Source organism: Aquarana catesbeiana, linkage group LG01 (assembly GCF_042186555.1).
Source record: "Aquarana catesbeiana isolate 2022-GZ linkage group LG01, ASM4218655v1, whole genome shotgun sequence".
In the NCBI taxonomy this organism is placed as follows: Eukaryota; Metazoa; Chordata; class Amphibia; order Anura; family Ranidae; genus Aquarana; species Aquarana catesbeiana.
The window spans coordinates 600,377,481-600,665,838 of NC_133324.1; the positions used below are offsets into that span (position 1 = coordinate 600,377,481).

Genomic DNA, 288,358 nt, shown 5'->3' on the forward strand with positions numbered 1-288,358 from the left:
TAAACAAACCTCTAATGTCTCTTTTTTTTTTAGATAGAGAAAAGACCTGAAGAGTTCAGTCCCTTTCTCCACAGGCTCAGCTGCAATACTTATTAATGGATGGAAGCCTCTGAATAGCGGCTCTCATTCATTCATAAACGGTGGCATAGTAAACACTGCTTACTATGCCACTGACCGTGACAGCTGAACATGTGAGCGATCGGTACCGAATGTTCACTATGTTCACCTAGGAAAGGTAGGGGGCTGGTAAACATATGTTTGCCAGCCCCCCCCCCCCCCCCCGCTCTTTATCCTGGCGCTGCACTCGCCGATTTCCTGGGCAGCAGCTGCAGGGAATACAGCTTGCAGAGCTGCATGGAGGGGCCACCGGGGATTGATGAGCAAGGAGGAGGGGCACTGAAGGGGGTACCAGCGGGTGGGGGAGACATAATTTAGGAAACAAAAAGTTTAACAGTGCAGTTGCCGGTGGGAGTGGCAACGGAGGGAGCTGGCAATTGCAACGGATCCACAGAGATCTGTGCTGGCGGGGGGGGAGCTGATGTTGGGGGGATAGATGTAATAGGCAGAGGACAGTGTGGGGGGGGGACAGAACAATCATTTGAGGCAGTCCAGGAGGGGGGGGGAGCAGCGGGTGACAGGTAGAGGTGGCGGCGGTGGAGGGGGGTGTCATTTTAACTGAATAACTCTGATCATCGGCTTGTTAGCCGCTAATCAGAGTTATTGTTTTGTACTCGGAGTCAATTTGTGGATAGTGTAGGAAAGGAACAAAGAGCAACAGAGAACATAGACCTGAGGTGTGCCTGGGTCACGTGGTCAGTATGCCTAAAAGGGGGCATACCCAAGTTTGAAATGAAATAAAAAGGGAATGGGTGGGTGGGAGACGAGATCCTACGACCACAGGGAAGGAGGAAAAGGAGGGCAGGCTTTATGCAGCCTGACTCCTCCTACAATTACAGGCTGACCTGCGGTCAGCCTTACACTTGTACTCGGAGTCAATCTGTGGATAGTGTAGGAAAGGAACAAAGAGCAACAGAGAACATAGACCTGAGGTGTGCCTGGGTCACGTGGTCAGTATGCCTAAAAGGGGGCAAAAATAAATCCAGTAGGATGAAAGCTTTGACAGCCAGATTTATTACCCACTGAAATGAACGTACAATCTGCCAAATTGACAACCGTGGCATCTCAAAAGTGGCTCTGGGACATGCCCAGAGAAACAAGACAACCTCCACCTACCCAAATACCAAATAAGGGCTGGGGCCCCCTGGCACAAATTCACAGAAGCTGCTCCTATCTCTCATGAATGCCAAAGTATGTCTTAGGGTCCAGACCCCGATTGGCCAAAAAAGGGGGCGGCAATGAAGTATGCATTGAGCTACGGAGAGGGGAGCGCTAGGAAAAGGCAACCGAGGACCATCCCTGGGCTTATCAGATGTAGCACTGCCGAGCTAGTTTAACCCAACACCGGGCACCACGCCTTGCCAGGCTCCAAAAACCTGATGACAGTGCCGCCACCCGATTATTGCGTCTTGCGAGCATGCAGATGTAAACAGAAAAGGCCGGGGTGCCGGGATTCGGCCAAAAGCAACTCCCCTGGCCTCAGGACCCCAAAAGGCTGGGTATAGCGCTGCCTTGAGCACCGAGCTGGTACCCAACACAAAGGAGACCTCAAGAACATGACAGATACGACACGGCAAAATGACCCATGATGAGAAGTCTGCTGAGCACAGCAGGAGGGCTACTTTTCAGGATCCCTGAGGATGGCTTAAATAGAGTGCACAGAAAATAAAGAAAGACCTGTCGGGGTCTACCAACAACATGAAATGCTGAGTCCCAACCAGATACGCCCCGACAGTGCTGTAGCCGATATAAGTTAAAAGAGGCAAAAAACAAAAACCAAGTAGGAACTGTATGTTAACCGTCAGGACTGGGAAAATGTTTTGACTGGAAACATCCCAAGCAGTGTCAAGAACCTTCCTGGTATTCAAAATAAAGACTTAACGATCAAGGCTGCTGCGTCAGCCAAACAGAAACCCAATCCATCACAAATACTGGAAACCAAAGAGAAGGCGTGATGCCAGCATCTGCGGCCGAGACCTGAGCCTACTGATACTGGCCTAGGGACTGAGAAGGTTCGGAATCCACTAAAGCCCCTGAGCCCGTAAAGGCTGCTGGAGCTGCCATGGCTGACTTACCAATAGTTCCATACTTTTGCCAATCCTGGCCAGACGTAGCTAGGAAATAAAAGGTCATGTGCATTTGGACAGGGAAGAAACCGCAGTCCGCTGGGTAAGCTACTCCGCACTTGCGCTCGACGAGCAAGGGAACAGTAACTTAAAAACTGGGCTTTCCGAAGCCAGGAAAGCAATCCACTGCGTAGGAATACCGCCCTCAGGTCAAGAATTGAAGCTAGCCGAGTGTGAAAAAATTAAGCCTTGGGACGGACCAGGTTCTGAGCGAGGGTTAGCTACTGTGCTCCCACCCAACCAGCTGGAGAAGGAGGGAAAGGAGCGAAGACCCCAAAATCCGCTGCTTGAGACATGTCCTGCAAAAACCGGATATTTGCAACCTGAAAACGTATCCAGGTGCTGAAATAAGTGGTAAGATGTAATTAATAAAACAGAACCGAGATAAGAATATAACCTGGATGAGAATAATTGCTGCTGCCCACGCCAATTAAAACCGACCAACTCAACCGAGAGGACAAAACATATGAACGGTACCCCGCAAAATGATAAAAATAGTAACCATGAACTGAGTGGAAGTGACACACCACTGAGACAGCAACCTGAACTACGAGAGAAACGTGAGCAGACTGAGAAACCTGTGCCAGGAACGTAAGCTGCGTGAAGGAACGAAACACATGTATATCGCGAGCTGACGAAAACGTGAGCAGCCTGAGAACCGAGGCTGCAAGAAAACTGCAAACTACATGAGAAACACCGGTAGCACGAGAACGTGAATTGATGAACAGCGTGAGAAACATGAGAACGAGAGTAACCTTGGGAAAACATGAGAAACCTGGGAAAACATGAGAAACATAAAAATGTGAGTTTATCATAGAAACAACAAATTGCATGAGAAACGTAACTTGTATGAGAAACGAAAATTGCATGAGAAACGTACATTGCATAAGAAACGTAAATTGCATAAGAAACGTAAATTGCATGAGAAACGTAAATTGCATGAGAAACGTAAATTGCATGAGAAACGTGAGTTTGTACGAAATACATAAGCAGCGTAAGAACAGATGAGGAGACTTGCCACCGAACTAGCCAATTAAAAACGATCACCTCAATCTGTTAACCCATAGACGTGACGGGTAATCTGCAGTGGCAGAACATGAACATCCCAGCTGTGTGAAAGCAACCAGATAACATTACAGACAACCAGCCCAAGACATAACACCCCTGGTACCTGACAAGTATGATGATGTGGGTGCAAAAATGACAAGACCAAGAGCGCAAGAATGTGATCCTAATGACAACACCCCCCTACTGTATGCAGTGAGCGAGCCCGAGCAACCTGCAGCGCCAGGACAGGAAATTAAAATGAACACTCAGGGCTAAGGTACCCACAGACCGTGGTGGGTAGTAGTAAAGGTGTAATGGTGAACGTGCACGTATGACGTATGGAAAACAGGCGGGAAGATTGTGGGGCAACAATCAATTAAAACGAAACCTCAGCCCGTACGGATCTGTAAACGTGACAGACCCTGAATGTGAGCACTAGCTAACGGAAACGCAGCGAATGAAAGGTCATGACATAAAAGCATATGACATGAAACGTAAGAGACATGGGAAAACGAGAGAAACATGGGAAAACGTAAGAAGCATGGGAAACCGTGAGAAACATGTGAAGACATGAGAAACATGGGAAGACGTGAGAAGCATGGGAAGACGTAAGAAGCATGAAAAATGTGAGAAGCATGAGAACCAAGGGGAAACGTAAGAAACATGGAAAAACATGAGAACCAAGGGGAAGCGTGAGAACCAATGGAAAACGTGAGAACCAAGGGAAAACCTGAGAACCATGTCAAACGTGAGAAACGTGAGAAACATGAGAAATGTAAGAAAAACATGAATAGGCATAAGAAGTGACAAATTGCATGAGAAACCGTAATTGCATGAGAAATCGTACATTTCATGAGAAAACCGTAAATTGCATGAGAAACATAAATTGCATGAGAAAACGTAAATTGCATGAGAAACTGTAACAAAGCATGAGAGATCGTTAAATGCATGAGAAACTGTAAATTTGATGAAACCGTAAAATGCACGAGAAAACGTAAATTGTATGAGAAACCGTAAAATGCATGAAAAACTGTAAAATGCATGAGAAACCGTAAATTATATGAGAAACCGTAAATCGCATGAGAAACCGTAAAATGCACGGGAAACCGTAAAATGCACGTTAAACCGTAAAATGCATGAGAAACCGTAAATTGCATGCGAAACTGTAACATGCATGAGAAACCGTAAATTGCATAAGAAATCGTAAATCGCATGAAAACCGTAAAATGCATGAGAAACCGTAAATTGCATGAAAAATCGTAAAATAAATGAGAAATCGTAAATCGTATGAAAACCGTAAAATGCATGAGAAACCATAAATTACATGAGAAACCGTAAATTGCATGAAAAACCATAACATGCATGAGAAACCGTAAATTGCATGAAAACTGTAAAATGAATAAGAAATCGTAAATCGCATGAAAACCGTAAAATGCATGAGAAACCGTAAATTGCATGAAAAACCATAAAATAAATGAGAAATCGTATAAAAACTGTAAAATGCATGAGAAACCATAAATTACATGAGAAATCGTAAATTGCATGCCCCCAAAGGACCCCCCCAGAATATAATGAGATGACAGTCAATGAGCAAGTGTCATGCCAACCCCACAGCCTGAATTAACCCCTGAACACTGTGCTTAAGCATGCGTGGCATGAGGTAACCGGGTGCTAGTAGCGTGGCCTCATGCAGGTAAAAAGGCAGCACCTGCAGGCTGCCCTGTCTGCAAACTGTACCATGGACACCCCCATCTGCACTAATACATTAAATACCTTTGCAACAACAGCTAATCCCCTTCCCCCACAGCGTGAGTACCGGGATGGCGGCTCCCACGTGGAGCTGGATCTTCACAGGGAGAGGAGCAGACAGGTGGCCGATCACCCCCCCCCCACGTCAGCACCGGGAGGAGCGGACAGGCGGCCCCTTTAGGAAACCGGAGCAGCACAAGGAGAGGAGCAGAGGGTGGCCGAACACCCCCCTCCCCCCAATGAGGACACCGGGAGAAGGGGCCGGCCTGTGAACCCGGCGGGGCTCTGAACCTGACCGGACCCGGAATGGGCAAAGAGAGCGGCCTGCCAGTGGATGCCCGGGAGAGTCCAGATGGAGGTGGCCGCCTGCCCGTGGACCCCCCTGACCAAAACTGTATCCTGTAGCCGCTAAAAGTGGGGAGACTCGCCCCTCGCAGCCGCACATCTTCTTGCCGAGACGAAACCCGGAAGTGACGTCAGACAGCTCGCACCGGAAGTGACACGAGATCCTACGACCACAGAGAAGGAGGAAAAGGAGGGCAGGCTTTATGCAGCCTGACTCCTCCTACAATTACAGGCTGACCTGTGGTCAGCCTTACACTTGTTCAGCAGAGTCTTTTAAACATTTCTGATATAAGTTTATGGTCACTGAAGTGACTATGAGCTTATAACAGAGGAGGAATGTAGGTCCAAACAGCGTATGGACTTGGCCCCCCTGCAGGCAGTTCTGTAAATCCGTATGGTGTACGGACTTGGCAGTGAAAGGGTGAAGATTGGTTAACATCCTGCTGTTAATTCAGTTAGCTACATGCCCAGCTAGGCCATCTTATTTCATTATAAAGTGGCTCATTGCCTCAGGCTTTGCTGCTTAATATTTCTAGCAGTCTGCCTTTGTGTCTCCAAGTATATTTCAAGCCTGTTTCCTGTTTGGTGTCACTGTGCACCCCTACCAGCTCTTAGAGATTCCTGTTTGCATGGCTATTCACTTCTAGCTGTCTTGTGTGTCTTTGTGTATCTGTCCCCAGTGTCTTTTTCCATGCACACCTGTCAGCTTGAACTTTATTCCCTACTGTTTAGAGACCCTGTCACCTGGCACCTCAGCGCTGCAAGGGATTCTCATTTGTCTACATGTCTTGGTTCCTGGTAGCTGCCTGCTTGGGTGAGTACGAGGAATGCAACCTGGGAACTGTCTGCAGCACAACCCATCTCCGCATTCAGAAGCTCTGGAGAAGACAAGGCAGTTCCTTGGACTCTGTGCCGCGGCCTTTCCAAGGACACTCACCCTTGTTGCATGTGCTGACATGCTGTGTTCTCCCCAGATAGTACCATTAGGTAGCATTCCTGTCGTAGAACTCTTGTATACATCGACTGTATCTTGTGTACCTGCCTTCCTGTGAAATCTGAACCCGTGCTGCAAGTGATTCTTATTAGCATTTAGTTTCCTGAATGCTTGTAAGACCAACACCCCAGTGTGGCACTATACTCCTGCCATTCTTGTAAGTCATGTATTCTGTGCTCTCCGAGTCTCTTGTCTCTGTACTTACATGTTCCTGGTCAACTGTAGGGTCGCTGATCCAAGTCATACGTGATAGGCCCGCTTTGAAACGCCTTTTGTTCATGATAAATGTTTCATTGAATTCAGAATCAGTTTAGTTTGGATGATGATTGAGTAGCACCTTATACTAAGTGAGAATAGTTTCTCCTTGTATTAAAATAAAAACCTCAATAAGTTTATGGGCATTTTTGTTAATAATCTAATGATGTTGGACTAGCACTCTGGATGTCATCTTCAAAAATATCCTCCCTCATTCCTTGGCTTTATGACATTAGCCACAAACTACATTGATGGAGAAGAGTGCTTTCAAACGTTTTTTTTTTTTTAAATCTGAAGAACTTTGATGCTTATCATGTCAGCTGTCTGTGAAAACTCTAAAAGAGGTTTCACCAAAAGTAGACTAAAGTGTTGCCACTATCCCATACATACAAATGTAAAGAGAAGTCCCCCAAATGAGGGTTGGGACTTTGAAGGCAACTAAGTATAAATACAAAAACAGCTTAATATATAAACGTAATTTATTAAATATTATTTTAATAAAAGGTCAGTGCATGTGCAAAATTACACTTGACTGGTTAAGAACAATACAAATAATTAAACATTGAAACGCACAATGACAATGATATAGGCTCCTGTGTTTGAAAAGACAAACGCAGGAGCCTACATCATTGTCATTGTGCATTTCAATGTTTATTTGTATTGTTCTTAAACAGTCAAGTGTAATGTGATACATGCACTGACTTTTTATTAAAATAGTATTTAATAAATTACGTTCAAACTTTGCCTTATCTTTACCATGTGACCATGAAATTAAAGCTTTGGACCCTTTTGAGGAATCTTTGGTGTGCGGATGACATTTCTTCACAAAAGAAGGACGACGCAGACTTTTTCTGCTGACGAACATTGTGGTTCAGTCTGAATCCGTTTGAAAAACTGCTGTATGGATCCTGACTAAATGCCCTTGTGAAAGAGTCCTAACTCTGAAAATACCACAGACAGAGGATCAATATGAGGAAAGAGAAAAATATCCTGGACGGCCGCACACCATAGAAGACATCTTTATTGATACGAAGAAATAAAATCCAAATGCAGTCACCTCATGTACAGGGAGGAACAGGAAAGATAGCTAAAATGTTTCACGCCCCATTTATTTCTTCGTATCAATAAAGATGTCTTCTATGGTGTGCGGCCGTCCAGGATATTTTTCTCTTTCCTCAAGCTTGTGCGGAGCCAGCACATGTGAGTTCCATTAGGGCGGGTGTCTTGATACGGATTTGAGAGATTGGAGCGGCAATCTTTTGCTAGAGGATCAATATGACCGTCAGTCAAACAGCATTTTCAGAAGGAGGCCAGCAATGACAGTTTCCTCGTTTCTTTCAGTACAAGGTTCTTCTCGTTCAAGCAGTGACATTTATCAAAATCTTCAGATTTCTAGCTTCTATTTTTGTGCAGCAACTAGGACACATGGTAAAGACACATAAACAGAACCCTTATGGAAATGCACAATGATGGATATAAGCAGTTTGGGGGAACATTAGAGCTATCTAGGACACAGGGGTGGCCACGTGTCGAGCGCCATCTTGAGCGCTTTGAGTGGATGGATGGCGCAACCTGGTGAGGGGGCAGTTATTTTGGGGGAGGAATCAACAGGGTGTTTTGCAGAATATATACTGGCTGGGTGACCTTAATTACTTCTAAATTAACAAAGATACACAATATTCAAAATCTTACAACATAATGGTCACCAACAGGGTCCTAAGTGAAGACTGGAGATGTAACAATAGATACATATGAGAGGAACAATTTTAATTGCTTTGTTCCCCATTTGTAGGTCATACATTAGGTAATCTTTGATATTTGTCATCCAAGCCATGTTGAGCCACTTGGAATAGGGACAAGAGTATCCCTTGATTTTTGCCCCTGGGATTCCTAGAATGACTTAGTCTTCAGTAGATATGACTCACATAGTATATCTTCCATTACATACACAGTCCCCTTAGTCTATATGCTGCTTACATTGAGATTATATATATATATATTGTAGTTTCAAACACCATTAGATGTTCCTCCTCTGTTTTCTTTCCCCCTTTCATCCTGCTGCTGTTGTGGGGTGTTCCACATGACCACGCGTGAGTTTCTAGACAGATGTCCCCAGATGATTGGGCCCACCTGTTTTTTAAAAAGTTTTTATGTCATATTTGATGTTTGTCCTTTTTTCATGTATTTCAGGAAATTGTATCTATCGTGAAATGATAACCAATGTGGCTTTGACAACTAATCAATTATGTATTTTGAAGAGCTAGAGATTCCTTTTTTCTTTTTTCCTTGTCAAAAGAAGTTTATTGAGTATACAATGTTATAAAGATACATAAAGTAAGTTTACAAGGATCTATAAAGTAAGCTCATTGTTTTACAGTAGGGTTTATATAGGTAAATATCATGAAATTTCAAATATTAAACATTGGGTTCACGTAAACCTAAATTAAAGATATATATCATTTCCTTAGTTACTTTTGTAGGTATTTAAATGATTTATACCTACTATACATATTGTTTACAAGTAGAGTGTATATAGGTCAAATAAATTCTGATAATGAGCTTTAATCGTAAGGTGGAGAAAAGGAAAGAGAAAGAAGAAAAAGGGTTGAAAGGTAGAGGTATGGTCCACAAGGTTGTCCCGCTCGTCAGTTTATTATTCTTTTTAGTTCTCTTTGAAGCCTTAGAATGGGTGTCTCTGTAAGTCATTTAATCCGTTACCATGGCAACAGGACAGAGTCATTGAAGTTTGACAGGAACTGTTGTTTTATCCAAGGATGCCAAAGTTTTTCAAATTTTGGAATTTGATTTTGATCGATGGCTACCATCTTAGCATGGGACATTGTATTATTCATTCTGTGAATTGTTTCTGCTAGTACCAATGTAGGAGATTTCCATGCCTTGGCCACTGTTTGTTTTGCAGCCGTTATTAGTTGGATCATAAGTTTGAATTGAGAGAGTGTTAACCATTCCGGTTTTAGATTAAGTAAAGTTAAATATGGATCTGGTTGTATTATTTTTTTAAATATTTTAGATGCAATCACGAAGACTTCCTTCCAGAAGGTTTGGATTACTGGGCATGTCCACCATATGTGTAAATATGTGCCTATTTCTGGGCATCCTCGAAAACAAAGAGCTGAGGTATTAGGTGAATATTTTGCCACTCTAGCGGGTACAAGGTACCAGCGAGTTAGGACTTTATAATTTGTCTCCAGTGCTAAGATGTTGGGTGAAGATGACTTAGATGTGAGCCATATGTTAGACCAGTCCGTGTCTTCTAAAGTTCGTCCCAGGTCCTCCTCCCACCTCTGAACGTAAGAGGGTCTATTAAGATTTGCTACTCCATATAATTGATTATAAAGTGATGAAATTGTACCTTTAGCAAATGGATCTTTTGTACAGATTGATTCAAAAATGGATAATTGGGATAATGGTGTATCCCCCTTTAGGAATGGTGTATAGAAATTTTTGATTTGGAGATATCTAAATATCTCAGAGTTTGGTAGATCATATTTTTCTCTAAGCGATGGGAATGAAAGGAATGATTTAGATGCTATGAAGTCATTTAGTGTCTGAATGCCTGATGTTGTCCAAGCTTTAAAAGAATTTGGGTAGATCCATGCCGGATAAAAGGCCGGATTTCTGATAAAAGAAAGGAGAGGATTGTGTGGAGATTGTAACTGATATTTGGTTTTTAGTTTATCCCAGAGAGATAAGAAGTGTTTAGTTATGGGATTATGAATTTTAAAGCGGTCTTTAGGATCAAGCCATAATAAATTTGATATTAATAGAGGGTCATTTTCTGAAGCCTCTATAAATACCCATAATGGGATTTCCTGTTTTGCATGGTATTTGGACAGACTGGCCAAATGTGCTGCTCTGTAGTAGTTAGTAAAATTAGGGTATCCCAGGCCTCCTTTATTTTTGGGAAGATGTAGTGTGTGTATAGGTATACGTGGTTTAGAAGAGCCCCATATAAACGAAGTTGTTCTTTTTTGTACTATTCTCAAAAAATAGGAAGGAATTGGAATAGGGAGGACTCTGAATAGATAAAGCAATTTGGGTAGAATAGTCATTTTGATTGCATTAATCTTCCCTATCCAGGATAAAGGAAGTTGCGACCATTGTTTTATTAGATTTGTGATCTGTCTTAATACGGGAGGATAATTGGTTGAGAATAAGTCAGAATGAGATGCTGTTAAATGAATTCCAAGATATGGGATTGATTTTTCTGCCCATGTGAATGGGAGTGCAGCCCTAGCCGGGATCAATTCCATGTTTGTGAGTGAAATATTAAGCACTAGGCATTTCTTAGGATTAATCATAAGGCCGGATAGGGCTGCAAACCCATCAAGAGCTGGTATTAAGTTAGGACCAGAGACCTGTGGTGATGATAGAAAAAGTAATATATCGTCTGCAAATATACATAATTTGTGTGTAATACCTCCTACTTCAATGCCAGTTATAGTTTGGTTTGTTCTGATGTATTGGGCCATGGGTTCGAGTATAAGGGCAAATAATAAGGGAGATAATGGGCAACCCTGTCGGGTACCTCTTTCGATATTAAAGGCTTCAGATTTGTATCCAGCATATTTTATATAGGCTTTGGGTTTATTATATAATGCTTTGATCCATGTTAAAAAGTGGGGTCCAAAACCCCATTTTTGTAATGAATATTGCATATATTGCCAGGATACTGTGTCAAATGCCCTCTTAATATCGAGAGATAGAAAACAAAGGGATTTTCCGTTTTTTTAGCAATATGTGCCAATAACACTGCCCTGCGTATATTATCGCCTGCCTGTCTATTTGGCATGAAGCCTACTTGATCTCTATGTATTAATTTTCCTATAATGCTATTGAGGCGTTTTGCTATTATTTTTGCTAATAATTTAATATCGAGGTTTAACAGAGAGATAGGCCGATAATTCACACAGGAAGTATCATCAGAAAGGGGTTTTGGGATCATACAAACAATTGCCATTAGTGTTTCTTGCCGAAAAGAATGTCCATCTAGAAGTTTGTTAAAAGTTTCAGTGAGAATGGGAGAGAGTATTTCTGAGAATGTTTTATAGTATAAAGCCGAGTAGCCGTCTGGGCCTGGTCTTTTGTTAAGTTTTAGGTCTTTTATGGCGTTAGCAACTTCATCTATAGTTATAGGCTCATCCAAACTGCTTTTTTGATTCTGAGATAACTCAGGTAAGGTTATTTTTGAGAAGAAGGATTCAGCCTCTGTAGGATTAAATTCATTGTTTGTCTTGTATAAAGTTGCGAGATGTGAGTGAAATTTATGGACTATTTTAACTGGATTACAAGTGTAAACATTTTTTGATAATTTCAAACATATTGGTTTGAAAGATTTGTTAGTTGAATTTAATGCCCGAGCCAAATATGTACCTGGTTTGTTTGTATTCATGTAGAAATTGTGTTTGGAGCGTTTGAGGGATTTATCAACTGACTCAGTGAGAAATAGATCGTATTCCAATCTAGATTTTTCCAGATGAGATTTTGTACTCTGAGATGGATTATCTTGAAATGATATGTAGGCTGCATTAAAATTGAGTTCTAGTTTTTTTGCTAGATTTTTGCGTTCCCGTTTAAATAGTGCCATTTGTCTTTGTATTGTACCACGCAAGACAGGCTTATGAGCTTCCCACAGTGTTATTGGGGAGATGTCTGTTGTATTATTAATTGATATGTATTCCTTTAAAGCTTGTTCAATGGCCATCTGATGTAGTGGGTGTTTGAGCATTATGTCCGGTAAGTACCACGTTGGGTCATGCGCTTTTGGTATGGCTGAGGCTATAGTAGTGTATACTGCATTATGGTCAGACCACGGAATCGGAATTATATCTGATGCAATAATTTCTGGTATCATTCCTATTGTTAGAAAAATATGATCTATTCTGGTGAAGGTTTGATGAGGGTGCGAGAAATAAGTGAATTTCTTTTTCATTGGGTTACTTTCTCTCCATGAATCTACCAGATTGTATTTGGAAAGAAGTTGAGAAAAAGGTAATCTAGAGGTTATTTTGGATGGTGTAAAAGGTGATTTATCTAGAAATGGGAGGAGGACCTGGTTCGAATCCCCACACATTATCACTGTTCCTATTTTGTGTGTATTAATCACTTGTAATATATGTGAGAGGAATGGTGTAGGTTGTTTGTTAGGAGCGTAGTAGGAAATCACAGTGATTGCTGTATCCATTATATAACCCATGAGTATCAGGTAGCTACCTTCTGGGTCTTTAATTTCTGATGATAAGGTGAATGGTGTGGATCGGTGAAATGCAATTAGAGTTCCCCTTTGCTTGGTACAGGCAGAAGCCGTGTAAATTTGTTGATAAAAAGGAGAAATATATTTTGGAGTAGAATCTTTGGTGAAGTGTGTTTCTTGGAGGCATACTATGTGAGCCTTCTTGTTATGGAAAGTACGGAAAGCTTTGGTCCTTTTTTGAGGGACATTTATTCCCTGAACATTCAGGGAAAGTATATTCAGTGGTGCCATGGCAATAGATCAAATAGTTTTGACTTACTTTTTGTTATGCAGAGCTGACTGCGCAGATCAACCTGTGTGGACTGAAGAGATGAATAGATAGAAAAGAAACCAGTGAATTCTGGAGTAAAGAGTAAACAAAAAACATATGAGATTAGATGATACATTGTATAAATTATTTTTTGCAAGTAATCACAATTTACCCGTGAAAGAGAATAAATATCTCTCTCAGGGGAATAAGTGCCTTCGTCACACTCCCACATAATATGGTTGGGAGAATGAGGAGGGCTAATGGGGGTACACGGATCTTCCGCTTACAGGAGAGAAGTGCTATGTCAAAAGACATTAAAATGATGTTTCAATAATTGGAGTGCAGAATATAGTTTTTGTTGAAATTATTTATTCCAGGGTGGTTGTATATGGTTAGTCTTGCCCTAGGCTAAATAATTCAGTTAGAAAGGTACTGTTAATAACTTTGGTATTGATGAAGATAGTTTGAATTATTTTGGGATTTTAACCCTTTTAGAGTAAACAATTACATATTTTATTCATACGTAACTGTTTAGATATGTTAGAATAAACAAAAACATAATTCTAGGAACTAGTTAGGTAATAATATATTTGTTTTAAGAAAAGAAAGAAAAAGCTTCCATTACTTCTGGATTATTGAACATATTTGTCCTAAAAAGTAATAAATCTATTGTTATTACCTGATAATATATAACTGAACAAGAATTTCCTTATTTCACTTATATATTCTAAGGCTATATGAATCAGAAGTAATAAGAAATATAACTGGAATGTAACATGATCCCACACAGTGTGTGACTATCAGAATGCAGTTACATTCAGTTATAAATATAGGTTTTTTTATAGAGAACCATCTCTTAGTATAATAAATGAAGAGATATCAGGAATTAGGATGTCAGTCCATTGAATCTTCTTGGTCCATGGATGATGTGGCATAACGGCCTCTTTTGTGAGAATGATGATTCCCATTTTGTTCTGAAATTTTCTGGGTGCTGCCTGAAGGTGAAGATGATGCCATTCTTCTGCGTGTGGGAGTGTTGCTGCTTGTGGGTTCTGTCAGATTTAATTTTAAAAGGGTTTGTTGTAGTTCATCTGCTGATCTGCTTCTGTAAATTGTACCTTGGTAGTTAAATCTGACTGAAAAGGGGAAGCCCCATTGATACATAATGTTGTGGCGTTGCAGTTCCATTAGTTGGGGTTTCATGGATCGTCTTTTAGTAATAGTAAGTTGGGATAGGTCAGCAAAAATTTGATAATTGTGTCCTTGAAAATTAAGTTCCTTTTTTTCTCTTGCAGCAATTAGTATTTGTTCTTTCGTTCTGTAATAATGAAATTTTGTGATTATATCACGTGGGGGTCCATCTTTCTTTTTGGCTGTGAGGGCTCTGTGTACTCTGTCCAGTTCTAAACGTTCAATAGTGATATCTGGCTTTAGTTCTTGTAATAGAGCAGTAATAGTAGATTGCAGGTCTGTCACAGTTTCAGGTATTCCCCTTATGCGTAAGTTTGAACGTCTGGCTCTATTTTCGTAATCTTCGAGCTTAGTTTGAAGTATTTAATTCTCTTTATTTAATTGTTCCAATTCTGTTATATTTTCTTGGGTTGTAATTTCAATTTCATCCATTTTTATTTCTAAGGCTGCGGTTCGGGTTTCCCAGCTCTCTTATTTCTTTGGTTAGGCTTTTTGTTATTTGGTCTGAGGTTTGTTTTAAAGCCTTATGAAGCATCTTTTCAAATTGTAATAATATTACTGGGGATACTGAGGAGGCTTGTGGAGAAGTTTGTGAGAGGATTTGTTCTGTATCTGACTCAAATGGAGAGTCTTGCTGTGACATTTTCTGTCTGTGAGAGCGCCCTGATGCTGTATCTTGTGAGGTGACTGGAGCTGCTTCAGCTGCAGTGAGTGCCTGTGAGCTCTTTGTGAGGTGATTTTTATTTCTGCCACGGTTTCCTCCCAGTATCATATTTCCTGCCCAAACTTTCACAGTTTGTTCCCTGGGGCAAAAAGGTTCAAATGGATACCTTTTGAGCCTGCAGGCTCCGCTTTGTCCTTCTCTTCTCTCCTCAGCGGTGTGGAGCTCTAACAATGCATGTCTGCTCTGCTAGGCTCCCGAGATTCCTTTTTTCTTATGCCCCCTAAAGAAGATTTTAAAATGGAGTGATTGAAATGCTTTGGGACTGATGTGGTTCATAAGCTCAGACTTTGAGCATATGTTTATTTATGATCACACATTGGGTTATAGAACCAAGGGTGGTCCTTAATTGAGTCAGAGCTCTTGCATTTATAATATTGCTTTTAAGATGCTATGCGTCTTAACTTCTGTATAATAAAGCTATTATTTTTACATATGCAGATTCTTTGGTTGTTATATATAATGCTGCCCTTGAGAAACTATCTCCTTATTTTGAATATAGGGGGCCCGTGTCTTCCTGACCAGCCAGTACTGCCTATTTTTAAAGGCCTATATTTTACTTAAACCGGTAAGTCACAGCTGCACAGTGTAGTAACAGACACTGTAGAAGTGAAGGGTCACATAGTGTACTGCAACATGAGAAAGACTACTATAATCGGCTCTAGTTCAAGAAAGTCTGGTGTATGGCTTTGCATCCTGATTGTAGAATTAACTCAGTCACAGCATGGGACAATACATTATATTTCCTGGCTGTTGAGGAATGTGTGCTGGTGCTTGCACTAGAGCAGTGGTTCTCAACCTCAGTCCTCAAGTACCCCCAACAGGCCATGTTTTGGGAATTTCTTAGATAAAAAAAAGCTGTCCAAAATACCAAGCCATTGACTCCGATTTAAATCACCTGTGCAAGATAAAGGAAAACCTGCAAACATGGCCTGTTAGGGGTACCTGAGGTTGAGAGCCACTGCACTAGAAGATGACAGGGGGTACTGTGAAATTATAGGGGAGTGCCTTGCTTTTGCGGAGGGGGAACCCTGCAGTGATGGGGTCATGAGGCACTGTTATGCCCCGTACACACGGTCGGATATTCCAACGGAAAATGTTCGAAGGGAGCTTGTTGTCGAAAATTTTCCGACCATGTGTAGGCTCCATCGGACATTTTACATCGGAATTTCCGTCACACAAAATTTGAGCTCTGGATCTCAAATTTTCCGACAATAAAATCGCATGCTCGGAATCAAGCAGAAGAGCCGCACTGGCTATTGAACTTCATTTTTCTCAGCTCGTCGTACGTGTTGAACATCACCGCTTTCTTGACGTTCAGAATTTCCGACAAGATTTGTGTGACCGTGTGTATGCAAGACAAGTTTGAGCCAACATCCGTCAGAAAAAACCCATGGATTTTGTTGTCGGAATGTCAGATCGTGTGTAAGGGGCATAAGCAGGATACTGCGGTGATGGAGTAAGTGAAGTGCTCCGTTTGGGATGATTCCATAGTGATGGTTTAGTGTATTTTGGGAGGATTCTGTAGTGATGGGAGAGTAAGGTGCTGTTGGGAAAACTCTGTAGTTATGGGGTAGTGGGTTGTTGATGTTCGGGACATTCTGCAGTGGTGGGGGAAAGAGGTGCTGTTGCTGAAGACACTGTTGGGGTTATTTACAAAAAACGGAGTGTGCAAAAAATTGTGCAGCTGTGCATGGTAGCCAATCAGCTTATAACGTCAGCTTGTACAATTAACCAGTTGCCGACCGCCACACACCGATGTATGTGGTCACAATGGCACGGGCAGACATTGGGCTTACCTGTACATCCCTGCCTGCCCGCAGGCAGGGGGTCCGATCGGACTCCCCCCGGTGCCTTCGGCGGTCGGATTATCATCAGGAGTCATCCGAGGTGAGAGAGAGGCCACTGATTCATGACCACCTCCTCACGATCGCTCCTGGCGAATGGAATGGTTCCTCTGCTGCTGTAATGTAAACAGCGGCAGAGGAAGTGATGTAATCTCTCCTCGTGAAGCCTTTTCGTTCCGGCTTCTGAGGAGAGAAGTCATAAAGTAAGTTTGCACCAACACAACACTTACAGTAGAACACGCAGGCACACTTTTCACCCCCCAATCACCCCCCCCGTACCCCGTCACAGTGACACCAATAGCAGTTTTTTTTTTCTGATTATTGCATTGGTGTCATTTTGTGACAGTTATAAGTGGTAGGGCAGTTAGTGGTAGGCCCCATTTAGGTCTAGGGTACCCCCCCCAATAAAGTTTTAACCCCTTGATCACCCCCCGTCGCCAGTGTCACTAAGCGATCGTTTTTCTGATCGCTGTATTAGTGTCACAGGTGACGCTAGTTAGGGAGGTAAGTATTTAGGTTCGCTGTCAGCGTTTTATAGCGTCAGGGACCCCCATATACTACCTAGTAAAGGTTTTAACCCCCTGATTGCCCCCTAGTTAACCAGTGATCACTGTATAACTGTTACGGGTGACGCTGGTTAGTTAATTTTTTAGTGTCAGGGCACCCGCCCTTTATTACCTAATAAAGGTTTAACCCCCAATCGCCCGGCGGGTGATATAAGTTAGGTCTTAGGGTCTGCATCGCCTCAGGCAGCGTCAGGTTAGTGCCAGTACCGCTAACACCCACGTACGCAGCATACACCTCCCTCGGTGGTATAGTATCTGAATGGATCAATATCTGATCCGATCAGATCTTTACTAGCGTCCCCAGCAGTTTAGGGTTCTCAAAAACGCAGTGTTAGTGGGATCAGCCCAGATACCTGCTAGCACCTGTGTTTTGCCCCTCCGCCCCGCCCAGCCCACGCAAGTGCAGTATCGATCGATCACTGCCACTTACAAAACCCTAAACACACATAACTGCAGCATTCGCAGAGTCAGGCCTGATCCCTGCGATCGCTAACAGTTTTTTGGTAGCGTTTTGATACAGCCGCTAACAGCCAGGAGCTTTTTTTGCCTGTGAGTCTCACTAGTGTACCACTAAATTTAGAGCCCAAAATGGCAAATCGAAGGTACTCTAGTGAAGAGGCCTACACGTTTCTGAGCATGACAGATAGTGAAGAGGAAGTCACTCATCTGTCAGATTCAGGCTCAGAATATGAACCTGTAGACAGCAGCGGCTCCATAACAGATAGCTCTGACGACGGAGTTGTGGTCCCTGCCAAGGTCAGGCGTACCAGACCCCAATCTTCTTCTTCTGCTGTTGAGGTGCAAGAACCGCAGGGCTCTCGTATGGAGCAGAGAAGTACTAGCGCCGCTATTCCTTCTGGTGAACTGGGGAGCACCAGCAGCCTAGTACACCCTGGTCGTACATCCAGCACTGCAGTAACACTTTGTGACGTGGCGAGTCCCAAAAGTGCAGTTCAAGCTGGCAAGTACAAGAAGTGTCCCGCTGCCACCAAAAAGATGAACACAGGCCCATAGTGCCTTTCCTGCTGCATTCGTCAATCCTAATTGGGAACCCACCACTTCTGCAGCGCCCGTACTTCCCCCATTCACTGGCCAACCCAGAATACAGGTGGAAACAGTTGATTTTACGTCACTTGATTTTTATTCACTGTTTTTCACCGAAGATCTCTATAGATCTATTGTGGACCAAAGCAATTTGTACGCTGGTCAACCCATCGCCACTATTCCCCAGTCCTCCCGTGCCAGAGTTTGGAAACCTATTACGGTTTCCGAATTTAAGATCTTTCTGGGCCTTTCCCTCCTCATGAGCATAACCCAAAAGAGTGAGTTGCGGTCATATTGGTCCACTGACCCAATTCACCATATGCCTGTGTTCTCTGCCTCCATGACCAGGGCACGATAGAGCAGATTTTGCAGTTCATGCACTTCAACAACAATGAACTCTGTCGTCCTCGTGGAGACCCTGGATACAATCAGCTCTACAAAATTCGACCCCTCATAAACCACTTCAGCCAATGTTTTACAGGCTTGTTTACTCCCCATCAAGTTGTCTGCGTTGCTGAGTCCCTGATTAAGTTTTCTGGCCACTTGTTATTCAAACAGTACCTTCCCAGCAAGCGTGCCAGATACAGGGTCAAGATGTATAAGCTCTGTGACAGGGCCACAGGCTATACATGTAGTTTTATGGTTTACGAGGGAAAAGATAGCCACGTAGAGCCGACAAACTGCCCTGACTACATAGGAAGCGCTGGCAAGATTGTGTGGGACTTGGTGTCACCCTTATTCGGAAAGGGGTACCCATACCTCCCAACCGTCCCGGATTGCCCGTGAAAGTCCCGCTGTGGGAGGTCTGTCCCGCGTCCCGGGCACATTCATTCCAGGACAATACAATGTCCTGGAATTGCCCCACTGGCCGATCTGATGCCCCCCTAAAAATTGCCACCGCATTGCCGCTGTCCCTCACTGCCCGCTGTACTAGTTTTGTCCGAGACCGCTTCATTTCACCCCCAGACGCTGCCTGGCTCACTGCCAAAACAACTGGTTGCTAGGCATGGCGTGCCTGGCGTCTAACAACCAGTGACGTCACGACAAGGAGGACAGTGGAGCCCCAGCATTTAGCCAAAGGAGGAGTCCTCTTCGCGCCTAAGCTCCGCCCCCGGCTCCGCCCCGACTCCGGGTCTTCCCTGAGTGGAGCCCCAGCATTTAGCCAAAGGAGGATTCCTCTTCGCGCCTAAGCTCTGCCCCCGGCCCCGCCCCTGACTCCGCCCCCGACTCCGGGTCTTCCCCGAAGGCTGTTCCTGCGCTGGAATAAAGGTAGGAGAAATGCTCCCTGCACTGCCCTGACTCTGAGTACACTCTTGGTCACTCTGCTCCCTCCCATACACTGCCCCTCTCCAGTCATGCTGTACAGTCCCCACATACTGCCCTCCACTACCCCCCCATTATACTGCCCCCCTCCCATTTTACTGCCCTCCACTACCCCCCCAATATACTGCCCTCTACTACCACCCCTCCCATCAAACTGCCCCAATCCCATCATACTGCCCCCCTCCTATTATACTGCCCTCCACTGCCACCCCTCCTATTATACTGCCCTCCACTAACCCCCCCCATTATTACTGCCCTCCACTAACCCCCCCATTATACTGCCTTTCACTGCCACCCCCACCCATCATACTGCCCCCCTCCAATTATACTGCCCTCCACTGCCACCCCTCCTATTATACTGCCCTCCACTAAACCCCCTCCCATTATATTGCCCTCCACTACCACCCTTCCCATCATACTGCCCTCCACTACCACCCTTCCCATCATACTGCCCTCCACTACCCCCCCCTCCCATGATACTGCCCTCCACTACCGCCTCCTCCCATCATACTGCCCTCCACTACTTCCTCTCCCATCATACTGCCCTCCACCCCATCATACTGCCCTCCGCTGCCTCCCCTCCCATCATAATGCCTTCCACTGCCTCTGCCCCCAACATACTGCCTTCTACTGCCACCCCTCCCATCATACTGCCCTCCACTGCCACCAACTCCCATCAAAATCTGTAAAAAAAAAACTCTAAAAAATAAAATGGATAAAATATAATGGTAAAAAATAACAAAAATAAAATAACAACAATAAAAAAAACTACTGATCCTGTCCACTGCCCTACTGACCACGTCCACTGCCCTACTGACCACGTTCACTACCTTACTGACCACTTTCTCTGCCATACTGACCACTTCCACTGCTCTACTGACCATGTCCACTGCCCTACTGACTGACACCATTCACAGTCCACACTGACACCACTGGCGGAACTACCAGCAAAGGTTGCACTTGCAACTAGGCCCTGGCCTTCTGCCACCATGGCCGGGCCCAATCTGCTGTGGGACCATGAAGGGTGATGGGATCAGTGGGAAGGGCTCTGGGCTCGAAGGGAATGGCCCAGGCTGGAGGTCGGGGGGCCCTTCATGGTTTCTTGCACCAGGGCCCCTGAAGGTTCTAATTACACCTTTGCTGCACCCTGTATATAGCTCATCCAGTACCCTGTGCCCTGTATATAGCTCATCTCAGAACCCCGCACCCTGTTTATAGCTCATCCCAGCACCCTGCACCCTGTATATAGCTCATCCAAGAACCCTGCACCCTGTATATATCTCATCCCAGAACCCTACACCCTGTATATATCTCATCCCAGAAACCTACACCCTGTATATAGCTCATCCCAGAACCCTGTATATAGCTCATCTCAGAACCCTGCACTCTGCACATAGCTCATCCCAGAACCCTGCACTCTGCACATAGCTCATTCCAGAACCCTGCACTCTGCACATAGCTCATTCCAGAACCCTGCACTCTGTACATTGCTCATTCCAGAACCCTGCACTCTGCACATAGCGCATCCCAGAACCCTGCACTCTGCACATAGCTCATTCCAGAACCCTGCACTGTTTACATAGCTCATCTCAGAACCCTGCACTCTGTACATAGCTCATCTCAGAACCCTGCACTCTGTACATAGCTCACCCCAGAACCCTGCTCTCTGTACATAGCTCACCCCAGAACCCTGCTCTCTGTACATAGCTCATCCCAGAACCCTGCACTCTGTACATAGCTCAACCCAGAACCCTGCATGCAGCTCACTCCAGAACCCTGCACTCGGAATGCAGCTCACCCCAGAACCCTGCACTCTGTACACAGCTCATGCCAGAACCCTGCACTCTGTACACAGCTCATGCCAGAACCCTGCACTCTGTACACACACAGCTCATGCCAGAACCCTGCACTCTGTACACACACAGCTCATGCTAGAACCCTGCACTCTGTACACAGCTCATGCCAGAACCCTGCACTCTGTACATAGCTCATCCTACAACCCTGCACTCTGTATATAGCTCATGCCAGAACCCTGCACTCTGTATATAGCTCATCCTACAACCCTGCACTTTGTACGTAATGCACTCCAAACACTGCATTCTTTTATCCTTTTTTAAATGAATGTGCTGGGGTATGTATGTATCCATGAGACTCTTGCTTGTGGAACAATAATAAAAGCATATTTTATAGATACAAGGAAGCCCAAGTTTTGTTTAATGATGCCCATTAAGCTCCTCCCACTGTCAAAAGTTTGACCACGCCCACATTTGCCACAGCACGCTATGCAAGGTTACTTCCTTTCTCAAGTGTCCCTCATTCTGAAGTTCAAAAGTTGGGAGGTATGGGTACCACTTGTACGTGGACAATTACTACACGAGTGTGCCACTTTTTAGTCACCTTTTTGATCATCAGATTGGAGCATGTGGCACCGTGCGATCTAATCGCCGGGGCTTTCCCCAGCGGCTTGTAGATTCCCGTCTTAAGCTGGGGAGAGAGCCTGCTTGAACTGTAATAACTTGCTCACTATGAAGTGGAGGGATAATAAGAATGTTTTCGTTTTTACCTCCCTTCATGCAGACACAACTGTCCAAATTACTACGGCGACTGGTGTTGTGGAGAAACCCCTCTGTGTCCACGAATATAACCAAAATATGGGAGGGGTGGACCTCAACGACCAATTGTTGGCGCCGTACATAGTTGCCCATAATGCCAGACGCTGGTATAAAAATTAGTGTCTGTATACTTATTTCAATTGGCTTTGCTGAACGCTAATGTGCTATACAGAGCTTCAGGATGGACTAGATCCTTCCTTAAATTCCAGGAAGAGATTGTCAGAGCCCTTCTGTTTCCAGACGGTGCTCCACCTCACCTTCTCCAACCAAATGCAGTAAGCCGGCTGCATGAGAGGCATTTTCCTTATGTCCTCCCGAGTACCCCTACCCAACGAGCCCCCCAAAGAAAATGTTGTGTCTGTAGAAAGCGTGACACCCGCTATTATTGTCCCTCCTGTCCTGACAATCCTGGTCTTTGCATTGGTGAATGTTTTGAGCGCTACCATACACTAGTTGAGTTTTAGCGTAGGGTACAGCATTGCACAGACTAGGCACACTTTCACAGGGTCTCCCAAGCTGCCATTGCATTTTGAGAGACCCGAAACTGGAACCGGTTAGTTACAAAAGTTACAGTTGTAAAAAAAAATAAATACAAAAAATAAAAGAAAAAAATCCAAAAATAGTCATTTTATTGTTCTCTCTCTCTCTTTCTAGTCTCTCTGTTGTTCTGCGCTTTTTTTACTGTATTCTATTCTGCAATGTTTTATTGTTATACCTGAAAAGCAAACATTATAAAACATAATGTCTTTTTTTATACTTTATTGTTCACTGTGTTTTATTGTTAACCATTTTTTAGTTTTCAGGTACGCCATTCAGCTGCAGCACAGATTTATTTATCTTGACAGCAACAGCGTTTGCTCCCACGATACATAAAGCCGTAACTCCAGCGCTGTCGGAGGTCACCACCACAGTTAAAAAAAAAAAGCATATATGCCGAAGCATGGGGGCAGCAGGGGCGGAGGAGCGATTTGCTCCTACTTTTTGCGGGTGGATGCCCCCATGCTTCGGCATATATATATATTTTAGGCACGGGTTGCGTTACAAAAAAAACATAGTAAAAAATAAAACAATTTTTATTTGCTTTGCAGGTATGGTATGTCTTAATGTTATACTGTAATGTTACTTTGTTTTATTGTTAACCATCATTTTCTTAGCAGGTACGCCATTCAATTGCAGCGTGGATTTATTTATCTTGACAGCAACAGCGTTTGCTCCCACGATACAATAATCCATGACTCTAGCGTTGTTGGAGGTGATTTCACCCCCACAGTTAAAAAAAAAAAAAAAAAAAAGAAGAAGAAGAGCATATATGCCGAAGCATGGGGGCAGCAGGGGCGGAGGAGCGATTTGCTCCTAACTTTGGGGCGGATGCCCCCATGCTTCGGCATATATAAATGGTGCATGCATGCTCATCATTAGAAGTGGGTGGATGAAGGGAGGTATTCTAATGGTGGGCATACCCACCAATCAATCTTTTTTTTCGTTCAGCCCACAGGATGCATGAAAAAAAAGATTACAATATATGCCCAACAAGGACCAGCAACGTACTGGTGGTTATACCAGAATGATGCCTGCAGGTTTAGGTATCATCTTGGTATCATTCTTTTCAGCCAACTGTCGGCTTTCATGTAAAAGCAATCCTAGTGGCTAATTAGCCTCTAGACTGCTTTTACAAGCAGTGGGAGGGAATGTCCCCCCCCCACCGTCTTCCATGGTTTTCTCTGGCTCTCCTGTCCCAACAGGGAACCCGAGAATGCAGCCGGTGATTTGGCCAGCTGACCATAGAGCTGATCAGAGACCAGAATGGCTCCAATCATCTCTATGGCCTAAGAAACCGGAAGCTACGAGCATTTCATGACTTAGATTTCACCGGATATAAACAGCGTCATTGGGAAATTGGGAAAGCATTTTATCAGACCGATCTTGGTGTGGTCAGATGCTTTGAGGGCAGAGGAGAGATCTAGGGTCTAATAGACCCCAATTTTTTCAAAAAAGAGTACCTGTCACTACCTATTGCTATCATAGGGGATATTTACATTCCCTGAGATAACAATAAAAAAAATAAAAATGAAAGGAACAGTTTAAAAATCAGATAAAAAAAAAATCAAAAAAAAAAAAATCACCCATGTCCCCCCCTTCTCTCGTGCAAACGCAACCGTCGGTCTGGCGTCAAATGAAAACAGCAATTGCACCATGCATGTGAGCTGTCACCGCGAAGGTCAGATCGAGGGAAGTAATTTTAGCAGTAGACCTCCTCTGTAAATCTAAAGTGGTAACCTGTAAAGGCTTTTAAAAATGTATGTAGTTTGCCGCCACTGCACGTTTGTGCGCAATTTTAAAGCATGTCGTGTTCGGTATCCATGTACTCGGCCTAAGATCATCTTTTTTATTTCATCAAACATTTGGGCAATAAAGTGCATTAAAATTTTTTTTAAAAGTGTGTTTTTTCCCCAAAAAATGCGTTTGAAAAATCGCTGCGCAAATACTGTGTGAAAAAAAAAAATTAAACACCCACCATTTTAATCTGTAGGGCCTTTGCTTTAAAACAATATATGTTTGAACCCCCAAAGTAATTTTCTTGCAAAAAAAAATTAATATTTTTTCATGTAAACAAAAAGTGTCAGAAAGGGCTTTGTCTTCAAGTGGTTAGAAGAGTGGGTGATGTGTGACATAAGCTTCCAAATGTTGTGCATAAAATGCCAGGACAGTTCAAAACCCCCCCCAAATGACCCCATTTTGGAAAGTAGACATCCCAAGCTATTTGCTGAGAGGCATGTCGAGTCCATGAAATATTTTATATTGTGACACAAGTTGCAGGAAAAAGACATTTTTTTTTTTTTTTGCACAAAGTTGTCACTAAATGATATATTGCTCAGACATGCCATGGGCATATGTCAAATTACACCCCAAAATACAATCTATTGCTTCTCCTGAGTACAGGGATACCACATGTGAGACTTTGGGAGCCTAGCAGCGTACAGGACCCCGAAAACCAAGCTCCACCTTCAGGGTTTCTAAGGGTGTAAATTTTTTATTTCACTCCTCACTGCCTATCACAGTTTCGGAGGCCATGGAATGCCCAGATGGCACAAACCCCCCCAAATGACCCCATTTTGGAAAGTAGACACCCAAAGCTATTTGCAGAGGTATGGTGAGTATTTTGCAGACCTCGCTTTTTGTTACAAAGTTTTGAAAATTGAAAAAAGAAAAAAAAAAGTATTTTCTTTCTTCATTTTCAAAAACAAATGAGAGCTGCAAAATACTCACCATGCCTCTCAGCAAATAGTTTGGGGTGTCTACTTTCCAAAATGGGGTCATGGGGGTTGTGCCATCTTAGCATTTTATGGCCTTCAAAACTGATAGGTAGTGCGGAGTGAAACCAAAAATTTACGCCCTTAGAAATCCTGAAGGCGGTGCTTGGATTTTCGGGGCCCCGTATGCGGCTAGGCTCCCAAAAAGTCCCACACATGTGGTATCCCCATATTTAGGAGAAGCAACAGAATGTATTTTGGGGTGCAATTCCACATATTCCCATGGCCTGTGTGAGCAATATATCATTTAGTGACAACTTTGTGCGAAAAAAAAAAAAAAAATGTTCCCGCAACTTGTGGCAAAATATAAAATATTCCATGGACTCAACATGCCTCTCAGCAAATAGCTTGGGGTGTCTACTTTCCAAAATGGGGTCATTGGGGGGGGGGGGGTTGTGCCATCTTGGCATTTTATGGCCTTCAAAACTGTGATAGGTAGTGAGGAGTGAAATCAAAAATTTACGCCCTTAAAAATCCTGAAGGCGGTGATTGGTTTTCGGGGGCCCCGTACACGGCTAGGCTCCCAAAAAGTCCCACACATGTGGTATCCCCGTACTCAGGAGAAGCAGCAAAATGTATTTTGGGGTGCAATTCCGCATATAACCATGGCATGTGTGAGCAATATATCATTTAGTGACATTTTTTTGTAAATTTTTTTTTTTTTTGTCATTATTCAATCACTTGGGACAATAAAATATTCAATGGGCTCAACATGCCTCTCAGCAATTTCCTTGAGGTGTCTACTTTCCAAAATGGAGTCATTTGGGGGGTGGGTTGTACTGCCTTGCCATTTTAGCACCTCAAGAAATGAGATAGGCAGTCAAACTAAAAGCTGTGTAAATTCCAGAAAATGTACCCTAGTTTGTAGACGCTATAACTTTTGCGCAAACCAATATATGCTTATTGACTTTTTTTTTAACCAAAGACATGTGGCTGAATACATTTTGGCCTAAATGTATGACTAAAAACTGAAAATTTATATCAAATACTTACCGTAATTTTCCTTTCCTGATATGCTCCATGGCAGCATACGCGTGGGTAGGTCCCGCCTCCATAACTACCCTATAGGACCCCTCTCCCATAAATCTTTGCTCTAGGCTGCTATCCATGTTCCGTAACTAGCCTACTCCAGACATTTGGGAGGGACTCCTGCTGCCATGGAGCCTATCAGGAAAGGAAAATTACGGTAAGTATTTGATATAAATTTTCCGTTTTCCCGACAGGCTCCATGGCAGCATACGTATGGGAAATAACTCGCCAAACACACCCGGGTGGGCAAAAATGTTTGAGCAAAGAAACCAAATTTTATTTAACATTGTCAACCGACAATACTTGTAAACCAAAATTAATGGATGACAGAGCAGCAGGTTCAACACAGTAGTGAGAGACAAATGTGTTGTTAGAAAACCAAGAAGCCGCTCTACAAATGATTTCAGGTGCGACATGCCGAGAAGCTGCCCAAGAGGTCGAGATACTCCGGGTTGAATGAGCCGTCACTGCCTCTGGAGGAGCCAAGCCCTTTGCCTTGTATGCCCTCTGAATGGTCTGCACAATCCAAGAAGAAATTGATCTGACCGAAGCTCGCATTCCCTTGTTTTTACCATGGAGAAGGACGAAAAGAAATTCTGTTTGTCTGAACTGAGCCGTGACCTCCAGGTATTGTTTTAGAGTGTGGCCTACATCAAGTTGTTTTAAAAGTAGGAAGTACATTGGTACTCTTGGTTTTCAAGAAAGACTGACGTCACTTTAGGGTTTGACCCTAACATGGGAATCAACACTGCTCTGTCTGGGAAAAAGGTCAGAAAAGGCTCTTCTGAACCTAAATTTCTAATTTCTGACTCTTTTGGCCAAAGTCACAGCTACTAAGAAAGTGGTTTTGAGCGTGAGGTCTCTCGTGGAAAGAGGTTAGTCAGGATCTGATCCGAGATTGGAGAGAAAATCCAAGACAAGAGGGAGGTCCCATTTGGGGAACCTAGGTCTTCTTTGAGGTCTAAGCCTGATAGCTCCTTTAAAGAACTGACGAACCAATTGCATGATTTGCCCATGAGACTCCTGTGAAGGCCGAGATGGCTGAAACTTGAACTCTTAGTGAGCTGACTGCTAAGGATAGGTCAAGTCCTGATTGAAGAAAATTCAGTATGTCTTGTACTGCTGGAGAGTTACAGGGATTCGACCTGGAAGACATATGATCAGTGAATCTAGACCATATACACTCATATACCCTATTAGTACTTCTCCTTCTGGCACTGAGAAGAGTTGGAATAGCTTCTTCAGGACAACCTAGAGCTTCAAGCCTTCCCCTCTCAAGAACCACACCCTGAGGTGTAGGCAGGATGGACATGGGTGTAACGTCGTGCCTTGAGACAGTAGATCTGGCCTGAGAGGTAGGGGAACTGGATCTTGATAGCTGAAGAGTGATAACAGAGGGAACCACGGCCTGTTGGGCCAGAAAGGAATCACTGCAATGATCTCCACCTTCTCTGTTCTGAGCCTCCGGAGAAATTGAAGAATCACCTGTACCGGAGGGAAGGCATAAGCCTTCTGAAACCTCCAGTGATCTGAGAGAGCCTCTATTCCATATGCCTGAGGGTTTCTGAACCTCGAATAATATCTGGGCATTTTGTGATTGCATGAGGAAGCAAACAGATCAACCTCTGGAAGTACTCCCAGGGTCAGAAGCCACTCGAACACCTCTCTGTGGAGAGACCACTCGATGTCCATTTGAACCCGCGAGAGGAAGTCCGCCTGTACATTCTGAATCCCCGGAATGTAAACCGCAGAGATGTTGGGCAAATTCTTCTGAGCCCAGCTCATTATTGGCTCTACTTCCTGTATCAGAGACCAGCTGCGAGTTCCACCTTGCTTCTTTATGTAAGCCACTGCGGTTGTATTGTCCAACCTTAACATTACTGATGAATTCACTATTAGATGGCGAAACGACAGGAGTGCCTGAAAGGCGGCCCTCAGCTCCAGTATGTTGGAGACAATCCCTCGAGCAGGGGAATTCCATCTGCCCTGAGCCACTTCTGAAAGGCAGTGAGCGCCCCATCCCCGATTGCTGGCATCCGATGTTATTGTGACCCATGAGATGGGAATGATTAAATGGTGATTGCGCAGATTTTTCCCTTGAAGCCACAAAAGGAGAGACGTTCTCATGGTTGGAGGAAGGTGTATGCGCTGGATTTGGCTGGAAGAATCCCATTGTTGAAGGAACCCTTTTTGTAAGGGCCGTGTATGCCATTGGGCCCACTTCACCATAGGAATGGTGGCTGTCATTGTGACAATTACTTTCAGGCATTGGGGAGCAGAGAGGTGAGATGATGCAAGGGCTACGTGTATTCTGTCTCGAATCACTCCAATCTTCTCCTCTGGAAGGGAGATGGTGCCTTCCATTGTGTTGAAGTGAGCCCCTAGAAACACAAGGGATTGTGTTGGCTCTAGATGGCTCTTCTCTAAATTCAGAAGCCACACAAATTCTTACAGGGTGGAAATGACTAAGCTCTTGTGCTCTAAAAGTTGATCTTTGTTTTGAGCTAGGAGAAGTAGGTCGTCTAGATAGTGGTAATGAACCCCCTTGATGCGAAGCAGAGCTACAACAGATAAAAGGACCTTGGAGAAGACCCGAGGTGACATCGTTAGACCGAAAGGTAGACACGTGAACTGCAGATGCTGATTGCCTACCACAAAGCGGAGGAATTGTTGGAAATCCGTTGCCATCGGCACGTGAAAGTAAGCATCCTTTAGATCGATTGAAATTATCCAGTCTCCCAGATGTATTGACTGTTGAATTGTGAGTAAGGATTCCATTTTGAACTTTTCCTTCCGGATAAAGGAATTGAGATGGGTTAAGTCTATTACTGGCCTCCATGTACCGTTTTTCTTCTGTATCATAAACAGAGGCGAATACATGCCTTTGCCTCTTTCGTCTTCTAGAATAGAGATGGCTGCGCCTTGAACCAATAAACAGTTCACGTAGGTTAACAGGACCTGTTTTTTTTTCTTCTGAACCTGGAAGAGTTGTAGGGACAAATCTGGGTCTTGGGGCATTGTTGAAGACCCACTTGTGACCAGAGGAGACCGTCTTGATGGTCCAGTAATCCTGGACTGAGGCCGCCCAGACATGCCTGAAGTGGCGAAGACGAGCCCCCACCTGGCATGCCTGAGTGGGCCCAATTTCAAAAGGACTTAGTGGAGTCCTGGTTGCCAGAGGAACCACCTTTTGTGGGTTTTTTGAAAGAGGACTGCCTAGATTTCCAGGACCTTGAAAACTCCCGACCAGGCCTATAGCTGCGCGCTTCTTTAGCGCGATCAGAATTTTGTCTTTTAGGAAAAGAGCGTTTCTAATTTTGTAGGTGCCAATCTTGAGGGAGGAAACCAGACTTACCGCCCGTGGCCCGGGTTATGGCACTATCCAGCTTGTTGCCAAATAGTGAAGTTCCTTCAAAAGGAATTCGGCACCAAGCTTGCTTGAAAGCCGGATCCGCCAACCACAGACGGAGTCATAGGGCACGACGTGCTGAAACAGCCACCAACATAACCCGGGACATCAGGCGGATGACATCAATAGAGGCCTCCCCAAGAAAGGCTGACGCCAGCCTGATCTCCTGGATAGGAGAATCTTTAGCTGTTTCAATAGATACCTCTTAGGAACTCATCCACATTATCAGACCAAGATTCTAAAGCTTTAGATACTGCAGCTTTCGCAAGTACTGGCTTGCATGCCATTCCGGACGTCAGGTAAACCCTTTTTTAGATCTGAATCAATTTGTCTTTCCAGAGGATCTTTAAAAGATACAGTGTCTTCTAAGGCTACTTTCACACTGAGGCGTTGCAAAACTGCGGTAAAAACGATGAGCGTTATTACCGCGTTAGCGGTAAAAATAGCGCTAACGCCCATGCGTTTTAATCGTGTTTTTATAGCGTTTTTTTAAGCGTTAGCAAACCTGACCATGTGGTCATGTGACCTTCCCCACAGTTTCTGGGTGGTTTTAAAGCGTTTTTACCGCGTTTTTACAGCGTTTCCCATTCATTTCAATTGGGATAGACGTTTTTACATGCGCCCCAAAGATGCTCCAAAAAAGCTGTTTGCAGGATTTTTTCCAACGCACAGCCAGCACAACGCCTCAGTGTGAAAGGTTACACTGAGATACATGGAGGGCATTTTTCATGCGGTATTTAGGCGGTAATTTTAGCGCTAAAACGCCTGAAAAACGCCTCAGTGTGAAAGGGGCCTAAGGGAAGACTTACATATCTCACTAGTCTCATCAGTGTTGCATCCACCAAAGGAGCTGACTCAAGGTGTTTTACTTCCTCTTCCTTAAAAGGATACATTTCCAAGACCTTTGATTGCATGGAACTCTTTTTGTCCATCTTGCTCCATTCTTCAGATATGATGTCACCCAGTTCAGAGAGAAAAGGAAAATATTGTCGCTCCTTATTGAGCTGCTTAAAAAATTTCCTCTGTTTTGGGGGGGAAGTAACAGGGTCTTCCCACTTCAAAGCCTCTCTTACAGCTTTCACCAAAGAAGGGACTAAAGCGTATTCAAACCCCACACCAGGATCTTCCAGATCCGATTCGCTGTCTGAAATAGGAGCAGAATGGTGACTTGGTCAGGAAGACTTCCATATCTCATGTACTGAACCTTCTCCCACTGGAGGGCATAATGGGTCTAATGGGGAATCACGGAAGGAGATTTATGATGGCTAAACCTGGAGGAAGATTGCCGGTGGTGTGATTTTGATGATCCACTTCCTTTATGGGAACTAAGGTGTGGATCAGACCTAGAAGGGCTGTAAGGAAAGAAGCACAGAAAAGATAGAGACAGGAATCAGCTAGTGTCCTAGAATCCTACTCTCAATCGTTGCACAGGTAGAAAAGCATAACTGCAAACATACCTGCTACAAGCGGGCTGGCCACTAGGGGGCAGTGAGGAGTCCATGGTGTCAATACAATAGGAAACTGCAGAGACAGATTCACACATCAGCTGGCTGACAAAAGACCTCAACCCCCAGACAATAGAGCTTGTCTTACCTTGAACCGCCAAGATATTTGCCCCGGGAAGTCGCCATATTCCCCACGAACCGTGACATTATCAATGGCGTCAGACGCGAGACGCGAGCGCGCATGTGCGAACCAAGCATCGACTTTGTATCGGGTCTGCGCATGTGCAGAGCGCACGCCGATACCCGGAAATAATAGAGCGAGCGGCTGCTGGAACGCAGGAAACGTCAGCACCAACTAGGACACCAGTGATGAGGGAGAAACACAGGAAAAGGTACAAACAACACAAAAACACTGCTGCCATGTGTATACAAATATAAAAACTTACTCCTCCACCTACGATCTCCTGGGCCAAGAAACCGCCATACACACACACACACCGGACTTGGTATCAGATAATGGTCGCCTGGAACATTAGGCAAACAGACCGTGCGCACATAGATGAACCAATTCTAATCTTCAGCGCTACTCTGCTATACATTCCATACCCTGCTTAACAGTCAGGGCCTATCGGAGGAATAAATTTGGCACTCGGCTGATTCGATCGTAGGGAGGTTATCTTCAGGTAGGAGAACCAACACCTGGTCCTACGGAGGAGGACAAAAAAGGAACATGGATAGCAGCCTAGAGCAAAGATTTATGGGAGAGGGGTTCTATTGGGTAGTTATGGAGGCGGGGCCTACCCACACGTATGCTGCCATAGAGCCTGTCAGGAAATTGAGTTTATTGGATTTTTTTTATAACAAAAGGTAGAAAATATCATTTTTTTTCAAAATTTTCGGTCTTTTTCCGTTTATAGCGCAAAAAATAAAAACCGCAGAGGTGATCAAATACCATCAAAAGAAAGCTCTATTTGTAGGAAGAAAAGGACGCAAATTTCGTTTGGGTACAACATTGCATGACCGCGCAATCAGCAGTAAAGCGATGCAGTGCCAAATTGTAAAAAGTGCTCTGGTCAGGAAGGCGGTAAAACCTTCCGGGGCTGAAGTGGTTAAGCTTTGACAAAAAAAAAAAAACGAACGGTTTCTATGCAGAGCTGCACCAGATTTTGCCCAGATTTTAGTAAAAACAAGCTGTATAAACTTGAATGCTTATTGGATTTAAACATAACAGGTGATGTGTATTTGTGTAATGAGGGAGGGTGTGGTCAAAGGAGGTCAACACCCTATAGCAAGGTGTGCGTAATTAAACCGCTTATTTTCAAAAATGGGCCAAAAAAGCGAATGAACGGACTTTGAAAAGCAAAAAATTGTAGGGATGCAGCACTCTTGAAATTGCTAAGATTTTGGGGCATGATCACAGAACCATCAAATGTTTTGTTGCAAATCGTCAACAGGGTTGCAAGAAACATGTTGAGAAAAAAAAAAAAAAAAAGACAGAAATTAACTACCAAAGATTAGAGAAGAATCAAACGTGAAGCTACCGGGAACTCATTATCCTCCAGTGCTGTCATATTCCAGAACTGCAACCTACCTGGAGTATTCAGAAGTACAAGGTGTTTAGAGCTCAGAGACATGGCCAAGGTAAGGAGGGCTGAAACCCAACTACCACTGAACAAGACACAGAATAAGTTGAAAGGTCCAGACTGGGCCAAGAAATAGCTGAAGACAGATCTTTCAAAGGTTTTTTTGACTGATTAGAGTGACTCTTGGCAGACCAGATGGATGGGCCTGTGGCTGGATCAGTAATGGGCACAGAGCTCCACTTCGACTCAGACACCAGCAAGGTGGAGATGGGGTACTGGTATGGGCTGGTAATATGAAAGATAAGCCTATTGGACCTTTTCGGGTTAAAGATGGACTCAAAATCAACTCCCAAACCTACTGCTAATTTTTGAAAAACACTTTCTTCAAGCAGTGGTACAGGAAAAAGTCTGCATCTTTCAAGAAGACTGATATTTATGCTCCATCGCATGCATCAAAGTACTCCACTGTGTGACTAGCCAGTAAAGGCCTTAATCACTTGCCCAAGGTATGCCACTATATGACATGGTGGGCTTTAAAGTGTTACTAAACCTAGTAATATGAAAATAGGTCATCTGCCCCCCCCACAGTGCCCAAAGCTTATAAATCTTTTTACATTAAAATATTGCCACTATATACCTTTTTGGCGGATCTGTATACCATGGTCAGTGATAAACTGCAGTTTCTCCAGTGCTGAGAGTTCAGGTAGGAGGAGATTTCCACTTCAGCCTGTATACACGCCCACATGTGTGATGCCAATATCATGTGACCTGACTAGCTCCGAGAACAAGTAAATGTTCTCTCCAGCATAACAGACACAACTGAGCATGTGCAGGTTGGCTACCCTGCCTGTATTTGCTAGCTTTCCCCAGATAGACAGTGCAAGAGGGGGAGGATCTATGCATACAGGATAAAACAGCCTTTTTACACAATGCAGAGGATTAACCCCTTCCACAAGGAGTATAACAAGCATGCTATTCTGCATATACAGACAGATTTTACTGTTGTGGATTTAGTAACACTTTAAGTTGTGATATCTGAATGATGCCTGCTTTTACAGGCAGCGGGAGGGGACGTGCACCCCCCGCACTCCGATGCTTCTACAGTTTCTCCCGTGCGATCGAGGAGACGGAGATTGAAACCACTGACGGTTTACCATAGAGTTGGTCCCTGGTCCCATCTCTATGACCCTCGGAGGCCGAAGGCTGACTTTTTTTTTTTTGCTGGAAAGCCTGAGATCATTTTTTTTTTTAATCTCAGGCTTTCCAGCATAGAGGAGAGATTTGGGGACTTATAGACCCCAGATCTCTCTAAAGAGGACCCGTCATGCCCTATTTCTATTACAAGGGATGTTTACGTTCCTTGCAATAGGAAAAAAAGTGATCAAAAAATTTTTTTTAGGGAAAGTGTAAAAATAAAAATACAAACATTTTTGAAAGTGCCCTCATCCCCTCGTGCTCGCACACAGAAGCGAGCGCATATGTAGGTCGTGCCCGCATATGTAAATGGCATTCAAACTACATGTGAGGTATCACTGAGTAAATTCTATTCCAAGACCTCCTCTGTAACTCTAAACTGGTAACCTGTAAAGATTTTGAAAGCATCGCCTATGGAGATTTTTAAGTATTGTAGTTTGTCGCCATTTCACAAGCGTGCGCAAGAAATGTTTATTTGTAAATTTGGAGTTGTTTATTAGTCTCACTTTAACAGATGAAAATAAACAAATGAGATTTTGGTTTTTCATTTAGTTGCATAATAGTTGCCCAATAAGAAAGCCAAAACCTCACTTATTCAGGTTTGAGGTTTATTAACATTTTGGATTGAAAAAGAGCACTATAGTTAGTCAATAATGAAATTAATCCTCAAAAATACAACTTGCCTAATAATTGTACACACTGTGTATATGGGTCCTTAATGCCCTATACACACACGATGAGATTATGGGACAAATGGTCATCCGTTCTTTATTGCATGCTAATCTCAGATCGAATCTGATGAGTTTACTAAAGTCACGAAAATTCCCGCACGGCAGAAAAAAAAAATTCGGAAGTGGTGTCATGTGTTGTAAAGGAATTGGTATTGCATTTTCGAACGATAGCTGTACTGATTGAACGAAAATCGTATGATCTGGCATCGTACGAAAAAGTTTTCGTGCATATCCGATAGAATAATATCGGATGAACTGTCCTGATCGGCTCTCAAAAGCTCTGTACTAATGATCTGATTATTGTATGATTGTTTTGAAAGCGGTATTTTCCGTACAATTTTCTTATCGCGTGTACGGGGCTTAAGTGCACCCAAAAACGCAGTGGGGGAGATTTACTTAAATTGGAGCGTGCAAAATCTGGTGCAGCTCTACATAGAAACCGATCGGCTTCCAGGTTTTATTGTCAAAGCTTAATTGAACAAGCTGAAGTTAGAAGCTGATTGACTACCATGCACATCTGCATCAGATTTTGAGTGCTCCAGTTTTAGTAAATCTCCCCCAGCGTGTGGGGAGCTGAGTAGCCAGGACCTGTGTGTACCATATTTGAGGGCCAAGGGCCATCCCTTATTTCTCCAGCTGGATTTGTACTCATGGAGTACACAACAATCCATATGAGTAAAGTCCAAGCAATAGGAATGTACAAGGCCTGTAGCATGCATATGCAGGGCTACACAATGAAGATCTCTGGAACAAGGCTTAAAGTGGTTGTAAATGCATAAAGTGAGTGGAAAAGGTATTTGATCCCCGGCTGATTTTGTACATTTGCCCACTGACAAAGAAATGATCAGTCTATAATTTTAATGGTAGATTTATTTTGACAGTGAGAAACAGAACAACAAAAAAATTCAGAAAAACGCATTTCAAAAATGTTATAAGATTTGCATTTTAATGAGTGAAATAAGTACTTGACCCCTTTGCAAAACACAACATTAGTACTTGGTGGCAAAACGCTTGTTTGCACACATCTCAGGAGGGATTTTTTCCTACTCCTCTTTGCAGATCCTCTCCAAGTCATTAAAGTTTTGAGGCTGATGTTTGTTAACTCGAACCTTCAGCTCCCTCCACAAATGTTCTATGGGATTAGGGTCTGGAGACTGGCTAGGCCACTCCAGGACCTTAATGTGTTTCTCCTTGAGCCACTCCTTTGTTGCCTTGGCCATGTGTTTTGGGTCATTCTCATGCTGGAATAACTATCCACGACCTATTTACAATGAGGGAAGGAGATTCTCACCCAAGATTTGACAGTACATGGTCCTGTCCTTTGTACCTTTGATGCAGTGAAGTTGTCCTGTCCTCTTAGGAGAAAAACACCACCAAAGCATGTTTCCACCTCCATATTTGATGGTGGGGATGGTGTTCTTGGGGTCATAGGCAGCATTCCTCCTCCTCCAAACATGGCGAGTTGAGTTGATGCCAAAGAGCTTGATTTTGGTCTCATCTGACCACAGCAATTGCACCCAGTTCTCTTAAATCATTCAGATGTTCATTAGCAAACTTCAGACGTGTCTGTACATGTGCTTTCTTGAGCAGGGACCTTGCGGGCGCTGCCGGATTTCAGTCCTTCATGGCGTAGTGTGTTACCAATTGCTTTCTTGGTGACTGGTCCCAGCTGCCTTGAGATCATTGTCAAGATTTTCCCCTGTAGTTCTGGGCTGATTCCTCACTGTTCTCATGATCATTGAAACTCCACAAGGCGAGATCTTGCATGAAGCCCCAGATCGAGGGTGATTGACAGTTATTTTGCGTTTCTTGCATTTGCGTTGTCACCCTCTCACCAAGCTGCTTGGAGATGGTTTTGTAGCCCATTCAAGCCTTGTGTAGGTCTACAATCTTGTCTGACATCCTTGGACAGCTCTTTGGTCTTGGCCATGGTGGAGAGATTGGAATCTGATTGCTTCTGTGGACAAGTGTCTTTTATACAGATAACAAGCTGAGATTAGGAGCACTCCCTTTAAGAGTGCCCCTAATCTCCGCTCGTTACCTGTATAGAAAACACCTGGAAGCCAGAAATCTTGCGGATTGATAGGAGATCAAATACTTATATCACTCATTAAAATTAAAATCAATTTAAAACTTTTTTTGAAATGAGTCTTACTGGATATTTGTTATTCTGTGTCCCACTGTTAAAATAAACCTACCATTAAAATTAGACTGATAATTTCTTTGTCAGTGGGCAAATGTACAAAATCAGCAGGGGATCAAATCATTTTTTTCCCTCACTGTATCCCTCTCTACAGTGGGCAATTGTCTCAATTAAGAGCACTAAGTGTCATTTCTATCTGCTGCTTTGTTACTCTAGCAGCAGGAGTCTCTTCTGACAAATTTTCCTGACACCAAGAGAAAAATTGTAAAGTAGGGGTCCCCCACAAGAGGGTTGGGATTTTAAAGGCAACTAGGTATAATAGAAAAGGCAATAGATATAAAAATAGACATATTTTATTAATTTATCAAGCTTAAAAGAGTTAGTGCATATGACTGTTGCAACTGACTCATAAATAATAACAATGATATATATTAAAGTATGGATGTACAAACAGATATAGTCTCCTCTTTGTAGAAATGAGAGTCTGACGCGTTTCAGGAGCTTGTCCCTTCCCTCAGGGACTTGTCATATGTGGAGACAGGTGCACATCTATAAGAAAACACATCCATCAGAGTTGAAACATATGAGGAAAGGAGATAAGAGGAGCATCGATGAGGCAAGAAAGGCAAGTTAGCCATAAACAACCCAAAAAGGAAAAAAAAAAAAAAAAAAAAAAAGAACAAAATAAACAGTAAAGAAATGAATCAAAATGGTAACCTGATGCAAGAACTAGACAAATTTGCTGATAAATATTTGATGGGATAAAATGGACAGAAAGCAAGTCCAACAAATAAAATCGAAGTAACAAAGTAATCCACTGTCATAAGGCAGTATAAAGCAGCACTTAGTTGACGTGTGTTGTATGCCACAGCTGTATGGTGTAGCACTAAGCAGCGCCCTACCATAAGGGTTTCAAATTAGCATGTGGTATACCTGTTTGATCAACAAAGCAACAAAAGAAAAATTGTATAATTCACAGACTTGCCTTCAAAAAGAAAACTATTCACCTTAAATGGACAAGTATATTTGATCTGAGTGTCAAAATGTATATTAAATTGATCAATTATGTGTAGATTATGCGTTTCCAATCAAAGGAAAAATAATCAATAAAGATTTAATATCTTTTATAAAATTATACTTATGAAGCAGAAAATCTCTATAAGAGTAAATTATTCCTTAAATATGTTATAAATAAAAAGACCTTTAAGGGGTTTAAAACGCACCATAGTGGTATGTCCAATAGAAATTGGTAATACCTAAACTAACAAGTGCAAGTAAGTTTAAAGTACCGTAAGTAAGTTTGGACATACCACTATGGTGCGTTTTAAACCCCTTAAAGGCCTTTTTTCAGAACTCTCAGGCAAGCTTTAAGATTCACTTTAAGAGCACTTTACATCTGCTCAGAGAGAAGATGGCAGATAGATACAACTTTTGTAGGAGGATTTGTTTCATCTGTGTATAAACTGAGGATAGATACTTCACTGGGTATATGTGAGGATTTATAACCACTTTAAGGTAGGATTTTACCCATGTGAATTACACTAAAGGATAAGGCTGTAATAGACAATTCACTGAGTGAAGTGAGGGAGTTCTTTAAATGGTATTGCACAAAAAAAAAAAACAAACGATAATATGCTAACCTTAATAGAAGCATACAGTACTTGGTATTTGACTGTAATGCTGGCACAGAAAAGAATTCCAAATTTATTCCGGTAATTGCCTCTGGTAGACATTATGTAAACTGGATAAAATGTCAGAATCTGGAAGGATGCCACAGGCCGCAGGAAAGCAGTTTTAAATTGGTAGCATGTGTGCTGCAAATGTTAGCTTGCTAGGTTTATAGAAAAGTATCTTTGCCTTGACTAGTTCTAAAATAAACGTAAAACCTGTCAAGCTTATAGGCAAGAACACAGTTTGTTTTTTCTTTGCTTATTCATTTGAAATTACTCTCTATTTCTACCAATTTTCGATACTGTATAATTTCATAGTATATCTGTCGGAGAATGATATGACAAGGCAGTGGCATGGGCTTTTGGAATAGCTGGGTCAACACCAAGGCATCCAGCAAGGCATGTCATAATCCCAACTGCTGATGACTACTTGCCGGCAACAGTATAGTTAGTTGTAATGCCGAGGGGTAAAAGAGACCTCTCATGCATTATGAAGTCTGCAGTGCTTGTCACATAACATACGTGGCCTGTTTGCAGGTTGCTAAATACAGTGGTGTTCAAAATAATAATAGCAGTCCAACATCTCTAACCAGATCGATCACTGTTTTTGGTATAAATTATATTTCTACATGGCAAATAATGTACTAGTAGGTGTGGTAGAGTAATAGAAAACCCAACAGATATGACATACATGCTGCTGCTTCTGTGTAATTGAAAGGGGCATGTTCATATAACAGCAGTGTGGAGTTCAATTACTGAGGTCATTCAGTCTGTGAAAAAAAAAAAAAAATAGGTGTGAAACAGGTGGCCCTTATTTAAGGACGAAGGCAGCAAATGTTGTACATGCTGGGTATAGTGCATTTCTTTCTGAAAATTTGGGTAAAATGGGTTGTTCTACACATTGTTCAGAAGAACAGCATACTTTGATTAAAAAGTTGATTTGAGGAGATAAAACATACAAAGAAGTGCAGAAACTGATAGGCTGCTCAGCTAAAATGATATCAAATGCTTTAAAATGGCAACCAAAACCAGAAAGACATGGAAGAAAATGGAAAACTACCATTCGAATGCATCAAAGAATAGCCAAAATGGTAAAGACTCAACCAATGATCAGCTCCAGGGTGGTCAAAGAAGGTCTAAGGTTACCTGTGAGTACTGTAACAAATAGAAGATGCCTATGTGAAGCCAAGCTATGGGCAAGAAGCCCCTGCAAAGTTCCATTGTTGAAAAATTTACATGTGCTGAAGAGGTTACAAATTGGCAAAGGACACATTGACTGGCCTAAAAAGAAATGGTGCACCATTTTGTGGACTGATGAAAGCAAGATTGTTCTTTTTGGGTCTAGGGGGCGCAGTTTGTCAGTCGACCCCCAAACACTGAATTCAATCCACAATACACTGTGAAAGACAGTGAAGCATTGTGGTGCAAGGATCACATGGGGATGATTCTCATACTCTTGTGTTGGGCCTATTTATCACATACCAGGGATCATGGATCAGTTTGAATACATCAAAATACTTGAAGAGGTCATGTTGCCTTTGAAATCCCTTTGAAATTGGTGTTTCAACAAGACCACTACCCCAAACACACCAGCAAGCGAGCAGCATTTTGGTTCCAGACCAATATGATAAATGTTATGGAGTGGCTAGCCTAATCCCCGGATCTTAATCCAATAGAAAACTTGTGGGGTGACATCAAAAATGCTGTTTCCGAGGTAAAACTAAGAAATGCAGAGGAATTGTGGAATGTAGTGCAATCATCCTGAGCTGGAATAGCCGTTCACAGGTGCCAGAAGTTGGTTTATATGGCGGGAGTCATTTTGGGGGGCTTGTGGAACCCAGCTTACCTTAGAGAGCTCTGGAAACTCCTTGTTCTCCAGCCCCTCCTATGTGTAAGTCAGCCTGTGTCTATTAAGAGCACATGGTGGCCGAGAACCTCAGTCGGGTCAGCACTAACCAGACTCACCGTACAACCACACCAGACTCAGCATTTCATGTTACCGTTGTTATCCAGGGTTCTATATGTGTGGTTTGTGTTGAAAGAATGAAGGGTCTCTTTCTCTTGGGATAGTAATATTTCTTAACAATATCCCTCAAGAAATATATGAAGATAAATTAATTCCATTTTTCTGACTGCTGGAATAGTGTTTGAGCTTGGTCTTATAGAATGTTGTATACTTTTTACTAGATTGTTTGAGGTGTGGCTGTATCCCATTGTTCTATTGTTTGTGTGCCTTGGGAGAAACCTCTTATGGGATGTATATGCTTATGTGGATTGGCTTACATGTTAATGAAAGCCCTGTCAGCTATTAGATGCTAGGGGGAGGGGATTTCTCCAGCAGCCTCTCCAAAAGACGGTCTACTCCTGAAAATTTGAATACACCCGTGTGTCATGTTACCGAAGGAGGTAAAGTTTACCCACCCTGTGTCACTATGCAAAGAAGGGGGAATGTCCCCTGAGTGTATCTCTCTTTGTGTCTGTGTTTGAATAAACAGTCTTATGCTTCTCTTCACCCTACACTGTGGTTTGTGCTGAAAGAATGAAGGGGTTCTTTCACTTACTTCACAGTAATATTTCTGAAAAATATCCCTCAAGAAATATATGAAGATAAATTCCACCTTTCCAACTGCTGGGAAATTGCATGAACTTGGCATTATAGACTGTTGTATACTTTTGAGTAGATCATTTGAGGTGTGGCTGTATACCATTGTTCTATTGTTTGTTTGCCTTGGGAGCAACCTATTATGAGATGTATATGCTTATATGGATTGGCTTACATGTTAATGAAACCCCTGTCAGCTATTAGATGCTAGAGGGGAAGAGGGTGGGGGATTTCTCCAGCAGCCCCTCCCAAAGACAGTAAAGTTTACCTCACCCTGTGTCATTATGCAAAGGGGGATTGTCCCCTGAGTGTATCTCTTTGTGCCTGTGTTTGAATAAACAGTCTTCTGCCTCTCTTCACCCTACACTGATGTCTCGACAAGTGACTGGGTGGGCTAAGGGACCTTGGATCGTGCTGGTATTGGGCAAAGGAAGCTTATACGGTGGACATACTCATCTTGAGTACGGGGGTCCATTGGAGTCGACGTCATACAACACAGATGTGAAGCAGTTATCAGAAACCGTGGTTATACTAGTTCGCTGATTGACAGGAAAGCTACATTTTCAAGCATTTTTCAGTTTCTACAGTAAATGTTTGAGTTTGTAAAGAAAAAATGCAGACACTGCTATTTTTTGGAAAAGCCCAATATTCCTTTTTCTTCACTTTCTTATAAAGTAATAAAAAATTTAAAACATTATGTTTTGATTTGGAATAGACTGTGCAGTGTTCCCAATGCATTTGCGTGTATGGTAAAAAAAAAAAAAAAAACGAATAAAAAAGTGAGTAAAACTCAAAATCATTATAAACACACTGCTATTATTTTTAATACAACTAAATAAGTTTAAGGCTATGGGAGTATGTCTTATTTGTTCTTCTGAAACTGCATCCTCTTCTATCTATTGTTCATTTTTGCACTAATACATGCTTTCTAATTACAGCTAATAAAGTTTAAATGCCTATCTTTCTTAAAAAAAAAAAAAAGTCCTCCAAGAGATTGTTAGGGGCTCCTTGAGCAATAAGTAGTAACAGATTGATCATCTGCCTGAGGTCAGTGAAGCAAACTATTGAAACAGTGATTTGATTGGAAAGGCATTTTATTCAGCCTTGTTCTAGGTGTGGTACAAAATCAGGCTAGGTTGAATGGAGCTTGTAGTAAGCTGTAAATTAGCAGCATTGAGTCACTAAATAAGAAGACAAAGTATATTTGGGAAACAAAGGAGTAAGATTAGGAAACAAACCAGAAGTTAGCAGGGAAACCACTAACATAGGCAGAACCAGGAAACTAGGACAAGAGAAAAAAAAATACAATAATAAAAATCTTAGCTGAAGTCAAATGACAAGAGATGCCAAAATGTCAATTAGGATCAATTAAAATTGGCCATGGATCGCAGAATAGCTGAAGACTACCTAGCACTGAAACAAGTACCTGCATGTCTTTAAAGCAGAACTAAACTCTCTCAGTCAACATTTGTAATCCTTATGCTGCTAGGATTATTAAATAGATAGGAAGGTATATTATATTTATTTGTTTTAGTCTTTTTCCTTTGTACATTTCTTCAGGTGCTTCCTGGTTTATGACCTAATTTGCTGGTGTGAATGTAGCCTAAAAGTGTTTGTGAACCCTAGGCTTCTTTTACATAGAGCAGAGTCTGCTCCAATCATCATGCAATCAATGGGGTTACATCTAGCTACCTCAAAGTCCGTCCAGATCTGGAAAAAAACAAAAAAAAAAACGAAACAAAAAAAACACAGGAAAGGACCACAGCCTTTTTCGTCTTTGTGGATCTAAACGTGAAGGATTGGAGGTAACCTGATGTAAACCAACAACACGTTTACACCCGGCCGCCCATAAAGCTGTCACAGCGGACACCAGGCACAGACTGAACATCCATGGATTTTTTTTTTTTTTTTTACATTTGGCTCTGATTGAGCAGGTTATTTACACGCATGCATGTATGTGTGGGGCCCTGTTGTTCTGTTTGTGACTGACAACGTTGTCAATTCTTTTTTATCAATTTTATTATTGGTGTTTGGAGGTGTGAACCCAGGCTGTACGATGATGCACCCCCAGGAGATGTGTCTGACAGTCTGGGGCCACAGGCAGTGGGTTAGATGACATTAGCCATAATTCACCCCCAGAAGACCAGCAGCACTGGACCTCTGGGCAACAAGGTGAGTATGGCAGTAAAAAGCTTTTCTTTTCAAAAAAAAAAAAAAAAAAAAACCACAGAAAACACTTGTTTTTCTCCCTCTACAGAGACTGATTATTATAATCTACAGTCACTTCAACAACTACGTATTTTGTTTTTTATTAACCAGAGGTTTAAAAAAAAAAAAAAAAAACTAAGAAGAAAATCTCCATCTTTTTATGGAGTATAGTGCTAGGGATAACCATCATAGCCAAATATTCAAATGCTGTTAGCTTTAAATGGTATTGGATCACCACATACAGTGTTAACTTTGCAGATTTACGTTAGGCATGCAAAATGTAAAGCATATCTAAGCAGGGAATCAAAAAATTATCTATATAACAACTTCCCAGTCCTTAGACATGGTGGCTGCATTTATGGTTTTTTTTCAATTTATTTTCACCTAGTGATCCTGCAAATAATATTTCCTGTCCTAGGGTGACAGGTATTTTTTTTTTGCACTTAACAGTGTGTTAATTTTTAACATGTACATATATTTTGTTTCAATGATAATAGGTTTTGGACTATATAAATGAGGGTCAGTAATTCAGCACCATGTACCTGGGGCATTCTGCCTTCAGGGCTAATTTACAACTGCCTGTTTTTTTTCTGCCTCCAACTGCATATGTAAACTAGACTTTAAAGTTCAACTGTGGGCACAAAACTCTGCTTATCCTGAAGTGGGTTAAGTGCTCACTTTGTCTAGGTGAGAAGAAAAAGCTGTATACGCACCTGATCCTCTGCTCCACCAGCAAACTGCGTGCCACATAGTGAAAAACCGTATGGTTATGGGTTTAGAATAAAAAGGCTTTCCATAGATTCAAAGATGTATTGCATCAAGTAAAAAATCTCCTCTGTGATCACAAAAGCCTAAAATTCAAAAAGGTGCACTGGAATGGAAAAGGGCTCATCAAAGTCCTTTCCATGCCATTGCGTCTTTTTGAATTTTATGCTTTTGTGATCACAGAGGAGATTTTTTTTTTTTACTTGATGCAATACATCTTTGAATCTATGTAAAGCCTTTTTATTCAAAATAAACCCGTAAACCATACAGTTTTTCACTATGTGGAGGCTGTTTATGGATGCTGTTAACCAAAAACGGTTCTGTGATGGAAGGAGGTTTTTTACCACCTGGGACAATACCATCCTGATCCATATTCTCACATGCCCGGTCAAGGTTGCCAGAGGTGGCTCAGCTGAGGAGGAGGAATTGCACCACTTGCTATCCAGAGTTTTGCTAATCACATGCCTGATTGATGCTACCTTCTGGTAAGGGTATTTCATCTTCTCCCCTGGGTGGTGGATGCACACACGGCGGTGACTTTTATTCCTACACTCCTGGATTCCTTCCCATCAACATATATACTAATGGATTTATGTTTTAATCACCAAGGGGACTATACAACTAATGTTGATTTACAATTTGCACAGTGCACTTTATTTAGAGACACTATCAATCAGATGATGGTGTTAGAGTTTTTTGTAAATGCGAATCAAAATTTTGTATCTCACGGTATGTTGATATGTCAATACTCAAAATTTGATTCTTGGCACTGCACTGTTTTCACTTTATTCATTCACATAATTTCTGTTAAGATTGTAATGCTGTCTGCTATTGTTTATATGTATAGCGCAGTATTTTTATATTAATTCCTTGAAACACATATTAGTGATGCATTTTTCATTTAAATCTATGGAAATACACGTCAACTTATTCTGACTCCAGTTGTAATAGTGATCTATCCCTTCTTCAGAACTCTATCCCTGGCCTGAATATATCAGAGACAGTCACTGCAGACAATCATCAGATAAACTCACAAAACACTTGGCATCCACAAATATCTTTAGGCCCCTTTCACACTGGGGTGGTGGGGGCGTCGGCGGTAAAACAGAGCTATTTTTAGCGCTGTTTTACCGTCGTTTTTGCGGCTGTATTCGGCCGCTAGCGGTGCGGTTTTAACCCCCGCTGGCGGCCGGAAAAGGGTTAAAACCGCTCGCATAGCCACGCTGCCCCATTGATTTCAATGGGCAGGAGCGGTTTAGGAGCGGTGAATACACCGCTCCTTCACCGCTCCAAAGATGCGGCTTGCAGGAGTTTTTTTCTTTTCCTGCCAGCGCACCGCTTCAGTGTGAAAGCCCTCGGGCTTTTACAGTGAACAAACAGCAGCGGCTGTTTTGGGTCGGTTTGCAGGCGGTAGTTTTAGCGCAATAACGCTTGCAAACCGCCCCAGTGTGAAAGGGGTCTTACTGCATGCAGAGAGTTGAGGCAAACAATATGATGTGGTAGATTAAAATGTTTAAGGCAGTCAAAATGAACATATAAACTAAACAAATACTGTATATTAACAGTGAAGCGCTACTGACAACTATGGGCTTTTTAAATAAAAACAAAAATCACATCTCCTTAAATAGACACAAGTAAATCAGTAATCATAATATCTCAATAAGTACACACATATCCAATAATCTTCTTTGTGAGAAGGGCAATAAAGTTCATAAGAACAAAATAGGTGTAAGATTCTTCACTCTTGAAATAGACGTGACCAAAATCCCAGTGCTGCAAAAACATACTGTATATGCTCTCGCAATCCACCCTCACCTTCAATATTTGACCTATAGATGGATATAGGTCTATATGTGCCTTCCCCAACTTCAGGGGTTTAGAAGTGTATCCCGGGATCTCTCTGACCACTTTTGCCGCCTTTAATCAGACGCACGGTACTAGAGCTACACGATTATGGATAAAATAAGAAGCACAATTTTTGCTTAGAATAAAGATCATGATTTTTGGCGTAACAGCTTTCACTTTATACAAAAAACATTGGGCTAACTTTACTGTTTTTGTTTTTTTTTTTATTAAATGAAGTGTATTTTTTCCCCAAAAATTGCTTTTGAAAGACCGCTGCGCAAATAGTTTGACAAAATATTGCAACGATTGCCATTTTACTCCCTATGTCGTCTGCTAAAAAAAAAATAAAAAAAAATGTATATGTGTATATATGTATATATATATGTATATATATATATATATTATATATATATATATATATATATATATATATATATATATATATATATATATATATATATATATATTATAGTTTGGGGGTTCTAAGTAATTTTCTAGCAAAAAAAAAAAATTGAACTTGTAGGCAACAAGTGTCAGAAAAAGGCTTAGTTGTAAACTTTAAAAAAACAAACCCTGTAAGACAAAGGCATAAATGAGCTAGTATGCATCGTATACTAACTCGTTATGAAAAACTTACCTTAGAACAAAGCCCCCACACCGCTGACATGTTCCCTGGGTTCATGGGCTCTGGCGCTGTGAGTGTCCAGAGCCGCAATAAAGTCACTCCTGCGCATGGGTGCTGCCGTTCACGCCACAGGGCTCAGAAGGTACAGCACCTGTGGCCGTTCCTTCAGAGCACATGAGCCAGTGATGTCACTGGCTGCATGCAATGTAAATATCTTCTAAACGGTACACGTTTAAGAGATGATTACACTACCTATAGGTAAGCTTTTTTATAGGCTTACCTATAGGTAATGGTCTGCAGGGGACATTTACTTCCTCTTTAAGTGGTTAAACTGCTGTCATTTACAGACCAAAGTTCATCCCTTTGATCTAAAAGAACCAAATGATACAATGTTTCTTTTTATCTCAATGTTGTAAAACTGTGCCGGCTGCCTTTTTTTTTTCTTTGACAGCTCTGAGCAGAGAACGGCTCTACACTTGTTACATGAATTGTGAAAATGCTGTATTAGGATCGTGAGGTTGAATGGAGAGTGTTATTTTTTTAAACGATTAATTGTGCAGCGCTACACAGTACTATCCCTTTAAGTTTTCGGTATTGACTGAGCAGGTACTGCAAATACTCAGAACCATGGAAAGTCCACCATAGTGCAGTAAGGAAATAGTTCCAGAAATGTCAAAGTAATGCACTCACAAGATAAAATAAGAATACAGCATGTAGTAAATCACCATAATTTTGCAGAAAACCAGTCATTCCACCCAACTTCCAATATCGGCGCATATGTCATCCCACTCCACCCCAACGCTCTGCGCCACATGGCTTCATCAGAGGATCTCAAATTATTCAATTACTACACTATGGTTGCGTTTCCATGGTTCTGAGTATTTGCAGTACCTACTCTGATAATACCAAAGATTTAAAGGGACAGTACCATAATATACACACACATATATATATATATATATATATATATATATAATCACATACACACACATACATACAGTGGGGACGGAAAGTATTCAGACCCCCTTAAATTTTTCACTGTTATATTGCAGCCATTTGCTAAAATCATTTAAGCTAATTTTTTTTTCCTCATTAATGTACACACAGCACCCCATATTGACAGAAAAACACAGAATTGTTGACATTTTTGCAGATTTATTAAAAAAGAAAAACTGAAATATCACATGGTCAGAAGTATTCAGACCCTTTGCTCAGTATTTAGTAGAAGCACCCTTTTGATCGAATGCAGCCATGAGTCTTTTTGGGAAAGATGCAACAAGTTTTTCACACCTGGATTTGGGGATCCTCTCCCCATCCTCCTTGCAGATCCTCTCCAGTTCTGTCAGGTTGGATGGTAAACGTTGGTGGACATCCATTTTTTAGGTCTCTCCAGAGATGCTCAATTGGGTTTAAGTCAGGGCTCTGGCTGGGCCATTCAAGAACAGTCACAGAGTTGTGAAGCCACTCCTTCGTTATTTTAGCTGTGTGCTTAGGGTCATTGTCTTGTTGGAAGGTAAACCTTTGGCCCAGTCTGAGGTCCTGAGCACTCTGGAGAAGGTTTTCGTCCAGGATATCCCTGTACTTGGACGCATTCATCTTTCCCCTGATTGCAACCAGTCGTCCTGTCTCTGCAGCTGAAAAACACCCCCACAGCATGATGCTGCCACCACCATGCTTCACTGTTGGGACTGTATTGGACAAGTGATGAGCAGTGCCTGGTTTTCTCCACACATACCGCTTAGAATCAAGGCCAAAAAGTTCTATCTTGGTCTCATCACGACCAGAGAATCTTATTTCTCACCATCTTGGAGTCCTTCAGGTGTTTTTTTAGCAAACTCCATGCAGGCTTTCATGTGTCTTGCACTGAGGAGAGGCTTCCGTCGGGCCACTCTGCCATAAAGCCCAGACTGGTGGAGGGCTGCAGTAATAGTCAACTTTCTACAACTTTCTCCCATCTCCAGACTGCATCTCTGGAGCTCAGCCACAGTGATCTTTGGGTTCTTCTTTACCTCTTTCACCGAGGCTCTTCTTCCCCGATAGCTCAGTTTGGCTGGACGGTCAGCTCTAGGAACGGTTCTGGTTGTCCCAGATGTCTTCCATTTAAGGATTATGAAGGCCACTGTGCTCTTAGAAACCTTAAGTGCAGCAGAAATTTTTTTGTAACCATGGCCAGATCTGAGCCTTGCCACAATTCTGTCTCTGAACTCTTCAGGCAGTTCCTTTGACCTCATGATTCTCATTTGCTCTGGCATGCACTGTGAGCAGTAAGGTCTTATATAGACAGGTGTGTGGCTTTCCTAATCAAGTCCAATCAGTATAATCAAACACAGCTAGACTCAAATGAAGGTGTAGAACCAACTCGAGGATGATCAGAAGAAATGGACAGCACCTGAGTTAAATATATGAGTGTCACAGCAAAGGGTCTGAATACTTAGGACCATGTGATATTTCAGTTTTTCTTTTTTAATAAATCTGCAAAAATGTCAACAATTCTGTGTTTTTCTGTCAATATGGGGTGCTGTGTGTACATTAATGAGGAAAAAAATGAACTTAAATGATTTTAGCAAATGGCTGCAACATAACAAAGTGAAAAATGTAAGGGGGTCTGAATACTTTCCGTCCCCACTAATTATATAATTTGTATATGTATATATATATATATATATATGTATATATATATATATATATATATATATATATACACACACACATTTTATATATATATATATATATATATATATATATATATATATATATATATATATATATATATATATATATATATCCTATGCAATAATTTATATATATATATATATATATATATATATATATATATATATATATATATATATATATATATATATATATTCTAATATATCCTATGTAACTATTGCATACATGTATTAACTTGCCTATCCCTATAAATTAGCTAGTCTAAAGAGTCTGATAAGCACAATGATATAACAAACACATCTGCTGAGTAAACAATGTTACATTTCCCAATAGAATAAGAATATACAAAATAGCAGAATTTATGAAAACTAACATAAAGGTATTAAAAGAAATTACAATGTTACAAAGCTTACAATCAGAACACAATACAAAAATATACTTATCACATCCTCTAGACTGGACTCATCGGCTGGTCTCAAGATGTTGAAAGAGAGAGCTCTGTGCCACATGGCTTAGGCCCAAGCCAGCATTTAGAGCAAGGTCTCAAGATGGCAGAGCCAGCAGGCTCATGCAAAGACCAGCATTGGAAGAGAGAGAGCGCCATTTGCTTGTGTGTGCTCTTTTTACTCAAACATAAACTCTACTCATAGCCACCCCCACTTGCCTCCTCACCATAGATATCGCCAAGAGGTATTCCTAATAGCTATCCATTCTCCAGGAAGCATGCTGTATTGTCCACTAGGGGGCAACACTTGTCGATGAATCGCCACTGTCCGACCTGGGTCAAATCTTAGCTGATCTTCTGTATCTCAACTCAATTATCTCTGCCAGTCAGGCTCTCTTTGAAGCTTGTAAATCACACATATCACAGCAGGTGGGCCTGAGCCAAACCATTGTTATTCTGATATAGTACAAAGCTTTGATGTGTAACTGGTTCCAACTTAGGCCACCTGGCTGTATCAACCAGGAAGTAAACCTCCAGAAATATTATATTAATTCATGTTGAATTCCAACATATGCAGCTTTGCGCCTAAAAGGCGCATATCACCCTTCTTCAGACACGGCTACTATTGAACAGTCCATAACTGTCTTAACGTGTGTCGCTCCCCAACATGTGTTTCCGAACCAGTATCTATGGAACACCCCTTAACGGTCTTAACGTGTTGTGTTTTCAACATGTGCTTCAGAAACGGCTCCTATGGAACAGTCAACGGTCTTAACGTGCTGTGCTTCACAACCCGTGCCGCTTTGCTACTGGGTGACACCAACATCATTCTTCCATGACAGCTTCCATGTCACCATTTTGTATCTTCTCCTTCCCGATATCTCCAGGACGGGGTGCAGTACTGGCAAGGGGTGTCCATTCACTCACCATTCTCCAGCACACACTCAGAGCAGCATACTAACCAGCTTTCAGATACAGAGTCTCGGAGGACCTTTCTTGCCCATATAACTAATCTGTGTGTATTCACTGGCATTACCTGTGCAGTATCTGGTGTCCCACATGTCCAGTAACCGAGAGCTTCTCTATAGGACTGCTAAGATTGAGACACCACCCCTACGAGGAAGTTTTCGCCCCATTAATCTGTCACCTGGCACCCTCTAGTCTGGCCAATTGACACCTTATTATGCATAAGTGCCAGCCTCCTGGATACCCGCATCATATTTCCGTTACGTCAATACACGTCATACATTAAAAACCTAAAACCTTTTCTTCTTTCAATTCTTCCCTCCAACAAAAAAAAATTTTTACATTTCCTGTTCTGATGGATTGGATAGGTTATATTCGTTCCCCAACCTCCAACCCACTGCACATGTATTAATAGCACGTTATTGCATTCATCAGGAGAGACTCCAGCAAAAATGTTTCACAAGTCTTGTTGCTAGGCACAGTCTTTCAGATTCAGCATTAGCACTAAATTATCCATAAGAAAAAAAACAAGTATTAATCTAAATCTTTTTGTTCGTCCCTTCTGTCCTTAATGTTTATCAGAACAAATTTGCGGTGTGGTGTGGTACAGACAAAATGGCAACCAGATGAGCATCTGTCATCCATGTTCCAGAGACCTCTCCAATCTCGCTCCACCAGGACTCTGGAAGTGAAAAAACAAGAGCAGAATCAAATTCTTATACATAATATCTGCTCGCTTGCTATATTTACTTATAGTTCCCTCCTTGGAACCCAAAAACTTAGTATTCCTGGCTTCTACAACTCTAACCAACTCATCAAACAAAGACTTCTTTAGGCTGAACCCACTCTAAAATGGATCCTCATGGTATGATCAAAAATTAAAAAAAAAAAACGAACGTCAATGTTGCTTTCCAAAAACTCTAATTTTAACCACTTGACCACTGGGCACTTAAACCCCCTTCCTAACCAGACCAATTTTCAGCTTTCGGTGCTCTCACACTTTGAATGACAATTACTCAGTCATACAATACTGTACCCATATGAAATTTTTGTCCTTTTTTTTCACACAAATAGAGCTTTCTTTTGGTGGTATTTAATCACCGTTGGGTTTTTTATTTTTTGCGCTATAAAAGAAAAAAGACTGAAAATTTGGTAAAAAAATGAATTTTTCTTTGTTTCTGTTATAAAATTTAGCAAATTAGTAATTTTTCTTCGAAAATTTTGGCCAAAATTTATACTGCTACATATCTTTGGTAAAAATAAGTACAACTTGGTGTATATTATTTGGTCTTTGTGAATGTTAGAGAGTCCAAATGCTATGGTGCCAATATCTGAAAATTGATCACACCTGACCCTAACATGCCAGAAAAGTACAAATACCCCCCAAATGACCCCTATTTGGAAAGAAGACATTCCAAGGTATTTAGAAAGATGCATGGTGAGTTTTTTTGAAATTGTCATCTTTTCCCACAATTCTTTGCAAAATCAAGATTTTTTTTTTTTTCTTTTTTTTTTTCACAAAATTGTCATATTAGAAGGTTATTTCTCACACACAGCATATGCATACCACAAATTACACCCCAAAACACATTCTGCTATTACTCCCGAGTACAGTGATACCACATGTGTGAGACTTTTACACAGCGTGGCCACATACAGAGGCCCAACATGCACGGAGCACCTCCAGGCGTTCTGGAGCACCCAGGCCAATTCTTATATTTCTCTCCTACATGTAAAAATAATAATTTATTTGCTAGAAAATTACATAGAACCCCAAAACATTATATATATATATTTTTTTAGCAAAGACCCTAGAGAATACAATGGCGGTTGTTGCAACTTTTTAGCTCGCACGGTATTTGCGCAGCAATTTTTCGAACGCGTTTTTTTTGGAAAAAAAACATTTTTGTGCTTTAAAAAAAAAATAAAACAGTAAAGTTAGCCCAATGTTTTTGCATAATGTGAAAGATGAAGTTACGCCGAGTAAACAGATACCTAACATGTCACCCTTCAAAATTGCACACTCTCGTGGAATGGTGCCAAACGTCGCTACTTAAAAATCTCCATAGGTGACGCTTTAAAATTTTTTACTGGTTACATGTTTTGAGTTACAGAGGAGGTCTAGGGCCAAAATTATTGCTCTTGCTCCAACGTTCGCAGTGATACCTCACATGTGTGGGTTAAACACCGTTTTCATATGTGGGCGGGACTTACGTATGTGTTCGCTTCTGCATGCGAGGACACGAACATGGGCGCTTTAAACATTTTTTTTTTTTTTTTTTTTATTGTTTATTTTACTTTATTTATTTTAGTTTGACACTTTTTCCCCCCCAAAAAAATTTTTGATCACCTTTATTTCTATTACAAGGAATGTAAACATCCTTGTAATAGGAATATGGCATGACAGGTCCTCTTTACAGTGACATATGGGGTCAATAAGACCCCACATCTCACCTCTAGGCTGGGAAGCCTGAAATAAAAAAAAAAAAAAAAAACGATCTTGGCTTCGATCGTAGCTGTGAGTCGGTAGAAGCACCGGAGGGTGGCGGGAAGGGGGGGGGGGCGTCCCCTCTCGCCTCCCGTAAGAACGATCAAGCAGTGTAACAGCCACTATGATCATTCTTAAGGTGTAGGAAATCGCCGGCTGAAAAAGCTGATATCTGAATGATGCCTGTAGCTGCACCCATCATTCAGATATCCCCGCACAAAGTCAAGGACATCATATGACTGTGGGCGGGAACTGGTTCAAAATTGCGGGGTATTGCAGAGTATTGCGGAGTAGTGCAGGGTATATTGCTGGGTATATTGCAGAGTATTGCTGGGCATATTGCAGAGTAGTGCCGTGTATATTGCAGAGTATTGCGGGGTATCATGCAGAGTATTGCGGGGTATCATGCAGAGTATTGCGGGGTATCATGCAGAGTATTGCGGGGTATCATGCAGAGTATTGCGGGGTATCATGCAGAGTATTGCGGGGTATCATGCAGAGTATTGCGGGGTATCATGCAGAGTATTGCGGGGTATCATGCAGAGTATTGCAGGGTATCATGCAGAGTATTGCAGGGTATTATGCAGAGTATTGCGGGGTATTATGCAGAGTATTGCGGGGTTATGCAGAGTATTGCGGGGTATTTATGCAGAGTATTGCCGGGTATAATGCAGAGTATTGCCGGGTATAATGCAGAGTATTGCCGGGTATAATGCAGAGTATTGCCGGGTATAATGCAGAGTATTGCCGGGTATAATGCAGAGTATTGCCGGGTATAATGCAGAGTATTGCCGGGTATAATGCAGAGTATTGCGGGGTATTATGCAGAGTATTGCGGGGTATAATGCAGAGTATTGCGGGGTATAGTGCAGAGTATTGCGGGGTATAGTGCAGAGTATTGCGGGGTATTATGCAGAGTATTGCGAGGTATATTGCAGGGATGGCTGAGCATGGAGGGATGGATGGATGTGACAGCAATTGTCACTGAGCACCGCTGTGGGCACTACACATGCAGCCCACAGCGGTGCTGCCATCCGATCCCTCCCCCCTCGCACTGTACCGATCGGTACACAGAGGGGAGGGAGGAACCGGCGTCATGACATGACGCCGGTCTGTTGACATGTGATCGCTCCGTCATTTGACGGAGCGATCACATGGTAAACGGCCGCGATTAGCGGCCGTTTACCGTGATCCGTGATGCGCCGGGTCCTCTGGACCCGGCGGTCACGGAAGTTCTCGGGTGCGCGCCCCAGGGGGCGCGCGAGAGCAGTATTCTGGGAGGACGTCCCACGGACGTCCACCCAGAACTAGCCGACCGCGCTGCAGCCGTCTTTCGGCTATGGCCCGGTCGGCAAGTGGTTAAACACTAAAAACAATGCATTTATCTATACCTTAATACCTATGCACTAAACCCCCTTTCAGGTAGGCAATGCCTACACCTTTTGGAACTTTTTCCACCTGAAAAAAAACAAAAAAAAAACAAAAAAAAAAAACAAAAAAAAAAAAACACAAGAAACAATAACTCCAGCAGCTAAAATGGCTTCCTACCAACACTTGTCTTAAACAAAATGTATTCAGCTGCTACTTGGGGGCATAGCCGATGATCCCCCTTTCAGGTGGACTAAACCTAACAATTTTTACACTTGAACAAAACAAAAATAAAATACAATAAAAATAAAAAAAATAAAAACAAAAATCAAAAATTTAATACAAAAAATTAAAAATAAGAGAAAAAAAAACAATAATCATAACAGAAAAATGCTTTTAGAAAAAAAAAAAATTAGATAGATATCTCTATAGCTATATATAGATTGATATATATAATAGAGAGATCTATATATAGAGATCTCTCTCTCTATTATATATATATATATATATATATATATATATATATATATATATATATATATATATATATATATATATATATATATATATATATATATATATATATATATATATATATATATTTCAGAGGCTTATCCTTGAAAATACTAAAAATATATCAAGGTCCTCTATTATATTTAAAACATGAAGCTCATATCTAAACCTTATTCATAGCAAGGAAACATTGACCAGAAAATTCTTAGCATCCATGCAGCTCACTAAGTGCTGCTAACATTGTTTCCCCTAGTGCTACATTTGAATAACCATGCGGCTACCTCCGCTGTTCTACATATTGATGATTTTCAGTTTGTAGTCTCCGCATTTGGGTCTTAAAAGGGAAATGGGTTTGATTACTATGGCCTCAATGCTTTGGATTGCTACCCCATCTGGCAGAATAAACTTCATAAGGCCTTGGGGTCGTTTTAGGGTACTTCCTTTGCATATCATTCTTGGCCATCAAACAAACAATACTTCGCTATGTGACCCCCCGTTTTACACAAAAAGCACTTGAGCGCTGGTCTCCCTGCATAGGCCCTTCTTTGAGCATATGGTGATGGAGACTCATATTGCTGCATGTCATTACTAAGACTGGAATGAACAGACTACACTTTCATCGTCTGAGGAGTCATCAGAAGTTTCAACTCCTGAATCAATTTCAAGCGAAGTTACGGTACTTTTTTTAAATCTCCAACATTGATTCCTATCATAGTAACATCACTTGCAGCAACAATAGCATCTGGTTTACCAAATTGTTGTTCTGGAGCCTCTATCTTTGCTGAGCAACTGCTACTGTTCAGCTTTTGCATGTTTGGAGGATAACTCCATTATGGCTGCCTGTGCCCCCCGTAATTCCTCCCTTTTTATAATTCCTAATCCTTGCCCAGTCACTCTCACCAGTACTCTTGACCGGCTACAGGCCTAACAATACAATAAACGTTAACACATACAGTGGGGACGGAAAGTATTCAGACCCCCTTAAATGTTTCACTCTTTGTTATATTGCAGCCATTTACTAAAATCATTTAAGATAATTTTTTTCTTAATGTACACACAGCACCCCATATTGACATAAAAACACAGAATTGTTGACATTTTTGCAGATTTATTAAAAAAGAAAAACTGAAATCTCACATGGTCCTAAGTATTCAGTTCCTTTGCTGCGACACTCATATTTAACAAAGGTGCTGTCCATTTCTTCTGATCATCCTCGAGATGGTTCTACACCCTCATTTGAGTCCAGCTGTGTTTGATTATACTGATTGGACTTGATTAGGAAAGCCATACACCTGTCTATACAAGACCTTACAGCTCACAGTGCATGTCAGAGCAAATGAGAATCAAGAGGAGGTCAAAGGACTGCCTGAAGAGCTCAGAGAGAGAATTGTGGCAAGGCACAGATCTGGCCAAGGTTACAAAAAAATTTCTGCTGCACTTAGGAACCTTAAGAGCACAGTGGCCTCCATTATCCTTAAATGGAAGATGTTTGGGACGACCAGAACCCTTCCTAGAGCTGGCCGTCCGGCCAAACTGTGCTATCAGGGGAGAAGAGCCTTGGTGAGAGAGGTAAAGAAGAACATAAAGATCACTGTGGCTGAGCTCCAGAGATGCAGTCGGGAGATGGGAGAAAGTTGAAGAAAGTCAACCATCACTGCAGCCCTCCACCAGTCGGTGCTTTATGGCAGAGTGGCCCGACGGAAGCCTCTCCTCAGTGCAAGACACATGAAAGACCGCATGTAGTTTGTTAAAAAAAAAAACACCTGAAGGACTCCAAGATGGTGAGACATAAGATTCTCTGGTCTGATGAGACCAAGATAGAACTTTTTGGCCTTAATTCTAAGCGGTATGTGTGGAGAAAACCAGGCACTGCTCATCACCTGTCCAATACAGTCCCAACAGTGAAGCATGGTGGTGGCAGCATCATGCTGTGGGGGTGTTTTTCAGCTGCAGGGACAGGACGACTGGTTGCAATCGAGGGAAATATGAATGCGGCCAAGTACAGGGATATCCTGGACGAAAAACTTCTCCGGAGTGCTCAGGACCTCAGACTGGGCCGAAGGTTTACCTTCCAACAAGACAATGACCTTAAGCACACAGCTAAAATAAGGAACGAGTGGCTTCACAACAACTCCGTGGCTGTTCTTGAATGGCCCAGTCAGAGCCCTAACTTAAACTCAATTGAGCATCTCTGGAGAGACCTAAAAATGGCTGTCCACCGTTTACCATCCAACCTGACAGAACTGGAGAGGATCTGCAAGGAGGAATGGCAGAGGATCCCCAAATCCAGGTGTGAAAAACGTGTTGCATCTTTCCCCAAAAGACTCATGGCTGTATTAGATCAAAAAGGTGCTTCTACTAAATACTGAGCAAAGGGTCTGAATACTTAGGACCATGTGATATTTCAGTTTTTCTTTTTTAATAAATCTGCAAAAATGTCAACAACTCTGTATTTTTCTGTCAATATGGGATGCTATGTGTACATTGAGGAAAAAAAATGAACTTAAATGATTTTAGCAAATGGCTGCAATATAACAAAGAGTGAAAAATGTAAGGGTCTGAATACTTTCCGTCCCCACTGTATATCCAATTGTTTGCTTCTTTTGCTCTCTATGTCCTTTAGCCTCGGGCTCCATGTACCTTCGAGCCTCCTATGAGAATGTTAATAATTAAACTGGCCCCTCAGGGTATTTATTCAATACCTGTACCTCAATTGTGTTTATCGTACTTTGTATATTGCTTATTTTCCTCATATAATTCATGCATATTGAATTTTAACTGTTCGTTTACTTTTTTGTGTTTACATTGTTGCTATTGAGTCTTGCTGCTTGCCCCCCTCCCATGCGCTGTTCCTCGGTGTCCCATATGTGTATCCTGCGGTGGCTCGGTGGGTTCCCTGGTGGTTGGATGGATCCCAGCACTCGGGACCGCCCCCTTCAGTTGTACCTGCCCTGGCTTGGGCTTCCGCCCTGTGGCCATAGGACGAGTGCGCATGCGCACAATCATCTCGCGCGCTCATTGCGGGAGCCCTGACCTGGTGACATCACAGGCCGGCGCTTGTGAATTGTCGCCGGGTTGGGGACTACAAATAGCAGGCATCAGCCTGCTTGGTCATGCTCTGGACCCTGCGCCTGGGATTCATGTTGCCATCAAGTACACAGTGAGTCTACTTTAGGATTTTATATTATATCTTAATTATAGCCATTCAACAGCTTTCCCTGGTTTAGGGAATTGGCAATGGGCTGATCCTCTTACTTGGGGCATTATCTTTTTTTTATCCATAAGATACTGGGGATTGAGTGTATGTGCTTGCTCTACACCACTTTCCATCATCCACCTGTGGTGTTATATATCGCCTTTATACACTGGTACCTCCCCCTTCGTTGAACTCCTTTTCTCGGGACATACAAGTTTCTATATTTAGATATAAAGGTATACACTATTTTTTGTCCGCTCCACTGTTCCCCATTATCACCTTCCCATTTTAAATCTGTACCAACATTCCATCCACCCTTCCCCATATTTTTCTTTTTTTTTGTCACCATTCATCTTCTTTCGTTTTTCCTGTTTCCTTTTCCCTCCTTTTTTTTCTTTCCTCTTCTTTTCATCCTCTGTCTTTTCCCCTCCCTTTTTTCTCTTTCCTTGTTATCTCTTCCCTCCACTTTGTGTCTCCCCTTTTTTCCTCTTTTCCTTTTTCACCCCTTTCTCCCTCAATCCTTGCTCACGGTCCAATCCCCTTCATCACTCAATCCAATCCTATTTTATATTTTACATTCGCTATTAATCATATTTTTTGTTGCGCCCTTTTGAATTCTTTCCCATCACTTCAATTGTCCTCCCTCCGGTCACATCATCCCCCTTTTATATTACCGCCCCTCACTACACTTAACCTTCACTGTCACCTCCCTTTATTTGTAGCTTTTCAGCTAATTCAATCACTACAGTCAGTCACATTCCCTCACTCCCATATATACTTTACCGACCCCCTCTATGGTGGTGATACCTTGTACCCTGCGCATGCTGGGATGTGGGTTAGCAGCTCCACTCTTTCCCCTTTATTTACATAATTATACTGCCTAATCAATATTTTGTAATAAATGCTGTTGGTCAACTACACGGGTATTGATCTGTCAAGCAAATTACAGATGCTCTCCTGCTGAAGCGGCTTTGCGTGCAAAACTAGTAGAGATGCTATCCGTGATCAACTGTCCCACTGTGATTTTCCCCGTCTGGGGATCATTATCTTGGTGATATACATTCAGTGTTGCCATGCTTTTGACCTGTAACTGATTATTTCCCTCCCTCCTAGATTGTAAGCTCTAACGAGCAGGGCCCTCTGATTCCTCCTGTATTGAATTGTATTGTACTTGTACTGTCTGCCCTAATGTTGTTGTAAAGCGCTGCGTAAACTGTCGGCGCTATATAAATCCTGTATAATAATAATAATAATAATTTGCCATGCAATTTTGCATTAATAAACTTTTGTAATGTTTTATACATTTAGTTACATATTTGAATCTACCTCTGCCCTACTGTACCGAGATAGTCCAATTGCCCCATTTCTTTGGGAAAGCGTTGTTGGGGACCAGGCTTCCGACCCCTTAAGCCCTTAAAGACCATGAGTGAATATGGGGGAGGGATGTAAATATTGGCTAGGATAAACAGCTGCTTGTACAGAACACAAAGAAAAATGGGCCCAATGGGTGCCTGCAGGTGAACTCTACCCCAATTACAATCAGAATGGACACATCCCTAGAGTAGATGGAATGAAATTGAGTACAATATTGTCTAAGTTTTAGATAATGAAGTGTGTGAGTGGAGATGGGTTTCCTGCGGGTAGATCACAGATGGAGAAAGATATGTTTAACCTCCCTGACGGTATTCCAGAGTGTGGCTCGGGGTGGATTTTCAGCACCAAAAGCAGTAACCCCAAGCCACACTCGGGATTGCATCGCAGGATCCAGGTACAGCAAACTTACCTTGTTCCCAGGATCCTGCGATGTCCTCCCCGCTCTGTGTGAGAGCCGTCCTCCGCTCGATCTATCAGTGTTGGGCTCCGTTCCCTGCGAGCGCTGCGACGCACGGGGACGGAGAACGGCACCAAATTCAAAAAGTAAAAAAAACACAATACATATACAGTACACTGTAATCTTACAGATTACATTACTTTATCAATTTATTTCACATCCCTTTTGTCCCTAGTGGTTTGTCCAGTGCCCTGCATGTACTTTTCTATTATATATACTGTTCTTTCTGCCTGGAAACTGGAGATTGTCCATAGCAACCAAAACCATCCCTTTACATCAAAAGCGGTTTTAGAACAGCTAGAAAACAGCGATAATAAATCACTTGCAGAATTGTGCGATAGTGATTTGTGGGGAAATCCGTCATCGAACACTGAAAGTAATGACAGCGACAATTCTGCAACTGAGCAATTTTCAGTGTTTTTGATTTGATTACATTATTGAATAATTTTTTATTATTTGTTATAATTATTTATAGTTAATTATAACTTATGATTTCATGTTTCAAACTTTATCATACCTGGGATGTCTACTAGACTCTTGTTTGGACAGATTTTAGCGAGTTATTCCTAAGAATTACAGGCCTACAATATAAAACGCCAAATTTTCATGCAAAATAATTGTACCACTTTCAGCATACCGCCAGGGAGGTTAAGGGTGATGAACATTGCTTGACTTTTGTTGGCATCACCCAAGCCCCTGATATTCCAAGAGACTACTACATCCTCTGACATATATGCTACGCTATGAGCAAACCATATAAGGTTAGAGGGGAAAACCTGTATAACCCCAGCACGTAACAAATCTAGACTACAACTGAAGTAGAGAGTTCAATTACCCAACCCAGAGTCCATAACTGATAGTCCTTGGATTACTGTAGAGCGAAAGCTGCTCATAGCCAGAATGATTTCCACTGATAATGAAAGAAAAAGTAACAAAAAAACAAAATAACTGGAAACTGTTCAAACTTTCTTCTCACAGGAGCCACTACAGGGGTGCCATCTGGTCTCAGTTGAACATGAGTGAGGTCTATGCAATGTGTCACAAAATGTAACACGTAAAGCAAAAGAAGTATGAGGGGGAGAATTAAACCAACTTTGGATGCAGCAGGTCTCCCCTAAGTCATTAAAGAAGATGTGTCAAGTAAGGCACTCTGTGGGCTCAGGCGATTAAGTCAAACTGGTTCTGAAGAGTGAAGATGGTGTTCCATGGGCATCTAGCCAGACGGGGACTGAGGCTGGTGAATCGAAAAAGTGGGTGATGCCTTGAGCAACTACTCATAACTTTGTTGGGTATAGGATCTGTTGAGTTGGTGAAGATGTTTTTTCAGATCACTATATTTTGCTTGTGGACGCGGAACCTCAGCAGAAAAATTAGCTTAAATCCAGACATGGTGATGTCTGTACATTGTCTTATTGGAAAATTATGTCTCTGTCCTTATAGTTGAACAAATGGAGGAAGGGTGTTAGGGTCCCTGCCAGACCACCACCTGTTGGGGCACCCATGTGCCCACTCCACTGCAAGGGGGATTGAAACAGTCAGCCCCAAAAGTATCCTTCAACTAGCCTTTTATAAAATCAACCAGGGATCTCCCCACTGAGCCCTTTGACAACCCCACAATGAGGAAATGTTTCTGCATAGCCTGTTCTCCAAGCCCTCCACGTGGTAATCGTGGGATGAAATTTTTAGCTGTGGATTAAAAATGCTGTAGTAACGGATTTACAGAGCCTTCAAGAGAGCTTATCTTCTCTTTGGCATCAGTGATCCTCTCAAGTTTCAAATGTCTTGTCTAATGAGAAACATCTTCCTGTTAAAACCCTGGGTCAGTGAAACAAGGGAGGTATTTCAAGAGGTCACTGCTGTTAAAATATCAGCTCAGAATGGAGGGGAAGCCCTGCGTGCTCAGAGTCAGGATCACGGCGGCCTTAAATACTCACCATGCCATCAGACTGTCCCCATGTATCCATGCCACCTGTACAGGCCATGAGGATCGTCTGGAGTATGAGACTGTGCTGGGTCTTAAGCACAGGTTGGTGCAGGATCTTTGACTGGAGTCTGTGCAAACCCCTCCAGATGGGCTCTGGTGTGTCAGCTTCTCCTTCATCCCTCGCTATGGAAGTGCTCTGACGCCATCCTGAATAGACCAATTTGCCTCTGTTTTTTTAGTCATGCCGATTTTAACCATTATAAGACGACGGTGGCAAAGCAGGGAGGCCAGGGATGTGAGAACTTGCTGTTAGGCTGGATCAAAATGAAATGTGTCCATTACAGGCTGGATTATAGCAGGTTGAGATTGGAGAGCTGCTGTAGAAGTGTCCACTCACATCTCCATCCAAGCCACACCCCTCAGCCACACACACTTTAATAAGCGTTTTCCATCACCTAGCAGGATTCCAGGAAAAACAGCACAGCTGACTTGTTTTGGAAGGGGCAGGCTCCAGGGTTATCATCCTATTGTTTGCTTCACTAATAAGTGAATCACTGATCTAGAACAAGCATATGCACATGTGTGTTCCAGGTGGCTGCATATACCTCGGTCATACATCAAAACTCTATACGGTGTACCTGGGATGGGAAGGCCTGGTATTGGCCATTAGATGCACCCTTTCTAGTTTCTGTGTTCGGTAAAAGTTGGGGGTGGAGTTTCAAGTGCAGGATGTCAAGGTATGGAGGGGCCTTAAAGTTGAAAAGAATCTTGAACATAGCAAATACTTGCAAACATGATACACAGTATAGTAACATGATCATGGCTACACAGGCTTGCCTGCAAGGGGTCCCAAGGCACAATCATAAAATAGGGAAAAAGGAGACATCCCTCATGTGGAGAATTCTTTTGACAGACTGACAGCGGATGCAACTATAAACTGCAATATGAAGTATCCCAGTATTTATAGAAAAGGAAAAATGTACATAGTAAAGTGTCAAGTTTTTTTTAATCTGCCATTTTTAACTGCAAGTTTTAGCCTTAAGGCCATTATTTTTCAATACAATGTGATAGACCAGCTGATCAACTGCACCCCTTTGTACAAGTATTTGTGACTCACTCAATTGTTACTCTTTTCTGCACCAAGAACAGGAGACCATGCAATGCGGATGATACTTGAAGACCACCTTGAAAACGGCTTTATTTCTCTGGCTGATAAAAATACCAGTTTTCAAGACCACCCCACAAGAAGAGAGAAAAAAAAAAAAAAAAACGAACCCATCATCAATTTAATTCCTTAAAGAATAACTAAGCTCAAGCACAAACAAAAACAAAACGTATATAGTGCGGTTTTATAAGTCCTTAGATGTGATGTGGTGGCTGCATTTTTGTATTATGAGGCAGAGCATGTACAGAAAATATGCTATTTGTAGGGTTAACAGATAAAAAAAAAAAAAAATGGCACAGCAGCCACCCACCACATACACTATAAGGAATAAAATTCTTTAAAATGTATTTGTTAGCGTCATCCAAAGTGCTGATACTTCTTATGCCCTATCCTTTATGGGCAGTTGGATGGTAATGAACGTGTGTCTGTTTACACCTGAGTACTTTAAGGTCCAATCTAATTCCTCAGAAAAAAAAAAAAAAAAAGGAGATTTATTCCCCATGTCTGGCTGGACACTCCATTCTCCTCTATAGGCAGTCGGATGCAAATGGACAGCTTGTCCCTTTACATCTGGCTGCCCATAGAGCAGAGCAGGTTGCGTCCATGTCCGTTCTGCATAAGCAGAGCAGACATGGACTTGTCATCCAGCCGCTTAGCTCAGCAGGGGATCAGTGGGCAAATCCCTTGCTGAGAACAATTGGCTCCTGCCCACATGAAAGTGGGCTTATTCTCTGAATGCTCCTTAAAATGCTAATTGATAATTACTGAATTCATTAAGACAAATGAAGTAGGCAAAAGAAGCTCACAGATAGTATATCTTGTCATCAACATCTTATCCCATTAAAGAGATGCACTCTTGCTGTTGCTTGTCCCAGGAAAGTGCGCACAGCCGAGACGAGCTGCAGCTAATAAGTCATCTCCTTTGTAGTCGTTGTCAGATTGGCTGCGCAGGAGGGGTTGGGCCTAATAACTAGGGCTAGAAAGCATTTGGAAATATGGGACAAAACTGTAAAATAAAAAATATAAATCATAGATATTTAAAGTATTTCTGAAATCTAAGACAAATGCAGATAAAAACTCAGTTTAAAGGTGGATTCAAGTTTATTATACAACTTCATATAAAAATATGCTTTTAATACACAGTTTACAAAAATTAAGAATTGACAATAGTAAACTTTTGTTTGCAAGTTTATCCTGATTGTACATTTAAATATATATTTGCGTTGCACAACTTGAATTTTGCCTTATCCTAAAAGGAACCGGCTGACAGCCATTCACACAAATAAGGACTACTGTCAGTTTCCATATGCCTTTTGTAACACAATGTCACACTCTAAACGTAACTCTTGCTTACAAATGCTTATTAATCACATTCATAAATGGACACCTGTAGTTGTAAATACAAAAACACAAAATTGAACAGAATAATAATGAAATCCCAGAGATTACTGTAATGTATTGTTTGATTGTACATCAACAGTCTATAAGTGTGGATCACAATTTTTTATAAATGTGTTCCTAATAGTCCATGTATTGCTGCATAAAACATTGTGAAAACAGACCCTCAAGAGGATATAGTTATATAAATAGTTATCAAAAATCTGTGAGGATAAGGCACAAAGATATTAGTCAATATTGTATTTAAAAAGCCGGCTATAAGTGAAGTCTAAAAGGCAAGCTAACGAGGGTCTTATTTTTAATGGTGTATGCCTTACAAGATATTGAAGAATAACTAAAAGGTGGCCCATAAATGGCAATACCCCAAATTTGAGCATTACTTCAGACTATCTGGCCATTTCTGAGCTACTAGAGAGTATTCATGAGAGAAACGCAATGCCAAAAGGGTTTATCACAATTTCCAAAAATTGTTGGAAAACCCTACTGCAAACTGAAAAATAAAGCATCTAGGTTCCACGTATTAGGTGCTGCCAGCACTGACCAAAGACCACAGTAAACCTCAGCTTCAAATACACCTGTGAGGATGGCATGCATCTCCCTGCCCATCATTCTCGGCCAGCTATTTGTCCATCTATGACCACTCAAAATATATCCGTGCAGTGTTTAAATGGACATAAATCTCTTTGCTTTCAATTCCATTAGTCCAAGAGCAAACTGAGCTGGCAAAACAAAGGTATGGTGAGCACTAAAAGGGAGTTGCCAGTACTGCAGATGGGACCATGTCTTTGCTTAGTATCGGATACAAGAGCATTAGATACAGAGTGTGTACTGTATTATAGCCATGCTTCCACCAAAGATTTACTAGATCTATTAATGGAGTCATCCCAGCTCCACTTACCCTGTATTGAAGGAACTGAAAACATGGGTATAGTGAAGAATGCCACGATGCACTAAGCTTCACCGTGGCAGTATTTCTCATAAAGTACCAGGAATTTTCAGACACTGCTGGCTAAACATTTTTTTAGAAATTTACATTTATACAATCATTGTAATAAATCAATATACACAGTTCAACATAACAATGAAGGCCTGAGAAGAATATAGAAATTGAAAAATAAGCATTAAAGCTGGAAACCTACCAGTTTGCCTGCTTGAGCCCATCACACTTTTAAATACAAGCAAACACATAAATAATACAAGTTAAAGCATTTAAATATGGCAAGGCTGCAGCTGCTTGAATACTGTGACTTTTTTGTCACTAACATTACCACTAACATAGCAAATGCATCATTAGCATATCCACCTGTAATCAAACGGAATAACTGTACATACACTGAGCGAGATTTAGTAAGGGCTCATTCACTCAGGCTCTTGTCCCAAAACAGCATGAAGAGCCCTAGGTTTATTCTTTTCTGTCCTAGCAGTGAGCTGCATGCACCTGTACAGCTGAGTTTGACAGGTACACATGGCTCTGGATGAGCAGTCATTGGGGTATGTGCACCCATTCCTGCATACCTGTTAAACTCAGCTCTGCAGGCGAGTCCATACAGCCAGCCAATGTGAGTTAATTCACCAATATTGGTTGCCTGCACACAGCTCAGCATTAAAACAGAAAAGTAAACAATAGGTATGCGCATACGGCATGAGGCTCAGCTTCCACGTTAATGAGCCCCAAGACTGCAGCCGACAAAATCTGGTGAAGCTATGCACATTACCCAATCAGCTTCTAACTTCAGTTTGGTCAGTTAAGCTTTGCAAAATAATGCTAAAAGCCAATTGGTTGCTATGCACAGCTTCTCCAGTTTTAGTAAATTCCCCTCACTGTGCACCAATTTTTTTTCCAGCTAAAATAAAATGCAACTTGGAGGCACCGCTGAGCTGTAAAAAGCAACCTAGAACAGCAATTCATTAAACATGCTTATATGAAACAGTTTCAAACTTTAGTCACTGAGTTTTTTGTTGGCTAAAAGAAAAAAAAAAAAAAAAAAAAAAAAAAAAACTTGGTTCTTTACCTGACCAAAACCACATTTATAAAAAGAAACTCAAAGTGTGAAGCCATATTGTATATAAATAAGCCTGTGCCTACAAGGCCATTTTTTGATATCAAACTGTAGAATAAAAAGTGCCTTTGATGTACAGATTTACAAATGTGCTTTTCTTAAGCTTGGCTCACAGTACTCGGTCCAGCTGGAAAGGTCACATATTTCACTGGAAGCAGGCAACTAGGTCTGTAAACACCAAAAATATAGCAGCATTGTACAGCAATACATTCAAATGAAGATCCACTCCACTTGATGTAAAAAGTAAGTCTGAAGTAAATGCTTCTTTTTCTCTTCAGAGACAATAATTTCTAGAGCATATTCAAATGGGACAGTCTGCGTGTACTGCATATAAATGCAGTACATCTGTAAAAAGTTGATAAAATCTAATGAAAAAAAAATATATATTTTAAATGCCATTATAGTAGGAATAGTCAATGAGAATGTGATTTATTGGCCAAACTCCAAATGTTAGCTTGTCACAGGACCTACATCCACGGTTATTTTTGTGTACAAAGGATGCTTTTCAGTCTTGACTACTTTGTAGGTGAGAGAATTTATGCCATCTGAATTCATGGTATGTCTTGTATGTGCAATCAGATCAAACCTGCAAAATAAGTACACATTTTCATGAGAGTGCCACTATTGACTATGTGCATTGCAGAGATCAGTGAATGTCTAAATATCAACTCTTCTAGCATGTTGCCTGACCTGCACCTGTTTTTCCTTATTCTTCCTTCGATTCAGTCCAATTCATTCAACAAATTGGTTTACTACTGTACTGGTTTGAAAGATTTCTGTCATACAAAGTTCTCAGTTTTTTTTATACCGGGTTTTAGCTTTAAAACAGACTGCTTTACACAAAGCACTACATTTTTTTGAGGTTCTGATCTAGGCTTTATTACTGCATGAGAAATTCCTCTGTACTGCTAACTGGTTGTATGATGGTTTAAGTAATTGTAACGGCTCAATTTTTTCCTATAAAAATAACAAACATGTTGTACTTACCTCCTCTGTTGCAGTGGTTTTGCACAGAGCAGCTCAGATCCTCCTCTTCTCGGTTCCCTCTTCAGTGATCCTGGCCCCTCCCTCCTGTTCAGTGCCCCCACAGCAAGCAGCTTGCTATGGGGGCACCCAAGCCGAGTCACATCTCCCTGTGTCCATTCAGACATGGAGTCCCACTTTCCTCCGATTGGCTAGCTGACTTTGATTGACAGCAGCAGGAGCCAATGGCGCTATTGCTGTCTCAGCCAATCATGAAGGAGAATCTTTGAGGGCGAAGACACTAGTGGACAGAGAGGGACTTCAGGTATTAGGGGGCTACTACACACAGAATGCATTAAGATAAAAAAAAAAAAAAAAACTGACTTTACAACTTCTTTAACCACTTCAGCCCCAGACCATTTGGCTGGCAAAAGACCAGAGCATTTTTTGCGATTCGGCACTGCGTCGCTTTAACTGACAATTGTGCGGTCGTGCGACGTGGGTCCCAAACAAAATTGACGTCCTTTTTTCCTTACAAATAGAGCTTTCTTTTGGTGGTATTTGATCACCTCTGCATTTTTTATGCACTATAAACAAAAAAATAGCGTAAATTTTGAAAAAAAACGCATTATTTTTTACTTTTTGCTATAATAAATATCCCCAAAAATATATATAAAAAAACCAAACTTTTTTTTCCTCAGTTTAGGCCGATACGTATTCTTCTACATATTTTTGGTAAAAAGAAAAAATGAAAATCACAATAAGCGTTTATTGATTAGTTTGCGCAAAAGTTATAGCATCTACAAAATAGGGGATAGTTTTATGGCATTTTTATAAATTTTTTCTTTTACTAGTAATGGCGGTGATCAGCAATTTGTTTCATGACTGCGACATTATGGCGGACAGATCGGACACTTTTGGCGCTATTTTGGGACCATTCACATTTATACAGCGATCGGTGCGATTAAAAATGCATTGATTACTGTGTAAATGTGACTGGCAGTGAAGGGGTCAACCACTAGGAGGCGCTGTAGGGGTTAAGTGTGTCCTAGGGAGTGATTCTAACTGTGGGGGGGAGGGGCTATATGTTACATGACACTGATCACCGATCCCGATTACAGGGAGCTGTAGTCAGTGTCACTAGGCAGAACGGGGAAATGCTTGTTTACATCAGCATATCCCCGTTCTTCCTCTCCGTGAGATGATCACGGGGTATCCCCGCGGACATAGAGTCTGCGGGAGCCGCGATTACACTCTCGGAGCTCGCAGCGGGCGCACGCCCGCAAACCACTTCTTAAAAGGGCAACATACAAGTACGTTAATACGCCTGTACGTGCCCTTCTGCTGACGTATATCGGTGTGAGCTGGTCGGCAAGCGGTTAAAGGAGAAGTATAGCTAATGCTTTTTTTGGCCATACTTCTCCTGGGGATCACTAGAGTGTAGTTTGTCTATACTCCCGTGACCCCTTTTCACAGGCCGCTGTCTTCATAGAGCTGGTCCAGACTCTGAAAAGATCCTGACCATATTATTGGGATCCACCCAGATGCCTGAACCGGAAGCTGGATCAGCCTCTCAGTGAGCTGCTGAGAGCCTGGGTCAGCAGCTCCCGCCTCCTCCACAGCTCAGCACACTATTGAGTGTGGGGAGGTTTGAGCAGAGACTGATAGTCTCTGAAAACCGAGAGCTTAGCGATCAGTGGTATGTATAAATGTTTTTTAAATCCGAACTTCTCTTTTAAATGTGTCCTGTAACTCAACTTCAGTCTTTAACAAGTTTCCTTCCTCTTTAGGGTAGAGTTATATTTAGAGTATATAAATAGTCTGAGGTGTGTATGCTATGGAAACATACAAGCTCGTAATATTATTAAGCAATACATTTTTAATCATCCCCTCTTTATGCTATACAACAGAGCACAACTGGACTGCACATTTATTTTTACAGTATATATTTGTATCTATCCCTACCTCTTGTAAAACCACATGCTTTTTTAAAATCAAACAGTAAATCATAACACATATTGGCTGGTGGCATCTTATCTGCTCTGTGCAATGGATTTGCCCAGAGCAACCTCAAACCTCTTCTCAGGTTCACTGCTGGCTCTCCCAGCTCCTCCTCCCTTCTGACTGCTCCATAGCAAGCCACTGGCTATGGAGGCACTCATGCAGGCTCAACTGCCTGCATCCAAAGACAAAAACAGTGCGGCTCGACCTTGGTCCCATTTTCTCATTACAGGATTTGACTGCCAGCCGCAGGAGCCAATGGCTCCCGCTGCTTCAGCAAAGCCCGTGGGGAGGGGGAGAAGACAGACGCTACAGACAGGCACAGCAAGGACTCAGGCAAGTATAAGGGAGGGTGAGGGGATGATATTGCTACCTAAATATTTTTTACAAAAATGTTTAGGCTTTAGAACCACTTTAAAGACTATAGATTGGACCTGAGCCACTTGCCAGGGTTTATTATGAACTATAAAACATCACTCCGAACAGGATCTATTTGCTGGATGGACTCTGGTTATTTTGTTTCCAGGTATGTTGAATAGATTTGCTGCTTGTATTATTGCTGGACTTTGCGCAGGCAATAATGGTTTTCCAAGTATAAAGCTGGGAGACAAAAAAACCTATCAAGAATGTTAAAGTGATCTTAACCAGTTCCCACCCGTAGGACATCATGGACTTTGAGTGGAGAGATCTAAATGATGCCTGCAGCTCCAGGTATCATCCAGATATATTTTCTCAGCAATTGATTCCCTACAGTGTAAAAGCCCTCTTAGCGGCTCTTTAGCGATCAGGGAGCCGGAGAATGGATCCGGACCAGATGGTCCCCGGCCAGCTCTATGACCCTTGGAGGCCGAAAGACATCATGACATCACTTCCAGCTCTGGCAGATGTAAGCACTGCCTTTTTTGATGGAAAGCCTGAGATCGATTTTGTTTTTGATATCAGGCTTTCCTGGATAGACTTATAGACCCAAGATCTCTCCATAAAGAGGACCTATGTAGAAATAAAAACATTTTTTTTTTTCAAAGCGCCCCCTTCCCCTCGTGCTCGCACGCAGATGCAAACACATATGTAGGTCGCTCCCGCATATGTAAATCGGCGTTCAAACAACACATGTGAAGCATTTCTGCGATCGTTAGAGCAAGAGCAATATTTCTAGCACTAGATTGCCTCTAATTGTAAACTGGTAACCTGTAAAAAAAACAATTTTAAAGCGTCGCCTATGGAGATTTAAGTACTGTAGTTTGGCACCATTCCACAAGTGCACAATTTTAAAGCGTGACGTATGGTATCTATTTTTTTGGCATATTATCATTCTTTTACCAAATTGGGTTATCCATTATGTTTTCTTGCATTAAAATTCATTAAACTGTATTTTTTTTTCAAAACTATTGCGTTTGAAAAATTGCTGTGCAAATAACATGCAACATAAAAAAAATTGCAACGACTGCCATTTTATTCCCTAGAAAAAGGCTGGTGTCATGAAAGTCGGCTAAAACATCTTAATAATAATCATAAGCCATGATTAGGCATAATGGCCGAAACGCGTTTGATTTTTAAAACTATTTACCTGCAACAACAAAATTATGTTCTAGCAGACTTTCATAGCACCAGCCTTTCTCCCTTTTTTTGCATGGATTGTACATGGAGGTTTACAGAGACTGCCACGGCTGAGTGCGGTGTTCTTGAGGCTCACCAGGCATTATACAGGAGGTAGCAGCTCAGCTGCACCTGTTCCAGTTTTATTCCCTAGGGCCTCTGCTAAAAATGTATATACAGTTGTGCTCATAAGTTTACATACCCTGGCAGAATTAATGATATCTTGGCCATTTTTCACAGAATATGAATGATAACACAAACATTTTTCACTCATGGTTAGTGTTTGGCTGAAGCCATTTAGCATCAACTGTGTTTACGCTTTTTAAATCATAATGGAAACAAACTACCCAAATGACCCTGATCAAAAGTTTACATACCCTGGTGATTTTGGCCTGATAACATGCACACAAGTTGACACAAAGGGGTTTGAATGGCTATTAAAAAGGTAACCATCCTCACCTGTGATCCGTTAGCTTATTAGTGTGTGTGTGTATAAAAGGTCAATGAGTTTCTGGACTTCTGCTAGACCCTTGAATCTTTCATCTAGTGCTGCACTGACGTTTCTGGATTCTGAGTCATGGGGAAAGCAAAAGAATTGTCAAAAGGATCTGCGGGAAAACATTGTTGAAAGGTATAAAACAGGAAAGGGATATAAAAAGATTTTAGAATTTAGAATGCCAATCAGCAGTGTTCAAACTCTAATCAAAAAGTGGAAAATGAGGGGTTCTGTTGAAACCAAATCACGGCCAGATAGATCAACTAAAATTTCAGTCACAACTGCCAGGAAAATTGCTTGGGATGCAAAGAAAAACCCACACATAACTTCAGGTGAAATACAGGACTCTCTGAAAACATGTGGTGTGGCTGTTTCAAGATGTACAATAAGCAGGTACTTGAAGAAAGATGGGCTGCATGGTCGAGTCGCCAGAAGAAAGCCATTACTACGCAAATGCCACAAAGTATCCCACTTACAATACGCCAAACAGCACAAAGACAAGCCTCAAACCTTCTGCCACAAAGTAATTTGGAGTGATGAGACCAAAATTGAACATTTTGGCCACAACCATAAATGCTACATTTGGAGAGGAGTCAACAAGGCCTATGATGAAAGGTACAGAGGTGGATTGCTGATGTTTTGGGGGATGTGTGAGCTACAAAAGGGACAGGAAATTTGGTCAAAATTGATGGCAAGATGAATGCAGTATATTACCAAAAAATACTGGAGGAACATTTGCATCCATCAACCAGGAAGCTGTGCATGGGACGTACTTGGACATTCCAACATGACAATGATCCAAAACACAAGGCCAAATCGACCTCTCATTGGCTACAGCAGAATAACGTGAAGGTTCAGGAGTGGCCATCTCAGTCTCCTGACCTCAATATTATTGAGCGATCTCTCAAAACGTGCAGTTCATGCAAGAAAGCCCAAGAATTTACAGGAACTGGAGGCTTTTTGCCAAGTGGAATGGGCAGCTTTACCATCTGAGAGGATAAAAGAGCCTCATCCACAAATACCACAAAAGACTTCAAGCTGTCATTGATGTTAAAGGGGACACGGTATTAAGAACTGGGGTATGTAAACTTTTGATCAGGGTCATTTGGGTATTTTCTGTTGCTATTATGATTAAAGTATGATCCAGTAAACAGTGGATTGATAATAAATGGCTTCAGCCAAACACTAACCATGAGTGAAAGAAAAGTTTGTGTGTTATCATATTTTCTGAAAAATGTCCAAGAAATCATAAATTTTACCAGGGTATGTAAACTTATGAGCACAACTGTAATGTTTGGGGGTTCTAGATTTCTAGGAAAAAAAAAATATTGATTTTTACATTTAGGAGAGAAATGCCAGAATTGGCTAGGGCTGGAAGTGGTTAAAGATTCTCCACACTGCATGGGTCAACTGCTCTTTTTTCTAGGGGTGAGCATAAAGTTCATACTCACCTGATCCTCCGTTCCTCTGTAAAACCGCACTCCCATGGTCCAGCAGTGGATTGTTCCACTTTATGGAGCGTGCTGACATCAGGTACAGTCCATTTACAAGGTGGAGGGTGCCAAAGTACCGGGCTGGTCTTGTGCAGGGAGGATTGGCGAGTCAGGCAAGTATAGCTCCACTGTCCACTCCTCTAGAACAAAACGAGCAGTTTGGCACTGCATGAGTTCTGCTTTAAATGTTTTAATTAAAAAAAAAAAAAAAAAAAATTATACTTACCTACTCTGTAGATTGCCCAGAGCAGCCCCGAACCTCCTCCCTTTTCGGTGTACCAACATAGCTTCCTATGGGGACACAGCTGTGGGCTTGCTTAAAAGCCGAGCTGTCTATAAACATGGCTCGGCCCTGCCCTCCACTCCCTCCTAACAAAACAGCGCTGAATCGAGCTAGAACCACTAACTGATATTTTGGTGATTTATTGCTTTAACCCTTTCGCTGCTAGGTCCGCACCCCAGGGTATGGGAGAAAAGGAGTGCGCTGGCTGGCAGGGGAGTTAGGGATAAGGCAAGTAAAAGTGTTCTTTACTGGTAAATCTAGGCAAAACTAGCATTTAACCCTTGCAGTGGAAGGGAAAGCACCACTGCAAGGGTAGCTTTTTCATATTCCTTGAGTTCATCTTTAATGGACAAAGCATATCGCCTCGCTTAAATTAAGCAAAGTAAACTTCTATCCAAAGTTATGTCAAAACGTCTAACCACTCAGTTTACTGCTAACTACTAAGGCTAAATACAAAGTAAAAAAACATACCGTTTTGGATTTGGGTCATTTTGTTTATCTCGATCATGACGGATCATTCTGCATTTTCCTGTAACAGCATCTGGACGAGAGATTGACATACCCCTAGACGCAATACTATTAAAAAAAAAATAAAGTGAAAAAAGCAGAACAGAATTTAAAAGCACACATGCATGTATTTAATTACAGTATTCTCCATTTATAGGTTACAAAAAGTGCAGTAAAAGCATTTAAGATAATCTGTAATAGAAAATCATTGCTTCAAGTGACTGATAATTTTATCTATATACATAATCAATTTCTTATGATCGACACATTGTCACCAAGGAACCCCACAAAAAAACAGCAAAGAATGGCTCAGCCAATATGCCCATTGTGGTTAAATCATGCAAAATAGACCGAAGCTACTAAGCTGAACTCTGGCCAGTGACCCCCAACGAAATTTTAAACCACCATCGCTTATTGTCCAACTTAAAGCAGAACTTCACTCAAAAAGTGAAGTCCAGACTGGTTCACTCCCTCCCCCTAGCTTGTAACCAAGTTGTAGGTTTTCTTTTGGGGGTCTTGGTTTTGGTTTTTTAAGATCGATACCCTCTCCTACTTTCGCACTCCTCGCCTAGGCATGGATGATGTTCCTTGCTCTGCCCCATCCTGGTAGGTGTCAAATTTCCCAGGAGGCTGCAGGACCATTAATGCATGCGCAAGCTTGCATAGGGCTAGCTTATGCATGCGTAGTGTGGTGCTGGCTGCGGTTCCTCAGCGAGCCACAGCTAACGCCTGTATCCAAAATTGTATCCTAAATGACCCAAATTCTTACCTGAATCCAGAGTCTCATGACACACCAGATCCAGTCTTTTTGAGCTGCAGAATGAGAGGCACCTTATCCAAGTGCCTAATTACTTGCCTTAATTCTGTGGTCACATGAGATGCTAGGTGATGAGTGCCTCTCCTTGAGGAACAAAAAAAACAGACCCTGCCCCGCCCCTTTCTCATTGGCTGACTGACTTTGAACGACAGCAGTGGGAGCCAATGGAGTCCTGGGCAGTTTAGACACTGCTGCAACATAGCTGGATCTCGAGGGACCTCAGTTAAGTAGTAGGGGTGCTGCTGCACACAGGTTTTTTTATCTTAATGTTTGTTCCCCCCCAAATGGGAACAAACCCTAAAAGTGCTGCCAGTCACAGTTTCCCTATCACCACACCAGCCACAGTTTCACCAGCCCAGTGTAGCCAAAATCTGTATTCCCGATTTGACTGTTTATTGACCAAGTTTCTGCCTCTTGCCTGGACTGATCCTTTGCTTGCGTGTCAACTATGTGTCTTAAGACAGACGGGCCATTTTAGATCTAGATACTGCGTAGTGAAGTTTTTCATTAGCCAAACAGATCTGTAACATTTTAAATACACCTGTACTCACAGTTGGTTTGATAAACTGTCAAAAATTAAAAAACACCACCACAGGTGTCTGCATGTAATTAATTTCACACATCTTTCAGTGTGCCATCCTGGTGTTTTCTGTCAATCATTGAGACAAGCCATCATATAAAATAGGCAAATAGGAAAACTGAGGAGATAGAAGGTGATGGGTTAGCACTAGACTTTTCACGCAGCAGTATTGGAGCTGGCCACTATCGCCCGCCTTCCTATATTCCTAACAATTCATCGCTACAGTACTGTACAATGATCGGACATGATGATCGATAGGAATGTACAGAAGAGAGACTGGATGTCCGAGTGAATTTTCCCGACTATGGCATTATGCGATAGGGAAACCTTCTCTGTGGTATCCTGGAATGTGCGGGGCTCCAACTATTTTGGTTCTGCAGGGGAGACACCTGGTGGGTAGTAAACTATTGGCTCTAAAAAATCCATGGGTACAGAAAGCTTTTCTTGCTTCTTACTTGACATACAAGATAGAGGTTTTCATACTGGTACATAAATCCCTCCCCTGCATTGTAGAGGCAGTCCATATGGACCCACAAGGTAGATTTGTGGTATTGGTGCTAGCAATGTGGCAGCGGAGATACGTCTTCGCTGGCATACAAGTTCCTCCACCCTTTAAACCCAAGATGCTTCACTCTTTTCCTGGAGAGAATCACCTATTTGCCTGCCAAAATCTTACTGCTAGGCGATTTTAACGCCATCCTCTCCCCAGATTTGGATAGACCCACACCACCCAAGTCCTTTAATGGGGACCTGCTAAATTGGGCGCTGTCAGCTGGTGTAACGGAGGTCTGGAGGTGGAAATATCCTTCCACTAAAACCTACTTATGATTCTCTACTTACTACAAAACCTCCTGTAGGATTGACTTTCCTTTTGCAAACCCCTCCATGCTGGCAGACGTTCTAGATGCCATATACCTACCCAGTGGTCTGTCGGACCATAGTCCCCTGGCAGTTACATTAAGCACCTCGTCGTGTAGCGGCTCCATGTGGCATCTTGGTGCTCAATGGATCTCACAACCTGATATTGCTAAGCAGACCCCACCAGCTTTGCAAAGCTACCGGGATTTAAATAAGGGGTCGTCCTCTCCAGAGATAGTTTTGGATGCCTTAAGGCATATACCAGAGGTCACTGCATCTCGGTTATTAAGGCGGTCAAGCTACAACAAACTGCTATGACCACTGAACTTGAGAGGGAGGTTACTTGGCTAGAACGTTATACAATGAAACAAAAATTCTTTGAACAAGGGGACAAAAATATGAGAGAGAGATGATTTATATACATACATACACACAGTGGGGGCGGAAAGTATTCAGACCTCCTTAAATTTTTCACTTTGTTATATTGCAGCCATTTGCTAAAATCATTTAAGTTAATTTTTTTGCTCATTAATGTACACACAGCACCCCATATTGACAGAAAACCACAGCAGAATTGTTGACATTTTTGCAGATTTATTAAAAAAGAAAAAACGAAATATCACATGGTCCTAAGTATTCAGACCCTTTGCTCAGTATTTAGTAGAAGCACCCTTTTGATCTAATACAGCCATGTGTCTTTTTGGGAAAGATGCAACAAGTTTTTCACACCTGGATTTGGGGATCCTCTGCCATTCCTCCTTGCAGATCCTCTCCAGTTCTGTCAGGTTGGATGGTAAACGTTGGTGGCCAGCCATTTTTAGGTTTCTTCAGAGATGCTAAATTGGGTTTAAGTCAGGGCTCTGGCTGGGCCATTCAAGAATGGTCACAGAGTTGTGAAGCCACTCCTTCGCTATTTTAGCTATGTGCTTAGGGTCATTGTCTTGTTGGAAGGTAAACCTTCAGCCCAGTCTGAGGTCCTGAGCACTCTGGAGAAGTTTTTCGTCCAGGATATCCCTGTACTTGGCTGCATTCATCTTTCCCTCGATTGCAACCAGTCGTCCTGTCCCTGCAGCTGAAAAACACCCCCACAGCATGATACTCCCACCATGCTTCACTGTTGGGACTGTATTGGACAGGTGATGAGCAGTGCCTGTTTTTCTCCACACATACCGCTTAGAATTAAAGGCCAAAAAGTTCTATCTTGGTCTCATCAGACCAGAGAATCTTATTTCTCACCAACTTGGAGTCCTTCAGGTTTTTTTTTTTTTTTTAAGCAAACTCCATGCAGGCTTTCATGCATCTTGCACTGAGGAGAGGCTTCCATCGGGCCACTCTGCCATAAAGCCCCGATTGGTGGAGGGCTGCAGTGATGGTTGACTTTCTACAACTTTCTCCCATCTCCCGACTGCATCTCTGGAGCTCAGCCACAGTGATGTTTGGGTTCTTTACCTCTCTCACCAAGGCTCTTCTCCCCCGATAGCTCAGTTTGGCCGGACGGCCAGCTCTAGGAAGGGTTCTGGTCTTTCCAAACGTCTTCCATTTAAGGATTATGGAGGCCACTGTGCTCTTAGGAACCTTAAGTGCAGCAGAAATTTTTTTGTAACCTTGGCCAGATCTGTGCCTTGCCACAATTCTGTCTCTGAGCTCTTCAAGCAGTTCCTTTGACCTCATGATTTTCATTTGCTCTGACATGCACTGTGAGCTGTAAGGTCTTAAACAGACAGGTGTGTGGCTTTCCTAATCAAGTCCAATCAGTATAATCAAACACAGCTGGACTCAAATGAAGGTGTAGAACCATCTCAAGGATGATCAGAAGAAATGGACAGCACCTGAGTTAAATATATGAGTGTCACAGCAAAGTGTCTGAATACTTAGGACCATGTGATTTCAGTTTTTCTTTTTTAATAAATCTGCAAAAATGTCAACAATTCTGTGGTTTTCTGTCAATATGGGGTGCTGTGTGTACATTAATGAGGAAAAAAAATGAACGTAAATGATTTTAGCAAATGGCTGCAATATAACAGAGTGAAAAATTTAAGGGGGTCTGAATACTTTCCGTCCCCACGGTGTGTGTGTGTATAATTGTGTATAATTATATATATATATATATATATATATATATATATATATATATATATATATATATATATATATATATATATATATATATATATATATATATATATATAGCGCCAAAAGGATTCCTACCAATATAAATCACCTCATGTATTTATTAATATCATGGATAAAAATAAAAAATTACCACAGGATTTGAGCAGCTAAATGCTATATGCAATATATTGCTACATACAGAAAAATCAAAAATACTGAAAACAATCAAACAGTCCCCAGTCAAAAGTGCTGGTGCTTATGAAACAATGATGAAAAACTCATATACAGTGCTGTGACTTGATAAGTAGTTCCGTGCTCCTTATGTACTTAAATAGGGTGCCCCCCTAGTAGATGTGCACTCACCCTTGGGATTGGACCAACTATTGCTAGTTAGGTCAAATGCGTGTGTGGGGTGACCTCTGTAGATATCCTCTGGGCCGTTGGTTAACTATGATGAATGTTCCTCATATAGATGGATACAATAGAGAAAACCTCATTGTGCAGTACCGTTTAAAAAGAACATTTATTCCAAAGAATTAAAAGATATTCAACTCGCATGTATGAGTGCCTGATATCCTGGAACCCGGAGTGAACAGCAGGTAAAAATATGGTCCATAAAATCTGCCTGATCAGTTCATGCAGTGAAGGGCTCGATTTCCAGGTATGGGCTTAATTTGTCACGATCACCTGACTCAACCTCTACGCATTTCGGCCTCAGATTGGCCGTCCTCAGGAAGTTACTTATAGCATTTAGCACGGTATATTTATTATTTATTTTTAAGGAGACAGAAATGGCAAGCGGTTGGTGATGATGTCCCATTATGACACCGCTACTACCTTGATCCCTGAGCTTCTCCCACGGGTGAGGTCATCTCATCGCCAGAGGCCATATTGCAGGCATTCCATGACTTTTACCAATCCTTATACACCACCACATTGCCCTCAGGTTTAGATCCAGAGGTGTTAGCATCTTTCCTGGATCAGATAGCCCTTGGTTGGCTCTCCGATGCAGAAAGAGCTCAGCTAGTTAACCCAATTACCACAGAGGAGGTTCTTGCAGTGATTAAGTCCCTCTCCACTGACAAGGCTCCTGGCCTGGATGGGCTGCCGGCAGACTTGTATAGCACATGCTGACATTTTGGCTCCCAGACTGGCCGCCCTCCACACGCATTGCCTGTAACAGGGTGCCCTTCCCCCATCCATGACACACGCACATGTTATACTCATTCCTAAAGCCTCTAAGGATCCAAAATGATGTGCTTTCTATAGACCCATTGCACTTCTCAACAATGACCTCAAAATCTTAACTAAGCTTCTCACTTCCAGACTCAATCCCCTGCTTCCTTCCATTGTGGACTCGGACCAGACTGGATTCATGACTCACAAATCTACAGACATTAATCTTCGTAGATTAACGTCACTTCACGCAAAACATGATAATCAAGGTACTAGAGTAGTTGCTTCTCTCGATATCGAGAAGTCTTGACTTGATTGAGTGGCCTTTCCTGTGGGAGATTCTTAGGAGGATGGGGTTTCCCCTGGTGTTTATTCAATGGTTGAAAGCCATCCATCACTCGCCGAAGGCCGCCATACGTTTGGGGGGGGGGGGGGGGGTCAGGTGTCAGCTCTCCAGGGGGACGCGGCAGGGCTGTCCTCTTTCTCCGGCCCTATTTGCCATTGCCACCGGTGGTGGAGGCACTCCATATCTCGCTGCACATTAAAGGGCTACGACTGGCCTGGCTGGAGGAGAGGGTAGCCCTGTATGCGGATGACCTTCTCTTTCTAACTATGCAGATTCCTCTCTGGGGGGAGTATTGCAGGTCCGAGATGAATTCTCAAAGGTGAGAGGGCTTAGACTTAACTGGTCCAAGTCCCAATTGCTCGCCATTGATGATGCTGACAAAACAGCACTGGCTACTTTTCAGCTACAATGGGTGGATGAGTTGACCTATTTAGAGGTACGAATCTCGAAAAATGTGGCTGACCATTACATTGCCCAGTGGTCAACTCAGTTAAAGGCAAACAAAGCATGGGAGAACCTTCCTCTGTCCCTGTTGGGACATATCAACCTCATCAAAATGAAAATTTACATATTTGTTTTGTAACTCTCCTCAATGGATTTCAAAGTAATTTTTTTCTCACTTAAACAGTATTTTTTTCCTCCTTTCTCTGGGGCCCACGGCCCCACCGGTTTAAGTTGACCACCCTTATGCGTCCTTTTTCTAGGATGGGGGGGCTTGGCATTCCCGGACTGCCACAAATATTTTATTGCAGCTCAGTTAGTTACAGCATTCTGGTGGCTCGTCACAGATAAGTCCAACTCGGTATTGGCCACTGAAGCTACAGTAGTAAGGTCTGTGGAGGCATTGCCGAACCTTCCCTTGTGAGGTCCAAAAGCTCCCTATGACCTGACCCCCTCCATGGGTAGGACCCTTAGGGCCTGGAAGGCGGGCCTGGCTTGCGAGAAATACCCCCAGACTGCTGTCTCCCCAAACACCCGCCTTTGGAATAACTCCAGTCTACCTCATTTCTTCCAACTCCCGGACCCTGTTTTATGGCTAAATACAAAATTAAAATTACATTCCAATATCACCTCAGACCTCTCCATTGCTTCATTTGATCATCTAATAGCTTAAAATCCCACCTTCACATCTATTTCGATACCTGCAGTTGTCCCATTCTTTCAGGCCTCAATTCCCTCCAGATAAGAAGCAGATGGTGCAATCAGATCTAGAGCGGATTCTGTGCTACGACTGTTCAGAGAAGCCCACCTCTGTGCTGTACGCATATCTCCTCTGATTCTCATCTCCTGAATTGTCCAGGCTCCATCAACAATGGGTCCGGGATGTTCCGGAGTTGGAATAAGGACATCTGGGACATCCCCTTTAAAATACTCATCTCCCCGAAAGACCGTCTTATCCAATATAAGATTGGCCCATCTCACTCCCGTTCGGGTGTGCAAGATGAGATCCTCTCTTTCCCCGGAGTGCTGGAAATGCGATTATACTCCTGGAGATTACATACACATCCTTTGGTCTTGTCCGGTAAATCACTGCCTATTGGTCACAGATCCTTATGGAAGTGAATGAACTACTTAATATCTTTATTACCCCGTACACGAGAATATGCCTGCTTGAGTTGGTGGAGGACCTGGTCCCCAGGGTGGCTGAGAAACCCTTGTTGGGTCTCTTACTATTCTATGCCAAGAAATCCATCATTCTCTCCTGGAAAAAAAGGGCTCCCCCTTCTTTGGGTCTGTGGAAAACACTTGTGAATAATGTTATACCCTTACACACACACACAGGTTGCCCTAAAAAATGTGACAGAGTGTGGTCTAAGTGGCTGGCCAAACCTTCTACGGCCGCAGCAGATTGAGATACTCCTCGGATAATAGTTGACCTCCCTGGCAGACTCCAGTGCTCTGCCCGTCATAGTACAATGCTTCCTGTGTATAGTCCTTGCATTGGTTTAACCCTGAAGGGTGGGCTCAGCCAGCTAACCGAGAAGGGTCGATTAGGATTTCTATAACTTGTCGGACATTCCAATATGTTATACTATTTACTAGGGACCCCTGCGTGGGCCCTGTCGGTGACATCGGAGCCAGGTTTTCGATGTGCTAATGCACGTCTGTATAGTTTTTTTTTTTTTTAAATTGTCCTCCTGGTTTAACCACTTCACGCAAAACGACGTACCCGTACGTCGGTACTTAAGACGCTAAATACCGTGAATATGGCAGCATCTAGCTGCCATAACCCCGGTATTCTTGGGAAGGCAGTGCATTTCTCTTTCAGATAAAAGTGGTCCCTGCGGCGGAATCGCCGCAAGATCACTTTTAATCGGCGGTGGGAAAGATGAACCGACCCCTCTTCCGCTGTGCTCTGGTCATCTCTGCCGCTTACCGGACCCGCCCAATCCTCTCCTGTGGATGCCTGGCTGCCGACTGAGGGGAAGATGACCCCTGCTCCATAGCATGGGAGGGCGGAAGCGAAGTCAAACATCACTTCCGCCCATAGCTCTTGGAAAAAAAAATAAAAAATATTCTCCTTTTAAGTGACACTTTATTGCATTTTAACATAAAATATGAGATCTAAGGTCTTTTTGACCCCAGATTTCATATTTAAGAGGTCCTGTCATTCTTTTTTTCTCTTACAAGGAATGTAAACATCCCTTAATAGTAATAGAAAGTGTGTCAAAATAAAAAATATTAAAATAAATAAGAAAAAAATGTTTTTTTTTTAAAGCGCCCTATCCCAATGCGCGCAGAAGCAAAAACGCACATGGAGTAGCGGCTGCATATGAAAACTGTGTTCAAACCACACATGTGAGGTATTGCCGCGATCGTTAAAGTGAGAGCAATAATTCTAGCCCCAGACTTCCTCCAACTCAAAACTGGTAACCTGTAGAAATTTTTAACCACTTCAGCCCCGGAAGGTTTTACCTCCTTCCTGACCAGAGCACTTTTTACAATTCGGCACTGCGTCGCTTTAACTGCTAATTGCGCGGTCATGCAATGCTGTACCCAAACGAAATTTGCGTCCTTTTCTTCCCACAAATAGAGCTTTCTTTTGATGGTATTTGATCACCTCTGCCGTTTTTATTTTTTGCGCTATACACGGAAAAAGACCGAAAATTTTGAAAAAAAATGATATTTTCTACTTTTTGTTCTAAAAAAAATCCAATAAACTCAATTTTAGTCATACATTTAGGCCAAAATGTATTCGGCCACATGTCTTTGGTAAAAAAAATGTCAATAAGTGTATATTTATTGGTTTGCGCAAAAGTTATAGCGCCTACAAATTAGGGTACATTTTCTGGAATTTACACAGCCTTTAATTTATGACTGCCTATGTCGTTTCTTGAGGTGCTAAAATGGCAGGGCAGTGCAAAACCCCCACAAATGACCCCATTTTGGAAAGTAGACACCCCAAGGAAATTGCTGAGAGGCATGTTGAGCCCATTGAATATTCATTTTTTTTGTCCCAAGTGATTGAATAATGACAAAAAAAAAAAACAAAATTACAAAAAGTTGTCACTAAATGATATATTGCTCACACAGGCCATGGGCATATGTGGAATTGCACCCCAAAAACATTTAGCTGCTTCTCCTGAGTATGGGGATACCACATGTGTGGGACTTTTTGGGAGCCTAGCCGCGTACGGGGCCTCGAAAACCAATCACTGCCTTCAGGATTTCTAAGGTTGTACATTTTTGATTTTACTCCTCACTACCTATCACAGTTTTGAAGGCCATAAAATGCCCAGATGGCATAAAACCCCCCCAAATGACCCCATTTTGGAAAGTAGACACCCCAAGCTATTTGCTTTGAGGCATGTTGAGTCCATGGAATGTTTTATATTTTGACACAAGTTGCGGGAAAGTGACAATTTTTTTTTTTTTTGCACAAAGTTGTCACTAAATGATATATTGCTCACACAGGCCATGGGCATATGTGGAATTGCACCCCAAAATACATTTAGCTACTTCTCCTGAGTACGGGGATACCACATGTGTGGGACTTTTTGGGAGCCTAGCCGCGTACGGGGCCCCGAAAACCAATCACCGCCTTCAGGATTTCTAAAGGTGTAAATTTTTGATTTCACTCTTCACTGCCTATCACAGTTTCGGAGGCCATGGAATGCCCAGGTGGCACAAACCCCCCCCAAATGACCCCATTTTGGAAAGTAGACACCCCAAGCTATTTGCTGAGAGGCATGGTGAGTATTTTGCAGCTCTCATTTGTTTTTGAAAAGAAAGACGAGAAAAAACATTTTTTTTTTTTCTTTTTTCAATTTTCAAAACTTTGTGACAAAAAGTGAGGTCTGCAAAATACTCACTATACCTCTCATCAAATAGCTTGGGGTGTCTACTTTCCAAAATGGGGTCATTTGGGGGGGTTTTTTTGCCACCTGGGCATTCCATGGCCTCCGAAACTGTGATAGGCAGTGAAGAGTGAAATCAAAAATTTACACCCTTAGAAAGCCTGAAGGCGGTGCTTGGTTTTTGGGGTCCCGTACGCGGCTAGGCTCCCAAAAAGTCTCACATGTGGTATCCCCGTAATTTCACATATTCCCATGGCATGTTTGAGCAATATATCATTTAGTGACAACTTTGCGCAAAAAAAAATAAAAAAAAAAAAAAAATTGTCTCTTTCCCGCAACTTGTGTCACAATATAAAATATTCCATGGACTCGACATGCCTCTCAGCAAATAGCTTGGGGTGTCTACTTTCCAAAATGGGGTCATTTGGGGGGGGTTTTGAACTGTCCTGGCATTTTATGCACAACATTTAGAAGCTTATGTCACACATCACCCACTCTTCTAACCACTTGAAGACAAAGCCCTTTCTGACACTTTTTGATTACATAAAAAAATATTTTTTTTTTGCAAGAAAATTACTTTGAACCCCCAAACATTATATATTTTTTTAAAGCAAATGCCCTACAGATTAAAATGGTGGATGTTTCATTTTTTTTTTTCACACAGTATTTGCGCAGCGATTTTTCAAACACATTTTTTGGGGAAAAAACACACTTTTAAATTTTAATGCACTAAAACACACTATATTGCCCAAATGTTTGATGAAATAAAAAAGATGATCTTAGGCCGAGTACATGGATACCAAACATGACATGCTTTAAAATTGCGCACAAACGTGCAGTGGCGACAAACTAAATACATTTTTAAAAGCCTTTAAAAGCCTTTACAGGTTACCACTTTAGATTTACAGAGGTGGTCTACTGCTAAAATTACTGCCCTCGATCTGACGTTCCCGGTGATACCTCACATGCATGGTGCAATTGCTGTTTAAATTTGACGCCAGACCGACGTTTGCGTTCGCTTTAGCGCGAGAGCAGGGGGGACAGGGGTGCTTTTTTTTTTTTTTTTCTTTATTATTATTATTTTTTTTATCTTATTGTAAAACTGTTCCTTTCATTTTTTTTTTTTTTTTAAATCATTTTTATTGTTATCTCAGGGAATGTAAATATCCCCTATCATAGCAATAGGTAGTGACAGGTACTCTTTTTTGAAAAAATTGGGGTCTATTAGACCCTAGATTTCTCCTCTGCCCTCAAAGCATCTGACCACACCAAGATCGGTGTGATAAAATGCTTTGTCAATTTCCCAATGGCGCTGTTTACATCCGGCGAAATCTAAGTCATAAAATGCTCGTAGCTTCCGGTTTCTTAGGCCATAGAGATGATTGGAGCCACTCTGGTCTCTGATCAGCTCTATATTCAGCTGGCTGAATCACCGGCTGCATTCTCAGGTTCCCTGTTGAGACAGGAGAGCCAGAGAAAAACACGGAAGACGTTGGGGGGGGGGGGGGGCATTCCCTCCCACTGCTTGTAAAAGCAGTCTAGAGGCTAATTAGCCGCTAGGATTGCTTTTACATGAAAGCCGACCGCTGGCTGAAAAGAATGATACCAAGATGATACCTAAACCTGCAGGCATCATTCTGGTATAACCACTCAAAGTCGTGAATGGCGTACCTGAAGACAAAAAAATGGTTAACAATAAAGCACAGTAAACGGTAAAGTATAAAAAATTGCATACCTGAAAAGCAAACATGATAAAACATAACAATAAAACATTGCAGAATAGAATACAGTAAAAAAGAGCAGAACAATAGAGAGAGAATAGAGAGAGAAAGAACAATAAAACAACAACTATTATTTTTTATTTTATATTTTTGTTTGTGTTTTTTTTTTTTTTTTTTTTTTTTTTTTTTACACTTTTTTTTGTAACTAACTTTTATAACTGTAACCGGTTCTAGGTTCGGGTCTCTCAAAATGCGATGGCATCTTGGGAGACCCTGTGAAAGTGTGCCTAGTCTGTGCAATGCTGTACCCTACGCTAATACTCAACTAGTGAATGGTAGCGTTCAAAACATTCACCAATGCAAAGACCAGGATTGTCAGGACAGGAGAGACAATAATAGCGGGTGTCACGCCTATATCCGCGCTTGCTGCAGACACGACATCTTTTTTGGGGGGGGGTTCGTTGGGTAGGGGTACTCGGGAGGACATAAAAATGCCTCTCATGCAGCCGACTGCATTTGGTTGGGGATGTGAATGGGGGAAGTACGGGCGCTGCAGAAGTGGTGGGTTCCCAATTAGGATTGGCGAATGCAGCAGGAAGGGCATTATGGGCACGACGGGCCTGTGTTTGTCTTTTTGGTGGCAGCGGGACACTACTTGTGCTTGCCACCTCACCAGCTTGAACTGCACTTATGGGACTCGCCACGTCACCAAGTGTTACTGCAGTGCAGGTTTGACTACGACCGGGGTGTACTAGGCCGCTGGTGCTTGCCAGTTCACCAAAACGCTACAAAAAAAAAAAACTGTTAGCGATCGCAGGGATCAGGCCTGACTCTGCGAACGCTGCAGTTATGCGTTTAGTGTTTTGTAAGTGTCAGTGATCGATCGATACTGCACTTGGGTGGGCTGGGCCGGGCAGAGGGGCAAAACGCAGTTGCTAGCAGGTATCTGGGCTGATCCCGCTAACACTGCGTGTTTGGGAACCCTAAACTGCTGGGGACGCTAGTATAGATCTGATCGGATCAGATATTGATCCGTTCAGATACTATACCACTAAGGGAGGTGTACGGTGCGTGCTTGGGTGTTAGCGGTACTGGCGCTAACCTGACGCTGCCTGGGGCTGGTGCTTGCCAGTTCACCAAAACGCTACCAAGAAAACTGTTAGCGATCGCAGGGATCAGGCCTGACTCTGCGAACGCTGCAGTTATTTGTTTAGTGTTTTGTAAGTGACAGTGATCGATCGATACTGCACTTGGGTGGGCTGGGCTGGGCGGAGGGGAAAAACGCAGGTGCTAGCGGGTATCTGGGCTGATCCCGCTAACACTGCGTTTTTGGGAACCCTAAACTGCTGGGGACGCTAGTATAGATCTGATCGGATCAAATATTGATCCGTTCAGATACTATACCATTAAGGGAGGCGTATGCTGCGTGCGTGGGTGTTAGCGGTACTGGCGCTAATCTGACGCTGCCTGGGGCGACGCATATCACCGCCGGGCGATCAGGGGGCTAAACCTTTATTCGGTAATAAACGGCGGGTGCCCTGACACTATAAAAAATAAACGAACTAACCAGCGTCACCCGTAACACTTATACGGTGATCAGTGGTGAAAGGGTTAACTAGGGGGCAATCAAGGGGTTAAAACATTTATTAGATAGTATATGGGGGTCCCTGACGCTATAAAACGCTGACGGCGAACCTAAATATTTACCTCCCTAACTAGCGTCACCAGCGACACTAATACAGCGATCAGAAAAATGATCGCTTAGTGACACTGGTGACAGGGGGTGATCAAGGGGTTAAAACTTTATTAGGGGGGGTACCCTAGACCTAAAGGGGGCTACCACTCACTGCCCTAACACTAACTGTCACAAACTGACACCATGCAGTAATCAGAAAAAAAAAAAAAAAAAATACTGCTTGGTGTCAGTTTGTGACAGGGGGGGGTGATTGGGGGGGGGGGGATCGGGGGGCGATCGGGGGTGTAAAGTATGCCTGGCATGTTCTACTGTGTTGTGTGTAGTGTTGTGCACTTACATGTCTTCTCTCCTCGGCGCTGGAACGGAAACTGCCAAGCCGAGGAGAGATGACATCACATCCTCTGCCTGTGTGAAACTACACACAGGCAGGGGAGGATTCCGATTGGCTGGGAGCGATCGCGAGGGGGGGGGCCACGATCGGATGGTCTCCCCCTCGCCTCCCAACGCTCCCAGTCAAATGCCGACCGCCGCTGGCACCGAGGGGGGGGGGAACGACCGATCGGACAGGTACGTGATTCTGCCTGCCCATGCCATTCTGCCGACGTATATTTACGTTAGGCGGTCAGCAAGTGGTTAAACATCACCTATGGAGATTAAAGGTAAAAGTTTGTTGCCATTGCAGGCACAATTTTAAAGCATGACAGGTTGAGTATGAATTTACTGAGCGTAACATTATCTTTCACAAAAAAAAAAAAAAAAAAAAAAAAAAGGGCTAACTTTACTTTTGTCTAAGTAAAAAAATATAGGATTTTTTATAACAACTTACCTGTAAAATCGTTTTCTTTCGATGGACATCACAGGACACAGAGCCACAGTAATAACTGATGGGTTACGTAGGTACCTTTAGGTATTGGACACTGGTCACACCCTAAGCAGGAAGTTCAATCCCCTATATAATCCCTCCCCTTCCAGGGATACTTCAGTTTTGTAGCAAAGCAATATAAGTGTATTAGAAGAGGGGCGGGACCTCTATGTCCCGTGATGTCCATCGAAAGAAAAGGATTTTACAGGTAAGCTGTTATAAAAAATCCTATTTTCTTTCTCGAACATCACGGGACACAGAGCCACAGTAATAACTGATGGGATGCCTCCCAAAGCAATACCAACTGAGGGGGGGAATCACAACCAAGTAGGGTGCAATCAGACCTGAGGACCCTGTACCGCTGTCTGCAGCACACTACACCCAAAAGCGATATCCTCATGCCTTCTCACATCCACCTGATAAAATCTGGTGAATGTATGAAATGAAGACCAGGTTGCGGTCTTGCAGATTTGAGCCATAGAGGCCCAGTGATGCACTACCCAAGAAGCACTAATGGCCCTTGTGGAATGTGCCTTGATCTGAAACAGAGGGATCTTCTGTTTCAAACCGTAAGCCTGAATAATCAATTGTCGAATCCATTTAGAAATGGTAGCTTTTGACGCTGCCTGTCCTCTATTGGGACCCTCTGGCAGCACAAACAAAACATTCGTTTGGCGAATTTGAGCAGTCACTTCCAGATAGGTCTTGACTGCTCTTACTACATCCAAAGAATGTAGTGACCTCTCTTCCGGGGAACAGGGGTCTGGAAAAAAGGAAGGCAGAACAATGTCTTGGTTTAGATGAAAATCTGAAACCACCTTCGGTAAAAAACTAGGATGAGGGCGCAATACCACTCTATCCTTGTGTAAAATCAAATAAGGCTCTTTACAGGATAGAGCTGCTAATTCTGATACTCTTCTAGCAGAAGAGATAGCTAAAAGAAAAATTAGTTTTCTCGTCAGCAAGACCAAAGGAATCTGCGTATTGGTTCAAAAGGCTGTTTCTGTAACACTGACAGAACCAAGTTAAATTCCCAGGGGTTTAGGGGCGCCTTAACAGGAGGATTAAGACGCATCACCCACTGCATAAAGTTTCGGACCAAAGAATGTGAAGCAAGTGGCCGTCAATATCAATACTGATAAGGCCGAGACCTGTCCCTAGATGGTACTCAAGGCCAGCTATATCTCTAATCCTAATTGTAGAAAATCAAGGATTCTACCTATCGCATTTTCTGGGATGCCAACCCCTGGATTCACACCAGGTTACATAAGCTTTCCAGACTCTATGATAAATCATTCTGGAAGCTGGCTTCCTTGCATTGATCAAGGTAGATATGACAGGACCTGAAAGCCCACGACTCTTCAGAACGTGGGTCTCAATAGCCAAACCGTCAAATTTAGCGTTTGTAAGGCAAGAAGGAACACTGGACCTTGAGATAACAGGTCTGGGCGTACTGGTAGGGTCCACGGGGAACCCACCGTCATCCTTCCTATTTCTGCCTACCAAGTCCTTCTGGGCCAAGCGGGGGGCCACCAGAAGAATTGACTTCCTTTCCTGCCTGATCCTGCAAAGGAGTCGTGGCAGTAGCAGAATAGGCGGGAATGCATAAATCAGTGAGAACCGATGCCACGGAATCACCAACGCATCCGTCCCGCATGCAAGAGGATCCCTTGTCCTTGCCACAAATCTGTCTATCTTTTTGTTGAATCAGGATGCAAAGAGATCTACATCTGGGACCCCCCATCTTTGGGTAATGGCCAAAAAGACGTCGGGATGCAGAGACCATTCCCCTGGGAGTAACTGCTGGCGACTTAGATAGTCCGCCTGCCAGTTCTCTATTCCTGGAATGAAAACTTCCGATATGCATGGCACATGCATCTCTGCCCAGACTAAGATCTGGTTCACCTCCTTTTGAGCAGCTCGGCTCCGGGTGCCTCCCTGATGATTGACATAAGCCACTGCTGTGGCATTGTCGGACTGGATCCTGACCGGGCAACCCTGCAGCCTGATAATCCAGGCTTTTAGGGCTAGGTATACTGCCCGGATCTCCAGAATGTTGATGGGTAAGGTCTTCTCGTTCTTGGACCATAGACTGTTCCAGAACTGCTCCCCAACCCGACAGACTGGCATCTGTTGTTACCACCGTCCAGGTAACCCGTAGAAAGGATTTCCCCTTCTGCAGGTTTTCGGGTATGAGCCACCAATTGAGGCTCTGACGCACCGCATGCGACAGGTGCATCAGAAAGTCTAATGCCTGAACCTTCTTGTTCCAGGCCGCCCTTAAAGCGGTGATCTTTGCCTGAGGAAGAAATACTTTCTCCTGGTTTGCATCTATGATCAGACCCAAATACTCCAGTCTTCTTACTGGTTTTAGGAAAGATTTTTCTAGGTTGAGGATCCAACCTAGATGTTCCAGATACTTGACCGTGGTCCTCAAGTTCCCGTTCAAGGAGGCTACCGACCGGTCTATCAAGAGCAGGTCGTCTAGGTATGCTATGACAGTTATACCCTGAGCCCTTAATCTGGCCAGAGGAGGAGCCAAGACCTTCATGAACACTCGAAGTGCAGTGGCTATCCCGAAAGGCAGAGCCACGAACTGGAAATGGCGCCCTCCAAACTCGAAGCGCAGAAACTTCTGATGAGCAGGAAAAATGGGCACATGTAGGTATGCATCTCTGATGTCTATCGATGCCAAAAATTCTCCTCCCTGCAGGATGGAGACTACTGTCCGAATTGATTCCATGCGGAAGGACTGTATCCTTAGGAATAGATTCAGATCCCTTAAATCCAGAATGGGTCTGACACCTCCATTTGGTTTTTGGACCGTAAAAAGGTTGGAATAGAAGCCCAATCCTTGATCCTTTGTGGGAACCACCATAATGACCTCTTGCGACAAAAGTCACTCTAACGCTAGAAGGAGCGACTGCTTCTTCTCTGGGTCTCTGGGAACACTTGATCTGAGGAAACGAGGAGAGGGAAATTCTTGGAACTCCAGCCTGTACCCTAAGGTTACCGTGGAGATTACCCATCTGTCCTGGAAGTCCTCCTGCCAGAGCCTTGAAAACTGTAGCAGTCTTCCCCCCACTCGAACGAGCGGGGCGCCCCTTCATGAAGAGGCCTTAGTGTCTTGTCTAGAAGACTTTTTCCTCCAGGACTTCTTTTGTGTCATCGTGCCATCGTGACTGCCTGGAGGCTGATGCACCTGATGCAGGGGAACAAGTCTGTTTGAAAGAGGGACGCTTACTCTTCTTCTTAACAGGTAAGAGAGTGCTTTTCCCACAAGAGATTCTCTTGATATAGTTATCCAAGTCTTCTCCAAACAACCTTGCACCACGAAAAGGAAACCCAGCCAAGAGCTTCTCACATGGTGCTTCGGCTGACCAATTCTTCAAGCATAAGAATCTACGCATATGCACCAACCCAAGTGAAAGGCGAGAGGTTTGCATGATAGAATCTCTGATGGCGTCAACAACATAACATAAGGCCGCTGGAAGGTTAGCAAACCCCTGGGCCTGTTGTTCAGGTAAAACTTTGATGACCTGCTTAACATGGTCTCTTAAGTATTGACAGACTCCAATCGCTGCTACTGCAGGTTGGGCCACTGATCCTGCTAAGGAAAAAACATCCTTTAATAAGAATTCCATCTTTTTATCCACAGGATCCCTGAGCATCTGAGCGTTGTCTACAGGACAAGTCAGACTATTATTTACAGAGGAAATGGCCGCATCAACGGCCGGCATTCCCCACATCTTAATACATTTTTCATCCATAGGATAAATTGTTGAAAACTTTTTCGGCGGAAGAAATCGCTTATCTGGGTGATCCCACTCAGAATAAAGGAGCTTTTCAAGTAAATTATGAACAGGAAAAGCATGTGCTGTTTGAGAGGGTTTCAGCGACCCCAAAGAAGAAGAGGATTCCTTAACAGATTCAGGTACGGGCAACTTAAATGTGGAGCAGACCAATCCAGTAAGGGTCTGTACTAAGACTTTCTCCTCTTGGGAAGCCGAAGAGGGTCCCTCTCCACCTGATTCCTCAGAAGAGGAATCATCTGTCCCATCCTGATCCTCTGAAAGGGATTCATCTCCTTTATCCCAGAGAAATGTAGTCTGGCAAAAGCCTTGCTACCAAATGCCCAGTCCGGTGTTACCTTAGTAAATGCAGCCTAGGAGAATGCCTGTGTCCCACCTTACATGCGACTGTCAGCTCTGTGTCCCTCCAAGGCTCAGAGCACCTGTAAAGTGTGCTTTAAATGGCCATGCTTCTGGCACTGTGGGCGTCTAAGCACGCTGACGCTGTGCTGACGCCCCCCCCAACCACCCCCACCCGTCTGCCGCCGCCCCCCCCCCCCCCCTTTGTTTTTTTTTCAAAAAATGTGCGCTTCCCGCGCGAGCCTGACCCTTCCGAATAAGCATGGAGGAAGGCTGGGGGTGGAGGAGGAAGGAGAGAGGCCGGCAGCGATGGGGCCTGCATACCTGCAATGGCGGCGGCGGTGACAGTGCGGTGTAAAACCGCCTTACAGCCCACTTGCAGCCTCCCCCTAGCCTGGGGGGAATATCCCAGAGGAGAAAACCCCCCATCCCATCCTACCTGGAGCCAGTCGGAGGAGCTTGTACAGCGTCGAACGCTGAGACAGAAATCAGCATGAGAAGGTATGTGCTCTTGGCAGCCCCCGGTGGTCATAATAGGCATAGCATGCATTTACCTTAAAGGAGAAAACCTACTAGAATTCAAAATTCTGTGGAATCTCCTCTTACCTTATCCAGCCGCAGGGTGGTGTATACACAGACCCAATCTTCACCTCTCATGGTGGGCTCAGTTTAAAAAAAAAAAAAAAAAAAACGTCAGAGACTGGGGCTCCCTACAAATAGGGGGATCCTGCAATTCTGGCCCTGTAAAGCACCCAGCCATAAATTAGGAGATTTAAAGCCATTTTCTGATCTGCGGGGCCCAGCTCTCTAAAAAGAGAAGCGTTACAGGTAAAACCTTGTTTCTTCGGACACGAGGCCCGGGTACCATCCAATTCGGCCATGAAAGGACACTTTGAATGGATCCGGTTCGCCTGGCTTGCCCCAATATATGATATCAGGATATTCCCTTTGGAGCTTCAGCACAGGACATCTTTACACGTCCAACACCTAAGACACTGGCGTAAAAACTGATGTATCCCTGGAAGGGGAGGGATTATATAGAGGGTTGAACTTCCTGCTTAGGGTGTGACCAGTGTCCAATACCTAAAGGTACCTACATAACCCATCAGTTATTACTGTGGCTCTGTGTCCCGTGATGTTCGAGAAAGAAAAGTATTTTTTTCCCAAAAAGGTGTGCTTGTAAGACCACTGTGCAAATGCGGTGTGACAAAGTATTGCAACGACCAACATTTTATTCTCTAGGGTGTTCAATAAAATATATATAATGTTTGGGGGTTCCAAGTAATTTTCTAGAAAAAAAAAAAATGATTTTAACTTGTAAACAAGTGTAAAAAAAAAAAAAAAAAAAAAGAGGCTCGGTCCTTAAGTGGTTAATATACAAATCATGTGGTTAGAATTTGAGTAGCTTCAATTGGTCATGCTGCACCAAGGTACATCAAGTTCTCCCCTGACAGTAGTAACATTAAACAGTGGTCAAACTGGTTTCTCTATGATATGTAAATATTAAAAAGTATAGGCTTCACAAATGACCTTTGGGCACATTAAATGAAAAGTATGTAAATACACTAAAGTGTAGGATAGTTAAAGATACATCGTATGAATGCTGTATCTGGCATTAAAGGAAATTTAATGTTGATGCTCTAAAGGGGTAGTTACGCTTTAAGGCCTCCTCCCCCGCCTCGGTTTGTGAATAGAGATTTTGGGAGGGGAGGGGGGGGGGATTGGAAGCGGAAGTCCCCCTCCCCTCCTCCTGCAGTCTTCTTGTACACGTGACAGATCCCAGAAGATTAGGGGTCTATTCAGTGTGCAGCGCTGCTCGAGCATGTGCAGTGGGCACCCAGTTGTGAAGCAACAAGTGGTCACAGCCGTGTGCCCATAGTAAAGATGCTGCCACCGAGGAGAGAAGGCACAGGTTGAAAACAGCTGAGCCAAGCACAACATTGGATCGTGGGACAGGCGATAAAAAAAAAAAAAAAAAAAAAAAAAAACGGCAGCTACAGTTTTTGTAGCTACTGACTTACTTATTTCATAGGAGACTGGAGCTCAGCTAACATAAGAATAAAAAAACTATTCTTTGTTATGGCTAATGCACACGTCCTCTAGCTGTTCTTATTTGATCAACCCAAAACATACACAGCGTGATAATAGAAAAGATAGCATTTTCTTTCTGTTCATTGAGGGACACAAGAATTCAAAAAAAGTCTGTTGAGTTATACAGCTATACAAAAAAGAAAGCCACTGCCCTCACCTATAAAAAAAGCCCAAGGAAAACTCCAAGCTCACTTACCGACCAGCCCGCGGACAACCAAATTAACCCGTCTAATAGAATGCGTTAAAACCCTGTTTTTTTTAAACGCATATTGTTAGGTTAATTTCCCTTCAGTCCATCTATCCATCAGAATGCAAGTGCTTCCATTGTGGAGTCACTCATAAGCTAGTGATAGGACTACCAGGGTGCCTTGGTGGGGCCTGTAGCTTACGCATTAGCAAATGTGTGCAGACTAAACCCCTGTTTTTAGTGCATACTGTTAGACAGGTTAATTAGGTTGTCCTCGAGCTGGTCGGTAAGTAAGCTTGGAGCTTTCCTTGGCCATCAACATTAAATTTCCTTTAATGCACACTGACACCTTTGCAGCCATTGTACTATGTGTTCTGTGTGCCCCTGTACCTTTAAGAAGGGGTGGGCTCCCTTCAAACCATCTGCTCTCTATCTATCCATCAGCATGCGCTTCCATTGTGGACGTCATCTTTGATACTGCACCAAGATGGTCTCCCCATTTTTTCATGCATTTGTGGTGATGAGTCTCACCATTTAAAGATATACAATACATCATACCAGTGGGTCTAAAGATACCTGTGGATTTATACCCAACATTGGGACAAACGTTATTAGACCTTACCTCTTCATGCAAGATTTTGTTGACATTTTTGGAGCACGGTTTTCATGCAAGATAATTTTCTGTACATTTCACTTTAAGAACTTATGCACAAAGGACACCCTTTGTGATATTGTACACTTTTTTTGCTTATTCATATATTTTCATATGTTCATGGACTATTTGCTTTTCAGTTTGTATCAGTATATATGTATATATTTTTCACATAACTTTTTTGTTTGTAGATTATCACTTTTTACTTGATCCATTTATGCTATTGTAGTACGGTTGTGGTTGTGCTGCAACTCATTTGAGTTTTTCGTTGGTGACTGAACACACCTCAGTGCCAGGCTGCACCACTTGTGTATATGTTTGGGTAAGCGTGGAATATTCTTAGTTTTTTTTAAATGCATTTGTATCCACCGTAAAATACTTTTCTTGGAGGGACACAGAACTCTTTAACCTTCAGGTTACACTGCAATCTACAGGATTGGACACTAGCAAACTGCAAGCCATCCAAGGATATCTATTTGTATGGGAAGGTCTCGCTTCTGAAGCAAAGCAATATCATGATCATAAACTGAGGGGGGTGGAATGTCCTGAAAGACTTCCTCTGTAAAAATGTACTTCAAGTAAAAGATCTTCCTCACAATTATGTGAAGGCATTCTACCTTCACACCTGCCTAAAACTTTTTGCACATATTATACACACATATAATATATATATATATATACACATACACATACACACATATATATACACACACACACACACACACACACACACACACACACATTTTTAAAATTGGTTTTACATTTTTTTCATTGTTCAAAAAATAAATGTCATACCGATTGTATATATCATCATCTTCTCCGCCCCATCCCCAGTAATTGTTTGGAAATCCATTGATTCTTTCAAACTGATCTTTACTTAAAGCAGACACCCCTCCAAAATATTGGTTGTATGGTAACCTGGTAGAAAAAAAAAAACAAAACAAACACCGCATAAGAAAAAACACAATTTTAGATGTAGCGCATATATACGTAAATAGGATTTTGAACGACATGTATATCTCAATATTTTTGTCTGAAAACCTTTAAGCGGTGTTTTAGTTTAAAATCACTGTTGGCATGCAAGGCATAGTAAACACAAAGCTACACAAATTATATAGGTTAGCCCTTTCAAAAACATAAAACTAAAACATAAAAAGATATCCAATGTAAGGCCCCATTTACACCAGTAAACTGCGTTAATGCATGTTGCATTAGGGCAGGCCACCAAAAGAGGAATGTAATATTTTCTGTAATGCAGTGCACTAAATGCATGGTCTGGCGTAAGGTGCCATTTAGAATGAATAGCACTGTATCACACAAATAGTATGAATAGGCCCTTTTAGCAAACTACCCTTATACATACTTTGAAGAAAAAATGGGAAGACTTCTATAGTCTGCCATTGTAAATGCCCTGTGCGCAACATCTGCCTGTAGTGAGAGAATACATCAACAGGACTTGTACGCTTCCTAAAGGCTAAGTTCACCTCTTAGGAAAGAAAAAAAAAAAATCACTAAGCAGTTTTAGGCTTAGCAGTAGGTTACTTCGAAAAAAAGTGGCTTTGTTTGAATGCCATTCCTGGCACCCCTACAGTCAATCTGAAAACTCACAGCCAGTAATCCTGTGCCCTGTCAAGGACGCAAAATACGGTAATCCAGCACACACTGGAACAAGCCATCTTCTTTATTTGAATGCCACGCATGCACAATCTTCACTCTCTCACTGAAGGGGCAGTTGCTCCTCTGCAATCTAAAATTAGCATGTGCGCAGTATGCACACTATCCCTGTAGATGAAGCAGATGTGCTAGCATGCATAGTGATTTTTTTTTTTTTTTTAAAGGCAAACTTAGCCTTTAAGTGCCCAAGCCAAGTCAGGTTTTATTGACATTTTGCGCACCTAAAGTGAACTACCTACAGATTTCTTTAGAGCACCCCCTATGAATCCCCTTTTTGTCAATCAAGGCATGGAAACCTGTAGGGCATGTGAACCAATATGTGGCAGGAAGCCGATATCTTTTGGATGAAACTACACGGAATTCAAAAAGCCTTAAAGGAGCAGCGTGGATCATATGTGTGCATGTAGCTGAATTTTGGACACAGGAGTCCAGAACTGTCAGCAGACTAAAGGCATTGTCGGCTGAATTCACAGAGTCAGTCTAAGCCCCGCAGGGATCCACTCAGATGACTGACAGCTGGTTCGGCCTCAGAGTGCTGAAAGTCTAAGCCAGTCGCTTCTGTCCCCTGCACAGCCCAGAGCTCCAGTGAGCAAATTACTGACAATCACTGGTTTTCTTTTTACTGAGGACTGAGAAAGGACCAATCAATGGTGTCAGCAGGGTACAGCTGTAGCCATCTATGGAAGTATGTATGTTTTTTTGTAAACCCACACTTTAAAAAAAAAAAAAAAAAAACACACATAAGGACTCCCAAAAATGCCTAACCATGCTTTTTTTCCCCCAGTATACAGACAATATATACAAAGCTCCACACTGAAGAAAACTTCAAGTGTAATTTCTAGGCCAAAAATAGATACATTTTGGATAAAGGGAGGAAAAGTAACTGTCTGTTTTGTAGACCATGGTCACCAGTACCTAAGTAAGGGGAAATCCCAAATATTACAGATATATATATATACAGAAACAGACGTCTCCAAAACAAGGTCAGGTTCACTTGTTCTGTAGACAACTGTCTTACGCTGGATACGCGCCAAGTTTTTTTTTCTTTTTTAAAAGATAGGTATTTTTATTAGGTTTTGGACAAACTGACAGACCAACAAAAATCAACAAACAAAACTTGGGCAGTCATTGGTACATGGCGTCAAATATTACTAAGCTTGTGCAGTTGAGAGACAGATGATAATACATTGGTTAAGTATTAGACTCGTGGGTGCAGTATGTAATCAGATTATCAATTGTTCAGCAGCAATGTACTTCTGTGCATAGAGTATTGTGGCACAACCTATAGGCAACCTGCAATGTATATTTACTGTGAGGGGAGGGTCAGGGGGCTGGCCAGCCACCTGTCCCAGATTTGTGGAATGTTTTACTCCGTTTCCGAAGTTCAAAGGTAAGCTTGTACAGTGGTATAGCATTGATTAACTTTAACCATAAGGTTTTTAAAGAGGTCTGTGTTCCCTTCAATGACAACAATATAGCATTTCTAACATAAAAATAGAATGCAAAGTAATCTGTTGGCATGTGCCGATATCTGCAAATTGCCAAAGATGCCCAGCAGACAACGATGTTAGGGAGGCCTAGAGCCGAAGAGATGAAAGAGCCCACCTCCGTCCAGAAGTCCTGAACCATTGGGCATGCCCAGAAACAGTGCAGAAAGTCAGCATCTTGGCCGTTTCCACAAAAACATCTGGCCGTTGGTGACAAACCCATCTTTTGCAGCCTACTTGGGGTGAGGTGAGATGAGATTGATGGAAAATTTTAACCTGTATAATACGGTCCCTTGATGATATAACTGAGGTTTTGTACGTGTCACTAAACCCTGTCCAGTCATCCTCTGCAAGGGAAATGTCCATGGAGATCAATTTTCCTGGGCCTTATTAAATCTGGGGTTCAAATCAGTCATTAAAGCAGCGTAATAGGTAGATAGAAGTTTAGTTGGGTCAGGTTGTCTCAGCAGTTTCTCTAGTGGAGGTAGGTTAGTAGGGTCGTTTAAGGAGCCAAACTGTGCTCTGATAGCATAGTCAAGTCCGAGCTGATAGAAAGATTTAAAGCCTTGTGCATTGTATAAGTGACACAAATATTTAACCCCTTTGGAGTACCAATGTTTAGGATCGGGTAAGGAGTAAAGTTCCTGTAAGGTGGGGTTGAACCATAGAGGGTTATTTGGGGATATCGACCAGTTATGCCGTGTTATTTTAGTGGTGATGCATCGGAACAATTAAAGGGATGTAGCCAGCATAGAGATGCCAGGGCAAGGCGGGACTTTGTCCCTATAAGTATTGTGAAGGGTTTCCATGGAAGACGCAATGGCTCCCTCAGTGGTGGTACAAGCATTTGCCGCTACTGGGTGTAGCCAATCATGAATATGCACCAGTTGAGATGCTAGGTAGTATAGAAAGAAATTTGGAAATGTCAAGCCCGCCAAGTGTGTTGGCAGCCTCAGTGTCTCAAGTGCCTCCCCCTGGGGGATCTGCCATTCCACAGAAACGTTGTACAGATCGTGTCTATACGTTTGAAGATATATTCAGGTATTTTGCATGGGGAGTTAGCCAGGATGTATAGCAATTTCGGTAAATAGATAATTTTAAGAGTATTTGCCCTCCCCACAAGATCTAAGGGCAGGTCCATCCACTTTTTAGTTAGCTCCTTTAAGCGCCTTAATAGCGGGTCTAAGTTATTGGTAATGTAAGTGGATAGAGGTGTCTGCACCAGAACTCCTAAATGCCTAAAAGTGGACACCACCTGTAGGTTAGAGTCCAGGTGGATCTGAGAAATTTCGTCCGAGTCCAAGGGAAGGAGACTTCCCAGCGGTAACGGGTCGCCTGTCCCGCCGTTGATACTGTCACGGGTGGCCCGTATTTCACCATAGATGCCAGCCTGGAGTGTTCCCACAGCTGTGGGGAACAATTTGGGACCGTTCTGAAGCAAATTGGACTCAGGATGTCTGTAGGATGTCGTTCAGGAGCCGGAGCTGTGGCTTACACGTCTCCTCGCTCTGCCATCCGCACACGTCCCCCCGCCAAGTTTTTTCTCATTCAACCAGCAGGTTAAATGAAAAGACCTCCGATACCTGAATTCACAGGAGATGTTGCTGCAGTGATTTCCCCCACTGTGCTATTGTATTCTGACAGTGGGACCCCCACTCTAAATGACTGGCTTCTTTTGAATAGAGAGGACTACACACAAAATTGAAATTCCCACTAATCCACCAACTTCTTTGCATGTCTCTGGGACGGGAATTGAAGGGAAATTTCCCCAAAAGTACACAGACAGGGAAAATAAAAACCTGACAGGATTCTTTAAACCTTCCCTAGTCCCAGCCAAAACAAAAAAATAAAATAAAAATGTGATATTAATGCGATATCGTAAAGCACTTTAACTCATAAAAACGATTAAAGACTTACCCAAACCCAAACTTATCCATTGATACAGAGAGGTGTCTGGGTTGGCTGTAGCACTTGTAGATGTTTCTATCATCCATTGGAATGAGATCAACATCACTGAAGACAAAGCAGTTATAGTCATATTCTTTCAAAGCTTCAACAAAGCCAATGTTCAGCAACTTAGCACGGTTAAATGTAGAATCACCATCCTTGAAGGGTGGAAAGAAATAGAACATAAGTACAATTGCCATTTGGAAGGACCATTTTAATTATAGTTCGTATAATTACTTATATTTCTAGTTTTCCCACATTCAAACAAGTTACATTTACTTGCACTGAAATATTTGTACTTTGAATAATCAAAATATTAGAGGTTTGTAACACAACTAAAGATTAAGTAGGATAAAAATTGTTTAAGGTTATTGATCATTAAACTAGAACAGCAAGCCACTAGTTAGATACATATTCCTTGTCCAAATTAAAGCCCAGCTACAGCCATCGTTGTTATTTTGACAGTGGGGCAGAGAGGTAAAAATTCTGTCTGGAAAGATTTTCCCTCGGTGTCCCTGTGAGGCCTGTATTAACCTCTTGTCGACTAGGTAAAGACGCACATGTGCAGCAGCAGGAAGAGTGGGCCTTAAAGTGACAATAAAACTTTGTTTCTCTCTCTCTTTTTTTTTTTTTAAACATGTCATACTTACCTCCACTGTGCAGCTTGTTTTGCACAGAGTGGCCCTGAAGATCCTCTTCTGGGGTCACTCGGCGGCTCCTCCCTGCATTAGATAACCCCCTACCCGGGGGGGTGTTACCTTACAGGCGCGCTGATGAGTCATTCATTTGGCATCCATAAAAGCCAAATGTATAACTTGGCCCCGCCCACAGGGTGCCAATCTCAGTGACTAAGCTATCACAGACAGCTACTGGTCTCTGTTTATGATCAGGACTCTGCGGGACAGGTTCCTGATCATGTGGTCAACCACAGCAATCACGTGTTTGGGAGGTCCTTTCTGCCTCCCAGCATTAAGACTCACCAGGAAGGGGGCATGAGGGGGTTAAAAAAATGGGGTGCGGTTGTCAGAGAAGGCAAAAAACTGCAATACAAAAAAATTTGCCCCTACGGTGCGCTACTAAAAAACAGAGATGGCAATAAAAACATGACTATGGCCAATGTCACCCCCTTCCCCATGTGTACTTGTTTTGGCTTTAATCATGTTTTTCCTTTCAGGCCTTTCCCACTTTATTTTTACCTGGAAGTCCTGCAAATAGCACGCCAGTCCATGGGTGGCTACACTTACTCCTTCACTGTATCTATGGAGGAAGCAAAAGGTTTCCACCCAGGCTGAACGCCAAACATTTCTGCCATTGTTCATCTCCATTTCATATGGGGTAATGGGATTAAGGCCTAGTTCACACTGGCGTTGAAAGCAGACGCTTAAGGGGTGTTTGTACTGCTGTTTGCATTATCAAAACAAGAAGCGTTAGCGTCGCCTAAAAATTGAAGCCTCACGTCGAGTTTGAAAGGAGTTGGAAACAAGCCACAACCATGCCGGCGTGGTAGTACATTACAGTTAATAGGCATTTGTGGTTCGGTTTTAAACACGCCAAAAACACATGTCAACCGCTCCGCCAATGTGCATAGGGTGCTTGGGGAAGCTTTTTTAATGCTCATTAAATGCTTCTCAACCGCACATATTAACGAGCATTAACGATATAGGTGCATTTGATAAGCGGCAGTATTTTGAGCAAGTGTGAATGAGCATTTGCAGTTTGGGGGGGGGGGGGGGGGGTGTGTTTCAAATGTAAAACTGCACATTTTTAATGCCCAGCAAATACAAGTCGAAAGGAGCCCTCACTCAGCAACGTACATTTAAAAAAAAAAATTCTTCATTGTTTTGTAAAGCACAGATCTAGCTCCTATGAGACATTTCCTTTGAAGGATAGGAATACTGGGCACATACTGTACAATCAGTTTTGATTGGCCAGATTTTTAACACTTACAAAAAGGTGTAAACATTTTAAAGCCAAATGTCACTTAAACATAGAACTGGTAAAAACTTAATGAAAACCTTTTATAATATATTACTGATTCAAGATTAGAACAAGTAAACATAGGTTTTATAGATCTTTATATTCTATCTAATATACACTGATCAGCCATACCATTATGATGAGCCATCTAATATTGTGTAGGTCCCCCTTTTACCACCAAAACAGTCCTAAGTGGTATCAGCATGGATGCCACTAGACTTCTGAAGATATGCAGTTGTATCTGGCACCAAGCAGTAGCAGATCCTTTAAATCAGGGGTCTCAAACTGGCGGCCCTCCAGCTGTTGGGAAACTACAAGTCCCATGAGGCATTGCAAGGCTGACAGTTACAAGCATGGCTCCCACAGGCAAAGGCATTATGGGACTTGTAGTTTTGCAACAGCTGGAGGGCCGCCAGTTTGAGATCCCTGCTTTAAATCCTATAAGTTGCGAGGTGGAACCTGCATGTCAGACTTGTTTTTCCAGCACATCAACAGATGATTGATAGACTAACAATGGGGCACTATTCCTCCTCCTAATACCAAAGATGGGACACAGTTTACTCCCACTGATGAATGAAAAAAAACATTTCTATTCCCGCTGGCCACAGTCCAGCCCCCTTAAAGTATGAAGGAAAGTAATCCGGCCTTTTGTTTAGAGAGTTTGGAGACCCCTGCCCTAGTCTGAATGAGCACATCCAGTGAGGGACAGCTTGATAATCCAAACTGAGGGCAGGCACAGCAACACTGTCAAACCAACTCAAGATCTATTTAAGAAAAAAACAAAAACACAATCTGCCCAAAAGAAGCAACAGCAGAAAGGTAAATACAGATGACCTTTAGCCTCGGTTCACACCAGAGGCGGCACGACTTGCAGGTCGCCTCACCGAGGCGACCTGCACACGACTGCCCGGGCGACTTGCAAAACGACTTCTGTATAGAAGTCTATGCAAGTCGCCCCCAAAGTTGTACAGGAACCTTTTTCTAAGTCGGAGCGACTTGCGTCGCTCCGATTAGAACGGTTCCATTGTACTGAACAGGACGCTACTTGTCAGGCGACCTAGGTCGCCTGACAAGTCGTCCTAGTGTGAACCGAGCCTCACGATATCCAGGCCATAAGGAGAAATTACCTTGGTAACATGGTATTATGCAGAATAACTTAGAAACCCTTCTGGCAAAGAAATGGCCCAAGAAAAGCTGCCTTATGGGACACGCTAATAATTTGTCTCGAATAGGTTTGAAAGGTCTTTGAAACACTGACAAAAACATTATTTTTAATCCATTGGTTGGGGTGGCAGTCTAACAAGGGAGTAAACATTTATGCCCCTGAAAAGAACTAGGAATTAGTGAATGATTATGATGAGGACATTGAAAAAGAACAAGGTGCAGACCCTTGACCTAGATAGTGTTAAGGCCAAATGTAGTTCTACTCTAAACTAGAGGAAGATTAGACACAGCATGCTGGAAAACCCCCTAGAGAAAATCAGAGCAATGTAAAAAGTATTCTAGGCTCGATAATCATCTTGTGCATAGAAAATTTATAAACGGTCAACATGGTGAGGAGTAGGGAATCCAAAAGGTCCTCTCACAGAACCTGGGTTTCAACAGCCAGGTCTCCACACCAGTGGCTGAGAATCTGAATGGAAAATTGGTCTTTAACATAACAAATCTGGTAAAAGGCACACAGTTATGAGAACCTACAAAAGTAGGTGCAAAAGTTCCAGCAAAGAAAATTAATCCATTATGGTATACTAATCTTCAGGTACTATCAGGGTATATACAGTGTCCATTATCTGATCCTACATTCCCTGGAATCAGCCCATTAAATGTCTAGGTAAAAAAATTCGATGCCAACAAGTCTAAGTCTGCCATTCTCCAATGCAGACAGAGCAAAAGAAGGTACTCCGAGTTAGGGGTTCATAATAGAACAGCATATATTTTTTTTAAAACTAGAGTTTAGTGTTATTTTAGCAGCCCTGCAGATGTGGACAGAAGAAGGGGTTATTCAAGACAGAACTCTACTAGCAGCCACGTTGCATCACACAGAAGGGTGAATGTGACAAACTGGTAGATGCAATCAATAAATTTCAAAGCCAGCAGCCACCAGATCCTTGCTAAACAACTTTCACCAGTCAGCCAAAATCAGGGTAAGTAGTGAGAAGGTGAGCAAGGGTTGAACAGTAGATCCTGCCAAGGAAAAGAGAATCAAAAATGCTTGCAATTTGTCATTAAAGCGGAGTTACACCCAAAAGTGGAGGCTTCACTTGTTTTCTTCATCCGCCCATCCGATGCCACATTTGGTCCCAACCTTCCTTACTCTGCTCCAGGCCAGTTAGAAAGCACAGCGTGCTTCACGCATGCGCAGTAGGAAACCAGCTATGAAGCTGAAAGGCTTCACTGCCGGTTTCCCTTACCACAAATGACGACAGCAGCACCAGAGAGCTGATCGGAAAAATCGGCTGGGGTGCAGCCATTGCGGGATCCCTGGACAAGCAAGTGTCCCAATTTTAAAAATCAGCAGCTATGGTATTTGTGGTTAGCGGTGTGGTTTCAGTCTCTAAAAAAGGAAATGCATAGATTATGTAAAACCATGGCTGCAGGAAAGAAATTCACTCAATTTCCCCATCAACACATAGCTATTGTGTTCTCCCCGGCAGGCAGTAATCACATTCTAAAAATCTGACATGCAGATTGTAACCAAGTTCATCGATGATGGATCGAATTTGGTACAATCAGCCTGCCCATAGATGGATCAAATCTGGGGCAGTCCCTGCTGAACTAGCCAAGATTTGTTCCATCTATCCCCAGCTTAAGGAAGGGGGACTCCGTGTCCAACAATGAAGCCGTGGTGGGAGTTAAGCCTTTGAAAGACTCCGTTGCACGGAGTCAAGAATCCTTGTAAAACAGAACACAAAACATGTGCCGTAAGGCAGGAAGAGGAAAGGGCTCCCACCAAAAGAAAGTGGTGGCCGCAGAAAAAAAAACTGTTGATGCAGGCAGTTCCACCTGAAATTTAAAACAACTTTTCGAATATCAAGCAGAACCTTGAACCTGGTGCTTACTGTAAGAGCGGCAAGGATGTGGAATTCCCTTCCACAGGCGGTGGTCTCAGCGGGGAGCATCGATAGCTTCAAGAAACTGTTAGATAAGCGCCTGAATGACTGCAACATACAGGGATATACAATGTAATACTGACACATAATCACACATAGGTTGGACTTGATGGACTTGTGTCTTTTCAACCTCACCTACTATGTAACTATGAGGCCTATTCACACTGTTGTGGTGCAGCAAAATGCTTGCAATTGCTGCACGAATGTAAAGTAGAAATTCCATTCTTTCCTATGTGGTGGGTTTACATAAATGTGCTGCAGTTTAGTGTGAAGAACAAAGAGAAACTTTTTGGGCCCATTTACACTTACACGTGTAGGTTACCATACACATTGCATGCACACAGAACAGTGTAAATACAGCCTAAAAGATGCAATTGCCCCTTTGTTTTGCACCAAATATTAGGTTAACAAGCAAAGGGGCTGTATACCTTTAAAGGAATAAAAGGACTACCCAAATTCCCCAAGGAATACTCACAGACCCAGATTAGATGCAAGAGTCCCAGGAAGGGTTCCAGAGTTTAAAGTGATTGTAAAGTCTTGTTTTTTTTCCCCTATAAAAACAACATGTTGTACTTACCTGCTCCGTAGAGTGGATTTGCACAGAGCAGCCCGGATCCTCCTCCTTCGGTCTCTCTTCTGTGATCCTGGCACCTCCCCTCTTGTTCAGTGCACCCACGGCAAGCAGCTTGTTATGGGGGCACACGAGCCGAGTCACAGCTCCCTATGTCCATTCAAACACGGATCTCCGCCCCGGCCCCGCCCCACCCCCACTCTCCCCCAATTGGCTAGCTAACTTTGATCAAAAGCAGCGGCCGCCAACGGAGGGAGAATCTCGGATAGCTGAGGCACTCGTGGACATCGCTAGACAGAGAAAGTTTCCAACAGACTGGTTGTACAAAAGGTCGATCGAGAGATCAACTTCTGTACAACCAGCCTGCCCATAGATGGATCGAAATGCGAAAAATCCCTGCTGAACTGGCTGAACTGGCTGAATTTCTATCCAACTATGGCTGGCCTATGTCTACACAAGGATAGGAATTTAATAATATAGAAATTCCTACATAATTCCAATTAAAAGTGGTTCCCTTTATATAGTTCAGGCCAGTAAGGCATTATTTACACAAGTTCTGAAACAAGTTTTATACAAAACCTAACCAATGCACCCAATTTCGGGTCTTTAACTTAGATTTTGTTTCTCCAGACCATAACGACAAAGAAAAAAAAAAAAAAAGGACACAAATACAGAACAGCTAAAGTAATTGCCATTGTATATCCCAAGAGAGATTCAAACAACCCTAATTACGGAACATGTTTCTAGGAAACAATTCCCTTTGGAGTTGAAAGGCACTTGTGAGCTTTCCCAGCCTACAGCAAGTGCACCATAAAATGTACCTTTTGTGTCGGTGTTCATTTAAGCCTACATTACAGGTTAACACTGGGAACAATAAAAGCTACAGGTACTGCATTGGAACATACAAAGTATTGCATTTCAACATCTTTTGTGAATTACGTCCGCAAATATGTTTATGGCAGCTACTCAACTAAAAAGTGCAAAAAAAAAAAAAAGGTTTCATAGCAATATAATAAACAAAACATAGAAATCTTTAGAGTAAACCTTACAGAGTGATTACTGCATGAAACATTTATCATAGCCCCATGAGAATATTCAAATTATTCCTACTGTTCTAGGCCACAGAAAGCAAATTTTAAATAAAATATATATTTTTAGGGACACTATGTTGTTAAGACAAATGGCTATTCACATCAATAAACTAGCCGGACTAGCGGTAGAACACATTTTATCTATGGTGAACAAAATTTCAAATACAAAAACAATAGATCCATACCTGTTTAACAAGGAATGTATATCAAGCAGCAGCAACATTAAAAATCTGTTAAAAGTGTGCATTCATGTGCACTACAATCTGAAGTTTATATTTTCAGGTATACAGTAGAGAAAAACCATCAGCTCGAGGTTCATCTGGTGTTTCTTCATTATTTGCGTTTCTACACATTGGAAAAATCAAGTGGGAAGCAGAAGAGAAAGATAGGAAAAATAAAGATGAGGAAACATAAGAAAGCAGAATGATGTCAGATGACCGATTTTACATGCTGCAGTCTCAAAATGTTACAAAGGGGTCAGGGACAGAGTTTCCACAAAAAGTTACACGTAAGAGTTTAGTCCATGATGTGAAAAAGCATGTGAACCCCGCTCAGTCTTTTAGCGTACAGAATTCACTCTGTCGTTTTCAAGTAAAACCACCACAATATGTAAAAACCTTCATCTGACATGATTTATAGGAAAAACAAAGCAATTTACAATGCCAAACATACTTCAGAATGCAGACTACACAAGTCATATTTTAGTTTGCGCTAAAAACAGCAAAAAGGCATGTATAAATATTGTGTCAGTCATCCCGTGCTAGCTTCAGGTCCTGCTCAGTTTTTTGCGTTGTAGTAACATGCATGTTAAACGCTACATTCATTGGGGGCTGTGCTGCATGGCACCCTAATGCACTTTACTGGTGGCTGAGTGTTGCAATGCATATGTTGGTGTGCACTGCCAGACCTTTTGGTTGTTAAGCAGCCCAATCAAATGAACTGGCTGCCTTAATGCAACATAGCATAATACGTGCAAGTGCACTGCAATGGTCTGAATGTGCTCTAAAGCAGCATATGAAGATACATGACCATATACTAGGGACAATAAATTCAGAGACAGAGGTTTATAGACTATAATGGAAAGGCTCGATTTTCCAATTACCCCTTTACTTTTTGTGAAGTCAAAAGGCCAATCACAGCCTGCGATAATTAGGAAAGTACCAAACTAATCTCAACAAACAGGCAACCAATGTGCCTAAAGAATGACAGCTTGTGCCTATACATTTTTTTAGCCAGTTTATGCACATACAGTGCCTTGAAAAGGGGTATTCATACCCCTTGAAATTTTCAACATTTTGTTATGTTGCAACCAAAAACAAATGGGTTTTATTAGAATTAAATGTGATAGATCAACAAAGTGGCACATAATTATGAAGTAGAAGGAAAGTGAAATGGTTTTCAACTTTTTACAAATAAATATGTGAAAAGTGTGGTGTTCATTTGTATTGAGCCCCCCTGAGTCAATACTTTGTAGAACCACCTTTAGCTGCAATTGCAAGTCTTTTTGGGGATGTCTCTACCAGCTTTGCACATCTAGAGAGTGACATTTTTGCCCATTCTTCTTTGCAAAATAGCTCAAGCTCTGTCAGATTGGATGGAGAGTGTCTAAACAGCAATTTTCAAGTCTTGCCACAGATTCTCAATCGGATTTAGGTCTGGACTTTGACTGGGCCAGTGTAACACATCGTTGTCCTGCTGGAAGGTGAACCTCTGCCCCAGTCTCAAGCCTTCTGCAGACTCCAACAGGTTTTTTTTTTTTTTTAAGATTGCCCTGTATTTGGCTCCATCCATATTCCCATCAACTCTGACCAGCTTCTTCTGTCCCTGCTGAAGAAAAGCATCCCCACAACATGATGCTGCCACCACGTTTCATAGTGGGGCTGGTGTGTTTAGGGTGATGTGCCACCACACATAGCGTTTTGCTTTTAGGCCAAAAAGTTACATTTTGGTCTCTTCTGACCAGAGCACCTTCTTTCACATGTTTGCGGAGTCCCCCACATAGCTTCTTGCAAACTGCAAAGAGGACTTATGGCTTTCTTTTTAACAAACGCTTTTTTCTTGCCACTCTTCAATAAAGGCCAGATTTGTGGAGTGCACAACTAAGGCTAGGTTCACACTGCTGCAGTGTGAATTTAGCGCGATTTTGATCCGATTGCGTTGCAAATTTGCATTGCGAATTCTTTCTGTGTTCTTGCGATTCTACTGCAAATTTTGCAATCTATGGAGCTGAATTTGCATTGCACACGGATCAAACTCGGACAGGACCCTTTTTTTTACGCAGGTTAAATTCGCAACGCATTGATGTGAACAGCACTCATGGAAAACAATGTTATTAAAATGACTTGCGAATTTGAGCGATCGCAGCGGCTCAAATTCGCAATAAAATTCGCAGCAGTGTGAACCTAGCCTAATAGTTGTCCTGCTGACAGATTCTCCCACCTGAGCTGTGGATCTCTACAGCTCCTCCAGAGTTACCATGGGCCTCTTGGCTGCTTCTCTGATGAATGCTCTCTTTGCCTGGCCTGTCAGTTTAGGTGGACGGCTGTGTCTTGGTAGGTTTGCGGTTGCGCCATACACTTTCCATTTTTGGATGATGGCTTGAACAGTGCTCCTTGAGATGTTCAAAGCTTGGGATATTTTTTTTTAGAACCCAACCCCGCTTTAAAAACTTCATTAAACTTTATCCCTGACCGATCGTGTGTTCCTTGGCCTTCATGATGCAGTTTGTTCACTAAGGTTCTCTAACAAAAACAGCTGTATTTATACTGAGATTAAATTACACACAGCTGGACTAATTAGATGACTTCTGAAGGCAATTGGTTCCACTAGATTACTTTTCCACTTTTAGTTAGAGGTATCAAATTAAAGGGGGCTGAATACAAATGCCATCACATTTGTAAACAATTTTGAAAACCATTCTTCCACTTCACAATTATGTAAAACTGTCTTGGTTTGGTCTATCACATAAAATCCCAATAAAATACATTTACATTTTTGGTTGTAACATGAAAAAACATGGAAAATTTAAATTGGTATGAATACTTTTTCAAGGCACTGTAAAAGGAAACAGCTAAATTGGATGCAGTGTAAATATTTTTTATTCTAGTCCAACATTAGCCATGATGTGGCCTTTATATTTCTGTGTATAACTCCAATGTTTATCACCACTATAAGACAAAAAAAAATACCGTATATAAAAATTGAAGACAGCACCATCAACCAGCAGTAGAATATAAAACTAGATTTAAGTTGAATGTTATAAAGGAGTACATCAATACATCTGCAACACATATAAACCAGTGCAAATAAAGAGCACTTTCAAGTAACAGATACAATACCTTAATATCAATAAAAAAAAAATCTGTGCCATTCAACCTTACCCATAAATGTAGGCACCCCAAGGTTCTTTCTCAAAGACTCAAAAAGCTTGCTTCATTAGGGTTGACAAGGAATCAGTCTTCCAGAAGGAAACAGTGGCTTAGAGATGGACTCCAAACCACATCCAGACAGTGGAGAAAATTTTCCTTTTGGGGAATTGAAGCCAGACAGAGGAACAGAGAAACAATGTTCTGTCCCGGAGCAAAATCAGAAACCGTTCTTTGCACCATATAGCCACCAGATCAGACATTCACCTTGCAGAGGTGACGGCTATAAGGACAACTACTGTGTGGTTTCTGAAGTGCAGAGATTACCAGATGTAGATTGTACGGAGTACTGAAAAAATTATTGGGGGGTGCTTTATTAGAGACCCTCTATACAAAAAATGTCAGTCGATGAGCAAGGGGCTCTGAAACAGAATAGAAATGGCAGAAATCTGCCCTTGATATTGCCAACCGCCATGCTCTCATCCAGACCTATCTGCAGGAAGAAGAGGATTAATCCCATAGAGAAACTTTTGAGGTGGAAGCACTGAGGCTCACTCCAAGTAAAAGTATGCCTGCCCTGTCCAATGGTAAACCTTGTAAAATTCTTAGCTTGGGAGTTAAACTCAGATGCCTGTTTCTCAGAACCTGGGCTTCAAAAATGAAGCTTTTAAAGCCAGCGACTGTAAAGCAAGATCGCAAATCGGTTCTTGCAACAGAGGATCCTGATAATCAGGCAGAGCCAATGGAGCATCTGCCAGGATTCTTACCAGGTCAGCATACCAATTTTGCTTGAGCAGCCTGGAACAATGAGGATTACTGGGCTGCCCTCCATCTCGATCCCGAGAAGCATAGATCAAGGTGTACTGATCCCACAGAGCTGCAAGACCTTGATTTCCTCTTTGATAAATGTTTGCCACCGCTATGATGTTTTCTGCACAGCGTGGGCATCTGAAGCCGCAGTGTCCTTCCTAGATTCCCTGCATGCTGGCTACCCAGCATGCATCTGCTGATCTCGTGCATGTGCAGTATGGTGCAATCTTGGTCAGCTTGACATGGCACAGCTCCAGTAACATTGGCTTCTATGGAAAACCTTGGTCAGCTTGACATGGCACTGCTTCAGATTTCCCATAGATGCCAATGTTAAATGTTAGTGGAGCAGTGTCATGTCAAGCTGACCAAGATCTCCCAGGAGCCAATGCAAAGCCAGAAATGACGTTCGGAGCCGCAGCCTGTAAAGGAGGAGGTGAAATTAAATACAGGCATAAATCAGGTAAGTGAACAAAAAAAAAATAAAAAAAAATTGCCAATTCATTTTAAAGGATGCACATTAGTGCTGCATGGTGAGAAGTGAAAAATGCAGGTGGAACTCCACTTTAAGTATGACACTACAAGCTTGGCACACCTATTTTTGTGCAGTTTCTCCCATTCTTCTTTGCAGGACCTCTCAAGCTCTATCAGGTTGGATGGGGAGCGTCGGTGCACAGCCATTTTCAGATCTCTCCAGAGATGTTAAATCGGGTTCAAGTCTGGGCTCTGGCTACGCCACTCAAGGACATTCACAGAGTTGTCTCTTAGCCACTCCTTTGTTATCTTGGCTGTGTGCTTAGGTTCATTGTCCTGTTGGAAGATGAACCTTCGCCCCAGTCTTAGATCCAGAGTGCTCTAGAACAGGTTTTCATTAGGGATGTCTCTGTGCATTGCTACAATAATCTTTCCTTCGATCCTGACTAGTCTCCCAGTCCATGCCGCTGAAAAACATCCCCACAGCATGATGCTGCCACCACCATGCTTCACTGTAGGGATGGTATTGGAAAGATGAGTGGTGCCTGGTTTCCTCCAGACATGACACTTGCTAGTCAGGCAAAAAAAAAAAAAAGGGAAGTTCAATCTGTTTCATCAGACCAGAGAATGTTGTTTCTGATGGTCTGATTCTCCTTTAGGTGCCTTTTGGCAAACTCCAGGTGGGCTGTCATGTGCCTTTTACTAAAGAGTGGCTTCCATCTGGCACACTCTACCATACAGGCCTGATTGGTGGAGTGCTGCAGAGATGGTTGTTCTTCTGGAAGGTTCTTCTCTCTCCACAGAGAAACACTGGAGCACTGTCAGAGCGACCACATGGTTCTTGGTCCCCTCCCCGACTAAGGCCCTTCTGCCCTGACTGCTCAGTTTTGGCCGGGCGGCCCACTCTAGGAAGAGTCCTGGTGGTTACAAACTTCTTCCATTTACAATGGAAGGCCACTGTGCTCATTGAGACCTTCAATGCTGCAGAAATTTATTTTACCTTCCCCAGATCTGTGCCTCGATACAATCCTGTCAGAGGTCTACAGGCGATTCCTTGGACTTCATGGCTTGGTTTGTGCTCTGACATGCACTGTTAACTGTGAGACCTTTTATAGACAGGTGTGTGCCTTTCCAAATCACGTCCAATCAACTGAATTTACCACAGGTGGACTCCATTAAGTTGTAGAAACATCTCAAGGATGATTAGTGGAAACAGGATGCACCCAAACTCGATTTTGAGCATGACAAAGGCTGTGAATACTTATGTACACGTGATTTCTTAATTTTTTTTAAATAAATTTGCAAAAGGATTTCAAACAAACTTCTTTCACGTTGTCATTATGGGGTATGGTTTGTAGAATTTTGAGGAAAATAATGCATTTAATCCATTTTGGAATAAGGCTGTAACAAAATTTGGAAAAAGTGAAGAGCTGTGAATACTTTCCGGATGCGCAGATATGTTCCGGATGTACAGACATGAGACACATGCAGGAAATGAGATGAGACATTTCTAGCAAACTGTCACAATAGAAGTTTACCACTACAGCCACCTGCTCAATGCGTTCAATAAGCAAGGGACCAACCACAGTAGTGAGTAGACCTCTTTAACCACATCCCACCTGGCCTATAGCAAAATGACGGCCGGGTTGGTGGTTCAGCTATCCTGACTGGGCGTCATATGACGTCCAGCAGGATAACTGCTGGCGTGCGCCCGATTGGTGGTGCGGGGTCAGTCTGACACACCACTACATCGATCTTGGTAAAGAGCCTCTGACTAAGGCTCTTTACCATGTGATGAGCCGTGTCCAATCAAGGCTGATCACAGTGTAAACAGGAAGAGGCGCTTATCGGCTTTTCCTCACTCGCGTCTGACAGACGCGAGTAGAGGAGAGCCGATCGGCGGCTCTCCTGAGGGGGGGGGGGGGAGCTGCGACGATTGTTTATCAGCGCAGCCCCCCCACATTGGACCACCAGGGATGCCACCAGGGATGCCCACCACACATGGATGACCAGGTATGCCCCCCATGGCCACCAGGGATATCACACAGTGCCCACTAATGCCTGCCAGATGTATCAGTGATACCCAGCACTGCCACCCAGTGTCGCCCCATCAGTGACCGTCAGTGAAGGAGAAAACGTATTAACAAAAATTTATAACAAAGGAAAATTTTTTTCAAAATTTTCGGTCTTTTTTTAAAATTTGTTGCGCAAAAAATAAAAAACCCAGCAGTGATCAAATAGCACCAGAAGAAAGCTCTATTTGTGGGAATAAAATGCTAAAAAAAAAAAAAAAAAAAAAAAAAAAAGTGTTTGGGCACAGTGTAGCATGACCGTGCAATTGTCAAAGTGCAACAGCGCTGAAAGCTGAAAATTGGCCTGAACGGGAAGGGGGTGTAAGTGCCTGGTATTGAAGTGAAGTGGTTAAAGAGATTTGACCAGACTTGGCTTGACAAAGTTGGCTGGAGAAGAACTGGTAGAAGAAACAGGCTACTCTAGGTTCACAGTCGTGTGCACTATATCAATAAGGCCTAACAGCAGTAGACTGCCACTTCTCCGGTATAAAAACTGATCAGTTAAGGCCTGAAGTGACTTAGAATCATACAGACAATTCTCTGTGGCTCAAACATTGCTATGGAAACAAGCACAACCTGCAGAAGAGGGCACAGAAGCAAGCTTATGGTCTCTGCAAACAGTCTGCTAAAAACTGGGCGATTTGGATAAGGTCTTGCATGACCTTGGTAAAAAACCCCAACCAAGAGGGCAGAGGACCCAGACAATGATGGGACAGAGTTAATCATGATTCTAAGCCATTAATAGAAAGTGACAGCTCCTAGCAGGTGAGGGTTGGATGACCAAAGTTCAAAGTGGCTTTTGCAAGGAGGTGCACCAGTAGGCTTCCTCAATGCTGTATGGCAGGAAAGAGGTTGATATATGTGTTATATTCCACACAGTGGATCTCAGTACTCAGTCTCGCAGTGTTATTCCCTTCAATGACAAAAATGGCGAATTAAAAGCTGACCTATGTAAATTGGATGGCTTCTGATGCTGGGCCTTACCGAGACTCGCTAAGTGGGTCTTCAGAGACAGGGCAAGTGCTGAGGTAATCCCAACAACGCTGGACCTGGAAAGTGCTTCACAGCTAGCATTTACCAGAATATAGTCTACGAAATACCACACTCAGAACTCAGTGACTGAAAGTCACTACAAGGCTATCTCTGCAATGTCAAGGCCAGTGGGGTCTAAACATTGTACTCCAAAAACAAAGGACAACTAAGCCAGATAGCTGCAATCAGATACAAAACTCCAGCAGCCTTTACAGGAGAAGAAAAAAGATCAAAGAAAAAAAAGTTGCTAGCAAAAACAGGTAGATCAGCAGACCTGAAGATATCTATCCTAAAACACTAGCAAAAAAAGGTGTGCTGACAGTAGAAGCGATTTTCATGGGCTGGCCTACAATTTTGTTTGCCAGTGTCCAATCCCCCTGTAGGCAGCAATTAAACCTGAAGTTGAAAGACTTGTGTCCCTCAATCGACGATAAAGAAACCTATCCATAGGTTTTACGCGTAAATACAGGTGGCCATACCATTTGCAGTTCCAAAAGTCCTAATCTGAACTACCATAATCATTCTAAAAGCAACACAGGAATGGGGGAATAATCCCTAGATAATTAATGAAATACAAAAGGAAAATAAGCCCTCATAAGTAGTACACTGGAAGTCATCAACATTATCTTGCTGATAATTCAGAATATGTTTTGAATAAAAGGCTGTGCAGAGCCAGTGAGGCTACAGGGAAACAACTGTATTAAAACCTCTACTACAGTGGTAAGCAGCAAAAGGTAACAGTCTGAAATGGTTTGGTCCAGGGCTTCCCATTTTAACTGCTCTTTATCACCATCATACAAGAATTTCAGAAATCTCTATCTCAATCATGCCAAACGATTTATTTTTATAAAAGGTCACATGCAGGCCTTTATCTAAAGCCAAAAATTAATTTCACACAGAAATGAGAAAAGGATGTTGTATATGTCAATTTTATGGCAGTAAACCGGGTGAAGGAGACAACCCTTGTAAATTTTATATCAGAAAATATACAAAAATGTTGATAAACTAAAAAGTCACAATTTAAAAAGGATGGGAGCAAAGCAACATTTCACTGGGGTGCTCACTAAACCTCTGACTTGCTACTTCATATAACTGTACATTTTCACATGCCTACAGTCCTAATTATTAATGCTTGCCAATAGTGTCAGGAGCCTACACATTGCAAAGTATCTGCTTTTTTCTTAGCACGATCTACATGCTTTAGATCAATAGCGCCAATTTAGGCTGGCTAACGTCATACTAAAAATGAGATGTGTAAACACATATGATGCAGAACTAAAGAAGAAGTCTTAACCTCTTTTTTTAAATTCTTATAAAACCCACTGGGAAGCCAAGTACATGTTGCATTTGGTCCTGCTGGAATTGGTTCTGCCATTGCCAAGGAGCACGGTTGTACAGTTCCCCCATCCTGTCTAGCCACACTGCCAGAAAGGAGAATGATTTGTGAGTGACATAGGAACACCCATATTTTAAGCTCTAGAATGGTGTGGAGCTATAGCCAGCAAGAGGGTATTTTAATCTCCAACAGGACCACTGATCCATACAAGCCCAAGTGCTACATTGCACTTGGTCCCCTTTGTGGAAAGAAAAAAAAAAAAAGTTTAAAAAATTAGTGAGAGTTATTTAAATCTATAATTAACACTTCCAGTTTCAAATAATTCAAGTTCTAAAAAGGGATGTACAATGCAAGCATACAATAGCAATGGCAGTATTTTATACACTGCTTGCTATGGTGTAATGAACATCTATGGTACAAACGCAAAAAGAGTAAGAACATTTACAGTGTTAATATAAATAGCAACACATTCTTATACTTTATTAAAAAAGAGTAATGCTAGAATCCTGTATGGTTTGAAATTCAGCAACAGATATATTACCTGAGCTGTGAGAAAAGCCATAAAGTGTACTTAACATTTTTCACATAAGTTTCAGAACAATCAGAATTCAGTTTACAGTGTTAATACATGAATTGAGAAGAATTTTTTTTTTCTTCCGGCACAAAAAAAAGAAGATATTTTTATGCACATATATCTTTAAACATGTGGTTCACGGCAGAAAAATAATGCTTGGTCATATTTATAGGCCATCCTCCAGTAGGAAAAAACAACACACCGCTTACCTGATTTATCACATAAACGCCGTAGTCAAGTTGTTGTCTTTGTAAAATAGGGTGCAGGTAATATAACCAATACTTCAGATGTTCATCACGATTTCTGAATGGAATAATGAGGGCTACTTTCTGCACTGCCTTGCAGTCCTTTGGCTTGTATCGACCTCCTTCCTTTACATTTGGGTTGGTTTTTTTCACTTCATCTAGATTAACGGATATCGAAAACTCAATCCTTAAAGGGCCCACTGGAAAGAAAGACCAAAAATTATTTTGCTTCATGTATTCTTTGATCTTAAAATTTGTACCAAGTGATACATTAGCAATATTTAACATTTTTTAAAACATGCATAATCTGTACCACCTTACAAAAACCACTTAAGGACCAAGCCTCTGAGATTTGTTGTTTACAAGTTAAAAAAATATTTATTGCTAGAAAATTACTTGGAAAAAAAAAAAAAAAAAATTTATATATATATATATATATATATATATATATATATATATATATATATATATATATATATATATATATATATATATATATATATATATATATATATATATAATATTTTATTTATACCAGTTTTGAGTTACAAAGGAGGTCTAAGGCTAGAATTATTGCTCTCACCAACGATACCGCACACGTGTGGTTTCATATACGGATGCGTTTGCTTCTGCGTGCGAGCTTGGCAGGAGGGGGCACTTTAAATTTTTTTTTATCTTATTTATTTTGCTTTTTATTTTTACTGTCCTTTAAAAAAAAAAAATGTGGGTCCCTTTTATTCCTATTACAAGGGATGTAAACATCCCTTGTAATAGAAAAAAAGCATGACAGGACCTCTCAAATATGAGATCTGGGGTCAAAAAGACCTCAGATCTCATATTTACACTAAAATGCAAAAAAAAAAAAAAAAAAAAAAAGTCACTTGGAAAATAAATAAAAAATTCTCCTTTAAGAGCAATGGGCGGAAGTGATGTTTTATGTCGCTACCGCCCTCCCATGCTATGGAGCCAAGCAGGGGCCATCTTCCCCTCAGTTGGCAGACAGCCAAGCATGGAATGCTACCGATGGCTTCGGTAAGTGGCGGAGACAACTGAAGCCCCTCTCCCGCCCCTGATAAAAAAGTAATCTCGCTGCGAATCCGCCGCAGAGACCACTTTTATCTGAAACCGGACCACTCACTGAAGAGGATACCAGGGTTATGGCAGCAAGCTGCTGCCATAACGACATTCCTCTTCAAAGTACCAACGTATATGGTTGTGAGCCAGAAGTGGTTAAGCCACTCTTACCAATCTGCCCTTATTTGTGGAATTACACTATTGCGAACAGACATTGCAGGTGATTCGCACTGCATTGCAGAGCACACGCGATTTCTGTGCAGTGCAAATTCAGCCACACAATTGTGTGGCTGAACTCACATTTGATTAGAACGAAAAAAGGTGTAGGAACCTTTTTTCCCCCCCACACTGGAATTGGATTGCATGGGTGTTTCCATCCATGCGATCCGATTCCTCTCCGAATTCACAGTTCGCACTGCGATTCGATCTGAGGGTGTAATTAACTTTCTACTGACATCCGCAGCGGTTCGCAGAGGGCAGTGTGAACTGCCTGCGAGGGAGATAAGATGCGGGAACCGGCACTGAATCACGCTGGTTCCCGCATCGCAATAGGGAACCAAGGCTCAAAGATTTTGAAATTGAATGTGTTGTACAGCGCTGTTTTGGGCTCCAAGAACCTGGTAGTTCTAGGATTGTAATCCGTGTATTTTTTGAAACTGCTAAAATATTCTTCTCAGTCTGATGACATTACCAGCTGAGTCACAAAAGTCTTGAAATAAAACTTGATTTAAAATTCTTTCTCCCTACAAGTACTTAGTGCCAGTTTTAGTCAGACGGTAGGAAAACTAACTATATTGGGGGATTTAAAGCTCATCTAAAACCAACAAAAATTTTATATTGCAATCTACCAATCCTTGGATGAGGTGGTTGCATTAGTATTTTGTCAGACTCATTTTTACTTGGTAACGTTGCCCCTGGATGGCTACACTCTCTCTCCCACTGTGTGTATGGAGGAAGCCATGGTTGCCAGCTAGGCTGGAATTCAAAACAAGTTCTTCATTCATCTCCACTACATGAATGTTAATGGTATTAGTAGCTTACAAAAAAAAGAATAAGGAGGTTTGTGCTTTCTGTTAAGCTCATAGGAAGTGACCGTTTCTGGACAGAACAACAGGTATTTCCTGTACTCATATAAAATATGATTTTTGTACTTAGAGTTTTACTGCGGCCTTCAAGAGGAAGACATATTGCTAGGGCTGCAACTTACAATTATTTTCATAATTGATTCGTTGGCCGATTTATTGTTTCGGTTAATAACCTTTAAAAAAGTGTGATGTATAATTTTGTTAATATGTTAAGTTAAGAAAAAGGCAATTTATTCTTAAGTATCTATATGCAGTGGTAAATATAAATAACCGACCATATGGTTAGGGAGTAAAATCTTTAATCCACTCTGAGAATAACGGACAGAAGAGATATACAATATATACTATTAGAAGTTGAATCTAGTAAATATCAGACTCAGAGATCAATATTTTTTATTTAAAAGAAAAAAAAAAAAGTTAGACTATTTTGCAGATTTTCAAACAGAACTGTAATATATTATATGCTGGCTATACAAAAACAATGTCTTTCTTCAAAAAAAACATTTCATTTTAAGAACCTTCGTTCGACTTTCTAATAGTTACTGGGGTCAAATCGACATTCGTTTTCAACCACAGTGACGGGAAAATTTAGAAATAATAGAAAACTTCTTGGTCAAAGGAATTTTCAGACAGTGCATGTGGTTTTCGCTCAGAAATGACATTCGTTTTAAAACAGAATATTAAATGCAAGTGAAAATTTCAAAACCACATTCATTTAGCAAATGTACAAAGATTGTTCGTATGAATATTCTCGTCTGAAAATTGATCAGCATAAGGTTCGGTACTACACACCTATGTAGTTTGCTTTTGATCTGTTTCTGCAGTGATTTTTGCTGTGTTTTGATTTTTTGCGCACGCGATTTTGCTGCAATTTGCGTTCCTGCATTTTTTTTTAATGCCTTTTTTTTGGCCAATTTGTTGTTTGGACAGATAAAAAAAAAAACACAAGTTGCTGCAAAAACGCATTACATGCTTTTCTGCAGCTTCTCCATTAAAGTATATTGAACCAAAAAAAGCACCGTTTTGTATTAAAAAAAAGTCCCTGACCCTTTCCAAATACGCAGCAGCTGAAAAAAGCACGGATGTGAACGTTAAATAAACTGTAGGGCATTTCTGCAAAAAGTACCAAAAAACACACAGGTGTAAACCAGGCCCAAGATGTTTAGTAACATAATGGGTTTAAAAAAAAAAAAAAAAAAAAAAAAAAAAGCCCTTTATAGTAACAAAAAAGAGCAAATAATCGCTACTGTAATGGGTTCATTTTTTTACTGTGCAACAGTGAAAATAAAATTTACAGTAGTTATTTGCTCTTTTTGTACTCTAAAGGGCTGATTTTAGTTTTTTTTTAACCCCATTATGTTACTGGCCGATTAATCGATTTATGAAAATAGTCATCGATTTCATAATCGATGAATCGATTTGTTGTTTCGGCCCTACATATTGCCTTCTTACAAAACAAACCATGGGGTGGAACTGGTGTTTCTCAATAGGCGTCAAGAAAAAGCTTTTCTGGGGCGTGGCTAAGATGGAGACCTGAGAGGACGTGTTTGTCAGGAGCTCCGCATCTGAGAGGCTGAAATATCCGTTCTCCATATAGGAATCTCGCTTTACACCCTAACTGTGCGGCACAGGCTGACCCTGGGTATGAGAAGAGGCAATTCGGGGTCGACTCGCAAGCGGAATTCCACCCTTAACTCCCCGCCGCTGTCCCGGGCGGCACGTGCTCTCGTCAGGAGCAACATGGCGTCTCAAACAGATCAGGCGGATCCGTCCGCCCTGGGGACGGAGCAGTTTAGTGCCCTAATGCAGGCCATCACGGGCTGCCAAACAACTCTAACGGCCAAAATCGAACAGATACAGATGGAGGTGGGCCTGGTGAGGAGAGACATGGACAAGATCCGTGACAGGCTCTCTGAGACCGAGAGAAGGATCGGGGACACGGAGGACACACTCCGGGAGCATGGTGCCTCCCTCCGCACTTTACAACTTAAAATGAAAACTGTGGAGACACGTGCGGAGGACCAGGAGAACAGAAATCGGAGGAACAACCTCCGTGTGGTGGGCCTTCCTGAGGGAGCTGAAGGCCGTGACCCGGCTGCATACACCGAGAAGCTCCTGCGAGATTTGCTGCCACAGGCCCCTTTCTCTCCTTATTTTGCAGTGGAGAGGGCGCATAGGATGCCATCTGTGAGGGGTCCACCTGGAGCTCCCCCTCGGACCTTTATCTTCAGGCTACTGAACTTCAGGGACCGGGATCTGGTGCTCCGTGAGGCACGCAAACTGGAGGAGCTGCGATACGAAAATGTTAAAATTATGTTGTTTCCGGACTATTCTATGGAAACGCAGAGGCAAAGGCGCACTTTCGACCATGTAAAAGCCCAGCTGAGAGTGAAGGGACTGAAATATAATATGCTTTTCCCGGCCAAGCTGAAGGTGGTGGATGGTGAGTCATCTAAATTCTTTACCTCCCCTGAAGAGGCTACCCGCTGGCTGGAGTCCCTCCCGGGGGCTCGCTAATCCCGTCTTCCGCCCTGCATCCCCCCTTCACTTTGAGTCACATATAGCTCTGCCCACACATTGGCCACCGGGGTTTTCATGCTCTCCTGGGGCTGTAATCCTTCCCCACCGAATGAGACTCTGAAGAGCGGAGAATGCTTCCCCCCCCTCCCCTCCTTCCCCCCTTCCCGGGCTCGCTGGAGGGAGAGTACTGTCATGACTCATGCGGAGAGGCAGAGGGACTATGTAGTGTCCGGGGGTGGTGCTCTCTTCCCCCGTATCCTGAACTGTCTCCTTGGTACTTTCTGGAGTGGGCGGGGACGGGCGGCCATGACCGGACCTGCTGTGCGTTTCCAGCGCCCTGCCACCCCTGCAACCCAAAGCTGAGGATCCTCCTATGTCTTCCGGTGGGACTTTCGCTCAAAAGCTCCTCTCCCTGTGATGCTCAGCCGCAGAGATGAGGGATGGATTTTGGTCCTTGGACTCTGCAGCTGTGAAACACACATGTAACTATGCATGCTTTTATGATTCAGAGCTGGGACCTATGGCTACGTAGGGACTCACGGTCACACACTGTGGCTCTCCAGGGGATTTGGAGGGGGGATGCACTTTGATAAAAACGGGGAAGAAATCATCTTCCATTCATATTTTGAGTTTTAGTTATCTTTACGAAACTTACTCTGTCATTGCGGAGTTGATTAGTAACTAAGTCTGTGCCCTTAGCGTGTTCTAAGTGTAAAACAATAAGAGTTATAATTAGTTGTGTTCCTATCTAGGTGAATTGGTTTTTCTATTTTTGCAAACCTACTCTGTTATCACGGAGTTGATTAGTAACTAAGTCTGTGCCCTTAGCGTGTTCTAAGTATAAAACTATAAGTATTCTGAATAGCTTTGTTCCTTTTCAAGTGAATTACTATTCTATCTGTGCAGAACTTGCTCTGTTAACACGGGGCTACTGAGTAACCAAGTCTGTGCCCTTAGCCTGTTCTAAGCGTAAAATATAAGTGTTATGCATAGGCTTGTTCCTATCTAGGGGAATTACTATTCTATTTTTGCAAAACTTACTCTGTGGTCACGGGGTTAATTAGCAACTAAGTCTGTGCCCTTAGCTTGTTCTAAGTGTAAAACAATGAGTGTTCTGAATAGATTTGTTCCCATCTAGGTGAATTACTACTCTACTGAGATATGTTCCTATATACCTGGTTTAATATTATGAAAAGCCTCCAGACATAATGGTTGGCGGAGTGTCCTGCTTCCGCTTTTAGGGAGGGAAGTCCTGAGTGTGCTCCTTCTTGCGCACTTCCCCCACAGGATTCTTTCCTACACTATAGTTCTATAAGTGTTTGTTGGGATAAGTTCGGTACACGGACACCCTGAGATATGTTTATCAGGGTGTGGGGTGGGTTGGGTGGGGCTTTATGTTTTTGGTTTAGTTCTACAAATTTTTCTTTTTCTTTTTCTTTTTTATGTATTTGTTTAGTTTGCTCATATTTGATCGGACAGAGTGTAACACTGCTAAGTAAGCATAACATGTGGTGCTCCATGACACTATGCTGGCTACTAGGGGCCGGTAGGCCCTCCATGACTCTAGCCTCGTGGGGCGTGTCAGTCCCTCCGGGTCCTGCCCACAGGGATCTCCGGCTATTTATCCCCCCCCCTTTTTTTTTCTTTATAATATGGCTCCATTAAAAATTTTATCGTGGAATGTCAGAGGTCTCAACAATAAAATTAAACGCTCCCTGGTCTTTGAATACATTAAAAAATACAATCCCCAAATTTGCGTATTTCAAGAAACCCATTTAGTGGGAAGCAAAGTTATGAGCCTTAAGCGCCCCTGGGTACGGCATCATTATCATGCCTCCCACTCGAGTTACTCTCGTGGGGTTAGCATCTTGATACACAAATCCCTGGGCTGTGAGATTCTGGGGGTAAAACTGGACCCGGAGGGACGATATGTGCTGCTCCATATGCTGGTCGACACGATTGAAATGGTGATTGTGGGGGTGTATTTGCCACCCCCAGCTAATATGTCCCTCCTCCAATCCATTGCTTCGCAATTGACACAATTTCCTACAGACAATGTAGTCCTAGTAGGAGATTTTAATATCCCGCCCAACCCCTCTTTGGATAAGTTGTCATCAGACTCCCAAACAGAATCGGCCCTCTCTAGATGGGCGCAGGTGTTCGGGTTGGTGGATGTATGGCGCTGGAAGCACCCCTCAGATCGCATGTACTCCTGCCACTCCTCATCGCATAACTCGCTATCCCGTATCGACCTCCTGTACGCAAGCGCCACTATGCTCCCCAAAATGCAGGATATCACCATGCTCCCGCGTGGTGTATCAGACCACTCACCGCTACTTTGCTGCATCCAAACTAAAACGCCTGCAGCAGATAGAATTTGGCGCCTATCGAAATTCTGGATCACACACCCCACTATCGAGTTTGAAATAAACACCCTAATTAACCAATTCTGGGCTCTAAATGCAGGCACCACTTCACCGGGGAATGTATGGGAGGCATTTAAGGCCTATATTAGAGGTTGCTATATCTCATCAATTGCCACTGAACGCAAAAACGACTTGATCACACTGGAGCAGGCGGAGGCCAATGCCCAGGCCCTTGAGACCCAATATGTTCAGACTGCTAATCCCATAACAGGCCAGGACATGAAGGTGGCATATAGGGAGGTAATGCTGCTCAGAGTGGCCAAGGTAAACAAACGCCAACTGGCCCAAACCCAAAAAATTTTTGAACAGGGGGATAAAACGGGAAGACTGCTGGCCTGGATCTCTAAGGAGCAGTCTTCAGTTTCCGCTATAGCGAGAATTAGGAAAGAGGACGGGACTGTGGTGGCTGCCCCGGGAGAAATCAATACCAGTTTTGTGAAATACTACTCTGAGCTGTATTCCTCCAGGGTGAACTACACAATGGAAGAACTATCTGAGTTCCTAAATAGAGTGTCGTTCCCGGTCCTTTCCTCTTCAGCAAGAGAAAGTTTGGAGGCACCGATCACCCTGGAGGAGGTACAGATTGCACTAAAATCAATGCAGACAGGTAAAACTCCGGGGCTGGATGGATTCCCATCAGAATTTTATAAACAAAACATGGAGGCAGTGGCACCCAGGCTGCACCACATGATCACCGAAACATTGCAGGAGGGGGCTCTTCCCTCCTCCATGGCCCAAGCTGTTATAATAGTGATTCCCAAGGCGGGCAAGGACCCTCAGCTCTGCTCATCATACCGACCAATATCCCTCCTTAACTCGGACGCTAAAATACTGACAAAAATCCTTGCCAGACGCCTAAATGAGGTGATTCTCACCTTGGTCCATGAGGACCAGTCGGGCTTTATGCCTGGCAAGGGTACAGACATTAATCTTCGTAGACTTTACTCGGTCCTGGCCTCGGGGGCGGGTGACGACTGCCCTGCGGTAGTGGCCTCCCTGGATGCAGAGAAAGCCTTCGACTCGGTCGAGTGGCTGTATCTGTGGGAGGTCCTCCGTAGGTTCGGATTTGGTCCGGTCTTTGTCTCCTGGGTCAGGGCTGTGTATGCGAATCCGATGGCAAGGGTCCGCACGGGCACTGTCCTGTCTGCGCCCTTTTCTCTGAGTAGGGGTACGAGGCAGGGATGCCCCCTGTCCCCGGGGCTTTTTGCACTCGCTATAGAACCCATGGCAATCCTCCTTCGGTCTGACCCTGCGATACAGGGTATTCCTATAGGCCCCCTCCATGAAAAAATATCATTATATGCAGACGACACACTCTTATATCTCAGGGACGATGGCATTTCCCTGCGGAATGCGCTCTCGGTGATCAACGAATATGGGAAATACTCAGGGGTCTGCATAAATTGGGGTAAATCTATACTATTCCCGCTCCATTCTGGCACCGATCCCCCCCCCCCAGACGAACAGCTTCAAAGGGTCTCTCAGTTCAGATACTTGGGGGTGGAGATCCACAGGGACCTAAAGCAGTTTATTCCTCTGAATTTGACCCCGGTGGTGTCCCAACTGTCCCACAGGTGTGCAGTTTGGAAGAATCTTCCGCTCACACTTGTGGGTAGAGTGAATTTGGTTAAGATGACCGTCCTGCCCAGGTTCACTTACCTTTTTAGGCATACTCCTGTACCTTTGCCAGTCTCTTTCTTTAACAAACTAGATAGCATAATTACCTCCTTTGTATGGAAGGGAGCAATACCTAGGATAGCTAAATCAACGCTACAACTACCAGTCACTTTGGGGGGTTTGGCCCTACCGTGTTTCATAAAATACTATTGGGCAGCAGTCCTGGTCACTGTTAAGTGGTGGCTGTCCAAAGTACCGATGAACCCTGCGTCTAAATTGGAGGCGGCAATGCTGGGCTCGCATGAGGAGCTCAATGTCTTAATTCATAAAGGACCCAAATCCGGCCCCCGGGTGAATACGCCCATGAAGACGACAATCAAGGTGTGGGATACTGTGGCCTCAAAGATGGGGACACCGAATGCGCGGTCCCCCCTGACCCCACTGTGGGGTAACCCCCGCTTGTCCCACTTTGCTTCCATGCCTGGCCCAAGTTTGTGGGTCAGGTATGGAATCACAACCCTGGGTGACATCGTCTCCGAAGGGCGGCTACTTACTTTTGATGACCTAAAGCACAGTAGAGATTTACCAAACCACATGTTCTTCCGGTACCTGCAGCTACGCCATGCATTTCGGTCCCAATTCCCTAATGGGATAGATCTACAGCTATCTGACTTAGAAAATATGTTGCAAGATCTAGACGGAGGTACGCTCTCTAACATTTATAATAAGCTGGTAGTCCTGGATACCTCTAAAGTCTCACGATTGTACACAACATGGCAGAATGACATCCCCGGCCTGACGGACGAGGACTGGGAGGAGGGGATTCAGCAATACTTACACCTGATGATCTCAGCTAGAGACAGATACACCCAGCTAAAGTTTCTTCATCGGGCCTACTACTCCCCTGCGCGTCTAGCGAGAATTAACCCAGGTAGATCGGCGATATGTCCTAGATGTGGTGCAGATGGTGCAGACTTCATTCATGTGGTTTGGTCTTGTCCTGTGGTGGAGGGATATTGGAGGGAAGTCCTGTCTGAGATTAACTCTATAGGTGAGCTCACGGTCCCATTTAGTCCCATCCCACTTCTCTTGGGTATTTGTGATTTCCTTGAAGCCCCCCAGAGGAAGAAATTATTTGTATTTTATACGTCCTTCTACGCAAGGAAAGCTATTCTTCTTCAGTGGAATCAGACACAACCCCCCACTAAAAAGGTCTGGTTGTCCCTGGTAAATGCCGCCCTGCCCCTCTATAAATTAACCTATCTAGGCAGGAACTGCCCACGCAAATTCGATAAGATTTGGGCCAGTTGGGTTGAGGCGAAACATTTATCCCTAGAATAACACTACCTAGCTTCTATATCGCCTTTTCATTCCTTCCTCAATACCACTTTCTTGTGCGAACAGTGTAAATCCCTAATTTAAATACAGTAATCAAGTGCTGCGCCAGACTTGGAGAGACCCGCCCTTTCCCCCAGCCGCCCCTGCCCACCCCCCCCCCCCCATTTCCTCTCCCTATCCTTATTTACCCTTTATTCCTTCCTTGGGCCCCCCCCCCCCCCCTCCCCTCCCCTCCCCTCTCCCTTGCCCTCGAGATCTCAGGTCCCACTTGAGTAATACGACAAATGCCAAGCGGTTACTTACTATTATAATTACAGCTACACTTGCTATTACGATCTGTGTGCACAACAGTTTGTTCTACTGCTTAATGACTATGCTAACTGATAATGTAATGTGATTTATACTCTGTCTGTCTGAAAACTTGAATAAACTTTATGTTAAAAAAAAAAAAAAAAAAAAAAAAAAAAAAAGAAAAAGCTTTTCTCTTCCATTGAGGGGCACATAATTCAGCAACAGTTGGGACATTCAAGAGCATTCCAACAAAGGTGTGGGCAACAGCCACTGACAGGTGCAAGCAGAGACTAGGGTCTGTTTGCAACTCAGGACTACTAGGAAGGACCAACACTCAAATCTGAACCAGATGAAATTATGTCCCTGCCAAGACAGGGGAATCTGCCAACAATGATCAACCTGATGTTCAATACCAAGAACAAAAGATCACCACCAGCCAGAATAACGTTACCTGAATTAACACTGTGCCTGCATCAGCAGGAAGGTAAAAAACAAAAACCCAAAAGACTAGTGGAACCACATACTGTAATTATCTGATCAGGAACAAACAGACCAACAACTTGAAATTAACAACAGAAAAGAACACTTGGGAAAATCTCCAGAAGAACAGATCTCCTAAGAGAACCTTGGGCAAAAAAAGTCCAACCAGTCTACAAGTGAATGGCCTCAGTATCACACTCACCAACCCTTGGAATTTAGGGAAGGAAGATTACATATTAGAGCTGCACAATTAATCGTTAAAAAATTGTGATATTGATTCAACCCCCCTGACAGTCTCTATTGCAGAGTTTGCTGATTCTTTCATATAACATGTGGAGAGACTTATCTGCTCACTCAGCTGTCAAAAGAAAACATCCAGGCAGTCTGCCAAGTTTTTAACATGAAACATAACTTTTTATTCACAAGAAAAAACATTGCAACTCTTCCCTTCTTAGATCAAAAGGGATAAACTTCTGTGTGAAAAAAAAAAATCCAGGCAGTCTGCCAAGTTTTTCACAATGTGTAAATGCAGGAAGTTTAATCACTTAAAGTCTAAATCTTTTTCTGACACTTGTTTAGGTTAAAATCAATATTTTTTGATAGAAAAGGACTTGGAACCCCCAAACATTATATATATTTTAGCAGAGACCCTAGGGAATAAAATGTCAATTGCTGCAATATTTTATGTCACCCTGTATTTGCCCAGCGGTCTTTCAAACGCAATTTTTTTTGGGAAAAAATACACTTCAATGAATAAAAAAAAAAAGAATCAGTAAAGTTAGCCCATGTTTGTTTTATTGTGAAAGATGTTACGGCTCAAGAATTGTGAGAGAATCGTGATCTTCTAAACAAAACAAAAAAAAAAACAAAAAAATTGTGATTCTCATTTTACCCAGAATCATGCAGCTCTATTCCATACAAGGAAACCAATCTTGCAACAACAATGTAAACTGCATAACGATAGCCAAAAGATCCCAGAGACTAGTAGAAAACCCAAAGTGACACCCAAGAAGTCTGTCTGACTCCAGAAAGGGGTAGAGTGCACATGTAGTGTCACAACGAGGATGGCAAGAATGAAGGCATACCACAACCAATAATGGTGCATGTGAACACCAGAAGAGCAAGAAGATGAGCAAAACCTATCCATGTTAGCACCTGGAGGTATCTGAGGTCTGACAGAGGGACTCCGCAGGACCTGTCTACACATGCCCCAGAACATGGTCCTAAGAATTATCTAACCCACCAGGATTCAGGGAGGCATCCACTGCCATACATACAGCAAGGGGCAGGAAGCCAGATTAAAGAGAATAGAAGAAGGAAGAGACCACCCTTAAAGCAGAGTTCCACCCAAAAGTGTAACTTCCGATTATATGCTTCCTCCCCCCCCCTCCGGTGTCACATTTGGCACCTTTCAGGAGGAGGGGAACGGGAACCCGTTTGACAGGTCCCCTTCCCCACTTCCGGAAGACGGGCCGCTGCCCGATCTCCCGGAAGTTCAACCTCCTTCCCCCGCTGCTGGGCCAATTAGAAAGTGCAGCACGCTTTGCGCATGTGCAGTAGGGAACCAACAGTGGCTGGTTCCTTTACTAGGAATGGCGGCGGCAGCACCCGGGAGTCGATCCGAAGATCGGCTGGGGTTCTGACATCACGGGCTCCCTGGTCAGGTAAGTGCCCTAATATTAAAAAAGTCAGCAGCTACAATATTTGAAACTGCTGACTTACTTTTTTTTTTTTTTGGGTGCTGGACCTCCTCTTTAAGCTGACTTTTCGCTAGCAGAATTTCATTAAAAATTTTACATACCGTATTTATCGGCGTATAACACGCACCGGCGTATAACACGCACCCCAATTTAGGAGGGAATTTTAAGGAAAAAAAACTTTTAGGAGGGAAGTTGAAGGGAAAAAAACTTACATTTAAATGCCCATCATTGCAGCCATGTCAGTGCAGCCATGTCAGTGCAGCCTTGCCCCAGTGCAGCCTTGCCCCAGTGCAGCCTGGGATCCCCTGTCCCTGCTTCCAGGGCTTCAAAATCGCGGTCCGCGATTTGAAAATGGCGCCGCCGGCGCCGAAGTACACAGAGCCGGTCCTCGGCTCTTTCCGGCGGCTCTCGTTTACTTTCGGCTCCACTCGTAGTCCCGAGCGGAGCTATCCGAGTAGGTTCGGATAGCTCCGCTCGGGACTACGAGTGGAGCCGAAAGTAAACGAGAGCCGCCGGAAAGAGCCGAGGACCGGCTCTGTGTACTTCGGCTCCGGAGGCGCCATTTTCAAATCGCGGTCCGCGATTTTGAAAATGTGACAGCTCGGGATCGGCGTATAACACGCACCTGCGACTTTCCCCTGATTTTAAGGGGAAAAAAGTGCGTGTTATACGCCGATAAATACGGTAGTTTGATTCTTTTTTTAATAGTTAGTGGGGTCAAATCAACATTGAATTTTCTTGTCACTGTGGTCAAAAACAAATGTCGTGAGATGGCAATGTTTTCTCAAACAAATTTCTAAACAGTATGTGGTTTTAATTCGGGAAATTACATTTATTCCAAATTGAATGTTAAAAGCGAACAAAGCTTTGAAGTGACATTCATACGAACATTCTTTCAAAAACCTATATAGCCAGCTTTAAAACACGTATAAGGTTGCACTAGGGACTTGGTTTAGAGAGACCATCTGGACATCTCGACTCAAATCCATGCCCCCAGGAATAGGCGAGGCCGACAAAAACCAAAAGAGTCAACTGGAGAGGGAAAGACTGTTTGAAGGGTACAACTTCTGATCCCAATCTGGGCAGCTATCTGCTACTCTGCCTTTAGGCAATCCCTGAAAACTCATCTCTGTATATCCTTCAAAGGCATTATCCTTTATATCACTTGCCACTCCCTTTCACATTGTAAGCTGTGACAAGCAGGACCTTTTGTGCAAATTGTATTTAACTGTACTGTCTCACTCTCTTTTTACAGCAGCTGTTTTTGAAGCGCAATGACGTGTTTGCTTTGTTTGAAAGACATTACAATTGTTGGGCTTGCCATGTCATTTTACAATAAAGCAGTTAATTATAAAACCCATATTGTATCAACTTTAAGGAGGAGCTCCAGGATCCTTCAGAAAAAATTAAAAGTCAGCAGCTACATATACTGTAGCTGCTGACTTTTAATATTAGGACACTTACCCTTCCTGGAATCCAGCAGTTTCTTCACCCCAGTCGATTTTTCAATCGTTTGTCGGGTGCTGCCGCCGCCATTTCTTGTAAGAGAAACTGGCAGTGAAGCCTTGTGGCTTCACAGCCGACTCCCTACTGTGCATGTGTGAAGCACACTGCCCCATGTGAATGGCCTGGTGGCAGCAGGAGGGGTGCTGAACTTGAGGGTGACTTCGCCATGGTGAGGTACCCAATCCCCCCCCAAAAGGTGCCAAATGTGGCAGCGGGGGGGGGGGGGGGAGCAAACAAGCAGAGCTTCCCCTTTTGGGTGGAGCTCCGCTTTAAGAGATTTGTGTTTCTGATGATCAAGTCCTAAGATTTACACAGCTCTGCCAGACAGCACAACCAGGTTGGTGACCAGTTTTCTGTGCTGAAGACAAGCAATACAGCTCTGCGAACACATTTACTTTTTTTTTTTTTCTATTGTTGCACAGTAATTTGCCATTATTGCCACCTCATAGGGGCTTTATGCAGGCACTCTCCTCTAAGGCTGGCTGTACGCAGCACCTGTGGCTTCCCAAGCACGGGAAAACAAAAGGGATTTAAAGTTAGGCATATTTTCAGCCTGTCTCCATCTCTGTTCATAAGACCCAACGTTTCATACAAGGTTATATTCAAAACAAACTTCCTGAATTGTATGCAAATGGACCCCAAGCAGGTGGCAGTCTTTTCATGCTTTTTTTTTTTTTAAAACACCATTATTGGATTTCATTTCATGTTTAAATCCTACACACACACACACACACACACACACACACATATATATTGAGCCAACACGTGTGCAACCATAGGATTCGTTTTCCTATGGTGGCACACGGAGAAGAGGAGCAGCCAATAAGTATAATAAAAATAATTAAAAAAAAAAAAAAGGAAGAACCACCAAAATCACTTTGTACCTTTTTTTTTTAAACTGCTTCAGCCCCAGAAGATTTTACCCTCTTTCAGACCAAAACACTTTTTGTGATTCGGCACTGCGTCGCTTTAACTGACAATTGCGCGGTAGTGCCATCTTGCACCCAAACAAAATTGACGTCTTTTTTTTCCCCACAAATAGCTTTCTTTTGGTGGTATTTGATGACCTCTGCGATTTTTATTTTTTGTGCTATAAACAAAAAAGAGCGACAATTTTGAGAAAAAAAAAACAAAAAAACAATACACGCAATATTTTTACTTTTTGCTATAATAATTATCCCCCCAAAAATATATATTAAAAAAAAAAACATTTTTTCCCTCAGTTTAGGCAGATATGTATTCTTCTACATATTTTTGGGAGAAAAAAAAAATTGAAATAAGCGTATATTGATGGGTTTGTGCAAAAGTTATAGTGTCTACAAAATAGGGGATAGTTTTATGGCATTTTTAATATTTTTTTTATTTTATTTTTTATTTGATTGACAGCAGCAGGAGTCAATGGCTCCTGCTTTTATCAATCTGTCCAATGAGGAGAGAGACAGCAACTGGAGCCGCTGCACCTGTGCACATCACTGGATCGAGCTCTGGTAAGTAAAAAAAAAAAAAAAAAAAAAAAAAAAAAGAGGGGGGGAGCTGCAGCACAGAAGGTTTTTCAACCACTTTAAGATCCAGAGACCCAAAGTTAGGTGGAAGGCTGGACTAAGCATAGAGAATAAGAGGTTACACACTTGAAGGGGCTGTTCCAAAATGTCCTTGGTCTGAAAAGTGGCACACACTAGTCCTTGGCAGCTTCAAACTATTTAAAACCGTGTCTTCCCTCCCCCCGTGACACATTGCTACCAGCCTAAGGCAACTCTCATCACCACTCCTCTTTGCCCAAGGCAGGGGCCTGATGTCAAGGGACCACCTCAAGGCTGGGGGGGAACTCACAAACATCTGGGTACTGGCTCCTTCCCATAAGAAGATCCACCAGGTGGTGACTCAGTGCTTCGGTTGGTTTATGTGGGTATACCTTCTCCCCAATAGAGAAAAACTTTAGGAATTAAAACTACCAGGATTCACACCGCAACTGCCATGGACCTGTAGGAGCACGCTGCAGCTAACAGCACTGCATTACTGTACGGCAGGTGATTGTAAAGCCTATAGTCCAGTGTCAGAAGCGTTACAGCCCAGCCCCACATCTTCCATATGGAACGTTCTGGGTACAGTTCCCCAAGGCACTGCCAAGGGGCAACTTGTATGGCAGCTGCAATTATATTGTTGCAGTGTTGATGCATCCAGGGGAAAAGGTTTCCCCCCCCATGTGAAGAACCAAAGTGAGGTCTTCAATCTTATAGAAATATCAGAACTACAAGCCAGAACCTGCTCTCAGATTGTCTTTCAGCCAAGGACACTAGCAAAAAAAAACCTGAGGATTAGCCCTCATTCACACTGAAGGTGGTTTTGAGATTTTTGCGACTTAATCTGAAATCGCACATTTTCAAAGCTGCATTTCAGTGCGACTTGAAAGACATCTGTGAGGCTTCATGCACAGATGTCTGTTGAATTTGCATCCAAAAACGCCAAGAGTAGTGCAGGAACTACTTTTGCAAATTGTTGCAGCACCACAATGACGGCTTCACACTGATTGGAACGGTGCCATTGCCGGCAATAGGCTGTGACTTGTCTTGCGATTTGACCTGTGAAATCGCTCCAATGTGAACAAGGGCTTACTGGCAGTGGGAAGAAGTATATGGGCTGTCATAACAACTGTGCCCTCACCTGAAGGTAGCAACATATAACCCATGGGTCAAGATTTAATAAAGCCTGTACCCTGTAATGAACAATTTTTTTTTTTTTTTTTTTTAAATAGGAGTAGCTAGAACCCTCCCCCATGAGATTTTTTATTACTTTTTCGGTTCTTGTTGTAGATGTTCCCTAAATTACTGCCCATCTGGTAAAAACTGCTGTCATTGGGACAGAGTGGGGGTAAATCGCTAACATTCCTACATACTGTCTGGTTCTTATTGCACGTGTGCCCACTGCGTAAATTTGTCCTCACTTCTAGTCCAAGTGACGAGACAGGAAGTGGAAATCTCCTTTTAGTGAGGGGACTTGACAACCTTTCATTGCGGTCATCAGGTGCCCCAATATCTATTCTGGTGACAACTAATAATTTGGATCTCACTTCTATCACATGGTGGTGCTCTACAGTGACTCTCCTCATCAAGGACACAGCAATAAACCTGACAGAGGTTCTAATTCTAACCAATGCTAAAATTAGAAGGAAAAAAAAACAAAAAAAAAAAAAAAAAAAACTTTACTGCCGGTTCACACTGGGGCGACTTGGCTCCCTGAAAAGTCATGCTCCATGCAGTTCAAAGGAACCGTTCTAATGGGAGCGACTCAAGTCGCTCTGAATTAGAAAGAAGGTCCTTGCACTACTTGGGGGCAACTTCAGAGCGGCATGCATTGACTTCCATTAGGCTGCTTTCGCACTGAAAGAGCTGGTCGTTTGTGATAAAGTGGCGCTCATTTTAGCGATGCTTTTGCGCAGCTTTTCGGCTACTAGCAGGGCGCTTTTAACTCCAAAAAAAAGGGTTAAAAATCTCCTATGTTGCGGCGTTTCCAACGCGCTTTTCAGGCGCTTCAGAAGTGCTGCCATTCGTTGCAATGATGCTGCTTGCAGGACTTTTTCTAATGTCCCGCAAGCACGCCGCCCGAGTGAAAGCACTCATTGCACAGAAAGGGAAGCAGTTTTCAGGCACTTTACAGGGACCATTTCTAGCACTAAAAACGCCTGAAAACTGCTTCAGTGTGAAAGGTCTTAAAGAAGTCGCTTGCAAGCCGCGCTGAGATTGCACTGTGTGAGGCTGCTTCAGAGTCGGACGACTTTGAAGTCACCCCAGTGTGAACCGGCACAAAAGTTTACTTTTAAAACATACTTTAAATTTTTTTTTTTAATCATTTTATAAGAAAAAAAAAAAAAAAAAACATGTTTCCAGTGAGAATTTGGGTTTTACTGCATCTTTTTGCTGTACTTATGATTGATGTTTCCTTTAGCATGTATGCCCCAAAAGCACATGAAAGCAGCTCTGCTTACACAAAATATGTCAGCTAGAATGAACAAATGTGATAAAAACGCTGCAAAAGCATTTCCTAATTCCTGCTATGCTCATTTCCTAACTGAGAAAGGAAAGCAAGGGTGGAGCACACAGTGCTGTTATGCTCTAAACCAAGTACTGTACCTAGAAAAATATATAGCAGCACTCCAGAACACCACAAACTATGCTAATCTTCCTTTAAACATTTTTGATCCCTTCACAATAAAAGATGATTTTTCACTGTACAAAAAAAAAAATTAAGTTGGGAAAAATACTTTGTAAGAACTGTACAATTTTTAGTAACCATAGGGGTCTACACATTTTCCAATAGGACAAAACGACAAGCTGGTCAAATAAGGACATGCAAATTGCCTGCTATGGCTTGGTAACCAGCAGCTATTTTATTACACAACTCTTCCCAACACTGAAAACTGTGTCCCTGCAAGACCCCTTTCACACGGGACGGGTCCGAGTGAATCAATGGGGCAGCGCGGCTATACGGCTGGCATAGCACTGCTGCAGCGGCACCTTGTGGGCGGTTTTAACCCTTTTTCGACCGCTAGCGGGGGTTAAAACCGCCCCACTAGCAGCCGAATAGCACCGACGCCGCCCCAGTGTGAAAGGGGCCTAAAACAGGTGCACTCAGAACCTGGTGCACCTGTGTATGGTAGCCAATCAGCGTCTAACCGCAGCTTGTTCAATTAAGCTTGGGCAATAAAACCTGGAAGCCAACTGGTTTCTATGCAGACGTGAGCCTGATTTTGCACTCTCCAGTTTTAGTAAATAACCCCCAATGTGTTTATGCTGATCACACAGACTATTCAAATTTCTCATGCCTTTATTGAACACACCCATTTAGCATTCAGTCAAATCTCCTTTGGAAGCCATTACTTCCAGAAAGCAAAGTTTAGGAGAATTTTTGACCATTCCCCTTTACAAAACTGCTTCAGCTCAGACACATTTGGAGGATTCTTGTGTGAAAGGCTCTCAAGGTCATGCCACGGCATCGCTCTAGTGAAACTACAAAAAACTGACAAGTGTCATGGGAGGAAGCTTCTTCCAGTGTTGGGGAGTTATTAGGGAAAGTTTAAAGTGGAGTTCCACCCCAAAAAAAATTAAAAAATAAAAATGCTATAAAACTATCCCCTATTTTGTAGACGCTATAACTTTTGCGCAAACCAATCAATATACGCTTATTGCGATTTTTTTTTATCAAAAATATGTAGAAGAATACATATCGGCCTAAACGGAGGGGGGAAAAAAAATGGGTTTTTTTGTATATTTTGGGGGGATATTATAGCAAAAAGTAAAAAGTAATGCGTTTTTTTTCAAAAATTGACGCTTTTTTTTGTTTATAGCGCAAAAAATAGAAACTGCAGAGGCGATCAAATACCACCAAAAGAAAGCTCTATTTGTGGGGAAAAAAGGACGTCAATTTTGTTTGAGTACGTCACACGACCGCGCAATTGTCAGTTAAAGCGACGCAGTGCCAAATCGCAAAAAGTGCTCTGGTCAGGAAGGGGGTAAATTCTTCCGGGGTTGAAGCGGTTAAAGTAGTACTAAAAAGCTGAGACTTTTTTTCATGGATATGATCATTTTAAATATAATGCACAATACTGTGCTGCACTGTATTTCCTGATATGTAAAGAAATAATGAAATCTGTATGCAGGTCAACTAATCGGCTGGCTGATTAATCGATTATGAAAATAGTTGACAACTATTTTTATAAATCGATTCATTGCCGATCAATTAGTTTCGGCCCTACATATTATACTTGCCTCCTCTGTGCAGTTGGTTTTACACAGGGACGCCCCGATCCTCCTCTTCTCGGGTCCCCCATCGGCGCTCCTGGCCCTTCCCTCCTGCCAAGTACCCCCAGAGCAAGCAGCTTGCAATAAGGACATCCTAGCAGGCTCATTTGACAGCAGCGGGAGCCAATGTCTCCCGCTGCTGCCTCAGCCAATGAGGGGGGAAAGTCCCCATAGAGCTGAGGCTCTCATGCACATCGCTGGATCAATCTGGGGCTCAGGTAAGTATTAGGGGGGCTGCATAAAGGTAAAAAAAACCTTAAGCCTTTAGAACCACTTTAAGTCTGTGGACAAATTGTAAAAAGTATGGGTCTCAAGATTTTGCCTGTGTGGCGTCAAACTACTGGGATGCTTATGGGAAATTCACTTAGAGGAAACTTTAATTCTACAATTATGGGATGCCCTTTGTGCAATGTCATATTTTGCATCAAGGAGCATGAGGTGGTGAATAACTGAGATAAATGAGCCTTGACCTCATGTGAAGCCTCCTTTTATTTTTTATGTAAGCGGAGCAGTCTTTAACCCTTAACCAGTGTTCACCCGAGTACAGCAAAACTGTACAGATGGGAAAAAAAATAAGCAATAAAAAAAGAATACAATAAAGATGACATGATAGAAAGTTTAGGTTATACTTGTATTTATGTTGTTTACTATGTTAATGCATCCAGTCGACGCAGTTATGGTGACGTTCTAAGTTGTGCCTATCGAGTTTCTTTTTAAAATGCATTCTGTGGATGTTTTGTAAGTCCTTGATGTTGCAAGAGAGTAAGGAACTCTGTTTATTAAGCTGGCGTCATTTTACCAATGAGGTCTATTATTTTTGCTTTTACGTTTTAATTTACTGCAAGGCCCCCTCTCCTAGCACTGCTTGCTATAGTGGTCGCAGGGTGGAGGAATTTAGGCATCGTTAATACTACACAATTTTGTTAGAAAGATTGGCTTTGCATAGAGCAGCCCTGATCCTCCTCTTTCTGACTCCCTGGCTGCTCCTTCTTCCTTTTGAGTGCCCCCGTAGCAAGTGGCTTGCCTGTCCGCAAATGGCCAAGACTTGTTCTGACACAGCCACTCACTGAGAAGAAGGTCAGCATATTGCTTTTTCACTGCCTCCTGCTGACATGCCCCCACCTCTCTAAACCTCCTACGTAGGGAAGGTAATCGCTTAGAACAAAGAAAAATATTTTGCATATTTTACCTTGCATTTCTATTTTAAACTGATTAGGTTGAGGGTTCACAAAATACTTCACCTACATGGTTAAAGTTGTGAGAAAAACGGATTTTCATCAAGTTCAACATATCCTCAATTCTTGCAGTTTTGTCCCAGTGGACAGTAAAGCTGGCCTTACACCGTTCGTTATCCCCTTTTGAGTATGTTCAAAATGTACCTCATTATCAATTTTGTTTTTTACATTCTACCTCAGAATACTTTCATATAGTTTACACACCTAAAAGGCTGGAAAGTGGGTTTAAAAAAGGCATCCGGTTTTAGCTTTAATCTCCTTAAAGCGAAGCTCAAGAAAAAAAAAATAATTAAAAAATCAGCAGCTACAAATACTGTAGCCGCTGATTTTTAATATTAGGACACTTACCTGTCCACGGGTGTCTTCACCTGAGCCGATTTTTCAATCAGCTCCCAGTTGCTGCCGCCATCATCTCAGCTTGCGACTTCACTTTCGATTCCCTACTGCGCATGCACAAAGTGCACCGTGCTCTGCAAATGGCCCAGCGGCGGGTTAAGGAAAAGGAACACGAGACACTTTTGCAAAATCTGTCTGCGCCAGCTTCTTTGTGTATGCCCAAAAGAGAGTCCTAATTAGCTCCACTTTTAGAAGATACAAACTGTCAATATTTTGCTTTGAATTTGGCACGGGTGCCCATGGTGGGATCTTTGTGCTGGCAACTTGACTGATGGTAGGATTCCAAAATGAGATTTATATTCAGCAGGGTTTGTTATAAAGTGAGTTCAAAACAGCAGAGTTTAAATAAATATAAAAAGGGAATTTGACATATTGGTTCAAAAGGCTGTTTCTGTAAAACTGACAGAACCAAATTCAAGTCCCAGGGGTTTAGGGGCGCCTTAACCGGAGGATTAAGACGCGTCGCCCTCTGCATAAAGATTCGGACCAAAGAATGTGAAGCAAGCGGCCGTTGGAATAATACCGATAAGGCCGAGACCTGGCCCTTGATGGTACTCAAGGCCAGCTTCATTTCTAATCCCATTTGTAGAAAGTCAAGAATTCTACCTATTACATATTTTCTGGGATGCCAACCCCTGGATTCACACCAGGATACATAAGCTTTCCAGACTCTATGATAAATCACTCTGTAAGCTGGCTTCCTTGTATTGATTAAGGTAGAAATCACAGGACCTGAAAGCCCACGACTCTTCAGAACGTGGGTTTCAATAGCCAAACCGTCAAATTTAGCGTTTGTAAGGCAGGATGGAACACTGGACCTTGAGATAACAGGTCTGGACGTGACGGTAGGGTCCACGGGGAACCTACTGTCATCCTTCCTATTTCTGCATACCAAACTCTCCTTGGCCAAGCTGGGGCCACCAGAAGTACTGACTTCTTTTCCTGCCTGATCCTGCGAAGGAGTCGTGGCAGTAGTAGAATAGGAGGGAATGCATAAATTCGTGAGAACCGATGCCACGGAATCACCAACGCATCTGTCCTGCATGCAAGAGGATCCTTTGTCTTGCCACAAACTTGTCGATCTTTTTGTTGAATCTGGATGCAAAGAGATCTACATCTGGAACCCCCCCATCTTTGGCATATGGCCCAAAAGACGTTGGGGTGAAGAGACCATTCCCCTGGGAATAACCGCTGGTGACTCAAATAGTCTGCCTGCCAGTTCTCTATCCCTGGAATGAAAACTGCCGATATGCATGGCACATGCTTCTCTGCCCAGACTAAAATCTGGTTCACTTCTCTCTGAGCTGCCCGACTCCTGGTGCCTCCTTGATGATTGATATAAGCCACTGCTGTGGCATTGTCGGACTGGATCCTGACCGGGCCACCCTGTAGCCCGAGAGTCCAGGCCTTTAGGGCTAGATATGCCGCACGGATCTCCAGAATGTTGATGGGTAAAGTCCTCTCGGTTTTGGACCATTCCCCTTGGACTGCAGACTGTTCCAGAACTGCTCCCCAACCCGAAAGACTGGCATCAGTTGTTAGCACCGTCCAGGTAACCGGTAGAAAGGATGTCCCTTTCTGCAGGCTTTCGGGTATTAACCACCAACTGAGGCTCTGACACACTGCACGAGACAGGTGCATCGAAAAATCTAATGCCTGAACCCTCTTGTTCCAGGCCAACAGGATACTGTGTTGCAGTAGTCTTGAATGAAACTGAGCATAGGGAACTGCTTCGAATGAAGCTTCCATCTTTCCCAGTAGCCTCATACAAAGGCAGACAGAAGGACCCTTTTTGGTCCTGAACTACCAGAATCAGCTCTCTTAAGGCAGTGATCTTTGCCTGAGGTAAAAATACCTTCTCTTGGCTTGTATCTATGACCAGGCCCAAATACGCCAGTCTTCTTACTGGTTTTAAGAAAGACTTTTCTAGGTTGAGAATCCAACCTAGGTGTTCCAGGTAGTTGACTGTGGTCATCAAGTTCCCGCTCAAACAGGCTACCGACCGGTCTATCAAGAGCAGGTCGTCTAGGTATACTATGACAGTTATACCTTGAGCCCTTAATCTGGCCAGAGGAGGAGCAAAGATCTTTGTAAACACTTGATCTGAGGAAACGAGGAGAGGAGAATTCTTGGAACTCCAGTTTGTAACCTAGAGTTAACGTGGAGATTAACCATCTGTCCTGGAAATCCTCCTGCCAGAGCTTTGAGAACCATAGCAGTCTTCCCCCCACCCAAGCGAGCGGGGGCGCTCCTTCATAAAAGAGGCTTTAGCGTCTTGTCTAGTAGGCTTCTTCCCCCAGGACTTCTTTTGTCCCTGGGGTCGCCTTTGAAATTTATTTCTAGACCCTGACGGAGGAGGCCGTCGCCACTGCCTGGAGGCTGATGCTCCTGGCACTGGGGAAAGAGCCGTTTGAAAGAGGGAAGCTTACTCCTTTTCTTAACAGGTAAGAGTGCTTTTCCCACTAGAGATCTTTTGGATATAATTGTCCAAATCCTCTCCAAACAGCCTTGCACCACGAAATGGAAATCCAGCCAGAAGTTTCTTACATGGTGCTTCGGCTGACCAATTTTTAACCATAAGATTCTACGCATATGCACCAACCCAAGTGAAAGACGAGAGGTTTGGATGATAGAATCTCTGATGGCGTCAACAGCAAAACATAAGGCCGCTGGAAGGTTAGCCAACCCTTGGGCCTGCTGTACAGGCAGAACTTTAAGGACCTGCTTAACATAGTCTCTTAAGTATTGACAGACTCCGATCGCTGCCACTGCAGGTTGAGCTACCGAACCTGCTAAGGAGAAAATATCCTTCAACAGGGATTCCATTTTTTATCAACAGGATCCCTGAGCATTGTCTACAGGACAAGTCAGACTTTTATTTATGGAGGAAATGGCGGCGTCAACGGCTGGCATCCCCCACATCTTTATAAAATCTTCTCCCATAGGATAAAGTGTTGAAAACTTTTTAGGCGGAAAAAAACGTTTATCTGGGTGATCCCACTCAGAATAAATGAGCTTTTCTAGCAAATTATGAACAGGAAAAGCATGTGTTTGAGGAGGCTTCAGTGACCCCAAAGAAGACGGTTCTTTAACTGACTCAGATACGGGTAACTTAAATGTGGAGCGGACCAATCCAGCAAGGATCTGTACTAAGACCTTCTCATCCTGAGAAGCTGAAGAGGGCCCTTCTCCACTTGATTCCTCAGAGGAGGAATCATCAGTCCCATCCCGATCCTCTGAAAGGGATTCTTCTCCTTTTTCCCCAGAGTTCCTCTGCCTGAGGGTCCTGGGTAACAGAGGAAGACCTAGTGCATTTTCTTCCACTGAGTGAAGATGCGATTAAGGCCATTAATCTTTCCTCTAGTCCATTAATTGTTGAAGAAAAAACCTTCTGCGTAATGTATACAGGGGCTGAAGTGCCAGAAACAGATGCAGCCCCTGATCCCAACGGCTCTCCCTGGCCAGCCATCCCAGGTCCTTCAGGGGGGGAAAGGTGCTGCAGAAGGGGGGTCCTCAGAGCCTGAGAGAGATCCCCCTAGAGCCTCTGGTTTTTGGGGTATTTGTACCTCTGCTACCCATAGTGCAAAGCAAACAAGGTGGAGGTATCACAAAAATGAAACACTGACTGCTGAGCGATGTAGTCCAGCAACTGCCACTGCTACCAATGCCCAGTCAAGTGTTTCTTAGTAAATGCTGCCTAGGAGAATGCCTGTGTCCCACCTTACATGCGACCGTCAGCTCTGTGTCCCTCCATAGGCTGTGTGCACCTGAAAGTGTGCTTCTTATAGCCTGTGCAGCCGGCGATGTGGGCGTCTAAGCACGCCGGACATCGCGCTGACGCTCCGCCCCCCCTCCTCCTCTGACCACCCCCCTCGTTTTTTCAAAAAACGTGCGCTTTCCCGCACAAGCCGACCCTCCGGGACAAGCATGGAGGGGAGGCTGGGGTGGAGGAGGAAGGAGAGAGGCCGGCAGATGATGGGGTCTGCCACATGGTAATGGCGGCAGTGATAGTGCGGTATACTACCGCCTCACAGACCACTGCGGCCCCCCCTAATCTGGGGGGGGGGGGGAATATCCCTGCAGGAAGAGCCGCCCATCCCATCCTACCTGGAGCTCGGCTGGAGGAGCTGTGCAGTGTGAACACTGAGACAGACAATCAAGCATGTGAAGGTATGTGCTCTTGGCAGCCCCCGGTGGTGACAATAGGCATAGCATACATTTACTTAAAGTAGAAACCTAATAGAATTAAAAAATTCTCTGGAATCTCCCCTACCTTATCCAGCTGCAGGGTTCTGTTATACAGACCCAATCTTCACCTCTCATGGTGGGCTCCGTTTGGAAAACCTTCAGAGACTGGGGCCCCCTATGGATAGGGGGATCCGCAGTTCTGGGCCTGTAAAGCACCCGGCCAAGAATAAGGCTAGAAAAACCAAATTCTGAAATGCGGGGTCCAGCTCTCTAAAAAGAGAAGCGTTACAGGTAAAACCTCGTTTCTTCGGACACGAGGCCCGGGTACCATCCAATTCGGCCTAGAAAGGACACTTTGAAATGGATCCGGTTCGCCTGGCTTGCCCCAGTATAGGGTATAGGATATTCCCTTTGGAGCTCAGCACAGGACATCTTTACAGGTGACACTGGCGAAAAAACTGAGATATCCCTGTAAGGGGAGGGATTATATAGGGGGCTGAACTTCCTGTTTAGGGTGTGCCAGTGTCCAATCACCTAGTGATACCTATATAACCCATCAGTAATTACTGAGGCTCTGTGTCCCGTGATGTACGAGAAATAAATAATTATATTATAATAGATAGAAAGATACATAGATAGAGAATACACACACAATATATATATATATATATATATATATATATATATATATATATATATATATATATATATATATATATATACACATACACACACACATACATATACATATACACACACACATATACACTATAATAAATATACACAAACAGTATCTCACAAAAGTGAGTACACCCCTCACATGTTTGTACATTTTTTGTAAATATTTTATTATATCTGTTCATGTGGCAACACTGAACAAATGACACTTTGCTACAATGTAAAGTAGTGAATGTATAGTTTGTATAACAGTGTAAGTTTGCTGTCCCCTCAAAATAATTAAACACAGCCATTAATGTCTAAACTGCTGGCAACAAAAGTGAGTACACCCCTAAGTGAAGACGTCCAAATTGGCCCCAATTAGCCATTTTCCCTCCCCGGTGTCATGTGACTTGTTAGTGTTACAAGGTCTCAGGTGTGTTAAATTTGGTGTTATCGCTCTCACTCTCCAACATGGCACCTCATGGCAAAGAACTCTCTGAGGATCTGAAAAAAGAATTGTTGCTCTACATAAAGATGGCCTAGGCTATAAGAAGATTGCCAAGACCCTGAAACTGAGCTGCAGCACGGTGGCCAAGACCATACAGCGGTTTAACAGGACAGGTTCCACTCAAAACAGGCCTCGCCATGGTCGACCAAAGAAGTTGAGTGCACGTGCTCAGCATCGTATCCAGAGGTTGTCTTTGGGGAAAGACGTATGAGTGCTGCTAACATTGCTGCAGAGGTTGAAGGGGTGGGGGTGGGTCAGCCTGTCAGTGCTCATACCATACACACTGCATCCAATTGGTCTGCATGGCTGTCGCCCCAGAAGGAAGCCTCTTCTAAAGTTGATGCACAAGAAAGCCCACAAACAGTTTGCTGAAGACAAGCAGGCTAAGGACATGGGTTACTGGAACCATGTCATGTGGTCTGATGAGACCAAGGTAAACGTATTTGGCTCAGATGGTGTCAAGCGTGTGTGGCGACAACCAGGCGAGGAGTACAAAGACAAGTGTGTCTTGCCTACAGTCAAGCATGGTGGTGGGAGCGTCATGGTCTGGGGCTGCATGAGTGCTGCCGGTGTTCTGCCGAGATAAGGACCCCCCCTGTACTGCGCAGGCGCATCGCTTGCGCAGTAGGAGCCGGCAGAAATAGCCGAAGCCGAATAGTTGTAAACCCGGCGCCTGTAAAAGGGTCCCTCGCGGGCTCGCTTCGCTCGCCATGCTTCGGGCACAGCCTCGCTACGCTCTGCACTTTTTTATTCTACCTCTAGGTCCACTTGGATGGTGGGGCTTGAACCTGGACTCAGGGCGCAGGCGCCATGTACAGCTGACTGAAGGTTTTCAACTTTGGCTATTTTCGGCGGATTCCTTGTCGTACATACTGCACAAGCGCTGCGCCTGCGCAGTACAGGGGGGTCCTTATCCGCCGGGGGAACTTTCTCGGCAAGACACCGGCACTGGGGGGCTACAGTTCATTGAGGGAACCATGAATGCCAACATGTACTGTGACATACTGAAGCAGAGCATGATCCCCCTCCCTTCGGAGACTGGGCCACAGGGCAATATGCCAACATGATAACGACCCCAAACACACCACCAAGACGACCACCGCCTTGCTAAAGAACCTGAGGGTAAAGGTGATGGACTGGCCAAGCATGTCTCCAGACCAAAACCCTATTGAGCATCGGTGGGGCATTCTCAAACGGAAGGTGGAGGAGCGCAAAGTCTCTAACATCCACCAGCTCCGTGATGTTGTCATGGAGGAGTGGAAGAGGACTCCAATGGCAATCAGTGAAGCGCTGGTGAACTCCATGCCCAAGAGGGTTAAAGCAGCGCTGGAAAATAATGGTGGCCACACAAAATATTGACACATTGGGCCAAGATTGGACATTTTTACTTAGGGGTGTACTCACTTTTGTTGCCAGCGGTTTAGACATTAATGGCTGTGTGTTGAGTTATTTTAAGGGGACAGCAAATTTACACTGTTATACAAGCTGTACACTCACTACTTTAATAAAATATTTACAAAAATGTGGAGGGGTGTACTCACTTTTGAGAGATACTGTATATCAGAGAGATAAGAGACTGGTTATACCCAGAAGTGCTTTTTGTACTATTCCTTTACTTCTCACTACTGAGAAGGTGGTTTAGCACTGTGAAATATGTTTTATAAAAAATAGTGCATTTTATTTATATATATATATATATATATATACATATACACACACACACACATACACAAGGCCAAAATGAAGGACAACGAGAAGGAAAGAGGAACTTTGTTCCAAAAAAGGAGCAGTACCTCCAAATCAGGGACATTTAGGAGCTATGCACTAGGGTAGTGGTCTCAAAACTGTAGCCTGAGGGCCCAGATGCGGCCCTTTGCTTGCCTTTTTTTGGTCCTTGGGACACTTCTCCTTCCTTTGATAGGAGCCACTATTACCCCCACTGACCCAAACAGCGAGGCATGCTTCCTCCCTCTGACAATGACGGGGCATAACTTTTTCCTCTGACACCAGCGATGGTTCGTTACTCCTCCCACTGACAGCAACGGAAGAGGCACTACTCCACCCCTTAATACCAATGATGGGACACTTACTCCTCCCACTGACCACCAAGCCTGAGGCCTTATCTACTTCCAATGGCCAGAGTCTGACCCCCCTAAATTCTGAAGGATAGTAAACTGGCCCTTTGTTTGGAAATTGTGGAGACCCCTGTACTAGGGCATTTAGCCCATATTCCTCCAATCCCAGCACTTTTCGTGCGTCTGGAGGCACAGGTGCAGTGTCTAGCCCCACTGCCTGCAGCTGGTCAAAATCTATGGCAGGCTGAAATAAGCTGCAGCTGGACAGAGTGAATGCTGTACCGAGTGTTACTCACATTTATGGCCCTATGCATTAGAGAAATATGCCCAGAACGCAGAACGGAAAGGAAATATACTGTAAGCTTCTCTGGAGACAGAGAGTGATCTAAACGGTGCTTGATGGGTAATGCATAATACTGTAGCACTATAAAATAAAAGAAACCTATGTCCAACTACAATAGATGGATACAACCTTTGCACACCTATATACTCACAACAGCAAAAAGGAATGAGAATGGGGGTTTCCCTAGATAACATCATTTGGGGGGGGAGGGGGGGTTGTCGTACAAGGTGAGGTTTATTCTGCACTACTCTATTCTACTACTGCGCGTGCAGATTCAGTTTGCTTTTAATAAATCTCCCAACAGAGAAAGACACATGGGAAATGTCGCTTACTACCTGTGACAGCAAATCATGCCAACATAAGCCAGTTCCGGCTTCCGATGATTGCTTTGAGATCTGAAGCTTTTGTGTCAGCCAGATCTCGATGATTAATCCCAACACAAAAGGTACACATACAGTGGGTAAAGTACTGAATGCGTCACCATTTTCCTAGGAAAATATATTTCTAAAAAGGTGCTACTGACCTGAACTTGTTTCTTTGTATGTATGAATTGCATGGGTTGTTACCGACATGTGGTGAAAATTTCATGTCCATAGCACCTTTAGAAATATATTTACCTAGAAAAATGGTGACGTTTTCAATACTTATTTTACCCGCTGTAAATGTGGCAGCATAGCATAAGGCCCAGTCTGTTTTACCACATATATGTGGGAAGGGTGTTAATGAGGCAAGTCAGCTTGATAGATTTACAAGGACGCTGGCTATGACATGCAATGTCAGCTTGTTATGATTATGTAAACACTAGAAAGGCAATGAACTCTTGCGAAACCACTCTTCTAAAAAGGGACATCGTTAGCAGATAAGTCACTTGAATACGTATTCTTTTATGCCAAAATAGCAAACATTGTTCCAACATGCTTTTACAGGGATTTATTAAGATATATTGTTGGTAACTAAAATATTTAAAAGGGATGCCCAACCCTGGTTTAAAAAGAAACTATTCTATTCCCATATGTATTCTTACCTCAAAAAAGTACCTTCCATTACTCTCAGCCTCCGCAACATCACCAAATTCATTTTGCTTCCAGTTAGAGGGTGGCTACGTTCATTCTCCATGGTTCCACAGTATGTAGGAATGTAGCCACCCTCTCTTGCTCACTCCCAAGATGGACTAGGGACTATGGGAAGTGTAGTGTGCACAGAGCAGTGCGCATGACCACAACTAACCTTGTTCATGGCCAACAAATGGAAGAGGAGAAGGAGAAAACTAAAGGTTCAGGAGCCCATGGAGGAGGACATTACAAAGGAAGCACAAAAAAAAAAAAAAACACAAACACTAGCGGCCGAGAAAGGGTTAAAACAGCAATAGCGGCGTTTTGCCGTCGGTATCCCAGCGCTGCCCCATTGATTTCAATGGGGAGCAGCGGTGGAGGAGCGGTAAAAACACCGCTCCTTCACCGCTCCAAAGAAGCTGCTGGCAGGACTTTTCCTGACGTCCTGCCAGCGCACTGCTCCGGTGTGAAAGCTCTCGGGCTTTCACACTGGAGACAATGCTGCAGCTGTTTGAGGGCGGATTGCAGGCGCTATTTTTAACGCTATAGCGCCTGCAAAACGCCCTCGGTGTGAAAGGGGTCTTAGTACAATATATATAGGTGACCTTTGTTCATGTTTAAACAAAGTGCAATAAACCAATTCCCTAACCTTAATGAACAAAAAGGTTCCATTTTAGAATGCCATCTGCTGAAAAGCAACCCGTACTCATAAAAGACCTCAGGGCATTAAAACATTACATTCAAGGGAGTGCTGAGGTACTTCAAAGCTGCATTCCAGAAATGACAATGTAATTGATATTTTACATAGTTTAAAGAAATAAAGGCCAAGCTTTTTATTCGTTTTATACAGAGTAGGGGAGGGTTATAACCACTGCGCAGTACAGGGGGGTCCTTATCTGACGAGGGGAACTTTCTCGGCAGAGAAAGTTTTTGCCATCTTTGTCCCATTGGGGAGATTTTCCTGCACTTCCTTACCCAAATCAAAAAAAAAAAAAAAAATCACAATATAGACCTTAATTAAAAACCTGTACCAAGAGAAATGCTGCCATTGTTGATACCCTTGTGAAAATGATATCTGCTTGGTTGTCCCCTTACTTAAATACAAAGCAGATTAGAAAGTCAAAGTGACATTGGAACTGATCTACATGCATGTTGCAGGTTAGCGATTAATAAAAGTGGTAAAGCTGACTGAGGGAAATCGTTTTTTCAGAAGGAGACATTACCAACTGCAGGCTCAATACTTCATGTCAAGTTTTCTTTAATCCCTGTAAAATGTTATATAGCCCTTTCATGACTAAGCCTATTTTTGAAATTTGGTGTTTACAAGTTAAAATCCGTATTTTTTGCTAGAAAATTACTTAGAACCCCCAAACATTATATATATTTTTTTTAACAGAGAATCTAGAGAATAAAATGGCGATTGTTGCAATATTTTTTATCACACGGTATTTGTGCAGCGGTGTTTTAAACGCAAATTTTTGGAAAAGTGACACTTTCATGAATTTTAAAAAATCCAAACAGTAAAGTTACCCCAATTTTTTTGTATAATGTGAAAGATGTTACGCCGAGTAAATAGATACCAAACATGTCACCCTTTATAATTGCACGCACTCGTGGAATGGCGACGAACTACGGTACCTATGAATTTCCATAGGCAACGCTTTAAAAATTTTTTACGGTTACCAGGTTTGAGCTACAGAGGAGGTCTAGGGCTAGAATCATTGCTCTCGCTCCGACGATCGCGGCGATACCTCACATGTGTGGTTTGAACACCATTTACATATGCGGACGCGACTTCCGTATGCGTTTTCTTCGCTGCGTGAGCTCGCGGGGACAGGGGCACTTTAAAATTTTTTTTTTATTTTATTTTATTTATTTTTGTACTTTATAAATTGTGTTTAAAAATTTTTTTTTTTTTTTTACTTTTATTGCTGTCACAAGCAATGTAAACATCCCTTGTGACAGTAATAGGTGGTGACAGGTACTCTTTATGGAGGGATGGGGGGTCTAAAAGACCCCCCATCCCTCCTTTACACTTCAAAGTATTCAGATCGCCGAAAACGGCGATTCTGAATACTGTGTACTTTTTTAAATTCGACGCCATTGGCAGCCGAGTAAACGGGAAGTGACGTCATGACGTCGCTTCCGCATTTACAACGAGAAGGCTGGAACGAAGCCGCTCACAGCTTCGTTCCAGCCCGCCCCCAGCCGCCGAAGGCAGCCGAATGGACACCGGGCCTCCCGATCGCACGGGAGGCCCGGTAACAGCAGCGGGAGGCGGTGGGAGGGGGGTGGGATGTCCCCTCCCGCTCCTCCGGTATAACAGCCGAGTGGCTTTTAGCCGCATCGGTTGTTATACACGGGTAGCCGATCGCCCGCTGTAAACAACGGTACTGCAGCTGCGGGCATCATCCCGGTATAACCCCGGAAAGCCGAGTACGCATATCTGCGTACGGTCGGCGGGAAGGGGATAGACAGGCCTGCAATACATTATGAACAATAAAACAATCTACATTACAGTACTGCGCAGCAAAAGGCATGTGCATTATACAACTGATTTGTTGCCATTTTAAATTAGGATCATATATCGCTAGTAAGGTTTTTACTTATTTAATCATGGTATACCTAGTGGTAGTTCATCATATTCAACCACACTGGTTCACGGACTAAATCCTACTGGGTGAACCATCCTGTATTCCAATTTGTACAAGGTGGCTATTAGAGCTGCACAATTAATTGTTAAAAAAATCGTGATCTCGATTCACCCCCTCTGACAATCTCTCCTGCAAAGTTTGACGATTCTTTCATATAAACAAGTGGAGAGTGTGCTCACTCAGCTGTCAAAAGAAAGCATCTGGGCAGTCTGCCAAGTCTTTAACTTGATACATTTTAACTAAGCTTCCTTCTTAGATCAAAGGGAGAAAACTTCTGTGTAAATAAATTATCAGGCAGGCAGTCTATCAAGTTTTCAACCTCCTGTAAATGCAGGAAGTTTAACCACTTAAAGTCAATCTTTTTCTGACACTTCTTTAAGTTAAAAAGAATATTTTTTGCTAGAAAATTACTTGGAACCCCCAAACATTATATATATTTTAGGAGAGACCCTAGGGAATAAAATGGAAATTGCTGCAATATTTTATGTCACATTGTATTTGCCCAGCGGTCTTTCAAATGCAATTTTTTGGGAAAAAATACACTTGAATGAATAAAAAAAAAAAAAAAAACGAAACAGTAAAAGTTAGCCAATTTTTTTTTGTTTTAATGTGAAAGATGTTACGCCGCGAGAATCGTGATCCATCTTCTAAGCAAAAAAAATCATGATTCTCATTTTAGCCAGAATCGTGCAGCTCTAGATTGTTTTTATTGTTGTCTGTGACCCTACTGAGGAGGTTCGCCCACTCCATCTGTCCTGGTCTGCATTGTCTCTAGTACAGAAAACCATTACAAATATAACACTTTGACTTGTCACATGGACATGTGATGAGGAGAAATCTTCAATGGGGACATCTGTCTAAGCCTGGTTCAGACTTGTGCAGCTTTAAAATCGTGCTACTTCAGCGTGATTTCAAAGCCGCGGATCAGTGCAATTTACACTGATTTCATTGCGACTTCATTTAACAGAAGTCTATGCTAGTCGCAATAAAATTGGAAAAAAGTAGCGCAGGAATCTTTTTCATAATCGCTGCAACGTGAGCTGCGGCGATAGGAACGGTTCCATTGCCGGCAATGGGGTGGGACTTGTCATGCGATTTGGAACTGTCAAATCGCATGACAAGTCACACTGGTGTGAACGAGGGCTAAAGAGGACTTCCTCTCACTTGAGAAAGATTCCCGTTTGTGGAACAAGAAATCGAGGTACATTTTTTTCAATGAGACAGAGCAAAAATTTACCCCCGAGGCCCATCCCTACTCTCTCCACAACTCAAAAATAAAAAGATTTTAGATTTAAAAATGGTATTGTAACATGAAGCACTGTTATTGCCCTGAGTTAGGGTTAAAGTCAGACATTTGCATTTAGTGAGCTGTTGCCTGCCTTGAACCACAGCACACAGCAGGAAATACCACTATGTTGTATCTCAAAACTACATTTGGTTTCATACTGTCAATTGAAAGTACTGTACAGTCATTTATTAAAGCTTCCTTAAAAAGCCAAAACACAGGTCAGGATTACCACCACTCTACACATCCTTTTTGAGGTATACAGTAAACCAAATATACTGAACGTGCTCATCTGGAAACGAGTGTGTCCATTTTAAATCCAGGTGCATGAACTAGACAAACCGCAACAAGTACAAAAAAAACAAACAAACATGTAAATCAACTAAGGACTGGTTCACACTGGTGTGACACGGGATCCAACTTGTGAGAGCAAGTCATGTCAAATTCAATATTTCCCTAAGAGCTGTTTTAACTGATCCGACACAACTGACTTTAGAAAAAGGTTTCTGCATTCCTACACTGGTCTGACTTCAATGCCACAGAGTGTAAAAAGTCACATTAAAAAGTGGATGTAAAACCTTACATATACTTAGTGAAGTGAACAGCCTCAGATGATACACAGATGAAACAAATCTCCCTACAAAAGTTTTATATGTATATCTGCAGTCTTTTTCTTTCTGTAGTCTCTAGAATTTTTACATCGTGTTTGAATTTTCACTTCCTCATTCAGCACTGGGAGTGTAATCTTGGCTTACACTGGGAGACAGCTAATTGGAGGAAAGGCACCCCCCCCCTCCCTTAGGTAGAAGGAAGATACTTTCAGAGCTGTGCCGTGACAAGACAAGCTCTCTGCTAATCTATTTATAGCAACCTCCCTCAACACATTTTCAGCTGCTTTTATCTCCCGTCTTGGAGAACTTGTCAGAAGTTTTCATGCTAATAACAGAGGAACGAAACAGCAGAAACACACAACTCAGTGCTTTGGAAAGAGATAACACTACAGATATATGAGCCCAGGTCAAATTTCATGAATTGGGTTTACATCCACTTTAAGTCAGATCAAAGTCAGACTGAATTTGCGGGGCAAAGTCGGATCGGAAGTCGCTCGACTTTCATGTCAGAGCAGTGTGAACCTGGGCTAATCCACAGACTGACAAAATGGTAATTTTCCAGTAAGGACATTTTTATTAATTCCCCAAAACAAAAACTTTTCCATTGAGTATCATACTGCCTTTATTCTGTTATAATGTTACCATATTCTCAGAGGTGGTGGTAGCAAATTGGTGGACGATACTAGTCAGATAATGTAAGCCAAGAATTCACATCTAATCCCCATCATCATACCTATCCCACTTACAGTTTACATTGATGGAGCTGTTAACTCACCTAACACAAAGTTAAACTCAGGAATACAGGATGGAAATAATCTCTTTCCTTGTCCTCTATAAAAGCTCCCATAACCACGACAGGAGCCATTTCTAGAACAGTCAACTATCCATTGGGCAGCAATTCAGTTGAAATATGCAAGTGACTTCTGAGTCAAAGTTTGATTCTCGGTTCCCTTTTTCTCATGTAATGCAGTGTGTGTGACGATCTGTAGAGGCAATTGTTAAGCCACAGCGTTACTAAATTCATCTGATCTTTTACAGGTCCCTGTCAAACTGGAGCATATCAGTTGGAGTGGTGTTTACAGTATACAATAACTTGAGTTGACCTGACCCCTATTCCTTGCACATAGAATTCTTACCTCACTCAGCCTGGCATGGCAAGTCTAGTCAGCGCTCGCAGACTAGACCTCTGGCTCTCTCTAGCTGCACCATACACTAGACACCAACAGATGACCATGGCACTCCACAGAACTAATGAAGCCCATACTCCTTTCTTTGCATGTGTGCCAACTAGGGTCACTACTATCTATGGATTTTCACATAAGCACAAAGCAGAGCTGTCCAGTGCACTTTGTTGACACAAGCTACCCTACAAGAAATCGTTGTCAGCATTTCACAGGGGATTTTAGGGAGTGTAGAAGCTCAGAAAACTCAATGCTGTTTAGGGAAGGGACGTTCGCAAAACAAAAGAGGAAATGTCACAGGAGGAAATGGCTTGTCATATTTGTGCAGTTAAAAAGAAGGTCATGATGATTGTTAAATGAAAGAGCACAATATGGTAAAGTAGAACTATAATTACACTGTTAAAAAGGAAAAACTGTAGAGCAAATATCTGAAAACAAAAAGTTGGTGGTTATTTAAATAGGGGAGGGATTTACTTGTCAAATGATTCTCTTACTGGAAAATGTGTTGAGGATTGAGAAATGTTTGAGAAAAAAAAAAAAAAACATTTGGATTGTTGTTTATATGTTAAGTGGATTGATCTGAATGGCAGAACAGGATTTTTGTATTTACCATAAAGTCTATCATTCCCCACAAAAGTCTCTGGACTTGGGCTGTCTTCTTAGCAAAAATCTGTAGTAAGGCAGCGGTGGCATTAGCCCGCTGACCCTCCAGGGTATTACAGGACCTTAGAGCGATAGATACTTCCTAGTAAAAAAAACGGGGGGGGGGGGGGGGGGGGGGGGAACGGGGACTTCCATGCAGAATTCTCAGTTTAAAATAGGGGTCCTTGTGAGAGGGAATCCAAAAAGCAATTAAATTGACTCTAGGAAGACAGAGTAGGTCACAAGCAACCAACTCAGTAGATCACACAGTTGATTACAAGAGAAGATCTAAAAACATTCTGAATGTGAAGCTCTTTTAGCCTCCAGATGAAGTCAAATGGAGGTCATATCAAAGGACTGATGAATGGGGGAAATCACTTGACAACTGTCTGTTCTGGAGAAGAAAATAGATACATCCATTAGAGGAATCCTGTAGGATGGGGAGAAGGCACCATTCCCTCCCCTGGACAGAGCCAAGAGACTAGCGTCAAAACAGACCAATTTGGCACCTTGCTAAAATTACATACCTGTGAACTGAAAAAGGACAGAATGCAGAAGAAGGGGACCATGCTAAAAGATAATTCCCCAAACAATCCCGCAAACCCTCAAGTGGGATGCAGAATAAATCTGCTACATTTCAGAAAAGGATCAAAAAGGTCCACTGATGTTCTGTTTGGGGACATTTTGCAGTTTTAATGTGTGGGATAGGGCTGCAACTAACGATTATTTTCATAATCGATTAGTTGGTCGATTACTTTTTCGATTAATCGATTAATAACCTGAAATAAAGTGTGTTGTATAATTTAGTTAATATGTAAAGTTTTAAAAAAAAAAAAAGCAATTTATTCTTAAATATCTCTATGCAGTGGTAAATATAAACCAACTATATGGTTAGGGAGCAAAATATTGAATCCACTCTGAGAATAACAGACAGAAGAGATATACTGTATATACACTATTAGAAGAGAAATACAGTTTTTTGGCCAATTTGTTGTTGGGCAGATTAAAAAATACAAATTGCTGCCAAAACGCATTTAATGCTTTTCTGCAGCTTCTCCATTGAAGTATGTTGAACCAAAAAAGCACAGTTTTGCGTTAAAAAACAAAAAAAAGTCCTTGACCCTTTCCAAATACGCAGCGGCTGAAAAAAAGCATAGATGTGAACTTGTCCCATAGGAAACCATGGAAATGAACTGTAGTGTGTTTCTGCAAAAAGCACCAAAAAACACATAGATGTGAACCAGGTCTAAGACGTTTAGTAACATAATGGGGTTAAAAAAAACTAAAATGAGCCCTTTATAGTACAAAAAAGCAAATAATCGCTACTGTAAGGAGTTAATTTTTTTTACTGTAGAACTGTGAAAGTAATATTTACAGTAGCGATTATTTGCTCTTTTTGTACTATAAAGGGCTAATTATATTATTTTTAACCCCATTATGTTACTGGCCGATTAATCGATTATGAAAATAGTAATCGATTAATTTCATAATCGATAAGTTGTCGATTAATCGATTAGTTGTTTCAGCCCTAGTGTGGGATACAATAAAACAGGTCATTTTAATGATTATTATTGGTGTTAGGGATGTGACTCGGAGGATATCTACTCTTGCCAAATTTTGCTTTGCAATTTTTGAATCACGATTACCTGGGATCCAGAATTGTGACATCACAAATGTAAGATCTGACAGTTCTTCAGGAAGTGAAACACTTAAAATGTTCCCATGCAGATCTGTCTTATGACAATGACACAATTCAGGAAAATATAATTCATTAAGTAAATTATTTCTCCAGGTTTGAATGTGCAATCTACATGAGAATATCTAGGTAAAGAAAAAAAAATGCATTTTACCATATATGTGAAAAAAAATGTTTTAATCCCACTCACGAGAGCCTTCCAGAATGGTGAAATATGCTCATTTGTAAAGCAATTCTCCTCCTCTCAAACATATCTGCAATAACTGCATTTTCAAATTTCAGGAAGTATTCAACAGAAAACTGAATTGTTACATTAACAAGAAAAAAATGCATTTTGAGAGGAAACGCCACATTTGCCCATATGTATTTAACCACTTGCCGACCGGCTCACGCCGATATACGTCGGCAGAAGGGTGTGTACAGCAGGCAGATTAACTTGCGGTTTGCGGGCACCCCCCCCCCCACCATGAGTGTGATCGCGGGACCCGCTGACTCGAGGTCCGCAGGGATGCCCACGATCGTCTCACGGAGAGGAAGAACGGGGAAATGCTAATGTAAACAAGCATCTCCCCGTTCTGCCTAGTGACAGGACACTGATCACAGCTCCCTGTAATCGGGATCAGTGTCATGTCACACATAGCCCATCCCCCTCACAGTTAGAATCACTCCCTAGGGCACACTTAACCCCTACAGCACCACCTAGTGTTAACCCCTTCACTGCCAGTCATTTACACAGTAATCAATGCATTTTTAATTGTACTGATCACTGTATAAATGTGAATGGTCCCAAAATTGCGCCAAAAGTGTCGATCTGTCCGCCATAATGTCGTACTCATGATAAAGATAGATGATTGCCGCCATTACTAGTAGAAAAAAAAAAAAATCATCAATAAAAATGCCATAAAACTATCCCCTATTTTGTAGACGCTACAACTTTGGCGCAAACCAATCAAAACATTTATTGCAATTTTTTTTACCAAAAACATGAAGAATGCATATCGGCCTAAACTGAGGAAAAACTTTTTTTTTTTTTAATATATTTTTTGGGGATATTATAGCAAAAAGTAAAAAATAATGCTTTTTTTCAAAATTTACGCTTTTTTTGTTTATAGCCCAAAAAATAAAAACCGCAGAGGTGATCAAATACCACCAAAAGAATGCTCTATTTGTGGGGAAGAAAGGACGTCAATTTTGTTTGGGAGCCACATTGCGCAATTGTCAATTAAAGCGACACAGTGCCGAATCAAAAAAAGTGCTCTGGTCTTTGGGCAAGCCAAATGGTCAGGGACTTAAGTGGTTAAACTGCTTTGTTGACATGACTGCAATAATATAAACGCAAAATGTGTCCACTCCTGTATAGGCCAACTCACACCAGATGTGTTAGGACTACGCTGGCAGCTATTTCCAGCACAGCTCCAATATGTAAAAGACAAAATGCCTGGTTTCCTATGGTGTTTGTTGCAATCACAGCTTTGTTTCCTTTGGTGTAAAGTTCACAATACACAGGTAGTTGTTTACAGTACAGCTGCAATGCATAGACTTGGCAAAAAGCCTCATTTCCTATGGTGGTGTTATTTCACACAATCACATTGCAATGCTGATGCAGTGTATAAAAAAAAAAAAAAAAAAAAAAAAAAAAAACTGTATGAAAATTTCACTCATGACTATTCAAAGTTCTGTGACAAAAAACGTGCAATGCACCACGACTGGTGCTTCAGCAAATGTCTCCCCCAGCATACAGCAGAAGCCATGCAATCAAAGCTCACTGGTATGAGAGGATTGCTTAAAAAAAAAAAAAAAAAAAAAATGGATGTACTATACATACACACAAAGACAGACTGCTTTAGCTTCAGAGAATAACGGTTTAGTAAAAATGAGCATTTTTCAGTGCATTATCACGCAGATCTAAAGTGACAATGCCATGCAGGTTTGTTTGGCTCCCAACCAAAAGCAATTTTTGAACAAGTGACTGGTGGCCTAACAATTTAATAATTAACAGATGCACTATAAAAACATTGCTGGTACAGTTTCTATATTCATTAGCAATAAAAACAATGTTACAAGGAAATGCACTCCCTTTAACCCTTTAATTGCCCTACACTCTACTGTAAACCTCAAGGGGCCAGGCAATTTTTCCCCTTTTTATTTTTTTTTCCCCACTTACAGCTCTATAGCCACTTATACACACAAAAACATAAAAGCATAGGGCCTGTACATTGAGAATTTAGTTTATTCAGCATGAAATGGAGCTTAGTTACGTAGCATGAGGCTGTAATACTCACATTTTTGATAAACTCATTCAATGAATCCAAGCTCTGCAAGCTGAGATAACATGCACTGCATTGACTGCATTGATGTATTCATACAATTTCACAGTAAACATGAGATAAAACAAAGTTCAGGAGTATTCCTCTATCCCATTGTTTTGCAAATCTATGTACACTACAAACTGTATGATTCTGATATCGCTGTTTTATTAACCTAACGGCTTATATTTTGTAAATAGGAAACCTTCATTTTGTTTGCAAATATTAAAGTTTCTATCAGCAGGAATAATCCTTACATTTAAAGAGCACCTGTCATTTCTGATCATGGCAGCGTCTGTTAGCGGGCATCCACTCACCTGCTGCCGCCACGTCCCTCACCCTGTTGTGTCATTGCCACATCACCAGCCGTCCCATTAAAGTAAATGGGACTGTCAGTGAGTTTACAGCGGGGCAGAGGAGGACCCGCTGCCAGACAGATGACAGTTCTTTAAAAATTATGATTTAAAATTGAGTTGATTTAAATGAAGCCTTTTTACTAGTGATTTAAATTGACTCGATATAAATCAAATCCACCCTGTTGAGGTCTGTGGACAATATTGGTGGCTGTTCTGGAAATTTGCAGATGACAAAGTAAAGGTCAGTATATCCATACAGCATATTAATGCCCTCATACATCAATTTAAAGACACTATCAAATAGTAATCTGAAAACAAGACTGCTAGGTTTTTCACTTAAAGTGGTTTTGAGGGTAGTTGAGAACATCTGGTTGGAAAACACAAATTTGCTTTCGCTTGTCTTAGTTTCATCTACCCAGTAACTGCACATATTTGCAAAAAAATAAATAAATAAAAATTAAATGTATAAACAGCTGCGAGTTCTGTTACTAAGAATGAGAACCTATAAATAAGGAATTAGGGAGAAATTTTATATATATATATATATATATATCTCACTCATTTCAGTTACAAAATGGCCGACTACCATTTTTAGAAACGTCGCTATGCTTATGTAAAAAGTAGAATCTTGTGTTATGCTGCCTTTCTACCGCCTGTTTTAACCCCTGAAAACCTGTGCCCTACCAGGCTGTAACCACATGCATTACACCAGAATTAAAGGCAGTTGCAGTGTGGCCCGATTCAGATGAATGCTGGCAGGAGATACAATTTGTACACCTACGTCTGCTATCTTTGCAGCTTACCAGGAAGTGGTTGGGAAGGGCAATAAATATACAGTTTTTATCACAAGATTAGACATGACCCTACTAAAAAAAACAATGCAGAGGTATAGGACTTTTACAGAGATGAGGAACACATTGCAGGTCATATTTAAAGCTGAACATAAAAGAAGTTTTACATGCCAAATTATTTGTATTTCTAGCAATCCAGTTCTGAGATTTTCACAACTCTGCAATGCCACAACACAGCTCTGTCCGCCATGGATAGCAAAATGCTGATATCAAGTCAAAGTAAAGTACCTACACGGTTTGCATTTACAGGGTTGGTTCAGCTTTTCAAAAAAAAAAAAAAAAAACCTGCCTAAGCAGATAAGAGGCGTCCGCAGATAAAAAGCTGTGCAGCTCTGACTACAGTTGAATAATGCCCCAGCTATAGGTGTAGGCCATTTACATACCTCATGAAGCCTGCCTGGAAAATTCTCAGGACATTGCTAAGGGAGACTGAGCCATTACTGTTCACCTTCATCACAGGAGAAGTGAGCTCTCAAACTCTAAGCCTAGAGCTACTGCAACAGGGGAGAGAAAATGCAAGCGAGGGGGTCTGAATCATAGAAAGGGCTCGCTCTTGATGTTAAAGGTGAACAGTAAGAGTCCAGGGAGGTCAGGCTTCATGAGGTACAGTGTCTAGAAAAAGTATTCATACCCCTTGAAATTTTCCACATTTTGTCACGTTACAACCAAACCACTTACAAATTGCCCCCCTCTCCACCCCTCCCTGTTCCTAGTACTGACCCACTTATCCCTTTTATTCTCTAAAGTTCCACCCATCTGACCTAAAGGTCTGATCCTTTTGCAGATGGTATACACGTATCTGATCAATAAAAACTTCTGTTAAAATCCCAATAAAATACATTTACATTTTTTTTGTGATAGACCAACAAAGTAGCACATAATTGGGAAGAGGAAGGAAAATGATTTTCACATTTTTTTTACAAATAAATATGTGAAAAGTGTGGTGTGCATTTGTACTCCCCACCCACCTCTACACTCCCCTTGTCAATATGCATTTTCTCCTGTGTATTTCTTACACTGAACTTCTGTTATGGTCTCTAACATCCAGTGAAAAGACAGGAAAGTAACCACATGACTTCAGCATGCCAAATCATGGTGAGGTGTGGAACAGCCAATCATTGCAGAGCTGCTGAAGAAAGGAGTGGGGGAGGGAATTAAAAAATAATGCATGTCTTAGGCTAATGCACGAGATGTAAATCACCTGTCACTCACAGCATGGGGGAGGATTTGACAAAGTTTTTCTCTGTTTGTCAAGTTTTATCTCACTGAACAATAAAAGAGGATTGCTCAGAGATGGATTAACTCTGTGTGGCAAGACTGGGCTCAAATGATAGGAAATCTTATACTCTACAGTAGGATTAAAAAAAAAAAAAATATTCGGGTTTACATCCACTTTAACCACTTGCCGCCCGCCCTATTACCAAATGACGGCAGCAAAGTGGTTTGATATTCCTGACCGGACGTCATATGACGTGATCAGGAATAATGGGTGCGCATCGCGGCGATCGTTGTTGCGGGGTGTCAGTCTGACACCCTGCAACACCGATCTAGGTAAAGAGTCTCTGACGGAGACTATTTACCACGTGATCAGCCGTGTCCAATCACGGCTGATCACGATGTAAATAGAAAGAGCCTGTGATCGGCTTTTCCTCACTCGCATCTGACAGACGCGAGTAGAGGAGAGCCGATCGGCTGCTCTCCTGACGGGGGGGGGGGGTCTGTGCTGATTGTTTATCAGCACAGCCCCCCCTCGGATCCCGCCCAGGACCACCAGGGAAGCCGCCCAGGACCACCAGGGAAGCCATCCACACTGGACCCCCAGGTATGCCCCTAGACCCCCAGGCAGCTGCCAATCTGTGCTGCCTATCAGTGCCCGCCAGTGCCGCCCAGCAGTGCCGCCTATCAGAGCCCGCCAGTGCCGCCCAGCAGTGCCGTCTATCAGTGGCCGCCAGTGCCGCCCAGCAGTGCCGTCTATCAGTGGCCGCCAGTGCCGCCCAGCAGTGCCGCCAGTGCCACCCAGCAGTGCCGCCAGTGCCACCCAGCAGTGCCGCCAGTGCCACCCAGCAGTGCCGCCAGTGCCACCCTAGCAGTGTGTCGCCTATCAGTGCCACCCATAAGTGCCCATCAGTGCCACCCATAAGTGCCCATCAGTGCCGCCCATAAGTGCCCATCAGTGCCGCCTATCAATGCCCATCAGTGCCGCCTATCAATGCCCATCAGTGCCGCCTATCAATGCCCATCAGTGCCGCCTATCAATGCCCATCAGTGCCGCCTATCAATGCCACCCATCAATGCCGCCTATCAATGCCACCCATCAATGCCGCCTACCAGTGCCCATCAGTGCCACATATCAGTGCCACATATCAGTGCCCATCGTCAGTGCCTGTCAGTGCTGCCTTATCAGTGCCCATCAGTGAAAGAGAAAACTTACTTATTTACAAAATTTTTTAACAGAAACAAAAGCAAAACTTATTTTTTTCAAAATTTTCGGTCTTTTTTTATTTGTTTAGCAAAAAATAAAAACCGCAGAGGTGATCAAATACCCCCAAAAGAAAGCACTATTTGTGGGAACAAGATGATAAAAATTTAGTTTGGGTACAGTGTAGCATGACCGCGCAATTGTCATTCAAACTGCGACAGCATTGAAAGCTGAAAATTGGTCTGGGCAGGAAGGTGTCTAAGTGCCCTGTATTGAAGTGGTTAAAGAGGGGAAGACAGGATCAGCCAGGTATTGTACAGCATAGAGAAGGGACAATTGACATGAAAAAAGCACTGCGCTATATCTCGTGCCTTAAAGGGACAGGAGCATTTATTTATTTTTTAGGGCTACAATCACAGATCTGGTAAAGTGTGCTTTGCTTGTAGTCGAATGACTTATTCAGGCTCTTCGAATGAAGGCCTGTAACCAGGAATGAATAGGGTGAAATTGCAATGCACCTGAAACATGTTAATCAAATAGAAAAGCAAATTGCCGTCCTGCAAGATTCATGGCCATGAGGCATAACTATGAAGTAAAATTTGTATTGCGAAACAGTTTAAGAAACAAGTTAAACAAATTAACAAGGAGTGTCCACAACCTTTTTTGGAGACCTAAATCAAAAAGGTTAATCCAATGAAACAAGTGGAGTATGATCTAATATCAGAAAATTAAAGGAGAAGTACAGCCAAAGTTTGTTAGGCTGTACTGCTCTTATGGATCACAGGAGTGCAGATTGTATTGCACACCTGTGACCCATTTTCAGGAGACGGCTGAAGCCTGCTGTCAGCGGACATCACCAAGCCGGTCCAGGCTCAGGAAAAATTGCGACCATATGGTCGGGTGCTGCTGAGAGGATGAGCTGGCCGCTCCTGCCTCATCCACAGCCCAGCGCTCCAGCGTGCGCCGGGGGCGGGGTTCAGAGCAGAGAGCCGGTGACTGATAGTCACCGGCTCTCTGCTCAGGGAGCTCTGAGAACAGAGTGATCGGTGGTGTGTGATCACTTGGTTCTCAGTGTTAGAGCCAGAGGGGGAGCAATGCTGCTTGCACATAGGCAAGTAGCATTACAAAGAAAATAAAATCCCTTCTTTAAAATTAATGTAAATAATTAAGAACAAACGTCATCGCTGGACTCCTGAAGAGGTAAGTGTCCTATTATTAAATGTCAGCAGCTGCAATATGTGTAGCTGCTGGCTTTTAATTTTTTCAGGGGTGGGCGGACCTCCTCTTTAACTACTTGGTATCCAGGCCAATTCTGACACACGGTATTTGCGCAGCGGTTTTTCAAACACAATTTTTACCCCATTTTTTTGTAGAACGTGAAAGATGAGGTTTACGCTGAGTAAATAGATACCCAACATGTCACACTTTAAAATTGGTTCTAAAATTATATAGAACGTCCTGTGAGCCTCCACTAACAATAATAAACCAATAAATCCTCTTTGAATCAGCTGCAAGCGGTAAACATGTCTCATAAACCAGGTAAAAGTACAAAAAAATAAAAAATAAAGAAAAATCGCATTAAAAACGCTGCGCTATCAAAAGGTATAAGCAAAAAGCCTCTGAACTGGTAAAATTATATCCTCTACACCGTGGTAATATAATAATAATGTATAAAATATATAATGAAAAATATATAAAATGACAAGTGCTTAATAGCTGCAAGCGGTAAACATGTCTCATAAACCATGTAAAAATACTAAAATCGCATTAAAAACGCTGCGTTACATAGGGGAAGGGGAAAGGATGGCACGCTTTGCAGATCAGCTGTAAGGAAGGATCAGCATACCATCCCGTTACCGGCCGGTTTCAACCATTTTTTGCTTGATGTAGAATGGCGCACTGAAGCGCCTGGATATTGCGAGTACCCTGTGTGGGACCTGTTTATTTTTGGTTCAATAAATTGCATAAACATACTACACTACGAGATCCTTTTTTCATTGATTTACTGAGGCACATTGGCGATTGATCCAGGATCCCGGACGCACTGTTGAACCCTGTAGTGGTTCCAAAGCGTGTATCGACCAAGCTTAACAGCAAGGTCACACACCTTAAAGCGGAGTTCAACACAAAAATGGAACTTCCGCTTTTCGGAACCCTCCCCCCCTCCGGTGTCACATTTGGCACCTTTCAGGGGGGAGGGGGGGTGCAGATACCTGTCTAAGACAGGTATTTGCACCCACTTCCGGCATAGACTCCCATGGGAGTCTACGCCACTTCCCGTCCCCACCGCGTTGTCTCCTGGGAACACACAGCTCCCAGGAGAGAGCGGGGACCACTTGGGACACGCAGCGCGACTCGCACATGCGCAGTAGGGAACCGGGAAGTGAAGCCGCAACGCTTCACTTCCTGATTCCCCCACCTAGGATGGCGGCGGCAGCTGCCGAGAACCAAGCGGGTTCTCGGCGTCCCCTGCCGACATCGCTGGACCCTGGGACAGGTAAGTGGCCATGTATTAAAAGTCAGCAGCTGCAGTATTTGTAGCTGCTGGCTTTTAATATTTTTTTTTTTTTGGCGGTGTGGGTGAACCCCCGCTTTAAGGTGAGCCTTCATTACATGGGGGGAGCACCTGTGTGAGAACACAGCGTCTGATTATCGCATCACTTTCACAGCATACTGAATCGCATGGAGTGTGGAGCACCTGTAAATTGGATCAATTTGAACTTTGTACAGTGCACTTAAGCACTTTTATAATTCCAGTATTTGAATCTATTTAAATTTCCACGGACTTACTTTAACCACTTGACCACTGGGCACTTAAACCCCCTTAATAACCAGACCAATTTTCAGCTTTTGGTGCTCTCACATTTTGAATGACAATTACTCAGTCATGCAACACTGTATCTATATGAAATTTTTGTCCTTTTTTTCACACAAATAGAGCTTTCTTTTAGTGGTATTTAATCACCGCTGGGTTCTTTATTTTTTGCGCTATAAAAGAAAAAAGACCGAAAAATCTGTAAAAAAATACATTTTTCTTCGTTTCTGTTATAAAATTTTGAAAATTAGTAATTTTTCTTCATATATTTTGGCCAAAATGTATACCGCTACATATCTTTGGTAAAAATAACCCAAATTAGTGTATTTTATTTGGTCTTTGTGAAAGTTATAGCGTCCACAAGCTATGGTGCCAATATCTGAAAATTGATCACACCTGAAGTATTGACGCCTCATCATTTCTTGAGACCCTAACATGCCAGAAAAGTACAAATACCCCCCAAATTACCCCTTTTTGGAAAGAAGACATTCCAAGGTATTTAGAAAGATGCATGGTGAGTTTTTTGAAGTTGTCATTTTTTCCCACAATTCTTTGCAAAATCAAGTTTTTTTATTTTTTTCACAAAATTGTCATATTAGCAGGTTATTTCTCACACACAGCATATGCATACCACAAATTACACCCCAAAACACATTCTACTATTACTCCCGAGTACAGCGATACCACATGTGAGACTTTTACACAGCTTGGCCACATACAGAGGCCCAACATGCAGGGGAGCACCTTCAGGCATTCTGGAGCACCCAGGCCAATTCTGACATTTCTCTCCTACATGTAAAAATCATCATTTATTTGCTAGAAAATTACATAGAACCCCAAAACATTATATATGTTTTTTTAGCAAAGACCCTAGAGAATACAATAGCGGTCATTGCAACTCTTTATCTCGCACGATATTTGCGCAGCAATTTTTCGAACGCGTTTTTTTTTCCCGTAAGAACGATCAAGCAGTGGAACAGCCGCTATGATCACTCTTATGGTGTAGGGAATCGCCGGCTGAAAAAGCTGATATCTGAATGATGCCTGTAGCTGCACCCATCATTCAGATATCCCCGCACAAAGTCAAGGACGTCGTATGACGGAAGGCGGGAAGTGGTTAAAACGCTTTTTTTTTTTTTTTAACACAAAGTTGTCCATTTATACAATATTTCTAACACATAGCATGTACATACCAAAAATGACACCCCAAAATAGATTCTCCTACTCCTCCTGAGTACGGCAATACTACATGTGTGAGACTTACACAGCCTGGCCACATACAGAGGCTGGGTATGGCTGAGCATGGCTGGGTATGGCTGAGCATGGCTGGGTATGGCTGAGCATGGCTGGGTATCACCGAGTATTGCAGAGTAAGGCTAGGTATTGCGGGGTATGGCAGAGTATTGCAGATTTTTGCGGGGTATTGCAGAGTATGGCAGAGCATGGCTGGGTATTGCGGGGTATTGCAGAGTATTGCGGGATATTTCGGGGTATTGCAGGGTATGGCAGAGTATTGCGGGGTATTTCAGGGTATTGCAGGGTATGGCAGAGTATTGCAGGGTATGGCAGAGTATTGCAGGGTATGGCAGAGTATTGCAGGGTATTGCAGGGTATGGCAGAGTATTGCGGGGTATTTCAGGGTATGGCAGAGTATTGCGGGGTATTTCAGGGTATGGCAGAGTATTGCGGGGTATTTCAAGGTATGGCAGAGTATTGCGGGGTATTTCAGGGTATGGCAGAGTATTGCGGGGTATTTCAGGGTATGGCAGAGTATTGCGGGGTATTTCAGGGTATGGCAGAGTATTGCGGGGTATTTCAGGGTATGGCAGAGTATTGCGGGGTATTTCAGGGTATGGCAGAGTATTGCGGGGTATTTCAGGGTATGGCAGAGTATTGCGGGGTATTTCAGGGTATGGCAGAGTATTGCGGGGTATTTCAGGGTATGGCAGAGTATTGCGGGGTATTTCAGGGTATGGCAGAGTATTGCGGGGTATTTCAGGGTATGGCAGAGTATTGCGGGGTATTTCAGGGTATGGCAGAGTATTGCGGGGTATTTCAGGGTATGGCAGAGTATTGCGGGGTATTTCAGGGTATGGCAGAGTATTGCGGGGTATTTCAGGGTATGGCAGAGTATTGCGGGGTATTTCAAGGTATTGCAGGGTATGGCAGAGTATTGCAGGGTATTCCAGGGTATGGCAGAGTATTGCGGGGTATTTCAGGGTATGGCAGAGTATTGCGGGGTATTTCAAGGTATAGCAGGGTATGGCAGAGTATTGCAGGGTATTCCAGGGTATGGCAGAGTATTGCGGGGTATTCCAGGGTATGGCAGAGTATTGCGGGGTATTCCAGGGTATGGCAGAGTATTGCGGGGTATTCCAGGGTATGGCAGAGTATTCCAGGGTATGGCAGAGTATTGCAGGGGTATTGTGGGGCATAGCAGAGGGCATTGTAGAGTAATGCACAGCATTGCAGGGCATGCAGAGTAGTGGGGATGGCTGAGCATGGATGGATGGATGGCTGGATGTCTCTGTGCAGCGCTGTGGGCACTACAGATACAGCCCACAACGCTGCAGCCATCCATCCATCCATCCCCCTCTCCGCTCACAGTGTACCGATCGGCACACACGAGGGGAGGAGAGGAACCGGCGTCATCAGATGACGCCGGTTTGTTTACATGTGATCGCTCCGTCATTTGACGGAGCGATCACATGGTAAACGGCCGCTCTGGTCACGGATGCTCTCGAGGGGGCGCGCGAGAGCAGAATTCTGGGAGGACGTCCCTGGACGCCCTCCCAGAGTTAAGCAACCACCCTGTAGCCGTCATTTGGCTATGGGCCGGTTGTTAAGTGGTTAAAAAAAGAATTTTCACTATATGACTGCACATTGTCACTTTATTTGGCTATTAAGCACGTGTCATTTTATATATTTTTCATTATATATTTTATACATTATTATTACCACGGTGTAGAGGATATATTTTTACCAGTTCAGAGGCTTTTTGCTTATACCTTTGATAGCGCAGCGTTTTTAATGCGATTTAAAAATTGGGTCTGCCTGTGGAATGGCGGCAAACTACGGTGCTTAAAATGCTTTTAAAGTTACCAGTTTAGAGTTACACAGGAGCTCTGGTGCTAGAATTATTGCTCTCGCTCTGATGTTCACAACTATACCTTCGCATGTGTGGTGCGATCATCATTTACATATGCGTGTGGGAGTAACGTATGCATGCACATTTGTGTCTAAGCACAGGGGGCCGGGGGTGCTTTACTTTTTTCTAATTTTTAATTTTATAAAAAGACTTTAATTTTTACACTTTTTTTAATTAACTTTATTGTTATCACAAGAGATGAACAACATCCAATGTGACAGCATGGGCCATGACCGGTCCTCTTTATGGCAGTGATCTGCGATTTTTTAATCGGAACTGCGACATTATGGTGGACAGATCGGACACTTCACACATTTTTGGGACCATTGGCATTTATACAGCGATCAGTGCTATAAAAATGCACCGATTACTGTGTAAATGTCACTGGTAGGGAAAGGGTTAACACTAGGGGCAATCAAGGGGTTAACTATGTTCCCCGACTGTGTTCTAACTGTAGGGGGATGTGACTGACTAGAGGAGATGACAGATCTTTGTTCCTAGCTAGTAGGAACTTACAATCTGCATCTCCTCACAGAACAGGAATTTGAGAGTTTACACACACACACACACACGTCCCTGTTCTGGCTCTCGTGCCCGCGATCGCACCTGGCTGGCAGTCATCACGACCGTCGGCCACTGGCATCGGCACCCCCGCAGTGCAGCTACGACGGTTTGCGGGATTGTGCCGACCTGCTGCAGTATAATGAAGGCGGTTAGTCGGCAAGCGGTTAAAACACTTGTGTTATAGCTTGCTAATCATTAATTCAACAGAAAATTGCACACTTTGTGCTGTTCCGCGAAAGCATGGTTTCACACAGGCTTCATTCAGCTTGTATAAGCAGTGTGAACAGCAAGCTGCTTTGGCAAAGCACATGCAGAGCTTTCAGCAAGCCTTATTGAAGTACCATTCTGCTCCAGTTTTTAAATGTTGAACACGGATCTTAATGGGAGTGCTGATTACCAAATTAACAAGCTGCTAGTAGGCTTCAGAACTTTTTGAATGACAAAACTACCTATGCAGATAAGGGGCATCTGTAGATTAAAAACAAACTATGCAGCTCTGACTGAAGTTGAATAAAGCCCTTGCCAAAGGTGTAGGCCATTTAAAGCCTGACTGGATTACTTCCAGGATGTTGCCAAGTACTCCCAGGACGTTAAAGGGGTTGTAAAGGCAGAAGTTTTTTTATCTTAATGTATTCTATACATTAAGATAAAAAGCCTTCTGTGTACAGCAGCCCCCCTCAGCCCCCTAACACTTACCTGAGGTCCCTCTCTGTCCAGCGATGTCCATGAGTGTTCAAGCCTTTGGAGATTCTCCCTCCTGATTGGCTGAGACACAGCAGCGGCACCATTGGCTAGCTGTCTTTGACATCAGCGACGGCCAATCAGGGGAGAGAGGGCAGGGCTCCGTGTCTGAACAGACACAGGGAGCTGTGTCTTGGCTCGGGTGCCCCCATAGCAAGCTGCTTGCCGTGGGGGCACTGAACAGAAGAGGGGGGCCAGGAGCACAGAAGAGGAACCTGAGAAGAGGATTGGGGCTGCTCTGCGCAAATCCACTGCACAGAGGTGGTAAGTATAACATTTTTTTTTCCCATAAAAATAACACACACGAGACTTTACAAATCACTAAGTGAGGCCTAGTTATCACTGCTCACCCCCACCATCACAAGATTGAGCGCTCAAATGCTGAGCTCAGAGCTACTGCATCAGGGGGGAGAGAAAGTATGTGAGGGGTTTGAATCAGAGAAAGCTCAGGCCTGTGATAGTGTAGGCGAGCAGTGATAACTAGGCCTCACTTAGCAATGTCCTGAGAGTACAGCGATACCTCAGTTCACGAACAACTCGGTTCACGAACAGAAGAGTTCACAAAAATTTGCTTCGGTTCATGAACACGAGCCGCAGCCATCTTCCCTGCTCTGACACGTTCATATTGAAAAGAGCAGTGCAAGTTGAGTCTTAGGAGAACCAGTCCACTCAGATAGGGGTTTCTGCCCCTTGATTACCATGAGGGTGGGCTCACTTGATTGGGAATCGTGGAAAAACAGTTCATATGACTTCTACAACTTTATCATCCCCTCAGATGATCTTTTCCTGGATGCACAGTGCTGTTTTCTGGCCCCTAGATTAGTCATTTAAATTGGGGTTTGGGATGGTTTCAAACTAGGATTAGAGGAGGAAATATATTTTCTTTTTAGATGTACACATGAAAGAGGTCAGCTTAATTTAAAAAAAGACCGTATGTAATATATGTTTAAAATCTTTTTTGTACTGTACATACATTTCATAATTTTATATAAAACAAAAAAGTTTAGAACAGATTAACCTGATTTACATTGAATCCTATGGGAAAATTTGCCTCCGTTCGCGACCAGTGTCATTAGTTTCACTAATTAAAGTGGAGTTCCACCCACTTTTACAACTCTTCAGCATCCCTCACTAAACTGTGCACTGTAAACGAATTGGATATTTAAAATTTTTTTTTCTCAGCACCTACTGTATATCTGCTGCATTCATTTTTCACTTCCTTCTCCCTGGCCATGGCCCATCGCATCATTTCCTGTTTGCAATGCCTTCTGGGAAGGGGCGGCAACTTCCTCTGACACTGCTATTGCTATGGAAACCTGAGCTGAAACCTAGTACACCGCTTGTGCTACACTGAGCATGTGCAAGACCTGCAAGGATGAGATCCAGGAAGAAATACAGTCTGGCTTCAGATGCCCACACTTAAGATGGCCACGGCCTGCTGTAAGTTTATAAAATAACAAACTACTGTTATAAACTAACAAAACAGACCTTGGTTTACAGACTAACTTTACTAGAATACATTAAGCTTGTGTATTATAGGGGTATTTTTATTTAAAAAAGTATAATTTCGGCCAGAACACCACTTTAAGTTCATGAACCGAGGCATCGCTGTATTCCATTCAGGCTTCATAAGGTATGTAAATGGCCTACACCTATAGCAAGGGTATTATTCATCTTTAGTCAGAGCTGCACAGTTTGTTTTAATCTACAAAACATCCCTTACCTGCATAGGCAGGTTCTTTTGTAAAGGTGAGCTATCCTTTTAAAGTGGTAATCAGCACTCCCATTAGGATACGTGTTCAACATTTACAAACTGGAATTAAGCCCAGGTCCACACTGACAGTGGGAATGAAATGGTATGAGTTCAGCTGAGTTCAGTCCTGACTTCAGGTGAAAAAAAAAAAAAAAAAAAAAATGCAGGTTGCAGAAATTCTAGTTTTCCTGCAGCTCTGTTTCCAGATGCAGCTCAACCTGAGGCTTCATATACACTGGCCTACATTTACCACGGCAGGGGGAAAGCACAAAATCGTGATTCTTCTGTGTTCAGGAGAGGGAGGTTGAAGCGCCCCTAAACACAGCAACTTCTAAACTCTGCTAAATGCCTGATGTGTACATGGCCACATAGGCTTTCATAAAGTTGAGTTTAGGAGCTTTGGCTGCCATTGTAGGCTAGTGTACATGAAGCCTAAGGCCGTGTTCAAAGGTGAACAGGGCACATACAAAACAATTGTTTTCTGTGTGCCTTCTGCACAAGTCTGAACAAGCCCTAAAAAGGTAATAAAACAAAATTACAAAACGCCATATCTAGCATGTGCTCCATTCACACCAAGACGTTTGAAATGGAGGGCGGAACACGGAAAAACATAGAAAGAATCTGCGATGCCATTATACTTCTTAGTGGCACCCCAATCGCGGCGAGACAAATACCAAACAAAATCGCGCAACGTGTGATTTTGACTCGATTTGTTGCACCGCGATTGGGGTGCCATTAAAAAGTAATGGCATTGCAAACACATTCTGCGGTTTGCCAGGATTTATCCTTAGCTCTATATTAACCACTTAAAGTGGTTGTAAACCCACGAAACAGTCGCCCCCCCTCAAAAAAAAGAAAAAAAAAAGGCATAATGTGCCAGTATGCATAGCATTATGAAATACTCACCTTAGATCGAAGCCCCCGCACACTGCTCTGCCCGGCGACATGTCACCCGGAGTTATTTCCTTGCATCGCAGGCTCCCTGTTCTGGCTCTCTGTGGAGCGATCTCGGGTGGCCGGCAGACATTGCGGCCACGCACACCAGTTCCTGCGCCCCCTATTGCATTTAAAGCAGCCAAGGTACACCTACGGCGATTCGCGCAGCTATGCCAACCTGCCGCAGTATGACAGTGAATGGTCGGCAAGTGGTTACAGGGGTTGTAAAGGTTCGTTTTTGTTTTTTTTAAATAACGTGTGTTATACTTGCCTACTCCGTGCAGGGGTTTTGCACAGAGTGGCCCCGATCCTCCTATTCTGGGGTCTCCCGGCGGTGCTCCTGGCTCCTCTCTGCATCGAGTGCCTCCACGGAGAAGCGCTTTCCCTGGGGGCACTCATGCAGGCACGCTCCCATGTCCTGCTGCTGCGTCCATTGACACAGATAGCAGGACTCAGCCCCGCTCCCCACGACAGTGGATTTGATTGCCAGCAGCAGGAGCCAACGGTTCCTGCTGCCATCAATTTATCCAATGAGGACCCGAGACAGCGGCTGGAGCTGGTGTGCTTGTTCTTGTTGCTGGAAAGACCGGGCTCAGGTAAGTAAAAAGGGGGGCTCTGGGGGGGGGGTTGCTGCACTATAGGTATTTCACCTTAATGCATAGAATGCATTAGGTGAAAAACATTGAGGGTTTACAACCCCTTTAATGATATTGAATGGTTTGATTTTTGCCAAGGTTATAATAAACTTTTTGTTCTGTATGCAGAGTTGAACAGTATATGGAGGAGGAGGATGAGGATTCATTTTTAATTTCAATGACATTTTCTAACGGTTTATGAAATGGGAACCGTTCACTGAGCAGATCAGAAGAGAGAACTTGTTTGCCTTGAGCAAGAAAGCAGCCTCGCAGTCGAAAAAAAGCATGTGGTACCCATGATACGTGATGTCATTAACTTCACACTGAGGGGGAGATTTAATAAAAACTGATGCACTTGGAATACAACTCTCAATGAAAAGGATGCAAATTACTGGAACTTTAACCCCTAGGCACCGACAGCACGCAAATATGCGGGGTAGGCCTTGGGGCTGCATATCTGTGTACCAACTAGCAGACAGCGCTGCCCAGAGCATGCACCTTGCATGCACCCAGCACAGTTACCAGCAGATAACAGAAAGCTCCCGGTCGCTGCTTACAACCAGGAGCTTTCCCAATCACGTGATCGCCGTGACAGCCAATCACTGAGGTCACATAATCAAACCCCACCTTCCAGCATCTCAAAACGTCAAAAGGCGCCAGTACAAAGGGGTTAAATTGCTGCGACTCTTTAAATGGTCAGTTTTTATAACAAAAAAAAAAATCATTTTAATCTTTCATTTATTACAACACCGAGCAATTTAAAGGGGTTGTAAACTCTCATGGTTTTTCACCTTAATGCATTCTATGCATTAAGGTGAAAACCTTCGGTAGTGCTGCAGCCCCCCAGTTTTACTTACCTGAATGCCGTCATCCTCCGGCCGGAAACGAGCACACCAGCTCTAGCTGGTGTCTCGTGTCCTGATTGGATAGATTGATAGCAGCGCAGCCATTGGCTCCCGCTGCTGTCAATCAAATCCAATGACATGGCGCCGGGGCCCAAGTCCTGCATTCTGTGTGAATGGACACAGATGCAAGACTCGGGCGCACGCCCGCACGGGTGTCCACCATAGAAGAACCCTTCTCCAACATGGACACCCGATGCGGGGAGGAGCTACCAGCACTGCTGAGCGACCCCAGAAGAGGCGGATCAGGGCCACTCTGTGCAAAACCAACTGCACAGTGGAGGCAAGTATGACATGTTATAAAAAAAAAAAACAAAAAAAAAAACAAAACAAGGGTTTACAACCTCATTAAGAGTAACCGAGTAAAATAAAAACATATAGGGTAGAATTAACAGTCGTTTATTTTGTCCCCCTGTAACTTATTTTTTTTCACCCGTTGATCCTAACAAGCATAGATGCAGAGTAGTAGCATTGTCACTTTAGGACAGAAAATGTGTTACTGGTTGGATCACCAGATCTAAAAAAGAAAAAAAGCCTGAAAGAGAAATGAATGCAGCAGCTGATAGCTGTACATTACATTTTTTCTTCTGTTTAGCTATGGTTGAAGAGTATTTCCACAAGAACAGCATGGCAACTGCTCAATCCAACCTCTGAGTGTTTTCAACAGATAAGTTTCTAAAGATAACTACATCCATTAGTTGAATGTTTGCAAATGGAATCAGGCAATAAACATACAGGGACTTTCATCATGTAAATTAGCAACACAAATGGTGGTAACTAAGTCAGGCTCACAATGTTTATTAAACATAATTTCAAACTCTGTGCCTGAAAATTAAAAACGGGGAACTTTGGACGAAAAACTGGATCTTCGAAAGCTGTATGCACCACATAGGACACAATGGCTGTGACTGACACCCCCTGAAGGATAGGGCACGTCAACGACTGTAATGCAGGGCTCAAAACTTCAAGTCCTGAGCTACTAGCCAGGCCTTAAAGGGGTTGTAAACCCTCGAGATGTTTCACCTTAATACATTCTATGCATTAAAGCGGAGTAAATGGGTGGAACTCCGCTTTAAGGTGAAAAACCTTCTGTAGTGCATCAGCCCCCCAGAGGCCCCCTTTTACTTACGCGAGCATGATCATTCCAGCGTCAAGACCAAGCTCCAGCCGCTGTCTCGGGTTCTCATTGGGTAGACCGATAGCAGCAAATCCAGTGACATGGGAGGCAGGGGGCGGGGCCGAGTCCTGCTGTCTGTGTCATTGGAAGCAGCAGGACACAGGAGCACGACCACATGAGTGCCCCCTTGGAATGCAGCTCTCCAATGGGGCACTTGAGAATGGGGGGAGCCAGGAGTGCCACTGAGGGACACCAGAAGAGGGGGATCGTGGCCGCTCTGTGCAAAACCCTTGCACAGAGGTGGTAAGTATGACAAGGTTATTTATATAACAACAACAAAAAAAAAATTTACACAAAAAAACTTTACAACCCCTTTTAGAGTTAGAGTTACTCGCCACCAGTTGCTCCAACCAACCTCTACCCTGCCCCACCCCTAACTCCACCCCTGATCACGTCCTCGGAAATTATCTCATGCAATGATACGGTTAAAGGTTTTATGCAGAATTAAGTTACAAAAATAAATATTAAACAACAACTTTAACAAAATTAACAAAGCATTAATATTGAGAGCTGGTCTAATAACTCATTAACACTTGCAGTTTGTGAATGATAAACGTACGTGGTTGAGCCATGCTTTTATGGCTCCCCCTTTAGCTGCAAACGCGGTGGCCAGGGGTATATACACATGACACAGAAACAATGCTTTTTGGACAGAATTATACTCTGTCGCATTTGCTGGGCACTATCTCCCACTAAACGTGACCCATTCAAATTGATGGGATTGCCCCACAACTGTGTGCATGGTGGTGCAGCATTTATGGGGTTAAAATAGGCAGTGAGAAGGCTAAATATCTTCTCCGACACCTGTCAAGCACCTCTGAAAAAGGATCTTAACATGGATTGCTTTTTAGGGGAGCGTCAGTCTTTGCCATAAGCATAAACAAGCCCTTAAAGCCCTATGCATTAAGGTGAAAAAACACCTGGCAGTGACCGCCTCCCGTTCTACTTACCTGAGCCTTGGAACTTGACCGTCAGGGACGCGCTGTCTCTGCCCGGGGTTCTCAGCTCTTGATTGATAGCAGCGCAGCTATTGGCTCCCGCTGCTGTCAATCAAATCCAATGACGTGGGTGCCGGGGGCCGAATCATACATTCAGCGGCTATGGACACCGAATGCTGGACTCAGGAGCGCACCCGCAAGGTAGCCCCCTCGGCAGAGTGCTTCTCCTTGTGGATCATCTGATGTGAGGGAGGAGCCTCGAGAGCTGCCGGGAGGACCTTAGAAGAGGATGCTCTGAGCCACTCTGTGCAAAACGAGCTGCACAGTGGAGGCAAGTATGACATGTTTGTTATTAAAGGAAAAACAAACCCTTATCACTTTAAGTGGGAAAATGGGCATCTGCAAAAAAAAAAAAAAAAAAAAAAAGTTTCTGCTGCAATGCCTTTCAATGAAAATTTAGGGCAAAACACCAAGCACTACAGGCAGAAGCAGATTAAGCAAACAGGTTGCATTATAGTGTTTTTTTAACCACTTAATGTCCTTAGGCCTTTTTAAAAACATCCTGAGCTAGAAGTGGTTAAAACATGCTCATGGCCCTGTAATTAATTGGCTGCACTGGATGACAGGAGAGACATGGGGGGGGGGGGATGGTCTAATAGACTCCTCTCTCCATAAAGAGTACCTGTAACCTGTTCATATCACATAGGGGGCTTGTTGGTCCCCTTGGGATAGCAATGTAAGGTTAAAACAGAAAGAAAAAAACATTATATATATATATATATATATATACACACACACACACAAATGAAAGAACGCATGTCTAGGTCCTGTATGTAAACAGCGAATGCGTCACACGTGAGGTATCACTGCGAATGTCGGAGTGAGAGCAATAATTATAAGGCCAGAATTTATGATTAACTCATAACGGCTTAAGTGACCCCCATTAAAAACTATAGGTACCGCAATTTTTTCACCATTTCACTGGCACACGCAATTTTAGGTCATGACAGGTTTGATATACCCACATTCTGTTATATTTTACCAAAATTGAGTTATTATGTATGTTTGTGTGTGTACTAAAATTAATTTTATATATTTTTTCCTAAAAATACAAGTTTGATAAACAGCTGCATAAATATACAACATAACACTGTCACCATTTTATTCTACAGGGCCTCTGCTTTCAGAAAACATACTGTAATGTTTAGGGTTCCAAGTAATTTTCTAGCAAAAAAAAATGCTGATTTTAACTTGTGAAAATTTTTAAATTTGCCCCGATGTGAAGTGGTTAAAACACGATGCCAACATCAAAGAGTTTATTAATTTACAGATCATGAGCGCTGCCTTTAGGGTTGAGCCTATCCACCCTAATTTACAAAAACAGTCAAATATAATGTTTGCAATTCGCATGTATGACTAACCCTGCTTAAGTTATGTCACTGCATTTATTGTATTTCCTGTTACAAGCCACAAACCCACCACTGTGACAATATAGATCAACTTGTCTGAGACCGTATACTATATTTACATGAATATTAAATACTAATAAGCAATCATCTGAACTTAATTTTCAGTACAAAACACTACAGCCAACAAAAACTTGGTTTTAACAATAAAATATTTGGTAACACAGCTGAAATAAAAAAAATATTTGCACTAAATGGCTAAAAGTTGCTGGAGAAGGGAGGACTTCAGCGGAAGAAAGCTTTTTCAAAATAATTGCAATTGTCACTATGGATTTCTGTTCATTGACACATCAGAATGTACTCTGTTCTGTCTTAGCAGAAGATGAAATACCCAGCAAAAGTTTCAGAGTACAGAGAAAAGGTTGCATGAGGCAAATACTCCACCTACATCTATTCTATGGGATACTATGATGGAAATTGAAGGACAAAATACATGGGACAAGAATATAGATAAGAAAACAAGCGTGAGGTTAGAGCTCGTTATCCATACTACTTGTCCCAAGCCAGTGCCTAGGCCTGTTTCTCATGGAATTCAGCCTGTATAAAAGGCAGCAGGAAGAGCAAGTTTTACAAAGCATTTGCAAAGCTTTGTGGATGCCTTTCAGCTGCAGCTTGTGAATTTTGAATACAGATCCTAATGGGAGTGTTGATTGCCACTTTAAGCAAGCTGCTAGCAGGCTTCAGAACTTTTTAGCCCACATTGACATCAGGCCGATTTGACACGTCAAATCAGAGCCTATTGCCAGCATTGGCACCGTCCGAATCGGTGTGACACAGACTTTGTGGCGCTGCACCAATTCCCAAAAGTAGTTTCTGCACTACTATTGGCGACTTCGAGGGCTCTCTCAATAGACATCTGTGGATGAACCCGCACAGATGTCTGTCAAATTGCCCCCGAAGTCGGACTGAAATGCCGGTTTGAAACCATGCGAGTTCAGCTGTACTCGCACAATTTCAAAACCGCTCTCAATTTGAACGTGGGCTTAAAAGTAATTGTAAAGTCTACTTTAAAAAAAAAACAAAACAAAGATAAGAACATGTTATACTTACCTGCTCTGTTGCAGTGGTTTTGCACAGAGCAGCCCAGATCCTCCTCTTCTCGGGTCCCTCTGCGCTGCTCCTGGCCCCTCCCTCCTGTCAAGTGCCCCAGCAGCCAGAAGCTTGCTATGGGGGCACCCAAGTCGAGTCACAGCTCACTGTATCCATTCAGACACAGAGGCCCGACCCTCTCCCCTGATTGGCTAACAATTTGATTGACAGCCGGAGGAGCCAATGGCACCGCTGCTGTGTCTGAGCCAATCGGGAAAGAGTCCCGGCTAATACACTCGTGGACATCACTGGAGAGAGAGAGGGGGCTTAATTAGGGGAGGCTGCTACACATTAAAAAAAAAAAAAAAAAAAAAATCCTTTCTTAATGCATTGAAAAAAAAAGTTACGTACTGGTAACGTCTTTTCCTGTAGTCTTTCAGGACAGCCACAATAGAGAGATAGTCTCCTCCTCTTCCTCTAGGAAACCTGCGCCAGCCCATAAATTCTCTCCTCCCCTGCCGGACCTCAGTTTTTTCAAGATCACCTCCGGCCAGCTGGAGAGACACAAGAACACATTAATAACATACCATCCAATATCATCATGCTGCGTTCTGGTCTTTTACAAGACCCCCCAAAGCTTAGGGTGGGTAACTAGGGCTGTCCTGAAAGACTACAGGAAAAGACGTTACCGGTACGTAACTTTAATTTTCCCTTTTCGTCATTCAGGACAGCCACAATAGAGAGGATAATCGAGCACTTACCAATTAGGGTGGGACTACAGCTTGCAGAACTTTTTGCCCAAAAGCCTGCTCACCTGCCGCCACCAGGTTCACTCTGTAATGTCTAACGAAAGCGCAGTAGCTGGACCATGTCGCTGCCTTGCATATTTGCTCCGGCATTGCTCCAGCCTTCTCTGCCTGGGAAGTTGCCACTGCTCTGGTGGAGTGTGCCTTTATACCCTTAGGGATCTCCTTCCCTGCTAAAGAATATGCCTGCCCAATAGCTAATCTAAGCCATCTGGCAATTGTGCGTCGAGTCCTCTTCTGGACCCGGAAAACAAAATAGAGAATCAGACTTCTTGTTTTAGTCATCTCTAGGTATTGTAGGATACATCTCCTTACATCTAAAAAATGAAATTTCAGTTCCCTTTCTCCTGAAGGATTGGGACAAAACGAAGATAGGACTATTTCCTGGCTTCTGTGAAAGCCTGACGCCACCTTAGGCAAAAATGCTGGATCATTCTCAAGGACTATCCTGTCTGGCAAAATAACGCAAAAAGGAGGTCTAATTGATAATGCCTCAATTTCGCTGACTCTCCTGGCAGTTGTCACTGCTACTAAAAACACTGTTTTTAAGGTAAGTTCCTTTAACAAGCATTTGTCCAATGGCTCAAAGGGAATTCCCGTAAGGCTCTGCAAAACTAAAGATAGGTCCCACCCGGGAAAGGGTGGACCTCGAGTAGGTCTCTGTCTTGACAGTGCCCTAAAGAATCTGACCACCCAAGGATTGGTAGCCAGAGACTTCTCCAGATAAGCACTGAAACCTGACTCTTAAGGGTGCCTACGGATAAACCCCTGTCTGCTCCACACTGCAGAAACTCCAACACAGCTATGGGACTCTGCACCGAGAAGGAGTTTTCTATGCACCATTTGTTGAAAAGGAGCCAGACCTTTTTGTAAAACTTACGCGTCTCCTTTTTCCTACTGTTGAGGAGGGTGGAGATTAATCTCTGAAAATACCTTAGATTTTAATATACCCTCCTCAGTAACCAGGCCGCTAATTTCCACTGATGCACCTGTGGACAGAGGACTGGACCCTGTGAAAGAAGATCCTTTTGAGGTGGAAGGAATAGGGGCGGCTCCGCTGCTAACCGACTGAGGATTGAAAACCATGCCCTTTTTGGCCAATGTGGAGCTACTAGAATGAGAGAGGTGCTCTCTAGTTGAAACTTCCTCAGAACCGCCGGTAACAGCACCAGAGGAGGGAAGGCATAGCATGTCCCGAAATGCCAATTCTGAGTTAATGCGTCCACCCCCAGTGCTCCTCCTGCGTTTAGGGAGAAAAAACAGGGGGTTTTCGCGTTGTCTCCTGAAGCGAAAAGATCCACTTCCGGGGGTCCCCATTTTTTGGAAATGAGATCGAAAACCTCCTGGTTGAGGGCCCAATCTCCTTCTCTTAGACTCCTCCGGCTGAGAAAGTCTGCAATTACATTCCTCTCCCCTCTCAGAAAAACCGCTGAGAGCGAGAGAGTGTTGGCCTCGGCCCAGCTTGGAATGTCCTTTGCTAGGGCCAGCAGACTTCCGCTTCTAGTGCCTCCCTGTTTATTTATATAGGCCACGGTAGATGAGTTGTCCGACCGTACCTGTATATGGTGGCCCTGAAGTTCCTTTTTGAAAAATCTGAGGGCTAGGCCCACTACCCTCAGCTCTTTCCAATTGGATGATCTTTTTAGTTCGTCGCCCTTCCACATGCCCTGCACTAGAAGGGATCCCAGATGTGCCCCCCAGCCTTTGCCACTTGCGTCCGTGGTTACGATCTGCAGAACTGGAAAAAGCCACAGACGTCCCTGCGACAAGTTCACTTCCTTCCTCCACCACCAAAGAGATCTCTTTATCTGATGAGGAACTTGTACTAAGGTGTCTAGATCCCTCTGACTGTGGTCCAATACCCTTAGTACATATGACTGCAGGGGACGAAAATGTAATCCTGCCCACTGCACTGCTGGGAGAGTAGAGGTTAGAAGGCCTCACGTTGACATTATGTACATCTTGGACACCAGATGGTTGCACTGGAGAGAGAAAACTGTTCTGTCCAGCTTTAGAATTTTCTCCCTTGGAAGGAAAACTCTCAAAAGCGTAGTGTCCAGCAGGTACCCCAGGTACAAAATGCGCTATGAGGGAATGAGCCTGGACTTTTCTAAGTTCAGCAGCCACCCCAAACCTGTTAGTACCTTCTTTGTTAGATCGAGGTCCTTGATCAATTGTTCTGGGGATACTGCAAATAGGAGCAGGTCATCCAGATAGGCTATAACTGACACTCCCTGAAGTCACAGGAAGGCCAAAGCCTCTGCCAGGACCTTGGTGAATATGCGGGGCGAGGAGGATAGACCGAAGGGCAGTGCTTGAAACTGTAGATGCAGTATTGCACCCTCCAGGTCTATTGCTAAACAGAGAAACTTCTGGGAAGTTTCTGCGATAGGGACGTGTAAATACGCATCTCTGAGGTCCAGAGACACCATGAAACAGTTGTGTGGTAACAGGGCCCTGACCGTAAAAATTGACTCCATGCGGAATCTTTTGTAGCAAATTGACCTGTTTATGGGCTTTAAATTCAGAATCAATCTGAATTTCCCTGAGGGTTTTTTCACCACAAATACGTGGGAATAAAACCCCTCTCCTTCCTGTCCTTTTGGTACTCTTTGAACTACGTTCTGAATCTCTAGTTCCTTCAGGGCGTCTACCAAAGCTTTGGCCTTTGCCGTGCAGCTGGAAAGCTGCGTGACAAGGAACCTTTGTGGGGGGGGGCCTTGTGAATTCCAGGAGATACCCCCTTCTTATGATCCCTAGAATGAATCGATTGGGGGAGATGGTCTCCCACTGTGGAAGGAAGGCCCCCAGTCTTCCTCCCACGGTCCTTAAGGAGTCATTGATCTTTACGGGCTTTCTCAGGAGGGCGAAAAATCGCCCCTCCTCTGCCCTTGCCTCTTTGGCCCCAAGTTTTCTTCTGCCCCCCTTGTTTGGGAGTTTCCCTGCGTTTTTGCGGATGAAACCCCTTCTTTGTCTGTGCTGGGGTTTTCCGCTCGAGCGGGAAGGACTTTTTTGTCCGCTGTACGGTCTAAGACTGTATCTAACCCAGGGCCAAAGAGTAGATCACCTGTCAGGGGTATCCCACACAATTTGACCTTAGAGGCGGTGTCGCCCGGCCAAGTCTTCAGCCAGAGTGCTCTTCTGGCCGAATTAGCCAGCACCGCTGATCTGGCCGACATACGGACCGACTCTGCCGAGGCGTCTGCAATGTATGCGATTCCTCGCAGAATCGTGGGGAAAGAGGCTAGGATAGTTTCCTTGGCCGTGCCAGCTTCAATGTGCTCCTGAATCTGGAAAAGCCAGTGTTCTAAATTGCGGGCTACCACAGTAACAGCCATTTCTGGCTTTAAGTTACCTACTGTTGAGTCCCATGTCTTTTTTAGTAGTGAGTCTATCCTTTTGTCGATGACATCCGATAAGGCCCCCATATCCTCAAATGCCAGGTCTGTGTGTCTAGAGACCTGAGAGAAGGCGGCGTCCAATTTGGGATTTTTATTCCAAATGGACGCTGGATCCTCTGAAAACGCAAACCTTCTTTTAAGAGAGCTAGAAAGAAAGGGTTTCCTCTCAGGATCCTGCTTTTTTAATCGTTTCCACCAGAACTTCATGTACTGGGAAAACTTTTCTCTTTTGATCCCCCAAGCCCTTGTACATAAGGTCATGGAGTGATAGGGGTTTTTTATCCTCGTGTATACCGAGGGTTGTATATATTGCCCCTAGGAGATCTTCCAACTCATCCAGGGACAATTTATACCTGGAGATTTTCCTGGACTCCCCATCCTGGTCTTTTCCCTCCGATTCCTCATGGGAGTCAGACGTGCCACTGTCCGGTTGCCTCTGCTCAACCCCAGAAGGGCCTGAAATCTCCTCTGCCATAACTATATTAGTAGATCTGGCAGGGGCAGAGCCCTGAGCATGAGGCGGGGTTGTGTCCTGCTGAATGGGTTTAGAGGGAAGCTGAAACGTCTCAAAAAGCGTTTTGAAAGATGAAAAGGTGGATGACAGCTCTTTCACAGAAGCTGCCAAACCGGACTGCTGCTCAAATTCCCTTTCCTTAACCAGGGAGTCTATGCACTCATTACACAAAACCTTGGTCCATGCTTCCCCTAAACTGTCTCTACAAGAGGCACACTTCCTTTTAGAGACATGAGTGGAGTTTGTTTTTTCTGTAGATTTCTGAAATTACATACAAAACATATTACATTCAGCATGTTTAGTGGAAACAACCCTGGGAGTGTACCAGATCCACCTCTTAGGGAACTGAGCCACCCCCACCCCCTGACCACCCAGGGGGTCTGCCCCTCCTCTAAGTAAGGAACCATACATGAGGGGGAACAATCCTTAGATAGAGAGGACCCCTCCCCAGGGAACTCTTACCTTCGGAAGGCTGGAGATAACGTCCGTATGAGTTGCAGCACCTGCCTCAGACATGACTGCAGGTGGTTGCCTGTGTAGAGTCTCACGCTGTTTGCAAGTGTAGCGACTCACTCCAGTCTGAGCCCAGCCCCCTATCAGCACCGCGACCCGGAAGCCGCGGGTCAAAGGGAGACGTCCGCCCTCCGCCGGAAATGACGTCACCCGTCGTCCGGCCTGCTGGTTCCAAAATTTTGCGGCCTGTACAGGGAGAGCGGACTGTCTCCTTGCTGCGGCCCTGTGGACACGATAGGGATCCCCCGCAACCTGATGCCGCGCTCGACAAGGAAGGGGTGGCTTCTGCTGCGGGTATGTACCGCCATTCTTCTCCTGGAAGCCCCTGATTCCCTAGGGATGCTTTAAGAGGCCACAATCTCCCTGACTGCAACAGGCCTGGTTCCTATGCACAGTGTCTCCCCACCGGAGGAAACACTAATAACTGAGGTCCGGCAGGGGAGGAGAGAATTTATGGGATGGCGGAGTGTTTCCTAGAGGAAGAGGAGGAGACTCTCTATTGTGGCTGTCCTGAATGACGAAAAGGGAAAAAAACCTTCTGCCTTTACAAATCCTTTAAAGCTTGTAGAAAGCCTGCTAGCAGCTTTAAAAAAAAAAAAAAAGCGATAAACACTGGGCGGCATAGTGCTGTAGTGGGTAGCACTCTCGCCTAGCAGTAAAAAGGAATCCCAACCACAACTCTACCTGCCTGGAGTTTGCATGTTCTCCCTGTGCGGGTTTTCCCCGGGTACTCTGGTTTCCTCCACACTCCAAAGACATGCTGGTAGGTTAATTTGGCTTCTGTCCAAATTTGTCCTAGTATATGAATGCGAGTTGGGGACCTTGGATTGTGGGCTCCTTAACCACTTCAATACCAAGCACTTAGACACCTTCCCACCCAGCCCAATTTTCACCTTTCAGCGCTGTTGCAATTTGAATGACAATTGCGCAATCATGCTACACTGTACCCAAACAAATTTTTTTATCATTTTGTTCCCACATATAGCTTTCTTTTGGTGGTATTTGATCACCTCTGCGGTTTTTATTTTTTGCGCAACAAATAAAAAAAGACCGAAAATTTAGAAAAAAAAACAAGTTTTTCTTTGTTTCTGTTAAATTTTTTTGTAAATAAGTACGCTTTCTCCTTCAATAATGGGCACTGATATGGCTGCACTGATGGGCACTGATACGGCGGCACTGATGGGCACCAATGAGGTGGCACTGATGAGGTGGCACTAACGGGCACTGATGATGGGCACTGATAGGCGGCACTGATGGGCACTTGTAGGTGGCATTGATTGGTGTACATGTGTGGCACTGATGGGTACATGTGTGGCACTGATGGGTACATGTGTGGCACTGATGGGTACATGTGTGGCACTGATGGGTACATGTGTGGCACTGATGGGTACATGTGTGGCACTGATGGGTACATGTGTGGCACTGATGGGTGGCACCGATGGGTACATGTGTGGCACTGATGTGTGGCACCGATGGGCACATGTGTGGCACTGATGTGTGGCACCGATGGGCAATGACAGGTGGCACCGATGGGCAATGACAGGTGGCACCGATGGGCAATGACAGGTGGCACTGATAAAGCATTGCTGGGCAGATCATTGACATAATAGTGCCAATCAGTGCCCATTTGGCACTGATTGGCACAGATTGGGCACATGTGGATGGCCATGGGGTACATACCTGGCCATCCACGTTGCCCCTTCCCTGGTGGTCCTAGTGGCATCCCTGGTAGTCCAGTGGGGGGCTGCGCTGATAATCAGCGCAGACCCCCCCCTGCCAGGAGAGCCGCCGATCGGCTCTCCTCTACTTGCGTCTGTCAGACGCGAGTGAGGAAGAGCCGATCAACGGCTCTTCCTATTGACAGCGTGATCAGCCGTGATTGGACACGGCTGATCAGGTGGTAAAGAGCCTCCGCCGGAGGCTTTTTACCAAGATCAGTGTAGCGGTGTGTCAGACTGACACACCGCTCCACCGATCGCCGCGATGCGCGCCCCCGGTGGGTGCGCTGCGGCATGTTATCCTGCTGGACGTCATATGACGTCCAGTCAGGATAACAGAACCACTTCCTGGACGTCAATCCGCTATAGGGCGGGCGGGAAGTGGTTAAGGGTAGGGACTGATGTGAGTGTGCGATGTATGTGTGGAGCGCTGCGTAAATTGACAGCGTCATATGGTTACCTTAAGTAAAAAATAATATAATAGATGAGCATCTTAATGAGACACAATGTACATGGATAGGGACAATTGTAGACACCGACTCAGTTCACTCAGGTTGAACTGGATGGACTTTATTCAACCTTGCTAACTATGTAACACTCATTAGGACCTGTTTTCAACATACAAACTGGAATTGAATGTTACTTTAAAAGCTTCAAACAAAACTTGCTGAAAACTCTGCAAATGCTTTGTCAAAGCTTGCTGTTCACACTGCTTGTATACCAGCTGAAGACTGTGTGAAACATGCCTAGTCATAGAATGAGGATGACATAACTAGCATTTTCAGGAGAAGAGGTCAGCAATCATAGCCTCCATTATTTTCTCACAGCAGGTTATCTTGGAAGCTTGCTCCTTTTTTGTTATGCACTGCATTTTTAAGCAGCAAACCTGCCACGATCAAAAAAAAAAAAAAAAAAAAAAAAAAAGCATAAAAGAATTATTTCCACACAAGGAAACGCACACGAGAAAAAAAAAAAAAAAAAAAAAAAGCATAAAAGAATTATTTCCACACAAGGAAACGCACACGAGAAAAAAAAAAAAAAGAAACCACCCTCGGCAGAACTTCATAAAAGAGTCATGCGATTACCTTGAGGCAGCAACCCCTATAAAAGCATGTAATTGCTGATGGAGCGAATACCTGAGAATGATCAGCCCTGGGCACTGGGTCCATTTGCGGATCGCTTTTCAGAGGCGTTTAACAGGAGGCGAGGGGATTTGTCACCTCCTCACTGTTTTTTTTTTTTTTTTTTAATAAGTGTAAAGGGCCCAACACCAGACTGTAACTATGTGCAATGTACACGGTTGCAGGGCTGTTGCTGCACGCTCCTGTTCAGCTGAATGGGTCGTGCTCGGCATTGGTAGTGTCTGCCGACAGGGGATTTAAAGAGCTTGAAAATAGAGGAGGTTTACAACTTGTGCCTATGGGTAAGCCTTTAATAAGGCTTACCTATAGGTATAGTAAATACCTCCTAAACATTCGCTGTTTCGGAGATATTTACTTTGTACTGCGCTGATGTCACCAGATCATTGGCGCATGAGCTGTGAAGAAATGGCCCTCCATGCCGTTTCTTTACTAGCGAGTGCTGTGACAGGCGGCTCCCGCACGTGAGTGATGTCACGCGACTGCGGCCAGTCACAGCTGGTGTCCGCAGCCCCAGAAGGAAGAGGGGCGAACGTGGATGCGGCCTTCTGCAGGGACAGAGCAGGCTTCGTTTGCAGGTAATGGTCAGTGTGCTGGTATGCAATGCATACTAGCACATTATGCTTTTAATTTGTAGGGAACAAAAAAGGAAGTAAAACCCATCAGGGTTTACTTCCTCTTTAATTGTGTACCACTCAACTAGCTTCCTTTAGAAATCAGCTCAACCACTTATTTTTACCACCCCCAACCGCAAGTGTAAATGACCCTTTATGGTGGCCATACATACTTTAATTTTATTATATGATTCAATTATAAAGATCACATTGGCAAATAACTGAATAGACACAACTTCCATTCCAATTGATTTAGATGGCACTTGAACAAGCTGAGACGGTAAGCCGGGAAAAATTGTTGGCTGCAGAGAGATGATTTTTAGGAGTTTGATCCTATTCTTGATCAATCAAATAAGGTTGCATGGTGACAACAGAGAGCCGGTCATATTTTCCAACTCTTGATCTAAACCCACTTTCTCTCATATCCATCATATTGACAGAATGGGTTGTTGACTATAAATCAGCCACAATAAAAGATAGATTGATAAATTAGTGGGTACAGTTCCGATTTAAGTTAACAGTTTTTCAAACCAGTTACATTCAAGGCATGCCATGAATGATAACTGTCGCAGTTGCTTGTGCTCTTAACAGAACGGTCCTGCTACCAAATGGCTGGTGCCATAACTCAGCACATGTGCACCTTAACAACTGCAACTCAAACAGTGGCTAAGACGGCAGCTTTCTCAGCTGTAGGGCTGAAACAACTAATCGATTATGAAATGAATCGATTACTATTTTCATGATCGGTAAATCGGCCAGTAACATATTGGGGTTAAAAAAAACCTAAAACGAGCCCTTTATAAAAGAGCAAATAATCGCTACTGCAAATATTACTTTCACAGTTCTACACTAAAAAAAATTAACCCCTTACAGTAGTGATTATCTGCTTTTTTTGTACTATATAGGGCTAATTTTAGTTTTTTTAACCCCATTATGTTACTAAACGTCTTAGTCCTGGTTCACATCTATGTGTTTTTTGGTGCTTTTTGCAGAAACGCACTACAGTTCATTTACATGTTTTCCTATGGGACACGTTCACGCAAAATGGTGCTTTTTAGGTTCAATATACTTCAACTGAAAAGCTGCAGAAAAGCATGTAATGCGTTTTTGCAGCAATTTGTGTTTTTTAATCTGCCCAACAACAAATTGGCCAAAAAAATGCAAATCGCAGCAAATTCACGTGCGCAGAAATCAAAACGCACAGCAAAAGGCACTGCAGAAACAGATCAAAAGCAAACTGCATAAGGGCTCTTTCACACGGGGGATCCGTATGTCCGTTTTTCATCCTTCCGTTTTCGGATGAAAAACGGACATACATGTATCCCTATGGAGCGTCGGATGTCAGCGGTGACATGTCCGCTGACATCCGACGCCGCTCCGATCCGAAAAGTGTAACCGAGGAAAAACCTACTTTTCCATCCGTTTTCGGATCGGATGACGACGGACACTACGGTCCGTCATCATCCGATCCCCCATAGGGGAGAGCGGCGCTCTGACAGGTCCATCGCTGCACAGCGTGCAGCGATGGACCTGTCATCTTTCTGCTCAGCGGGGATCGGCGGAGCGATCCCCGCTGAGCCAGCGGGTGTTCACGGGGCGGATCATCACTGATCCGCCCCGTGTGAAAGAGCCCTAAGTGTGTACCGAGCCTTATGCTGGCCACACGGATCAATTTTCAGACGAGAATATTCAGACGAAAAATCTTAGTACATTCGCTGAATGAAAGCACGAACGTTCTTAAAATTACGTTATTTTTGAAGGAAGACATTGTTTTTAATAAAAAAATGTGCTCTTTACCAGATTCACCCTTTAATAGTATATACAGTATATATCCTCTAATAGTATATACAGTATATCTCCTCTAATAGTTTATACAATATATCTCTTCTAATAGTATATACAGTATATCTCTTTTGTCTGTTATTCTCAGAGTGGATTCGATATTTTGCTCCCTAACCATATTGTTGGTTATTTATATTTACCACTGCAGAGATATTTAAGAATAAATTACCTTTTTTTTAAAACTTACACATTAACTAAATTATACACCACACTTTTTTTTTTTAAGGTTATTAACCAAATAATCGATTAATCAAAACAATAATCGACCAACTAATCGATTATGAAAATAATCGTTAGTTGCAACCCTACTCAGCTGTATAAAATAGGAGGGTTTAGCTCTGCTTTAAAGTGTTACAATACACAGATCATCAACTATACACAGGCTCATCCACAGAAAAGAAAAAACTAACATATACCTCCATCTATTCCCCCCTTCCCCTGCTAGGGGACAACTGCCTCAGATTCCAGAATAAAGTGATCAGTAGCTGCAGCCGCTGATGAACAAAACTTTTCCCAGAATATCCCTTCCACAGGTCAACGATCACCTTCTGTTGAGCGGGAATGGCCACACACTGGTTGAAATTCAGATGGTCCCTGCTGAACCATCTGTGTCCCTTGTGCTGCTGTGTCCTTGTTTGGCAGAAATATTCCTATGCCCCACCCCGACAGTCTTCCAGTGCGGCAGGGGTTAACAAAACTAAGGGCGCTGTCGCAGGTTCTCAACAAGAGAGTGTGATTATGCTTACATTGCCCAGCTCAGTGATTTTTATAGAAACTATACAAGAGCATGTGTAAAGGAGGATGGTTAAGATGATGTAACAGACTACACCCTCCATGCATAGAATAGCAGAACTGGATGGCAGGGGAGTACAGATCCCTTAGTTCTAATAACCCTTTTGCTGCCAAAGCCATTTTTGCACACAAAGTACTTAAAGCGGAAGTTCCATTTTTGGGGTTTAAGGGCTCATTTACACTTTCAACACACTTGAACGGCTAGTTTACACTTGCTTCAAAACAAGGCTTCGGACAGCCTTTAAACGCTCTCTGAACGCTGTCACTAAATAAAATGGTTAGCTTACACAGTCCTGTTTACACCTTCCTTTTGCTTTGCTTCAAAAATTATACCCCGTGTGGCTTTAGTGGTGCTTTAAAACCTCCATAGAAGTCTACGGCAAAGCCCCACCAAAGCATCAAGCAAAAGCAGCTTTAAATAGGACTGTAAGCTAACCATTTGAGTTAGTGACAGGAGCTTTGACTGGCATTCAGAGAGCTTTAACAAAGCGAATACGAAGCCTTGTTTAAAGCAAGTGTAAACTAGCCCTAAATGTGTGAAAAATAAATAAATAAACCGCGCAGCTCCTGCGCATGTGCTACACTCTTAGAACACAGGCTGTAGTGGAGATTTCAGGATAGCTGTGAGAGGGGGATGTGAAGCTGGGTCTGCTCCTGCATGAGATAAGTAACTGAGGGGTTGGTCACTCACAGCAGAAGAAAGCAACATTCTTACTGAGAAAAGATAAGAGAATTCTTCAGAGCTGGATTAACTCTTCATGGCAAGACTAGGCACAGATGACATGACATGCTCGCCTGTACCAGGAAGAAATCTTAATTTAAAAAAAAAAAAAAATTATCAGGTTTATATCCACTTTAAGCTTAAAAGTGGTTGTAAACCCACAGGGGAAAAAAAAAAACCTGTAAGACAAAAAGGCATAATGAGCTAGTATGCTAGGCATACTAGCTCATTATGATATACTTACCTTAGATCTAAGCCCCCACTTTGGCTGGCGACATGTCCCCCGGAGTTACTTCTGGGCATCGCGGACTCCAGCACTGTGAGTGACCGGAGCCGCAAAGACGTTACTCTCTCGCATGCGCGCAGGAGCCGCCAGTAACGGCACACTAGCTGAAGGAAGAACCGGCACGTACTCTTCAGTGCGCATGTGCCGATAATGTCGGCACATGTGTACACAGTAAATATCTCCTAAACTATTTCGGTTTAGGAGAAATTCAAAGTAGCTACAGGTAAGCCTTAATATAGGCTTACTTGTAGTCTTCACTCAGAGAAGGAGCCCTGGGACACTGCAGCACTAGAGTGGAGGGGAGCATAGTTCCACATTAAACCATGCAAGGCAGGAAGACTATGGCACATTCAAGTAGGGCTGCAATTAACGATTATTTTCATAATCGATTGTTTTGATTAATAACCTTAACCACTTGCCGACCGCCGCACATAACTTTACCAGCGGATATCGTTGTTATGGCAGCAGCTAACTGCCATAACCCCAGTATCCCCGTTTTCGTGCAGCGGTCGGCTACAAGATAAAAAAGTGGTCTCTGCGGCAGATTCACCACGAGATCACTTTTATCGGTGGTGGGAGAGGGCCCCCCCTACTGCCGCGATCCGTTGCCCTCCGCCGCTTACCGGAACCGTCGGTAGCGGAGGAGGCGATCGCGTCTGTCCTCTAGCTGTGCCTGGAGACGAGTGAGAGGAAGATGGCGTCACTCGTCTCCATGACACTGCAGGGCGGAAGCGACGTCAAAACGTCACTCCTGCCCATACGTCTTAAAGGCATATTTTTTTCAATGTCATGTCAGTGACTTTTTTTTTTTTATTGCATTTTAGTGTAAATATGAGATCTGAGGTCTTTTTGACCCCAGATCTCATATTTAAGAGGACTTGTTATGCTTTTTTCTATTACAAGGGATGTTTACATTCCTTGTAATAGGAATAAAAGTGACACATTTTTTTAAACAGTGTAAAAATAAATAAAATCATATAAAATAAGAAAAATTAAAAAAAAAAAAATTAAACGCCCCGTCCCAACGAGCTCGCGCACAGAAGCGAACGCATACGTGAGTAGGGCCCGCATGTGAAAACGGTGTTCAAACCACACATGAGGTATCGCCACAATCGGTAGAGCGAGAGCAATAATTCTAGCCCTAGACCTCCTCTGTAACGAAAAACATGCAACCTGTACAATTTTTTAAAACGTCGCCTATGGAGATTTTTGAGGGTAAAAGTTTGACGCCATTCCACGAGCGGGCACAATTTTGAAGCGTGACATGTTGGGTATCAATTTACTCAGCATAACATTATCTTTCACAATATGAAAAAAATGGGCTAACTTTACTGTTGTCTTATTTTTTTATTCGAAAAAGTGAATTTTTTCCAAAAAAATCGCGCTTGTAAGACCGCTGCGCAAATACGGTGTAAAAAAAAAGTATTGCAATGACCGCCATTTTATTCTCTAGGGTGTTAGAAAAAAAACAATATATAATGTTTGGGGGTTCTAAGTAATTTTCTAGCAAAAAAAAACTGTTTTAAACATCTAAATTCCAAAACGAGGCTGGTCCTTAAGTGGTTAAAGAAAAAAAAGTGTGCTGTATAAATTTAGTTATGTAAAGTTAAAAAAAGAAAAAAAAAAAAAAGGCAATTTTTTTTCTTGAATATCTATATGCAGTGGTAAATAAAATATAACCAACTAGTGTCAGAATTGGCCTGGTAGGCAAGTGGTTAAACCCATTAGGGCTTCCCTGAAGGAGGGCATCCCCTATTGAGAATCCTGGTGGTATTTTTCACCTAATCCTTGGGATCGATATTGTACTCAGCAGCACTATATTTTGTATTGTGTGGTTATCAGCACTACACTCAGTGTGGACTTTTGCACAGCAATTTGGATTTTTTGCACAAGAGATTTATCATTTGTGTTTGTCCATATTTGTATATACATTTGTTTTCTTGGAGATTTTTGGGGTATGGGTATAGTATTTTGATAGCGCCACATCATATCACTTGATCAGATCAATCGACTTGCGTACAACCAACCTGTCGGTTTTTTTCTGAATGATCAGCGCCGCTAGCTATAGCTGGTCATTAGTGGTGCAACGGATCGTCACCGATCCTTGATCCAAACAGTCAACCTGTTCAGATCGGCATACCACGCGATCCGCGAAACGTTCAGCTGCCTCGGCCTTAGGAAAGGCCACGGCTTCAGCCTAGCTCCGGCCATCTTGGCACACCCGGCGACGGTGGTGAGCTGCGCGCTGACGTCATCACCCCTCTGGCCGTTGTAACGATATATTCGGCGACCCATCGCATTTTGCTACGGAAGTGATGTCCCGTCGCTGCCATCCTGCTACACCCCACACTTGTCCACAGTAAGGATACACTAAGAAGGGGGAAAGCGGACATGTTACCCCCACCGGAGTTTTGCATTTTTTCACGTATTTATAACAGTAAAGTCAATTTATATAGTGAAATACAGGACTTACAACTCCGTCTGACTACTTAGATCTTGAATTTTAAAAGCAGCGTCAGCCCTGCTCATTTCACAGGTTTGCTAATCTGAAAGAAGTTTGCTGCTTTTAAAATTCAACAGCTAAGCAGTCAGACAGAGTTCTAAGTCCTGTATTTCACTATATAAACTGACTTTACTGTTATAAATACTTGTAAAATGCAAAACTACGGTGGATGTAACAACATGTCCGCTTTCCCCCTTCTTAGTGTATCCTTAGTGTGGGGTGTAGCAAGATGATGGCGACCGAACGTCACTTCCGTAGCAAACTGAGATGGGTCGCCGAATATGTAGTTACACCGGCTTCTATTCTGGTAAGGTAAGACTAAACACTAGTCTTCCTATACTATATACAGTGGGGAGATGTCTGTGGATATTACAGCAGCGCGGGGAGGACGACGACGTGGATATTACAGCGGGGGGGGGACGTGGATATTACAGCAGCGCGGGGAGGACGACGACGTGGATATTACAGCAGCGCGGGGAGGACGACGACGACGTGGATATTACAGCAGCGCGGGGAGGACGACGACGTGGATATTACAGCAGCGCGACGACGACGACGTGGATATTACAGCAGCGCGGGGAGGACGACGACGACGTGGATATTACAGCAGCGCGGGGAGGACGACGACGTGGATATTACAGCAGCGCGGGGAGGACGACGACGTGGATATTACAGCAGCGCGGGAGACCGTGGATATTACAGTGGGGAGATTTTTTTTTTGCTGAACCGAAAAATTATCCGATCCGTGACTCTGATCCGAGGAACGATCCGAACCGTGAGTTTTTTGATCCGTTGCACCCTTACTGGTCATTGTATTCGGATGGAGGGGAAGGTCCCCTACTGTCAGAATACAACAAAAAGAGGACTTCCCCATCAAGATCGATTGTGTGGCTGGGGGAATCAGCTCGCTTTTTTTTTTTGTCCTTGAATAAAAAAAAAATGTAAAAAATTAAAAAAAACACACACACACACCTACTTAAGCGCAAGAAAAAAGTTCAAGAGAAATGCATTCCTTTAAATTCTATACGTCTTCAGACTGGACAGTTGCGCTTCCATTGTGGTGTTAAACTCACTTGCTGCATTTTTAATCAGTTAAAAAAGTGGCACCACCCCGTTGAAATGCATTGAAAACACATCCATAATTGCACCCATGTTTGAGTCACATGACCTATGAAAACACACCACATAAGCACCGTAAAATCACGTACGTTTTCTGCACTATTATCACCACCATTTTCTCTATTGGCAAAATGCCGAAAATGCCATTTCCTGGGGCTAATCAGGTCAGCCTAGGGTTCGTAGGCTGACATGATGAGCTCCAAAGAAAGGAAATTTACCGCGAGTATGGTAACAAATTTTCCGTATTCCTGGGGCTAATCAGGTCAGTGTACGAACCCTACGCTGATATGATGAGCTCTCAGATAAGAAAAATGATGGTAAGCATGGTAACAATTTCCCGTATTCCTGGGGCTAATCAGGTCAGTGTACGAACCCTAGGCTGACACGATGAGCTCCCAGATAGGGAAAATTACGGTAAGTATGGTAACAATTTTATGTATTCCTGGGGCTAAGCAGGTCAGTGTACGAACCCTACGCTGAGATGATGAGATCCCAGATAAGAAAAATGATGGTAAGTATGGTAACAATTTTTCATATGTTCCTGGGGCTGAGCAGGTCAGTCTACGAACCGTAGGCTGAAATGAGGAGATCCCAGATAAGGAAAATTACATTAAGTATGGTTTACAATTTTTTGTATTCCTGGGGCTAAGCAGGTCAGTCTACGAACCCTAGGCTGACCAGATGAGCTCCCAGGAAAGGAAAATGATGGCAAGCGTGGCAACAATTTTCCGTATTTCGGCTGCTGCTATTTTAGTATATCTCTAGATAATAATTGGATGAACTGTTGCGATCGTCTCTTGAAAGCTGTGTACGAATGTTCAGATTATTGGACGGTCGCTTTCGAAAGCGGTATTTTTGGTACAATTTTGCGTACTAGGCATAGACTTTTTTCTACAGGTGTAGAGACAGTTTAATAAGAGTAGGACTGGTTCTTACCCAGCAAAGGGGAGCTTTCCGGGCAGCCTGGCACCGGAGTAGTGACCAGGAGAGGTGGCCGAGCGGTGGTCTTCAAGCCTTGGCCTTCCATAGCCTTGGAGATGACCTGTGTGGAGACGTTGAGTGGTGGTCCTCCCGTGGTGAGGTTCCTGTTGGAGTTCTGCCGTTGTTGGTTCTCGATGAAGTACTGGAAGAAGATGAGCTCTCCTCCGGACACATAGTAGACCAGAGTAACGGTGAGGTGAAGGGCGCAGAAGAACACCAACAACTTACACGCTTTCTGCAGCGAGGTGCCGGGCAGTACGGCAACCGAGCCTTGTAATAACGGCTCTTTCATCCTGAGGCGCACACACACAACCAACTCCTTCCACACTTCTCCACGAGCCTCCTCACCGTCCCACAGGTCCCCGCGGTCACACTGACAAACTCAAGGCGCACATTGCTCTCAGCTGACTTCTCTAGATTGCAACATCCATCGCTACGTACACGGGAACCGTTCGGACTGACGTCACGGGAGGGCGTGTCTGCTGAGACCCTAATTTGGTCCTTCCGAGGCCCCGCCCTCTTCCCTAACAGGCAGAGAAGATGAGGTTTGTGCTGAGTTCTGAGAGCTGTGAGGGAGAATCAAGTTCTGCTGGTTTCTGGATGGCAGAGTTATCTATTATGTTCTAATATCAAAGACAGCCAAAGGATACAAATTTCGACGAGATAGTTCCTTCAAATAAGCCAGCAATAAAAAAGAGCCAATATGAGATCATTGTCCTGGAGGAGCTTCATGTACTACACGTTTCCTTTCAGCGCTAATCATTTCTGAGGGTGGATTATGGAGGTGATAAAGATATATTATTTCATGGTGTTTGAGGCTGATTATTAACCAACAACCTCTCCTCTATAGTATACTGTAAGCCAATATTCTTCTTTTTTTTTATTATTATATACACATTACAGTCAAAGAAGCGGCTCCTACAGGCTTTGTGCCTGGAAACTCCCCTCCATGTTAGCCAATGTATCCATGTACACTATGACGTGTTCAGGCACATCATTCCTTTAATCCAGGGCATACATTCATTCCACAAGTTCTCCAGTTGATTAACCACCTAAACCCCCCTCCTGCCCACACCAATTTTCAGTTTTTAGCGCTGTCACTCTTTGAATGACAATTGCGCGGTCATACAGCACTGTACACAAATGACATTTTTATCATTTTTTCCCCCACAAATAGAGCTTTCTTTTAGTGGTATTTGATCACCACTGGGTTTTTCATTTTTTGTTAAAACATTTTTTAAAAGACCGATTTAAAAAAAAAATACAAAACCGTTTTATATTTTGGTAATAAATTTTACAAACAGGTAATTTTTCTCCTTCATTGATGTACACTGATGAGGCTACACTGATGGGCACTGATAGGCTGCGCTGATGGGCAACGATAGGCTGCATTGATGGGCACTGATAAGGCTGCACTGATGGGCACTGATAAGGCGGCACTGATGGGCACTAATATGCGGCACTAGTGGGCACTGATAGGTGGCATTGGTGGGCAATGTTTGGTGGCATTGGTGGGCACTGATGGGTGGCACTGATAGGCATTGATAGGTGGCACTGAAGGGCACTAATAGCTGGCACTGATAGCTGGCACTGATGGGTGGCAGTGATGGGTACTGATGGGTGGCAGTGATGGGCACTGATCGGAACTGGTAGGTGACACTGATAGGTGGCACTGATTGGCACCACTGATGGGCATTGATAGGTGGCACTTGTGGGCACTGATAGGTGGCACTGATGTACTGTGGGCACTGACTGGTGGGCACTGATTGGTGGCACTGATTGCTGGCATTAGCAGGAGGTACTGGTGGGCACAGAGGCTCTTCCTCTTCGGGACCGATGTCCCTGCAAACAGAAGCCGGCGATCGCCTTTTTTTTTCTTGTACAAAGATTTTTATTGAACAAATACATCAACATGTCAGTACAAAGAGATCATGAAAGACACATTTAGTGTACATAGTCCAGAAAATGGTAAGCTAACATTAATAATGATCTAGAAAATTAGAGTCTGTGACAGGACATCAAATTACATTTGGCTGTATATGAAATCCGCATACACTGACACCCGAAGTGCCAGGGTCTGCCACCATTCAAACATAATGGTAATGTATATAATACCAACTGAATACAAAATGAGAAATGTATAGAATATCTCATTAATGCGAAAATAAGCATAAAAAAATAACAAGTGTTCACGAGATAATTCACAGCATGTGTCTGAGCCCGGTAGGACAAGGCCTGTGGGCTATAAAAACTCAAGAAGGAGGGAGTAAAAAGAGAGAAATTAGAGAAATTACTGAAGATAGAGACCGAGTGAAGACAAAGCAAAAGTATAGACTATAGAAAGTGGGGGAAGTATCAGAAAATGAAGAGAGAAAAAGTAAAGAAAAAAAAAAAAGGGGGGAAGCGGGTAGTCCACGGGGTGGGGAGGACGGAGCCGTACTAAAGGGATAGTAAAGTCGAATCAAACCGGGAGGGATGGGAATATGTTACCCATGGTTGCCAAACCCGAAGGAATTTATCATGCGTGTCTGATGCCACTGCCGTCAGTTTTTCATTAACCATAATATCATTTATGCGATTTTTAACTGCCTCGAAGCTGAGAGCCGGGGATTTCCAGGCCTTTGCTATGGTTAATTTAGTTGCAGTAAAAATGTGGGATGCCAATTGGCGTTCTGGTCTTAGCCGCTCCACAATCGGTTACCCCAAGATCGCTTCAAAAGGATCCCTTTTTATATTGGTATAGAAGAGGTTGCGAAGCAATGCATAAACTCTGACCCATAATCTACAGGCCCTGGGGCACTGCCACCAAATGTGTGCCATTGTACCCTCCTGGGAACACCCGCGGAAGCATAAAGGAGATTAAGTTGGGATAAAACTGGCCAATCTGGCTGGAGTGTAAAATACCATCTATACAAAAGCTTATAAGCGTTTTCCAAAAAAAGTACGTTTTTGGAGCATTTGGACAGTGTGATAGTCATGACCTGCCAGTCCTCAGGGTCCAATCTCTTCCCTAATTCCGCCTCCCACTGAAGGTGGTAAGGTCGCAGGGGTGGTCTTTTGGAGCGTATTATAGCCGCATATATTAAGGAAATCAAGCCTGAGGACTGGGGTCGCGATCTGCAAAGACTTTCGAATGGAGTTAACATGTAGGGGGTGGATTGAGATTTTATGAGGGTGTGGAGGAAATGGGAAATTTGTACATGGCTGTAATGCTCCCTAAGGGGGATATTGTGAGATGAGCGCAGGGCTGCAAATGGGATTATCTTAGTAGAAGTAGGCATAGAGTGGACATCAATAAAATCATTCTCAATCCACCACGAAAATTGCAATACATTATCTCGGCCTGGAGGAAATAGTGGACAATGAAAAAGGCGCAACAAGGGAAGGTAAGGTGCGAAGAGATCAAACCCGCCGAATATTTAACGGAGTCCCATAAGCGAAGAGAGTGGGCTAGGCACGGGCCCATAGTGGTTGGGCGGTGGGCTGGAGGGAGCCAAGGAAGGGAGGCTAATGGTATCAGATATGTATTCACCAGATCAATAGTGGCCCATAATGGCAATTGCTGCTTTTCATGAAGATGAGATAATGGGGCAATAGCCGCAGCCGTATTATAGGCATGCAGGTTGGGTACTGAAAGGCCACCATTGATCTTGTGAGCATATAACACCTGCCGGTTGATCCTAGGTTTTATGGAGCCCCAAATAAATTGCATGATTTTGCGTTGATGTACTCGAAGCATATGAAGGGACCTGGACCGGTAAGACCCGAAAGTAGTATAGTAGCTTCGGAAGATATGTCATACGAATGGTGCAATCCTCCCAAACCAGGATAATGGAAGGGTGGACCAGGAGTCAAGCATGGCCGTCAGTTTACGAAACAGTGATGGGTAATTGGCTTGGTATAGATCAGTGTATTTTGTATTTTGGAGTGAGCCGGATCCCAAGATAAGGTAGCGTTTCCAACCATTGGAAGGGGAATGTGGATTGCAGAGTCCCTAACACAGAGGAGGATAAGTTGATAGACATTGCTCTAGACATATTAGAGTTAACTGATAGGCCCGAAAAGGTAGCAAAAGTGTCTAAGAGAGAAAGCAAATTCGGGAGAGAAATTAATGGTTTGGTGATGGTCAGCAGGATGTCATCCGCAAATAGTGATAACTTATGCGGAGTGCCTGCCACCTCCACCCCCGCTATGTCGGGGTGAGATCGGATGGCGCCTTTTTTTTTCTTCTCACGCTGTCAGCGTGAGAAGAAAAAAAAAACGATTACCAAGCCCTTGTTTACATCACGTGATCAGCTGCCATTGGCTGACAGCTGATCACGTGGTAAGGGGTCAGGATCGGCACCTTACTCGGATCTGTGATCACCCGAGTCTCATTGACTCGGGTGATCACAGCGGGCGCCCCCTTCAGGGGGGCATGGCCAGCTTTGAAAGGGGAGGACGTCGATAGACGGCCTCCCGGCAAAGCAGATCCGCGCTGTAGCCGTCATTCGGCTATAGCGCGGATCTGAACCGGTTAAGATGGTAATTAACTATTTATGGCCCGTACACACGATCCGAATATCGTACGACAGATCGTACGACTTTTTCTGCTTAATAGTCGCAAGTAGAAATGAATTAGGTAACTAAAGTCACAAAAATTCTCGTACGACAGAAAAAAAAACAAAAAACGGAAGCGATGTCATGTGTTGTAATGTATTTGTATTGTATTTTCGGACAACAACTATACAGACTAAACGAAAATCGCATGATCTGGTATCGTACGAGGAAAATTTTTGTGCTTGTCCAATCGAATAATAATCAGATGAACTGTCGTGATCAGCTCTCAAAAGTAGTGTACGCGATCCAAAATCGTACGATTCTTCCTCGGGCGACAGTTTTCGTATGATATTCGGATCATGTGTACGGGCCATTAAGGACCGAGCCTCTTTCTGAGATTTGTTGTTTACAAGTTAAAAACAGGTTTTTTTTTGCTAGAAAATTAATTAGAACCCCCAAACATTATACATTTTTTTTTCTAACACCCCAGAGAATAAAATGGAGGTCGTTGCAATACTTTCTGTCACACCGTATTTGCGCAGTGGTCTTACAAGCACACTTTTTTTGGAAAAAATACACTTTTTTGAATTAAAAAATAAGACAACATTAAAGTTAGCCCAATTTTTTTTTTTTTTATTGTGAAAGATAATGTTACGCCAAGTAAATTGATACCCAGCATGTCATGCTTCAAAATTGCGCCCGCTCGTGGAATGGCGACAAACTTTTACCCTTATAAATATCCATAGGCGATGTTTAAAAAATTCTACAGGTTGCATGTTTTGAGTTACAGAAGAGGTCTAGGGCTAGAATTATTGATCTCGCTCTACCGATCGCGGCAATACCTCATGTGTGTGGTTTGAACAGCGCTTTCATATGCTTCTGCACACGAGCTCGGTGGGACGGGGCGTGTTTACATTTTTTTTTCTTATTTATTTTACCTTTTTTTTTTTTTTTTTTTTTTTTTACACTGTTCTTTCAAAAAAAATGTGTCACTTTTATTTCTATTACAAGGAATGTAAACATCCCTTGTAATAGAAAAAAAGCATGACAGGACCTCAGCCCCCTTTCACACTTATACGACTAGTCCTGCCGACTTCAAAGTAGCTCCTGCACTACTTTTTTTCTGAAGTCGGATCAAAGTCGGATTCCGTATTAACTGATCCGACTTTGGCATGCGACGTTTGCATAAAGGGGACCTCCACGCCAATTTTTTTTTAAAGAAAAAAACAGCATGGGTTCCCCCTTCATGAGCATACCAGCCCTTCGGGCTGGTATGGATTTTAAGGGGAAACCCACGCCGAAAATCCCCCCCCCCCAAAACCCATACCAGACCCTTATCCGAGCACCAGCCTGGCCAGTCAGGAAACGGGGTGGGGACGAGCGAGCGCCCCTCCCCCTCCTGAGCCGTACCAGGCCGCATACCCTCAACATGGGGGGTGGGTGCTTTGGGGCAGCACCTTGCCCCCATGTTGATGAGGACAAGGGCCCCTTCCCGACAACCCTGGCCATTGGTTGTCGGGGTCTGCGGGCGGGGGCTTATCGGAATCTGGGAGCCCCCTTTAATAAGGGGGCCCCCAGATCCCGGCCCCCCACCCTCTGTGAATGAGTATGGGGTACATCGTACCCCTACCCATTTACCTGGGGGGAAAAAAGTGTCAATAAAAAAAACACACTAGACCGTTTTTTAAAGTAATTTATTAGCCAGCTCCGGGGGTCCTCTTCCGACTTCGGGGGTCTCTTCCGACTTCTCCGCTCTCTTCTCCTGCTCTCTGGTGTCTTCTCCCGCTCTCCAGTGCCTTCTGCCGGGCTCCTCCGCTATTTTCTTCCAGCTCTTTTGCTAGCGGTGGCCCTGTCTTCTCTGTCGTCTTTCTCCCTCTTCTCTTCTTCCGATGTTGAAAAGAAGACGATGGAGAAGACCGGGCCAACGCTAGCAAAAGAGCAGAAGATAGCGGAGGAGCCCGGCAGAAGACACCGGAGATCGGGAGAAGAACTGGAGAGCGCGGAGAAGAGGCCGGAGAGCGTGGAGAAGTCGGAAGAGACCCCCAAAGTCGGAAGAAGACCCCCGGAGCTGCCTAATAAATTACTTTAAAAGCCTGTCTAGTGTGTTTTTTTTATTGACACTTTTTCCCCCCTCAGGTGAATCAGTAGGGGTATGATGTACCCCATACTCATTCACATAGGGTGGAGGGCCGGGATCTGGGGGCCCCCTTATTAAAGGGGGCTCCCAGATTCCCAGATGATAGCTTGCACTGATGGGTGGCAGTGATGGGTACTGATGGGTGGCAGTAATGGGTACTGATGGGTGGCAGTGATGGGCACTGATCGGCACTGGTAGGTGACACTGATAGGCAGCACTGCTAGGTGGCACTGATAGGTTGCACTGATGTACTGTGGGCACTGATTCGTGGCACTGATTGCTGGTATTGGCAGGTGGTACTGGTGGGCACAGAGGCTCTTCCTCTTCGGGACTGATGTCCCTGCAAACAGAAGCCGGCGATCGCCTTTTTTTCTTCTCACGCTGTCAGCGTAAGAAGAAAAAAAAACGATTACCGAGCCTCTGTTTACATCATGTGATTAGCTGTCATTGGCTGACAGCTGATCACGAGGTAAAGGGTCAGGATCAGCACCTTACTGGGATCTGTGATCACCCGAGTCTCATTGACTCAGGGGGGAGTGGCCAGCTTTGAAATGGGAGGACGTCAATAGACGGCCTACCGGCAAAGCAGATCCGCGCTGTAGCCGTCATTTGGCTATAGCACGGATCTGAACAGGTTAAGATGGTAATTAACCACTTATGGCCCGTACACACGATCCGAATATCGCACGACAGATTGTACGACTTTTTCCGCTTAATAGTCGCAAGTAGAAATGAATTAGGTAACTAAAGTCACAAAAATTCTCATACGACAAAAAAAAAAAAACACGGAAGCGAAGTCATGTGTTGTAATGTATTTGTATTGTATTTTCGGACAACAACTATACAGACTATACGAAAATCGCATGATCTGGTATCGTACGAGGAAAATTTTTGTGCTTGCCCAATCGAATAATAATCAGATGAACTGTCGTGATTAGCTCTCAAAAGTAGTATACGCGATCCAAAATCGTACGATTCTTCCTCGGGCGACAGTTTTCGTATGATATTCGTATCATGTGTACGGGCCATTAAGGACCAAGCCTCTTTCTGAGATTTGTTGTTTACAAGTTAAAAACAGTTTTTTTTTGCTAGAAAATTAATTAGAACCCCCAAACATTATAAATTTTTTTTTCTAACACCCCAGAGAATAAAATGGAGGTCGTTGCAATACTTTCTGTCACACCGTATTTGCGCAGTGGTCTTACAAGCGCACTTTTTTTGGAAAAAATACACTTTTTTGAATTAAAAAAATAAGACAACATTAAAGTTAGCCCAATTTTTTTTTTTTTTATTGTGAAAGATAATGTTACGCCAAGTAAATTGATACCCAGCATGTCACGCTTCAAAATTGCGCCCGCTCGTGGAATGGCGACAAACCTTTATCCTTATAAATATCCATAGGCGAAAGGTGAAAAAGGTGAAGGTGAAAAAACACAAACCTTTACAACCCCTTTAAATATGAGATCGGGGGTCAAAAAGACCTCAGATCTCATATTTACACAAAAATGCAAAAAAATAAATAAATAAATAAAATGGTCATTTAATAAAATGGCCTTTTAACCGCTTGCCGACCAGTGCACACCGATTTACGTCGGCAGAATGGTGCTGGTGGGCAAAAGGGTGTACAGGTACATCCCCTTTAAAAAGTGATGTCACGGGGCGCGCGCGCCACGGTCACTATGACCGCGGGTCCCGCGGACTTGATGTCCGCGGGTGCCCACGATCGTGTCACGGAGAGGAAGAACAGGGAGATGCTTTTGTAAACAAAGCATTTCCCCGTTCTGCTTAGTGACAGGACAGTGATCACAGCTCTCTGTCATCGAGAGCAGTGATCACTGTCCTGTGTGTTAAAGCCCAGCTCCCTAACAGTTAGAATCACTCCCTAGGGCACACTTTACCCCTTCACTGCCCCCTATTGGTTAACCCCTTTACTGCCAGTGTCATTTACAAATAAATCAATGCATTTTTTAGCATCAATCGCTGTATAAATGACAATGGTCCCAAAATAGTGTAAAAAATGTCCGATGTGTCCGCCATAACGTCGCAGTCCCGATAAGAATCACAGATCGCCGCCATTACTAATAAAAAAAAAAAATTAAAAATAAAAATGCGATAAAACTATCCCCTATTTTGTAGACGCTATAAATTTTGTGCAAACCAATCAATATACATTTATTGTGATTTTTTATCAAAAATATGTAGAAGAATACATATCGGCCTAAACAGAGGAAAAAAATAGTTTTTTTAGATATTTTTGGGGGATATATATTATAGCAAAATGTAAAAAATATTGCGTTTTTTTCAAAATTGTCGCTCTTTTTTTTTTTATAGCGCAAAAAATAAAAACAGCAGAGGCGATCAAATACCACCAAAAGAAAGCCCTATTTATGGGAAAAAAAGACGTCAATTTTGTTTGGTTACAACGTAGCATGACCGCGTAATTGTTAGTTAAAGCGACGCAGCGCCGAATCACAAAAAGTGCTCTGGTCCGGAAGGGGGTAAAATCCTCCGGGGCTGAAGTGGTTAAGAGCTATGGGCGGAAGTGACGTTTTGACGTTGCTTTTGCCCTGCAATGGTATGGAGACGGGTGGGGGCCATCTTCCCCTCACTCGTCTCCATAGCAAGGAAGGAGAAGGATCTGATCGCCTCCACCGCTACCGGCGGCTCTGGTAAGCGGCAGAGGGTGGCGGGGGGTTGCCCCTTTCCCACCGCCGATACAGTGATCTTGCGGCGAATCCACAGCAGAGACCACTATTATCGGAAACCGGACCGCCCAATGAAGAAGAGGATACCAGGGTTATGACAGCTAGCTGCTGCCATACTGCCATAACAAAGATATCCCTCTTCTAAGTTAGGACGTATATCGGCGTGCGGTGGTCCGGAAGTGGATAAACTCACTTGGTGCCTTATCTGCATTAAATCAGCCTCAGAACCTGTGTAATTAATATGTGTCCTGGATTAAAGGGATGATGTGGCAACCACAGGCAGGAAAAAAACCCCCACCGAACACATTTTTGAGAGGAGCTAGTGCCCCAAAGTCAGGTCCTGCAAGAACGCATGGAAACACTGTTCCCGTTAGCAGCCATGTCCTGCAGGACTGGCCTCAAGTATGCAAGAAAAGGAGGACGTCCATGCCAATGGGTGGCGGTCTGCCCCGAGTGCCATACATGGGGAGGGGGTGGGTGTAATCCCAGCGCGCCCATCCTTCTCTCCTTTAGTCTTCCTCCTCCAGTGGCCGCTATATTATACAGGCTCAGCAGCCTTAATTAAATGCCGGATCGCGCTCGCCAATCTGCAGCGCTAGATCCCAGCTGCAATACTGTTATTGGATGCTAGAACCGCCGTTGTCCCAGCAACCAATGACATCACCTGTCCCCCCTCTTCAGCAAGTTTTCCTTCCACCCAGCTCCTGCCCCCTGCAGCACACTCCTTCTTCAAGCTCCGCACCTGCCCCCTACCTGCAAGGACTTATCCGGATAAGCTTTTCAACTTGGTGATGGTTCACAACTCTGATGAGGCCACTCTGATGGGGGAACTCTGATCGGGTCACTCTTTTGGGGGTCACTCTTTTGGGGACACTCTGATGGGGTCACTCTGATAGGGACACTCTGAGGGGGTCACTCTGATGGGTCATTCTTTTGGAGGAACTTTGATGGGGACACTCTGATGGAGTCATTCTTTTGGGGGCACTCTGATGGGGGCACTTTTATGGGGTCACTCTGATGGTGTCACTCTTTTGGGGACATTCTGATGGGGTCGTTCTTTTGGGGGAACTCTGATGGGGACACCTGCTCTCTGATGGGGCACTCTGATGGGTGAACTCTGATGAGGACACTTTGATGAGGACACTCTGATGGGGACACTTGCTCTCTGATGGGGGAACTCCGGGGCACTCTGATGAGGACATCTGCTCTCTGATGGGACACTCTGATGGGGACACCTACTCTCTGATGGGGGCACTCTGACGGGGGACACCTGCTCTCTGATGGGGCACTCTGATGAGGATGCTCTGATGGGAACACAGGCTCTCTGATGGGGCACTCTGATGGGGGAACTCTGATGGGGACACCTGCTCTCTGATGGGACTCTCTGATGGGGACACCTGCTCTCTGATGGGGACGGCTGTTCTCTGGTAGGGGCATTGGTAGGGCCACATTGCTGGGCACTGGTAAGGCCGCATTGCACTGATTAGCCTGCATTGCTGGGCACTGGTGAGGCTGCAATGCTGGTCACTGATCAGGCTGTATTGCTGGGCACTGGTCAGGCTGCATTGCTGGGCACTGGTGAGGCTGCATTGCTGGGCACTGATGAGGCTGCATTTGCTGGGCACTGGTAAGGCTGCATTGATGGGCACTGGTAAGGCTGCATTGATGGGCATTGGTGAGGCTGCATTGATGGGCACTGGTAAGGCCACATTGCTGGACACTGGTAGGACTGCATTTGATGGGCACTTATCAGACTGCATTTGATGGGCACTGGCAAGGCTGCATTTGATGGGCACTGGCAAGGCTTCATTTGATGGACACTGATCAGGCTGCATTTGATGGGCAATGGTAAGGCTGCATTTGATGGGCACTGATCAGGCTGCATTTGATGGACACTAGTAAGGCTGCATTGATGGGCACTGATCAGGCTGCATTTGATATGCACTGTGGAGTGAGCGACCTGGTGCCTGGGCCCCACTTTGCACAATCAATACAGGCAGCCTGAGGAGAGGGGCCCCGGGCCAGGACACTCACTACTCCTGACCTCAATCCTCTGCACAGACCAACACATGTGTGCGGACACCTTGAGCAGGGCCAGATTAACATAGGGGCTATTGGAGCTGCAGCTCCAGGCCCCTTTCTCAAGATAGGCCCATTTGCCCCCCCCCCCAAAAAAAAAGATAGACTTTGAGGGTTGTAGCTCAGTGACCAGGGGTCACAGAGACCCCACATGTGGGGGGTAGGTAGCTGAAGACCTACTCCAGCACTGGTTAAAATATGGGGCTGCTATCATCTATGGTTCCAGAGATACAGGGCTGCTTGTGCAGCCTGTCAGAAGCTACATACAGAGCGGCCAGTTTAAATACAAGCTGGTACACTCTGCAGCAGACTGAGAGGAAAAGCTCAGTGCTTATAATAATTATTTGTATATTACTTACGGTAATTAACCCCTTGCCACCCAGGCCAATTCTGACACTTCTCTCCTACATGTTAACATCATCATTTTTTTTTGCTAGAAAATTACTCAGAACCCTCAAGCATTATATATATTGTTTTAGCAGACACCCTATGGAATAAAATGATGGTCTTTACAACTTTTTATGTCACACGGTATTTGCGCAGCAATTTTTCAAACTTCTTTTTTGGAAGGAAACTGTTTCATTCATAAAAAAAACATTAAAGTTAGCACAATTTTTTTGTATACTAAGCGATGCTTTAAATTTTTTTACAGGTTACATGTTTAGAGTTACAGAGGAGGTCTAGTGCTAGAATTATTGTTCTTGCTCTAACGATCGCGGCGTATGTAACCTGTGTGTATCTGGCTCTGATACTAGCGCCTACCCAGCCATTGACTAGTATCTCTCCCCAGCCTGTTCCCACACACCCTCTCACCTGCTGACCCGTGGATGTGAGAATCACTCGTGCAATGTTATTGTGTTCTGCAAGTGAATACAATGATTAGTTTTGCTAACTATAGCTGGCAGCACTGATTGTTTTGGGAAAAACCTGACAGGCTGGTTGTACTCAAGTCGGTTAATAGGTTGACTTGTGTAAAACCAGCTAGCCCATACATAGATCGACTATGGCTGGTTTCTGCTTAATTGGTGTAATTTCAATCCATGTATGGCCCACTTAACCACTACGCAGTCCCTAAACATCCTTCCACAAACCTTTACATTTTTCCTTCCCAGATTCCTTCATCCTCCTCTCCTATACATAGTGCCCACTGTCATACCCTCCACACTCCTCTCCTGTACATACTGCTCACTGTCATACTCTCCACACTTCTCTTCTGTACATACTGCTCACTGTCATACTCTCCACACTTCTCTCCTGTACATACTGCTCACTGTCATACCCTCCACACTTCTCTCCTATACATTGCGCCGGCTGTCATACCCTCCACACTCCTCTCCTGTACATACTGCTCACTGTCATACCCTCCATACTCCTCTCCTATACATAGTACCCACTGTTATACCCTCCACACTTCTCTCCTATACATAGTGCCCACCGTCATACTCTCCACACTCTTCTCCTGTACATACTGCTCACTGTCATACCCTCCATACTCCTCTCCTATACATAGTGCCCACTGTTATACCTTCCACACTCCTCTCCTGTACATACTGCCTACTGTCATACCCTCCACACTCCTCTCCGGTCAAACTACCCTCTGTCGTACCCCCCACACTCCTCTCCTGTACATACTGCCCACTGGCATACCCTCCACACTCCTCTGCTGTGCATACTGCCTGCTATCATACCCTTCACACTCCTCTCCTGTACATAGTGCCTTCTGCCATACCCTCCGCACTCCTCTCCTGTACATAGTGCCCACTGTTAGACCCTCCACATTCCTCTCCCTCACCTGCACATGCTTTCCACTTTTGTACCATCCATACTCCTCCCCTATGCCTCTTACCCACAAAAACAGTTCTTTAAAATTATACTGAATATCCTCAATGTTACCAGCTCTAGAATGGACACACTTTTGTTAGTTCAGCTAAAGGAAATCTCAGTCCTCATATTTGTTCTGCCCCATTATTAGTACTTATTTAATTTTGGGATTACTACTGTGATGTACAGAGGAACATAGGGGATGTCTGGTACTCTAAATATAGCACTTGTAAAAAAAAGTGTCCCTGAAAATATTTTTGAAATGTTGGCAACTATGCACTTAGGCACTGCCCAAGGGCCACTGGGTCAGTAGGGGGCCTCATGAGAGGCTCCTGGGATCCTGTGATATTAAAGTAGTAGTAAACTTCGCTAACATTACTACTTTTTAGAGGCCCTGAGGTAGGTTATGCCATAATGTACAAGTATGCACAGCATTTTAGCACATTAGGGTACACTTAAATTGTCAGACTGAGCCCTCCAGCGCTGTGCTGTGATCAATCCGGCGGAGCCTGGGCACTTCCATCTTCACCCAGTCTTCCTTCTGAGTTCTGTGCCTTAGTCACTTGCCTTGGCCGGGCTGCATTGATGTCATTCCCACGCATGCTCATGTGCATCCTCTTTCTCTCATCCCCCCTTTCTCTCTCATCCTCCCTTTCTCTCTCATCCTCCCTCCCTTACCCCTCACCCCTCTCTCATCCCCTTTCGCTCTCTCTCTCATCCTCCCTTTCTCTCTTTATAATTTAAGTTGTTATAACAAAAAATTGTTTGCATTTTTATTTATTTATTTATTATTTATAAAAGGCCCCACCAAAATCCTCAGCACCAGGCCCATGATGTTCTTAATCTGGCCCTGACCTTGGGGCAGGAGGGGCCCCCCGCATATTGGAGCCTGCATAGAAACATAGTGTAGAAGTGGCCCCCAGTCATTGCAACATGTTTTAGAAATTCCCTGCGGGGGAACCATTATTACACTTTGTGGTGTTTTTTTGTTAGTATAGCATACAGGTTAACCGCTTGCCAACTGTTCGCCGCAGTTATACTGTGGCAGAATGGCACAGGTAGGCAAATCGCTGTCATGGTACGTCGATACCATAGACGGCCAGTAGGGGGTGCGTGCGTGCACCCCCTGCTCGCCCACGGAGCCGATGCGAGTGTCCGGTGGTCTCGATCACCGCTGGGCTCCCACGATCGCTCGGGGCACATGGAGAACCTGGAGCTGTGTGTATAAACATACAGTTTCCGGTTCTCTGAGGGGAGAACTGACAGATCCTCTGTTCATACAGAGTATGAACAGGCGATCTGCTAGTTTCCCTGCACAGTCCACAGTCCCCCTTGGGTTAGAACACTTCCTTGGACACACATTAACCCCTTTACTGCCCCTTAGTGTTAAGCCCTTCACTGCCAGTGAAATTTTTACAGTAATCAATGCATTTTTAATCGCACTGATCGCTGTATTAATGCCAGTGGTCCCAAAAATGTGTCAAAATTGTCCAACGTGTCCGCCATAATGTCGCAGTCACGATAAAAATCACTGATCACCGCCATTACTAGTAAAAAAAAATTATTAATAAAAATGCCATAAAACTATCTCCTATTTTGTAGACGCTATAACTTTTGCGCAAACCAATCAATATACGCTTATTGCGATTTTTTTTACCAAAAATATGTAGAAGAATACGTATCGGCCTAAACTCAGGGAAAAAAAATTTTTTATATATATTTTATATATTTTTGGGGGGATATTTTCATAGCAAAAAGTAAAAAATATTGAGTTTTTTCAAAATTGTCGCTTTTTTTTGTTTATAGCGAAAAAAATAAAAACCGCAGAGGTGATCAAATACCACCAAAAGAAAGCTCTATTTGTGTGGAAAAAAGGACGTAGATTTTTTGGGAGCCACATCGCACGACCGTGCAATTGTCAGTTAAAGCGCCGCAGTGCCGAATCGCAAAAAGTGCTCTGATTTTTGGCCAGCCAAATGGTCCAGGGCTGAAGCGGTTAAAGGGGTTGTAAACCCTCGTGTTTTTTCACCTTAACGCATCGTATGCGTTAAGGTGAAAAAACTTCTGAAAATGACTGCCCCCCCGTTTTACTCACCTGAACGCGTACGTTCCCTCAGTGGAGACACGCTCTTCCTCTCTGCCCGTTGTCTCGGCTCTTGATTGGATAGATTGATAGCAGCGCAGCTATTGGCTCCCGCTGCTGTCAATCGAATCCAATGACGCCGGCATTGGGGGCGGGGCTGAGTCCCCATTCTGTGTGAATGTACATAGAAGCAGGACTCGGGAGCGAGCCCGCACGGGTGTCCACCTTAGAAGAGCCTTCTCCAACATGGACGCTCGATGCGGGGAGGAGCTACCAGCGCTGCCAGGGGACCCCAGAAGTCGAGGATTGGGGGCCACTCTGTGCAAAACGAACTGTACAGTGGAGCTAAGTATGACATGTTTGTTATTTAAAAAAAAAAAGAGGGTTTACAACCCCTTTTAAATTATTTTGTTGTTATATCTGTTCTATATTTATTTAACCACTTCAGCCCTGGAAGGATTCCCCCCCCCCCCTTCCTGACCAGGCCATTTTTTGCGATATGGCACCGCATCGCTTTAACTGACAATTGCGCAATTGTGCGGTCGTGCAATGTTGTACCCAAACAGAATTTATGTCCTTTTTTGTCCACAAATTGAGCTTTCTTTTGGTGGTATCTGTGGTTTTTATTGTTTGCGCTATAAACAAAAAAAGAGTGACAATTTTGGAAAAAAACACAATATTTTGTACTTTTTGCTATATTTGCCAACCTGCCGCAGTATAACTCCAGTGGCTGGTCGGCTAGGGGTTAATACATATGAATTCTGGAGGTGTCCTTGTAAACTGGCACTTTACAATAAATGTTGCACTTTATTTGTTAAAAAAGGAGTATGTAAATATATATATATATATATATATATATATATATATATATATATATATATATATATATATATACAGTGGGGACGGAAAGTATTCAGACCCCCTAAAATTTTTCACTCTTTGTATTGCAGCCATTTGCTAAAATCATTTAAGTTCATTTTTTTTCCTCATTAATGTACACACAGCACCCCATATTGACAGAAAAACCCAGAATTGTTGACATTTTTGCAGATTTATTAAGAAAGAAGAAAAGAAATATCACATGATCCTAAGTATTCAGACCCTTTGCTGTGACACTCATATATTTAACTCAGGTGCTGTCCATTTCTTCTGATCATCCTTGAGATGGTTCTACACCTTCATTTGAGTCCAGCTGTGTTTGATTATACTGATTGGACTTGATTAGGAAAGCCACACACCTGTCTATATAAGACCTTACGTGCCGGTTCACACTACCGCGACTTGGGATCCGACTTGTCAGACCTCAAGTCGCCCCAAGTCGCTTGACATCTGAAAGTCCATGTAAGTGAATGAGAGCCGTCTATATGTACGCTACTGAAGTCGCTCCGACTTCAGAAAAGGTCCCTGTACTACTTCAAGGCGACTTGTAGGCGACTTGTACCCATTGATTTCAATGGAAGTCGCCTACAAGTCGGATCGTGGTCTATAGTGAAGCGACTTCACAGGAAGAGAAGATGTTTTTTTCAAGCAAACCCCTCCCTCCCCCAGAGCGGATTGTAGTTTGATTGGCCACTGGAAAGTCGCCTGTCTTGGAGGCGACTTGAAGTCGCCTTGTAAGTCGCCCCAAGTCGCGCTGAAGTCGCGCTGAAGTCGCGCTGAAGTCGCGCTGAAGTCGCCTTGCTAAGTCGCGCTGTAAGTCGTGTTGCCCCTGTGTGAACCAGCGCTAAAGCTCACAGTGCATGTCAGAGCAAATGAGAATCATGATGACCAGGGCATTTTGATGATAGGCAACTCCTATTCTCATATTGATTAGTGATTCCAAATTAATAACTACTGCAGTAGGGAACAGACACAAAAGATACACTCAGCATCTTGCCAAATAACTGTTCTGCTTTATTATGACGCAATTGAAGGTTTTTATACACATGATTACGAAGGTATCACATTAATATTACAATTTAAACGTTTATAATAACAAGGAAGGGGCGTTACATAGGCAGACTAATGCCCTGTACACACGGTCGGATTTTCCGACGGAGAAAATGCGATTGGATTGTGTTGTCGGAAATTCCAGTCGTGTGTGGGCTCCATCAGACTTTTTCCATCGGAATTTCTGACACACAAAGTTTGAGAGCAGGCTATAAAATTTTCTGACAACAAAATCCGATCCTTTAAATTCCGATTGTGTGTAGACAAATCAAACGCACAAAGTGCCACGCATGCTCAGAATAAATTAAGAGATGAAAGCTATTGGCTATTGTCCCGTTTATAGACCCGACGTATGTGTTTTACGTCACTGCGTTCAGAACGATTGGATTTTCCGACAACTTTGTGCGACCGCGTGTATGCAAGACAAGTTTGAGCCAACATCGGTCGGAAAAAAATCAGATGGATTTTGTTGTCGGAATGTCCGTTCAATGCTCGATCATGTGTACAGGGCATAATTCTAATCAGGACTCGAAAGAATGCAAACATGTACTGAAAACATTATTACTGCCGTGTGCACAGTGAGGGCAGTGTGCAATACATACAAAATACAATACAATTATATACAGAACTTGCAAATTTCCATTACAGTCTCCCCTCTTTTGATCAATATTTTGATCACTAACCACACCTGCTATCACCTTTAACCTGGAACCTCCACACGTTTAGGTGGAGGTAGTCCTGGCCAAAGAGGCAAAAACTCCATTGTGGAGAAAATAATAGATGAGAAGTTTTTTCATTACAAAATGACTTGACATTGTGAAAAACAAATGATTGATAAGACATATTTACAGAGTACTGGCTGTACACTGCTGTGACCAGAATGGCCTTCTAGCTGAATTGTTGGCATGCTGACTTATCAGCATATGTAAAATGGTAGGAAATGTTTCATCCGCTGGTAATACCTGTTATTTGGCATGCAGTACTGAGGTCCACCAGTAGGTGTCTCCTGGCAGTTTGGAACTGTCAGGAGAGCTTTTCCCTGTTAATATTATATCATCTTTGGGCCACAGTACTGGCGTCCACTAGCTGATGGATCCTGGCAGTGTGGAGCAGACAGTACCTCCTACAATCAGGTGTCACTTGAGGCCAATCACAGGCCTATAAATACCCGGCAAGCATTCACATGTTTGCCTTGATTTCTTCATTGCCTCCTGACCTGCTAGCAATCTGATCCTGTCTCCCTGATCCTGTCTCCCTGATCCTGTCTCCCTGATCCTGTCTCCCTGATCCTGTCTCCCTGATCCTGTCTCCCTGATCCTGTCTCCCTGATCCTGTCTCCCTGATCCTGTCTCCCTGATCCTGTCTCCCTGATCCTGTCTCCCTGATCCTGTCTCCCTGATCCTGTCTCCCTGATCCTGTCTCCCTGATCCTGTCTCCCTGTCCAGATCCCTATCCTGCCCCACCTGTTACCTTGCATCCCTGCCTGCAGTCTGACCCATCCATCCTCTCCCTGTCCTGTGTTCCATAACCCATCTGCTGATCTCCCTGTGTATGACCTTGGCTGGCTTACGTTTATGTCTCTGGAACATCCCCTGTCCATCTGCTGTGTATGACTCTGGCCTGGCTATTGTTTATGATCCCGGTATTTCCCATTTATTGCACTTATCTGTCTGTTGTTATTTGTGGGTCTCTGTCTGTGGTTGGTTTTTGCACTGTGTCATATTAGAGTCGGTTGTACAATATTTCTCACTTTCTTTAATAAATTATTATATTTTCACGTATATACGTTTTTAGGTGTCCTCTGTCGCAGATCACACGGTTCTGGTCACACCTGTTCATGACAGTAAATCAAGGCCATCTCTGACCAGAAGTGACTGCGCAGAGGAACCATTGTAGTGCTATTAAAATGCAGTCAGAAACAGTTGTTCTCCTTGCCTCACTGGTGTTGGAGGATAACAATTACTGTCGTCTGGTATTGAAAGAGTGGGCCAGCGATCAGCTCCTAGAGTGTATCCGTCTGGCCCATTCTCTGGTTGATCAGGGTAGATTACTGTTTGAGAATGTTCAGCCCCTGATACAGGTGTGTGCTGAACTAGCTTTGTCTAGCAGTCCTAAAGGAAGTGATTATTTCCCCCCCCCCCTTCAGTAGTGATCAGGTGGAGTCTCTGGTATGGCTGTTGGAGGAAGATGCTGTATACTTTCTGGAGCATTATTCAGCTTGTCCTAAACAGGTGCTTGTGGATTGTATAGATTCAGTGCAGTCCCTGGTTAGACAGGCAGTATGTGAACCCACGTTTGTTCAACCTGTACTACAGGCATGGTCAGACTTATTATTTCCAGCTTCGGTCAGCTCTTCACAACCCAGACCTGCTATTAGACACCTGCCTGCCCAGGAGTCTTTTTCCCCTTCACCCATGGCAACCTCCGTTTCAGCCCAATATACCCTGCTTCCCACCAAATATCAATACCCTGTCCCTACCCGCTGCACCTATCCTGCATTCAACCCACCTGCCTCTTCTCAGTTGTCCACAAACCCACAGGAACTTCCTCCAGCTACTGTTACCTCTTCTCTGCCATATTCCAATCCTCCTTTCCAGTCTGCTGCACCCCTCACCTACAGAGCTTCAGTGGCTAAGCCAAGGAAAAAAACGAAAGTTTTTTCCAACCAAGATGATCCTGGCAGTAACCCAACCTGCCTACGCACCAGCTAATCCAACTCAGTCTGACATCCCGGTGCCTGCCTTCCAGCCTGACGTCTCTGTGCCCGCCTTCCAGCCTGACGTCTCTGTGCCCGCCTTCCAGCCTGACGTCTCTGTGCCCGCCCTCCAGCCTGACGTCTCTGTGCCCGCCCTCCAGCCTGACGTCTCTGTGCCCGCCCTCCAGCCTGACGTCTCTGTTCCCGCCCTCCAGCCTGACGTGCCAGTGTTCCAGCTTGAAGTGCCCATGCCTGCTGCCCAGCTTGAAGTGCCCATGCCTGCTGCCCAGCTTGAAGTGCACATGCCTGCTGCCCAGCTTGAAGTGCCCATGCCTGCTGCCCAGCTTGATGTGCCACCGTCCGCTGCCCAGCCTGATGTGCCACCACCCGTTGTTCTGCTTGATGCCATAGACTATGGACAATTACAACCAATTGGAGCATCCGGAGGCCGCTCCTTTGAGGGGGGGTACTGTCAGGAAATGTTCCATCCGCTGGTAATACCTGTTATTTGGCATGCAGTACTGAGGTCCACCAGCAGGTGTCTCCTGGCAGTTTGGAACTGTCAGGAGAGCTTTTCCCTGTTAATATTATATCATCTTTGGGCCGCAGTACTGGCGTCCACCAGCAGATGGATCCTGGCAGTGTGGACCAGACAGTACCTCCTACAATCAGGTGTCACTTGAGGCCAATCACAGGCCTATAAATACCCGGCAAGCATTCACATATTTGCCTTGATTTCTTCATTGCCTCCTGACCTGCTAGCAATCTGATCCTGTGCCCTGAACCTGATCCTGTCTCCCTGTCCAGATCCCTATCCTGCCCCACCTGTTACCTTGCATCCCTGCCTGCAGTCTGACCCATCCATCCTCTCCCTGTCCTGTGTTCCATACCCCATCTGCTGATCTCCCTGTGTATGACCTTGGCCTGGCTTACGTTTATGTCTCGAACATCCCCTGTCCATCTGCTGATCTGCTGTGTATGACCCTGGCCTGGCTATTGTTTATGATCCTGGTATTTCCCATTTATTGCACTTATCTGTCTGTTGTTATCTGTGGGTCTCTGTCTGTGGTTGGTTTTTGCACTGTGTCATATTAGAGTCGGTTGTACAATATTTCTCACTTTCTTTAATAAATTATTATATTTTCACGTATATACGTTTGGGTGTCCTCTGTCGCAGATCACACGGTTCTGGTCACACCTGTTCATGACACAATTCTACATAAAATGGAAGACGTACAAAAGACAAATATAGCTTAAAGGTGGCTACATTTCAAATATATATATCTCTTACAATTAAAGTAATTGAATCAAAAACTACCCTAGATTGTGATCGCAAGAGGGAAACAAATCAAACACAGAGATTTCTTTCATTTAGTCATTTTTGCAGCGTCTGGTGTGGATCCAGGTGACTTTTCCTTCAAGTTTTGCACAATTGTACATGAAATAGATGCTGTATTGAGTCTCCAAACATTTCCTTATATATAAATGTCTCTTAACAATCCACAAGTCATCTGGCTTTAGTTTTAGATCCTTCCAAACTTTTAGGATCTGGAATTGGGGAGAAAACACATAAATGAGTTTGTCAAAAACCTTAAAAGATCAGCAACTGTGAGATCCGAATGGAGGACTTCAGCTGCTGAGACAAAATATAAGCAAGTGAGTAACACACTCCCAAACCAAATCCCATAGGGAGAGAGTCCAACATCCCCTTAGGGGCTTGATAAAATATAAGAAAACATTCGGGCAAAAGTTTTCTAGTTTCTTACTCTACTTTTTCCGCTACATTGTAGACAGTAGGGAGTGTAAAAATAAAACCTCAAAACTTCTAGTAAGGACTCTCCTATAAAAATAATTTCCTCTGTTACTCTCTGTACTTTCTGGCACTCTGTACTTACAAACTACTTCTGATAACACTTTTTACTATGTCCTTTGCAGTAGCATTTGCCACTGGGCATCCAGAAAACATGTCCATACAGACAAAATGCATGCTCGTAAGATCCTGACTTGGGCATCTGGATATATCTTTTTGTAATCTCTGGAAGGGATTCAACTTTTGGTAACACCTTTGGTAACAGGTAAAACAAGAAGTGGTATGTTATAAAAATAACTGTGGTGAACCCTGGCTCTATCCCACGCTCATTTACTAAGGCAGCCATAACTGCTTGTGACTGATGACACGGTCCATGTGTCAAGCTGGAGAGAAAAGTGTGGCTGGCAGACATAAATGATCACCTTTTCCAAAGCCCTTTTTCATAAGACGTTGTCCCCTGTGGACCAATTGTTCTTCTCGGTCTGGGGTCCTTAAAGTTGAATTGTTAATCCCAACTATACTGGGCCAGAACTAGGGTGGAATCTGTGAGTTGCACAGACCCATCAAGTGTCCGGGGCTGTAAATGCAGCATCCTAAGTTACCTGGTCTGCTTCCATGTGTGAGTTTTAATGTTAGTATGGATACCTTAGCAAGAACCTGGAAGGCTGAAAACAGCCAATCAAATTAACTTAGAATGCTTGATTGGTTTACCTGCCAAAGTAAAAACAAACTTCTGGCCCTTCAAATGGAACCAAAAGCTCTCTATATCTTGACTATCTATATAAATATAAACTATTTTTATAGCTCACAGGCTTTGCTAAAACATGGAGCTCTGCATCTGGAGCTGGGGGAAAGGATCCAATGACTCTGAATACAGAGTATCCTTCTGGGTGATAAACTGAATCCTCAGTATAAAACCGGGAATAACTCTACAAGAAATTAAATATCTGGGTCTTCAGGGAGTGTGTTCTGCACTGGGCTCACAGCAGCTGATTCCTACGTCATCAATTTAACACGTGTTTTTTCCTTTGTCTCCAGCCTCCTCCAATAGAGGCAATAAGGTGGCTGGATTCAAATGTACGCATTTTTCATTGTTAGATTTGTACATAATTAAACTCATATTTTAAGCCTTTCATTAGACAAACATTTAGTTAGCTGCATAGGTCTGCGCAGCTTATTGCTTTAGGGTGTGCACCCCAAACAGAAGCTCAAACACACGTGAATAAATAAATAAATAAATAAATAAATAAATTATATATATATATATAAATATATATATATATATATATACACACACACATATATATATATATATTTCACACAAACCAAACACACAGAACTCTGTGTATATAGGAATAATGATCTGATCCTTTCTTGTCCCTGAAGAGCAGGGAGAAAAAACAGCCAGACTAGTAAGTAAAAGCAGCACACTTTTTCAGTTAGACTCACAGTTAACCCCTTGATGTTAACCCTTTCCCAGCCAGTATCATTAGTACAGTGTAAAGTATTATCACTGTATTACTGTATTATCACTGCACTAGTGACATCAGTGTCAGTTCGTGACCCCACCAGCCAGTGTCAGTCAGTACCAGATTGCTCGCAGAGGGGCACAGTGCCCCGACATCAGAGCATGGTACAGTGCCCCTTACATCAGAGCATGGCACAGTGTCCCCTGACATCACATCAGAGCATGGCACAGGGCCCCTTACATCAGAGCATGGCACAGTGCCTCCTTACATCTGAGAATGGCACAGTGCCCCTTACATCAGAACATGGCACAGTGCCTCCTTACACTTGAGAATGGCACAGTGCCCCTTACATCAGAGCATGGCACAGTAGTGCCCCCTGACATCAGAGCATTGCACAGTGCCCCTTTACACCAGAGCATGGCACAGTGTCCCCTGACATCACATCAGGGCATGGCACAGTGCCCCTTACATCACATCAGAGCATGGTACAGTGCCCCCTGACATCAGAGCTTGGCACAGTAGTGCCCCCCTGACATCAGAACATGGCACAGTGTCCCTTGACATCAGAGCATTGCACAGTGCCCCCTGATATCAGAGCATTGCACAGTGCCCCCTGACATCAGAACATGGCACAATGCCCCCTGACATAAGAGCATTGTACAGTGCCCCCTGACATCAGAGCACTGCACAGTGCCCCCTGACATCAGAGCATGGCATAGTGCCCCCTGACATCAAAGCATTGCACAGTGCCCCCTGACATCAGAGCATTGCACAGTGCCCCCTGACATCAGAGCATGCCACGGTGCCCCCTGACATAAGAGCATGGCACAGTGCCCCCTGACATCAGAACATGGCACGGTGCCCCCTGACATAAGAGCATTGCACAGTGCCCCCTGACATCAGAACATGGCACGGTGCCCCCTGACATAAGAGCATTGCACAGTGCCCCCTGACATCAGAACATGGCACAGTGCCCCCTGACATCAGAGCATGGCACAGTGCCCCCTGACATCAGAACATGGCACAGTGCCCCCTGTCATCAGAACATGGCACAGTGCCCCCTGACATAAGAGCATTGCACAGTGCCCCCTGACATCAGAGCATGGCACAGACAGTGTCCCCCTGACACCAGAACATGGCACAGTGCCCCCTGACATCAGAACATGGCACAGTGCCCCCTGACATCAGAGCATGGCACAGTGCCCCCTGACATCAGAACATGGCACAGTGCCCTCTGACATCAGAGCATGGCACAGTGCCCCCTGACATCAGAACATGGCAAAATTCCCTCCTGACATCAGAGCATGGCACAGTGCTCCCTGACATCAGAGCATGGCACAGTGCCCCCTGACATCAGAGCATGGCACAGTGCCCACTGACATCAGAACATGGCACAGTGCTCCCTGACATCAGAGCATGGCACAGTGTCCCCTGACTTTAGAGCATGGCACAGTGCCCCCTGAGATCAGAACATGGCACAGTGCCCCCTGACATCAGAGCATGGCACAGTGCCCCCTGACATCAGAGCATGGCACAGTGCCCCCTGACATCAGAACATGGCACAGTGCCCCCTGACTTAACAGTTAAGTCATCCCTATATGCTAGCTGGACAAGAAAGCAACTTGGCAGCTCCTGGAGGGGGGAGGGAGGCAGATGGGGGAGAGAGGGAGGGAGATGAGGGACTGATCACTCACCTATAGGACTAGGATCACACAGAAGAATCAGTGTAGCAGCCCCCAGGGATCTTCCAGCTGCTGTATATAAACTCTTCCGCCCCTCCGCATATCTCCTTTCTCAGACACAGGCTGCACACAAGGATTGCAGTGTGGGCGGGGCAGACACAGGGGATGGGGGCTGGAGGAGCCAGAGAGGATTTCTCCTCTCCTGTTCAGGCGGTGTGGAAGAGGGGGGAGGAAGGGGGGATTTCTGCTGGCAGAGTCTTGTACATTAAGTGAAATCTACCCTCCTAGATTCAGCTATGCTCCCCACTAGATGCTGCTTACCTCCTATCTTATGGCTGCAGAAGAGGCACTGGAGGGAAGGCGGAGTGCAGCTGTATCACTCCGCCGCCTATGGAGGGAGCATCGGGAAATGCGGCCAGCTGTCAGCTTACTCACGGCTGCAGTTCTCATAAGGGGAGTCCAGGGGGTATACTTACCAATCAAAATTGTCTCACTGGCAGCACTGTCACTGCCAGTGAGTGTCCATTAGCAAACCCAGCATTTTCCCTAGAAAAAAGCCCTGGCTGTCACAGGGGGGATTAGGGTGTGCCCAGGCACACCCGTCGCACCCCGTGTGCAGGCCTATGGTTAGCTGTATATTTGCTGCGCAGAATGTGGGACCATTGAAAATTAAATATTTTACCAAAATAATGTCTGTAACTTTGTCTAGCACCTTTGTATAAAGCTACAGCTCTGATATATCAGGATGAACCCTTCATTACTGGGTCCAGCTTGCATAAATATATTAAAATGGCTTGTTTTCTATCATGCTGTTTGTGTAAGAACTCCAGTTTCATGTTTCAAAAAGACAACTTTTCCTGGAAATATTATAATAAATGATAACAATACCCTGCGGTCATGCAGAGATGTCCATAAATCCAAAATATTTTTTTGCTTAAACCACTGTACTTACAAGGAAAGGGGGCACATTTATTCACAATCCACACATTCTGGTTTGGATTTCAAAAATAAAAAAAACAAAAAAACAAAAGGACCAACAATCTGTATGATGGACCAGAAAGCACTCAGCCACATCAAAAACGATAAAACAACTGGCTGCAGGTGGCATCTATCCTAACAGGGTGTGTGGACTTGATGTGATGGGTCTGATGATAAATTTTATTTATCATTACTCTCACATCATGGACCTCATATCAAGTTATTATCAGACCTTAAGATTTCATTTTTGTAGGAAAACTTCTTATGTATCCCATCCATCTTGGCTTTGTTAAACATTATGGCAGCTGTATTCCAATTAACAACCTCATCTTAATCTTTTTTTTTCCACTCAATAAATGTAAAATTACAAAATTGTTATCATAATCTAAACTAATCCCATTTTTACAAATTTCCCCATTAACCTGGACTTCATTTCCAACCAAAGGTTGTCTAAACCAGTTTCAATATATCTATATTATTAATAAAATTGTTAAACTCATATTAGAAATTAATACTCAAATGATAATTTCAATATCACACACTAATATATATCCACAGATAAATTTCCTTAAACGGGGACATATTACTTAATTTTACTTAATTTCCCTTTTTTTAAATGCACTTTTTCCACTATCAAAGGATATTCAATTCGTGTAATACACGGTTAAATGTAACCTTCATTTTACTATGTTTGGAAAACAGATTCAAAAATAATTGTGATCACATTGTTTATCATTAGATTCGTTAACCCGGCACATTTTGTTATAAATGTTTTGTCTAAAAAACTGAAATTGGCATGGTGTCCTTCCAGCTTATCACTGATCTCTCATCCCAGCCACATTCTTTCATGAGAGCGCAAAGGAGGGGGTCACATCTGCATACATGACACACACAAGCGATAGAACTAAATGTTCCAGCATTCACTCACATACACAAATATCTCTCTAAAATTGCTTTCATTTTTTCCATTTGTACACAACACATGCATATCATTCTCTCACTTTCTTTTAACTCTTTTAATATTTCCTTGCTTAACTTCTGCTTTCCTTATTTTGTTCTGATATCCTTTGCATCCAATGTATTGTAATTCCATACTTCACATACTCTAGCTTCTATGATTCTATGATCAGACAGGCAGCCACAGTGCTCATCCCATTTCCCTCTCTGTCAAAATTTAAATTATTCTGTTTTAACTCTCATTACTCTGTTTTAACTTAACTAGTTGTAGTGCCTGACCCCAAATTCATCCCACAACTTAACATGAAAATGTCCCTTTCTTTCTAGTGTTAATTGTCACCCTTGATCCATCCTGCTCACATAGATAGCTGTTTCTCTAGCTGTTTATTCTGCATGATTCTTTGTCCCTGTGAACTTTGGAAACCCAGCTACCCATTGTGAATCCCTGTCCACTTTAACCATTAATCTAGGGGCTCAGTATAGGCGGAACCGCACCTTCGGTTCATATATAGCGCTCCTCTTGCGCTGGGCAATTTTAAGGGTCTCTTACCCTTCATTCCCTTACTTAATTTAATGCCCATAATGACTAGCCAGTCTTCTCTACGTGTGCCTATACCCTCTTGCCTCCAAACTACCTTATCTAGCAGATGTACTACATATACCTGTGAACAGCACTATTCTTCCCTTTCTTATCTGTAACACATCGATGGACAGTAGACAGTGACAACATAACATATAACCACCAATCAATACAGTTCGATTAAGGGGAGTAAAATAGGTACCCTTTGTCCCGAAATTGCCTTACCGATCAAGGAAGTCTGATAACTCAAATGTAAGCAAAAGGCTTACCTCGTTTCGGATACTCAGGGTCACCTGTAAAGCCCCTCCTAGGAAAAGCTCGCCACTTGAGCAGGACATTTTGATGATAGGCAACTCCTATCCTCATATTGATTAGTGGTTTCAAATTAATAACTACTGCAGTAGGGAACAGACACAAAAGATACACCCAGCATCTTTCCAAATAACTGTTCTGCTTTATTATGACGCAATTGAAGGTTTTTATACACATGATTACATAGGTATCACATTAATATTACAATTGTACATTTATGGTAACAAGGAAAGGACGTTACATAGGCAGACTAATTCTAATCAGGACTCGAAAGAATGCAAACATGTACTGAAAACATTATTAGTACTGTGTGCACAGTGAGGGCAGTGTGCAATACATACAAAATAGAATACAATTATATACAGAACTTACAAATCTCCATTACAATGAGGTCAAAGGAACTGCCTGAAGAGCTCAGAGACAGAATTGTGGCAAGGCACAGATCTGGCCAAGGTTACGAAAAATTTCTGCTGCACTTAAGGTTCCTAAGAGCACAGTGGCCTCCGTAATCCTTAAATGGAAGACGTTTGGGACGACCAGAACTCTTCCTAGAGCTGGCCGTCCGGCCAAACTGAGCTATCGGGGGAGAAGAGCCTTGGTGAGAGAGGTAAAGAAGAACCCAAAGATCATTGTGGCTGAGCTCCAGAGATGCAGTTGGGAGATGGGAGAAAGTTGTAGAAAGTCAACCATCACTGCAGCCCTCCACCAGTCTGGGCTTTATGGCAGAGTGGCCCGACAGAAGCCTTTTCTCAGTGCAAGACACATGAAAGCCCGCATGCAGTTTGCTAAAAAACACCTGAAGGACTCCAAGATGGTGAGAAATAAGATTCTCCGGTCTGATGAGACTAAGAACTTTTTGGCCTTAATTCTAAGCGGTATGTGTGGAGAAAACCAGGCACTGCTCATCACCTGTCCAATACAGTCCCAACAGTGAAGCATGGTGGTGGCAGCATCATGCTGCATGGGTGTTTTTCAGCTGCAGGGACAGGACGACTGGTTGCAATCGAGGGAAAGATGAATACGGCCAAGTACAGGGATATCCTGGACGAAAACCTTCTCCAGAGTGCTCAGGACCTCAGACTGGGCCGAAGGTTTACCTTCCAACAAGACAATGGCCCTAAGCACACAACTAAAATAACGAAGGAGGGGCTTCACAACCACTCTGTGGCTGTTCTTGAATGGTCCAGCCAGAGCCTGACTTAAACCCAATTGAGCATCTCTGGAGAGACCTAAAAATGGCTGTCCACCAACGTTTACCTTTCAAAGTGACAAAACTGGAGAGGATCTGCAAGGAGGAATGGCAGAGGATCCCCAAATCCAGGTGTGAAAAACTTTTTGCATCTTTCCCAAAAAGACTCATGGCTGTATTAGATCAAAAGGTGCTTCTACTAAATATTGAGCAAAGGGTCTGAATACTTAGGACCATGTGATATTTCAGTTTTTCTTTTTTAATAAATCTGTAAAAATGTTAACAATTCTGAGTTTTTCTGTCAATAAGGGGTGCTGTGTGTACATTAATGAGGGGAAAAAAATGAACTTAAATGATTTTAGCAAATGGCTGCTAAAAAAAAAAAATTTAAGGGGGTCTAAATACTTTCTGTCCCCACTGTGTATCTGCCAACCGCAAGTACCCGTTTGCTTTGCTCAGTTAGCACCTGCCCCGGAGTGGTAGTCAGGCACTATAGCATTGTGTCTAAGACCTGGGGGCAACCACGTACCGGAAGGCCTGCTTGGCTTATGTGAAAGGGGGCTGCTATAGGCAAAGAACACAGAAGCCAGCTATAGTGTCTGACCACCTATGTTGAGGTAGACATGACAAAAATGTATTTATAGGTGGCAAGTGTAATCTCTATAGTTTAAAAATTAGAGTAAAAGTAGAAATGTCACTATTGAGTTATTCAATAAGCAACCGTGTTTGCTTTTGTAGTAAACTAATGAGAAAATATCTGCTTTTGCAACAAGGTAAAGCTTCTTCAGTAGTATTTTTTAATAGTTTAATAATTTTATTTTAGGTTCAATAAGTTTTTATTGTATTTAAGATATTTTTGAAACAAAAGAAAGCAAGAACAGGACCAGGTGCCAGACATCAGGCATTCTGTAGAAATGAACAAAGTAATCTGGATGGCCGCACACTGGACAAGATAACAAGTGCCTTTATTAATAAATCTGGATCATGGAATACACAAGACACTGTGACAGGAACGTACAGGAATCAGCTGACGCGTTTCACACTTACGACAAGTTCTTACTCATAGCTGACAAACATGGGAATAAGAATCACATATAACCCCATGTTTTAAACCATGTGACCATATAATGATGTGAGAAATCAAAAACAGCTGAAAACCAACCGTGTGAGGTCTCAACACCTGCTGCCAAGTGAGCGGGTTTTGGAATGGGAACTCCCATGATAATATGGTGTATAAGCAACAGCAAAAAGAAGAAAAAGTAAATCAATCCAAAAATGTGAATAATTAATAAAGTTATGTACATATATGTATTTAAATATATTAACAATTAATAAATAAAAGTTAATAATAAAATTATGTGAATAAATGATAATAATAAGAAGCCTTGTCTTTATTAAACATGGATTAAAAAATGACAAGACTAAGTATATTTAAAGTAAAGAAAAATAAAGGTGAATATATAAATATTTTAAAAGTGAAGATGTACAAATGTAAAGATATGAATCTAAACAAAAAAATGAAAGTTTAAATATATATATGCTCCTGCATAAACAAGAAAGTCACCTGTATACTGAATGAAATAATGAAGACCGATAGAGAAAAATATGATGTAAAGAGATGCGTGTGCTATCATATAGATGGCAATTATAAAGAAAATGTGAAAAAACGAGTGGTCTTACGGTGAAAAGAAAATGAAGTAAAATGAAAGTGACTTAAATAATGTAATAATGTTGTTGAAGCTGTGCCGAGAAATCTCGTGTAATGTGAACCGGAGTCGGCCTGTGTATATGCCTACATGGACATGAACAATATGAGCTCAAAACTGGGTGTAGAATAGCGGCATAATATTAGCCAATATTTCCAAGAGGCCGTGAAGATGTACATATTTATATATGCCGTAATATGAAAAAGTTATTTAGTATGTTAACTATTAATGTTTATGAACTTGTTTTGAAAAAAGGAAAAAAGGGAACCAACCAGCAGATGTCGAGACCTCAGCAGTTGGAATAGCAACTACAAACCTTTATACATGAAGTTTGTATAATACTAAATTCTAATAACCCATAGCAGCATAGTTCATGGTGTAAAAATAAAAATAAAGCAGTCCATCAATATGAACAGGCATTTTAAGACAAGATGTTATTGGTCCAGTCTAAAAAATAGTAATAATAACGTGAACAAATTATTAAGTATATATAAAAGAAACTAGTGGGCACATAAATACAACAACATTTAAAAACATTATGCACAGGGCTATAAAACTGTGCTTATTAGGACAGTAAAAAGTTTCTAAAACCGATATACTAATATAACAATGTATTGTTAGAAATTAATAATAATATCGGGGATAACTGTCCTCACCTAAGAAGAAAATGGATGTCCAAAGAATATAATCAGCCCATCACGGCTATGTGGACTCCATAATGTAAACTCCCATAAGATTGCTTATCCCCTTCCCGCCGAGCGTACGCAGATGTGCGTACTCTGCTTTCCGGGGTTATACCAGGATGATGCCCGCAGCTGCAGGCATTATCCCGGTACCATTGCTTACAGGGTGCGATTGGCTATCCAGATATAACAACCGATGTGGCTAAAAGCTGCTCGGCTGTTATACCGGAGCCTCCCGCCACTCTTACCGGTGACCAATCGGGTGCCTCCGGCGGCTGGGGGCGGGCTGGAACGAAGCTGTGGGTGGCTTCGTTCCAGCCTTCTAATTGTATACGCGGAAGCGACGTCATGACGTCACTTCCCGTTTACTGGGCTGCCAATGGCGCCGGTTTTAAAAGGATACACAGTATTCAGAATCACCGTTTTCGGCAATCTGAATACTGTGAAGTGCAAAGGAGGGATCGGGGGTCTTTTAGACCCCCGATCCCTCCATAAAGAGTACTTGTCATCACCTATTACTGTCACAAGGGATGTTTACATTCCTTGTGACAGCAATAAAAGTGATAAAAAAAAACATTTTTTTTAAACACAATTTATAAAAATAAAAATAAATAAAATAAATAAGAAAAAAACATTTTTTTAAAGCGCCCCCGTCCCCATGAGCTCGCGTAGCAAAGAAAATGCATACGGAAGTCGCGCCCGCATATGTAAACGGTGTTCAAATCACACATGTGAGGTATCGCCGCGATCGTCAGAGCGAGAGCAATAATTCTAGCACTAGACCTCCTCTGTAACTCTAACCTGGTAAGCGTAAAAAAAAAAAAAAAAAATTTAAAGCGTCACCTATGGAAATTCTTCCCAGGGAGGAGCGGCGTGCTGACGTCACCACACATTACCACGCTGATCCCGGAAGCGACGGGCAGCATATTGAAGCCGGCCGGCCTTTGTTTTTACGAGCTTGTGTTGTACAGCATTATGCCCCGTACACACGGTCGGATTTTCCGATGGAAAATGTCTGATCCGACCGTGTGTGGGCTCCATCGGACATTTTCCATCGGATTTTCCGACACACAAAGTTGGACAGCAGGAGATAAAATTTTCCGACAACAAAATCCGATCGTGTCAATTCCGATCGTGTGTGGCCTGTTCCGACGCACAAAGTGCCACGCATGCTCAGAAGAAATTCCGAGACGGGACAGCTCGTTCTGGTAAACTTAGCATTCGCAATGGATACAGCACTTTTGTCACGCTGCAATGTTCAAAATGGTTTAATACAGCGCACTCTCTTCTTCTTTATAATGTGACAAGAATGAAGTAGTTTTGCTGCTCATATTCACACACACTTCTCACAAACTTCTTTCGTTACTATTTATCGGGATTCCCTCAATATATTTTGATTTCTCACATCTGACAACATATTTTTGTATATATATATATATTTTTTTGGCTTTAATGTAGATTCTTTTTTTGTGTTTCAATTCTTTTTTTTTTTTGCGATTTTGATTTGTACTCCTGAAAATGTTTGTGTGTGTTTTTTGTGACAAGTTCCCACAACACCATTGATATGTTGTTCTATTTAATCTGTAGGAGATTGTTTGGTGTTGTTGTCCCTTGTTAATTTCACATTGTACTTTAGAAATGTACCTGAATACTCACCAACAAACTGTCCTTTTTGGATGAAAACACACACAGGAGAGTAGAATTTACCTAAAAAATTTTATTAAGGGCTCACAACTAAACAAAGAGGGAGGCAAAGCTGAAGAAACTGCAGAAGTGGGTGAAGCCTTGGACCCCCAGGGCACACATCAACTATTTAAAAGCAAAATTGGTGGCCTGAGGAGTCCTTATCTAAGGGAGGGCAGTGTGGTCCAGAAGTCCCAGAGATCATGAACAGCAGCAGATGACATCTGTGTCCCCAGGCTGTGGTCATACGAGAGACTGCATCTTCTGTCAGACCAGACTGAACCCAGGGTCATCACTCTTTGGTCTTCTTTCCACGCTTCCTTCCACGCTGTGGCTGTGGTGGTGGAGTTGTGGCAGCAGGAGGAGGAGGAGGAGGATCGTCGATCTCAATGACATCCGTCTTGGGTGTTAGTTCCCCACTCAACCCCTTACGTAGGACTTTATAAATCAGGTCCTCAGAGAGCTTGCGTTGACCCTCCTGCATGCCCTGCAATTTGGTGGCAGCCATGCAGGCAAAGGCCTCTTCAGGACTGGGGAAGGCTCGTAGGGACGCAGAAGCCTCCTGGATCAGCCTGAGCGCTGAATCCTGCACGGGACTCGGAATGGCCTTCCTGGCCCTTTTGTATGGAAGGCGGAGGGGAGGGACCTGAGACTCGGTCAGGCTGCGACTGGTCCCAGGCTTCTCTTGGCTGACACTTAGCCCCGCCTCCTCCTGGCTGCCACTAATCCACGCCTCCTCCTGGCTGCCACTAATCCCTGCCTCCTCCTGACTGCCACATTCCACAACCTCCTCCTGGCTGAGGTCTTCCTGTGTATGAAAAAAGGACATAGTTTTAGTATTGTTTTCATCAATCACACACAATTTTCACCTCCTGACTGCTGCAAATTGAATGTTAACAAATATAACAGACTATCCTTCTGAGCCCAGCATTTTTCATTTTTGTCCCAATTTTGGGTGCCCACTACTGTGTATTGATATGTAAAACACTTTTTTCAATCATCAATTAGTGATCAATAATAACATCTAGTAAACATCATTTATTTATTGTCCTGAAATCTGTAGAAGAATGCTATACCTGGCTCCAGCTGGGCTCCTCCACTTCTTCCTGGCTGGAAGGCCCAGGTTGGATATCGGAAGCCTCGGCTGGGGTGGAAGGAAGCATGGAAGGAAGAGTGGAGAGGGATTCCCTGACTTCAGTGTGGTCTGACAGAAATCGCAGTCTCTCATAGTACCACAGCCTGGGGACATAAACATCATCTGCTGCAGCTCCGGACCTCTGGGAATCTGTGACCTTCTTGCGCTCCCTAAGATACGTGCTCCTCAGGCCACCAATTTTAGCTTTTAAATAAGGGATGGTTGCTGTGGGGACCACCGGCTTCATCAACTCCAGCAGTTTCTCCAGCGCTGCCTGCCTCTTCTGTTTGTGGTTATAGTGGAGGTGTCTCACTTGCCACAGACAGGGCAGCTCCCTGTACTTGTCTATGAACAGGGGCAGGAAATTGTGGTCGTTGAACCCATCCATTTTCTCTGCAAGACACAATACAAGACAAACCCTAATGTCAGGCAAAACTCCCCTAATCTTGTTACAATATAGGCTTCCATTTCAAAGCAGTATAGGCGCAAGTTTAGATCGTACCTTCGTTATCACGATCGGCGTCTCCGATGCTCCTTCCTCCGCTCACAGATCGTACGTAAGACGCACGTGTGTTACGCTTTATACACACTGCGCATGCGTATAACTCCGCCTGCCCCTGATGTTCTTTCTAGTCTATTCCCCGCCCCTTTTCGTTCGGCGCAGTGGGGGAAGAGCACATGGCGGATAGACAGCAGGTGCGTGCTGATTGTAGCAATGAGGAGGAGGAGGAAAGGCCGGAGCCTGAAACGTCCCGATCCAGAAGGAGATTTAAGGACTCAAATATGTCCTTTGGGGAGATGTTGGAGATGGTGGACATCCTGAAGAAGGCCGACTATGATGGAAAGTATGGGCCTTACCCCAACCCCAATGTCCGAAAGGCCAAGATCATGGCGAAAGTGGTCAGGAGTCTGCACCGGAAATTCGGGGTACGACGATCGAAAGATCAGCTCAGTAAGCGCTGGTCGGACCTGAAATTACGAGAACATGAGCAGTACAGAAAGATCCGGAGAGTGCTGCAAAAAAGTAAGTAGTTGTGCTGTGTTCCTATTCTTTTTGTGTTTATTACATTCGTGCTGCTCCATGTGCTTTTAGGAACTGTTGTACAGTTTAAAATGGCAACTTTCATGTTCATGGGCACATTATTCGTTCGGATCATTGTTTAGCCCATATGCATTTGGCCACCATTTTGACGCCCTATACTTGTCTTAAAAGAATTGGGTTGTGTACATGGCTTTGTTACTAGAATGAAATGCAAACTAGATTCTGTGTAAGGAGAGGACACTGTTTTCACATCTGGACACTGGAGCACTAGTGTGGGACACAAGAACACCATTTTTATTAGAGGGGCCACACAGGTGCTCCAGTGTACAGTATAGGGGGGTCTCCATCGATGAAGCTTGTACTAAACAGGTAAAGTATTGCAGGTTGACAAAGGGCATTAAAAAAATTACATCTTGGAACTCTGCTAAAATAGATAATTGTACACCACTTCCAAGCAATGTTTCATCTTTATAGTTCTGACATTAAATATCTGTGTGCTAATTATACCATTTTTGTTTGACATAGGGGAGAAAAGACTCGGAGGACACCCCTCATCTGAGGAGACCAGAGCCCCCCCCCTCTGGAAGAAGGGGAAATTCACCCAACACAATCTGAGCAGGAGGAAGAAGACGTGGTGGAACTAGTCACCACAACAGGTGAGTGTCTGCGACCACAGGCTCAGATAAGAGATGGATGGCGGCGTTTTTTTAAACCAAATTTATTTTGGGATTCCTGTCTTTTTAGGTGATCGTGATGTTGTGGATATAGATCCTTTCACATCCGAAAGTGCCCAGATCCTGATCGGGGAGATCATGGGGTGTAATTTACAATTGGAAATCATCAAGCAAAACATCAATGATGTTATTCCAAAATATAAAAACCATTGATGTTTTGGGGCGAGTTTAAAACCCCTCAAAATCACTTTCTTCTTTTGTGTGCTACAATGTGCTAAATGTTTTTGTGATTTTTCCCAAAGCCAAATTTGGAGGATGCACACAGTGTGCCAACATGTGCTATCTGCCATCACGGGAGATCAATGGACGCATTTTGGGGGTGCAACCCCCTCCTCAATAATAAAGTAGCGTTGAGGAAGGGCTTGCTCCCCCAAAACACATCCCTTGATCCCCCGTGATGGCAGGTAGCACATGTTGACATTGGGCAATTTGTGTGCATCTTCCAAATTTGGCTTTTCCTGGGGTGACTTCCCCCCATCTGAACGCTATATCAAACACATTTCCTAAATACTCATGTCTGATATTGCCTTCAAGTTCTACCAAATGTGAACTTTGTAAGATCAAGATTTGTGTCTTTCTTGTTGGTTTTACACAGGCCTGTTTTCTATAAAATGGACATTTTGATTTTGGATAATGCCACCACAAAAATTGTTATACAACAAACATGTTGGTTTGTCAGCAAAACCTTTGGTAAATGCACATGTGATTGTGCAGGTATTAAAAAGATTGTTAATCAAGAATGTGTGGATTATTGTCTCAACGCTACAACACTTTTGGGGTGATGTAATTGTTGTTTTATGAGAAAATGGGGGTTATTTCCTAAGGGCAAATCCACTTTGCACTACAAGTGCAGTTTCAGTGCAGTTGCAAGTGCACTTGTAGTGAAATGTGTTTTTGCATTTAGTAAATAACAGCCAACAGTGCTTTGTATAAGGTTACACAATCACGACATTTTCTGGACTCCACACATTTCTGTCAGGATCAGCTCAAATAAACACAAGCAGTAATTGTCCACAAAGATTTTTTATTTTTTTTTTATTTGAAAAAGGCTTCATATATTGTCTGTCATATTGATAGCCCCCCTACCCGCAAAGAACTCCAGGTAGCGTAACCGGACATCACGGGCACTCAGGGAGGGCAAGCCAGGACGGCCACTTTCAAGCGCCGTCAGTGTGGTTTGATGTAGGATTCCAGCCTCAGGCCCAACTGAGCCAGCATAGTTGGCCGAATGTTTCCGTAAAAAGTTATGGAGAACACAGCACGCAAGTATTATATGGTTCAGTTTATACTCCGCCATATGAATAGGTGTCAGAAATAGGCAGAACCGGCTGGCCAGGATTCCAAATGTGTTCTCCACCACTCTTCGGGCTCTGGCCAGCCAGTAATTAAAAACCCTCTGTTCCGGGGTGAGGGTCCTCATTGGGAATGGCCGCATCAGGTGGTCCCCCAGCGCAAATGCTTCATCAGCAACGAACACAAATGGGAGTCCTTCCACATTGTCCTCTGGAGCTGGCAAGTCCAAGCTGCCATTCTGGAGATGCCTGTAGAACTCCGTCTGGGCGATGACTCCACCATCGGACATCCGGCCATTCTTCCCCACGTCCACATACAAGAAGTCGTAATTAGCCGACACCACCGCCAACATCACTATACTATTAAACCCCTTGTAATTATAATAGTACGACCCCGAGTTGGGTGGTGGGACGATGTGGACGTGTTTCCCATCAATTGCCCCTCCGCAGTTAGGAAAGTCCCACCGCTGGGCAAAGTGGGAGGCCACAGTCTGCCATTCCTGTGGCGTGGAAGGAAACTGTTGAGGAAAAAACAATAAACATTACTATTTTTACTCTGAAACATGGCAAGCAGATTAGACACAAACATTATGGGGCAACCTCCAGATAGCATTTATTAAGGGTAATTTAACAAGGCCAAAGTATAAGGTACACCTATCATATTCCCCCTCCCCCCCTCTCATGGGCCATTTCTAACATTATAGGGGGTGTGTGGAAATCTTGGACAGGTAACCCTCTTCACTTCATTGAGAGATGAATGCCTAAATAATGGGTATTACTTTGAACAGCCCCTCCTTAGTTACACTATTGGCAGCCCACTGGACAGGTAAGAAGTGTCTGAATACAAAGATATAAATACACACTGTACACATTTGAGGACATTTGGACATTCTGCTATTATCTATCAAGATAATAATAGGATACAAAAACTTTAAACAGTACCATTGGAAAGTATACAGGCAGGCCCTTGCACTACATGCTTTGGGGAATTCATCCATATAAATCTGACCAGTAAAGAGGTGGGTATAGTGTGTATGGGTTTGGCAAAGTCAGCAGATAGATGATTGAGGATAGATAGAGAATTGGGATCAGCTGACTTAGCAGTTGGGGGAGGGAGGGTTACTAAAAATTATTTTGGGACACCACAAAAAAAAGCCTCTGGCACTCTGCCTGAATTTAAATCAAAAATAACATTACCAAACATTTTAGGGGGTGTTTGGGGTAAAGCACTACTATAGAGCTGATAAAATACATTGTTAAGTGACTACATGAGGTGAATATAGGACCAGGAGACACCATGCTGGGGAGGTTATTGAAGGGCAAATATGTATGAAGGACCTTAAATAATAATTACATAAAAATCCAGCATGCATGAGGACAAAGGGGACATTCACAGCATATTACAAGCATGGTAATTAGGGAATGAGGAAAGAAATACAATATATTATCAAACATTAAAGACAATAAAATGTGATATAAAAGGATAAAAATCTTACCTTCATATACTCCTTCTGCAGGACCTGTATGATGGCAGAACAGGTCTCTGGGATAATGATCCCCAGAGCCTGGGGGGAGATGCCTGTCAAGAACTTCAAGTCCTGCAGACTTCTCCCTGTGGCCAAATACCGCAAGGTAGCGACCAACCTCTGCTCCGGAGTGATGGCTTGCCTCATGCAGGTATCCTGCCTGCTGATATAGGGGGTCAGCGAAGCCAACAAACGGTGAAATACGGGGTCCGTCATCCTGAGAAAGTTCCTGAAATCATCAGGATTATTCTCACGGATCTCACGGAGCAAAGGCATATGACAGAACTGGTCACGCTGAAGCAACCAATTCTTGGTCCATGAACTCCTCCCCACCCTGTTCGTGGACTAGACTTGTGTCAAGGTCAGGACCCCAACACCAAGCCCCCGCACAGCACGAACTCTACGAGGAGTACGCATACGAAACATGGCTAGAAAACGGTCGGCTGCTCAGAACGAAGTAACAGAATGCACTGAAGAACAGCAAGGCCTGTGAAGAGCGACCTGAAAAACAGCAACGAGCAGGCAAGATCACACAGAAAACTCTGATACGAACTGACTGCACGCACTGAAGAGCAGATACAAACCCACAAGCACAAACTGAACGGCAGAAAACGATCTGAAAGCCACGAGTCTGAAAAAGCGCGAATCGTCTCTCACCAAACTTTTACTAACACGAGATTAGCAAAAGGAGCCCAAAGGGTGCCGCACTTGGTTCTGAACCTTTCCTTTTCTAGTCTCGTCGTACGTGGTGTACGTGACCGCGTGGTTGGCGATCGGAAATTCCGAGAACTTTGTGCGACCGTGTGTAGGCAAAACAAGTTTGAGCCAACATCCGTCGGAAAAAATCCTAGGATCTTGTTGTCGGAATGTCCGAACAAAGTCCGACCGTGTGTATGCCCTATAACTGTAAGTGAAATTCTTTTTTACTCTAATAAACTGTGTGAAACATATCACGTTATGGAAGCTTTTCTTGTCTATCCATTTATGTGGGATGAGTGCCCAACCACTTCTTAGAAGATCCATGGTGGAAAGATACAGCGGGATCCTTCCTTACCAAGACCCGCGGCTGGGGTTGATAGCCACACGCCCGTATGATCTCCTTAACAAGAGATCAAAGGAGCTGGTAAGGGGCAGTATTTATATTGGTGGAGGAACCCTACTGTCACCACGTTCTTCTCGGTGTTATAGCTGTATCATTCACATTGTTGGATGCTTATCTCACTCATCTTTGAAGGAATATTCTGCCAGGGAACTTTTTCCCTTCCCCTTCATACTTTTTTGAATGGACTGAATTCACTTATTATTTCATGTTATATTTATTTTGTCTGATGTGGTATAAATAAGTTTTTTCTCACCATTTGTCACTACATCACGGGTGCATAACCTTCACACCACTTTCTTTATACCTTGAATAAAAACACTCGGTACGTCTTTGTGATGCACAAAAATCCAATGTTTAGCGACATTAGTTAGTCTGTCCTTCTCTATATCATGTAGGTGATCATATAAACGGTCTCTAAGACGGCATGTTGTATGTCCTACATACTGGATCTAACAAATGTCGCAAGTAATGACATATACTATAAACTGGGTGTTGCAGTTTATAAACGAAGTGATGTTGAAGATTTTACCGTTAGTGCAGAATTGTATGTGTTTACCCTTCTTGATATGGCTACAATAATTGCAGCCTCTTTTACCACAACTGAAATTACCTACAAAATTTAACCAGTTTGACTTTGATCGTCCAGTTGATACTAGACTGGGTGAGAGGGAACTCCCTAGAGTGGGTGCTCTCCGAGAGACCACCTTAATACCTCCAGAAAGAATGTTGCTGTACACAGGGTCATTAAATAGGATCGGGAGATATCTAGTGACTATATTCCTTATTTTATTGAACTCTGCGCTGAACGATGTTGAAAAAACTGGGATGTTTTTAAGGGAAGTGTTTGATTGTGGTTTATTCTTTGCATAAGGTTTATCCCATAAAAGTGACTGTCTAGGGACAGTGCTAGCAGTGGTTAACGCTCTATTGACCAAAGCGTCTGAATACCCCCGGTCTTTAACCACTTCAGCCCCGGAAGAATTTACCCCCTTCCTGACCAGTGCGTTTTTTGCGATTCGGCACTGCGTCACTTTAACTGACAATTGCGCGGTCGTGCGACGTGGCTCCCAAACAAAATTGACGTCCTTTTTTTTCCCACAAATAGAGCTTTCTTTTGGTGGTATTTGATCACCTCTGTGGTTTTTACTTTTTGCACTATAAACAAAAAAAATAGCGACAATTTTGAAAAAAACGCATTATTTTTACTTTTTGCTATAATAAATATTCCCAAAAAATATTTAAAAAAACATTTTTTTTCCTCAGTTTAGGCCAATACGTATTCTTCTACATATTTTTGGTAAAAAAAAATTGCAATAAGCGTTTATTGATTGGTTTGCGCAAAAGTTATAGTATTTTTATTAATACATTTTTTTTTACTAGTAATGGCAGCGATCAGTGATTTTTATTGTGACTGCGACATTATGGCGGACATGTCAGACATTTTTTACACATTTTTGGGAACATTGTTATTTATACAGCAATCAGTGCTATAAAAATGCACTGATTCCTGTGTAAATGACACTGGCAGTGAAGGGGTTAACCACTAGGGGGCGGGGAGGGGTTAAGTCAGTACTAAGGATGTGTTCTAACTGTAGGGGGGATGGGCTGTGTTTAACACTTCACTGATCTCTGCTCCCGATGACAGGGAGCAGAGATCAGTGACACTGTCGCTAGGCAGAATGGGGAAATACTTGTTTACATCAGCATCTACCTGTTCGTCCTCTCCGTGAGGCAATCGCGGGTATCCCCGCGGCGATCGAGTCTGCGGGACCCGCGACCCGACTCACAGAGCTCACGGCAGGCACGTGCGCACATGGCGGCAAATTCAAAGTAACGTACGGGTACGTTACTTTGCGCAGCCGTGCTATTCTGCTGACGTATATCTACAGGAGCTGGTCGGGAAGCGGTTAAAGCGATGGGCCATGTCTGTGGCTTCTACTTGGAAGCTCTCTGGTGTACTGCATAGGTGCTTTAACCTCAGGAATTGTCCATAAGGTACACCCCGTATGGTATGTTTGGAATGTGCGGAATCTGCTCTAAGAAGAGTATTACCCGCAATAGGTTTTCTGTAAAGAGTGGTGTGTACCGATCCCCCTGTTCCTGTGAGTCTCACATCTAGAAATTCTATGCTGCTAGATTGTATAACTCCTGTGAAACTCAAGTTAAGATTATTGTCATTGAAGTATGAGAGCCAGATGTTAAGGTCGGCATTTTCATCAGATGTGATGAATAGGCGGTCATCAAAGAAACGACAGTAAAAAACTGTGTCTAAACGGCGGGGGCTATCATGTTCAAAGATGCGAGACCTCTCCCACCAACCCATAAAAAAGTTGGCAAATAAGGGCGAAAATGTTGCCCCCATAGAGGCCCTGCATCTCTGAAGTTAATAGCCCCCCCGTCAAACATTAAAAAATAGTGGGTGAGTAAATACTCAAGCGCTTGTAAAATGAAGTCCTGCAGTACTAATGAAAATCTGCCGACCTCTTTAGAAACCAAGCTACTGCTTGGATTCCCAAGTGGTGCGGGATGCTAGAGTATAAACTGGTGACATCACAACTAATCCACCTGTAGTTATCTTTCCATTGGAAATTTTGGAGTTTACTGAGTAGCTGTTTTGTATCTCTTAGATAACCAGGTAGATTAGTTGCCAAGGGTTGGGAGTCTACCCACTCACCCAATCATTCGTTAAGTGAACCTATGCCGGCAACAATAGGTTGGCCTGTAAGGGGGTAAAGACCTTTATGGACTTTGGGTAAGTGGTGGAATATCGGCATGACAGGATGTTCAGGAATGAACAGCTCTTTATCTTTATGCGAAAAAATACCTGCTGATACTGCTCTCTCAAAAAGAGCAGAAAGTTTATTTTTAAAGGTTAAAGTGGGATTGGATGGAAGTAGTTGGTATGTGTGTGTGTCGGATAATTGGCGCAAGGCCTCTTGTTTGTATGTTTCAGTGTCTAACACAACTACTATTCCACCCTTGTCTGCTTTCCTAATAACGATATTATCATCTGATGTTAGCGCTTTGAGGGCTAATCTTTCATTCTGGGTTAAATTATCAACAACAGGTCTCTGGCATCTGCAAGCTAGGCGAGTCAAATCTCCCTCCACCATTTTTTGAAACAAATCTAAATATTTCCCCCTAGATGCCACTGGGTAAAAGTCAGATCTAGATTTGAGCAATAGTTTATCTTGCACATCAGTGGGATCAATGGGGGGGTAGATTTGATTCTTCAGCTAGTTCAATCAGATCATTTAATTCACAAACTTCAGTAAACATTGTAGGTGAAGGGGAGACTCACCTAGATCGCCGACACCCGGAGAGACTTCCTCGTCCTCCAAAGAAGAATCAAAAAAGTGTTTTCTGAGAGTTAAAATACAGGAAAATCTATTGACATCCAGAATAGTACTAAACAGATCGAAATGTCTATTGAGGAAAAAATTTAAACCCTTAGCCAAAAGGCTAATTTCTTCTTCTTCCAAGGGTTTTTTGGAGATATTTAGAACACTGCAGTTTATTTCTTTGTTTTGCCCCATAGGGTATAGTGTGCATTGCTTGGAGTTCTTGTGTCTCCTGCCACCTCTTCTTGTTTTCTTATAGACGATTTCTTTTTCTTTGTATGGCCCAATCCGCGAGGATTTCCAGCGTTACCATGGCTGTTGCTTCTAGCCGGTTCAAATCCGATCCAAAGAGGAATCTGACATTGTATTGGCAAGAGTATTGTCTGCTGGCTCATTTTCTTGATCAGAAAAACTGACTTGTTTGCCTCGATTTCTACGTGATCGGTTCGGGGCGAATTGTGGTCTTTTCCATACGTAGACTTTGTTGCTTTCATAGTCATTCTTGTCCCGGGCCATCTTACCCCTTTTGCTGGCAATAACCGATTTTTCCATCTTATCCAATTTTTTATTTAAACGACCATAAAGGACTGTGAATCCCACATGGGTTTGTAAAGAGGAAAGCTCTTTCTGGATCGAAGACATATCTGACTGTAACACCTCTACTTCTTTTTTCTTTGAAGAGATAAGGATGTTCATTAATTTGAAGGAGCATGTGTCTGGGGTGTCAGTCCATTCTTTTTTAGGTTAATCATCGAATAACTCAGAGGTTGCAAATTTCTTGATCCTTAGTCCTCGTGGAATATGTGCCAGTGACAGATAGTCGGATAGGAAACTGATATCCCAAAATGCTCTAATGTCTTTAGCCATTAATTGTTCAAGTTTCCTGAAATGGCGTATCAACAGGACTCCACCATCAATTGTGATGTATGTGTCTGTGACAATTGTCTCAATGGGTTGTCAGATGGTGCTGTGAGAGTTCTACTGTACGTTGCACCAGCCGTAGGTGTCGAGGTAACTGCATGATCCATATGAGTGAACAAGGCAGGCTCTTATAGTGTATTTGGGATAAAACACACCTGGGAGGATAAGTGAAATAACGAAGTGCAAGATCTAGGAAAGACCTCCGGGCTGGTGGATGAAAAGCATATATCCAGAAATTCAAACAAAGCGAAAGATATTCCACCGCTCAGGTAGGTCTAAGCTGATAGACCGATGTAAGAATTCAGATCCTCCAAGTGAAAAGGGCCCCAGGTGCTGGCTAATGCTGAGACGAGTAGAAATGAACAAAGTAATCTGGATGGGCGCACACCGACAAGATAACAAGTGCCTTTATTAATAAATCTGGATCATGGAATACACAAGACACTGTGACAGGAATGTACAGGAATCAGCTGACGCGTTTCACACTTACGACAAATGCTTACTCATAGCTGACAAACAAGGGAATAAGAATCACATATAACCCCTATGTTTTAAACCATGTGACCATATAATATTATACAATCTAGCAGCATAGAATTTCTAGATGTGAGACTCACAGGAATAGGGGGATCAGTACACACCACTCTTTACAGAAAACCTATTGCGGGTAATACTCTTCTTAGAGCAGATTCCACACATCCCAAACATACCATCCGGGGTGTACTTTATGGACAAGTCCTGAGGTTAAAGCGCCTATGCAGTACACCAGAGAGCTTCCAAGTAGAAGCCACAGACAGGGCCCAGCGGTTTAAGGACCGGGGGTATTCAGACGCTTTGGTCAATAGAGCGTTAACCACTGCTAGCACTGTCCGTAGACAGTCACTTTTACGGGATAAAACTTGAGCCAAGCCATTGTTCTTCTGATTACAAAGCTTTGATGTGTTTCATTCAAACTGAGTTTACCTGGCTGAGCTTGGCAACAGGAAACATATGTAGACAATCCAGAAATGTGATATTAATTCACGTTAAATTCCAACATATGCCGCTTTGCGCCTAAAGGGTGCATACAACCCTTCTTCAGACACGGCTCCTATTGAACAGTCCATAACTGTTTTCTCCCCAACATGTGTTTCCGAACCAGTACCTATAGAACAGTCCTTAACTGTCTTAACGTGTTGTGTTTTTCAACATGTGCAGAAACAGCTCCTATGGAACAGTCCATAGTGGTCTTAACGTGCTGTGCTTCCCAACACGTGCCGCTTTGTCACTGAGTGACACACCACCAGCATTCTTCAGCGACAGCTTCCATGTCACCATCCTGTGTCTTCTTCTTTACGATATCTTCAGGACGGGGAGCAGTACAGGACTGGGGTGTCCATTCACTCACCATTCACCATCACACATTCAGAGCAACATATCAACCAGCTTTCAGATATAGAGTCTCGAGGAGGGCCTTCTGCCCATATTACTGGCCTAAAATACACCTTTATCACACTATACCTTAACATGAATCAACCCATTACCATAATATATACATATATACCTATGACCCATCAGATTACTCATCCCGCTCCCAACCTCCTATAACTCCTCAGTGTGGATACGGGCTGTGATTAGGCAGGTTCGCTCACAATAGCCTTTCCTACTGCAATTCTGGCATGTCAGCGGTATGGCTCTGACTTGGCAGCAAAGTCTTGAACTTGTACGCAGAGACCCTACCGTCACTTCGTCCCCCAGCTTGCATAGATAACTGGGCGACCCTTCTATATAAATATCAAGTCTAACAACACATAAATCTGCAACAATGACAAAACCCACACAATTCCATCCCTGTGCCTGGATTTCAGAGACCATGCCCAGGGTATACCATGCACCTCTACCTATGGTTAGGTTCATGACTAACGTTACACGCTATGACTAACGTTATGACTAACGTAACCATGACTAACGTTACATTGGTATTCTTTAGGACAAAGAAACAAACTCGCGACATGTTTTGGCAAAGTCTTACTGAGCGGTGATGCTAACTCATCAGGCCACTGCCCCTCATACAGAGACTGTACAATCAGCTCAATGCTGGTTGATACTACCACCTGCCACTGCGTGCACGCCAGAGCCAATGACAGATTTCTGTCCTATACCATCACATTCTCTACCAACCTCTCAATATGGTTGACAAAATCTTGAGCCACTTTAACCTGGGTATTTATGTGACTTTGTTGAATGCTATCATGGATGTCACCAATCTCTCTGAGCAACAAACCCCCCTTATTCTCTGAAGCTATGGCTGCGAGTTTGTTCCTCAGGAGGCCGATGTCCACTCCATTAACAATACCCATCCCAGCTCCTATTCCCCCAATATAATGCTGAATACATCCCTCCTATTCCGGTTACGTCACAGACATACGCGTCCTGCATGAACCTCATTCTGTGTCCGCACATCTCTGGGAGCAAGTCACTGGTATCGCACTTGATTCAGTGTATACTCAGCACATATAGGGTAGTAGGTTTTTATCAACCACTGTGAGATGTTGCAGCGCCATGTGGTGAAGGCATATTGTACCCTGGTAGCCAGCGTTTGTTCCCTTTATCTAACGGAGCATGCTCCTGTGTGTATTCACTGGCCTTCCCTGTGCTGGGTTTCAACCTCTCAGGTGAGACATCAACCAGGCGTATCCCCCCATACAAGGAAATTTTCACCCCATTGATGTGTCGCCTGGCCAACCTTTAGTCTGGCCAACCAACACCTTATTATGTGTAAGTGCCAGTCTCCTGGGTACCTGCACCATATTACTTCCGTTACGTTAATACATGTCATACATTAAAAACCTTTTCTTCTTTCAATTCCTCCCTCCAACAAAAAAAAAACATATATTTTACATTTCATGTTCTGACGGATTGGATGTGTATATTCCTTCCCCAACCTCCAACCCATCGCACATGTTTTAATAGCACATTTGCATTCATCAGGAGAGACTCCGGCAAAAATGTTTCACAAGTCTTGTTGATAGGCACAGTCCTTCAGATCCAGCATTAGCCCTAAATTGTCCATAAGCAAAAACAAATATCAAACTGAATCTTTTCATTTGTCCCTTCTCTCCTGATGTTTATCAGAACAAATTTGCGGTGTGGTATGGCACAGACAAACTGCCAACCAGATGAACATCTGTCATCCATGTTCCAGAGACCTCTCCAATCTCGCTCCACCAGGACTCTGGAAGTGAAACACAAGAGCAGAATCAAATTCTTATCCATAATATCTGCTCGCTTACTACGTTTACTTATAGTTCCTTCCTTGGAACCCAAGAACTTAGTATACCTGGCTTCTGCAACTCTGACCAAACTATCAAAATAACCACAACCTCTTTAGGCTGAACCCACTCTAAAATGGATCCCCCTGGTATGATCAAAATTAAAACAAAAAATGAACATGAAAGTTGCTTCTCAAAAATTCAAAATTTTAAGCATCAAAAAGACAATGCATTATCTGTACTTTCAGACCTATGCACTAACCCCCCTTCCAGGTGGACAAAGGCTAAACCTTTTGGAACTCTTTCCACCTGAATGAACATAAAAACAAATAACAAAAAAAAAGAACTTCAGCGGCTAGCATGGCTTCCTACCAGCTCTTGTCTTAAATAAAGAAAATGTCTTCGGCTGGAGGACATATTCCCATGACCATCTATTCAGCTGCTAATTGATGGAATAGCCAATTACCCCCCTTTCAGGTGGACTAAACAATAATTTTTCCACCTGAACAAAACAAAAATAAAATAGATGACTAAACAAATACCAAAAAATATAAAAAAAAAATTAAAAAAATTAATAACAAAAAAATTAAATTCTGGCCATTATCACACAAAAACAACATGACAAGACAACCACCATAAAACAATGACAAACACTCAACTTTTAACTAAAGACATCCATGGACTTTCCTCGTGAGAAGAGTAAGTGCTCATTTCCATCTGAAAGACAATTAGTTAATGGGAAAAACAAAAAACAAAACATCTGTACCTCATCACAACATTTGTAACATCATTTATAACTCTTTAATCCATTAATGCCTGACCATAGTTTATCTTATTTTTTCATTGTTTGCAAACAATTACTAATTAATGAGCTCATGGTACCATATGATAGATTATGCATTTAAAATAACCTAACCCCTTGTTCTGCTAAATGTGCCCACTGTTCTCACTTTGAAGGACCTGCAAACAAAACACAGACATTAGTATCCAAACCAGTTTTAACTTCCTCCAAGGTCTCTGATAAAGGAACACAAAGACAGTGATTACACACAATTATCATGACAATTGACTTTTTGAGTCCCCCAAGCCTTTTCCCATTAATTGCAAAGCTAGGGGAACAATTGCCATATTTTATTTAAAGGAAATGGTGGAATCAACCTGCGCTAATGAGCAATACGTGACAGAAAAATATATATATTCAAAAAGTGCAGCTGCAAATAAAACTCCAAATATCTATGAAGTGGTAAACATATAAATAAACTTAATTGCGCTAGCAGTGATATAATTAGAAAGTGCTTAGGAGACACAATATGTGTGTGAATCCCAACCAAAACAATAAGTGCATAGAATCCTTATTCAGAAATACAAAAAATATGTGTTAAAGTCAGTAGTCATACACCGAAAACACTTATAATCAGTCCATAATAAAATGAATTGTGTTGAATAAGAAGGAAAAGTCCGCTTAATATGTCTCATCACCAAACCCTAAGGACTGATGAGTCGAAGTAATTCTTATCAGATGTGCATTGATTGTAGAAAGGAGAGTAATAGGTGTGCGCTTACCCCAAATGTTGGACCTCTGCTGTGGCAAGGTCTTATGGGCTTGCAGATTTCACCCTCTGCAGGGACAAGATGTTGATCTCCAGGTCTTGACAGCGTATACCGCCACCTTCAGTGTGGTTTAGATAGCCCAAATGACATTTTTTTAGGTCTACGAACAGATTGAAGAGCTCAAGGCAGAGGGTGTGTCTTGTAGTGGGTAGAGAAGAGGGGGATCGTGTCAGAGTTCAGCCGGAGCTCAACACAGCATAAGTTTTCTTCTGCATTCATGGATTTCACCTGCATCCGAGTGTGTAAATATGTTGCATCCTGCATGCATCAATTCTAGAACAGGAGGCTGTTGCTTCAGTGTAGGTCCTATATACCTCTTATCAGAGAGTTGCCTTGTGCTGTCCAAAGGATTGTAGCTGTCTCCAAAGTTGGAGACAGCTACAATCCTTTGGACAGCACAAGGCAACTCTCTGATAAGAGGTATATAGGACCTACACTGAAGCAACAGCCTCCTGTTCTAGAATTGATGCATGCAGGATGCAACATATTTACACACTCGGATGCAGGTGAAATCCATGAATGCAGAAGAAAACTTATGCTGTGTTGAGCTCCGGCTGAACTCTGACACGATCCCCCTCTTCTCTACCCACTACAAGACACACCCTCTGCCTTGAGCTCTTCAATCTGTTCGTAGACCTAAAAAAATGTCATTTGGGCTATCTAAACCACACTGAAGGTGGCGGTATACGCTGTCAAGACCTGGAGATCAACATCTTGTCCCTGCAGAGGGTGAAATCTGCAAGCCCATAAGACCTTGCCACAGCGGAGGTCCAACATTTGGGGTAAGCGCACACCTATTACTCTCCTTTCTACAATCAATGCACATCTGATACGAATTACTTCGACTCATCAGTCCTTAGGGTTTGGTGATGAGACATATTAAGCGGACTTTTCCTTCTTATTCAACACAATTCATTTTATTATGGACTGATTATAAGTGTTTTCGGTGTATGACTACTGACTTTAACACATATTTTTTGTATTTCTGAATAAGGATTCTATGCACTTATTGTTTTGGTTGGGATTCACACACATATTGTGTCTCCTAAGCACTTTCTAATTATATCACTGCTAGCGCAATTAAGTTTATTTACATATTTTATTTAAACATGAAGCTCACATCTAAACCTTATTCATAGCAAGGAACATTGACTAGAAAATTCTACCATACCTGCAGCTCACTAAGTGCTGCTAACATTGTTTCCCCCAGTGCTACATTTGAATAACCATGCGGCTACCTCAATTTTGACTTTACGTAACTGTTCTACATATTGATGATGTTCAGTTTGTAGTCTCCGCATTTGGGTTTTAAAAGGGAAATGGGTTTGATTACTATGGCCTCCATGCTTTGGGTTGCTACCCCATAGGGCAGAATACACTTCATTATGCCTTGGGGTCGTCTTCGGGTAGAGCGACTTTCTTTTGATATCATTATTCGTCGCCCAACAATACTTAACGATGTGACCCCCCCCCCTTTTACACAAAAAACATTTGAGGGCTGGTCTCTCTGTATAGGCCCTTCTTTGAGCATACAGTGTTGTAAACTCACATTGCTGGACATTATTACTATGATTACTGTGCTTGGAATAAACAAACTTTACACTTTCATCGTCTGAGAAATCATCACAAGTTTCCATTGTTTCACCTCCTGAATCAATTTCAAGCGCCGTTATCGCACTTTTATTTAAATCTCCAACATTGATTTCTGTCATAGTAACATCACTTGCAGCAATAAGAGCGTCTGTTTTTTCTGCATGTTGTTTCACTTCTATCTTTGCTGAGCACTGCGCCTGTCCGGAGGGTACCTCCATCATTGCACATTCGGCTTTTGCATGTTTGGAGGATAACTCCATTATGGCTGCCTGTGCACCCTGTAATTCCTCCCTAAGCAGTGTAATAACATGCAAATCCTCAGCCTCTCTCTGTCCTAAAGATGCGATACATTGTTCTATCAACATACATGCTTTTTCCAACTCATCTAATCTCTGTTCCAATACACACTTCTCAGTCACTAATTGTTGAATGTGATCAGCAACATTTGCATCTGCTTTTGCAACCATTGCCAATATATTCTCTGTTACACTTTGTACCTGTTCAAATAATTGTTTCCTCTCACTATACCATTCTAATTCTTTTTGTTCCGCAATGTCTTTCATCTCTTAACAACATGCATATAATATTGGCCATTTTTTGATTCTTGCCTTTTTTGGAAGACTTTTAATACTTTATGGCATCATTATAAGTATTGCATTGTTTTAATAAATCATTGTACTGGTGTGTTAACGCATTCTTTTGTATAGATTCAAATCTAATACAGCCATGCTTGTTAACAAAGTCTTCAATAGCTTCCATTAACCACTTCAGCCCCGGAAGATTTTACCCCCTTCCTGACCAGAGCGTTTTTTGCGATTCGGCACTGCGTCGTTTTAACTGACAATTGCGCGGTCGTGCGACGTGGCTCCCAAACAAAATTGACGTCCTTTTTTTCCCACAAATAGAGCTTTCTTTTGGTGGTATTTGATCACCTCTGTGATTTTTATTTTTTCCGCTATAAACAAAATTAGAGGGATAATTTTGAAAAAAACGCATTATTTTTTACATTTTGCTATAATAAATATCCCCCAAAAATATATAAAAAAACAGTTTTTTTCCTCAGTTTAGGCCGATCGTATTCTTCTACATATTTTTGGTAAAAAAAAATCACAATAAGCGTTTAATAATTGGTTTGCGCAAACGTTATAGCGTTTACTAAATAGGGGATAGTTTTATGGCATTTTTATTAATAATTTTTTTTTTTTACTAGTAATGGTGGCGATCAGCGATTTTTATTGTGACTGCGACGTTATGGCGGACATGTCAGACATTTTTGACACATTTTTGGGACCACTGTCATTTATACAGCGATCAGTGCAATTAAAAATGCACTGATTACTGTGTAAATGGCACTGGCAGTGAAGGGGTTAACCGCTAGGGGGCGGGGAGGGGTTAAGTGTGTCCTAGGGAGTGATTGCTAACTGTAGGGGGATGGGCTCTGTGTGTGATGTCACTGATCTCTGCTCCAATGACAGGGAGCAGAGATTGAGTGACACTTGTCACTAGGCAGAACGGGGAGATGCTGTTTGCAACGGCATCTCCCCGTTCGTCCTCTCCATGAGGCGATCGCGGGTATCCCCACGGCGATCAAGTCCGCGGGACCCGCGACCCGACTCAAGGAGCTCCCGGCTGGCGCGCGCACGCGCCGCCGGCGGCGGCCATGCAATGGCACGGCGGGCAATTCAAATGGACGTACAGGTACGCCCATTTGCCCAGCCATGCCATTCTGCCGACGTACATCGGCGTGCGCCGGTCGGGAGCCGGTTAATATGCTAATCTGCAACTAGCTACACTGAAGCTCGTCTAACCTGTTTTACCACAGTTGCTTATAAACAACAGATACAAAACACAGAGTTACAGATAAAGCTGTTTAAATGTTAACTTTCACCTGTAGTCTCACAACCAAAAAAAAAAAACAGATACCAAGCCGTTTAAAAACGAATTTGTTCCTTGTAGTTCTACAGCCTACCAGATATAAGCCACATTCTAAGACACAAGGCAGACTCTCAATCAATGTCTTCCCGTTAGGTTGCAGGCCACATTGATCCCCTATCAGAACAGAGAGCTATTTCACTCTCACGTGGGTAAAAATAAAAAAACTTAAAAAAAAAAATCTAAAATAACATAGTTCTCCCACTTTTTCCTCAAAGATGTATGGTAATTCCTGTCAATCTCTAACCAAGGGTGATCAGCCCTTTTCTCGCCAGCCCCCTTGGCTGGTTACAGGCCTAAAGCACATTTAACAATATAACAACGTTTAACATATATACATATACCAGCCAAAGATCTCACCAGGTTCTACGTTTCCCTGATGAAATATTTCACAGAATCTTCATGACCATCCAAGCGTGGTTTCAGAATTCGCGAGCCAGCGCCAATCTTGTCCACACTAGAGACGATTTTCAGTTCTGGGTGTACTTGAGGATTTATGCTTACAGGGACTCAAAAACAAAAATATATTAGGGTTTGTGAATTCTGTGCAGAAATAAATCCTACATGCCTTTCTGGGGTGCCAATTGAAGTAACTATGATACAATAAATATTATGTATCTATATATTAATTTGTCTAATCCCTGTAGTTAGTTAATCTATTAAACTCTGAGCACGTTATTGTTAATATCACAATAATACCAGGTTAGCTATGAAATTGAACACACGGCGCTGCTAGTAAAACAATATCTTATTTATTTCCCAAGGAATTAGGAAACTAACATAAAAGTACTAAAAGGGTATTACAAGAGATTGCAATGTTACAAAGCTTACAATCAGAACACAATATACTAAACAGTATATCTCTACAACATATAACAACAATGAAATATCAAAGATACTTATCATACATGGTTTCATCTGCTGGTTCTGGATGATAAAAGGGGTCTGGGAAACATGGAATTTAGGCCCAAGCCCTCAGTCAGAGCAAAGTCCCAAGATGGCTGAGGGACAACCTCATGGCAGGCTTTTTAGCAAGAAAGAGAAAAAGCAATTGCCTGTGTGCGCCTTTCATTCAAAGATACACGCCCACTCGTAGCCACCCCTAAAGTATTCCTTCAAATATCTGCCCATTCTCCCAGAAGCATGCTGTATTGTCCACTAGGGGCAGCTCCATTAGCCCTGTGCCTTCTCTGCTAGCTCTTATTCTCTTTGAAGCCTGTAATCACACATGTCACAGCAGGTCGGCTTGAGCCAAGCCATTGTTCTTCTGCTTACAAAGCTTTGATGTGTTTCATTCCAACTGAGTTTACCTGGCTGAGCTTGGCAACAGGAAACATATGTAGACAATCCAGAAATGTGATATTAATTCACGTTAAATTCCAACAGACATCCATTTTCTTCTTAGGTGAGGACAGTTATCCCCGATATATCCTAAATACTTACTAATTTCTAACAATACATTGTTATATTAGTATATCAGTTTTAGAAACTTTTTACTGTCCTAATAAGTACGGTTTTATAGCCCTGTGCATAATGTTTTTTAAATGTTGTTGTATTTATGTGCCCACTATTTTCTGTTATATATACTTAATAATTTGTTCAAGTTATTATTGCTATTTTTTAGACTGGACCAATAACATCTTGTCTTAAAATGCCTGTTCATACTGATGGACTGATTGCTTTATTTTTATTTTTACACCATGGACTATGCTGCTATGGGTTATTAGAATTTAGTATTATACAAACTTCATGTTGCATATGTGTAAAGGTTTGTAGTTGCTATTCCAACTGCTGAGGTCTCGACATCTGCTGGTTGGTTCCCTTTTTCCTTTTTTTTCAAAACAAGTTCATAAACATTAATAGTTAACATACTAAATAACTTTTTCATATTACGGTATATATATATATATATATATATATATATATATATATATATATATATATATATATATATATATGTACATCTTCACGGCCTCTTGGAAATATTGGCTAATATTATACCGCTATTCTACACCCAGTTTTGAGCTCATATTGTTCATGTCCATGTAGGCATATACACAGGCCGACTCCGGTTCACATTACACAAGATTTCTCGGCACATCTTCAACAACATTATTACATTATTTAAGTCACTTTCATTTTACCTCATTTTCTTTTCACCGTAAGACCGCTCGTTTTTTAATTCCCCTTTTCACATTTTCTTTATAATTGCCATCTATATGATAGCACACGCATCTCTTTATATCATATTTTTCTTTATCGGTCTTCATTATTTCACTCAGTATACAGGTGACTTCCTTGTTCACGCAGGAGCATATATATATTTAAACTTTCATTTTTTTGTTTAGATTCATAGCTTTACATTTGTACATCTTCACTTTTAATATATTTATATATTCAATATATAATATATATAATTATATATAGTCTTGTCGTTTTTTCAATCCATGTTTAATAAAGACAAGGCTTCTTATTATTATCATTTATTCACATAATTTTATTATTAACTTTTATTTATTCATTATTAATATATTTACATACATATATGTACATAACTTTATTCATTATTCACATTTTTGGATTGATTTACTTTTTCTTCTTTTTGCTGTTGCTTATACACCATATTATCATGGGAGTTCCCATTCCAAAACCCGCTCACTTGGCAGCAGGTGTTGAGACCTCACACAGTTGGTTTTCAGCTGTTCTTGATTTCTCACATCATTATATGGTCACATGGTTTAAAACATAGGGGTTATATGTGATTCTTATTCCCATGTTTGTCAGCTATTAGTAAGCATTTGTCGTAAGTGTGAAACGCGTCGCTGATTCCTGTACGTTCCTGTCACAGTGTCTTGTGTATTCCATGATCCAGATTTATGAATAAAGGCACTTGTTATCTTGTCCGGTGTGCTGCCATCCAGATTACTTCGTTCATTTCTACTCATCTCAGCATTAGCCAGCACCTGGGGCCCTTTTCACTTGGAGGATCTGAATTCTTACATCGGTCTGTCAGCTTAGACTTACCTGAGCGATGGAATATCTTTCGCTTCGTTTGAATATCAGGCATTCTGGCCTATTAGATTTGCATTATACATATTATATTATGCATTCTATCACAAACATATAGGAAACTAGAAATTGTGTCTATATGGTCAACTTTCAGACGTATTGCTGACAATCATTTAAGCAAGATTTTCTACGGTCCGGGCGCCCCTTTGGGATTCTGCTGCATCTGGGTACTGAGGAAATCAAAGTAATTAGGCTAAAAATGGGGAATTAGCAGCATTCAAGTGGTGGTGTATTCTCAAGTATCCTGGGTAATTGAGGTATTCATATCTGGAAATCAGAATACTTTGGGTTATATGTTGTGGCTATATTTAGCCGAAAAAGATAGTTTAGGGAAGAATAGAAGCGATAGTATAAGGGGGGAAAAGGCAGATGGGGAGAAGGAGAACTGAGGGGGTACAGGGGGGGGGAGACAGCGAGCCTCATCCTAATGGGGAATTTCACTTTCCTGGGCATTTGATCTTTGTTGTGGGGCCCTTTAGCTTTTCAAGGAACAGTTGTCCCTGAGAGTCTGTGCTTTAGTTTATCTGAAGTAGAGTAATGCCTCCAGATACTCCAGATGAAGGAGAACTTTGCGTATTTGTCTAGGGTTTTAGATTGCATCTCCTCCATAAGCATAGTGTTGTTTATCTCGCCAACCCATTCTATAAGGGATGAGGGAGAGGTAGATTTCCAGTGTCTAGGGATTAATTGCCTCCAAGCACTGAGAAAACATTTTAGGAGATTATTTTTTTGTGATTTGATTGTGCCAGGTAATATGGAAAGGAGAGCAATAAAAGGGGAGGGCGTGAGCGGTTTATTGTATATTTCCGTATAGATCTGGAAGATTTGATTCCAAAACGGATGAAGCACATCGCATTCCCACCAGATGTGACTGTATGTACCCTTCACTGAATTACATCTCCAACAGATGTCGGTGGTTGATGGGAACATGACCTTGAGATTGGTTGGCACTCGATACCACCTAGATACTAATTTATAATTTTTTTCTTGAGTGTAGCTCGAGATGGTTGATTTGTGGGTAAAGAGGAAGGCTTTACCCCACTCTGCTTCCGTTATGTCTCTCCCGAGTTCCTCTGACCAAACTTTAGTATATTTAGGTAGGGTATCATGAGTATGATCTATAATCAGTTTGTAGATCAGTGAAAGGGTATGACGGGGAGTTTCTGACAATCTGCAAAGCTGCTTGAAGCCAGTCAGGGGTCTGTGTATCTGTTTGGAGTAGTGTAGTTTTTTGCAGTAGGATGTCAAGTGCAGGTGAGTAAGCCACATGACGTTGGAGATTGTGTTGTTTTGGTCTGACACGAAGGTGCCAAGGGTGCTGTTAACAAATTGTTGTGCTGTAGGCCAGCAAGCTCTGTTGTAGTTATCTATGATGTGGGTCGATCTGCCCTCTGGGAGGGCCGGATTGTCAAATAGAGGGGTTAGGGGGCTCGGTTCAGAGGATAGCGACTAGCTCTCTTTTCTACAGTACCAGATTGCCAGGGCATCCCTGGTCAGGGGTGACAATTTTAGAAAGAGATTTGTGAGTGCGCTCATGACCCCATAGTAGTGCCCGGAGGTCGGCTGAGGATAGGTGTTGTTCCACCATGGTGGAGGCTTTGATCAGAGGGCGGGGAAACCACTCCAGGATACCGGAGACCATGGCTGAAGTATGATATAGTTCGAAATCTGGAAGGCTTGTCCCGCCTTTAGAGGTGGGGGTGTATAAGAGCTTATGTTTCAATCTGGGATGATTTCCCCTCCATACAAATCGGATTGCCATAGAATGGAGAGTACGGAAGAATGCGGATGGGAGAGCAATTGGGAGGGCCTGAAATAAATACAGTAGTTTGGGGAGTATGTCCATTTTCAGTGCGTTCATGCGACCGAACCAGGACATTGGTAAGTCCATTCCATTTTCGGTGAGGCGTCTGAGTTTTGTGAGTAGTGGGCTAAAATTCAGGTCATATATCTCCTATGTTTGTTTTGGAATAGCTGTTTCCAGGTATGATATGGAGTTTGTCTGCCACTGGAATGAGAAATTGGCCTTAAGAGAAGAAAGGTGGATTGCAAGGTTCAGTGCTTCTGTTTTGGAGACGTTTAGTTTATAGTTACTGAAACTACCAAACTGATTGATCTCAGCGAGTATGGATGGTACACTAATATGGGGTTGAGTCACATAGAGAAGCAGGTCGTCTGCGTAAAGAGAGAGTTTACATTGGGAGGAAGGGATTTGTATACCCCATATGTCAGGATTTGCTCTAATGGCTTGGGCAAAGTGTTCTATTACTAGGGTGAACGGGGGCAGCCTTGTCTGGTGCCGTTAGCACGTAAGTTTCTCTGATTGGGTACCGTTAACTAGAATTGTAGCAGAGGGTTTGGAGTATAGGGACATGATACGTGAAAGCATTCTCGGTCCTAGTCCTATTTGGGAAAGGGTGGCTTGGAGAAAGGGCCAGCTGACCCTGTCAAAAGCCTTCTCCGAATCACAGGAGAGAAGTCAGGTCGGTATGTGGTTGCGTTGGGCATATGCTATGAGGTGAATGGTTTTGGTGGTGTTGTCCCTGGCTTCGTGACCAGGGACAAAACCCACTTGGTCTCTATGTATAATGTCAGGCAGTAAGGGTGAGACGCGGTTCGCTAGGATCTTGGCATATAGTTTTAAGTCTATGTTTAAAAGGGCTATCGGTCTATAATTGGAGCATAGGGAAGTGTCCTTACCTGGTTTCGGAATGACTACTATTTGAGCTTGGAGTAAAGTGAGGGAGGGAGCAAGAGTCTCATCTATAGCGTTAAATGCTTTTGCTAACAAGGGGGGAAGCAAAAGTGCAAACGTTTTATAGAAGCGTGAGAGGAACCCGTCTGGACCCGGGCTTTTACCATTTTTAAGATTTTTTATGGCGAATTGGAAGTCAGTCTCAGACAGGAAGATTCTAAGTCCTCCGCATCCAAGGCTAGAATGGTTGGGAGTGCAGTATCCTGAATATATGAGGACAAGTAATGTATTGGATTACCCGAATGCGGTCTGGGTGGCGGTGTCTGGGGAGTGAAATTATATAAGGTGGCGTAGTATTGACGAAGTTCTTCGGCTATATCTGAGTTATTCAGTAATTTACCTTTGGTGGAAGAATTGATAAAGGGAATAGGTTTCTGGGTCTGCCGAGGCTGGAGAGTATTTGCTAAGTGTCTGCCACACTTGCCTCACTCCTGACGTTAGCGAGGTCTAGTTGCAATTTGTCATCGGGAGATCGTTTATGTGATTCTTCCAGGGTGGCTATTGTGGCTAGGAGACATGTAATGTCTGCTGTACGCTTAAGTCGGGAGCTGTGCTGGATGAATTTACCCCTAAGGACACATTTAAGAGCCTCCCATTGCATAAGTGGGTTGGTGTCGTCATGGGCATGGTCTGATACAAAGTGTTTGATGGTCTGTGTGATGTCATGGGTGCAGACTGAATCAGATAGTAAGTTGTCATTCAACCTCCAAGTGGCTCTCTTCTTTTGTGTTGGGATGCTTCCTAAACTCATGTGTATGGGGGCATGATCAGACCACAGAGTAAGGCCTATGGAAGTGTTGGGGGAGCAATCTAATAGAGATTGGGAAATGAAGATGTAGTCCAGTCTACTGTAAGGAGAGTGTGCAGGGGAATAATATGTGTAGTCTTTAGTGGAGGGATGTAGCATCCTCCAGACGTCCACTAGGGATAAGTCTGATAGAAGTGTACGCATTTTGGTCAGGGAAGCCGGGGAGATTGAGGACTTACCAGTCGAGGTATCGAGGCGAGGTATTAAGGCGGCATTGAGGTCTCCTCCCAGGATCATGTTGGTTGTGCTAAATCTTTTCAGGCGAGAGGTCACTGAGGAGAAGAATTGCAGCTGATCCTGATTTGGAGAATAAAGATTGATTATAGTATATAGTATTCATATATGATAATTTTAGAAAAACATATCTCCCTAGTGGATCAATAAGGGTGTCTAGTACATCTGGTGTGAATGAGGCGTGGAATGCAATAGAGACCCCTTTGGACTTTGCTAAAGGGTTGGTACTATGAAACCAGGTGGGATATTGCTTATGGAGCAGATGTGGAATCGTGTCAGACCTAAAATGAGTTTCCTGGAGGTGTAGAATTTGAGTACGGATTTTGTGAAAATTATATAATATTTGCCTTCTCTTCTCCGGGGTATTAAGGCCCCTGCAGTTTAGTGAGGAGACTTTCAAGGAGGTTTGTGCTGCCATAGGGGAAATAGTTTGGTAGATAGGCAAAAATTAACATAGGAGAGGCTGGCTGTCTCGAGGAGGGGGTAGGACGGGTAGAGAGAGGTGTTAGAGCGACCTCTAGTTTTGAAGTGGCTAAGATTCATCCATCTGCTGCTTTGGAGGCTTCCGATTTTGAGCGTTTGTTCTTCTTGGACTGCTTTTGCCAGCCCGGTGTGACCGGGAATCCAGGAGTCACTGCGTGGATTGGCCAATCCGGAATGGGGATCTGTGGTAGCTCAAAAGTCCTGAGGAATTTTGGAAGGTCACCCAGTGTGCGGAATGTCACTGACTTCCCTTCATGGGATGAAAAGAGGTTAAATGGGAAACCCCAGCGGTATTTAATATGTTTGGCTTGAAGGGCTCCTGTGAGGGGTTTCAGGGCTCGCCGCATGTCCAGGGTCAGCCTGGAGATGTCCGGCAGTAGGGACACTTGGGTGCCATTGAAACATAATGCTTCTTGGGTGCGTGCTGTTTGCATAATGGCATCTTTAATCGCATAAAAGTGAACTCTGCAAATCACGTCTCTGGGATGTTCCAGGTTTGGATTTTTAGGGCCAAGAGCTCTGTGTACACGATCGAGTTCCAGGGGGGCTTTTGGAGCAGGTTATTAAATATGGCGATGACTGCGGGGGCCAGGTCTTTAGTTTCCACAGACTCAGGGAGGCCACGGATGCGTATATTGTTACGTCTGGTTCTGTTTTTCTGGTCATCTTGGTGGTATATTAATTGCTGAATCTGCAGAGTGTGCTCATGCAAAATGACTTCATGTGACTGTAGTGTGGAGGCAGTCTCCTCTACGTTGTGTTCCAAATCTTCTAGCCTGCTTGTAACATCTCTGCGCAGCTCTGATATTTCCTGCTTGTAAGAGCGTTCAAGTCTCTGTACACATGCTTCAAAATCATGTTTGGTGGGGAGAGTCTTGATGTAAGCTTCCATGTCCCATCTACCAAAAGACCGGTGTGATTCAAAGGAATGACAGGCCGAGCGGACAGAATCGTTCTCTGAGTCTGCAGGAGATCTGGCGCACTGCCTGGTTTTCATATGGGGTGTGGAGTGCTGGGAAGCAGCTCCTTGTGAGGCCACATGTGTGCCTGTAGATCGGGTCGGCGCCACCTTGGATGGGGGGGTGTGCTGATTTTGTCCCAAACGGGTGAAAAAACAGTCAATCTCCCCCTCAGTATGTGGATCGGGGGTACGGCGTCCTTCTCCCACACCTCTCCTCCCCATTACTGACCTTTGTGCTGGGTTTAGGTAATCGCTGAGAGCCTCATTCAGTCCGGTGTGTGCGGGACCTCCAGGAGGACACGTCCTACTGCACCATGCACTTGGCCACGCCCCCCCAGTCATTTTACTTTAATCATTATTACAAAAGATAACAAATGTCCCAGTCTCCCTGTTCTTACCTTGCAGGGAGGTGAGCATTCAGATCCCTGGTGGTCAAGAGGGCCGCTAAATACCAGGGCCAAGGTAGGTAGTGAGTTCAGATGTATCCAGTGGCGTCACTAGGGTTGGTGTCACCTGGTGCAGTACAACATGGTGTCACCCCCCCACACACACACACACCTCACCCTGGGCTTGGGCCGGCGGTGGACACCAGGACACCCCCTCCCACCTGTTCTGAATCAGGGCGCTGGGCGGCAGCTGGAGAGGAGAGGAGGGCCGCCCGGGCGGAGATACTAGTAGTGTGTGCAGTGATGTCATCATCATGTCTGCAGTGCAGTGTGAGCTGTGACAGGCTGAGGCTCGCTGAGGAGGAAGAAGAAGGAGGACACACTCACACAGTGACACACCAGGCACGGCCACGGCGCTGGAGGTGTGTTGTTCCAACCCAGCGGGCTGCGGGGTGAACGGGTCAGCTGAAAAAAAAATACCAGGGCTTTCCTCACCGTCGGGCGGGTGTTACTCGGGTGCGGACCGAACCCCCAGCACCCCCCTAGCAACGCCTCTGCACTGGTTTAAGAATCGCTGCTTCTACAGGAGTTTTGTGTTCTGCCAATAGAAGCAGCTCAATGTTATCCAATGGCTCCATGCACAATGGGCTTAAAAAAACATCTGTTCTCTCAGGAGTAAAAATCGCTCATATAGAGCATTTTTTGTACAAAGTTTAGAGGAGTTTAGGAGTTTGATGTTTTTTCTGCCTCCAAGCTCCAATCAGAAACATGAACCAGAAGGGTTTTTTTTTCTGCATCTAAAGCGTTAAACTCAAAATATACCTCTACCTCCTAATGTACATGGACACATAGGACACATGATAGAGAACATTGGCGAACATTGAGTTTCTTCTACAGGCAGAACACAGCTCCTGTAGAAGCAACGTTTTTTAATCCAGTGTGCATGGAGCTGGTCAGCGTTTACAGGCAGGGAAAAAAAACCTTCTGGTATGCGTTTTTTGATTGGAGCAAACTGGCGGAAAAAAAACGCTGCTCTCCTAAACTTGCTGCGTACAAAAATTTTCTATATGAGCATTTTTTTTTTATTTGTGCCAAGGGAACTGACCTTTTTTTTAAGCCCAGTGTGCATGGAGCAAAAGCTTTATGTCTCCAGTGGAGTGAGTTATAGCATTGTGTACTCAGACTTTCCTAGGATATTTAAATTACCGTATGTATTTATTTATTTATTGCTATCTATTCCCATGGGGCTGCAGTGATATATATATATATATATATATATATATATATATATATATATATATATATATAAAACAAGAAGTTACTCTACATTAATGTTTAATTTCCCCCAAGAAAGGCCAGCTTATTCATAGAACAAATATGTATGTGGGTGGTATGTATGTATATATATATATATATGTTTATATATATATATATATATATATATATATATATACATATATATATATATATATATATATATATATATATATATATATATATATATATATATATATATATATATATATATATATATATATATATTATATGTATATATATATATATATATATATAAAACATGATATCATAGCATATATACTGTATATAAGATTGATACATATATTAATAGACACATTATATATATGAGCTTATCTTTGCAAAATGTATTTTCCTCCAGTTCTATTGTACACTACACTGGTATGGAAGTTATACAGTATTAAAATCACTTGCACTTACATAAGTGTAATGTGACCATAGAGGTGGCAGGGTATTTTCCCTGTGGCATTGAAGGAGTTAATCCTGTGTGCAGAGCTTGGGGACTTACCGCCTGTCAGGGGTGAGTGTCCCCTACTGTAATCAACACTCCAGGTGCAGAGCATGCTTGCAAGGGATTCCTCGGACAGCATTGACACACTCACTGCTCCCTTGTTTGTCACAGCAGGCGCCCAATTAAGCGGAGCCTTTGTCCGGTGCACGTCCACTGGGGGGGCGTGGCTTGTCAGACAGAGTCCAGGCCAGCCCTGCCCAGTAACCACAGTAACCAGGGCTACCCTCACCGTCGGGAGGGTGTCACCCCTCTAGCGGGTGTCACCCGGGTGCGGACTGCACCCCCCGCACCCCCCTAGCAACGCCTCTGGATGTATCTCTCTCTTGGAGCTCTGGGAAATGGAGGTGCTGTGCTGGCAATGGCATAGATATTAAGGAATAATTTTCTATGTAAAAAACATAAAATAAGTAACACTAGTTTATTTCATATATACATCAAAAGAACATTTTTGCAATGTATGCACTCCTTGACACAGTCCTTTACTGACACACACTGATATACTCACAACCACTTAAAATATACATATACACACAGACACACACTGACCCATAAAGACAGATACACACCATAACTGACAGACACAATGGCCAATCAATGAACTGCCTCGTACACAAAGACAGACTGACCCATACATACACAGAGTCACAGACAAACCCATACACACTCATGTTGACCCATACACCTACAGACTGATCCCATACTCACTCACACACACTGACAAATCAATATTATTTTAATTACAAAAAAAGTCATACAAGATTATCATTATAGCAGCCTAAAAGTGGGGTGTACTGTTAATATTTACTATGAAGTGCTCAAAAAATCATGTGTGGATCTATTTAATTCTTCCTCATCCATGTCCAGGTCTAGCATTCCGCATGCATGTGTGACATCACTAAATTGCATTAAAAAAAATAGAGAGAGGGATATAAATTAGCAAAAATGATTAATGGAATCATGGAAGGTGAGTAAGGGAAAATTGATAAGCCACTCACGTGTTTGAGGGTGTCACAGGGAACATACTTTTCCATGATGAAATTCATAGTGTGGTAAGATGTCTTCCAACGTGACCTACAAGATTTCTTCTCTGAGGGCAGGTGGCAGCAGTCTGCAGTAGCAGCACAGTAGGAGGAAAGCCACAGTGTTCGTGGGAGTATTGTGAGCCATGAAATTAAAGAGTAAGTTTCTTTTTGGAATACTAACATATTTTTTGGTGGGAAAATTGGGAGCCATTGAGTGAAAACACTACTCCAAAAACGAACGAAAACTAAACAAACTAACCCCAGCTTGGGTTGATCACATTCTTTCAAATGGTGGTAGTAAATATTGGATTTGTGATTGTGAGCAAAAACTATTATTATTACCCAAGTGGATGGATCTACTTAAATTTAACCTGTTACAACTTGGAAGATTAGATGGCAAATAATCAATACAACAAAACCAAAAACAGTGCATGTCAGGAATAGATATCTATACAAATGAATGAATATAAAAATAAAAACAAAGATGTTTACTCGGGCCTACAATACACCTCTCAGCGTCAAAGGAAAAATTACTGTTCAAAAGTAAAGGCAGTACATATTAATACAAACACAGGTATCACCCAATTTGTTATCACAAAGAAGGTAAAGAGTTAAAATCTTTTATTATAAAAAGCAGCCATTTAAAATATAAATAAATTATAATAAAAAGTAGTATATATAAAACAATTAATAATTGTACTGTGATAATACACTACAAACAGCGCTAATGTTGAGCAAAAACACACAAGCATGTGGCCAACTTCACACAAAAATCCTTTAAGAGTAGATCTCCGTAACGGTGAAGTGCACAACTTATACGCTTCCATTGCTTGGTTGATTGCAGTGCTTTTGTACGTATTTATTGAGGGGGGTTTTGTGAGATGTGATGGGTATTCATTTAATAAACGGGATTACGCTATGTGCGCTTCTCTTTTGTCTATGATTTATTTGGAGCCCTTATCATCTGTTAATCTCCCGAAGTGGTGTTGGTAGCAGTCTTGGCTCAGAGGTTTCTTCCCTTGGAGGCTTATTTATTTCTCAGCTCCAGTGACTTTAACCCCCTGAGGGGAGTGTGTTCTCACATGGTGGAATCGGACTGACCGGTGGAAGGTGCACACTGAGACTCTGTTTTATGATCACCTATGAACACTCTCTGAACCACTTTCTGAACTCTTCACTACTCTTAAAGGATTTTTGTGTGAAGTTGGCCACATGCTTGTGTGTTTTTGCTCAACATTAGCGCTGTTTGTAGTGTATTATCACAGTACAATTATTGATTGTTTTATATATACTACTTTTTATTAAAATGAATGAATATGTTTAAAGTGGTTGTACATCCTGTACAACCACTTTTTAAGGCTTAACTGTAGGTGCTGGAAATATCCCCTAAACCCATAGGCGTGCGCAGGGGGTGTGCCAGGTGTGCCTGGGCACACCCTAATCACTCTGTGCAGTACCGACTTCCACTACTACCCAGGCCTTCCCACCTGTTGCCCCACCCCCCCCCCCCCACAGTGCTGCTGGCCTCCCTCCTCTTCTCTCCTCTCCCTTCGGCTGCTACTGGATGTTTCAGGATGGAGAGTGGGGGAAAGGGTTAGTCAATCGGGGGTTATTTACGAAAGGCAAACACAGTTTACTATGCTTCAGTATGTTTGGGCTTTTGGGTGCACACCCTAATGCAATAGGCTGTGCACACCTATGCCTAAACCTCCACGGTTTAGGATATATTTACAAAAGAGAAGTGCGCCAATGTCTACGGCACATGCGCCGTAGACAACGGCGCAGGCACACTTTAGAAACAGCGATCTTGTCATTTCTAAAGGAGGTCATGCCGTGACTGGCGGCTCCCGTGTGCATAGCATACTAGCTCATTATGTAATACTCACCTGGGATCGAAGCCCCCGCTGCGGTGCCTGACACAGCACCAGCGGTTGACATGTCGTCCCAGAGTTATTTCTGGGTATCGCGGCTCCGGCGCTGTGATTGTCCGGAGCCGCGATACCGAACGTAACTCCGGGATGACATGTTGCATACTAGCTCATTATGCATACTAGCTCATTATGGATTTGTCTTGCAGGTGTTATATTTGTTTTTTTTATTTGGTTTTTGGTTTTACAACCACTTTAATAAATATTTGTATTTGAAAAGTTTAATTCTCAACTTTAGAGACTGAGAGCTTAACAAGCTAGGATCAGCCTCACAGTATGATCTCTTTTTCGGGTTTACAACCTCGGCCTTATTTGGGGGGGGGGGGGGGTAGAGAGTCAGCCAATTGTCCCAAAAAGATTTAGGTAAATAAGATGTTTAGGCAATCAAGCAATCAATGTTGTACCACTTGAGATGGGCCTGCCCCCCCACCCAAAAGGAAATCATTGAATAATATACACTGAGGCTGATCACAGCTTCTCATGCTCTCTTATGCCCCGTACACACGGTCGGACATTGATCGGACATTCCGACAACAAAATCCTAGGATTTTTTCTGATGGATGTTGGCTCAAACTTGTTTTGCCTACACACGGTCGCACAAAGTTGTCGGAATTTCCGATCGACAACCACGCGGTCACGTACACCACGTACGACGAGACTAGAAAAGGCCAGTTCAGAACCAAGCGCGGCACCCTTTGGGCTCCTTTTGCTAATCTCGTGTTAGTAAAAGTTTGGTGAGAGACGATTTGCGCTTTTTCAGACTCGTGGCTTTCAGATCGTTTTTCTGCCGTTCAGTTTGTGCTTGTGGGTTTGTATCTGCTCTTCAGTGCATGCAGCAAGTTCCGCGTGACTTTAAGGAGTCATTGTATTCTTGTTCGTTCGTTACTGGTTTTCAGGTCGCTCTTCACAGGCCTTGCTGTTCTTCAGTGCGTTCTGTTACTTCGTTCTGAGCAGCCGACCGTTTTCTAGCCATGTTTAGTATGCGTACTCCTCGTAGAGTTCGTGCTGTGCGGGGGCTTGGTGTTGGGGTCCTGACCTTGACACAAGTCCAGTCCATGAACAGGGTGGGGAGGAGTTCATGGACCAAGAATTGGTTGCTTCAGCGTTACCAGTTCTGTCATATGCCTTTGCTCCGTGAGATCCGTGAGAATAATCCTGATGATTTCAGGAACTTTCTCAGGATGACGGACCCCGTATTTCACCGTTTGTTGGCTTCGCTGACCCCCTATATTAGCAGGCAGGATACCTGCATGAGGCAAGCCATCACTCCAGAGCAGAGGTTGGTCGCTACCTTGCGGTATTTGGCCACAGGGAGAAGTCTGCAGGACTTGAAGTTCTCGACAGGCATCTCCCCCCAGGCTCTGGGGATCATCATCCCAGAGACCTGTTCTGCCATCATACAGGTCCTGCAGAAGGAGTATATGAAGGTAAGATTTTTTTCCTTTTATATCACATTTTATTGTATTGAATGTTTGCTAATATATTGTATTTCTTTCCTCATTCCCTAATGACCATGATTGTAATATGCTGTGAATGTCCCCTTTGTTCTCATGCATGCTGGATTTTTATGTAATTATTATTTTATGTCCTTCATACATATTTGCCCTTCAATAACCTCTCCAGCATGGTGTCTCCTGCCCTATATTCACCTCATGTAGTCACTTAACAATGTATTTTATCAGCTGTATAGTAGTGCTTTACCCCAAACACCCCCTAAAATGTTTGTTAATGTTATTTTAGCTTTAAATTCAGGCAGAGTGCCAGAGGCTTTTTTTGTGGTGTCCACAAATTTTTGGTAACCCTCCCTCCCCCCAACTGCTAAGTCAGCTGATCCCAATTCTCTATCCTCAATCATCTATCTGCTGACTTTGCCAAACCCATACACACTATACCCATCTCTTTACTGGTCAGATTTATGGATGAATTCCCCAAAGCATGTAGTGCAAGGGCCTGCCTGTATACTTTCCAATGGAACTGTTTAAAGTTTTTGTATCCTATTATTATCTTGATAGGTAATAGCAGAATGTCCAAATGTCCTCAAATGTGTACAATGTGTATTTATATCTTTGTATTCAGACACTTCTTACCTGTCCAGTGGTCTGCTAATAGTGTAACTAAGGAGGGGCTGTTCCAAGTAATACCCTGTATTTAGGCATTCATCTCTCAATGAAGTGAAGAGGGTTACCTGTCCAAGAGTTCCCCCCTCCTATAATGTTAGAAATGGCCCATGAGAGGGGGGGAGGGGGAATATGATAGGTGTACCTTATACTTTGGCCTTGTTAAATTCCCCTTAGTAAATGCTATCTGGAGGTTGCCCCATAATGTTTGTGTATAATCTGCTTGCCATGTTTGTGTGAAAAAATAGTAATGTTTATTGTTTTTTCCTCAACAGTTTCCTTCCACGCCACAGGAATGGCAGACTGTGGCCTCCCACTTTGCCCAGCGGTGGGACTTTCCTAACTGCGGAGGGGCAATTGATGGGAAACACATCCACATCGTCCCACCACCCAACTCGGGGTCATACTATTATAATTACAAGGGGTTTAATAGTATAGTGATGTAGGCAGTGGTGTTGGCTAATTACGAGTTCTTGTATGTGGACGTGGGGAAGAATGGCCGGATGTCCAATGGTGGAGTGATCGCCCAGACGGAGTCCTACAGGCGTCTCCAGAATGGCAGCTTGGACTTGCCACCTCCAGAGGACAATGTTGAAGGTCTCCCATTTGTGTTCGTTGCTGATGAAGCATTTGCGCTGGGGGACCACCTGATGCAGCCATTCCCGATGAGGACCCTCACCCCGGAACAGAGGGTTTTTAATTACCGGCTGGCCAGAGCCCGAAGAGTGGTGGAGAACACATTTGGAATCCTGGCCAGCCAGTTCCGATTATTTCTGACACCCATCCATATGGCGGAGTATAAACTGAACCATATAATACTTGCCTGCTGTGTTCTCCATAATTTTTTAAGAAAACATTCAGCCAACTATGCTGGCTCAGTTGGGCCTGAGGCCGGAATCCCAAATCCATCAACACTGACGGCGCTTGAAAGTGGCCGTCCTGGCTTGCCCTCCCTGAATGCCCGTGATGTCCGGTTACGCTACCTGGAGTTCTTTGCGGGTAGGGGGGCTATCAATATGCCAGACAATCTATGACACCTTTTTCAAATAAAAAACAAACAAAAGAAATTCTTGGTGGACATTTACTGCTTGTGTTTGTTTTAGCTGACCCTGACAGAAATGTTTTGAGTGCAGAAAATGTCGTGATTGGGTAACCTTATAAAAAATAGTGTTGGCTGGTACTTCCTAAATGCCAAAACACATTTCCCTACAAGTGCACTTGCAACTGCACTGAACCTGCACTTGTAGTGCAAAGTGTAATTGCCCTTAGGAAATAACCCCCATTTGTGCATAAAACAGCAATTACATCACCCCAAAAGTGTTGTAGTGTTGAGACAATAATCCACACATTCTTGAGTAAGGCACTTTTTTATAGCTGCACAATCACATGTGCATTTACGAAAGGTTTTTAAAACAAACCAACATGTTTGTTGTATAACAATGTTTGCAGTAGCATTATCAAAAATCGAAATATTCATTTCAGATAAACAGGCCTGTGTAAAACCAACAAGAAAGCCAAAAAACTTGAACTTACAAAGTTCACATATGGTAAAACCTGAAGGCTATATCAGACATGAGTATTTAGGAACTGTGTTTGATATAGCGTTCAGATGGGGGGAAATCACCCCTGGAAAAGCCAAATTTGGAAGATGCACACCAATTTACGAATGTCAACATGTGCTATCTGCCATCAGGGGGGATCAAGGGACGTGTTTTGGGGGAGCAAGCCCTTCCTCAATGCGACTTTATAATTGAGGAAGGGGTTGCACCCCCAAAACGCGTCCATTGATCTCCCGTGATGGCAGATAGCACATGTTGGCACACTGTGTGCATCCTCCAAATTTGGCTTTTCTAAACATTGTAAAAATTTTAGTAAGATAAAACAGGTGATTTTGTGGGGTTTAAATTCGCCCCAAAACATCAATGATGTTATTATTTTTTTTAATAACATCAGTGATTTGTTGCTGGATGTTTTGCAATTGGAGATTACACCCCATGATCTCCCCGATGAGTATCTGGGCACTTTCAGATGTAAAGCGTTCTGGATCACGATCACCTAAAAAGAGATAAAGAATAAAAAAAAAAGGTCTCAAAAATCTGCCACCATCCATCTCTTTTACCTGAGTCTGTGGTCGCAGACACTCACCTGTTGTGGTGCCAATCTCCACCACATCTTCTTCTTCCTCCTGCTCAGCTTCTTGGGTTTGCGATATTTCCCCTTCTTCCAGAGGGGGGGGGGTCTGTGTTCTCCTGGGATGAGGGGTGTCCTCCGAGTCTTTTCTCCCCTATGTAAAACAAAAATGGTATAATTAGCACACAGATATTTGATGGCAGAACTAGAACTAGGAAACATTGCTTGGAAGTGGGGTACAATTGTCTATTTTAGCCGAGTTCCAAGATGTATATTTTTTATTGCCCTTTGTCAAGCTGCAATACTTTACCTGTTTGGTACAAGCTTCACAGATGTAGCCCCCCCTATAGTATACACTGGAGCACCTGTGTGGCCCCCCTAATAAAAAGGGTGTTCTGGGGTCCCACACTAGTGCTCCAGTGTCCAGATGTGAAACAGCTGCTCAGTGTCCTCTCCTTACACACAATCTAGTTGGCATTTCATTCTAGTAACAAACCCATCTACACAAACAAATATTTGGCATCCAAGTAGGACCCCAAAAATGTGTGAAAATGCAATGGTGTTCTAGAGGCCGAAAGAAAAATGTTTGATACGAACGAATAATGGGCCCATGAACATTAAAGTTGACCTTTTTAAACGTTACAATTACTAAAAGCATATGGAGCAGAACGAACGGAATAAAGACAGAAAGAATAGGAACACAGCACAACTACTTACTTTTTTGCAGCACTCTCCGGATCTTTCGGTACTGCTCTGGCTCTCTCAACTTCAGGTCCGACCACCACTTCCTGAGCTGATCTTTCGATCGTCGTACCCCGAAATTCCTCTCAAGACTCCTGACCACTTTCGCCATGATCTTGGCCTTTCGGATGTTGGGGTTGGGGTAAGGCCCATATTTTCCGTCATAGTCGGACTTCTTCATGATGTCGACCATCTCCAACATCTCCCCAAACGACATATTTGTGGCCTTAAAACGTCTCCTTCTGGATCGGGACGTGCATGGATCTGGGCTTTCCTCCTCCTCCTCCTCGTTGCTAGAATTAGCACGCACCTGCTGTAACTCTGCCATGTGCTCTTCACCCACTGCGCCGAACGAAAAGGGGCGGGGAATAGACTAGAAAGAACGTCAGGGGCGGGCGGAGTTACACGCATGCGCAGTGTGTATAAAGCGTAACACGTGTGCGTATTACGTACGATCTGTGAGCGGAGGAAGGAGCATTGGACGCGCCGATCGTAAGAACGAAGGTAAGAGACAAACTTGTGCCTATACTGCTTCTAAATTGAGGCCTATATTGTAACAAGATTAGGAGAGTTTTGTCTGACATTAGGCTTTGTCTTGTGTTGTGTCTTGCAGTGAACATGGATATCTTAATGAGAGATACTGACTTCATGTCACTATTCATTGATATGCTAAGTGAGCTGCACTGTCTGTGGGAGATTACCCACCCCCATTTCAAGAACCAAGCAAAGAGGAAGGCAGCACTGGAGCAATTGTGTGAAATTGTGAAGCAGGTGATCCCCACGGCAGACATCACTTATTTAAAGATTTTCATTGGTGGCCTGAGGAGCACATATCTGAGGGAGCGCAAGAAAGTCCTGGATTCACAGAGATCCGGAGCAGCAGATGACATCTATGTCCCCAGGATGTTGTACTACGACAGGCTGCACTTTCTGGCAGGCCAGACTGAACCCAGGCCATCCCTCTCCAGTCTTCCTTCCACGCTTCCTTCCCCCCTGGCTGAGGCTTCTGACGCCCAACCTGGGCCTTCCAGGCCATATGTGGAGGAGCCCAGATTGAGCCAGGTATAGCATTCCTCTAAATATTTCTGCTTGTCCAATCAATGATGTTAACTAGATGTTAGTTGGGAGTACTAATTTAGGATTGTGATTGATGATGCAAAACATTTCAACCATGTCCCTTTTTCATACACAGGGAAGTCTCAGCCAGGAGGTGGCTGGGCTGAGCCGGCTGGCTGATATCAAGGTCCCTCCACCACACCTGAAAACAGAAAGTGGCAGTAGGACGAGTACCCTAGAGGAGGCGGCTATAGCATTCTTTTGGAGGGCTACAGAGGTCCTGGGAGCACCCCACACCATGCAGGAGAACATTGCTGCATTCATAGCATATAAATGCAGAGGATGGAGGAGGGCCAAAAAGCCATGTGTGAGGCCCTCATATCAGAGGCTCTGGAGAAAGGTATGAGGGGCCAAATTACACCTCACACACAGCTTTGGGATGGTCCTCCTCCTCCTCCTGCAGGTCCTCCTCCTCCTCCTCCCTCTCCTCCAGGTCCTCCCAGTCCTCCTCCAGGTCCTCCCAGTCCTCCTCCTCCTCCTCCTCCAGGTCCTACTCCTCCTCCTGCCACATCTCCAACTGCACAGCCACAGCCCGGAAGGAAGCGTGGAAGGAAGACCAGACAGTGATTGCCCTGGATCCAGTCTGGTTGGCCAAAAGATGCAGCCTCTTGTGGTACCACAGCCTGGGGACACAGATGTCATCTGCTACTATCCGGATCTCTGCGAATTCTGGACCAGATTGCCCTCCCTTACATATGGACTCCTCAGGCCACCAATTTTGATGTTGAAGAATTGATGTCTGCCCTGGGGGTCCCAGGCTTCACTAATTTCTCATGTTGATCCAGTGTTGCCTTCCTCTTTGTTTGGTTCTGATCCCTTAATAAAGGGTTTTTGTTTTGAATTATACTCTCCTATGTGTTTTACTTCAAAAATGACAGTTGGTTTGTGAGGATTCAGGTACATTTCAAATATACAATGTGAAATGAACAAGGGATACCAACACCAAACAATCTCCTGGAGATTAAATAATAAAAGATATCAATGGTGTTGGGGTAACTTGACACACAAAACACACACAAAAATATTCTGGAGTAAAAATAAAAATAACATTGAACAAAGATCAGCCTTGGAAAAAATCCAAACATTAAAGAAAAAAAAAGGCTGAAAATCCAAAAAAAAAAAAAAAAAAATATATAAAACTGTCAGATGTGACAACTAATAACAATATATTGAGGGAATCCCACTAAAAAAACACAAATAAAACTTTGTGAGAAGTGTGTGTGAATATGAGCAGCAAAACGACTTAATTCTTGTCACATTATAAAGAAGAAGAGAGTGCGCTGTATTAAACCATTTTTAACATTGCAGCGTGACGAAAGTGCTGTATCCATTACGAACGCTAAGTTTACCAGAACGAGCTGTCCCGTGTCGGAATTTCTTCTGAGCATGCGTGGCACTTTGTGCGTCGGAACAGGCCACACACGGTCGGAATTGACGCGATCGGATTTTGTTGTCGGAAAATTTTATCTCCTGCTGTCCAACTTTGTGTGTCGGAAAATCTGATGGAAAATGTCCGATGGCGCCCACACACGGTCGGAATTTCCGACAACACGCTCCGATCGGGAAAATCCGACCGTGTATACGGGGCATTAGACTCTACTTTGCGATTGATACTTTATCGTATATTCATTAAACATATTCATTTTGGTACATATCCTGACATGCACTATATTTGGTTTTGTTGTATTTATTATTTGGCATCTAATCTTGGAACAGGTTGAATTAACAATAGCTTTATAGATTTTATAAAGATAAGAAGTAGTACAATTCAGTTTAAAAGCTTAGGTCATGGTAGCCCAGCTTTGGGAGATTAACTTTGAGAAATGTCATCTGCTCCATCAACTGTGCGGCCAGTTGTGATCTCTGTGGGCACAGAATATTTCCAGTGATAGAAAATACCCGCTCACTTTGGACAAAGGTCGTGGGGCAGGAAAGTAGCTCTTGGGCCACCACGGAAAGAGCCCATCCCAATACTGTAATGGATCTGTAGTAGAGGGCCAATGTGGTTCTGACAGGTAAAGTTTAATATGATCTGACACAATGCTTTGTTTCATGGTGGGCAGTCTTGTGGGTCCAACTAAAGAATGTAATGCCAAACTCCAGGTGTTCTGGTGGAGTGCGCAGCAGTGGTGGTGCTGATACCAGTAGGTGATGGTGGCACAATGTCACTATCAGACTCCTCCTGCTCTTCTTCCTCATCACCCTCTAACAGCCTAAACAATTTTCTGTGACTGTCACACACCCTCTGAATTAATAGATCCCTATAGGTGGTAAGGGAACTCCAAAAAGTGCCATTTTTCCCTTGATTCGTGGATCGCACATAGAGGCAAGCATTAGCTTAGGGCATGCCTCTATGAGCTTGTTCATCCTTTGATTTAATTTTGTCTTCAGTCTCCTTACAATTGCAGCAACATCTGCAACTATGCCACCAGGCAAGGGCCCTCTGTTCTGAAAGCCATCCATCTTATTGACCAGATAGGTGAAGAGAGGGATGACTTGAGCCAGACTTGCATTCCCTTGGCTCAATTTTTCAGTAAAATCTAGAAAAGGGCTAAGCACTACCACCACCTGACTAATTATTTTCCACTCCTCCCTGCTTAGTGGCCTAGCTACACCGATAACATGTTCATTTGACATTGCGTGTATTGGCTTTTTCTGTTCCATAATTCGTTCAAGCATCTTTAAAGTGGAGTTCCAAGGGAGGACTACATCTACCTTCAAGCGGTGCTGCAGAACTCCAGCCTTACTCTGCTCAAGTCTGAGTATATTACTATCTTTCACACTTCGATGAAAATGGCCTGTTATCTTTCTACAGGAGTCTGATAGCAGAAAATTTTCTAGTGCCACTTTCATCATCCAAAGCAGCCTTCACAACGAGATGCAGGGCGTGTGCAGAGCAACGAATTCCAACAAATCTGCCATCTCGCACGACCTTGAACATGTTTGCTGGAGCATCAGTGACTATAAAGCCCATCTCTGGCCGTGTGCCTGCCTCCTCCCCAAGCCACTCCGCCACCATTTTCTCAAGTGCACGTAAAATATTTAGAGCGCTGTGCTGCTCGTTCATGACTTCTGCATGCAGCAAGAATGTGCGGTGCCCCTGGTTGAGAGTTACTGCTGCCTTCGCCCCTGTGCTTCTTGTCCCTGCTTTTTGCTTTGTTGGTTGCGACTCCTTGGGCTGCCACCAGTGCGCCGTCATTGACAAAAAGACATGTTGCCCACTGGGAGCGCTCCACAAGTCTGTAGTGAAATGGACAAACTGGCCAGCTGCTCTGCCCAGCTCCTCTTTCAATAATCCAACACAGGAATTATACAAAGAGGGTACAATTTTGCGACTAAAGGTAGTACGGCAGGGTAGAACATAGTGAGGTGCAACCGCCTTCATGAGTTGTTTAAACGGTTCTCCTTCAACTATATTAAAGGGTGCTCCCCCGACTGCTATAAGTTGTCCTATAAGACAGGTAATTTTATGTGACTGTTGCCTAGACATCCCCCTTGATTGAAAGCTGCTAAATTGTTGCAGCGTGGGCTGCTGTAAAGGTATGAGACGCCTCATGTCAGCTACACAAGAAGTCCCTTGATAAACCTGTCTCTTGCTCAGCCTTTTGGTGGTAATGGCAGCAGTAGTGCTGCTGCTTGCTCTCTTTTTACTAGGTGGAGCTGCAACTCCACTTTCTTCGCTCAGCAGCACTGGTCTATGGTGTGTACGAAAATGGTAATTCATTCCTGCATTGGTTAAATGCCCAAAGTCTCTCCCATGGCTCACTTCCCTGCCACATAATTTGCATTTCACTAGGTGCCTGTAGCCAACTGAAACAAAATGTTCTCAGAGTTTGGATCGGCGGTTGCCAGTGGCCGGTGAAGAATGTTGTACAATTTCTTCTGGTTGATGGGTATGTGCAGCTTCTGTGGCTTCTGAAGAATTTGGTGGCCTAACAATGGTGGCAGTGGCACTACTTGAATGGGAGGGAGAGTTAGGCAAATCAACAAAGTAGGAAGAGGATTGTAATGGTGCTGACACTCTTTTTGAGGGTGAGGAGGACTCGGTAAATAACAGAAGGGAGTAAGGACTCATAGAAATAATATCATCCTGATATTGGTGTACTTGTAGTGCCTCATCCTCTATATTAAAATCAATTCCTTCTAAGTCAAGACCTTCAAGTGTCGGACTCACAGGTAATTCTACTTCAGCAGCCTGTTTTGCCTGGTGCCTACTTGGATATACTGAAGTACTATCAAAACAGCTGCTGATATCTGTTGTGATTTTGTCTGCTATTTTTACATCTGGAGGCTGAGCAATTCCCTCCTCCTCAAGCTGTAAAATTTCAATTTTTGGCTGCCTAAAATTATGGACACTAGCAACAGCCTTTGCAGGAAATGCCCGGCCTCGCTTGTAAAAAAAAGAGCTGGAGTTACAGTTGGCTGTGTCACACTGAACTTTTTCCTCTGTTGCTTCCCTTATGGGGAGAATGTGATGAGTGGGAGAAGTAGAGTCCATTATACAACATTTCTATTTTTAAATAGTATTATTATTTATCTTTTTAAAAAAAAAATAACAAATAAAAATTGTTTCAGGAAAAGAAAGGGATTTAGGAGTATTATTAATTTGCCGGTCCTTACAATTGGTCGGGATTAGCATGCAACAAAGATCTACTAATCTACTACTACCACCCTCAATATCTAGTAGATGCTGCCTGGGCTGGCCTAGTAGTGGCCCTGGCTAACAAAACAAAAAAAAAAAAATATGTAGGGCAGACAGACAGCAAAATAATAAAACCACACAGTCCCACACTGTCTCATAAAAATAACTGCAGGAAATCCTAAGAATAATAAATAGTAAGCCTAATTAGAAATGTATAATTTCTCTATTACTCTTTGTGTCACAAGAGAGTGACTCACAAATCCAACACCACCCACACCCTGTCTAGAACACAGTCTGACATAGGAGAAAACAAAAATATGTCAGAGATATTACAAAATACAAATATAGAAATTAGAATACCGTATAGACAGAGAATGCTTTAGAAACAAAGTATTTCTCTCTCACAAGTCCCAACTTAACTCACAAATCCACCAAAACAGTGCCACCTACCCAACCACACCCCATCTGGACTCTGGATGGAATGCACTGCAGTCTAACACAGAAAAACACACAAGGGAATAAGAAACAAGCTCATTGGGGGAAGGGACAACCTCCTCAGGGGAAGGGACAGGCTTATTGGCCAACGTCCAGAAATATTTCAGAACTAACAAATTCGTTCTGCAGAATTTTCGTTATTTCGTATTTTCATTGTTTTAATTTCCGTTTTCCGAATATTCGTAATTTCGATTTTTCGTTCATTTTGATTTTCGTCATTTTGAATCTTCGTTGTTTCTATGTTTTTGTTTTTTCATTCTCTCGTATTTTCGCTGTTTCCAATTTAATAATTTCGTATTTTCGTTGTTTTCCATATTCGTTCTTTTCAATAATTTGTTGTCTGTTAGAATTTTAAGTAAAATATTTGTTCATTCGTATGTTTACGAATTAACGAATATAACGAATTTTGACGAATAATGAATTCGTTACTAAACGAATTGCACATATCTAATAGTACCCACTCTTCAGGTCCAGCATGCTGAACCACTTTGCCCCTGATAGGCTCTGCAGGGTGTCTTCTATCCTTGGAGTGGTGTACTGATCAGGGAGGGTCCTCCTGTTGAGTGTCCGATAATCCATGCACAGCCTCAGGGACCCATTTTTCTTCCGCACCACCACTATGAGGGAGGCATAAGGGCTCCTAGATTCCCTGATGATGCCTGATCTCTTAAATTCTGCCAGCTGTTCACGTAAATCTTCTAGGTCCCCCAAAGGGATCCGTCTCTTTCTTTGAATGGTTTGTCTTCCTGAAGGCGAATCCGGTGCTGGGCACTTTTTGCACACCCCACATCAAACTCATTTCTGGAGAACATATTCTGCCATCTCAGGAGCTGGGCTTTGACCTTTTTTTTCAGGTGATAGTGTAGTATTTTGTGGGTAAAACCGTTCTATGGAGATTCCGTCCGTCTCTCCTTTCCCCAAAACAGATGCTGAAACTGGGGTGGCTGGATTTTGGGCTTGCAAACAGCATTTGGGCTTGCAGTTTCAATGGCGAGGCCGTAACATTCCGGATGCTGACAGGGATCTTCCTATGACTCCGTTGCAAAGCCCTAATTGATATGACTTCTGGGATTATCTCCACTCCCGTGTCCTCTCCCTGGCGGTCAGCTTCAAGGACAACAAAGGGGCCTGGTTGTTCCCAATTAAGCTTGACTGAAGCTTGTAAACACAACACCTCTTCAGGTTGTAGTATCTTCTCACATCTGTCCAATTGCCAAATCTTCCCCACTCCTTCAGCTGGGGCTCTCTGTTCCTCTACTGGGTGCTGATACACTTGTCTCAGCATAGGGTGTATGCCTTTGGTTGGGGTGTCATACTTCAATACAAGAGGAATGAGCAGCCTTCTGACAAGGTCAGTGTTCGTTCCTATTATCAGAGAACTTTTGTTGGCTCCTGATGGGTGAGGGCATACAACGGCTAAGGTATCAAACGTTTCTGTTTGTTCGGTCACAGAGGGGTCAAAAATCAACTTGACAGGTAAGTATCCATCATATGGGAAATTTTGGGTTCCAATACCCCATATCTCTAGTTCTTCCAATTTCTGCAGGGGTAAGTGTTAGAGGTGCCGGTCGTAAAAGTCTCTATACAGCAGGGTAACTTGCGCCCCGTAGTTATTTTGTCCTGTCGTCTGTATTTGTGCCCAATTCTTGATGGGCTTCAGGTTGCTTGCGTCTCCGTTGGGCCCCAGAGGGCTGATGTGTATCTACTCTTGGTGACCAGGCACCTGTGGTCCAATAGAGGGGGTTGTATGGTCGCTCAGAAACAGCAGCAGGGGCCCTTTCTAAAGATTTTGGCTTCCACTGTGGTTTCTTTGCATCTTTGAATATTCAGAGGGCTTCTTCACTGGGGCCCTCTGAAGTTTCCCGTTGGCTTTGGACGCTGGGTTGCAGACTTCGGTGGGCTTGGACAAACACGTCGGTAGTGCCCCACTCCTCCACAGTTGAAGCAAACCCCTTGATTCATTGGGTTCTTGACCTGGACAGCCATAGGGTTTGCAGACTGCTTGGACTCCGAGACTTCCCCAACAGGTGAGACAGTGGTTCCGGTTGTCAGTAGAGTCATCATCTCCATCAATTGTGACACCTGGGTTTTCAAAAGCTCTATCTCTGTGTTGCCATCAGTCACACTAGCTACTCTAACCCCAGCAACAGGCTCTGATTTCTGGGTCCCCTTTTGGTTTTCCAGCATGGCCTCCTTTTCTCGTACAACATGGATTAGGTCAGGATACTTTAGGATTCCTCCATCTCCTCAAGTTTTCAGCTGGATTGTGATAGGGTCTAGAGGTTGAGCTCCCCTCAAAACCTGTTGTGCCCGAACCTCATCTTCTGATAGGTATGTTCGAACTGGTACATAAGGTCAGATGCCTTTTGTGTTCGCCCAACCATGTCTTGCAGAACACTCAAGTAATCCTGAGCAGTACAATCCTGTTTGCTGAGTTTTAAATTGCGAATGGCTTCTGAGGCAGGCCCCCTTACGCTCTTAGTAACCCTGTTTTTTCTGGGCCTCGGGAATGTCCCATTCATCTAAAGCTTGAGTGGCTTGCTCCAGCCACTCCTCAAAGCTGTCCTCTCCGGCTGGCACTGGTTGCTTTCCTGAAATAGCCCTCAGTTTTCTATATTCGGACACAGTGTATGTAGGGTTACTCTCTTGGCACTTTTCCACGTAGGCTCCCAAGGCAGCAATAAACTCTGGTCCTGTCATTGCTACAGGTGACAGTGGGGTAGCATCTTCCGATGTTGCTGGTTGGCCCGGACTTTCTGGGCTCACATCCAATGCATTCAGCTGGATCAGACAAGCTTCGACATTGTCAGTCAATCGTACACTGGCCCTTTGGAAATAAGTAGGGATCCCTTTCCTCCACTCTATTAGGGCATACGTGCGGGAGTCCCCTTGATCTGGCTTGACATCTATCACCCACGCCTTCTGATCTGGGACTAGTGTCTTCACAGCTTGACTGATTCATTTCTCAGTCCAGGCCACCCCAGGGATGTCGATTACAACACTTGACATCCGTTCACCATTCTCCTCCTCACACCACTGGGTTTGCTGTGGCAGGGTCCATCTTGACACTCTCTGGGGTGTTTTCTTGGAGATTCGCTAGTAGAAAGGATCCTGGACGAGCCCCCACGCATAGCACCACCCCCAAAGGAGCCGCTTGGTGAATTTGGATTCTCTGATCTCCGCCTCAACTCCAAGAATGGCCTCAGCCCCTCTGACACACCTGGTAAAATAAAATGACTGCAAACACATTTAAGGACACATGCGGTAAATACTGTTATCCTGACTGTGGATTATCACCAAAAATAGACACACACCTGGTGAGAGATAAACAAGTTGAATATATTAGCACGTTTTAAAGTAGATGGAAACTTACAGCACTGTAAAACCTTGCTACAAATAACTAATACATTAGAAAAGGCAACCTTCAATATTTAGCAACTGCAGGTATAGAAAGGGCAGTAATCTATATGCCCTTAACACAGGCGCTGAGAGGGTGGAGAGAAGACTTGTCAACTTCTCAGCTCCTTCTGGGCCACAAACACCTTTTTGAGAGGCAAACACACAACGAAAAGAAAAGGGTTACACAAGTACAGTAAGCACGGTTCTGTAATGTTGCAGGTCCTGAGGTGAAGAATACTAGTGTTTTCTGCTAGCAAATGGTGGGATCCTTGTTTTAAAAGAGTAGCTTGCATGGAGCAGTAATCCTCTAGAATGTTCTGTTAGGTAGAGAAAGGGCAAACTACTAGAGATGGCAGCTCCAAACAAGCATCCCGTGACACCAAAAAGGGAAATTGGTGTCTGCATGCAGTCTCAGTATGGTGTCAAGAAAGATGTTGGGTTTGCACCCTCTCACCAATCCTCTGTGCGATGACACAATGATAATCCAAGGTGATGGTTCAGGCTCCTGATGCTCCTAGCGATATTGTAAGGCACTTCATCCCCTTCTGAGGGCCAATCGAGATGACTGGTAGCAAAACTCGCAAGGTTAAGAGGCAGCGGCTGACCCGATACCTGGATGGATATTGCGATCCTTGAAACGGCGTGGGTTGTCTCCGCTGAGCTGGGTGTTGCTTGGGTCATCGATCAGGGTTCCTGTGCTTAACGGTGGTGGAACGTGTGGGTGACACTGATCCTGGCTCCCCTCTGTCTTCTTGCATTGCTCTCCTGGTTGTCTCAGGAAAAAGTGTCTCTCTCTCTGGTGGAGTTCCACCACACAGTCTGGTCACCTCACTACACTCTCTCTCCTGGCAGTCTCTGGAAAGGCTTGGCTTTCTCTCTCTATAATAGGTCATACACTCTCTGGTGTCAGTGTGTGTCTCTCTCTCCTTTAGCCTGATGCTGGTACCTCAGCCCACTCTCCCTCCTTTATAATAGGTCACACACTCTCTGGTGTCAGTATGTCTCTCTCTCTCCCCTCAGCTCCAAAAATCCCTCTCACGGAGTATTTCTTTCACTCCCCTCACATCTCTTCTTTCACGGGCTTTCTCTCCTCCTCCTGTCATTGGTTTCACCCTTCACCCTATCAGGAACAGGCAGGGAGCCTCATCAGCGCAGCTCGGTCTCTCACACAGCTCACAGGAGAAAGGTGGGGGCCGAGCGGGGGAAGGAGACATTGACAGATTCTCTGTTACTGTGACACAGCCGCTCCTGTCTCCCATTGGTGCGGCATGTGTCTGGATTGGGTGGAGGGGGAGGCAGAAGGAGACACTGACAGAACGCAGCTCTCCTCCTCTCCTCACTCACATGCAGGTCCTCAAGTCTTCTACTCTGGCGGCGCTATGAGCGGGGGGGGGGAAACCCACAGCCACCTACAGCACAGCTGCTCTGGTCCCCTGTGAGTCTCCCTACTTTCTGCTTATTTGAGCTGAGGTGGAGAAGGAGACTGTGGCAGCCCGCAGCTGTTTGCAGTGTTCTCTACACTGGGATTTCCAAAAGTTACAAAATTACAGTTTTAAGTGCAAATTTCAGTATTTAGGCTACAAACAAGTACAATATGCAATTAGCAATGTGATTTAGGGTAAATATTAAGGCAAAAACATATTTCTTATTTGATTATTGATATAATAAGTAAGAGGCTCAGGGACAGGACTCAGGAGGGCAAGAAATTAGAATGGGCAGTCACACACACATATGAAATTGACTCTCACAGTGACACTGACAGCAGTATACAGCAGCACAGATGATGATGATACCTCACGACACATCCCCTCCTGAGTCACAGTGACAGTATCTCTCCACGCCAGGTGGTCCCTTCAGTCCACTTCAGTCCAGACAGCACTGACAGTCCTGCTCCAGACATGCCTTGCTCCTGTCCTGCAGACCTGCACACGAGGCTCTGCCCGCTCCGCTTGGCTTCCTTGCACCATGACATCGTATGACACACTCAGACACTGCCTCTGCCAGACCCGCCTCCTTCTGGTGCCACCTGAACACACTGTAGCAGGCACTCGGATGGTCTCGGCAGGCATCACAGCCATATTTTTATTATGTCACTGGCATTTACTGGCAGGAGAAAAGTGCCTGTTTTTTTACTGGCTGCCAGTAAAAATACAGACAGTTGGCAACACTGATCAGAATTCCTTTTTTACCTGCATACATTTACCAGTTGCTGACTGCCGCACGCCGGTGTACATCGGCACAATCGCACGGGCAGGCATAAGGGCTTACCTGTACGTCCCTGCCTGCCCGATCGGACCCCCCCCCGGTTCCCGCGGCGGTCGGATTAGCTCCAGGAGCTGATTCATGGCCACTCCCTCACAATTGCTCCTGGCAAATGAGGAGCTTCCTCGGCTTCTGAACTGTAAACAGAAGCAGGGGAAGCGATGTCATCGCTCCTCGTGAAGTCTTTTCGTTCCGCTTCGGAGGAGAGAAGACATCAAGTAAGTTTGCACCAACACTACACTTACAGTAGAACCAGCAGGCACACTTCTCACCCCACAATCACCCCCCGATCACCCCCCTGCACCCCCTGTCACAGTGACACCAATAGCAGTTTTTTTGGGTTTTTTTTACTGATTTTTGCATTGGTGTCATTTGTGACTGTTATAAGTGGTAGGGCAGTTAGTGTTAGGCCCCTTTGGTCTAGGGTACCCCCCTAACCCACCCTAATAAAGGTTTAACCCCTTGATCACCCCCCATCACCAGTGTCACTAACCAATCGTTTTTCTGATCGCTTTATTAGTGTCACAGGTGACGCTAGTTAGGCAGGTAAGTATTTAGGTTCGCCATCAGCTATGGGTACCCCCATATACTACCTAGTAAAGGTTTTAATCCCCTGATTGCCCCCTAGTTAACCCTTTCACCAGTGATCACCGTATAACTGTTACGGGTGACGCTGGTTAGTTCGTTTGTTTTTTATAGTGTCAGGGCACCCGCCGTTTATTACCTAATAAAGGTTTAACCCCCTGATCGCCCGGCGGGTGATATAAGTTAGGTTTTAGGGTCTGCGTCGCCCCAGGCAGCGTCAGGTTAGTGCCAGTACTGCTAACACCCACACACGCAGCATACACCTCCCTTAGTGGTATAGTATCTGAACGGATCAATATCTGATCTGATCAGATCTATACTAGTGTCCCCAGCAGTTTAGGGTTCCCAAAAACTCAGTGTTAGCAGGATCAGCCCAGATACCTGCTAGCACCTGTGTTTTGCTCCTCTGCCCAGCCCAGCCCAGCCCACCCAAGTGCAGTATCGATCGATCAATGTCACTTACAAAACACTAAACACCTAACTGCAGCGTTCGCAGAGTCAGGCCTGATCCCTGTGATCGCTAACAGTTTTTTTGGCAGCGTTTTGATGCAGTCGCTAACAGTCAGGAGCTTTTTTACCTGTGAGTCTCACTACTGTACCACTAAATTTAGAGCCCAAAATGGCAAATCAAAGGTACAGTAGTGAAGAGGCCTACATGTTTCTGAGCATGACAGATAGTGAAGAGGAAGTCACTCATCTGTCAGATTCTGGTTCAGAATATGATCCTGTAGAGGACAGCGGCTCCATGACAGATAGTTCCGACGACGGAGTTGTGGTCCCTGCCAAGGTCAGGCATACCAGACCCCAATCTTCTTCTGCTGTTGCAAGAACCACAGGGCTCTCTTATGCAGCAGAGAAGTACTAGCCCCGCTATTCCTTCTGATGAACTGGCAAGCACCAGCGGCCTAGTACATCCTGGTCGTACATCCAGCACTGCAATAACACTTGGTGACGTGGCAAGTCCCATCAGTGCAGCTCAAGCTGGCGAGGTGGCAAGCACAAGTAGTGTCCTGCTGCCACCAAGAAGACAAACACAGGCCCGTCGTTCCCATAGTGCCCTTCCTGCTGCATTCGCCAATCCTAATTGGGAACCCACCACTTCTGCAGCACCCGTACTTCCCCCATTCACTGGCCAACCCGGCATTCAGGTGGAAACAGATGATTTTACATCACATTTTTATTTTCTGTTTTTCACCGAAGATCTCTATAGATCTATTGTGGACCAAAGCAATTTGTACGCTGGTCAACACATCACCACTATTCCCCAGTCCTCCCTTGCCAGAGATTGGAAACCAATTACGGTTTCTGAATTTAAGATCTTTCTGGGCCTATCCCTCCTCGTGGGCATAACCAAAAAGAGTGAGTTGCGGTCATATTGGTCCACTGACCCAATTCACCATACGCCCGTGTTCTCTGCTTCCATGGCCAGGGCATGATACGAGCAGATTTTGCAGTTCATGTACTTCAACAACAATGTACTCCGTCGGCCTCTCGTAAACCACTTCAACCAACATTTTGCAGACTCGTTTACTCCCCATCAAGTTGTCTGCGTTGATGAGTCCCTGGTTAAGTTTTCTGGCCGCTTGTCATTCAAACAGTATCTTCCCAGCAAGCGTGCCAGATACGGGGTCAAGATGTATAAGCTCTGTGACAGGGCCACAGGCTATACATGTAGTTTTATGGTTTATGAGGGAAGAGATAGTCACGTAGAGCCGACAAACTGCCCTGACTACATAGGAAGCGCTGGCAAGATTGTGTGGGACTTGGCGTCACCCTTATTCAGAAAGGGGTATCACTTGTACGTGGACAATTATTACACAAGCGTGCCTCTTAGTCACTTGTTTGATCATCAGATTGGAGCATGTGGCACCGTGCGATCTAATCGCCGGGGCTTTCCCCAGCGGCTTGTAGATTCCCGTCTTAGGCTGGGGGAGAGAGCCTGCTTGAAGTGTAATAACTTGGCGCCGTACCTAGTTGCCCATAAGGCCAGACGCTGGTACAAAAAAGTGTCTGTATACTTATTTCAATTGGCTTTGCTGAACGCTCATGTGCTATACAGAGCTTCAGAACGGACTGAATCCTTCCTTAAATTCCAGGAAGAGATCGTCAGAGCCCTTCTGTTTCCAGACGGTGCCCCACCTCACCTTCCCAATCCAAATGCAGTAAGCTGGCTGCATGAGAGGCATTTTCCTTATGTCCTCCCAAGTACCTCTACCCAACGAGCCCCCCGAAGAAAATGTTGTGTCTGTAGAAAGCGCGAATATAGGCGTGACACCCGCTATTATTTTCCTTCCTGTTCTGACAATTCTGGTCTTTGCATTGGTGAATGTTTTGAGCGCTACCATACACTAGTTTTAGCGTAGGGTACAGCATTACACAGACTAGGCACTTTTTCACAGGGTCTCCCAAGATGCCATCTCATTTTGAGAGACCCGAACCTGGAACCGGTTACAGTTACAAAAGTTAGTTACAAAAAAAGTGTAAAAAAAAAAAAAAAGTAATACTTTATTACAAGCCCAAATAGTAGTCATCCCAAAACCAGGCAAGGATACCTCTCTATGTTCTAATTATAGGCCGATATCCCTACTAAATATAGACCTTAAACTGTATGCTAAGATCCTAGCGAACCGTATCTCACCTCTTTTGCCAAATCTAATACATAGAGATCAAGTGGGTTTTGTCCCTGGACGTGAAGCTAGGGACAATACCACCAAAACTATCCACCTAGTGACATATGCCCATCGTAACCACATACCGACCTGCCTTCTCTCCTGTGACGCGGAGAAGGCTTTTGATAGGGTCAGTTGGCCCTTTCTTCAGGCTACTCTCTCCCAAATAGGACTAAGACCTAGAATGCTAACCCACATCATGTCACTATATTCTAAGCCCTCAGCCACAATTTTAGTTAATGGAACTCAATCAGAGAAACTCACTATTTCCAATGGCACGAGACAAGGCTGTCCCCTCTCCCCTCTCCTATTTGCCTTAGTAATCGAACATCTAGCCCAAGCTATTAGAGCTAATCCGGATATACGAGGGATACAGACCCCGTCCTCACAATGTAAACTTTCCCTTTATGCAGACGACTTGCTCCTCTATGTGACCAATCCCCATATTAGTATACCATCCATACTTGCCGAGATCAACCGATTCGGTGGTCTCAGTAATTATAAACTGAATCTCTCTAAAACAGAAGCACTGAACATATCCCTACCTCAGCCGACCCTTTCCTCTCTTAAGGCCAACTTCTCATTCCAATGGCAATCAAAATCTATCTCATACCTAGGTACGGCCATCCCAAGCCGTGCCTCGGAAATATACGCCCTAAATTACAGTCCATTTCTCACGAAAATTAGACGCCTCACTGAAAGCCGAGGGGACTTGCCATTATCATGGTTTGGTCGCATGAACGTATTGAAAATGGACATACTCCCTAAACTATTATACTTATTTCAAGCCCTCCCAATTGCCTTGCCAGCTGCCTTCTTCCGCACTCTTCGTTCCATGGCCATACGATTCGTGTGGAGGGGAAGCCATCCCAGACTGAAACACAAACTTTTATGTACCCCCATTTCCAAAGGTGGGACAAGCCTCCCAGATTTTGAACTCTACCACACAGCAGCAGTGGTCTCCCGTTTACTGGAGTGGTTCCCTCGCCCACTACGTAAAGCTTCCACTTTGGTGGAAAAGGACCTATCTTCAATTGACCTCCGGGCTTTACCATGGGGTTATGAACGGACTCATAGATCTCTTACTAGTTTGTCTCCACTGACCAGAGATGCACTATTAATCTGGTACCGCAGAAAAGAAAGATACTCACTTTCCACTGAGCCAAGTCCCCTTACCCCTCTATTTGACAACCCAGCTCTCCCAGAAGGCAGTTCTATACAAATCATAGACGATCACAACAGAGCCACTTGGCCCACAGCACGACAATTTGTCAACAACACACTTGGTACTTTCACGTCAAGATTAAGCATCACATCATCCAACGTAACATGGTTAACACGTCTACATCTGACAGCCTACTGTAAGAAATTACATGATTCCAAACAGATTCACAGACCCTTGACTGGCTTTGAACAACTATGCACATTCTCAGAAACCCCCCATCACACCCTTTCATTGATCTACAAACTGATTATAGAACACACACATGATACCTTACCCAACTACACCAAAGCATGGTCAGAGGAACTCGGGAGGGAAATAACCGAAGCCGAATGGGGTAAAGCTTTTATTTTCACCCACAAATCAACCATTTCGTGCTACACCAAGGAAAAAAATTACAAGGTTTTATCCAGATGGTATCGAGTGCCAACGAATCTCAGGATCATGTTTCCATCAACCACCGATATATTTTGGAGATGTAACTCTGCGAAGGGTACGTATGGACACATCTGGTGGGAATGCGATGTGATAGGTCCGTTCTGGACCCAAATCTTCCAAATCTTTACAGAAATCTACGATAAACCACTCACCCCCTCTCCTTTCATCGCTCTCCTATCAATACTACCGGGTAAAATTAAGTCACAAAAACACAACCTCTTAAATTTTTTTCTCAGCAGCGGTAGACAATTAATTGCTAGACACTGGAAATCCACTACTCCCCCATCTCTTTTAGAGTGGGTAAGTGAAATAAATAACACCATGCTTATGGAGGAAATGCAAGCCAGAGCCATAGACAAATATCCAAAATTTTCCTATATCTGGAGCATATGGAGGCATTACTCCACTTCAGATAAGCTAAAAAGCAGACTCACAGCTATGAAGGCACCTAGCCAAGTTACAAATTCTACTAGTTCCACACAAACAACCTAATAATAAAGGCCCCGACTTGGGGTGAGGCTCGCTGCTCCCCTCCCTCCCCCCCCCCCCCACCTACCTTGCCAGTCTTCCTCCCCGTTCCTCCCCCCACCTCTCTTCTTTCCTCTACCTGTCATTCCAACACTTTTCTTTACTCTTATACTACTTTTTTGGGCTATCTATAGTCATGATTTTATTTTTTGCCTATTGTATTCTGCTCTTTAACATCAATCCCCTCACAACCTCCAGCAGATTGGTTGAACACCAACGTTTATACGCTGATGGTATTCAAATTGTTTGTCTATTTATTCAGAGTTCCTAGACACCTGGGTGCAGCATGATCCCATAGGAGCGTCCAGATCTCGGGAATTTTAGTCAACATGACTAACAGCAAAAGTTCCGAAAGCTGTTGAGATAATACACTATGTTTATATTGAAGACAGAACGCATAATAATGTATTGATCTACCCATGTATGTTTCTTTATTACTAAATCAGATTGCCCGATGTCGAGCATCTGATCTTGTTTATGTTTTCATTTTCCGTTTGGAAAACTATTTTATATACAATAAAAACTTATTGAACCTAAAAAAAAAAAAAGTAAAAAAAATAAAATAAAAATACACAAAAAAATAAAAAAATATAAAAAATATAAAATAAAAAAACAAAAATAGTTGTCGTTTTATTGTTCCCTCTCTCTCTATTCTCTCTTTATTGTTCTGCTCTTTTGTGTTCTGTATTCTATTCTGCAATGTTTTATTGTTATTATGTTTTATCATGTTTGCTTTTCAGGTATGTCATTTTTTTATACTTTATTGTGTTTTATTGTCAACAATTTTTTTGTTTTCAGGTACGCCATTCAGCTGCAGCGTGGATTTATTTATCTTGACAGCAACAGCGTTTGCTCCCACGATACATAAAGCCGTGACTCCAGCGCTGTCGGAGGTGATTTCACCAGCACAGTTAAAAAAAAGAGCATATATGCCGAAGCATGGGGGCAGCAGGGGCGGAGGAGCGATTTGCTCCTACCTTTTGCGGATGGATGCCCCCATGCTTCGGCATATATATATTTTAGGCACAGGTTGCGTTAAAAAATGTTTTATTTTTTTACTATTTTTTTTTGTATTTGCTTTGCAGGTATGGTATGTCTTACTGTTATACTGTAATGTTACTTTGTTTTATTGTTAACCATCATTTGCTTAGCAGGTACGCCATTCAGTTGCAGCGCAGATTTATTTATCTTGATAGCAACAGCGTTTGCTCCCACGATACATAAAGCCGTGACTCCAGTGCTTTCGGAGGTGATTTCACCACCACAGTTAAAAAAAGAGCATATATGCCAAAGCATGGGGGCAGCAGGGGCGGAGGAGCGATTTGCTCCTACCTTTTGTGGATGGATGCCCCCATGCTTCGGCATATATATATTTTAGGCACAGGTTGCGTTAAAAAATGTTTTATTTTTTTACTATTTTTTTTTGTATTTGCTTTGCAGGTATGGTATGTCTTACTGTTATACTATAATGTTACTTTGTTTTATTGTTAACCATCATTTGCTTAGCAGGTATGCCATTCAGTTGCAGCGTGGATTTATTTATCTTGACAGCAACAGCGTTTGTTCCCACGATACATAAAGCCGTGACTCCAGCGCTGTAGGGGGTGATTTCACCACCACAGTTAAAAAAAAGAGCATATATGCGGAAGCATGGGGGCAGCAGGGCCGGAGGAGCGATTTGCTCCTAACTTTTGGGGCGGATGAACCCATGCTTCGGCATATATAAATGGTGCATGTATGCCCATCATTAGAAGTGGGTGGATGAAGAGAGGTATTCTAATGGTGGGCATACCCACCGATCAATTGTGCCATCTTGGCATTTTATGGCCTTCAAAACTGTGATAGGTAGTGAGGAGTGAAATCAAAAATTTACACCCTTAGAAATCCTGAAGGCGGTGATTGGTTTTCGGGGCCCCGTACGCGGCTAGGCTCACAAAAAGTCCCACACGTGGTATCCCCGTACTCAGGAGAAGCAGCAAAATGTATTTTGGGGTGCAATTCCACATGTAACTATGGCATGTGTGAGCAATATATCATTTAGTGACAACTTTTTGTAAAATTTTTTTTTTTGTCATTATTCAATCACTTGGGACAAAAAAATTAAATATTCAATGGGCTCAACATGCCTCTCAGCAATTTTCTTGGGGTATCTGCTTTCCAAAATGGGGTCATTTGGGGGGGTTGTACTGCCCTGCCACCTAGCACCTCGAGAAATGAGATAGGCAGTCATAAACTAAAAGCTGGGTAAATTTCAGAAAATGTACCCTAGTTTGTAGACGCTATAGTTTTTACTAGTTTTTGCGCAAACCAATAAATATATGCTTATTGACTTTTTTTTTACCAAAGACATGTGGCTGAATACATTTTGACCTAAATGTATGACTAAAATTGAGTTTATTGGATTTGTTTTATAACAAAAAGTAGAAAATATCATTTTTTTTTCAAAATTTTCGGTCTTTTTCCGTTTATAGCGCAAAAAATAAAAACTGCAGAGGTGATCAAATACCATCAAAAGAAAGCTCTATTTGTGGGAAAAAAAGGACACAAATTTCATTTGGGTATAGCATTGCATGACCGCGCAATTAGCAGTTAAATTGACGCAGTGCCAAATAGTAAAAAGTGCTTTGGTCAGGAAGGGGGTAAAACCTTCCGAGGCTGAAGTGATTAACCTACTACCTTGTTGCTGTTAATTTTTTTTTAAGTGTCTCTGGAACAGTATACATTTATTTTCAAGGTAACAAAACAGCTGCCTTATGTTTAAACCCGTTTCAATTTACTCACAAACCTGCCCTGTTGCTTGTCATTTTTTAGAAGCATCTATGAAATTATGCAATTGAATTATTTAGTGCAGCAAAACATCTGTCTTGTTTGTGTTTCTGCATTTCTACATTCAGTAGGAATTGGCCAAACTGGGAGTCATCTCAAAGAGGCCTTAAGGGTTTATATCTACTTTAACAGACTTGTCCTAGCCCTACACTAATCTTTTGCTATGCAGCTTGCCAACAGCACTCCCTATGCATTCCCTATCACAGATAAATCACATTGTCAGTATGGCTGCTGTGAACTCATTCTTCCATAATGCAGAGACTGGCCTATCAAAAAACCCTCTTATTGGCCCTTGTAAGCCAGATGACCTAAGTTCCAAGACCAGGTAGAGCTGCACGACTCTGGAAAAAATGATTTATTTATTATTTTGCTTAGAATAAAGATGACTATTCTCTCATGATTCTCGGCATAACATCATCTTTCACATTATACAAAAAATTGGGCTAACTTTACTGTTTTTTTTTTAAATTAATTGAAGTGTATTTTTTCCCAAAAAATTGCGTTTGAAAGACAGCTGTGCACATACAGTGTAACATAACATATAGCAAACACCGCCATTTTATTCTCTAGGGTCTCTGCTAAAAAAATATATATACACCATAATGTTTGGGGGTTCTAAGTAATTTTCTAGCAGAAACTACTAATTTTAACTTGTAAGCAACAAGTGTCAGAAAAAGGCTTATGCCGCGTACACAAACGGAATTTTGGTCGGAAAAAGCTCTGATGGTTTTTTTGACGGAATTCCAACGGGATTTCGCTCAAGCTGTCTTGCATACACATGGTCACACCAAATTCCAATCGTCAAGAATGCGGTCACGTACAACACGTACAACGGGACTAGAAAAAGGAAGTTCAATACCCAGTGCGCCACCCTTTGGGCTCCTTCTGCTAATCTCATGTTTATCTCGTGTTAGTAGAAGTTTGGTGAGAGGCGATTCACGCTTTTCAGACTCGTGCTTTTTCAGACTCGTGCTTTTTCAGATCGTCTTACTACTGTTCAGTTTGTGCTTGTGAGTTTGTATCTGGTTTTCAGTGCATGTAGTCAGTTCATATCTGTTTTTCAGTGCATTCTTGTCAGCTCATTACTGATTTTCAGCTCGCTCTTCACAGGCCTTGCTGTTCTTCAGTGCGTTTTGTTTAGTTCGTTCTGACCATCCGACCATTTTGAAGCCATGTTGCGTGTACGTGCTTGTCGTAGAGTTCGTGCTGTGTGGGGGCTTGGTGTTGGGCTTCTAGCTATGACCAAAGCCCAGTCCATGAACAGGGCAAGGAGGAGTTCATGGACCAAGAATTGGTTGCTTCAGCATGACCAATTCTCTCATATGCCTTTGTTGCGGGAGATCCAGGAGAATAACCCTGATGATTTTAGGAATTTTCTCCAGATGACGGACCCTGTTTTTTTACCGTTTGTTGGCTTTGCTGTCCCCTTATATCAGCAGGCAGGACACCTGCATGTGGCAAGCCATCACTCCGGAGCAGAGGCTAGTCACCACGTTGCGGTACTTGGGGACTGGGAGAAGACTGCAGGACCTCAAGTTCTCGACAGGCATCTCCCCCCAGGCTCTGAGGATCATTATCCCAGAGACCTGTTCTGCCATCATTCAGGTCCTGCAGAAGGACTATATTAAGGTAAGGTTTCTCCTTTAACATCACATTATATGTATTTAATGTTTGCTAATGTATTGTATTTCTTTCATCATTCCCTAATTACCATGATTGTAATCTGCTGTGAATGTCCCCTTTGTCCTTATGCATGCTGGAATTTTTAAAAATTTCATTTTTTGTCCTTCCTGTATATTTGCCTTCACTAACCTTCCCAGCATGCTATCCTGTGCCCATATCCACCTAGCCTAGTCACTTAACAATGTATTTTGTCAGCTCCATTGTAGTGCTTTACCCTAAACACCCCCTAAAATGTGTACAAATGTTATTTGTGTCCTTAAATTCAGGCATAGTGCCAGAGGCTTTTTTTTGGGGGGGGCCAAAATCATTTGGAACCCTCCCTCCCCCCAACCGCTAAATCAACCCATACCAATCCTCTATCTTCTGACTTTGTCAAGCCCACACACACTATACCTACCTCTTTTGTGTTCATATTTATAGATGAATTCACCAAAGCATGTAGTGAAAGGGCCTGCCAGAATACTTTGAAATGGTACTG

At 43.3% G+C, this 288,358-nt stretch overlaps 1 protein-coding gene across 1 annotated transcript; it reads right to left on the reverse strand.

The window, feature by feature from the left end:
• Nucleotides 1-64,672: 64,672 nt before the first annotated feature.
• B4GALT1 (beta-1,4-galactosyltransferase 1) lies at nucleotides 64,673-195,516 on the reverse strand. Its single transcript, XM_073598754.1, has 6 exons — nucleotides 194,995-195,516; nucleotides 117,661-117,896; nucleotides 101,013-101,200; nucleotides 96,730-96,852; nucleotides 74,352-74,456; nucleotides 64,673-67,634 (listed from the first exon to the last, which is right to left on the reverse strand). Exons 1-6 carry the CDS (start codon nucleotides 195,329-195,331, stop codon nucleotides 67,499-67,501), a joined length of 1,125 nt encoding a protein of 374 aa, XP_073454855.1. The 5' UTR covers nucleotides 195,332-195,516; the 3' UTR covers nucleotides 64,673-67,498.
• Nucleotides 195,517-288,358: the final 92,842 nt, after the last annotated feature.

Excerpts from the sequence above, each read along its gene's own strand:
- B4GALT1 (XM_073598754.1), bottom strand. The coding sequence starts at position 195,331 with ATGAAAGAGCCGTTATTACAAGGCTCGGTTGCCGTACTGCCCGGCACC. Across the intron at positions 74,457-96,729 it reads GATGATGATATATACAATCG|TATTGCGTCTAGGGGTATGT; the intron begins GTATGACATTTA and ends TTTTTTTAATAG. Across the intron at positions 67,635-74,351 it reads AATGACCCAAATCCAAAACG|GTTTGATCTGATTGCACATA; the intron begins GTATGTTTTTTT and ends CTTATTTTGCAG.